Consider the following 257,386-nt stretch of genomic DNA (forward strand, 5'->3'; position numbering starts at 1 on the left):
CAGACATGGCTCGCAAGTTACGTAAGCCGTGGCCGACCCTTCTTTGCCACAAATGTCAGCTTATTAAATTTTTCTTTTAAGGCCGTGTTAATGATAAATGATGTGCTTTTAGTGTTATTTGGTTTTAGGCGCGTGAGTATGTGTGGATTAGAATAAGGAGATTACACATGACATAACCTCCGCTCCGGAGATGGAGCGGTGAGATCAACAAATGTGCAGGAGTGAGATGGATTGTGGCATCGCAATGCTATGAGAGACGGCGACAGCTTGGAGAGAAATTTTTGCTCAACAGTGGATAGATCATGGTTGTTGTTGTGGATCAAAACCGCGCACATTGACCAAGAATATAGAACAACGGCTGAAGAGTGTGCATGTAGTGATGCACGCTGGGAATTAAACGAAGAGCACATAAAGAGCACGCAAATGCGAGCACAAATTCCAGTTAGACATTTTGACAGAGGTTGGGCTTGTACAGGACACCGCTGGAAGGTATGACAGCAAATACTCTACTCGTTACTCCTAAGAGATCGACAGCCATAAGGTGAGGACATGCTCAAGATGGAGCGATGATGAGATCAGCTCTTGTGCGGGAGTGAGATCGTGGTACCGCAGGACCACGAAGGATGACGACGATGACGAAGGGAGGCCCTCACCCAGCAGTGGACTGACAATGTCCATGTTTACGTGTATGCGAGAAGAACCCCACACAACTCTCAATATCCCCTGCACAGATAACCTGCAACAATCCTACTTGCCGTGCTGCCTCCTACAGGCAGGCACCACCTCGATGCCCTGCGTCCCACAACGCCTCGCCATCATTCTCACCACCGACGCGATCATCATCATCACGGCTCCTTAAACCACCCATCCCTGTGTGATCCTCCAACGCCACCGCGCAGTCTCGGGGTGGAATAAGGAAGGTGTGCGTCACCTCTTACCACCTGGCGCGTAGAGTGTGTAGTGCGAGGTGTGGCGTGGTGTTGTGAAATGTGGGCTCGAGTGTGAGGTGTGGTGTATAATTTGGGCTGTGGTTCGAAGTTAAAAAACAGTTTGCTGTGGCGTGCGGCGTGGTGTGTTCACGTTGTGTGTGATGCGGTGTGTGATGTGGTGTGTGATGTGTGTTTTACGCCGTGGTGTGTTCACGTGGTGTGTTCACGTTGTGTGTGATGTGGGGTGTTTTACTGCGTGGTGTGTTCACGTTGTGTGTGATGTGGTGTGTTCACGTTGTGTGATGTGGTGTGTTCACGTGGTGTGTTCACGTGTGTGGTGTGGGGTGTTTTACTGCGTGGTGTGTTCACGTTGTGTGTGATGTGGTGTGTGATGTGGTGTGTTCACGTTGTGTGTGATGTGGTGTGTTTTACGGCGTGGTGAAGTGAGGGCTATTTTATTGCATTGCTGAGCGTGGTGTGCTGCTGTGTTATTACATGGTGTGTCTGTGTTGTTTGTTTCATTGTTGGGTTTGTGCTGTGGGGTGTTTTGTTGCCAGTGATGTGCCCCGTTGTTTTGCAGAGTGAGGGTGTATGTAGGGTGTTGGTGTGCAGGTTGTAGTGTCTGTGTGTGTGGTGTATGTAGGGTGTTGGTGTGCAGGTTGTAGTGTGTGTGTGTGGTGTATGTAGGGTGTTGGCGTGGAGGTAGTAGTGTGTGTGTGGTGTATGTAGGGTGTTGGTGTGCAGGTAGTAGTGTGTGTGTGTGTGGTGTATGTAGGGTGTTGGTGTGCAGGTAGTAGTGTGTGTGTGTGGTGTATGTAGGGTGTTGGTGTGGAGGTAGTAGTGTGTGTGTGTGGTGTATGTAGGGTGTTGGTGTGCAGGTTGTAGTGTGTGTGTGTGGTGTATGTAGGGTGTTGGTGTGCAGGTTGTAGTGTGTGTGTGTGATGCGTGTGCAATGGTGTGTTGTATGGTATCGTATGCGGGATGGTATTTGGATGGTATAGTTGTGATGTGTTTTATGATGTGGTGTGCTCACGTGGTGTGTTCTGTGCTGCGGTGGTGTGTTTTGTGATGTGGTGTGTCTTGTGGTGTAATGCCGTGGTCTGTCTTGTAATGTGTGTTTCGTGCTGTTTTTGTGGTGTGGTGTGTTGCCATGCTGTGTCTTGTGGTGTGGTGTTGCAGTACTGTGTGTTGTGGTATGCTGCCTTTGTGTGTCTTGTGGCGTGGTGTGCTGCCGTGCTGTGTCTTGTGATGTGGTGTGCTGCCTTTGTGTGTCTTGTGATGTGGTGTGCTGCCGTGTTGTGATGCCGTGGTGTGTCTTGATATGTGGTGTGTTTCCATGGTGTGTCTTGTGATGGCATGGTGTGTCTTGTGATAGGGTGTGATGCTGTGGTGTCTTGCCGTGTGGTGTGCTGCCGTGGTGTGTCTTGTGGTGCGGTATGCTGTCGTGGTGTGTCTTGTGGTGTGGTATGCTGTCGTGGTGTGTCTTGTGGTGTGGTATGCTGTCGTGGTGTGTCTTGTGGTTCGGTATGCTGTCGTGGTGTGTATTGTGGTGTGGTATGCTGTCGTGGTGTGTCTTGTGGTGTGGTATGATGTCGTGGTGTGTCTTGTGGTGTGGTGTGCTGTCGTGGTGTGTCTTGTGGTGTGGTATGCTGTCGTGGTGTGTCTTTGTGGTTTGGTGTGCTGTCGCGGCGTGCCATCGTCTCTGCTTGTTCATAAAAGCTGAGCTCGCACCGCGTGAACGCATTTTCCTGAAATACTTTTCCAGCAAAAAAATAAAAGAGAAAAATTACAACAAAAAAACTTCTCTCCAAACTCCCAGCCCAGGCCTAACGAGATCCAGATGTAAGGATTTCCTGCAGGGCTGCGACTGCTCGAGATGGGGTGTGCGCGCGCGCGCGTGTTTGTGTGTGTGTCTCTCTCGATGTGAGTGCGTGTGTGTGTGTGTGCCTGCCCGAGGTGTGTGTGTGTGTGCCTCTCGACGTGTCACTGTGTGTGCGTCTGGATGTGCGAGTGTGTGTGGCACTAAGATATGTGAGGTTGAGTATCTGGGGGTGTGTATTAAAAGAATGCGTGTATGTGTAAACATGGGCACGAGGAAGACAAAGGTGGCCGGGCGTGGTTCTGCCCCCCCCCCCACCAATACGCTAACAGCACTGTTACAGACAATACGGGGGATCTTTGTGGCGCATGTCTGCGTATGTAAGAGTGCGTGTCTGTATGTGTGTGGCTGGGTGTGTGTGAAAAGGTTCCCTTGCGTGTGTGCGAGTGCTCGATGGTGTGTGGTTGTGTCTGTGTGTGCGAATGTGCCTCGGTGCGCGTGTGTCTGATTGTGTTCTGGGTGTGCTTGTGTATATATAGCTGTGCTGCTGTCTGCCTGTCGAGGCGTGCGTGAGTGTGCGCGCGATTGTTTGTGTGCGTGCGCGTGTGTGTGTGTTGGGTGTGTATTAGTATATATTGTATGCGTAAGAGAGTGTGTGTCTGTATCTAAATGTGTGATTGTGTATGTGTCCTGCTATGTGAAGTCTTTCAGTGGGCTTTTTTTGTGTGCGTGTGTAGGGGTGTGCGTAGGGGTATGTGTGAGTTAATACGCGCGCGTGTGTGAGCACGTGCCAGAGTGTGTGTGAGCACGGCCAGAGTGTGTGTGTGAGCACGTGCCATAGTGCGTGTGTGTGAGCACGTGCCAGTGTGTGTGTGTGTGAGCACGTGCCACAGTGCGTGTGTGTGAATGGGGAGCGGTAGTGTAACGGTTAGCACGCTGCGCTGTTCGATTCCCGCTCACGAACAACACCGATGACGATTACTTGAACCAGTCGTGGGCCTCCCCTAGGTCCACTCAGCCTTAAACTGAGCACCTATTGCGGTGTGTAAACATCGCCAATGGGGGAGACAAAGGCGGTGGGGCGTGGTGCTGACCACCCCCCCCCCCGCCGTGTAACGTTCCGGCCTTCATAGCTGCTCGCTAGCAGCACTTGCCCCTACAGTCTGCTAAGCCTATACAGGGGATCTTTGTCTTTGTCTACGTGCGAGACCGTGTGTAATTGTGTATGTCTCTGCGGTCTAAACGCGTGCGTGTGTCAGTACGGTTGTAAATTTAAGTATGTGTGCATCTTTTAATTATGTATACCAGGGTGCGTGTGTGTGTGTAAGTGCACGTTGATTTGTGTACGTGTGTGTTTGAGAGAGAGAATGTGTGCGTGAGTCTGTGTGCACCCACCCCAGCAGTCTACCCAAGATAAAAATGAGATCTTTGTGTCTGAGTGCGTGTATCTGTGTGTGTGTTCCTATGTATCTCAATGTGTTTAAGGCTGAGTCGACATAGGTCGACTCAGCCTTAAACTGAGAACCTATTGCGGTGTATAAACATCGCCACTAGGGAGACAAAGGCGGCCGGGCGTGGTGCTGGGGTCACCCACCCCCCCGTGCGCCCTTCCGAGATTCATAGGTGCCCGCTTAAAGCACTTGCCCCAACAGGTTCGCTAAGGCTATACGGGGGATCTTTATCTACATATATGAAAAGAGCGTGTGTGTGTGTATGTGTGCGTTTGAGAATATGTCTGAACGGTGTTTATGTTTGAGTGTAAGTGTGTGTGTGTGCGCACATTCCTCTATGAGTACCCACTTACACACACTCAAGTGCGGGCGGGGGAGCGCGTGAGACCGAACTCTTTCTCTCCAGACGGGGCTGCGTGTGTGTACCTGTGTGTGTGTCCACGTGTGTTTCTTAGTGTGTGTGTGTCTGTATGTATGCGTGTGTTTCTTTGTGCGCGCGTGTGTGCCTGGCACGATGGTTGTTAGCGCCACGCGCTACAAACCCGGCGACCTGAGTTCAATTCCCCGCTCACGAGCATCACAAAGAGTGGCGAATAATTAATTGGAACCGGTCATGGCCTCCTCTAGGTCGACTCAGCCTCAAATGAGTACCAGGTGCGGTAACATCGCCACCAGGGAGACAAAGGCGGCCGGGCGTGGTGCTGGTCACCCACCCTGCACGTGTGCCGTGCCGGACTTCATAGGTGCTCGCTAACAGCACTTGCCCCGAAAAGTATGTTAAGGCTATACGGGGGGGTTCTTTAAATTAACTTTTAATGCACGGGTGTATGTAAGGTTTTGCACATGTGTGCACCAGTGTATTTATCTGAGTGCCCGCCTTAATAGGTGCTCGCTCGCATCTATAACTAAACGAGGGACCTTGCGCAGTTACCACAGTGAATGTACCGGGCGTGTGCATAGATCTCTCCGATGCTCACACATCGAGCCATGGTTATTCGACCGGGGATCAGGAGCCAGACTAAGGCACCGTTATGATTCGTAGGGTGCCCTGTCAATGTCAGAGGCTCATTTTGCCTGACGAAGGCATCTTTTGGATTCTTAGAGTACGCTGCGAATGCCTGAGACTCGTCCGAGGAGCCAGACTTGAGACACCCCTGGGATTCGCGGTAGAGTTCAGTGGGAACGACAGAGGCCACCGACATGGGTCCGAGCTTACACCCGTGGTGGCATCGCCACCTAGCGAGCAGCGTGTGTACCTGTGCGTGTGTCGGTCTTGACATGCGGCGTGAGAGGAGGGAGCGGTAGTGGTTAAAGATCACTCCTGGGGTGACAAAGGCAGCCGAACGTGGTGCTAGCCACCTATGAAGGCGTGCAGTCTGTTGATGGTCGGCGATGCGGCAATCGACTCATCTCGACGAGCTGTACACGATGCACTATTCAAAGTTGAATTTTTCGATAATGGATTTTTTAATGCTGATGTTTGGCGCTTCGACCTCGCGGAGTAGCACTGATTTCGGATTGATTGCTGCCCCAGTCGCGGAATTAAGTACACCCCTGGAAAAAAGTGTCCCAGAAATAAAATATTTAATTGCCTCGGACATTTTGTATTATTTGGTACCCCGGGGAACCACGATAAGGATCAAATAACCCTCGTGAGTGACTCGGCGTGGGTAGACCTTCATCCAGCAATGGATTGACAAACGGCAGGGAAAATTATTTTAAAATTATTGTAAATATTTGTGTTTGTGTGGATAGCGCATGCCTGCATTGCATAGAACTACACGGGACATCTTTGTCTAGTACAGGTGTGTGAATGTATGAGAGTTTCATGCTTCTAACGAGACAAGTCGCTAGATTGGATGGCCGGTGGTCGAGACTACCGACAGAATAGCGGCCAACGGAGGGAACACGCCCGAGAAGTGGACCACCACAGCGGAGATGGAGCGATGAACTCAGCTCGTGAGCTTGACCGATCGTCCCATCACAAGAGCGTGAGAGATGGCGCCTTCATCCAGCGGTGGATTGATCACGGCTCGCGATGGTGATGATTAAGTGGAAAGAGGGCTCGGCCTGCCTTCTGATGGCCTTCACGTCCCACTCTTGTCTCAGTAGTACCCACAGCTCAAAAGTGATGGGCAACCTGATGGATGTCACATTTGGATGAAGACCCCCTCCAGACACTCTTTTTTTCTGCCCTTTGTTCAAAAGGGGAATAAATAATTCAAATATTTACTCCTCCACCCCCATTTCACCACCCCCTCAATTTCTGAGGGGCCGAAAATAAAAACAAATCTATGTTTGTGGATTTGCCTGTCATGGTGTGCATCCGTTTGCCTATGTATACGACTGTGGTGTTGTATACTGTGTGCCGGGAGCGGCTTGCGCACTACGTTATGAACCTGCCAATCCGAGTTCGAATCCCACTCACGGACAATACCAGTGACGATTATCTGAACCAGTCATGGGCCTCCCCCTACGACAATTCAGCCTCAAATGAGTACCTGGGTGCGGTGTGTAAAAAAACCCATCGCCAATGGACAAATGCTGCCAGGCGTGGTGCTGGCCAACACTCCCATCGTGTACCGTTCCGGCCTTCATAGGTGCTCGCTAACCGCACTTGCCCCAACAGTGTGGTTACGTCTATACGGGGGATCTTTGTCTTCGTATGTGGTGACTTGGTCATGGTCTCCTCCCGTGCCTCTTTGCGCACCTTCCAGCTTTTGCGTTATTCTCTTCGTCAATGTCGACGATTCTGATCCGCAGGTCATCGTGGCTCATACACAATGATCGTTCTTCTGCAGGCAAGCAGAGGGCCGTATTAGAGGGCTAATGAAGACAAACGTTGTCCTGTGGTTGATCGGAGATCGTTTTAAAAAAAAAATCAGCTTGAGCGAGTGACACCGGCGGTAGCAGTAACATTGGGCAGCAGCAGTAGCACATGTAGAGAGTTTTCACTGAAGGCTGACGAAACAGAAGTGCCTCGGGCCCACAATAACATTAATCCGGCACCTGCAGGCAAATTGCTCTTTTGATTTCCATGACGAAAAAAGTACATATTGCCACCGCCTGCAATTACGACTGCACCAGGTGCAATACTCTGCTGTTTCATGATGTCTGTGTGTCCCTCCGGCAGACATCCTCGGATTAGCAATCTTGTCAACCATCTCAGATTTGTGTTGAATCCGTCTCGCAATGAGCACCCCAAAGACAAAGATCCCCCTTGTAGCCTTCAGACTGTAGGGGCAAGTGCTGTTAGCGAGCACCTATGGAGGTCGGCACGGCGAACGAGGGGGTGGGTGTCCAGCACCACGCCCGGCCGCCTTTGTCTCCCCAGTGGCGATGTTCACACACCGAACCAGGTACTCATTTGAGGCTGAGTCGACCTAGGGGAGGCCCAGGACCGGTTCAGATAATCGTCACTGGTGGTGTTTACCGCGAGCGTGAATGGAACTGGAGTCGCCAGGTTGGTGGCGCAGCGCGCTAACCGCTACACCACCGCTCCACATCCCCCCACACACAATCACCTCCCTCACACTCATTACCCCCAACCCCACACACCTATAACTCGCTCTCACGTCAGCCCTCGCCCATCATCCCGCATGACCCCGTCACCCTCACTCACCTCCCTAAACACCCCCACCCACCTCACCCCTCATCGCGAGCTTTCAGGTGCGCTTCTGCGGACCGTCTGGAACGCTCTTCCACCCGATATCGGGAAGCCACTGGAGCTATGCAATTTCACGTCGTCGAGATTGACAAACGAATTTCTTTAAAAAAAAAATGGTTTCTTCCCTCGCACCTCCGAATAGCCACGGTTGGCTTACGTACGGTGCGAAATAAGTTCAACATGCAGTACATACATCACCCCCCTCCCCCCTATCACCCACCTCACCTCCCCTCCCCCTATTACCCACCTCACCTAACCTCCCCCTATCACCCACCTCATCACCCCCTCCCTCACGCCACCACCTCCTCTACCTAACCCCAGCACCCCCCCCCCCCCAGCCTCCTTACCTAACCTCACCCCCCTCCCCCAACTCCCTTACCTAACCCCAACGTCACACCCCCCCCCCACCTCCCACGCCCACCTCTATCCACAGCTGGATGGTCTCCTAACGGTAACCCCCCCCCCTTACTCCCTTGGCTCCCCTCCTCCCCCCTCGTGCCCGGTGGTCGCGTGCGAGCGCGCGCTTTGGGCGGTGCACGCTACCGGCGCGCACGTGCGACTGATAAAAGCCGCGCGCACGAAGCTCACGCGATCCGCGCAGAGACACCTGGCGTCATCGCCAGCTCCCTCCCATCAACAACAGCGACCACCGCGTCCATGACCACCACCACCACCACGACTACCACAGCACACTCACAAATACGTGTGCAGGCTGCGCGTAAACATTCTCGCACACACGCGCATACACACATTGCCGATGTTCACACGCGCGCAGGTGCTCTGCTCTCACTGACACATACGCGAACAGGTGTAGGGATTCATACGCGCACGCGGTCATAGAGACGCATACAGAAGACAAAGATCCCCCGTATAGCCTGAACAGACTTTTGGGGAAAGTGCCGTGAGCGAGCACCTGTGAAGGCCGGCACGGCACACTCGGGTGTTGGGTGACCAGCACCACGCCTGCTGCTTTTGTCTCGCCAGTGGCGATGTTTACACACTGCACCAGGTACTCATTTGAGGCTGAGTCGACCTAGGGGAGGCCCAAGACCGGTTCTGATAATCATTACTGGTGATAGTGGCCGTGAGCGGGAATATAACTCGGGTTGCGGAGTTCGTAGCGCAGCACGCTAACCACTGCGCCACCGCTCCCCACAAAGGTATACACACATAAACACGCACACAGGTGTACCTTCACACATACACACAGGTGTACAATGACAAAATATCCCCGTATAAGGATATTCAAGGCTATTGGGGCAAGTGCGGTGAAGATCCGTGGTGGTTGAATATCTGAACTGGGTCCCAGGGATTTCGCCTTTGGTCGACGTCATCACTGGGGAGACAAATGCGGCCGGGCGTGGTTCTGGTCACACCATCCTGATTATCCACCCCTTCGAGTGCCGTGTTCCAGCATTAATAGGCGCTAGTAAACATCAAGGACACATGTTACCGTACAATAGCGAATCGGTGGCTAACAGACGGTCTTGTTTTTTTTAGGCCTTTAATCCCCGAGAAACCAGGTCTGCTTTCGGGCCGACACAATAATCCTTAAATTCAACGACAGAGCAGCTGCTGCTATCATTATTATCATACAACGCAGTTCCTGCGGGGTAATAATGTACATCGTTTGAGCTGTGTGTGAAGACACACACAGGGCAGTGCAGGTCCCGGCTGCATTTTACAATGCATCTTGCATCTCGGTGAGCGTACGGGCGAGGGTGCTGTCAGTCAGTTGAGCGTGTGGTCGAGCAGGTGTGTGGGTGAGTGAAGAAGTGTTTGCGTGCGTGTGTGAACGTGCGGGTGAGTGTGTAGCCGAGCACTCTGTAAGTCAGTAAGCATGTGGATATGCATGTGGGCGAGCATTTGGGCGAGCATGTGGTTGAGTGTAGAGGTGAGTCCATCGTCAGTCGGGTGAGCGAGCGGGAGAGCGGGTGAGCACAGCGATGACAGCCCCGCGGGGAACGGGAACTCCTCCCACCTCCCTCATCCTCTTCTTCCCCTCCGCCTGCCGCTTCAGCAGCTTCATCTTCCTCGAGATGTCCCCTCCGTACTGATGGCAACATCGTCACACGCCATCACCGAGCCTCGTCACGCAGCATCATCTTACCTCTACTGTTGCTAATCAACCTCAAGAAATATGGTCCACATTAAATCGAATCCGAATACCTCATGGTGGATCCACCCACTGCTTATTATTTATTATTACGCTTGTTTAGCCAGGAGACCCTTTTATTCCAAAGGGTCCTGCCAAGTGTTTTTTGTAGGAAGGGGGCGATGTTGCTATGCGTGAGTCATCCGCGGGCAATGTTTTTTCAGTATTGGGATGTTTTGGCCATTATCAGTTACATTGCAGAATTTATTTGTATATCGATTGGAGGAAACCAGGAGGATATGGAGGGAAACCCATGCGCAACAAAAACTCCACGCAGAAAGGTGCCTGGACTCGGGAATCAAACCCAGGTCCATGTTGCTATCAGTCACGAGTGTTGTCACCGCGCCACCTGGCGGCCCTTCGCAAGTTCTAAATTCAAAGAAATTCCGGTGTGCGATTGCGTAAACGCCAACCCGACCATTGTCCACACGGTCGTGAACCACTGTGAACTCCGTAAATTAACGCAAGTCTTTGGGTCTCCATGAAAGTCTATTAGTCTCGACGTGGAAACAAATAGTCATGAGTGCCACAATTATAACGAAAGCATTGAAGAAATCGCCCTGCGTATCAGTATTTTCCTAGCTAACGAATCCGGACATAGACTGGTAGGTAAATTTACGTGCTCAAGATAATTATATCTCTTTGCGCCACGTAGTCACTCCTCAAACTCCTCAACATTGTCACATATCATCGTCACTTCCACACCGCACCTCATCCGGCATCAGCACACCTCGTCATCCGACATCACCGCTCCTTGTCATGCGCCGCTACACCTCATCACATCATTATCACACCCCACCGAACATCGTCGGCTCTACTCACGCATTTGGCGAGGACGTTCTTGCGGAAAGCTTTGATCCTGGAAAACGAGAATGGAACCAACGTCGTCAGTTTCACCAGCGACACCAACATCATCACCATCATCACAATCTCCGCCATCAAGATAATTTATCGCGAACACCATAGCCTAAACTATCCTGTTCAATCTCACTTATCCAGCGTGTATTGTGTGTCACGTACGTCTCCCTGGCGATGACCTTCGACCCAATGGTGGCCTGGATCGCGACCTCAAACATCTGGCGGGGGATGGAGTCGCGGAGACGAATGCACATCTCCTTGCCAACCAGGTGTGCCTTGTCCCTACATGCACACAGGAACACAATGTACATGCGATTGTGTGCACACACGTGTCGATAAGAGTGTATGTGTGCGTCTTTATGTGGGGAGCGGCAGTGCAGAGGTCAGCACACTGCGCTACAAACGCGGCGACCACAGTTCGACTCCCGCTTATAGCCAACATCGGCGACAATCTTAACTGGTCCTGGGCCTCTTCCTGGTCCACTCAGCCTTAAATCAAGAACCTGGTATGATGTATACACATCAGTCTGTTAAGGCTATACAGAGGATCTTTGCCTTTTGTGTGTGTGCATCCGGATGTGCCTGCGGGTGTGTGTCTGTATGTCCATGCCGGTGTGTGTCCGTGTGTTACGTTTACAATTAGGGCGAGGAGCGGTCGTGTAGCGGTTAGCGCACTACGCTATGAACCCGGTGACCCAAGTTATATTCCCGCTCATGCTTCAACACCAGTGACGATTATCTGAACCAGTCCTAGGCCTTCTGTAGATCGACTCAGCCTCAAATGAGTACCTGGTTCGGTATGTAAAAACATCATTACAGGGAAGACAAAGGGGCGGCTTTGTCTTCCCCCCCCCCCTCGTGTGCTGTGGTGGCCTTCATAGGTGCTCGCTAACAGCCCTTGCCCCAACAGTCTGTTTCAGGCTACACGGGGGATCTTTGTTTTTTGTGTGTGCTGCGTGCTCGGACCGGTGTACGATGTTCGTGAGCTCCTCCACAGGTTTCCCGTTGAGCATAACGTCCATGCGCACGATGTCCACAGGCTCGTAGCCAGCCTCCTCGTAGTCAAAGCTGTACACGGGGGTGTTACCATGGTGAGCAGACAAGGTGGGAGTGGGGGGAATAGACTGGGATACGTGGGTCATGAACAGGGATACACAATAAGGATTCACAGGGATGCACGGTGATACACAGAGGGGATACGAGTCACCAGGTGGTATGTAGATACACGGGGATACACACAGACATGCAAATAGTGCACGGGGATACACGGTGGGTGCACGAGAATGCAAATAAACACAGAGATGCACGGGGCAGGCATGGCTATGCGTAAGGGTGCACTCATAGGAGTACACAGGGATGCAGAGGGGTGCACGCGGATACATGGAGACAAGGCAGGTGGCCATTCTGGTGTCTGTGGTCGAGGTGTGAGCGCGGTGTCATGGCGGTTCTTGGGGTGGTTGTGCGGCGGTGGCTGCCGTCACCTGGCGTATCCCGAAGACAGAGACTTGAGGATGTCGTAAAAGTCAACGAGGACCTCGCAGAGTGGCATGCGGTAGCGCAGCATGACGCGCGCGCCGTCCATGTACAGCACGTCCACCTGCATGCCCCGCCGTTCCTGACACGCGGAGACACGCGGGTAAGTAAAGGTACATGCGGGCACATGCAGGCACACGCGGGGCACATGTATCCAAAGCGACAGGCGGGGATACCAGAGACGCAGAGAGAGACGACACAATCCATAGTTGTATTGTACTTTCTAAGCTCACACGTCTATACTCCTCGCCTACACTAACCCACACCTCCAAATGTTTGTGCAATTTACAGACCCTCAATCCAGCAGTGAATTGACATAAGGTGGTTTAATGTCGTGTGTATGGACACGTATGTGTACACGTGCGTGCGTGCGTGCGTGAGCGTGAGATGTGGCACCTGGCAGAGCTTCATGATGGCACCCATGTGCGCGTCGGGCGTGATGATGGTGCCCGTGATCATGGGCTCCAAGTAGTGCGACACCACCGAGCGGTCTGGCAGCTCACACGGGTTCAGCACCATCACGTCGGCACTACCATGCTCCTGGTAACCCCAGCACGGGACGAGGAGGGTCACGGCACGGGGAGGGTCACGGCACAGGGAGGGTTACGGCGCAGGGAGACTTACGGCATGGGAACGGTCAGAGTACAAGGAGAGTCATGGCACAAGGAGGGTCACATCAAGAAGAGAGGGGTCACGGGCACCATCAGTTACATCATCTCTCACATGGAAAGGTGTACAAGTGTTATGTGTTGCTTAAGCAGGTGTGTGGGTATTACGAGTGTGAGGAGTGATGACATAGTCGTTGACGTACTGCTCTATTAACCCGGTGTCTTGAGATCGACTCCTGACCATGCCTTGCAAGTGTGCATCTGTAGAGTATGTGTGCGCGCGTGTGTATTTGCTTGAGTGCGGAGCACTAGTGCAATGGTTAGCGCGCTGCACTATGGACCCAGCGACCAGAGTTCAATTCCCGCTCACGGCCAACACCAATGACGAATATCTGAATCTGTTCTGGGCCTCCGCTCGGTTGACTTAGCCTCAAATCAGTACCTGGGGCGATGTGTAAACATCGCCAGTGGGGAGACAAAGGCGGCCGGGCGTGGTGCTGGCCACGCACACCTTTGAGTGTCGTGTCGGCCTTCATAGGTGCTCGCTAACAGCACATGCCCCAACAGTCTATCAAAGGCTACACGGGGTATCTTTGCCTTTGTTTTTGTGCTTGAGATGGAGAGTGGATGAGCATGCTTTTATCAGGCCCAGTTCTAGGGGGTCCAGTAGAGCTGTTGTATGTGGGGCCACCTTAACAGCGATTCACCACTAAGGATTGTGAACTTAGATTGGGGCAAAAGGACATCTGTTGGGGTAGGGCCCACCCAGGGCCCACCCAGGGCCCACACCAGCTCCCACCTAGCCCGGTCCTGTGTGTACGAGTGTGTATGCGTGTGTGTGTCTGCGTGGCGTCACCTTGATGAGGCGTGGGGAGGTGAGCACGGCGCGGTAGGGCACGGTGGGTGCCGTGAGAATGACGCTCGTGTTGTACTCCTGCTCCAGACGCTGCTGGAACACGTCGAGGTGCAACAGGCCCAGGAACCCCAGCCTGGACAAAGAACAAGATCTCTCGTGTAGTCTTTTACAGACTGTTGGGGCAAGTGCTGTTAACGAGACACCTATGAAGGCTGGCCTGGCACACAGGGGGCTGGCATAGCTGGCTCCACGCCCGGCTGCCTTTGTCTCCCCAGTGTTCATGTTTACACAATGCACCAGGTACTCATCGAAGGATGAGCATATCATTTGCATACTCGTGTGTACTGCATGTGTGTGTATGCGCATGGACATCGCGTGCATGCGTGTGTGCGTGTGTATGTCCCGCAGGTGCCCAATGATTTTACCTCCAACCAGCTCCCAAGGCGGCGCTGCTCTCCCTCTGCACGGAGACGCTGGAGTCGCGCAGGGTCAGCCTCTCGAGCGCCGAGCGCAGGGACGTGTACTCCGACTGGTCTGATGGGAACATGCCTGGACAAACAAAGACAAAGATCCCGCGTATAGCCTCAACAGACTGTTGGGGCAGGCGCTGTTAGCGAGCACCTATGAAGGCCGGCACGGCACACGAGGGAGTGGGTGGCCAGCACCACGCCCGGCCGCCTTTGTCTCCCCAGTGGCGATGTTTACACACCGCACCAGGTACTCATATCACGCAAGCACACACGCCACAGACATACACAGCCACCACCATCACCTCCACCACCACTTTTTTTCACGCATCAGGGTTTGTTTGTAAGTACGTACTGTACGTGTGTTTGCATTTGTATGTCAGCGTATATTTTAGTGTTAGTCTACGTACATATCTGTGTGAGTGCATACGTGCCACGGTGGCAAGAACCACCTAACCTGGTATACAGGAGGTCGTGGGTATGATCCAGACCCTGACACCTGTATATTTGGAGTTAGCATGTTTTCCCAGTGGTTGTGTGGATTTTTCCTCAGGTCCTCCAGTTTTTCCCTACACATTTAGAATAAACGTGTTTAAGAGTATTTGGCTGCTATAAATTTCCAGCCGATAAGCCACTTCATTGAGCTATCATTTGTGGCCAGGTCCCTTCTGAAAAAGAAGCTAATAGCTCAGTGGGCCCTACCTGGTAAAATAAAAATAGTTTAGTGTTTGTGTGTGTATATATGCAAGTGTGTGGGGAGCTATAGTGTAGCGGTTAGCGCGCTGCACTATGAACCTGGCGACCCGGATTCGATTCCCGCTCACGGCCAACACCAGTGACGATTATCTGAACCAGTCCCGGGCCTCCCCTAGGTTGACTCAGCCTCAAATGAGTACCTGGTGCGGTGTGTAAACATTGCCACTAGGGACACAAAGGCGGTCGGGCGTGGTACTGGCCACTCACCCCCTCGTGTACCATTCCGGCCTTCATAGGTGCTCGCTAACAGTACTTGCCCCTACAGTCTGTTAAGGCTATATGGGGGATCTTTATCTTTGTATGCAAGTGTACACAGTGACAATTATATGAACTGTTCCTCGGGCTCCCCTAGGTCGACTTCAAATGAGTATCTGGTGCGGTGTGTAAACATTGCCACTGGGGAGACAAAGGCGGCCACTCATCCCCTCATATACTGTGCCGGCCTTCATAGGTGCTTGCTAACAGCACTTGCCCTAAAATCTGTTAAAGAATATATGGGGGTCTTTGTATGCGAGTTTTCACAGGTAGTATCATACGTGTGTTAGCGTGTGCATCCAGCGCCACGTACCAGCGAACACCATGGGCTTGGAGGGTTTGAACCCGGGCAGGGGCTCCACCTCGTGAGCGGCCGAGTGCAGCGTATCGCCCACCTGGGCCTCGGTAACCTGGCGCATCCCGCACACCAGGTATCCCACCTGGCCCGCGTACCTGGGCACACATACCGCAGCAAACCACGTTACATGAACCACGTCGCACGTTCACAATGCACGCTCCGCACGCCACGACACACCGCATCACAATGCATCTCACTGCATCACAACACATTGCGACACACACACGGCACGCCAACCAGACAACTAATTCCAATCGATGCGAGCCCAGCGCACGTGCGCACACACATTTACACGTGCACACAAACGGGTGTCCGCACGTACGTGCGTGAGCTCACAGAGTTGCCGTGGGAGTGGGCAAGGGCAGCAGGAGGCCGATGTCGGACACCTCGTAGTCGCGCGGCCGCGAGGAGGAGCTGTGCGTGCGCACGCGGTCGCCACGGCTCACGGCGCCGTCGCGCACCATCACGCGCGCCACCGCGCCGCGAAACGAGTCGAACTCCGAGGCGAAGAGCAGCGCGCGGAACGGGGCCGTCGCGTCCCCGCGGGGGCTGCACATGCACGTACCCATGCACGCAGTTAACATACGTGTGCACAGGTGTGTCAGAATACGTGCACAGGCGTGTCAGAATACGTGCGGGAGCAGCGGTGTAGTGGTTACCACGCTTCGCTACGAACCCGGTGAACTGAGTTTGATTTCCGCAAACAGCCACCAACACCAGCTACGATTATCTGAACCAGTCCCGGGCCTCCCGAGGTCGAATAATCCTCAAATGAGTACCCGGTGCAGTGTGTAAACATCGCCATCAGGGAAACAAAGGTGGTTGGGCATGGTACTGGCAACCCACCCCCTTGTGTGCCTTGCGGGCCTTCATAGGTTCTTGCCAACAGCAACTTGCCCCAAAAGTCTATTAAAGTTATATGAGGGATCTGTGTCTTTGCCTGCGTGTGAAGAGAATGTGTGCAAGGGTGTGCACACTAACGGAGGGATCCTGTCGATAACCGCCTCCAATATTTGCTCCACATTTGTACCCAACTTGGCAGATACCTGCACACACACATACACAGACACGCACAGATACAGACACAGCATGCACACAACATTCACATACAGACACAGAATGCATATACAGCAGACGCACAGCAGTTGTTCGTCCGTCATTCTCACTCTAATGCAGTCGCTGGCCGGAATGTCGAAGAGTTTCTCAATCTCTGCGGCAACTCGGTCCGGGTCCGCGGCTTTGAGATCGATCTAGCCGAGGCATCAAACACGAAAAAACAACAACAACCACAACAACAACGTGAGCTGAGACGGGGAGACACGGGGATGCATGAGGGGACATGTGGAAACAAGGTGAGGCACGGTGCGACCATCTGGAACGCTGTTCCTTCCTACATTAGAAAGCCACTGGAGCTAAGCACATTTAAATCTAAATTAAAAACATATTTTCTTAAAACTGCTTCTTGTCTTTAGTTTGTTGTCCTTCCCCCGTACCTCCAATTAGCACGTTTGGCTATGTACAGTGCGATGCGAAACACGTTCAACAATCAGGGAGACGTGGGTAGCCACAGCGATGCACGGAGAGACATGGGGAGGTACATTTATAAGTCTATCTGGCCTTTTGAGGTTTGTCTTTCCATCATTTCTTTGCAGCGCAACATCCGCTCCTTCCTTGTGTTTACACTCTTAACTGTATAAATCCACATCGGATTGCATTAACTGTATGACGAGACGGAAAGGAAGAGAGGGAACGTGTGAGCTAGAGGAAGGGTCAGAGGGGGAAGAGAAGGAGGAAGGGGAGATGGGGTGGGTAGATGGAAAGGGGAGGGAGAGAGGCTTCACCTTGTTAATGACGGGGATGATTGCGAGCTCTGCCTCAAATGCGAGGTAAAAATTTGCCACAGTCTGAGCTTGGATGCCCTGCACAAATACACACAGAGACCCGTACAGCCTTTAAAAATGTTGGGGGAAAATACTGTTAGCGAGCACCAGTCATAGGGCTAGCAAGCACCACATTTTCTCAATCCTGATGTTTAAATACACCACACTGAGTACTCATCTAAGGCTGAGTCGAACTAGGGGAAGCCCAAGACCGGTTCAGATATTACTTGCTACTGACATACACACTGGCAAACAACAAATTGGCACACGTGCATGTAACCCACCATGCCCTATCGCTACAGTGGGCATGCATGGCTGCGTGTGTTCCTGTGTGTGATTGTGACTGAGCATACGTACCTGTAAGTTTTCATGGTTGTGTGCATGTCTGTGTGAATGTGCCCGAGTGCATGTGTGTGATTGCTTGCATGTGGGTGCGACTGTGTACACGTTTTGACTCTTTTTTGTTCATGTTTGTATGCACGTGAGTGCGTGCATCTGTTTGTGTGTGTGTTTATATATTCATGCGCGCTTCCTTTTACATACGTGTGCCGGTGCGTGCACGCTTGCATATGTGTTGCCGTGCGTTTGCTTTTGCATGCGCACGTGTGCATGCCTGTGCATCTTGTTAGAACCTCATTAGCGTCGACCAATAGGAGCACTCCCTGGCAGGCGGCGAGCGACCGCGACACCTCATAGTTGAAATCCACGTGGCCCTAACACACGCGCACACATAAATACAAAGACCCCCCGCATAGCCTTTAACAGACTGTTGTGGAGCAAGTGCTGTTAGCGAACAACTATTAAGGCCGAGGGGGTGGGTGGCCAAAACCATGCCTGGCCACTTTTGTCTCTCCAGTGGTAATGTTTACACATCACACAAGGTACTCATTTAAGGGTGAGTCGACCTAGGGGAGGTCCAGGACCAGTTCATATATTCCCCGCTGTTATTGGTCATGGACGGGCATGTAATCCGGGTCTCTGGATTTGTAGCGCAATGCTAAACACTATGTTATCGCTCCCGACGCGCACACACACACAAGCATTCATAGACATATACACACGTGTATACACACATCCGCACACACGCACAAGCATATGCACATAGACATATGTAACCACAGAAGGTTGGGCATGTACGTTACAAGCGTGTAGACTTGGTTTGTCTAAGAAGTGAAGGGTGGACACATGCTGTGTGTATATGTGTGTGTACTAGAGTTTCTAGGCACTTGAGTGTGCACACGTGTGTATACCGATGTGTCTATGAGGACGAGTGTGTACCTGTGGCGTATATGTATGTGCATATGTCGTTGTGTGTGTGGTAGTGGGGAGTGGTAGTGTAGCGGTTAGCACACTGCACTACAAACCCTGCGACCTGAGTTTGATTCCCACCACGGCCAACACCAGTGACGATTATCTGTAGTCCTGGGCCTCCTCTAGGTCAACTCAGCCTGATATGAGTACCTGGTGAGGTGTGTAAACATCGCCACTATCAAAAAAAAAGGCGGCTGGGCATGGTGCTGGTCTTCCCACCCTCCTGTGTGCCGTGTTGGCCTCCATAGGTGCTCGCTAAAAGCACTTGCTTCTGGTCCAACACCAATGGAGACTAGGCTCTAAGAAAATCCGTCTCGGGTGTGGACCAATCAAATTCAAGGACAGTGCATATTATTATCAGAGTTGTCTCTTTTGTTTGCATTTTGACTGCTTGTATTGTGGTTATTGCAAACATGATGCCTTGAATAAAGGTGTCAGTTTTTGTGCCAGTTAAAAGGGTAAAACCTATTTCAAAATTCTAAACCGCCAGTTGTTAAGGGGCGAAGCAGGTGCAAACGGGGGCGGGGGGGGTCGACCGGTTGTGCACGTTGAGACCGGAGGTGTTGCCAGGAAGACGGGAGATAAGGGTTGGTAGATGGGCCAACAGGCGCCGCCCTAGCGAGCGCTTAAAGAGACGCACGAGAGGTCTCGGATAATTAGCAGAGGGATATAAGGGTGTGTGCGTGAGCGGAGGGAGAGTTGTTGCCAGGGACAAGAGTGAAGACATCTCGCCGCTGCCGCTCCAGCCGTCAACGGGAGCTCAGCCCTTACGCCGTCGCCGGGGGGGTGTTGGCTGATTCCCCCGCCCGGGACAGACGGGTGAGTGGGTCTGAGGGAGAGTAGGTGAGGGCAGCGGTGGAGGTGTAGAGTTGCTGTGTGCGGAGTCACTGTGTGCAAAGACGCTGTGTGCGGAGTCGTTGTGTGCGGAGACGCTGTGTGCGGAGTCGCTGTGTGTGGAGTCGCTGTGTGTGGAGTCGCTGTGTGCGGAGTCACTGTGTGCGGAGTCGCTGTGTGCGGAGTCGCTGTGTGCGGAGACGCTGTGTGCAAAGACGCTGTGTGCGGAGTCGCTGTGTGCGGAGACGCTGAGTGTGAAGTCACTGTGTGTGGAGTCACTGTGTGTGGAGTCGCTGTGTGTGGAGTCGCTGTGTGTGGAGTCACTGTGTGCGGAGTCGCTGTGTGCGGAGTCGCTGTGTGTGGAGTCGCTGTGTGCAGAGTCGCTGTGTGCGGAGTCGCTGTGTGCGGAGTCGCTGTGTGCGGAGTCGCTGTGTGCGGAGTCGCTGTGTGCGGAGTCACTGTGTGCGGAGTTGCTGTGTGCAGAGTCGCTGTGTGCGGAGTCGCTGTGTGTGGAGTCGCTGTGTGCGGAGTCGCTGTGTGTGGAGTCGCTGTGTGCGGAGTCGCTGTGTGCGGAGTCGCTGTGTGTGGAGTCGCTGTGTGCGGAGTCGCTGTGTGTGGAGTCACTGAGTGCGGAGTCGCTGTGTGTGGAGTCGCTGTGTGCGGAGTCGCTGAGTGCGGAGTCGCTGTGTGCAGAGTCGCTGTGTGCGAAGACGCTGTGTGCGGAGACGCTGTGTGCAGAGTCGCTGTGTGCGAAGACGCTGTGTGCGGAGTCGCTGAGTGCAGGATGAGTGAGGTGGAAGGTAGATAAGAGTGGGGAGAAGTTAAACATAAGTGACCGTATAGATAGTTATAGGAGTGCCTACAACTGGTGCTAGAATCGGTGAATAAAGTGTAAGCAGGTGACTTGTTACAACGTGTCGGTGTGAGTAATTTTTGAAGACACTACACATGTACCCAGTGTGTGTATGAGGTTGAGTGTGAACCTGTGGCGTATATGCATGTAATCTGTATACGTGTGTATGTGTATACACGTGTGTGTGTACCGGTGTGTCTATGAGGTTGAGCATGTACGCGTGGCGCGTGTGCGCATGCGAGTGGAACAGCGTGGCCGTCTGAGCCTTGACCGTGATGCCTCTCTCCCGCTCCACCTGAAGCGTGTCCAGCACCTGCTTGTTCCCTGAGCTCGGCTGGATGGCTCCTGCACACACACACACACACAAAACAAAGATCCCCCTTATAGCCTTCAACAGACTGTTGAGGCAAGGGCTGTTTGAGAGCGACTATTAAGGCTAGCACAAGGCGGTCGGGTGGGGTGGCCAGAACCACGGCCACCCGGCCGCTTTTTTCTCCCCAATGCTGAGGTTTACACACCACATCAGGTACTTGTTTGAGGCAAAGTTGACCTAAGGGAGGTTCAGGAGCTGTTGAAACATTCGAAACGGATGTTGGCTGTCAGCAGAAACTGAATTCAGGTCACTAGGTTCGTAGCGCAGGCCGCAAACCACTTTGCCATCGCTCCCTACATACACACACACGTAAAAAGACGTAGATCTCCGTGTAGCCTATACAAGACTGTTGGGGTAAGAGGGTGGCCCGCACACACACTTGAAAGTACACACGCATGCAAATGCACATATATAACACAAACATTCATACACACACCTGCACGCACACAGGAGGAGGTGTGAAAAGGTGGTAATGCGAGGAGAAAAAGGTGTGAGGAGGAGGTCTAAGTAGGAGGAGAAAAAGGTGTGAGAACGACTGAGTAGGAGGGGAAGGAGGTGTGAAGAGGAAAAAGAGGTGTGAGGAGGTAGTGCGAGGAGTCAGAAGAGTGGGAGGGAGAGCGGAGTGTACCCGTGATCTCGAGGAGCCGGTCGGCAAGCGTGCTCTTGCCATGATCAACGTGCGCCACAATGCTGAAGTTCCGGATCCTCTCCATGGGGAACAGAGACAGATCCGGGACCTGCAGCATAAGCACACAGTCCCCCGTGCAGGCTACATTATAGAGTGCGGTTAGCGAGCACCTATGAAGGCTGGAGAGGCGCACGAGGAGGTGGTGTGGTCAGCACCATGCCGAGCTGGCCGCCTTTGCCTCCCCAGTGCTGATGTTTGGACACCGCACCAGGTACTCATTTTCAGGCGACATACCGGGGGCTCAGAACCAGTTTGGATATCGCTCACCACTGATGTTCGCCGTGGTGGAAAATCAAAGCCATTATGCCAAGTCCTTAGCGTAGTGTGTAATCCATTGAACCACCACTCCTCACGGCCACCTCATCACACCTGATAACACACACCTCATAAGCTGGCCATAATCTACAAATTTATTCTAAATTATGCTTTTGGCATGATGCCAGGAGACAAAGAATCCATTTGGAACTCTCGTATTAGCCTATGTTCGAACCCAATCTGCAGAGGTGGCTATCACAGATCTGCATACACGAGAGCGCGCAGCACTTTCCCACCCTCCCACCTACACAGACATGTTTGTTGCATGGCAGTCAAACCGATATTTTTATTCTCAGAGCCAGATTTTGTCCAAATGAAGTGCAAAACCAAATTTATCGTGGGATTGTTTTGCACAGTCATTGGTGATTGGCCGGAGACCATCAACTCACTAGCCTCAAGAACCCGGCTTCATCACTGTTGGCTGAAACCCAGATTCGAACCCAGAATCTAAGCGTTGCCGGCTCAGCGCTACGACACAGTCATTGTGAACCCCCTGAGCAACCCGTCCACCACTCCCGCACTTACTGCCCGGTCGATGCACCTCCTCCCCCCTTGCTTACCGCCACCTCTTCCTTCTCCACCTCACCTTGGCTTCATCACTGTAGCTCCTCGTGCTGACACCGTGACCCGACCTTAACCTTGACCTCGGACCCGCCCTGAGCGGCCTCAGCAGCAGCAGGGCCCGTGTGTTCAACATCAGCGGCGCTATCTCCTCCTGCGCCACCGTGGGGTTAACATTGAGATAAATGAAAACGGTTTAAACTGGACCCACATTTAAACGGAGTTTCACCACCATAAGGCTTGAGATCTCCATCGTTGAATGAAGGCTTCCCCTCGCCATCACCATCTTATCAGTATCACGATTCAGCAATCCTTCTAGCTCCTCCACATATGTATAGTTCATTGCTCCATCTCTGTACTGGACGTAGTCTCAGGTGTGTTCTCTCCTTTGGCTGCCACGACGTTGTTTGTCTCGACCAGTGGCAATCATCCCGTCTAGAGGTGCACCCCCCCCCCCCCCAAGTCCATGTTTTTTTTAAGTCAATGTGATGTCTTTAACTTGCGTTTGTTCTGTGGTCCGTCTGTTGCTCTTTCTGTCTCTCAGTGTAATTCCCAGAATGCACATCTTCATGCTTCTTTCAGTACTTTTCAGTTGTTGTTCAATTTGCTTTGTGAACATGCCAATGCGCTTAAATGATAAACGGTTTAATCAGTGTATTTTACCCATTGTGACATATGAATTGGAAATATATTACATAAACACAGTGTAATATTATAGAAGCGCGCGAGTTTAAAGCAGTTTAAGGTAACGTAGTCAGAAAATACATCTCCTTCAAAAGCTGTCTCTCTGTATACAAAAAAAATGTTTTTTTACATAACCCAATGGCGCTAGAGCCTTCTATGAGTGAATAATTTGAGCAGCATTGATATAATGCAAGCAAACTCTGGACGGGTTTTGATATACGGCGTCGCATCAGCAGATTCAGGCTCGCTTGAATCAATTCTGTTGAACTACCAGATGTCATAGGCAAGGATAATCTTTTTAAGATATGGGTCATCGTTCGATGTGAAATACAACTAAAAATAATCATAAATGGTAATCTTGGGTAATATAATTGTAATCGAGAACCATAGTAACTAGAAGGGAATTCGTGATCTAGAACCGTATGGTTAAAGAAACAACACATCCAGTCGAATCTAGAGAAATGTCCCACGGAAGGAGATATCACAGACCTACTTCAGAAATTAATTAAAGTGACCTCTGGTCTACACATAATTTTCCCATCCATCCTACAATGGAACAAAATTCGTTGCATAACAGACAACCTCCATATTTTTTTATTTTCAGTGCTGGATTTTTTCAGATTAAGAGATGTTTTTTATCGCAATCATTGCAAAACAAAAACACATCACTCTAAATGTTAAACACTTGAGATCCAAGTTTAAATCAGAGGGGAAGGCTTAGTGCCCTGACATCTGAAGCACCAGGCTACCTCAGGTTATGTTGGTCTAACACGATTTAGCCTGTTAACCTCGTTTAGTCTGGAGCCCTATTTAATCTGGTGCTTTTGCGTTTAAAATTCTTTAACTTTGAACCATAACATGTTTTTAAATGGAGAAGCTTGGAACTGAACGTACAGTACTTTAAAAAGATACTCGACCCGTGTAACTTCAAAACGATGTAACCTGCCCCATGTCTATTGTAAAAATGTGTAAGCAGTTTAAACTGGAACCTTTTGAAATCAACAGTCTTAACCTGGATACACATCACTGTAACATGTGCTACTCTTGGTCTAACAGGGGTTAAACCTGGATTCTTGTTGGTCTAACACAGTGTAGCCTCGAGCCGTGATGGTCTAAGACGGTGTAGCCTGGGACCGTGATGGTCTAACACGGTGTAATTGGGACCGTGATGGTCTAACACGGTGTAGCCTGGGACCGTGATGGTCTAAGACGGTGTAGCCTGGGACCGTGATGGTCTAACAAGGCGTAGCCTGGGACCGTGATGGTCTAACACGGCGTAGCCTGGGACCGTGATGGTCTAACACGGCGTAGCCTGGGACCGTGATGGTCTAACACGGCGTAGCCTGGGACCGTGATGGTCTAACACGGTGTAGCCTGGGACCGTGATGGTCTAACACGGTGTAGCCGGGGACCGTGATGGTCTAACACGGTGTAGCCTGGGACCGTGATGGTCTAACACGGTGTAGCCGGGGACCGTGATGGTCTAACACGGTGTAGCCTGGGACCGTGATGGTCTAACACGGTGTAGCCGGGGACCGTGATGGTCTAACACGGTGTAGCCGGGGACCGTGATGGTCTAACACGGTGTAGCTGGGGACCGTGATGGTCTAACACGGTGTAGCCGGGGACCGTGATGGTCTAACACGGTGTAGCCGGGGACCGGTGTCAAAGTCAACCCCAGTTCACTCCGGTGCCCCCCCCCCCTACTAACCCCACCCCCACCCCGATATGACCCCCCCCCCAATCTCTCAGACCCCCGCCCCTCGCGCCCCCCCCGCCCCCCCCCGCCCCCGCTCTGACCTCCCCCGCCCCCACGTGCGCGAGGCCTCTGCTCGCGGCTGCCCGGGGTCACGCGGAATCGATCCAGCGTCTTCGATTCCGCTCGTTGAATCAACGAGCAATAGCAAAAAAGCGATCCTCTCTGTCCGATTCTTGTTGAGTTTTTCGCAGTTGGGCAAGGGTTGCTTTGGAATGAGGATCAGAATAGTTATTAATACTGGAGATTCCACGTTGCTGTGCCGGGGGTCCGGTATAGCCGTAGGACATTTAATGCTGAGTTTATAACCAAAGTGGTAATAATTTGTAATAAACCCCCTCCATCAGATGGACCATAACATCTAATTAAAATAAACTGGTCTAACGCACTAATGATATTGTTTACGAACCATGAGCCAATCATCACCACCACCACCAAATGTGGTCGATAAACGCACTTTAACGATCGACGGGGGAGTCGATTCGACCTTAACTCGTGGCGTCGATTCCCAGTGAGCGGCCAATCGTGCGCGCGCGTCGCCGCCACCAGCACAGGGCGAGGCAGTCGAGGGCCGACGAGAGGCTCGCCATCGATGGGGGGGGGTGGAGCTCTGTGAGGACGTCGATTGGGGACACGGCAGGCGGCGCAAGGTGGGGGGTGGGGGTGAGGGGGTCAGGGGGTGCGAGGGGGTGCGAGGGGGTGCGAGGGGGGAGCGAGGGGGTGCGAGGGGGGGGCGAGGGGGGGGAGTGCGAGGGGGGGGGGAGCGAGGGGGTGCGAGGGGGGGGGCGAGGGGGGCAAGGGGGTGCGAGGGGGGGAGGAGGGGGGGGAGGAGGGGAGGCGAGGGGCGGGGGGGAGGAGGGGGGGCGGGGGGCGGCGAGGGGGGGCGGGAGGGGGCGAGGAGGGGGGGCGAGGGGAGCGCGAAGGGGGGAGAGGGTTGGGGGCGAGGAGTGGGGGGGGGCGAGGAGGGGGAGCGAGAAGGGGGGGCGAGGAGGAGGGGGGGGCGAGGAGGAGGGGGCGGGGCGATGAGAGGGGGCGGGGCGATGGGAGGGGGCGGGGCGATGGGAGGGGGCTGCAGAATCGATGCGGTCGACGCTCCATTTGCCTCTGGATTTCTTAGGCTTCTTCCTCGGCGCTGGTGGCCACGCGAGCAGCGTCTCGCCGTCAAAAACAAAAAAAAATCCCGCGAGGAGCTCTCAAGGAGAGCGATTTTCTTTTAAAATATTCACCTGAAAGTGAAGAACTCGTTCGCGTGTAAAACAACCCGCGGTGTTTTTGCGTTAGCAAATGAACGGCGATAAAAGTGCTGCGCATTGGGACTCGGGGTAAGGGGATCGCGACGATGTCGCCGCCCCAGTCCCTCTCCTTCCACATCCTCAGAGTGCCTCGTTGAGTAGAAATCTGCGCAGCTGTAGAAATCTGCGCAGCTGCTGCTGCTGCTTCAAAGCGGTGACAGCATCGGCGTCCTTTATTTAAACCAGGTGAGACACCAGCACCACCACCTCTCCGCGTGAGATTAATTCATTCAATTTGTTTGTTAACAAGGTGGGAGACTGGCCCAGAGGTGACAATGCGGAGCCGGTAACCTTAAGCCTCAAATCTAGAACATCTTGAGAGAGTTTTGGTGCTGGGCAAGCGGGCAAATGCCCCCGGTCGTGAATGTTGTTAAAATTATTTGGGGAGTTGTTGTTACTGCTGTTTCACAGGTCGACCGAATGATAAACACCGGTTACATCGAGTTGCCCGTAGAAATGTCTCGCAGTAAACAATTTGTTTTGTTTTTTTAAATATAAATACAAACCTGTGTAAGGAAGGCAGCTGCCGGACGGGTGTGATGGTTAGGGGCACTCACTGGACTTGCAATCCAGACGTCGTCGGTTCCATTCGGTCTCCCTGCGCGGCACTTGAAACAACGTGGTTCCTTAACTCGCCTCTGCCCATCCACCAGCACGCCACAGTGTAAGGGGCCGGCCATAAATGACGTCACGCACATAGGGGCGGGGGAGGGGGGTTCAGACAATTGTGACGAGGGGGGGGGTTGAGAAATGTGACGTCACGTCAAAATGCGCAACTTTAAAAATAAATATAGAGTTATATTCTTGGTTCTTTCGGTAAAGTCACGTGGAAGGGAAACAATAAAATGATAAAAACATAAAACAATTATATCCACTTTAGTGGGACATTCTCTTAAGACGAAACGTTGCACAGCATTGTGTGAGATAATGGATTATTTTTGGCCTCGTGACATGACACTGTAGCACAATCAAGATATTCTTTGTGGGAAATTAAAATCAGTCGTTGAGATTGACTTTATTTAACCAGGGAGACTGTTGAGATTCATTCTTAATTTAACCTGGCAATATCCAATTAGATTCATTTTAAGAAAGGCCGTGTTCACAACTGGTCTTGAGCCTGGACTTGAACGGGAGACGGAGTCGACAGCACGAATGGCTGGGAGAAAGGGGACTGTAGACTTGGGGGGGGGGGGGCAGCAGAGGAGAATAAGCAAATAACAATACTAATAAATGGTAAAAACGTGACAAAACAGATCAGACATTGAATCACTACACTTGAAAGTCTTCAATATTAAAGCTCCAGCATTCATCTTCCCTTTGCTAAGCCATGCAAGACCCCGCTGATGGAGAGTCTTTACCTTCTGACCCCAACTCTCTCCCCGCGCTGCTCCCTTCCCTGTTCAGGATGGACGGCCCCCGTGCAAGGGGGCCCGCGGCCGGACGGGGCCGTGGTCGAGGAGGGGTCCCCCCCAGGTCTCCGGGGAGCGCGTGGGCGGCGGGGGTGCCCGGAGGAGTTGCGGGGTCGCTTTTCCCGGGCGGTAGAGGTCGGGCTGGCACCCCTGCTCGCCCTCCAACTCCCGTGGCAAGAGGTCAACCGGGACCAAATATGGGGCCCGCTGCTGGTGCGGTGAAGGTGGCGCGTGGGGGCGCATCCACGGACGGTAAGAGAGACAGCTGTGGTTGAGCGAGAGACAAATACAGTCAAGGGCAAACTCGTTATCCCCACATCTCCTTGTTCCCCAATGTGACCCATGTACCCATTCCTCCTTGCCGTGTCTGTATTCCTGTGTCTCCCCTTCACCCCCTGCCTCCATGTTTTTCTCTCCCCTTTTTCTCTGTGTTCCTGCATTAACATTTCCCCTTGAACCCCATGTTCCGTTCTCTTCCGTGTCTTGTCCATTTCTTCTTGTATCCCCCATAATCCCATTGTGCCTGTGTTCTTCTTTATTCCTTTCCCTTCTCTTCCATGTCCCTGTGTCCCCGTGTCTCTTGGTTGTATGACTCTGTGTCCCGACATCTCCTTGTGCCCGTATATCTTGTGTCTCCCTGCTCTCTTCATCCCCGTGTCCCCATGTCGTTACCTCTCTTTTGTCCCCGTGCAACTGTGTGCGCATCCCCCTCCATCCAACCCTTGTCCCTGTACCAGGCCGCTCAGCCCAGCAGAGATTCCACGAGGCTCAACTTGCCAACCAGGCGGCCGCCAGAAAATTCACCAGCGATTGCGACAGGTCCACCTCCTCCGATGATGACGACGACGATGAGGATAACGACGTTAAGGAAGCGCAGAGCAACACAATCCTGGACTCGGCGCTCCGCCAATACACTGGGCAAGCAGGCAAGTGCTTAAATGTGCATGTATGCATGCGTACATGTGTGTACGCACATACCGTATAGGCATGCACTGGTTTCGCCGCCCCCTCCCCTTACAATTGCATGAATTATGACAATTTGGGGTCGAATATTTATCCAATTATGGATATTTTTACAGTCTCGTTTGTACTAACCCGTTTGTGTTGTTTCTCATTTTCCCTGTCTTGTTCCCAGTTTTTTTTAAATCTCCATGAGTCGAAATGTAACATGAGAATACTTTTTGCATGTAATGTGTAAAATGTGCATAATTACTCGCATGCATTGATGCATGTACAATGCCCGCATTGAATTCAATCAAATATTAATTACATTGGTAAATGTCTATTCATCCCCCTATGTGTTCCCGTGCGCCAAAGCATCTACGCGTGGCAGGGCGGCACAGTGGTAACACTTATGCTTTACAGCAAGAAGGACCTCTGAGGAGTTTGCATATTATCTTCCTGTTCTGCATGGGTTTTCTCTGGGTTGTTTGGTTTCCTCCAATAGCAACAAAAAAAAATTAACACGACATAACTGGTGTTCATATTCTTTGGTTATTTCGGTAAAGTCACGTAGAAAATAGTAATAATAAAAATAAAGTGACTAAAATATCAACACAACTGAAAAGTGGTGGTTGTCACAAGTGGTTGTCATCAGGCAAAGGTGTTAGCCTCTAAAGGCAAACTGTTTATCAAGGTTTGGGGAACCTCCAGACAGATAGTCTTCAGACTCTGGGTACACAGGCATAATCTGCCTGTATATCTCTATGCATCTGTCCATGTGTCTCCAGTACCAGCCAGTAGTCTCAGCCCTCTGTACAGCATGTGCATCTCCATTTGCTGTGCTGCAATGCCTTAATGATAATGCCTTTTACTTGCCCAGCAACGAACTCTGTCATGGATTATTTTTTGACAAATTCTATTAATGAGCGTTTGGCTTCATGTGGAAAGAAACTCCACCGAGCACATGAGTTGATAACACAGCTATCTACTGGCCACCTTGCAGCCCCATAACCTACTATGTCTTGTGGGAAAACCCCGGGGGGTCGACCATGCAAGCACTAATCGAGCTCCATCCCCTGCTTGCGTGTAGGCACGGAGGGGGCGGTTGTGCTGGAGAGGACGAGGCAGCTGCTCGAGGAGTGTCTGCAGTCGGGGGCGCTCTCCTGTCTCGTGTGCATCAGCAGCGTGAAGCGCACGCACGCCGTGAGCACGCGCGCGTTTGGCACCTATAGCACACACTACACACACCACACACACACTATGAATGGTGTACACCACGCACACACGCATAGCTTACACCACTCACACACTCTGAATGGTGTGCGCCACACATGAATATCATACACCAAACACACGCTGTGAATGGTGTTAACCATACACCACATGCACACATAGCATACACCACACACACTGTGAATGGTGTACACCATACACACTGTGAATGGTGTACACCATACACATGCATAGCAAACACGGCAAGCTGTAAGCACACGCCACACTCGCACACACTGCACAGCATGCATCGCTCACACACGGTACAATGGAACACACCACACACAGGACTCAGGGGAATCATACACTGTGTACACCATACGTGCACACTAAGTGGTGTACACTTAGTGTATACCACACATTCACACATTGCTTGCACAGCTGCACCCTACATGCACGCATACAGAATATCCCGCACATGCACCCACACGTACTACTTGTAACCATGTGCACTGCATGTACCCGTCTGCATTGTGTCTAATCATATGTATTGCATGTACCTATGTGTATTGAGTGTATCCATATGTATTGTGTATATGCGTGCGTGCAGGTGTGGAGCTGCATGGGATGCTACAGCGTGTTTCACCTGCCGTGTGTGCAGCAGTGGGCTCGGGACAGCGCTCGCCTCGCTGTGCCCTCCCCGCTCTCCCCACAGCTCTTCCCGGCTGTTGACACGCCCTGGCACTGGTGCGCATGGGGATACATGGGGGGGGAGGGAGGACGGAGGGTTTTCGCCTTTGCGAGGCAGAATGTAGGGGCGGCCGCGAACTTTAAAGTGTTCCTGAAAAGTAGTTGATTACAGTCTTTCGTCAAAATTAATAAGCAGCCAATATATCGCCTCGATATTTCTATCCACATACAAACTAAACGTATTATCACACTCTCCATTAACCAGGACGCCTTTTGGGAGTCCACTATTTCAGCAGATGGGTGCAATACAAGCACACTTTGGACCGGTTTTGACACGCAGTGTGTCATCAGTAGAGTCTAGGTTGCTTGAACCAATGCTGGTGAACTGCCAGGTGTTATAGGTAAGAAGCCACTATTAGTTGTGGGTCACAATCTTTTAGTCTATCAACTTTACGACGAATATTCCGAGCTCTAATCGCAGCGCGTCCCCACGGTGCGCGTGCAGCCCCAAGTGCCGTCACGAGTACACGCGGAAGGAGGCGCCCAGCGTGTACTACTGTTGGTGCGGCCGGGAGCCTGACCCCCGGCCCGACCCGTGGCTTGTGCCACACTCGTGCGGGGAGGTGTGCAACCGCGAGCTGCGGCCGTCCTGTGGCCACCGCTGCCTCCTGTTGTGCCACCCGGGTAACTCATACACTGGTGTACATAAAAACACGCACGCATGCATGCAGGGGGCTGCCAATCCACGCACGCATGGCTGCCCACCCACCTACACAAACCTACAAAGACAAAAATGTTGGCCACCCACCCCCTCGTGTGCCGTTCTGGTCTTCATAGGTGCTCGCTTAAAGCACTTGCCCCAACAGTCTGTTAAGGTTGTACAGCAGATATTTGTATTTGCCTTTGTGTCTTGACATGTTTTCATTCACTCCTTGTGTGCATGCCCCCCTGCTCCCAACTCCCCACCCCCCAATGCCCCCGTGCAGGCCCGTGCCCCCCTTGCCCCCAGGTGGTACGCGTCCCATGCCACTGTGGAGGAGGCGGCATTCAGAGCCGGCGCTGTGGGGGGCGTGCGTGGTCGTGCGGCACCCCCTGCGGTCGCGCCCTGCCATGCAGGCAGCACAAGTGCAGCGTAACGTGCCACGCAGGTACGCACGGCGTGTATACACACACACGCTTCGTGCATGCACACGCATCGTGCATGCACATACGCTACGTGGGTATGCAGTTCTTGCCTCCACAGACTATTTGGGGGATCATTGTTTTGTGTGTGTTTATGTGGTCTATGTAGGTTGTGGGCAACTATAATATAGCGGTTAGCGCTCTACGCTACAATCCCAGCCACCCGAGTTTGATGCCCACTCATGGCCAACACCAGTGAGAAATATCTGAAATGGTCCTGCGCCTTCCCGAGGTCGATTCGGCCCCAAAATTAGTACCTGGTATGGTGTGTAAACATCAGCACTGAAGAGACAAAGGCGACCGGGCATGGTGCTGGTGACCCCCGCCCCCTTGTGTGCCGTACTGACCTTCATAGGTGCTAGTTAACAGCACTTGCCTCAACAGTCTATTCAGGCTATACAGGGGGACCTTTGTCTTTGTGTATGTAGGTGAGTGTCCCCTGTGCCCGCATGTGAGCTCCCAGCTGTGCTGCTGTGGGACCTCGCTTGCTATGAGGCCGTGCAGCTCCCCTGAGTGGCAGTGCATAAAGGTAACATGTGAGCACACACACAAACACCCACACGCATGCAGAAATGCGCACACACACTAAGACATAGTCATACACACGACTACACACCTATGAGTCTTACCCATAATGCAATGCATGCATAGTAAGCGTTAGCCTTGATTTTAATCAACGAATCGGTGCATTATTACATGCCTAAAGCAGTGCACGATGAACCTGTTCAGTTCCTGGCCACAGTTAAAGAGCAGTACGGAATATGTGAACCGGTCCTTGGGTTCCCATTAGTTGACTCGGCCTTCCCTGATTACCAGGTGTAACGTGTTAATAAACATCAGCATTGGGGAGAGGCAAAAGGGGCCATGTGTGGTGATGGCCACATTACTTTCTCATGGTCGCAAACAGCACTCTCCCCAACAGCCTATATCGGTTATACGGGAGATTTTAATGCTTTTCTGTGCATCAGGCACCTCGATTATCACAGTTGGCTACATACAGTGTGAAAGAAGTTCAATATACATCATAAGCGTGCATCTGTGTATATCTGTACACGTGTGCTCTGGTGTGTATGGGTGTGTGCACGTTTATGTGCATGAAGGCCTTAAAGTGGAAAGTACACAAGTGTGAGCATGTGTGTCTGTATACTTGGGGAGTGGTAGTGTCGCGGTTAGCGCTACAAACCCAGCGACCCAAGTTTGATTCCCACTCACAGCCAACATCGCTGACCAATATCTGAACCGGACCTGGGTCGACTCGGCCTCAAATGATTACCTGGTGCGGTGTGTAAACATCGCCACAAGGGAAGCAAAGGCAGTCTGGTGTGGTGCTAGCCACCCACCTCCTTGTGCGCCGTGCTGGCCTTTGTAGGTGCTCGCGAAGAGCACTTGCCCCAACACGGGCGGGTCTTTGTCTGTGTATGTCTCCGTGTCAGGTGTGTGGGAAGGCATTTGACTGTGGCGTACACACGTGTGAGCTCGTATGCCACGCGGGGGCGTGCGGTTCGTGTCCACGCTCCGGGGAGCGCAGCTGTCCCTGCGGAAAGACAAGTACGCACACGCGCGCATGCGCACACGAGCGTGCACGCATTCACCCGCTCACACACTTTCACACACAAGTACCTCGTGCGCACACTCAGGATTTGCATATGCACACGCACATGCCTGCAAACACAAGTGTACAAAGACACATAAACACGTGCACACGTATTTGTACACGCACATACGCATGTACATACACATACATGTGCATGTACATGTGTGTGCACAAGGACATGTGCACATTCACTTGCATGGTGATAATTTCAAGTGGAAGATGAGATGATGGACTGCTCTGACAATAATTGCGGTGACTGTTGAAAAATTGTTGACGCTGGCAATTCATGATTATCATGTAGACGATGGTAACAATGGTGATGGTGATCATGGATCATGATGTCGCTGATGGAAATGAAGCCAATGATCATGACACGGCTGATGAGGCATCTTATGATGTTGGCAATGCCGACCACACCGGTCAATACTGATGATGCCGTCGATGGCAATGATGATGACAACAACGCCGATTATGCTGACGCCGCTTCTGCTGATGACAATGTTGGTAACGATGCGGCCGATGAGGCTGCTGCTGCTGATTATGATGGTGATGCTGGCGGCCAACCCTGCAGGGTGCTCCTTGCCGTGCACGGAGGAGGTGCTGCTGTGTGGGGACACGTGTGGCCGCCTCTTGTCATGCGGCGTCCACACCTGCGCACAGCGCTGTCACCGTGGACCCTGCGACACCTGCCGGCAGGTGAGGGGGCGGGGACTGGGTGGTCAGGGGTAGGGCTGAACGATTTGTGGAAAATCTCTAATTGCGATTTTTCTGACAGATATTGCGATTTGATTTGCGATTACATTTTTTAAAGTCAATGTTTAATAGATCTAAAACATGTGATGGAGCATTTCCACATGATACCATCAAAATATGAACTGCTCTTTGTATTCTAATGCAAGGATGAGAACTTAAAATATGTGGATTGCTTCCAACATGTATTTATTAAAATGTTTTAATTGAAATAGAATAGAACAATGAAACACAGAACAATTGTTAAGTTAAATAAATAAAGTTATAATAAAAAAGATAACAATTCCAATAAGAGAGTAATAGGACTTTTCAAATCTCAAAAATTTGCAGCCTTTGCGGTTTGCTAATCGCATTGTTTCAAACTGCGATTTCGACTTGAAATCGATTAATCGTTCAGCCCGAGTCAGGGGCTGGCCAAGATTGGGCGTAGCAGTGCTGGCCTTGGTGAGGGTTTGCTGGTCTGCATGTGAGTGTCTGTGTTGTTTCCGTGTCCCTGTGCCCCTATGTCATGGTGCCCACGTGCAGGTGGTAGAGAAGGTGTGTCGGTGCGGCCGCCATTCGAAGGCGATGCCGTGCCTCAAGGAGTATCTGTGCGACACGCGCTGCACCCAGCAACGCACCTGCCAGCGCCACGCCTGCCGGCGCAAGGTGCGTACGTCCACACACGTGTATTTGTGCATCGTAACAACATCACTACCCCTCGTTTGCCCCAGTGGCCCTAATAGGCACTCGCTAACTAACATCAATCTGTCTCGACAGGCAGTCCATTTCATTTGGCTTATCTTTGTATGTCAGGCTTGTTACCAATACGTCAACCATCGTTGATGCTTCTCTGTGCCCCGATGTGTTCCTGCATGTCCCCGTGGGTCCCTTTGTGTTCCTCTGTGTCCCTACTTGTCCTTTTGACCCCGTCTTCCCGGGTACCTGTCCTCTCTCGGTGTGCCCACCACTCCACAGTGCTGTGACGGGAACTGCCCACAGTGCGACCAGGTGTGCGCCCGTTCCCTCTCCTGCAAGAACCACAAGTGCTCCTCCATTTGTCACCCCGGTGAGATGTGTGCAGGGCATCGTGCCTGTGGGGGTGGGGGGGGGGCAGTTGGGCATGCATGGATGGGGTATGTGCAGCGAGGCATTGGTGAGGAGTGCGGTATGTGGCGAGTGTGGCGGGCAGTGCGAGTGAGTAGCGAGCGCGCGAGGTGTGCGTGGTGAGTGTGAAAAGCGTGGAGGTGAGTTGTACGGTGAGTGTGGTGACAGTGTTAAGAGTTGTGAGTGCGGTAGCTCCGTGCATGATGAACGCGGTGAGCGTGGCGGGTGTGTGGTGACTGTGCCATGCCTCTGTGCTTCAGGCAGCTGCTATCCGTGCGGGGTGAGCGTGGAGGTGAGCTGTGCATGCGGATCCACAAAGGTCACGGTGCCGTGCGGTAGGGAGAAGCACACGCGCCCCCCGCGCTGCAAACAGCTGTGCAGGTGCGAACCCCATCCCACCACTACGTTCCTTACACCCCCTGTCCGTGCGTCCCCACTTGTGTGCGTACAATACACTCGAGATTTCTCTAGCAGCGTCTAAATGTGATCGCATCTCAAGAACCTGTAAAAAAAACACTGAGCATAGTTTTTTGAAAAAAAGAACCATGTCTGGTGTATTCCTGTGTGTATGTACGTGCCCTTGTCTCAGTGTGTCCTCGTGAACCTGTGTTTGTGTCCCTATGTGTGCGTGCATGCTTGCGGGCATATGTGGGTATGTATTCATGCGCGCGTGTGTTTGCGTTTATCCCCTGTGTGTGTACATGCTTGTTTGTGGATGTGCACGCGCACGTGTGTGTGTACATGTGTTTGTGGATGCACGCGTCTGTGTAAATGCATGTTTGTGGATGTGCGCACGTGTGTTGCTTGTGCAGCGCCCAGTCGGACTGCCACCATGCGGCACGCGAGCCCCACCGCTGCCATGGGGGGCTGTGTCCCCCGTGCCGCCAGACATGTCGCCTCCCACTCAAGCCGTGCGGGCACGTGTGTCCCGCCCCGTGCCACGATAACGACACGCTCGCCGAGCCCGCCGCGGTGAGTCGCACTCGCACACACGAAACAACACACACAAATGCACACTCAAAGACGCAGGCTAACACCGCCCCCGTATAGCCCTTAAAATAAACTAAATTATTTCTATTTTACAAGGTAAGGCCCAATGAGCCATATAGCTCTTTTTCAGAAGCGATCTGGCCACATATGATAGCTCAGCGAAGTGGCTTGTCACGTGGAAATTCATAGCAGCCAAATACTCAAAACGCATGATTCTAAATGTGGAGGGAAAAACTGGAGGACCCGGAGAAAAATCCACACGACCACGGGGAGAGACACATGCAAACTTCAAATTTACAGGCGTCAGGGGGTCTGGATCGAACCCATGACCTCCTGCTTACCAGGTAGGTAACATCTCGCCACTGTGACGCCCCATAACAGACTGTTGGACCAAGTGCTGTTTGCGAGCTCCTTATTACGCCGGCAGGGCACACGAAGGAGGGAGTGGGCGGCCAGCACCCCACCCGGCTGCATTTGTCTCCCAAGTGCTGATATTTTTATACACCACACCAGGTACTCACTTAAGGCTGAATCGACCGAAGAGAAGCCCAGGACCGGTTCAGATACTCACCACTGTTATTGTTCGTGATCACCGGGTTCATCATGCAGAGTGCTTACCACTACGCTACCGCTCCCCACACACACAGACAAATACGAACAAAGTTACACAGACAAAGTTCCCCTTGTCGCCGTACAGACTGGAGGGGCAAGTGCTATTGTAGTGAGTGTTGATTAAGGGTGTCGTGGCCTTAAAAGGTGCTCACACACACGCTGCCTCTTATAACGCTGTTTCTTTTTCATGTTCTTTGTCCGGGAGGAAAATTCCTGTGAGGATCAGCCAATATATGGAAGAAAGTAGGTGTGGTGTTGCCCGTAGGCGCATGTCTTTGCCCATATATGTTCTTGTGGAACCTGCGCGGAGGTGTCTATTGTATCGATTCTGCTCATAATCGAACCGATTGCTGGGTTATTCACTGCATCGATTCATTGCCAAGCAATGGATTGAGTAATCCCCTTGGTAAGTATAGCTTCCCGCGGAACGTGTATTTACGGCAGATGGTTAATCTTATGCAAGCTCAGACTGAATGCACTGGTGTGTACATAGCTTATTATATTTTTTATGTCATAATTAAAAGTTATTATTTTTAAAATGCTATAATACATTTGTAGTGGTTTCCACGCAGACACACACTTGACTTTGGAGACAACACGTTTATTCTAACACCCCAACAGGGTAACTATATAAACGTACCGGATAATGACATAGGTGGTAACTACAACGGGAACTAGACTACAACGGGGTAACTACACAACCGGGTAACTAGACCTTAACGGGGTGACTACATAACCGGGTCAGGTCAGTAACATATTGCCTGACCTACGATGCTGAACGTGATGACCGAAGACCAAAGAGTCGTAGCACGGCGGGTTGATTCCAGAAGACAGCCCGGATCGGCTCTCGGGACCTCCCTTTTATGCCCCCGAGCATGGCCTGCTTCCAGCCTTCTGGATCCTACCAGAAGGTTCTTGGCCATACATCACGTGTCCCTCTCGCCACCTTTTGGCCCCCCTCGCTACCCTGTCTTGGTCACGTTCCCTCTCGGGTTCACCCAGACTGTCATGTCCTTAACTGCCCCCTCTCTGACAGTCACCAGAACCATGCTCCACAGAGCCCCTTTCCATGCCATATATACTCTGGTGCCAGAGAGAGGCTCTAACACGCACAGTTCCACTCTTGTACGAGTAGTTGGCGCTAAACGCCGTCGTGACTCAATATGCGTCACTACATATTTATCATGTGTACACTCTCATTAATGAGGCTATTACCGATGCCCCAATGAAGCCCTCGTATATCGCTCATAGGTAAAAAATAGCGCTTTCGGTAACGTATAGCGTTCCGTTATCAAAAATGCATCCTGAGTGATAAAAGAGGTATGCCTGTACACAGAAGTACACAATTACACAAACACAAGCTAGCACAGTGTACAAACTGCTGCATTACTGTGCCCTGCTTTTACATTCATGTGTATATATACACATTATATAAATATATGGGGTGGAGCAGTTGCACAGTCGTTTGCACACTGCACCATGAACCTAGCAACCTGAGTTCGATTCCCAGCCACGGCGAGTGATATCTGAACTGGTCCTGGGCGCGGCTTTACTCAATCCACACTGACCAACGTGGTGGAGTATTGTCAAACAACCAACATGTCCAACACAAGGTCTTGTGGGTACCTGTACATCTCTACATATATCTGCGGATGCCTGTACATGACTGCAATCTACAATGCTCCTAAACGTTTGCACGCTCGTGTTTCTGCCCATGCATTGGTGCATGTGCCTGTGCGTGTGTGTGTGTGCCCGTGCGTTTGTGTACGTGCAGGCTCAGCGCGCTGGCCCCTGGGAGCTGCCGGCGCCAGTGGTGAAACGGGCGGTGTCATGTCCACCATGCATGCAACCCACCCCCACGTATGTACACGTACCCATGCGCACGGCTCACGTGTGTACGATACAACACAAAGACCCCCCCGTATAGGGCAACTGCTATTAGTGAGCACCTATGAAGGCCAGCACGGCACACAAGGGGGTGAATGGCCAATTGTCTTCACAGGGTTGATGTTTACACATTGCACAAGGTGAAGATGAAAGTCTGAGTAGACTTAGGAGAGGCCCTAGATCAGTTAAAATATTCACCTATGTTGTTGATTGTGAGCTGGGATCAAACTCGGTTGCCAGATTTGTAACGAAGTGTGCTAACCACTGCACTTCCGCTCCTCACTGACACATACCCATGCACACAGCCCACGTGTACAGACACAGACTATGTATACATACATAGCCCACACACCCTCGCATACAGCTCACATATGTACATACAGTAGGTAGACCCACAAACACCCACACACTGGCCATATATGTACACACTCCTGTGTAATAGACCACAGTTGGAGGATGTTATGTTCATCATTGTAATATGAATCTGTATTAACATGTGTACGTGTGTGCATGTCCGTACGTACATGCTTTTGTGTTTGCGTGTATATTTCAGGAAATGCCTGGGAGGCCATGAGGTGAGCACTGCACACCCACGGACTTCAACTCGCGTTCACACGCATTAAAACCCGTACACTGAATCTCCCGTGTAGGAGTACAGTGTGAAAGTTGTTGCGGCGCCGTGTGGATGTGGCATTGCGATGATGACGTGGTTTGTGGTGTGACGTGTTATATGCTGATGGTTTGAAATGCTGAGTGGTGTGGTTTGGTGTAACGTGAGATAGTGACGAGTATGCTAGTAGCGTGGTTTCATGCAGTGTGATGTGACATACTGGTTTTGCAGTGTGCAGTTCGGTATGACCCTCGTGCTGGTCGTCCATTGTAACACGGTGGAGTGTGACGTGTTTGTTGTGTAGTGCAGCACATGCATGTGCGCATGTGTGCGTGCGAATGCTTTGTGGTTTCGTGCACTGCGCTACTTACCCAGTCGCTTGAATTTGATTCCCGGCCGTGGCTAACATCAGTGTCGAGTGATATATGAACCGGTTCTGGGCCTCCCCTAGGACGACTCGTCCACAAATGAGCATCTAGTACGATGTGTGAACATCACCACCGGACATAAAATGGTGGACAGGAGTGGTTCTGGCCACAGGACCCCCTCGTGCACTGTGATAACATTAAAGTGGTGCTCAGTAATAGCACTTGTCCCAGCAGTCTACGTCGGGTATACGGGAGATCTTTGCGCGTGTGTACGTGTGTGTACGTGCATGCAGGAGAGTGCGTTGCCGTGTCACGCCGCGCGCCCCTCCTCGTGCGGCCGTGCGTGTGGTCGATTGCTGGCGTGTGGGAACCACACCTGCTCGCTGGTGTGCCACGCGGTCACGGGCTCCGGCCTACAGGTGTGTACACGGTATCTGCATGCAGTGTGTGTACGTGCATTAGTGTACGCGTGTATGTCATAACCAACCCCTTGTGTGCAGTGCCGGCCTTCATTAGTGCTCGCTAAAGGCACTTTCCTTTTCCGTATGTTAAGGTTATAAGGGGGATCTTTGTTTTTGGTGTGCGATGTACGTGCCAGGCCGGCCCGGAGTGTGCGGTGTGCGAGGAGGGGTGTGCACGGTCCCGCCCGGAGGGGTGTACCCACCGGTGCAAGCGCCGGTGCCACCTGGGCCCCTGCCCGGCCTGCACACACACCATACGCACACCCTGCCACTGCACACTCGTGTCCATCCATCTGTCCTGCAGGTGTGCATGTACACAACACACACAGTGGTAATCACCATACATCCGCACACACACACACCACTCCTCAGTACACAACAAGGTACACACTGCCTCTCAAACGCACACGCCAAATCAACAATGCACGCCGACACATGCACACGTTGCATAACACATTTACACACTAAAATGCACCCCACACATGCACTGATGTCCACTCTTGTATGTATGCATGTTGAACTTCTTTTGCACCGTACGCAGCCAACCGTGCTAATCGGAGGTATGGTGAAGGATAAAAAACTAATCACAAAAAGCAGTTCCCTATGTATCTTTCATATTGTCACTTGGCTGTGTCTCCTTGCATCTGTGTATGCATGTCTCCATGTCCCCGCCTCCTCCCATGTTGTCTCCTTGCGTATCCATGCCTCACCTTTGTGCTCACCCCCCCGCTGGTCCACACTTGGGCCTGGTGGCATCTCCACGTCTTCCGCGAGCACCCGCAACCTCGCGTGTGCCTCTGTGTGCCCTGCCCCACAGCGAGCTGCTCTCCGCCGGTGAGACGGAGCGAGACAAACTGCTCTCCTGCAAGAACCAGTGTCCGCGAAAGGTATGCATCGCACCCACCGTATATACGGTACGCACCACAGTGTATGTTCTAAGTGTGCGTGCGCTCGTGCGCGTGTGTTTAGCTGGTATGTTATTGTTGAGTTCTGCACTCGGTGTGTGTGTGTAGTTGGAGTGTGGACATCGCTGCCGCGCCCTTTGCCACCCGGGCGCGTGCCCGACCGGCGAGGCGTGTACGCACCGTGTGCGTGTGCGGTGTGCATGCACGCGCATCAAGAAGGTACCGCACACACATGCAAATTTGGGGTGTATGTGAGGAGTGCTAGTACAATGGTTAGTGTGCTGCGCTACGAACCCAGAGATTCGGGTTCGATTCCCGCTCACGGCCAACGCCAGTTACGGCCTCAAACATCTGGCGGGGAATGGAGTCATGGAGATGAATGCACATCTCCTTGCCAACCAGGTGTGCCTTGTCCCTACATGCACACAGGAACACAATGTACATGCAATTGTGTGCACACACGTGTCAATAAGAGTGTATGTGTGCGTCTTTACGTGGGGAGCGGCAGTACAGAGGTCAGCACCCTGCGCTACAAACGCGGCGACCACAGTTCGACTCCCGCTTATAGCCAACATCGGCGATGAATATCTGAACTGGTCCTGGGTCTGCCCTAGGTCAACTAAGCCTCAAATGAGTACCTGGTGCGGTGTGTAAAATCATCATCACTGGGGAGACAAAGGCGGTCGCGCATGGTTCTAGACACCAACCCCCTCGCATACCGTGCCGGCCTTCAGAGGTGCTCGCTACCAGCACCTGCCCCAAGTCTGTTAACGCTTTATGGGGGATCTTTGTCTTTGTTGTGTTTGTGTGTGTGGGTTGTTCGTGGGTAAGTGCTGTGTTTGTTCACGATGTGTGGTGTTCTAATGTGCTGTGGTGTGTGTATGGTATGTGTGGTGTGATGTACATGGTATTTGTGGTGTGCTCACGTGGTGTTCTCTGTGGCTTGTATGCAGGACTCGGTGTGCTGGAAGGTTCAAACTGGCCAGCTACGTGTGGATTGCGATGAGGGGTGCGAGGAGGAAAAACACAAGCTCCAGCAGGTACATAATTGCCGAGTGATCGGTCAGCACTCTTAATTACTGAACCGTGGTGTAATGCATTGTCTGTGTGGTGCATGTGTGGCTAAAATAGAATTAAGGCAGCCTGCACACATGTTTCCACCCTCCCTCAGCAGTTCACTTGGGAGGTCATCCCTGCCCTGGTCTCATGCTCTGTATCGTGCTTTGCACCTTTAGGGCAGATGTGAAATCAACCATTCACTCACAATTGATGACTATTTCCTCTAACATTTGAGGCTATGCCACCGTCACAGCAAGTCACCCCCCTTGGCTCAAAATGTTATTTAACTGGAGGGGTTTTCCCTGTGTGAGTGGTGGGATAGAGAAGAGATGGCTCATGTAGTACATGAGGATGTGGAGCTGAGTGGACATACCGATGACTGGTACCAGCAGTGTCAAAATTGGCCTCTGTGGAGGAGACTCGTGAAGGATGCTACTGGGAAGTTGGAGACAGTCGCCCTCCAACAATTGAGGGAAGAGATGCAATACTTACAACACCAATCGGAGTGCCATCCAGCTAAAACGCAGCTAGCGGGCACAATTGGGAGCACAGGTGGTGCCTCTGCCATTCAGTCAACCCATGACACCTGTGTCCGTCCCATGATACTTCACGTGGCACTGTGGTGACATCCCTGCCACTCAGTGGCGATTGGCGGATGTTATTGTTGTGGAATGGATCGGTGTGATATGCTTGGAATATGTGAGCGGTGCAAGTGGTGCAGGGTGCATCGTATAGTGTTCTTTGCTTGTGGTGCATGTGCGGTATGTGGTGTCGTGCGTGTGGTGTTTGTTGTGTAGGTGAAGTTGGCCGAGGAGCAGGCTGCCTTAGAAGAAGAGGAGAAAAAGAAACAGGTGATGTACACGGACACACCCAACTATACATGACACAACAACGGTCGCCATTCAGCACTTAGTGACAGTGACCTCACCATGGTGCTTGTACCAAGCGAGTTGCACTTTGAGCCCACGTGAAGTTGTCGAAGGCTTGCTAGCAGGAGGTCACGGAACAGCCCCAAGTGTTAAGGGTTAACTGGGATGACAACTTGGACATATACATACCCGTACTCATGAATTAACATCTCAACACAAACACACCTGTACATATACACACAAAGACAAAGATCTCTCATTATATAGCCTTTAACAGACTGTTAGGGCAAGAGCTGTTAGCAAGGAGCTTTGAAGACTGGCATGGCACACGACGGGGTAGGTGGGCAGCACCGGCCGCCTTATCTCCCTCACGGCGATGTTTATTACACACCGTACCAGGTACTCGTTTGAAGCTGATTCGGCCTAGAGGAAGCCCAGGACCGTTTCAGATAATCACTGGTCCTGGCTGTAAGTGGGAATCGAACTTGTGTCGCTAGAGTTTATAGCGCAGTGCGCTAACCGCTAAATTACTGCTCACCACACCCTTTTATACAGAGAAAAAGACAAAGATCCCCCCTATAACGTTAACTGACTTTTGGGGAAAGTGCTGTGAGCCATCACCTATGAAGGGCGGCACGGCACACGAGGGAATGGGTGGCCAGCACCACGCCCGGCCAACTTTGTTGCCCGAATAGGGATGTTTTCATATCACACCACGTATGCATTTGAGGCTGAATCGACCGAGGGAGTGGCCCAGGACTGGTTCAGATAATCGTCACTGGTGTTGGCCGTGAGCAGGAATCGAACTTGTGTCGCCGGGTTTGTACCGCAGCGCGCTAACTGCTAAGTGACCACTCCCCACACACCTTAGTACACGTATGCACACCTCCACCTATATGAACTCGCACTCAGCTGTGATTGTACACTTTACTTCATCATTTGAATTTGCCAGTGGGTTTGGACCTCCATGCTGCCACATGTCTCCGTGTCCCTATGTTTGTGTCTTCCTGTTACCCATCTCTACATCCCAGTGTGGGTGTGCATATTCCCTCTTTCCCATGTGTCACTGTGTCCCCATGTCTCGCTTTGCGTTCCCGTGTCTCCCCACCTATTCCCACGTGTCCTCGTGCATCCCCATGTCCTCTGCATCTTCTTTTATCTCTCTGTTCCTGCGGCCTGTCCCCCGTACGGTCCCCATGCATCCCTGTTTGTTCCCGTGCAGGCGGAGCTGGAGTCTTACGCGCGTCTCTTCGGGAAGAAGCGCCGTCGAGAGCGCTCGCAAGCACTCGCCACACCCGCTGCCTCGCACACGCGCAGAAACATCGCCATCACGGCCATCGCCACCACCATCATCGCCATCATCGCTTCCGCTGTCTCTTACATATACAAGGATTGATCATTACCCATCATCGCATTCATCGCCATCATCACAACCATCATCGCCATTATCACTAGTATCACCATCATCATCATTGCCATCATCACCATCATGACTATCAACTTAGGTGTCATCATTGACTCCGCTTAAATGGACTGAAGATTACACTTCACATCACTAGCATCACGGTCATCATCGTCATCATCACTATTGACATCATCACTGCCATAACCTAGGCCGGTTTGGACTAACACCCACCTTCGCCATAACCCTCGTCAGCACAGGTACACTCAATACTATAACAATGTTGGTGGTGGTGATATATTGATGCGGGCTGTTTACTTGAGGGTAATACAGTCATATGTTTGTTGTTGGAATAAATGGAGCTAATTATGTGATTAGACACACGACCCTAGGCCTACGCACACCAGACACACATCCGTACATCAATGTACCCCTTTTGTCATTCTATGAATTTTCACGATTCGGGGTGGCAATATTTAATCAAATAGATTATATTAACCAAGTTCCTAGTTGACAATCTTAGCCCGGCCACCAATGGCTGCACAAAAAAAGCCCATCGCATTATATATTGACCGCAGTGATTTTTTTATGGATTCTTGAATTTAACTGTGGCCCTGAATTGGAATATTTCATGCAACTGCAATGGGGTGAATTGTTCACCCGCTTCCACCCCATGAAAAACACTAAAGTCGTCCACTAAACTCGTCAACCACACGGTAAATAACACACCAGTCACTCGCACTCACCACACACACCACTCTTGCCCACCATGCACCATTATTGGCCACACACCACTCGTGTTCAACACACATGTTCACCACACACTACTCATGCTCGTCACACACACTGCTCGCAGTGATATACATTTGTTCTCAAAAAAATTGTGTTTGAAAGTGGTGTGTGCATGTTAAAGAAAAGATTTACGGGCAGGAGCGTTCCACTAGAAAGGATGGGTTCTAGTCCTGATAGGGTGTTACTCCCCAAGCCATCATCATCTCTCATGCTCATGGTACGATCCAATTTTTTATGTCTGTGCATGAGTCTATTGTATCACTCCATCTCATATTAGAAGGGGAGACATGCTTTGGCAAAATTGTTCAGAGCAAAATTATTAATAAGTGTTTTGTTTTCTCGATTAGCTTGACCAGAGAGAGACAGGGGCATATAGAGACGTACATAAAACAAAACAAATTAACTCCATTTCGCTGTAAACAAATACACTGCCTTGTACTGCCATCTGCTGGCCACATAGCCAAACTAATTTTACTACGTCCTGAAGTCAGTCCGTTTCATGAGCAGATCTTGATTCCCTAATTTGACGTCTCACCCACCACCTCTGAGCTTGCTTCGTGAACAAGATTTAGTTTAAATAGGGGCCATAAGTCAGATTCCGTGGGGCGTGGTGCTGGAGTCAGCAACGACGTTGGTCCCATCGGCTCCAGTGAGTACCTCCTGCACGCAGGAGAGCCACGTTGGCAGCAGGACGGGGCAGGTAAGGTGGTCGGTGGTTGTGGGCAGCAGGTTTTAGGAAGGGAGAGTCAAATCCAATTGTGTTTTTGCTTAAACACTTGGCCACCTTACTAGCACATCTGCCACGCATTGAGCTAATTTCACAGTGGAATCGCAGCCAGCCAGGCCCAACGACGCATTTTGCCGATATACCGTCCCGCCACGTTCGAAACTGCAAGGCAACGATTGTGACCATGGAATTAAGCCCTCCTCCCATCAGGCCCAGGATGCCACGTGCCATCACCACGCTGTGTATTGTATGCACGCATCCATGTTATTGACCAACTAAGGCAAAAATGGGGCTGTATCAGACAATTGGATAGCAGTTTCGTGCTTGATAGGAATCGTCAGTTGCAGTAGAGCTATCATCACTGCTGCCTTGTGCCCTGGGGGCGCAGTCAGTGTGCGTCATACACGTAGTATGGTGAGGTTGCGTGGCATGCAAGGCATGACGGGCAGACCGATTACAATCGTGCATTTTGGTGTATATTAATGATCTTGTACGTGCATTGCATACTCAGTAAACATGCAACGTTGGGCCAACGGCATGTGGTTCCAACCCTACCGATTTAAGCGTTATGCTGCCAATGTTTTTACCGGGACACCAAATAACCGAATTTCGATATTCATCATTGCCCTTGTTAATGCGATCTTTGCTCTGATAATCAGTTTGTGGTAAAATTGTTTTTTTTAAGTGCAACCTGCTGCTTACACTGGTAGGGTTCGCCGTATGGCTAGGTTTACATCGCATTTCACTCACCCAGTAAACACGCAATTCTGGGCCAACGTTGGTCCAACATCTTTTGGTCCAACGGTTCCACCCACGTGTCTTTGACCATATCGTTGCATGTTTGCTGAGTATCTGATGAGTTCCATTCGCATAAAGTTGCAATTGGTGTGCTGAATCCCAACCCTTGGCACGTGTTGTGTTTCGGGAGGCAAGTCGCACGCTACGCCGCCGTGCCTAAGCGCGTCCAGGAAGGCGTTTGCCACACGTTCCGCTTGCAGCCCACGCAACTTCCCCTTTTTTTAACACGTTGAGAGTTTTTTTTGTGCCTATATGTTTTTCGCTGCCACTGCTGCCACGAGTCCCATTTATAGTCCTGCCTGCCAGCATAGCGATGTTGAGCAAGGAGGACTTACAGTGCGCGTGTCGGCAAGGATTGTAGTCCGACACCTTTCACCAATGATCCACAATGTCGGTTAAACCCGTTTTGGCAAATGGCAGGTGAGCAGGGCCACACCACCGCACTGATGATCAATAATGATAAAAAAAGTAAGCACATGTACGGCCCTTTAGTTAGTCCGCTGGTGGTTGAGCGCTTTCTCACGCCGTACGGGTCATGGAGGTCAAGTGATGAATTCGCCATTGCGGGTTCGTGAATTCATAAGACAGATGTGTCAGTATTATCCTGTGCTGACCATCACGTAGCCCTAACTGCATTCTGCCCATGACAACTTGGCGTGCATGACGGCCGCCCATCCGCCTCATATCCATTCTTTAAAGCCTGCTTAGCTTTATAGATCTGACGCACGGAGCGCATTCCAGGCTAATTGGTGATAGACGGAGGAATCTGGGTTCCACTTAAACATGTATCTTAGTCCATCAGCCTATTGGGTTACCAGACTAATATCCAGTAAAATGTTTAAGCACGATCTCATGTAAAGTCAGGACTGTTAAACAAATGCTGCTCGGTTATTTGTTATTAGCAAGAGCACGTTATAAGGCAGAGCCCAGGCCAATCCAATAACAAAAACGCTGTTGTCGAGTCTTATGGGTAAACAAATAGCCCTGTCTTCTTTTGGGCTTTCTCAAACAATATTTTTGCAAAATATATATAAATTATATGCTCGTGTTACTTTGAGGCCAGTTGAAATAATTAAAATGTAGAAGCCAGGCACAATAAAATGAATGATATGAACGAAACATTCAAATAGGTTCTTATACAAGACAAAAAATAGGGTTTATAGTATTCTTGAATCTAAATGCAGTCCTGCTGAATCATGGCATTTAATCAAATTTAATGGCGGAAATTATTGTGACACTACTACGATGGAATACTCTACATATACTGGGAATTACATAACTTTTTGGAGGTTCTGAGCCAATGGTGGAAATTGCACATTCCTATGACAAGAGCGATGGCTCAGTGGTTAGTGGACTGCATCGTGAACTTGGCGATGTGAGTTTGGATTCCCAGCCATGGCTAACAGTGATTTGGAGTGATGCCTGTGAACTGGTTCTACTCCCCTCCCCTCTCCACCCTTCACCATCCTTCACCGATCACAGTGGTGATGTGTGAGCAAGTAACCCCTATGACGAACGTGGAGTGGCAAGGCCTTCAAAATGATTTTACAAAACGGTTACATATATGGAATACTCTTAACTCAACTGCCATCCTAGAAATAACACAATTTGTCTGAGTATATATTACAATCATTGAAAGTGGACTGTCATCAAAATTAAGTAAAGGGGTAAGTCAGAGCTGGTCGGAGTCCCTTTGGAAAATTGAATTTGGTAAAGAAAATCAGGACACCAATGAGGCCTAATAAGGGAGGCTTAATGCACGTTGGGTGACCATAACATATACAGCTCATAGAAAAGTTTTCAAGGAAGCATTGAGTGGTGCATGCTGGGAAATACGCTGAGAAAAATTACATTGAAATCTGAGACATCACAGTGACAAGAGAATAGAGCAGGACAGATTCCAAGAAGGGGTGAACTATCGGTGGCCAAGACTTTAACAAAAAAAAGCAGCCAAAGGAGAGAATGTGCATGACGAGAGGACGTCAACTGAGGGTCTGGTGCAATGAAATCAGCTGGTGTGCAGGAGTTCGATGGATTTGCTGAGGCTGTGAGAGATGGTGATGGCTTGAAGAGGAATTCGTCGAGCAGTGGATAGATTATGGCTGATGTGTGTTCATACCATCATTCTATACCATGTGCAGTTATTTAACATGCAGGTTCACACTTCAGTAATGTCAATTATGTTTTGTAATGCAAATTAAAATGTAATTATTTGAATATTTCAAGGGCAGGAAAATCGACGCGTTATTGACAGACTGGCCTTCATCACGAATAAACAAAGGTGATGGCGGTGATGTATCTTGCCATCGGCGAAATCCATACGATGGCAGTGTCCCCTTTTGCATGGTTCGTTTGTTGAGGTCAAGGCCTGTTAGTGACCACCTATTTAAGTCCACATTTATTAATTGTGCCCATGTGAAAGGGCCTTACAACAGGTATTTCCATCATACGTGATCATCGTAATTAATATTTGTAATATGTACTGCTGGATGAAGGTCTCCCCACACGTGTCGGTTTTGTGGGTGGCTTGACCATTTATCACCACGCTGGTGAGTGTGGGTTGGTCAAGATGGTGACGGAGGGGCTGCTCTGAACAAGTTCAGATAGAATATAATGCTCCAACCGCCATATCAACTTCTCCGTACACCGCACTGAAGTATAATTCATACAGAATTCAACCATTTTCACACATCCAATTCTCATAAACCTTACAATACCACTATATATAAGTAATCTGTCATATCGCCCTCATATTCTTACAGCAGTATTCATCACATACATCCTCTTCCCGTAAACTATGCGCATTGTGAAAATATATTAGGATATAAAACATGTTCTGAGGCCATACATAAACCCAGAAAAATAAAAGCGTGACTAAAGTCACAATTAAAGAAGTTCAATTATGATTTGAAGCTTTCGTGACTGCAGAAATTACTGTTTGGTTCCGTTGGTAAAGTCACGTAGATAGGAAATAAATTAAATAATAGAATAGGACATTTCGATTGCAACACAAGCAGTCGTCATCAGGTAGAACTAACTATGAGAGAGACAAAACACGGAGACACAGACACACAAGCAGAGAGAGACCCAATGCCTCTGTGTCGTAGCCTTAAAAAACAGGTTCGGGTACCACTTGCCTCGCTAGTGTTGTACGCGCGTGCATCTTGGTCAGCGATTGAACCCAGGTAACTGAGATCGTAACGCAGTGCAGATTTCACCGTGCGCACGAGTCGAACCCCAGCGCTACGAAGCAGGCCAGTACAGGGTGGTCCACATGTATTGTGATCCCCCCCCCACCCGCAATTATTTGACCTCCCTGTACATTAAAGCAGGACAGCAAGCGGGATTTGGACCTATATGAATGGCGGATTCTTGAGTGGGATGTCCACCCTCGTTTTTTCCAATCGCTCCAGTTTCCTTTCACGCGAAACAAGAAGACCCATGCAAGGAATTGCCCCAGCATCGCAAGCAGCGGGAAACCCGCCCTCACCCCTCTGAAATCAGTATCCTGAGGCTCGGCAAATCTTTGCTGGGTGAAGTACAAGACCCGGAGTGTACAGTTATTGTAAATATGCAAATAGAGGCGTAAAGATGTTGCAGGGCAAAATTACACCGCTTGTGCAAGAGTCAACAGAGCAATTTAACAAGTAGGCATTCGCAACCAATATCATCCATAAGAGGTTTTTTTGGGTTAGATCGCGTAAATATATAAATGTGTCGGTAAAACCCGCCACCAACCGACACAGCCAACTAGTAAGGGTTGTCACGTAAACAGAACATGCCAAGCCACAACATTTAGATTGTAAATGTTGTGGCTTGGCTCTCCAACACACCTTACTAGTTGACAGCCAACTAGTGAGGGTTATCACGTAAACAGAACGTGGCCAATTCGTCACTCATACAGCACACCGGTGTGTTGGAGAGCCAAGCCACAACATATTACAATCTGAGTACGACGTTTCGCCAGTAATTACAACTAGCTTCATCAGGCGACAGCCAGATTTGTTGAGAAGTCCACCTGTTTCGTTTATGAGATGATGCTTCACTGCGCTGGTCAATGCGAGTTTGTGAAGGTTGGGGGGAGTAACAGAACAATGGATTGTTTTTTTGTTATTTTGCACAGTCTCCTCTCCCCCACCCACTGCCCACAGCGCAAATTACTGCTGCCGTTTGCGCATGGCGGTCACTCATCCAAGCACCACCCAGGCTCAACCCCTGCTTAGCTTCCGACCTCCGACGGGATCGTGCGCATTTTCTCGTCAAGGAGAATAAACCATTGTCACGCGAACTCCGGTCGTCATCCTCGCAGCGGCGGCTTGTGGCTGGCCGTCGAACAAAGACGGCGGTCACCGCATCGCGCGGCGCTTTCAGATGCGCTTCTGCGGCCGTCTGGAATGCTCTTCTTTCCGATATTAGGAAGCCACTGGAGATGTGCAATTTTTTAACCATCTAGATTGTCAAACTCGTTTCTTTACAACTGCTTTTTGTGTTGAGTTTGTTGTCCTTCCCACGCACCTCCGATTAGCACGTTTGGCTATGTACGGTGCGAAATAAGTTCAACATACACACATACATACACAGCGCCCTCTAGTGAGTGTATCATTGGTACTCCATTTATCATCCCCAGAAGGATGATAAGCTGATTGTCATGATCGTAAATATAGGATGAGATTCGAGGCTCCGAGGGCTACAATTTGCTGATGAGCCCCAATAGTTGGTTGGCAGTACGGTATATAGAGTACTGTAATGTAACTGCATGTAATGTGACAGCTTCAACTTTAATTTCTCGGAATATGTAATGTGATTTACCGACAGTACTGCAGTGTACCGACAGTACACCACAGTACGATACTGTGATGTGCCGATAGTGCACTGCAGGACGCTCATGTTAAGGCACTACGGCAGACTACTGCAATGTAGCGACAGTAACACGCTGCGTGGCTCGTTAATTATTAATTATTAATTAACGAGCCACGCGGAGGGGGGTGGAGGGGGGGGTGGAGGGGGGGGCGGAGGGGGTTGGAGGAGGGGGGGGGCGGAGGGGTTGGAGGGGTTGGAGGAGGGGGGGTTGAAGGGGGTGGTCAGGGGGGTTGGAGGGGTAGGAGGGGGGGCGGAGGGGGGGTTGGAGGGGGGTTAGAGGGGGGTTGGAGGGAGGGGGGACTTCCTCGTTGCTTCCAGCGCTGCGCTGCTGGGGCTCTCTCACTCCACCTGCGTGTGGCCCGCTCAGGCTGCACTGCTGTGTCTCTCCGTTTCACTTTACCTGTGACTCATTTCTCTCTGCCGCTGTGTATTTACGCGCGTGTGTGTCTCACTGTGTAACTTTCTCCGCCTTGGTCTAACTCTTGTCTGCCTGTGTCCGAACGGTGAGTTCGCCAGCGCATGCGGTTGATGGTTCCACTTGTGACCGAGACTGGCTGTGAGCCTGCGAGTTCGACCGCCAATTTGTCCGACCCTGTGGTTGTACCTGACGTGACTGCCTTGCTGTGCAATCTGTGCGAGTCCGGTTGTGACTCATTGTAACCTGTAAGAGTCTGTGGATATGTGCGAGTGAGAGAGAAGTGTGTATGGTACAGGTGTGTGTGTGTGAGTTACGTGTGTGTTCGTTGTTGTGAGTCCACACCGCACACCGTTTGGGAAGAGAGGAGCGATGCCGAGGTGATTATAGCAGCGATGAACGGCAGGTAAGACTCACCGGCACACACACGCACATGGACACACACCTACACACTCACGTGTATACAAACTCACCTGTACACACACACACACCTATACAAACTACCCTGCTCACACATCTGTAGACACACATGTATACAAAGATACCTGTACAAAAGCTGTCCCGCAGACTCGCATGTATACAAACTCATCTGTAAACAGAGTGACCCGTACACTCACATGTATACACAACACCTGTACACAAGCTCACGTGTAAACACACTTATTTGTACACACTCGTACGTACACTCGACATGTGTAAACAACGGGCGCCCTTCAACCCACTAATTGGCGGCGATATCACCAGCAGTGGATAGAGCGTGTTAGGTTAATCTCGGGAGATGATTAATCAATCCACTGCTAAATGAAGGCGCCTTAACGCCTACCAAGAGAGAAGTTTTCAAGCACGTCGTCTTCACGCTGCGCAGATTAAAATTCGGCATAAGGCGGGATAAACTTCATGGCGATTTATTAAATTGAAAGACGAATGACCGTGCGTGTTGTGTACGATGATAATCATCATCATCATCGCAATCTGACGCACGTGAGCTGATCTCATCCGGCGCTTTGTCAACCCGCTCCTGGATGACGGCACGCGCACGCCGTGGTGGTGGTGGTTGTTGGTGGTGGTCATGGAGGTCGTTTGCCCATAACTTCACCACGTTGGTCGGGACGGGTTCTCTTGATCCACACGTGGAAATTATTTGCTCAATGCTGCAAGTGCGTTGGCAGTGGTGCGCAATCGCAAACAACAGTCGTCAACCACGTTAGTCAATTAGGGGTTAGCCATGTTCTATGAATCAGGGCCATGTCCTGAAACGTCGGCTGTTATTTAAGGCCACACTTTTAATCTAGATTTGAAGTTTTCGTGACTGCAGCGATCCATACTCTTTGGTTCTTTTGGTAAAGTCACGTAGGTATGAAATACATTAAATCACGACGTTTCGGGCGCAACACCAAGCGTCAAGAGGCCATATAGGCCTAGATGGCCTCTTGTCGCAGCAGCCCTTTTGTCCGCTTCAGCAATTGTTTCTTGCTGTGGTTATCCCACCTGATGACGGACGCTTGTGTTGCGCCCGAAACGTCGTGATTAAATTTATTTTATTTTATACCTACGTGACTTTACCGAAAGAACCAAAGAGTATGGACCACACTTTTATTCACATGTTTTTTTTTGTGGGGGGCGGGGGGGGGTGGTTCATTTATGTATACGCCACTGATGGCGAGCCCTTGCATTGATCCCGGGTGGCATTAATCACTGCGCCACAGTTCCCAATCAAATGTTGCTACGTCGTTCTAGAGACGTCTACGACTAGTGTAACACAAACAACCTTACAGCAACAACACTCGCGTGTTTACCCTGTTCCAACAATACAACAACACACTGCGTACACAACGCGTGCACGTGCGTCGAATGGATAAGCGCTCTGACATCATAGGGGCCGTCCATAAATGGGGGGGGGTCAGACATTTGTGACGATGTGTGACGAGGGGGGGGGTTTGAGAAATGACGTCACATCAAAATGAGAAATGTGACGTCACATCAAAATGCGCAACTTTAAATAGATATAGACAACACGTTCTACTTAATTAAATACACTTTTTAATAAATGTTTTCTCCTACAACATCAGAGTGCAGCGGCACATTAAATACACAACTACAATGACAATAGTTTAAAGCGATTTGAAGCATGTTTTATATATATTTTGGGGGGGGGGGGGCAGAGCTTTGTGACGTCATATTTGACGGGGGGTTCTGACTTTTTGTGACGCCGTGTGACGGGGGGGGGTCAAAAAATCGTCAAAAATCGCGTGACGTCATTTATGGACGGCCCTATAGCAGTAACACACAGGGTGGACACAAAAAATGGAACAAGTGCTCAATAGTACAGTAATCGCACACAAAGGCAAAGATCCCCCTTCATATCGCCTGAATAGACTGTTGGGGAAAGTGCTTCACGTTGGGCAATTATTGAGCCTAACGGTTCCAACCGCGCGCAAAAACGTTGTGCCAACGTTCGCATATTTACTGGGCAAGCCACCTTTTTAACACGTGGGCTTTCGCGACCAATATCATTACTAGAGTAATTTATTTTGTTGGGTCGGAGCGCGTAAATAAAATGTGTCGTGTAAACCCTCCTCCACCCGACAGCCATATCATAAAGTCGCCACGTGGTGTGCCCAATACCACCCTCGGGCCACGCTGGGCCGCCTTTGTCTCCCCGAGTGAGTGCAGTTGCTGGATTAACCTCTGCCACTATATCTCCACACACAGCACGTGCTTCTTACACTGCTTATACAGGTGCTGTAATAATTAACCAGCTACACTGGGACATGTTAAAAAAAAGTACACACATGCGCTGCTTACGCAGGTACACGTGTAATATATGACCAGGTTCGTTTACTTCGGTTTATACATTAAGGACATCTGTCCGTTTATGTGTCTCTTCAACTAACTGTTTGTTGTGACATAAAATGACCAACTGGAGTGCTTTGTTTATTTGCCAAAGAAAACGTTGTATCAACTGACATTTAAGGCTACCCTCAAACCAAACAAATGTGTACGCTCTAAGGCAATGTGAGCAACGGTGTTCGGGACAAATAAAATAACCTCGAACATAAGCTATGAACCCAACGAGACCTCACGTTACGATTCACTTCCACGGCTAACATCGGTGGCTAAGTGATATGCGAACCGACCGTGGCATTTCCATCACCGACCCGCACTGAAGTTCGGTCTGTTTGTTCAAAACACAATGCCTCTACAGACTTCACTTCTGTGCCCCCGGTGAGACCTTGATCCAGCCGATGATTGACAAGGGAATGTTCAGGGTCGGTGGTGCAGATGTTTGGTGACCCCCCCCCCCCCCCCATTAATTGCCCCCGAACATTTTTATCCTTGGTCACAAGACATCTGGCCCACCCTGTAAGATTATTACAACTTACAGCGTCTAGCCATTGTGTGTAGCAGCTGCAAGGCCGGGATGGAGCACAATTCGAGTAACTCTGCCAGTGAGTAAGATCAGTGAGTAAGTAGCACATCAGCTTTGACACCCCCACCTCCCGCAGATCGTTGCTGCACGTTTCTGGAGGAGGGAAAATTCTTGATTCGGTCTTCTACTTTCAGTGGGGCTTCAAGGGGGTCAGGCTTCTGTCCATGATAACCCCCAAGATATGTTGGAGTGGGGTCATAACTCATTGGGCTACTACAGAAGGACACATCTGTAGTATATATACTGTATGTGCCTTCAATATATTTGTAGGTGTGTATACATGATGTGTAATTTTCTGGTATGTCCCTATAAACTATATTAAATTAGTGTGTGATATATATAACATGTAGTTTGTGTATTTATGTAGGTATATTGATAGTTATGTGTGTATTAATACATGGCAGTATGTTCATGTGCACGCATATGTGTTTGTGTACGTGCTGTGTTTTTTATATGTGCCTATGGACGATACTGAATGAGTTATTTTTCACGGAGAGTGTGCATGTCTCACTGAGTCTCAAGACCTCAGGAGGGATATTTGGTTAATTCCATCAATGAGCAATGTGCCTGTGCTGTGGGAAGGTGCTATTGCCTGAAACATCAGCTATTTTATATACTGTACTGTATATCTTTTATGTTAAGGCAGTGTTATGCACGAATGTTTAGTTATGTGTGTGTGTTTATATACTGTGTGTGCATGGAGGACGGTATATTGGGTTGCATCTCCATCCATGTGTCTATCCACTCCTCGGATGAAGGCCTCCTCGTGTTGTCACCGTCCATCACGATACCACACTCCACCTCGTTTCTGCCACACGAGCTGATTTCATCGCTCCATCTTCGCAGCAGTCGTCATCGTCGTCCCGGCTGTGTTCTCTCCTTTAGCTGTCATTCCATCGTAGTCTCGTCTCATCGGCCATCATCGCATTGAGCGGGGTGTGGTCCTGACTTTCTTGTACGGTCACTTTGATGTTTTGAGTTTGTTTCCAGATACCATGTGGGTGTTTCCTCTCCCAGGACTCCCAAGCCATAATGGGCCTCTCTCCTTCGCCTCTTTGCTCTCCTTTCGACTTTGGTTCCACTTTTACCATCTTTTCTTACGTCATGGAAGGTAATATACCTTAATAAAAAAAAGTTATTCATACACATGCGTGTTCATTCTACAGTGAGCGATCGGAAGTGTGTTCAATCCTGACTAGGGTTTCATTCAGCCTATCATCTCTTTGGGGTCAATAAAATGAGGACCGATTTTAGTTCTACTTCTTGGGGAAGTCAAAAGTGGTTGTCCTCTGGGACAGACTTGCCCCCACCATAGGAACATGGAATATACAGCATTGGCTCAGGGTTGTAAACAGAAGAGAAGCACCACCTCAATACTCGTTTGAGCAGGAAATAACTTTGGATTTTTATATATTTATATATGTAGGTTGTGTGTATTCATAAATGTTATCGTGTTTTAGGCGTGTGTGTAGGCACGCCCATATGTGTGTTGTGTAGGCATTGTTAGATGTGTGTGTGTGTTTGTGGTTGTGTGTGAACACTGGGACACACATGGCAGCATTAAAAAAAATCCTGTTTCCCTGTCTCAACTTTCCACTTCTTGTTCATTCTACACCCTGGAATGTCTTTTTTTCGATCAGAAACACGGGAATTTGAATTCAGGTTCCATAGATTATAACTGTGATTCTAACTAATCTCTTGAATCTGTAACAGAACCATCCCATTTGATGTGTGTACGGTCTGTCTTGTATGCTGTCTGTAAATCACTCATGTGATCCGCTGTGTTGTGGCCTTAAAGGTAAAACACATTAAATAGGTGACATTTTGGGCAATTGCGCTTCTTCATAGCACACTACGTGCGAAGTATTGAGCTTGCTATGTGTGGTGGGCTGTGTGTACAGCCTTCCGTTAGCAGTTCCTGTTTCGCACGTCTCAACCATAACCCCAAACCCTAATAACCACACCACCGGGCCCCAACCTTAACGGTAAACCTCCCCAGAGCAGGGACTGATTGTTGAGAATATAAACTTACATTACCATGACATTTGTGTGTACTGTATTTTATTTTACCTCGAGGTGTAGATGTTTTTTTGTTTGTTAACACACACAAACGCCTACAAAATTTCAAAGGGCATAGAGAGAGTGTGCCCTGGGTGGGTTTGCGAGTGCCACTATACGTGCGCGTTGTTATTCTGGCCACACGGCCGTCGCTGGGTTCCTTTTCATAGGTGTCCGCTAACAGCACTTGTCCTGACAGTTTGTCTATTCAGGGGATCTCTTGTGTGGCGTCAGTTGGTTTGTGCGCATTGTGCTACGAACCGGGGGGCCCTTTCTGAGTTCAATTCCCGACCACGGCGAATAGCGGCAAATGATATCTGAACGTTGTCCTGTGCCTCCCTTAGGTTGATTATTTCTTAAATGAGTACCTGATGAGGCGTGATGCTGGCCGCACAACCTCATTATGGGCCATACCAGTGCTTGCGACACAGTGCTGTACATTTCTGTATTTACATATGAGCATTATTTCAGTGTATATGACCATTGATGTTTGTACATCTTTATTCGGGATGTTAAATAGTGGGTTTTTTTCAACACTAGTAACCATATGAAAAAAGCTGTTACCTGTTTCCAGCACATATAAGCATTAAAACCCAACATAAAAAAAAAACATTTTAACTCGAGGCACGTAGGGAGCTGCCACGGTCGTGTCACTGTTTCCACACTGGATTTGCAATCCGTGGGCCGTTGGTTCGATTTCATTTCCTGGCACCGAAGTTAAAGCAATTGGCCAGGTTTCTTAAATCTCCCCCCCCCACCCCGCTCAGTATACCCCGCAATATAAATTGGTGCTGTGACATATACATTATCTTGTAACGTTCACCTTTTGGTATTCTCTGGTCTAACACTGCTGAGACAAGGCCAGAAAAGAAGGCTGTCTCTGGTGTAGGCCAGTTTAAAAACAGTGCATACATTTCCTTCGGTTCTTTTGGTAAAGTCACGTAGATAGAAAATAAAATAAAAAGTCAAAATGTAATGCATACATTATCAAAGCACGTTTGTTGCCATGTTTTACCACAAGCACGTGTGCTTCACGTAAACATGGTGCCTTGTAAAGGGTGCCTATTTGGTTTTTGAACAAAGGTAAATTCCTATTATTGTTTCACCATTTTCATACTGGCAAAAAAGGTCCCGTAGATATCGGAACAGAGTTTGTTGATCGGTATGTCGTATGTGGTGGGGAAAAGTGTGGGTAACTCCCACTTCCAAAATATCTAGTCCTCTCGGAAGAGTAGAGCAAGTGGAGTTCCTTCCGTAAGGAGCGATGTGATCAAGCAATTGCAGGTGTTGAACCTTTTTAACTTAGAAACGAGGACAAATGTACCACGTCGTGACTTTAGCTGCCATGCTGCCTGTACACCTTGTGCGTGCCAATAGGTGAATTCGTCACTAAGATTCCACTGGTAATCCAGTTGTGAGATCCAGTTGCGTTTATATGGACTGTCGTTATATACTTCAAACCCAAATTGTAATTGTAGAGTTGGCATTCTCCGGAAAATAAGATACCTTCCTGGTAGTATAAATCAGTAGCTGGAGGTGCATCTGGTAATCTGTTAGGTGTGAGTGTGGCCAAGTGACCAGATTGATATAACTTTTTTGACATCGGGCACAACTTTAGGGTGATTCTAATGCAGTTAACCAGCTTCATAGACGACAACGAAGCCCCCATTTGCCTCCTAGAATCACAGTGTGATGTCAAACAGCAGATATTTATTCACGTATAGAGTTCTGTGCAGCCATTTTGTAATTTCACTGCTGGACGAGGGCCTCTCTATTCTGTGCTTGGGTCGTAGGGGGCCATACATTTAGTGCGTCTGCAAAAATCCGTCAAAACTTGACCCCTGCCCCCTCCATGTACGCACGCGGACTTTTTACACTCCCCCCACCCACCTGCGTACGTACGCCTGACGCACCCCCCCCCCCCGAATCCCATAGAACGGCCAATGTAGACAAATTAATTATTATCGAGGCTTCACACCCCCCCACCCCGTTTCTTATGCGTATGTACATTGTCAGCAGACCCCCCATACGCAAGCGTACGCATTTGGGTTAATCCCTCGTCCCTCCTCCATGCGTGCGTACTAAATGGATGGCCCCTAGGGGTTAGTTGACCATACATCACCATGCTGGTCAGCTGCTGGGTGATGCAGGTGGGGAGCATAGACATGGGAGCACAAATACAATACAACAATACGTTGTTATGCGCTGCTCTCTGCTGTCCACATAATAGCTCCACAGCAGTTGCCTGTAACTGCCGATTGTGCATGACGATCGCCCATCCAAGCACTATCCAGGCTCAATCCTACTTAGCTTACGAGATCTGACGAGATTGTGTGTGTGTGTTTAAGTGTGGGGTTCAGCCACCCGTGATTAAACTGGGTCCTCAGGTGTTTATGGAGTCAGCCCAGTCACCAATGACTGCACCAAAACAAAGGATGATCACATTATGAGACCTCCTTTGTCAGTAGCAAGATATAGTAGTAGGTTTTTACCCTTTTATCTGGCACCAAAACTGACACCTTTATACAAGGGATCATGTTTGCAATAACCACAACACAAGCAGTCAAAATGCAAGCAAAAAGAGACAACTCTGATAATATGCACTGTCCTTGAAATTGATTGGTCCATACCCGAGACGGCTTTTCTTAGAGCCGAGTCTCCACTGGTGTTGGACCAGATAACGCCAAAAGGCATACAATTCAAAAACAGCGCACTATCAGAGTATTGAGAGCTCGGGGTAAGCATTTACATTATGATACCTCCTTTTCCAGTAGCAAGATATAGTAATAGGGTTTTACCCTTTTATCTGGCACCAAAACTGACACCTTTATACAAGGGATCAAGTTTGCAATAACCACAACACATGCAGTCAAAATGCAAGCAAAAAGAGACAACTCTGATAATATGCACTGTCCTTGAAATTGATTGGTTCTTGAAATTAATTGGTCCACACACCCGTGTGGACCAATCAATTTCAAGGACAGTGCATATTATCAGAGTTGTCTCTATAGTACACGTTGGATATTTTAATAACCCTGTGTATTGCTGATAAATATTGTAGCATGGCAAAAGCATGAAGGATGTTGATGTTGTGGAGGGGAGGTCTTAATCAACCTTTGGATAGACATTGGCTGGTGACGATCATGATTTGCATTCGGAAGGCCACTCTTTACAAAGTATGACAGATTTATTTTCACAAGTGGCGATTGAAGACTATCCACACTGCAGCTTTGGCGAAATTCACAATCGAACACGTGGAGAACTGTTGCACCTTATAGTCACTTCCTGGCAGCACGGCAAGAGTTCAAAATGCATGTGATTACGTTTGTGACTAGCTATCCGAACTCGATCTACTCCTGTAAATGTTGCTATTTCCATTCAGCAGAAGGCAGATGATGGATTCCTTTTTTAGTTCTGGGTGAGAGAGGCCAACAGGAAAATAATTTAAGAGCTAAACAAACAAGCCTGCATAGTAGGGCTAAAGATAAATATGGTACAAGCAAAACAAAAGTACCTATTCAATATGTTCGCTGCACGAAATAAAACAAATATTGGAGGGACATAACCAGAACATACAAAAGCATATGTATTCGTAGGGAAATAACCCACTGTAAAGAATAAAGTTTTCTATCGGCGTGTATTACCCACTGACATATAGATTGGGAACATGGGCACTGATGGAATTTTTTGTTACAAAAACTGAGTGCACAAAGAAGTGTGGAGAGATGCATGTCAGAAATTACGCTTAAAGATAGAATGAGGAACACGTGGATCAGGAAACAAACTTAAATCAGAGTTATAATTTTGATTTAAAGCTTTCGTGATTGCAGGGATTCATATTATTGGTTCTTTCGGTAAAGTCACCACGTAGAAGGGAAACAATAAAATAATAAAAATTTAAAACATATTGACTTGAGAAAAACAAGTTGACTTGGACTGGTCACATCATGGCTAGAAGGGACAATGGTCGATGGACGAGACTGGTGATGGAATGGCAGGCAGAGGAGTAAACGCGCCTTCGAGGATGACCACTGTGATGATGGAGCGATACGATCGGCTCGTGCAGGCATGAAGAAGGATTGTGGCATTGTAGGACAGTGAGAGTTGGCAAAAACGTGGAGAGGCCTTTCATCCAGCATTCGGTAGATCACGGTGGCATGGGGTGTCACGGTGGTGAGATGTTAACTACCTCGCCTGGTATACAGGAGATGATGGATTCGACTCTTACCCTCACGCCTGTATATTTGGATTTTGCATGTTCTCCCCATGCTCACGTGGATTTTTCTCCAGGTTCTACGGTTTTTCTCTCCACATTTAGAAATGTGTTTAGAGTATTTGGCTGCTATTTTCCACATGATAAGCCACTTTATTGAGCTGTCATTTGTGGCCAGGTCGCTTCTGAAATAGAGTTATATGGCTCAGTGGGCCTTACCTGCTAAAATAAATAAAAATGTGTTGTAGCTTAGTTTAGCTGATTATAATCATAGAGGCCCAATAAAGTGAAGACCGACGCTGTTCTTTGGGGTCTTATTGTGCACCCACTAGTTGATGTGCTTTTATACTCCGCCGATTGAGGAAGTCTCAAGAGGACATTTCTTCATCGCATGAAAAAAACGCAATAGCAGCCAAATGAGGATACATTTGCTGATACAATCCAAACTTTAAAAAAATGTGTGCATTATGAGACCTCCTTTGCCAGTGGCAAGATATAGTAATAGGTTTTTACCCTTTTATCTGGCACCAAAACTGACACCTTTATACAAGGAATCATGTTTGCAATAACCACAACACAAGCAGTCAAAATGCAAACAAAAAGAGACAACTCTAATAATAGGGTTTTTCCCCTTTTTTTCTGGCAACAAAACTGAAATCTTTTTACAAGGATTCATGTCTGCATTAACCACAATACCTGCAGCAAAAATGCAAACAAAAAACATACTATGATAATATATGCATTGTCCTTGAAACTGATTGGTCCACACCAAGAGACGGCTTTCTTTTGAGCCTCGACCCAATTGGTGCTCGACCACATGACGCCAGAAGGCGTACAGCTCGACCACATGATGCCAAAAGGCGTACAGCTGAGCTGTACGCCTTCTGGCGTCATGTGGTCGAGCACCAATTGGGTCGAGGCTCAAAAGAAAGCCGTCCCTTGGTGTGGACCAATAAGTTTCAAGGACAATGCATATATTATCATAGTATGTTTTTTGTTTGCATTTTGACTGCAGGTATTGTGGTTAATGCAGACATGAATCCTCGTAAAAAGGTTTCAGTTTTGTTGCCAGAAAAAAGGGGAAAAACCCTATTATTACATTTTGGTGCTGACAAAGGAGGTCTAATGATGGAGATAGAGACAACTCTGATAATGATATGCACTGTCCTTGAAATTGATTGGTCCACACTCGAGACGGCTTTTCTTAGAGCCTAGTCTCCACTGGTGTTGGACCAGATGACGCCAAAAGGCATACAACTCAAAAACAGCGCACTATCAGAGTATTGAGAGCTCGGGGTATGCATTTACATTATGAGACCTCCTTTGCCAGTAGCAAGATATAGTAATAGGTTTTTACCCTTTTATCTGGCACCAGATAAAAGGGTGTGTGTTGCGGGAAATGGTGTGTTGTTGGCTGTGTTCAGTGAATGCATTTTGTTGATTGTGTGTGTAGAATCCAATACAGTAAAGTCGAATTTGAAGTTATTATTGGAATAAAAACAAATCCCTTACTGACAAGTTTCCTTAATTTAAGTATATTAGTTTCATTCTCATATACATATGTGACATAAAATGGGAGGGCCTGGAGAAAATCTTCTGCATGTACTCAAACCCAGCCAGCTACATCCGCAAAGATGTCAGCAGTTCTCCAAACTTCCTTGCTGTACTTCCTTCCGAAGGGTTCCTCATGCACGCATTCTTGGCGGAATCCACCTATCCAGCTGCCGAGTTTCTGAGTTGAAAGGTGCACAATTTAAAGCACCCGCAAAAAAAAAAACATTTACGTGAATTATTGACGTCCTTTGTGTGACCATCTTTACACTGATGGTTTACATTGTCAACGGAGGAATGCCCAACAAAATTAAGGGGTGTACTATGCTATGTTCTCACGCCTATGCTCCTCTCCCTCACCAACCCAACACTGACTAGCGTAGTCAAGTATTGTTTAAATAACCCCCACGACCGGCACGGCGTGGGAAGCCTCTCATTCCGCAATGATTTGACAGAAAGGGCTGTACTTGTGCATATTGGTGTGGCACAGTGGTTCGCGTACTACATTACGAAGCTGCTCCCCGAGTTTGATTCCTGGTCATGACTAACATGAATGCGCGAGCGATTATTTGAACAAGTGCTCGCACACCCATTTCTTCGCCAGCTCACACTGACCAGTGTGGTGAAGTATAGTCAGACATCCTCCACAACTGATGAAGCAAAGGCAGGCCTTTATTCAGCAGGGGATTGGCAAAGGGCTCTAAATTAAAATGAGATTAATGACGAATGATGTACAGACTTCACGTGTCCTTGACAAAATTGCACAATACAGCATGAATGTCATCCTTAATAGGTGCTCGCAAACCAGTGACGTGCGGTGAGGTCAATGGCTGGGGAGGCACTGGCTCGTGTCAGAGCCAGATTCACACACTGAGGAGGGGGCGTGGCCTCACGGAGGGGGCGTGGCCTCACTAAGGGGCGTGTCCTCACTGAGGGGGACGTGTTAGACACGTCCCACTCAGTGAGGCCTCGTGGAGTAACGTCACACGCGGGACGGACAGACATTTCTGGGTGATTATAGTCGGTAGTGCCCGAGTTGTGTGTGTGAGCTTACGGCATTCGGGGTAAAGCTGCCAAATGTCCTGGTTTGGCTGGTACAGTATCGGTGTCAGAAAATATGTCCTGGTGTCCCAAAGCATTTGTGTCCTGATATTAAACTTTCTGGCCTCATGTGTGACTCGGGATATGAATATTTACAAATAATTTTAGAATCAGAATATTTATTTATACTGGTGGAATCCGATGAGCTATAAAGCTCTTTTTCACAGATGTCCAGTAGGGGCAGGTCAGAATGTTACAGCAACAAACAATACAAAAACACAATAGGAGTGCAAAGTATAGGAAAGGTGACCAAATCACAATTTTTTTACTCTTTTTTTATTGTATCAGGTAAAGCCCACTGAGCTATTAGCTTCTTTTTCAGAAGTGACATGGCAACAAATTATTGCTCAACGAAGTTGCTTTTCATTATGAAATGTATAGCACCTAAATAATCTAAAAGCATGATTCTAAATGTGGGCAGAGGTAGGGGCTAGCCGAGTAGTGGGCGGTGCTGGCAGATGAGTGGGAGGGGCCTATGAGCAGTAGGCAGGGCCAATGTCAGCGAGGCCACTCGGTGTGGGCGGGGTCAGCGGCGGAGTGGGTGGGACTGAGGGAGGTGCTGCCAGATGGACCCGTGTGTTCTGGTTGAGCCTCCCAGAAAGTAGCGTTAGGTCAGGAGTCGTGCCATCATAATGTGTGTGTGCTTGGTTTGCTTCATTGTCGCGTAATCTGGGCGCTTTGGTTTTTACAATCAAATCGTTTGCGGGCCCAGTTGGTTTTATGGGCACGCTTCCCGTTCACTCGCTATCGGCCGCAACTATAAAAAAAAAATGGTGCTTCCACCTGTGATTTAAACTGGGTTCTCAAGCGAAGTGAGTTGATGGTCTCTGCCTAGCGACCAGAAACTCGCAAATATGGAAACCCATAGATTTACATATACTGAGCTGAGTTCAAACCGGGTTTTCAATCCTGCCGCTGATGACTGCACAAAGCATACCAGCATGTTAAATTTGGTTTTGTACATCATTTGACTAATTTCCAGCTATCAGAAATAATAATATCGGTGTGATATTATAGGACAGCTGGCAAAATGCTGTCCCCAGGGATCTCAGAAGCAGTTCTGTGATATCGCCTTCTGCAGGCCGTTCTCTAACCCTCAGCTAGGGTTCCAGGTTAATTCTTCATCTAGTGACATTTATTACGCCTCACTGGGTCTCAGGACTCTTTGTCGGGTGGGCCCTTATATGTTTTCGCAGTGGGGCGGGGGCGATGATTACGATGCATATCGCGCCTTCGAATAGGGCGCGATATACAGGGTGTTTTAAAAAGATGGACCCGATTTGAAATCGCTATATCTTTGTCATTGGGTCCATCTTTTTTAAATACCGTGTAAATCTAGATAATATGAGAAGAAAATATGTATTCGTCTTACTTGATTTGGCAATATGTTTAGAAGCTAAATGCAAATATCGATGTCTGCTTGCCACGACGAGAGGGCTTCAGGAGAGCGAGTTCATGGAGCCTTGCTATTGCTCCTCAGTTGAATGAGAGCAGACTACAGTGGTTTACGGTACGATTCATAGTTGGGTTACACGGCCAAAATTGCACGACTCTGGCTCGTCTTTAATTTATGTTTATGGAGGAGATGTGCACATCAGCCTGTTGATTTTCTCATGCTATGTAAAATCCCAATGGACGTGACACCCGTAGCTCAATCGATCCTAGTCTGCCTTCAATAACTGCCCTAGGTTATATATACATAATACTCCAATGTGTTTTGCAGTTGTGTCCCTCCAACAGATATCACGAATTGGTTATTGAACTATTATATGTGACCTTTATATTTTGATTTAAAGCTTTCGTGACTGCAGGGATTCATATTCTTGGTTCTTTCGGTAAAGACACGTAGAAGGGAAACAATAAAATAATAAAAATATAAAACAATAAAATTCTCACGACGTTTCGACTGCAACACAAGCAATCATCATCAGGTGTGAAAACCACAGCAAGAAAATTTGAAAAAAGTGGCGTTTTTTTTAACGTTAACACCACGGAGAGCGATTTGGCAGTTATTCAGATGGACGAGTCCATCTGTGTTCGGAAAAGAGGAGGGGGGGGAGACGAAAATAATGGATGCGGTCTGAAAGCCACCGTAAGCGTGAACAATCAATTAAGACCCGAAATGGTTTTTGAAATCCTTCCAATGATTGCTAAGCCAGAATCCATCTTCTCGGTTGAAATTGTCTCTGTGTTTGTATATGTGGATAGCCTCATGAACGAATCTCTCATGGTAGCCAGATGGCTTGCAAAGAACCTCTGTCTTGGAGAAGTCAATGTCATGTGAGCCTACTGAATTATAACAGTGATCTGCCACGTCCGAGGTGTTGGTCCTACCGTGTTTTAGGTCTGCTTTGTTTTCACGAATTCGGTCCGAGACATGTCGTTTGGTTTCTCCAATGTAACTACTACCACAGAGGCAACTTAGTTTGTAGACGCCAGGGTACTGTATATCCGGAATCACATCTTTTACAGACGGAAGCAGATCACGGATTTTATGTAATGTGTTGAATCGGACCTGGATCTTGTGTTTATTTAAGATTTTGGAGATCTTTTTTGTGATCCCCGCAATGTAGGGTAAAGTGATGGTTTTGAAAGGCTCCTCAAGAGGGTCCTTCTTCATGGTTGGAGTGAAAGCTACCCATACGGATGCTGACCTGAAACCAGATTCCCACCACCATCCATCCCAGAAGAATTCCCTCATCAAGACTCTGCACCATAGAGCCCAATGCATATCCAACCAGGAACACATAGCCAGTCAACTGAAGCACGTACACCAAGCTCTTAAGGCTAATGGTTACTCCGACTACACAATCCGCAAAGCTATCACTCCCCACTGAGCTATAGAGGTATTTTTCAGAAGCAACCTGGCCACAAACTATAGCTCAACAAAGTGGCTTATTACGTGGAATTTTGTTGCATCCAAATACTCTAAACGCATGTTTCTAAATGTGGAGGGGAAAACCGGAGTACCCGGAGAAAAATGCATGCAACCACGGGGAGAACATGCAAACTCAAAATATACAGGCGTCAGGGTTGGGGTCGAATCCATGACCTCCTGCATACCGGGCGAGGGAGTTAACATCTCATCACCGTGGTGCCTCAGTCATGTATAGAGCTCATTGGGTTGCATGTTTCTTTCCTGTATACTGTGCACAACTGCAGGATGGAGCATTGGCCTAGTGGTGAGCACGTTGCGCTAGGAACCCAGCAACAATGCTAAATTATATGCTAATTCCTTTGTCAAGGCGCTTTGTTTCTTCTCACACAGCTTAAAGTTCGTGATCTGAGCGTGGCTTTTTCACTCCAGCGCTGTCCTACCAGACAGTCTCGTCCCTTCACCTGATGAAGGCCGCTTGTGTTGTGGCCAAAACGTCGTGAGAATATTATTGTTATTTTATTTTATCAATTTATTATTTTATTCTCATTCTACGTGACTTTACCAAAAGAACCAAAGAAGATATATTAGTACAGTTCTAAAGCTATATTAGTACAGTACTAAAGCTAGTGCGCCGTTCGATGCTTGAGCTTTAGGAATGCGATAAAAAACATTCCAATTCTTTGAAAAGGTTAGGGCCCCCCCCCCCCCAAAAAACCTCCCATTTATATGTGGGCCATGGAATATCTGCTCGCATTATTGCGAGGGCAACCTGCAATAACAAAGCCCTCTCTGCCTCGGTAACTGGCCGAGCAGCCAGAAAATTAGCCCTATCACCATTGTCCACTTAGCCATAACGGACGCTTGCACACCCGTCTCTGATGCAGCTGCGGGGCCTCATTTCATCAGATGTGGATTTTTTTTATGCCGTTAAAAATAGACGGTGTTGGGTTTGGGTTTTTTTCAGTGAAAATCTTCCACATTTTCCTGCCCACCCCACGCAGCTGCTTCACTCGCCTCATTCCCCACCGTGACGTGGTGACGCCTGCCTCTTGTGACGCGGGATCCATGTCCTGATTTTGAAGATTGTGGCCTGGCTGCTAAGCAGGGGTTAAACTCAACACTGAGCAACAACAACAACACTGGATCCTAGAGCTAACAGCGTTTTAGATTGAGGGTTAGATCAATGGTGTAGCCTGGGCCCCTTGGGTGGCGGATTTGTGCCAGAAAAGCGCCACGTGTTTAAGCAAAAATAAAATACTTCAGTTGATGCATGGGAATGAAATGGAGCACCTTGTCCAATTTTCCCCGCTTTTTGTAGCTCGGTAGTACCTTGGCCCGTCTGACTTGTGGACCCAGGTGCAGTTGCCCTGCTTGCACACTCGATAGCTATCCAAGTAAACGTGGGACGTTGGGCCGACGTTGGTCCAACGGTTACTGGGATGCCACTGGGTTAGAACCAACCCTAATCGCTAAGCTTAAGGTTTGCCCGAAATGAAACCCTCAACATCAGGCTCAGAGATGAACTGTGCAATAGAACTAGTGTTCAACCTAAACTTATATTTAAGGCTAGAGTTAGGCCTAAACTCATCCTGAAGCCAGCGTTTGGGTCTAAACCTGTTTCTGAGCCGAGCATTGTACCTCATATCTGAGTCTTGGATTGACAACCCTGTAGCTCGGGTTGCCACCTTTTCCACAGACCAAACATGTCATATAAAATTCAACGCAGTAGTGGTACCAGATCTTGGTACAAATGAACTCTTGCCACCCTAGCACAGATGCCAATTCCTGGGCTCTGTGGGTATGACCCAGGTGGAAACATCCTACCTGGAACGTGACCTTGTTTAAAAGGTGAGGCAGGGGGATTAAAAACACTTGGGTGGGCGGGGGGGGGGTGTACAATAGAGTCAATGTTTAACTCGAAACAAGGCTAACGATACTATCTGTTTTTTCTCTCTATTTTGCAACGTTGAATCGCTGAACTGAAGTGGGCACGCACGGCCGCATTTCTCTGTGGATATGGGTATTCACGGAACTGGCGAACTCTGAAGAAAAAAAGCCCACACTCGTGTTAAATATTGCACCAACATGTTTTGACTTGACTATACGAATGTAGAAGTTTGTAGGGAGTGAGCTTTCAGCAGGGGGGCTCCCCACTCTGACACTGTGGGGCTGGAGATGGTTCGGAATGCATGCCTAAGCCTGGGATTAATCGTCCACTCGTTTCTGAGCTAAGGGCAGTGGTTCTCAACTGGCAGGCCGTGGCCCCCATGGGGAGGTGGGCTGGCGGCATGGATACCGTGCAGGATAAATTTTGAACGTGCGCGGCGAACGTCAGCACCATGTCGCGGCGACAAAACACTAGACTACGTAAATACAACGTGAACTTCATTGACGAACGCCTCCTCGTTTGACTAACGGCTTGGGACACGTGATCTTTCGTTGCATGGGGTGGTTGTATATCATAAAAAATGAAAAGCGGATCATATTAAACCAGTTAATATCGTAACAAAAGCAGATCTTTTAAGCATTCCATTGTTCTAATAGGACAATGGAATAGTTAATAGAGTACTGTATTCCTACAGGTTTACACTATATCGTTATGGAAATAACAATCATCGACTGATTTATTTATCACATTTTCCAGTTTGCATGCACGTTTGTGTCTGTGTCTTCCCACCAGCGTGTGCGTCAGTGTTACCTATGCACCTCGTTGACCTAGCCTGGCACAGATGCTGCGGTCATGCCACCTTCAAATAATGGCAAATGTCGTTTCGTATTTTGTGAGTGTTTCTCCGTGTGCATATCTGCAGGTGCCTGTGCGTGTGTGCACCTCACAAGTCCTTGAAAGGTCTGAACACGTTCCCATCAATGAGCTCCTTCGGCAGGCAAGGCTGCATTGGCTGGGTCATGTAGCCCGCATGCCCAGCCACCGCATGCCCAAACAACTTTTGTTCGGCCGGATCGAGGGGGCTAAACGGACGTGACACAGGCTAGAGAAGAGGTGGACTGATGTGGTACAGGAGGATGTGGAGTTGATTGGACTTGCTGATGACTGGTACCAGCGGTGTCAAGATCGGCCTCTGTGGAGGAGGCTACTGGGTAGTTGGAGGCAGTCACTCGGCAGCAACAGCGGAGGGCAGAGGAGCGACGCTCACAACAACGAGTGGAGTGCCGGGTGGCTAAAACACAGCAGGTTGGCAAAGTAGTGGGCACAGGTTGTGTATCGGCCAGTCATCTCAGTCATTCAACTCACCTATAGCACCTGGGTCTGTCCCGTGACCCCCTGCCAGCAGGCATTCGACACTTGTCGTGGCCTTAAAGTGCACATAGCCTGGCACAAGCGCCACGGTAATGCCATCGCCAATTAGTGGCGAATGGCGGTTGTTGTTGTACCTCACATGAGTACCTGGCACGGTGTGTAAACATCACCAGTGGGGAGACAGAGCCGGTTAGGCGTGGTGCTTGCCACCCACCCCATCGTGTACTGTGCCAGCCGTCATTGTTGCTCCCGAACAGCACTTGCCTCAAAAGTCTGTTGAGGCTCTATGGGGGATCTTTGTCTTTGTTCTGCCTGTGTTGGGAGCATAGTTGGTGCATCTGCCATTTATCTCAGGTAACTCCTACACACAACACCTGGGTATGTCCCGTTACCTGCCAGCAGTGAGCCTTCCATACTTCACAGGATAGCCTCAAAGTGCACCTAGCCTGGCACAAACACTTTGGCGATGTCACTTAGTGGCAAGTGGTTGCTACTTGTTATTGTGCCCGTGTGTCCAGTGTATAGGGGTGCATGTGTGTGAGTGTATTGCCACTCTGATGTGCAAATAGTCGAGATGCAGTTTGCCACTAAATGGTTAATCTTAATGATCATAATTCAAATTCATGAACGTCCTCCACCAGTACGAGTGGGTATTTCCAGGCTATTTATGATGGGGATACGGTAATTATTAATCTGGTGAAATTGGAACATGCAGGCACGTCACCTACCTCCCTTGTGTGCGCATGCGTGTACCTGTGTGTGTACGTGGAGTAATCAATATTGGAGTGCTATGTACCCGGCGACCCGAGTTCGATTCCTGCACACGACCAACACCAGTGACAATTATCTGAAACGGTCCTGGGCCTTCCCTAGGTCGGCTCAGCCTCAAATAAGTACCTGGAGCAGCATGTAAACATCGCCTCTAGGGAGACAAAGGCGGCCGGGCGTGATGCTGGGCACTCATCCCCTTGTGTGTCGTTCCAGCCTTCATAGGTGCTTGCTAACAGCACTTGCCCCAACAGTCTGTTCAAGCTATACGGGGGATCTTTGCATTTGTATCTATATATTAGTTTGTGCCGTGTGTGAGTGAGGCTCTGCTTGAGTGGAATGATGCGCTGGTGGTCCCGTGTTTTAAGAAGGTGGACTGCATTGACTACAACAACTATCAGGGCACCTCTCCTTAATGTGCTGGGAAAGGTCCTGGCAAGGACTATTTCACATCATTTTACCAGGCACACTTCGTAATTGGAGGAATTCCAATGTGGTATCAGGCCAGTGTAGTCCTGCATGGATGCCATATTCTCTATCCATCTGCTGCAGTAGGGTTTAGGGAATTTCACCAGCACCTACACCTCTTGCTTGTTTGACCTGGTTAATTCCTATGATGCCATCAAGAGCCTAGGGCCTTGGGTTATCTTTGTTTTGGGGTTCTTGACCCTCTGTTCACAATCCTAAAGCACTTTCAAGATGGGTTTGGTAGGTCGGGTAAAGCTGCATGGCCTGGAGTAGGAATCTTTCCTGTTCACCTTGCGGGTGGAGCAAGGATGTCCTCTTTGTCCCCGAGATTTTGCTTCTTTTTAACCCGTAGCTTGAGAAGTTTCCAATTGGTTTTACCACAGGAACTTACAACTTTGTAAAGGAATGGCTCCTCACTGATCAACTTTGTTATGCATGCCAATAATATGGTAATTGTCGCTTACTTTGAGAAGGAGTTTTCACTAATAGCTGGTTGCCTTACCATCAGCCCTACTAAAGCGAAGCACCTGCCTGGATAATTCGTGTCATGGACACTCCACTACCTCAGCTCCCCATGAGCAATGGGGCAGTTGTGGAGAGTGTGGAGAAGTACCGCGTACTTGGGCAGAGTCTGCTCATGCTCAAGCTCCTGTTTGGCAGCAGCAGAGGTCTCGCGTCAAATCGGTCGAGCAAGTATTATATATTTATTGTCTGCTTAACGCTGCATGAATGCTGCCAGCTTTGTAGTTCCACATGTAGTTCCGGTTCTGTTCAGCTACAGTTATGCCCACTGTTCTCCTTGTTTGCGAAATGTGGACCGTTTTACAGGAAAACCTGAACAGTGGTCCCTTGGTTAACGATTTTAATCTATGAAAACCATCGTTCATTGAAGTTATTGTTAATATCGAATATAGGAAACGCATGTTAAAGGCTTAATTTGTTCGAAGACGATCGGAAGTTGACCTTTTCACTCTTAAAAACTTGGTTTATAATATTTAAACATGCAATTTTACGAAATAAACGTTAAAGGAACATATTAAAGCATGAATATTAATAGAAACATGAATAAATCATGAATAAATAGAGCATAACATTTAAATTATTACATTGAACTAAGAATATAGATGGCTTAAGCTAGCCATTTGTTCTCTAAACGCTCCTAAAAGGGCGTCATTGATTGGCTGAGGTCTGCTGAGTCCACTTAGGAGCACTCTAATTGGCCGAAATTGGCAGCCGCGTGATATCGTAAACATCGTTAATCGAAAATGTCTCGTTAATAGAAATGTAGTGGAGTACGAAAGTGTGTTGTGGAAACTGCGCGAATACATGATCACACGGACAGTGTGGGTTATCTGGAGTCAGCCTGTGGAGAAGGCGAAAACAGTGTGGGTCGTGTTAGGACAGCCAGGTGCAAGGGCTGGGATGGTGAGGTAACGGTCGGGCCAATTAAGCCAGAAGATCAGCAACGGCTGTGATTGGTTGGTGCTGTTGCTGGGGCTGGAGAGGCGTCGAGAAGTCTGGCGAGAAACAGGTGCGATGGTCACGCGGAGCGCCGGTTGAGACGCTGGTTAATTAATTGGAGGAGTAATGAGAGCGGGTATAAGAGCGGGAGTTGGAGTCAACAGAGGAGGTGGTTGAATGGTGAAGAGCTGGGAGATGGGTTGAAGTTGAAGAGCTTAGGGGAACTGGAGTGGGGAGTTGGAGTTGGGAGCTGGACGAGGAAGACGTGGAGTTTGGAAACAGAGTAGAAACAGAGTTTGGAAACAAAGTTTGGAAACAGAGTGGGAAACGGAGTTGGAACAGAGTGTGAAGCAAGACGAAGTAGTTAGCAGTGGAGTGAGCGTAGCGATAGCGGAGTTGAAGACGCTGTGTGCGGAGTGTGCGAAGTCACTGTGTGCAAAGACGCTGTGTGTGGAGGAGCTGAGGAGAATAGCCAGCAGTGGAGAGAGCGTAGCGGTAGCGGAGCTGAAGACGCTGTGTGCGGAATTGCTGAACGGGGAGTCGCTGAGTGCGAAGCACGTGAAGTGATAGTGGGGAGACAAGGGTGGTGAGCGAGACGAGCGGAGCACGGCGAGCGAGCCGTGGTGACCAGGATACTGTGGAGTGTGGAGGACATGTTGAATGTTGTAAATAAAGCGGTGTTCGAAGAAAGACAGAAGTTGTTCGTGTAAAGTCGAACACTACAGAAACAATGGGACCCTATGGGAGGCGGATCGTCTATCGAAATATCGTTTATTGATGGCATCGTAAACCGAAGGACCACTGCACTGGCTTGAAAAATGTATGATGGTTTTCCTACGATCCATCCTTGGTTTAACTCGACTGGATTGTGTGAGGATCTCAGATCCTTGAAATGTCCGGATATCGTCTCATGAGTTGGCTAATTTGACAGGAGAATTTGCATTGGCTGGGTCATGTAACTTTCCGGCCCAACCACTGTATGCCCTAGCAGCCAAATCGTCACAATAGTGGCTCGAGAGGCCATGGACTGGTGTGGTATGGGTAAGAATTGGAGCTGAGTAGACCTGCCAATGACTGGTGCCAGCGGTGTCATGATCGACCTCTGTGGAGGAGGCTCATGAAGGATGCTACCCTGGGCAGTGGTAGGCGAGGTGTACTTTGAGGCTATTGGGCAGTTGGGAGACAGTAGCCCTCCTGCAGCAACAGAAGGAGTGACCCTCAACACGAATGGCGTCTCGGGTGGCCAAAATGGAGCAATGTAGCAACAGTGGGCAGCGTAGGTGGTGCAGCTGGCAGTCGATCAAAACGATAACACGTGGGTTTGTCCAGTGACTTCCCGCCGGCAAGCCTGACGACACACTTCACGTGGCTTGAAAATGCACCTGCCCTGGCACAGGCGCGGTGGTGACGTTACCGCCACTTAGTAGCCAATGGCCACTTGTTATTGTGTGTGTGTGTACTGTGTACAGACTTGTTTGGTACAGTGCAGCCACGATTGTTAACTTCCGTGTGCAGCTAAATGTGGGTAGCCTCAGTTGTGGGGGAGCACGCTTGCCTGCCCCCCCCCCCCTGTCGTGCAAACTCTTGCACACTCATACCTGTACACACACGTGGCACAATGACGAAAATCCCCCTTATAGCACTAACAGACTTTTGGGGCAAGTGATGTAAGCGAGCACTTATGAAGGCCTGCATGCTACATGAGGGGGTGGATGGCCAGCACCACGCCCGGCCGTCTTTGTCTCCTCAGTGGCGATCTTTACACACCACACCGGGTAGTTATTTAGGACTGAGTCGACCTTGGGGAAGCCCAGAACTGCTTTAGATAATCGCCACTGGTGTTGGCCATGAGTAGGAATTGAACTCGGGTCGCCAGGTTCATAATGCAGGGTGCTAACTGCTACACTACCTCCCCCCACACACGTACACATCTCAGAATATACATACACACATATACCACATGCACACACATGTACCACATATGGTTCACAGTAGGGCTGAACGATTTGGGGAAAATATCTAATTGCGATTTTTCTGACATATTGCGATTTGATTTGCGATTAATTTTTTTAAAGTCAGGCTTCACTTCAATATTCACTGTGTAATAGATTTAAAACATGTGATGGAGCAATTACCACATGACACCATCAAAATATTAACTGCTCTATATATTCTAATGCAAGGATGACACCTTAAAATATATTAATTGCTTCCAACGTATTTATAAAAAATGATTGAAATAGAACAATCAAACATAGAACAATTGTTAAGTTAAATAAATAAAGTTATACTAATTAAAAATCAAACAATTCCAATCAGAAAGTAATAGGACTTTTAAAATCGCAAAAAAATCGCAGCCTTTGCTATTTGCTAATCGCATTGTTTCAAATTGCAATTTCGATTTGACATCGATTAATCGTTCAGCCCTAGTTCACACACACACCTTAATTACACACCACACAGTCACTTATACACAAAGACATACATGCCCCATTTAGCCTTATTGGTCATTGAGACAAGTGCTGTTAGTGAGCACCTATCAACTCTTGCGCTGAGTACAGTAGGTTTTGGCGTGGCCAGAACCACAACCAATCACCTGTGTCTTCCTTGTACTGATGTTCACGTACAACACTAGTGTATATACTTATTTAAGGCTGAGTCGACACCACTTGTCATTGAAGCTGCGTTTCTTGATTTGGGGTTGAACATGTACACCTATACAGCGGTAGCTGAAATTACACGCAATGCACACTTTCAGGTTCTTATATGTGACCCTTATGTGGCCTGTGTCACTTTCATATGTCCCCTTTCCCTGTGTCTCCCTGTTAAATGGTTCCTTTTGGGGCCATCCATTTAGTAGGTACGCATGGAGGGGGAGGGTTAGGGGAGTGGGGGGTTAACCCAAATGCGTACGCTTGCATATGGAGGGTCTACTGACAATGTACGTACACATAGGAAACGGGGGGGGGGGGGCGGTGAAGTCTCGATTATAATTAGTCTACATTGGCCTTCAAATGAGTTAGATAGTCCGGCGGTGGACTATCTGTTTGCTTAAACACGTTAATATTATTAATCCTTGATCGTTTCTGCGTGGATTAAATATCGGCCGTTCTATAGGATTCGGGGGGGGGGGGGGTGCGTCAAGCGAACGTACGCAGGTGGGGGGGGGGGTGTAAAGAGTACGCGTGCGCACAGGGAGGGGGGGAAGGGTCAAGTGTTGACAGATTTTTTTGTACCTACTAAATGGATGGCCCCTTTCCTCGTGTCACTCCGTGCCCGTCTCTGTGTGTGCCCGTATCCCATGTTGTGTGCACACGTGCCCCTCCCCGAGGGCCCCATTGCTCCCCGTGTGTTCCGTCGATGTGTGCTCGTGACCCGAGTGTCTGCGTGCGTGTCCTGCGCAGCCCCATGTCCCGTGTGTTGTCTCATGGCCCAACGTCCCTTGTATCCCCTGTCCCGTATCCCTGCAGATCTTCCACGTTCTCTGCATCCTCACGTCGTCCCCTCCCATCTCCCGTGCATCTCCTTGTCACGTGTGTTTTCCGTGTCCTTCGCGCCCTGCGTCTCATGTCCGGTGTTTCCCATGGTCCCCGTTTCTCCTGGCAGCATGAGTAGGGAGGTGCTGCTGCAGGATCTGCTCATGAAGAGATCCCAGCAGCGGAAAATCACGAGTCCCTGCAACTTCAAGGAGCGCGTGTTCATTCTCACCAGCGATCGGATCTCCTACTACGAGGGCACGCTGGAGGTGCCGCTGCCCGCCTCCTCTCACCCCAGCACCCGCCACCACTCGCCAGCACTGACTGACACTTGAAAAAGATTGCCACCACTCACCAACAACCACCGCCTCAAAACTCACCAACACATACGTGGGAGAAATAAAAACATACACGGAATAAAATTCAACAACACTCCAGCACTCAAAAACACTTATAAACACTGACACTCGCTCAACAGCACGGACACTTGCCACACTAAGAAACTTACATGTAACAAATCCCCCATGTAGCGTTAGATTACTGTTGGGGCGATTTCTGCTTGTGATCACCTATAAAGGTCTGCGTGGTACACATCGGGGTAGTGTGGTCAGCACTGCGTCTGGTCTCGTTTGTTTCCCCAGTGCTGATTTTTTTGTTACACACACTACACCAGGTACAATTTTTTTTGCTGATTCGACGCAGGCGAGGCCCATGACCAGTTAAGATATTTTCCAATGATGTTAGCAGTAGCTGCAAATCAAACTTAGTTCACCGGGTTTTGTAGCGCACACTGCGCTAACTACTGCACTATGCCACCACTTCCTACTCACACGCACGACAAACAAGCTCACTCACACCCATCGCAATGGCTCGGTGGGTCTGTGTGATGTGCGGAGGGCGGTAGCGTCGTGGTTAAGGCACCGTGCTACAAACCCGGCAATCCAAGATCGATTCCCAATTGCGACCAGTATCAGTGGCGAATATCTAAACTGTTGCTCTGCTTCCATGAGGTCGACTCGGCCTTAAATAAGTACCTGGTGTGGAGTGTATAAAACATCACTACTGGGAGACAAAGGTGGCCGGCTGTGGTGCTTGCCACACACTCCCTCATGTATCGTTCCAACATTCATAGGCACTCTTTAACAGCACTTGTCCCGACAGCCTGTTAAATACAATACAGGGGGGACCTTTGTCTTTATCTTTGTGGATTTAAGCAAAGTAAGGTTGGGGAGGGGAATTTTCACACAAATCTCAAATTTGTGTGGGAGGATGCATTGTCCACCTGGGATCAAGGGTTGTTATCGTCTTCGCTCACTAAAGAATGTGCATGCAGACCGTATAACCTTGACACTCCTTGGGGGGGGTGGGGGGGGGTGGTGGGTGGTAGTCGTGCGACAACGCATGCAGGCACGTGAGCATGCAGGTATTCACGGTGCCAGATGGACAGACAGATACACCTTCATGTACAGTAGGTATTTCGTGCTGCAGATAAACACTTTGATTTATAGGGCAATGCACATGCGCAGATGTCTGAGACAGGTTTGGCAGCAGAGTTGTTGCTCTGGATCAGTCGAGCGGCTTTATCGTTTCATCGCCTGCTCAACGCTGTGAGGAAGCGCCCTCACCTCTTGCTCCACCACAAGCTCCAGGTGTTCTCATCCATAGTTATGCCCTCCCTTCTGTATGCTTGCAAAACATGGGCAGTATTTTCAGGAACACCTGTCCCCGCTTGAAACATACAGGCTGGCCTTTCTACAAGTCACCCTGGGTATAAGGAGCGCACATCATTGTGAGGAGCTCACAGATCATTGAACGATATGGACACAGTACCACCCGTGAGTTCCTCCGCCAGACAAGGCTGCATTGGCTGGGTCGTGTATCCCACATGGCCAGCCACCACATACCCAAGCAGCGATGGGGGGGAGGGGGGGCTAAACGGGCGCAGCACAGGCTAGAGAAGAGATAGGCTTTGGTACAGGAGAATTTGGAGGTGAGTGGACCTGCCAATGATTAGTACCAGCAATGTCAAGATCGGTCTCTGTGGAACAGGCTCATAAAGGATGCTACTGGACGGTTTGAGGCAGTCACACTCCAACAACAAAGGAGGGCAGTGAAGCGATACTCACAATAACGAGCGGAGCGCCGAGTGGCTAATACGCAGCAAGTCTGCGCAGTGGGGAGTGCAGTTGGCGCATCTGCCAATCATCTTTGTCAGTGAACTCGTAACACCTGAGCTTGGCCTTCCTGTTAGTGTCCCTAGCCTGTCACTGCTATTTGGTAGAAAATGGTAATTTGTTGTTCATGTAGTATTTGACATAATGTTACGTGTAATTGTGGTGTGGTGGTTGATGTAGTGTGGGGTGATGTGGCTTGTTGGGATAGATGATATAGTATGGTGTGGTTAGTAAGCGTAGGATGGGGTGATGTGGTGATTGAGGCGTGTGTTAGTCGGTGATGTATTCGGTTGTGATAAATTATGTGGTGTGGGGTAGTTATTGATGTGGTGTGGTGAGTATTGTGGCGAGTGGTGTGGTTCGTGATGTGATGAGTCGTCTGGTTTGTCATGGTGGGTGATTGGGTGTGTGATGGTTTGCCGAGTGCTGTAGTATGTGTTGGTGTGGTGAGTGATGTGGTGCATTGGTGTGGTGTGCGCACAGAGACTGGGCTCACGGAAGGGTGTGGTGGAGTTGAATAAGGTGCAGTGCGTAGCGAGCATCACCATGTGCTCCGAGGGGGGCACACCCGGGAATGGCTGGTACCCCTTCCAGGTAACCCTTCCACACACACACACACGCGTACCATGTGCAGCACACACACGCAGGTGTACCGCATGAAGCACACATACACGTTTCACGTGCAACACATGCACACACGTGTACCGCATGCAGCACAAATACACGTATCACGTGCAACAAACACACACACACACACGTGTATCCCATGCAGTACAAAGACAAAGATCCCCCGTATGGCCTTAGACTGTTGGGACAAATGCTGTTAGCGAGCACATTTGAAGGCTTGCATGGCACATGGCATGAGACACGAGGGGGTAGGTGTCCAGCACCACGCCCGGCAGCCTTTGTCTCCCTAGTAGCGATGTTTGCACGCCAGACTAGGTACTCAGGAGCGTTTCAGTTAATCGTCACTGGTGTTGGCTGTGAGCGGGAATCGAACTCGGGTCGATGGGTTTGTAGTGCTCCCCAGACACATACACACGCACACACGTGTACCATGTCCTACTGCTGTGACTCCTGGCGCAGGTCGTGCATGAGGAGGCGACTCTCTACGTCTTCACCCTTCATGAGTCGGTGCGGAACAAGTGGGTCAACATGCTCAAGGATGGTGAGGGGGGCTCAGGGAAATACTGGTGGGGGCTGTGGTGGGGGCTCGGGAAGGTACGGGGAGACGCATGGAACCACATGGAGCAATGGGGAGTTGATCGGAGAAATGGGAAGACAGAAGGAGGCATGGAGAGTTGATATCCTGCACCTTCGATTAGCACTATTGGTTTCATACAGTGGAAAAGAAGTTCAACATTCAAACACACATTGGAAAGAACGGAGCGAGACATGGAGGCATGAGGAATCAAATGCACATGGGGATACGCAGGGTACCACCAAGGGGAGTTGATTGGTGAAGTGGGGAGACACGTGGAGGCATTATGAGTGGAATATAGGTACAGGGAGACACTGGGAGGCATGGCAGGAGAATGGGAGTAGGAGGAGACACAGGGACACATGGGAGATACAATAGCACTCAAAATTGTCACATGGGGCATATATTGGGCACTGGGTGGCACTCGTCTTAGCTTTTGGACCTGACCCAGTGGTGCAAATTCCACATTCCCACGATGGGACCCAGTCTCATTAACTTGAACTCTTCAACAAATGCTGCCGTATCTGTCCCCCACCTCTTCCCACGCAGTTACGAGACAGAACCAGTGCCTGCTGTCCAAGTTCCACCCCAGCCTGTGGGGCAACACAAAGTGGCCCTGCTGTGGCCAACCCGACAAGAAGGCCATCGGCTGTGTGGTGTACACACACCACTCTGACGGTGCGTGGTGGTGCATGGTGGAGGTGGTGGTTAGATGATGTATCTAGTGGGGAGTGGTGGCACGGTGGTTGGTGTGCTGTGCTATGAACCTAGTAACGCGAGTTCGATTCCCGCTCACGGCCACCAACACCAGTGACAATTATCTGAACTGGTCTTGGGCCTCCCCTCGGTGGACTCAGCCTCAAATGAGTACCTGGTGCAGCATGTAAACATTGCTACGAGGGAGACAAAGGCGGCCAGGCGTGATGCTGGTCACCCACCCCCTCGTGTGTCGTGCCGGCCTTCATTAGTTCTCGCTTACAGCATTTGCCACAACAGTTTGTTGAAGGCTATATGAGGGATCTTTGTCTCTTTCTTTTGGTGCGTGGTGTACACTTCACCATGTGGACAATGTTTATATGTATGGTGGTAGTGGATCGTGTGCGATGACGTGGTTGTAGTGATTGCAGTGGTTACTGTGTGGTTGTCGTAATTACTATGTTACGTTTGTCCTTCCTGCTGTCTCTCTTCGTGCAGTCAAATCTTTGACATACCAGAAACCCCTCCCACCAATTCCGGACGAAGAGCAAAACACTGGACCGGTACATATACAAAAACACGTACATTCATTTACACATGCATTCGACCATCAACAACAACAGCCGCTAATCCCCACTAAGTGGTCGTGATGCCACTGCAGTGCTTGTGCCAGGCTAGGTGTACTTTAAGGCCACGTGAATTGTAGAAGGCTCGGTGCTGGTAAGTCACAGGACAAACCTAGGTGCCATGGGTTGACTGACCGAGATGACTGGCAGATATCCCACCTGTGCTACGCACTTTGCCAGCTTGTTGCGTTTTGGCCGCCCGGCGCTCCATTCTATGCCGTGACTGTCGCTTCTACGCCCTCCGTTGCTGCTGGACCCCAACTGCCCAGTCACGTCCTTCACAAGCCTCCTCCACAGGGGCCGATCTTGACACTGTTGATACCAGACAATGGCAAGTCCAATTTGCTCCAAATCCTTCCATACCACATCGGTCCATCTCTTCTCCAGCACGTGCTGCGTCCATTTAGTCCCCGGCCAATTAGAAGCAGCTTGAGCATGAGGTGGATGGGTATTCGGGCGCTACATGACCCAGCCAGCACCTACCAGAGGAGCTTCACCAATGGGACTGTGTCTGTACATCTTTAAACCATATAAACGACCATGTAAATGCATAAAATGTACACACGAGGGGGCTGTATGCACGACAGTGTTCAAATAAGAACAATCCAGTTTTTAAATGAATGGCTACCTCGTTCATGAATAAATTAAGTTGAATGTTCACTGTAGAAATCTTGTAGCAGTTTTGTCATTTGTAAACTCTCTTCCCATTCCTCTTATGTTTCCACTCAAGATTTGAGATTACAGTAAGTAATCGTTTAACGCTGTTGATGCATTCTTGTAAAGTGCCGCGTGAAGCGAAAAACACGTTACGCGAAAACAGTATGCCCATAAATAATGTAACGATCAAGTTTGGTGAGATACAGTGTACGCATACACAGTAATATGGTGGGACAAATTACTGCCTTATTATACCGCTCAGCCACGCAGCTCAAGAAAGTAGTTCGTCATTAGGAGACCTCCTTTGCCAGTAACAAGATATTGTAATAGGTTTTACCCTTTTAACTGGCACAAAAAACTGACACCTTTATTCAAGGCATCATGTCTGCAATAACCACAACACAAGCAGTCAAAATGCAAACAAAAAGACAACTCTAATAATAATATGCACTGTCCTTGAATTTGATTGGTCCACACCCGAGACGCCTTTTGGCGTCTTCTGGTCCAACACCAGTGGAGACTAGGCTCTAAAGAAAGCCGTCTCGGGTGTGCACCAATCAAATTCAAGGACAGTGCGTATTATTATCAGAGTTGCCTCTTTTGTTTGCATTTTGACTGCTTGTGTTGTGGTTATTGCAGACATGATGCCTTGAATAAAGGTGTCAGTTTTTTGTGCCAGTTAAAAGGGTAAAACCTATTACTATAAAGTAGTTCGTCGTCAACCATTCAGAAACTGCGTGATAACGGGCATGTTCTGCGCTACAATGGGTGCATTCTGTGTTCCCTGGTGGAAGAACAGCGTTATAGCGAAAATGCGTCCAACACGTGTTAAGCGAGGGCTTACCGTAGTTTTGGTAAAATGTGTAAAAATCCGCGAACTTTGGTTGGGGTGGGGCTAAAAATTTTGCCCAAATCTCCCCATGTCTCTCTACATCTTCCCTTGTCTCCCCGTGTCTCTGTCGGCACAGGATGTCTCCTGGGCGTCGCCCATGCGCCGCCTCCCGCCCCCGCCACCCCCAGTGGAGAAGCCCTGCTACCAGCTTCTGGCGCTTTTTGACTTTGGAGGGCTGGAGCCGCACGACCTCCCGCTTATGCGGGGGGCAGTCTATGAACTCGTGGACAACCACGATCCCCACTGGTGGAAGGCACGCAACGAACACGGGTACGGGGGCATATACGGAGGGGGGGGGGGTGGGGGGGGGGGCGCGGTGGGATGTGGTGGAGGCAAGGAGAGAAAGAGGGAGATGCGAGGAGACACTGGGAGCCACGATGGGTGCAGAGGCAACACGGGGAGATGCAGAAAGGCACGAGAGATGTCAGGTGGTGGCACGATTGTGACAAGCATGAGGATGGGAACACACGGGTCACGGAGACTCGTAGGGAGACACGGAGACTCGTAGGGAGACACGGAGGGGAATAATGGGGACACAGGTGGACATGGGGAGATACACACTGATAGCATGTGTGTGACCAGTATGGGTACAGGGACAGAAAGATAACACACAGGTATTGGTCTCGCGGATGAACAGAAACAATTCACTCCTAACCTTAATGCTCGCTCTAACCCCAGCTCAAACCCTAACCCTGATAGATGACTGATAGATCGCTATGGTGGTGAGATGTTAAATACCTTGCCTGGTATGCAGGAGGTCGTGGGTTCGATCCAGACCCTGACGCCTGTATATTTGGAGTTTGCGTGTTATCCGTGCTCGTGATCATGTGGATTTTTCTCCGAGTCCTCCTATTTAATTCCCTATAGTATTTGGCAGGTATGAATTTCCACATGTTAAGCCACTTCGTTGAGCATTGTGGTACGGTGTAAACATCATCACTGGGGAGACGAAGGCGGCCGGGCGTGGTGATGGCCACCCACCTCCTCATGTGCCATGCCGGCCTTCATTGGTGCTCCCTAACAGCATTTTCCCCAACAGTCTGATAAAGACAATACGGTAGATCTTTGTCTTTGTGTGCACATTTGTGTGTGTGCGTACATGCAGGCAGGAGGGGTACGTACCGAGCAGCTACGTAAGCATCATGACCGGGAACATCGTGAAGCAATCCGAGTGAGTCACTGCCCGTTTAAAAATACTCCTTCACACGCTACCCCAGCGGTCAGCAACCAAAATAACAAGAACAGCCATGTTTTCGAATTCGGTAAAAAAAAATCAACATTTAAAGGGCCGCAATGCATGTGAACATGAGACAGTCCTTCCCACCCGCACCTCCAGTTAGCACGGTTGGCTTCATATGGTGCAAAAGAAGATTAACATACATATGGTCCTTCATAAATAACATCACGCTGGAGTCATTAAAGAGCCACATGAGGCTCAGGAGCCGCAGGTTGCCAACCACACACCCTGACAAATAAGCTCACTAACACACTCAGATATACAACAAAAGCCACCGTTCTCTAAGTGGCGGTGACATTACAATGGAACTTGTGCCAGGCTAGGTGCACTTGGAGGCCACGTGAATTCCGGAAGGTTCACTGCTGGCAGGAGGTCACGAGACAGACCCAGGTACTTTGGGTTGACTGACTGAGACGATTGGCAGATGCATCACTTGTGCTCCCCTACGATACCAACTTGCTATATTTTATCCACCCGGCTGTTCTTCTGTTGTTGTGAGCATCGCTTCTCTGCCGTCCGTTGTTGCTGAAGGGCGACTACCTCCAGCTGCCCAGTAGCGTCCATCACGAGCATCCTCCACAGAGCCCAATCTTGATACTGCTAATACCAGTCAGCAGCAACTCCAATCGGCTTCAAGTCTTCCTGTACCATATAAGCCCATCTCAGATATACCAAGACACACACCGACAAATACCCATAGGGACACACACACCCGTGTGGTGTGCGTAACAAGTATTGTCGGGGTGTGTGGTGTGTGTCCAACATGTTGTAGGTGTGTGTGGTGAGTGTGGAATAGGTATTATAGGTGTGTGTGTGGTATGTGTGTAACAGGTATTATAACAGTGTGGTGTGTGTGTAATCAATTCTATAGGTGTGCATGGTGTGTAGCGTATGTATGTTGAACTTCTTTTGCACCGTACATAGCCAACATATACTATAGGTGTGCACGGTGTGCGTGTGTAACAGGTGGTTTTGTAAAGATGTCACGAGAGTCCGCGCTGAACAGCTTTTAAAACAACAGGTAACAGCACACACCACGCCCACAACACGTCGTCACACCACACCGCTGCACACTATTAGCACCGCACTGGGTCAACCACATTCCACCGAACCATTCCAACCTCGTCACATGACAATGCAATAATTTTCCGATCGTTCTAGGACTGATCCGATTATGGTTTATGAATCGTCTGTGACCGTCGTTTGAACCACATGCCATGTCTCGGTGACCGTGCCGTGGCTGCGGTGGTCTTGTGCAGGGTAAGGACGGGAGCTACATGGTGAGAGACTCGAGTCAATCGGGCAAGTTCACCGTGTCCGTGTTCACCACCAAGCCCACGTACGTGTCTCGATGTCCCTGGGTCTCAATGTCTCTGTGTCTTTCTGTCTCCGTGTCCCCCCTATTCTTTTGTGTCGCTTGTCTCCGTGTACCAGTCTCCCTGTCCCCCGTGTTCCCGCGTCTCTCTGTATCTCAGAATATCCATGTCTATCTGTGTGTCGCCATGTTTTGCCTTCTCTCTGTCCCTGGATCTTGGTGTCACCATTTCCCCAGATTGAGCCCGTGTCTCATCTCTGCCTCCTGTCATCCCCGTGTGTCTCCAGAGAGACGATTAAGCATTACCACATCAAGGAGACCTCCCATGGTCAGTTCTTCCTGGCAGAGAAGCACGTGTTCTCCAGCATCCCAGAACTCATCATATACCACCAACACAATGCCGCGGGTATGGGGGAACACACGGGAACACGGGGACTCGGGTGAACACGGGGAAAGCACAAGGACACGGGCACACATTGGGACACACACACACATAGGAACACACAGAGACACAGGGATATAACGGAATACACGGGGCCATGGGAGAACTCACGGGAACACACAGGAACACACGGAGACACGAACGGTAACATGGGGGGGGACATACGGGGAGTCACAGGGACACGCAGGGATACACAGCGACATGGGAGGGACACAGAGACAAGATGGCATCAACTAGGGGCTACGGGGGCACAAGGGAATTCATTGGGATGCAGGACACTAGGACATACGAAGACATGGAGATACATATCGGGACACATAGAGACTTGCACAAGTATTGTAAGTGTGTGTGTAAATATCTGTTGTGTATGATTCTCGCTCATGGCCAACACCAGTGACGATTATCTGAACCGGTCCTGGGCCTCCCCTAGGGCGCCTCTGCCTCAAATGAGTACCTGGTGGGTATGTAAATGTCGCCACAAGGGAGACAAAGGCGGTCGGACGTGGCGCTGCTGGTCACCCACCCCTCATGTACTGTGCCGGCCTTTATAGGTGCTCAATAATAGCACTTGCCCCAGCAGTCTATTCAGGTTATATGGGGAATCTTTGTTTTTGTCTTTTGTCGGAGCGAAAGTGTAGTGGTTAGCATAATATGCTACGAACCCAGCAGGCAAAGTTGGGTTCCCGCTCAATGCCAACATCAGTGGTGAATATATGAACCAAGCAATGGGGAGACAAAGGCGGCTGAGAATGGTACAGGCTACACTACCACCTTGTGCACTGTGCTGGCTTTAGAGGTGGTGTAACTGCGAACACCAATTCAGGCCAGCACAGTGCATGAGGTAGTGGTGAGCCGGCCTGAGTAGGTGCTCGCTAATAGTACTTGCCCCAGCAGTCTATATGGCTAAAGGGGGATCTTTGTATTTATGCATGTGCAGGTCTCGTCGTGAGGTTAAGACATCCTGTGAATCATCAGAGTATCGGGGCTCCTACAACCGTTGGATTCAGCTACCGTGAGACATCACCACCATCACTGATCACAACTATCATCATTACTATCACCATCATCACCACTGTCATCATCATTACCACCACCATCATTATCACCACCACCACCATCATCATTATTACGACCACCGTCATAGTTGTCACGAACGCTTCGTCGAATCTGCAAGAGCATTGGCATCATCACCTTAAGTGCATGTATGTGACTGTACGTGTCCACTTTATGCTTGTTCATCTTTGTGGCTGTGTGTGTGACCACATGTGTGTGGCCTTAACGTGCACATAGCCTGGCACAAGTGCCGTGGTGACATCGCCGCCACTTCGTGGCGGATGGCGGTTGCTGTTGTGGCCGTGAGTATTTGTGTGTGCATGCCCGCGGTGTGTCTGTGTCTGCGAGTAGAGAAGTGGGAGATCGACCCCCAGGAGTTGACGTTCACGCACGAGCTCGGCAGTGGACAGTACGGGGTCGTGAGGCTCGGTGAGGTCACCCCCGCTCTCCCTCCCTCACTCATCCATGAGGATTCGTCATCACAGCACCCTGCGTCATTTCATCAAGAACAATTCGTCAGCCCTATGGTTAATTGGTAGTTACGTGATCTCCACCCAGAACCAAATCACTAAGAATGCGCCCGACCTCGTTTCTTTCGTGTGCTACACAGGCCCCCTCTAGTGGAGAGGCCCTCCTGCCAGCGGTGGCGGAAGCAAGCAATTGCAAGGCTGCACTTTGAGCTTTTTCACCATTTACGTGCAAATGCAAGCCTTTGACCAAATCATCCGGAATGTGTTTGATCCCGTCACATCTCCTAAGCTAAGCAGATTTGAGCCTGATGGCCTTTGGATGGCTGACCCACGCTACATCTCTGGCCTCTCCATGTGTGATGAAGAAGGGCCATTGCCCGAAATGTCGGCAATTATATACTTCGCTTTTTAAGGCCACAGTGCTATTGATGAATGTGTGTTGGGTCATAGATTAAAACAGGTGTGGTAGTCGGGACCCTTGTTGTAGGAGGGATTGGGCAGTACAATTAAATCCAGTTGTACTGTACTTCCATGCTCCCACCTTCACCAACCCGCCATGACCAGCGTGGTGAAGTATGGTATGACCATACTTTAACGTGACGCAAGGGCAGCCAAACAGAAACTTCCGGTGTGCCTGGGAAACAAAACAGAAAATGCGTCGCTAAAGCTAGTTTACCATCAAGACATACACCGTGTGTCCATTCATAGCTATGAGGTTTTATCAATACACGCAGACCTTGCTTAGCGTGACCCCGTAGATGCTGATTGACTAAAACGCTGATTATACTGGATTTTTTTTAACCAAAAACATTTAATCAAAATATCTTAAAAGCGCTCACTAGTGAGAAAAGCACTCATCAGGGAAATGCACCCACCCCCATCATTCTCTCAGCCAATGAGTGACGTACGCTGAGCCAACTAGACCCCCCCCCGCGATTCGATTCGTGGTAACTGTTACATTTAGCCCGCTTAGCCAGGTGAGAACTCACGAGACCAGGATAGAGTCTCGGGTTCCACTAAAAGAAACCTCACCGCAGAAGTTTTGACTGAGGGCATCGCTAAGATCACAGAGATGCTGGAGCTATTCTCTGAGAAAGACCCCGGATTGGGAGTGCAGCAGTTCCCCCCGCCATTGCCTTGTAGGAGGAGTACAGTATAATGCACTTATGAGTACAGTACGTAATACTTACTTAGCGCTACTTCACCTTGTGAAAAACCAAACGAAGAAGATCCCTGGTTTTGATCTTCCACGAAGCTCATGGTCCACCCTAAACCGCATCCGCACAAACCATGGCAGATGCAGATACTTGATCCACAAACGGAAAATTAAAAACCCTCCAGTAGTCTGCGGTCATCCAGAACAGACCATACAACATATAACAATGCAATGCCCGATCCACAAATACAAAGGAGACGTAACAGCGATACACGCGGTTGCTCCTGGCGCGGTTGTCTGGCTTGACCACCTGAATGCTAAATTGTAGTTGTTGCTCTGTATCTACATCACCCACATGAAAGATGAAGATTAGTGCTATTTCCATCACCCCAATGAAGCGCTCGTATATTGCAGATATGAACGAAAAAATACCGTCCAAAACGCATCCCCATATATACAGTGGTATAAATGAAATATTTTAGCGCTGATTCGGTTTGCGCCTACTTCTCCAGGAACGCATCTTGAGCGTTAAGTGAGGTCTGCCTGTAATTTTGTGGTCTGCGTGATTAAGTTTCGTGCAAAATTCCCTTGGTGCCACCTAAATAAAACGAGTGCCAATTAGAAGAGATTTTCACTTCAGGTGTTTTGTGCAAAGGGCAACTGATGAATAGTTATTGATCCTAATTAATCACGATTGATCCTAATTAATTGTTACTGGGCGTGATTCATCATTGTTTGTATAAAAAAAACTGTTATGGATGTACAGTTTGTTCTACTGTAACGCGGTAGTTGCGTTCCTGAAGAACACCGCGTTATGGAAAAATCGCGTTAGAATGAATAATAAAGGGTAAAGGACTGTCCGCGATAACACGTGAGATGCATACGTAGACTGAACAAAAGCCGAGGCGTGCCAATAGCATCTAAAAGCATCCATCAGCATCCCGCCTTGGTGATGCTACAACCGAGGCAGCCGCACAACCGCTTATTCCTACTCGCGCGACGTAGTTCTGTTCACTCGGTCACATTATATCCAATTCGCATCCGCGTTCTAAGAAATGTGTTCCCGAATGCATTCATCGCGTTTTATCAAATTCGCGTGATGAAAACCGCGTGAAAGCAGAACTGACTTTGTTGAAATTCTTTCGCGCCATACGTAGCGAGCTGTGCTAATAGGAGGTTGCTGATCCTGATTAATTGCTGATTAACTGCTATTGATCATCATTACTGTGCGTGATTCACCGTCATTGATGCTGATGAATCGGTATTGATCCTGATTCGTCGTTGCTGGATCTGATGAATTGTTAGGGCAGTGGAAAAGACAAAAGTTAGTTGCTGTCAAGATGATCCAGGAGGGAGCCATGTCCGAGGAGGACTTCATCGAAGAGGCCAAGGTCATGATGTGAGTAAACCACAACATACAACCACGAACAACCATAAGCAACCACGTGTCACGATATGTAATCACGCGTGGCCATGCACAATTATACACAATTGCTCTTCTGCAACTGCACGCAGATCATTGCACATATGATCACATGCCTGTCCGAACAAAACCACGTGCAATCACACACAAGCAACAGCACACAACCGTATGTAACCTCACACAACTGCACGCAACCCTGTGCGAAAAGTGCCCTACCGCTGCTTTTTCTGCTTCTGCCGCTGCTACTGCTGCCGCTACTGTTGCCGATGACGCAGTCATCACTGCTCCTTCTGCTGCATACGCCACCGCTGTTGTCGCGGCTGGCCTCAGGTTGTTGCTGTTGGTGCTGTCGTCGCCGCTGCTGCTTCACAAAACAAAAAATGTTGGTGGAAATTAACCCGCTCCTGTACTGCCTTCATACCCTGGCACACCAGGAGACGGCAGCCTCGACGCCCGCAGCTACGGGAGTGCGTAGAGCCGCCACCCGTCGTCGACGGTCCCACCGCCAACGCTGATGGTCGTTGCGCCGCCCATTGCTGTTGCTCGTGCGCGTGTGCGTGCGCCACAGGCAGTTGTCGCACCCGCGGCTGGTGCAGCTGTACGGGGTGTGCACGCAGCAGCGGCCGCTGTGCATCGTGACGGAGTACATGGTGGGGGGGTCACTGCTATCCTTCCTGAAGTCTCAGCGTGGCTCCACAGTGCCCGAGCTCATGGCTGAGATCTGCTTAGACGTGTGCGAGGCCATGAGCTACCTGGAGGAGAAGATGTTCCTGCACCGCGACCTGGTGCGACCCCTGCGCTCGCGCGTGTGTGCGTGTGTGCGTGTAAGAGAATGATATGTGTGTGTGTGTGTTGTGACCCCCTGTGCAGCTAAACTGCAGCAAGTTGGCACAGCTGGTGCATTAGCCAGTCATCTCCGTCAACCCATAGCACCAGGGTCTGTCCCGTGACCTCCTATCAGTGAGTCTTCGACAACTTCACGTGGCCTCAGTGCACCTGGCCTGGCACTTAGTGGGGTGACATTGTTGTGTGTGAATTGCGTGTGTGTGTTTGTGAAAGTGGTGACCGGTAGTGGAGCGATTGGCGCGCTGCGACACGAACCCGGCTACCCGAGTTCGATTTCCGCTCACGGCCAACACAAGTGATGATTATCTGAACTGGTCATGGGCCTCCCGTAGGTCAACTCCGCCTCAAATGAGTACCTGGTGCACTGTGTAAACATTGCTACTAGAAAAAACAAAGGTGGTCAGGCGTGGTGCTGGCCACTCACCCCCTAGTGTGGCGTACAGGCCGTCATAGGCCCTCACTAACAGTACATTGCCCTCATGTTTAAGTGCATACGGGTCAGGAGATATGGATCGGTTACGTAGAAATTGACAAAGAAAACGGGGAATTTAAAAAAAACTGAAGAGTGCACAAAGAAGGATGGAGAGGTGAATGCTAAGTATTATACGGAGAGACACAATGAGGCACTTGTGGATTTGAGAGCATCATATTAACTGTTAAGAAAAGTGAGATTGGGCAGAACATGTCACTCAGGGACGATGGCTGGTGGCTGGGAATAACGATGGGGTGGCAACCAAGGAGAAAGCATTGCGGAGATGGAGCGACGAATTCTGCTCATGTGCAGTGGCTAATATGGATTGTTTAATATCAGGACCGGTGGCAGCATGGGGGGAGGCCTTTATCCAGCAGTGGATTGGTCATGGCTGACCACGGTGACAATAACTGTACGTGTGTTTGTGTGTCAGGCCGCACGGAACTGTCTGGTGGGCGAGGGTAACATTGTGAAGGTGTCGGATTTTGGAATGACGAGGTGAGACACGTGTACACCCACCTCCTCGTACACCTCATCATACCTGAATCCAACTATCCATCATTCACAACACACCTCATTGCTATATCACACCATTTCACACACCCAACACCTCTATCACTCGCTCATAGTACAAGACCTGCCTCGTCAGCCGCACTTCATCAATAAATCACACCTAATAAGTCACATTTCATGAGTCACACCTCATCACGCAATCGCGCATCATAACAGTGATATTTCATCAGTCCCACCTTCATGCAATTACACCTCAACATATGTTATCTCACGTCGTCTCATCTCATGACAATCCATCACACTTCAATCCCAGAGTCATAGCTCATCGTAGCCACAACCCATCGCTCATCACACAGTCTCATCATATCTCATCACATCTCACTACGACCCATCATATTTCATCACACGGCCATCCGTGTCCGTACTTGTGTGTGTGTGCTCCTGTGAGTGTGTGCTCCCGCCTGCGTGCGGGCCCCTATGAATGTCTGTGTGTGTGTGTGTGCGCTCCTGTGGGAGTCCGTGCTTGTGTGCCTATCCCCATGTGGGCGTGTGCATCCCGTCACAGGTACGTGCTGGATGATCAATACACCTGCTCGATGGGCGCCAAGTTCCCCGTCAAGTGGTCCCCGCCAGAGGTGTTCCAGTACACACGCTTCAGCACCAAGTCTGACGTGTGGTCTTTTGGTACGGGCACAATGCACACACGGCTGCACACATGGTTGCACGCAGAGATGTCCGTGGTGATGATTATGATGACGATGGTGATGGCGGTGATGGTTATGACGTTGGTGTGCAGGCGTGTTGATGTGGGAGGTATACACGGAGGGACACATGCCCTTCGAGGGATGGTCAAACCAGCAGGTGGTGGATGAGATTCTGCGTGGCTGCCGCCTGTACCAACCGGCGCTGTCCCCCCCCACCGCCTACAACATCATGCTGGACTGCTGGCAAGAGGTTTGCAAAACAAACGCACGTGTGCACAAATGTGCATGCCCATGCACTGCCATGCAAATCCAGGTGCACACCTATGCACACCCATGCACTCATAAATATCCACACATATGCGCACAACTGTCCTCGCCTACGTACACCCCTGTGCTCACCTGCGCGCACCCCTGTGCTCACCTGCGTGTGCTGTCTGTTTTCCCCACCCCATAGAAGCCGGAGTCGCGCTGCTCTTTCATTGAGCTGCTGCCCCGCATCCGGGCGCTGTGCGTGCAGGACTACAGCGAGTAGCAACACGCGGGGAGACGCACGGAGAGAGACACTGGGAGAGATGGAGACACGTGGGGAGATACATGGGGAAATGCAATGAAGCGTGCGACGGTGCTGTGAAAGTCATGGCGGCGCACAGTGGGACATTGGGAGACACTGAGATATATGTTAAAACATGGCGGCACACTGCAGGACACACAGAGAGACACTGTGAGATGCTGCAAGCCACGACGGTGAAACAATGGGTCAGCTGGACACTCCAGGACAAGGCGGGATGGCAGTCTGCGTAGTGTCACCTAAGATGCCACCCTCTACTGATGATTTCTCCCCATTCATTGCCTCCACCTCCTGTCTCTCTCCCTGCCTCTCTTATTTCTCTCTCATCTCAGTTCACTTATCACTGTGTGATGAATTTCCCTTCACTCTTCTCATATTTTATCATTTTCTTATTGTGTCTCGCATCATGATCACTCTCCATTATCAATCCGTCTCTCTCCTCGCTCTCTCTCTTCATAGCCCGGTGTCTAGGCCCCTGTGATCCATGGGCCCTGTCGCAGTTGCACTGCCTACACACTCGACAGATATGCCTCTACTCTCTACCCACCTCTCACTTATGTCTTCATCTCGCTTTTAGTTCTCCCTTGATAATCTTTATCCATCTCTCACCGTCACGTTTCTCTCTCGCCACCTTGCCACGTCATTTCCCCCTTTACCTTTTCTCTTTGTATTTTTGTACAGTACCTTGAGGTTTAGTGGCATTGAGATGCTTTAGACATTAACTTTATTATGATGTCTCATGTCCCCCCTTTCCTTATCTCTCATCTCTCTGTCTCTCACCCACATCAGTCTCTCATCTCACAGTCTTTCTGTCATTAACTTGCTCATCTCTCCTTGGTGGCCATGTTTGTGTTGACAGTAGTTGTACCGCGTCTGTGTCGTCGGTATATTAGCTTAGGGGCGTTCGTGTTGCAATAATCGGTCTGCTTCTGATTGATTTATAAATATGTGTATATTTTAACTATGCCCAGTTGTGTCGTGTGTTTCTTGCATCCAAAGCCTATGTTGTACGTATGTATGTTGAACTTCTTTTGCACCGTATGTAACCAAACGCGCTGATCGGAGATGCTATGTAGAAGTTACCACCACCACCGTGTTGTGATGTAATGCTGAGCTCAAGAGCTCAAGAGGTTGTCCGTTCGATTCTATCTCTCGGTACGGCAGTGGAATCCCGCCTCCTCTGTTCACCGGGCAGTATAAACGGGTGAACCACAGTCGATTGGCAGGTCCTGTGTGTTGGGGTAAAGTGTGGGTACCTCCATTTCCAAAAGGTCTGACCAGCGTAGAAGAGTAGGTCAAATACAGTCCAGATTGACTCCCTAAAGCGTCATCTCGTGCAGGCCCAAAAAAACCAGCAGTGGCTTGAGCAAGTTGATGCAGGGCTGGACTTGTGCCTTTACTTTTTACCACCGAGGCGCTCAATAGCCTATCCATGGCCAGTGACACTAAGACCCGGTCCTTGAACTTTGAAGTGTTGCCCAATAGCTCCGATATGGCCATTTATAAACTCCCTGAGAGAGTCATCACCCCCCCCCCCCCCGAATGAAAGTAACCCAGAACCAGGGGTCAAGATCTTGAAGGTTTATTGTTCATGCCTGAGGCACATCGTCAGACTAAAGCTACCATAAAATTCTGAGCCAAAGGTGAGGTTGGTGAATGACACAAATGTGCAACTCCCTTTGGGCATTGAGGTGTCACAACCTGGTTTGCCAGGAGAAGGCGATGCAGCAAATGTGGACTCCACCTGTTCCACCTATATGGGATCGTGTTGCTTCCCTGCATGTGTGGGTTTTCTCAGGGCATTCCGGTTTCCTCCATGTAAATACTCTGGCAACGGTGGCGAGATGTTCACTACCTCACGTGGGTTTGATCCCAACCCTGACGACTGTTGTATATTTGGAGTTTGCAACTTCTCCCAGGTCCTTCAGTTTCCCCCCTAAACATTTAGAAACATTTCATTTAGAGTATTTGGCTGCTATACATTTCCACATGATCAGCCACTTCGTTGAGCTATTATTTGTGGCCAGGTCGCTTCTGAACACATTCCTGCGGAGGGAGCTGGCAGGAACGTTGGGTTGCTTGGTCAATGGCCAGGGTCAACGGCGGCACCACCACGTGGTGTATTCCACAAATATGCCCGACTGTGAGGGCGGGCACAAGCCGGCGTGAGTGGGTTAAACGTTGAGTTTTATAAGGGCACCACGGGGTGACCAGCCCCTCCCCACCCAGCCCAACCCTCCCCACCCTCCCCTAAGGCTTTCTGAGGGTTCAGTGTCAACGCCCACGGTTAAGGGAAGACTAAGGCTCCTTTAGGTGTCTTAGGAATGCAGGGTTCGTGTCTGAGACTCAAAGTCAGACTAAAGCCCCTTTTGTATTCTTAGGGCTCGATAATAATGGCAGAGCATCACAGACTTCGAATAATATCCATCACTAAAACTAAACTATTTTTATGTATTTGACCAGGTAAGGCCCACTGAGCGATTCAGCTCTTTTCCAGACGCGACCTGGCCACAAATAACAGCTCCACAAAGTGGCTTACGTGGAAATGTTTATCAGCCATTAGGGTATGGCTTGAGGCTCCTAGAACCACACTAAGACACATCTGGAATTCTTAGAACCAGGCTGAGGCTACCTTGGTAATCAGTGGTCAGTGTAAATCCCAGAGGCTAAATGGGACAGATTAAGGCACGCAGGGTCTAATTACACTCATTCCTGGTTCTCGTTAAACACTGCTCTCCCATTAACGGCAATGCAGAGCAGTAGTATCGCACACCCGTGATCCATCTCCACCTAGGTGGGATTGGTGGATCACGCCGACATCGCTGTGTGCTGTGAAATCCCTGGCCCGTTGAGCCTGCGAGCTGAACCAGGAGACGGCAGCACAGCAAGTTGATTCGTGACCTCGTCAGTGCAGATTCATGAGTGTTGCGTTTTTATTCTGGATGCACTGGTTTTCTCCCACGTGAAGCGAAGCACTCCTTGCAAGGCAAAGGGTCAAGCATTCCGATTGAGGAACCTCCTGAAAAGAATCTTGATACTCAATTGAGGTATTCCTGGGTACAGAATTTTAACTCGGTGCAACTAGGTCGGTGCACGCCGGTGTAGGTTGGTGTAGGTCGGTGTGGGTTGGTGCACGCTGGTGTAGGTCGGTGTGGGTTGGTGTAGGTCGGTGTGGGTTGGTGCACGTCGGTCTCCATTCACTTCAACAGCCTCACACAAACCTCGCTTCCCGCCAAAAAAACGCGACGGTGCACCAGCGGCGGACGGGGGGGGGGGGCAGGAGTGGGGGGGGGGGCGTCCGAAATCCCCCCACGAGACGCGAGCGCCCATTGGTCGCGAGCGGCTCACGTGACCGCGTCCGCTCCAATGACCAGGGGCCCGTCGACGGAGGGGCGAGTCGCCGCGCTCCCGGTGTAACGGTGAGGGCCGCTGTCAATGTGCAATACACCATCGAGGAATAAATAATAAGAATAATTGTAGAATTTAACATACCGTACTAATTGTAATCGCCTATTGAGATGCTGATTGCATTTGTCGTTCTACGCTTTCAGGGGACCGGGGAAAAATGTTTTCCGCGAGGCTATCGTTGGCTTTGCTCGACGATTTTGGAAATCTTCTTCCTCCCCCCCAACCTCCCCTTTCCGTGTGGAGAATTAAATTGGTTTTTTTTTGTCGCGTTATAAAGATGTTAACGTAAACAAAAACCCGACGCGTTTATTTGAGGTCGCCTTCTATCAGCGCGGCGTTGAAGCCGCTGCCGGCTGCCGGCCTGCGTAACAAAACAAAACACGTCTTTTTTTTGGCGTCTTTTGTTTTAACATAAAAATCGTTCAATTTTTAGCCGCTGTTAAAACAAAAATGCGGGAGAGATGGGGTGGGGATGTTGTGTTTGCGGGGTGGTGGTGGGGATCTTTGAGCTAGACTCTTAAGTTGGGCACCCACGCAGCTACTTGTCCACTGCTGGATGAGTCTCCCCCGGGTGGGGGTTTCATTTGGACCGGCGCTGCTCGAGACTCGGCGCGTGCCCGGTTCGCGAAGGCATAGACCTTGTTAAGCATAGTGCAGTAACAAACAAGACGTTTTAAAATATATATACGTATATAAGAATGCCTTCTGCTGACCACCGCGTAGCCCCCGTGGCAGCCTGTAACACCTATTAATCCGTCTTAAGGCGCCGTGTAGGCTTCAATATGCCGCACTTCGGACGCCGGGTGCATGTCACGGATGATTTGGTCGGTCAGACCACTGGGTGTTTTTTTCTTTGACGGTGTTAATCATAAATGTAGCCTTGTGGTGTTATATCTCGGTGTCAATTGTATTAATGTGTGTGGTGTTGTCTTTTTTTGCATTCGAGTTTTTATTTTCGTCTTCTGGAATGGGCCGATGTTAATAGTTTCTAAACGCGTTCTCATTTAACCCAAGTCACGGTGTTAACTCTGACCGTTACGCTCACAATTATTTATAATGCACGCAATCGTGTGATTAAATCTTGATTTTTAGCTTTGGTGACTGCAGGAATCCATGCTCTTTGGTTCTTTCGGTAAAGTCACGTAGGTAGAAAAAGCGCCTGCTTCAGCAGTTCTTGCTGTGGTCCCACCTGATGACGATCGAAACGTGATCTATTATTTTTCTACCTACGTGCCTTTACCGAAAGAACCCAAGAGTAGTGTGTGATTACCCACCATTGGTTCCATGTATTTGGTTATTCGTGTTGTATTATATAGAGCATGAGAGTTTATATGAGGGAGACGTTGTCTTGGGCTATTGTGCGAGCTCATTGAGCCAGACTAATGTACTCTACCACTTCCACCAGTGTTTTATCGTCGACAATGCATCCTTGTCAACACATTTTTATATAAACTGTACAGAATTTTAAATCATCTCTGTCAATGCACTACTGGATGAAGTTCTCTCCAACGCTGTGAGATTAATGGGGGTAATTTCACCATACTTCCCCACACTGGTCAATACGGGCTGGTGAAGGGTGAGTGGGGGGTTAAGAACCGGTTCAGGTACAGTAATCGCTCGCCACTGATTTTAGCCTTCCCAGGGACTCAAACTCATGTTAGCTGAGTTTATTGCTCTCTGCAAACAATTGTACGCACCGCTTCTCCACTACACACAGTTTAACTATTTGTGCAGGCATACTACTGAATGTATTAATTTGTACAGTGTCGTGTTAGTGCAGTATGTGGTAAGGTTGTGATGGGATGGCACGATTATTTATCATCGTTTTCACAACCTTTATTTTTCATCGCAATTCACAACAGGTTTCAGCCTCCATAAACAGGTTTACGATTATAGAGCATAAAAGTGATGGTATATTTGTGTCGGCACCGTTGATATAATTTAAATGATAACTTTTGAATGTGTTGGTAAAAAAAACAATCCTTCAATATAGGGGAATAGGAGCTCAATATCAGAATTGTTTTCGGATTTTTAAATGAAGATATTGGGATTCAGCATCCTCGAAAACCCTCAGATGCAAACGTGTGTAAGCTTGGGTTAAATATTAAAATGTTCAAACATTTTGCCACCCACTTTATGGGCCTCCCAAAATCCACTTTTGATCTTTAAATTGTTATAATGTTATACCATATTAACAGGCAGATTAAAACTTTCGTAGGGTAAGAATAAAAAATATATTTTATTTTTTTACATTAATAATTGGGTTTTCGGACTTTTGTGTTTATAACCATAGACGGGATATTTTTTTGTGTTAAATGAGCTTTCTCACCAATCTATATAGAACATTGTTAGAATAATATATGTAGGTCACTCATGACCTACATATATTAGACAAGCAATTCATGACATGCTTCAGCATTCAGCCATGAAACACAAATGCAAAGTATTCGTTATAAAACAGTTTACAAGAGAATAAATGCAATGAATATAAAACCACTGAAAATACGGTAATAAAATGTTAAGGTACAGGCCTGTAATTCATGCTCATGTGGCACTGCTGGTGGAAGAACCACCATTGGAGCTTCAGAGAGGTCCTCTAGTGAGGTATTTGGCCGACTCTTCCAAGCTGGCAAGATGCCTAAAAATAGCTGGGGGTATCCACACTTTACCCTGTCATATACCTCCTGCCAGTCGACTGACTGGTGAATCCGTCTATGGTGCTTAGTGAATAGAAGCCGGGGGGTGGGGGGGATGTTAAATAACCTGCCCATTGTTTCCACTGCCATGCTAGATCAACGATCTGGTAACCCCTGGTTGCATGTCCGCTGTGCTTACTACTGAATACATTCAGGAGGATGACTGCACAATAGTTACACTGTGTGTAGTGGGGAAGGGGTGCGCACAATTGTTTGCAAAGAACTATAAACTCGGATAACATGAGTTTGAGACCCTGCAAAGGCTAAAATCAGTGGCGAGCGATTCTTGTACCTGAACCGTTCCAGTACACCATGTCAGCATCCTGAAATACTGCAATTGTGCAAAACGAAGATAAAAAAAATATTACGTATAAAAAATCACTCAATCAGTGTAAATCCATAATATTTCGCTTGAATTGAAGACATAACAATAGGAAATGCATATGAGATTCACCATAAACCTTTCGCTAAATGTTTTCAGCTTAGGGGCCGTCCATAAATGACGTCACGCACCTGGGCGCGGGGGGGGGTCAGACATTTGTGATGATGTGTGACGGGGGGGGGGGTGATAAATGTGACGTAACATCAAAATGCACAACTTGAAATATAGAATTGTTATAACAACACTAATTGTTATAAGAACACTCCTACAACATCAGAGTGCAGCGCCACATTAAATACGCACTACAATGACAATAGTTTAAAGCGATTTGAAGCATGTTTTATTTTCAAAATGGAAATATGGTTTTGGGGGGGGGGCAGAGGTTTGTGACGTCATTTGAGGGGGGTCTGACTTTTTGTGACGCCGTGTGACGAGGGGGGGGGGGGTCAAAAATCGTCCAAAATCGCGTGACGTCATTTATGGACGGCCCCTTAATTGTAAGGGCAGGAAATGAGCCAACTTTTATCAATTCAAAGGGACGAGCATTCTACCAGCGAGCGTAAAAGCAAAAAACACGTGCAAAATATGTTTCTTATTTGAATGTCTCGCGTGCCTGTGGGATGTAGAGAAGTTCTGCAACGCCAAAATACATAGTTCCTCTGTTGGGCATACTGGTGAATAGAGGAAGACTGGTAGCACGTAACAATATGGCACAGATGTTACAGATAATAATCTAAACCATTCATATGTATAATACAAACTTAACCATTGTATATACAGGAGAAGCTGGATATACAGTGAGGGAAAAAAGTATTTGATCCCCTGCTGATTTTGTACGTTTGCCCACTGACAAAGAAATGATCAGTCTATAATTTGAATGGTAGGTTTATTTGAACAGTGAGAGACAGAATAACAACAAAAAAAATCCAAAAAAACGCATGTCAAAAATGTTATAAATTGATTTTTATTTTAATGAGGGAAATAAGTATTTGACCCCCTCTCAATCAGAAATATTTCTGGCTCCCAGGTGTCTTTTATACAGGTAACGAGCTGAGATTTGGAGCACACTCTTTGTTACCTGTATAAAAGGCACCTGTCCACAGAAGCAATCAATCAGATTCCAAACTCTCCACCATGGCCAAGACCAAAGAGCTCTCCAAGGATGTCAGGGACAAGATTGTAGACCTACACAAGGCTGGAATGGGCTACAAGACCATTGCCAAGCAGCTTGGTGAGAAGGTGACAACAGTTGGTGCGATTATTCGCAAATGAAGAAACACAAAAGAACTGTCAATCTCCCTCGGCCTGGGGCTCCATGCAAGATCTCACCTCGTGGAGTTGCAATTATCATGAGAACGGTGAGGAATCAGCCCAGAACTACACGGGAGGATCGTGTCAATGATCTCAAGGCAGCTGGGACCATAGTCACCAAGAAAACAATTGTTAACACACTATGCCGTGAAGGACTGAAATCCTGCAGCGCCCGCAAGGTCCCCCTGCTCAAGAAATAACATATACATGCCCGTCTGAAGTTTGCCAATGAACATCTGAATGATTCAGAGGACAACTGGGTAAAAGTGTTGTGGTCAGATGAGACCAAAATGGAGCTCTTTGGCATCAACTCAACTCGCCGTGTTTGGAGGAGGAGAAATGCTGCCTATGACCCCAAGAACACCATCCCCACTGTCAAACATGGAGGTGGAAACATTATGCTTTGGGGGTGTTTTTCTGCTAAGAGGACAGGACAACTTCACCGCATCAAAGGGACGATGGATGGGGCCATCTACCATCCAATCTTGGGTGAGAATCTCCTTCCCTCAGCCAGGGCATTGAAAATGGGTCGTGGATGGGTATTCCAGCATGACCATGACCCAAAACACACGGCCAAGGCAACAAAGGAGTGGCTCAAGAAGAAGCACATTAAGGTCCTGGAGTGGCCTAGCCAGTCTCCAGACCTTAATCCCATAGAAAATCTGTGGAGGGAGCTGAAGGTTCGATTTGCCAAACGTCAGCCTCGAAACCTTAATGACTTGGAGAAGATCTGCAAAGAGGAGTGGGACAAAATCCCTCCTGAGATGTGTGCAAACCTGGTGGCCAACTACAAGAAACGTCTGACCTCTGCCATTGCCAACAAGGGTTTTGCCACCAAGTACTAAGTTATGTTTTGCAGAGGGGTCAAATACTTATTTCCCTCATGAAAATGCAAATCAAAATTTATAACATTTTTGACATGCATTTTTCTGGATTTTTGTTGTTGTTATTCTGTCTCTCACTGTTCAAATAAACCTACCATTAAAATGATAGACTGATCATTTCTTTGTCAGTGGGCAAACGTACAAAATCAGCAGGGGATCAAATACTTTTTTTCCCTCACTGTAAGCACGCAGTTTTGGAGCAAGGGGAGGTGTTACTTATATGCGAAATGTGCTTGTATTAGAGTTGCCTTTTGCCTCTCACCCACCAGTAAGGATGTGTTCCTGTTATGGGCTGTGCTCATAAGATGTACCTGTATCCAGATTCTACTGTACTGTATATAATAGCCAATGACCAGAGGTGGAGCCAGGATTTTGACTTTGGGGGGCTGACTTCAATATTCTGAGATATCCAGTGTTAATGTTTTCCAATGGGCGCCACAAATGTATAAAACAATTTTAATTCGATTTGAACGCGGAGTTTATTAATAGGTCGGAGCCGCTGATGTGGCTAATAAGTTAGAAAGGCTGCCGCTCAAGCAGCCTGCAGGGCAGCACAAGGTGGCAGCCAGCATTTTGCAGCAGCCGGATATCCGGTTCTCCCGATTACCGACTCCCAAAATTTTCAGGGGGGGCTGGGCCCCCCCCTGTGGCTCCGCCCCTGCCTATGTCCAAAGCTTCCAATCTTTTCAGAAACCGATTTTGTAACATCTCAAAAGCTGGACAGGTTGAGCGCAGGTTGTGCTTGGATGAGTGACCATGCATAAAACAGGTGTAATGTGATGCTGTGGTAGCTATGTTGTGGGCAATGCAGCATTATCCATTGTTGTGCTGTACTCTGCTCTCACCTTTATGCGCCCCACTTTCAAAAATCCACCCTGACTAGTACAGTGAAGTATGATCATATAACGCACATGACCCTCACGGCATGGGGGGGGCATAATCCGGCAGTGGATAAAAAAATGGCTGCATATGTACTATACTATATAATATTTTATGATGTGCATTAATTAATTGATCTCATTAAGCGAGTCTGTTTCTTTTGTATATGTGCTATTTCAATGCTGAACTCATTCAGCTAGAAGAAGGTACTGACGTGCTCCAGTTAAATAATGATCGGAAGACTGGAAGGCTCCAACAATGTTTATATTTGGGCGTGGAGAGACTAATTGAAGTATTTATTTAGTTACACTTTTGAATTGTATAATATAGTGCATACATACACAAAACGAATTATTATATTATACAGAATGCATATACATAGTTTATTGTACATGTGTATTGGATGTTTATAATTACAGTGAGGGAAAAAAAGTATTTGATCCCCTGCTGATTTTGTACGTTTGCCCACTGCCAAAGAAATGATCAGTCTATAATTTTAATAGGTTGATTTGAACAGTGAGAGACAGAATAACAACAAAAAAATCCAGAAAAACCCATGTCAAAAATGTTATAAATTGATTTGCATTGTAATGAGGGAAATAAGTATTTGACCCCTCTGCAAAACATAACTTAGTACTTGGTGGCAAAACCCTTGTTGGCAATCACAGAGGTCAGATGTTTCTTGTAGTTGGCCACCAGGTTTGCACACATCTCAGGAGGGATTTTGTCCTGCTCCTCTTTGCAAATCTTCTCCAAGTCATTAAGGTTTCGAGGCTGACGTTTGGCAACTTGAACCTTCAGCTCCCTCCACAGATTATCTATGGGATTAAGGTCTGGAGACTGGCTAGGCCACTCCAGGACCTTAATGTGCTTCTTCTTGAGCCACTCCTTTGTTGCCTTGGCCGTGTTTTGGGTCATTGTCATGCTGGAATACCCATCCACGGCCCATTTTCAATGCCCTGGCTGAGGGAAGGAGGTTCTTACCCAAGATTGGATGGTACATGGCCCCGTCCATCGTCCCTTTGATGCGGTGAAGTTGTCCTGTCCCCTTAGCAGAAAAACACCCCCAATGCATAATGTTTCCACCTCCATGTTTGACGGTGGGGATGGTGTTCTTGGGGTCATAGGCAGCATTCCTCCTCCAAACACGGCGAGTTGAGTTGATGCCAAAGAGCTCCATTTTGGTCTCATCTGACCACAACACTTTCACCCAGTTGTCCCCTGAATCATTCAGATGTTCATTGGCAAACTTCAGACGGGCTTTCTTGAGCAAGGGGACCTTGCGGGCACTGCAGGATTTCAGTCCTTCACGGCATAGTGTTACCAATTGTTTTCTTGGTGACTATGGTCCCAGCTGCCTTGAGATCATTGACAAGATCCTCCCGTGTAGTTCTGGGCTGATTCCTCATCGTTCTCATGATAATTGCAACTCCACGAGGTGAGATCTTGCATGGAGCCCCAGGCCGAGGGAGGTTGACAGTTCTTTTGTGTTTCTTCCATTTGCGAATAATCGCACCAACTGTTGTCACCTTCTCACCAAGCTCCTTGGCAATGGTCTTGTAGCCAATTCCGTCAATGTGTAGGTCTGCAATCTTGTCCCTGACATCCTTGGAGAGCTCTTTGGTCTTGGCCATGGTGGAGAGTTTGGAATCTGATTGATTGCTTCTGTGGACAGGTGCCTTTTATACAGGTAACAAGCTGAGATTAGGAGCACTCCCTTTAAGAGTGTGCTCCTAATCTCAGCTCGTTACCTGTATAAAAGACACCTGGGAGCCAGAAATCTTTCTGATTGAGAGGGGGTCAAATACTTATTTCCCTCATTAAAATGAAAATCAATTTATAACATTTTTGACTTGCGTTTTTTTGGATGTTTTTGTTGTTATTCTGTCTCTCACTGTTCAAATAAACCTACCATTAAAATGATAGACTGATCATTTCTTTGTCAGTGGGCAAACGTACAAAATCAGCAGGGGATCAAATACTTTTTTCCCTCACTGTATATATGTAATGTCATTGTAACGTAGATTGTCTTTGGGAGTTTATTGATTATATGTTTATTTTATTTCTTATAGATAAAATATAAACCTTGTTGAGCCACGAATACATGTAGCGTTCAAATATTCCTAATTTACAATCCTTTGTCAATACACTGCTGGATGAATGCCTCCCCACATCGTGTTGGTCATGGTGGTTGGTTTACCATACCTTACTATGCTGGTCATTATGGTTCGGTAATATAGTCGTTTGGGGCTGGTTCAGATAACACCAATGATTTAGCAATTGCCAGGAATTAAACTAAAGGTAGCTGGGCTAATTTCGTAGTGCACATACCTCTGTGTCACTGCCCCCCCATTCCCCCTCAACACAGGTAGCATAGCCATATAAATGATCAAATAACACGCAGTATTAAACGTATTTGTTGTACAGTCAATTAATGATAACATTTAATCTCTAATATAAAATGCATTTACATTAAACGCATTCATTACGTGATGATAATTGCTGCTGGAATCATCCTGAAGGAGTTGGTTTCTTGGTATTCTAGGGTTTTTAAGCCCGGCTTATTGAGCTTGTTTTAAAAATGGCTCTCCCACTATCCTGATTAATTACAGTGTACATATACTGTATTTTGTTTGTGCATGCCACCTGAAGGCTGTAGGATTTGTTGCGCGTGTGCTTTTTTTCAAACACAATTGCTGAGCACAGGCCCAAAGGCCCACAACGTCAAGCGACCAGCAAAAAACAACATTGGTGTCAGTTAATGTTCCACGCATGGCTATGGAGTGTGGTGTATTCGTTGTCGGGCATATGTGTGATTGTGCCACTGTTGCCTGTATAGTGTGTTGAGTGTACGTGTGCCACCAGTAGCTTCGTGGAGTGTTCATTGTGCGTGTGTGTGCCACTGGTGGCTGTGTAATCATTTGTGGGTATACGTGTGTATATGTGCCTGTTTGTGTGCCACTGGTGGTGGTTGTGTGATGTGTGCAGTGTGTATGTGTGTCATGAGTATGTATGCCTCCCGGTGGATTTATGAAGTGTTGAGTATACGAGTGTGTCACTGGTGGATGGTGTTTTGAGTGTGTGCGTGTTCATGTACCCCTTGGTGGCTGTATGTGTGCGTGTGGTGGGTTGTGTGCGTGGGTGGGAGGGGAAGCTGTGGTGGTACTGGCGCCACACCGGAACCACATTGCTTTGCGGACTAGTTAAAGTCACATGGGTGTGGACCTGTTGTACGAATATTCATACAATTCCTGTACCATTCTCATCTTTAGAACAATCTTTAAAATCTATTGTATATTCAAGACTGGCTCATCGAGCCTCACCACCACCTGTTTTGTGTATTGTATCTTGTTACGGGTGAGAATGATCCATACAGCCTGGAGAAATTCTTCAACTGATTTAGTCTGGTTCCAAGAGTATAGTTAGAAATCCAAGAAACTAATTTCTTCAGGAAAACATCATTACCTACGTAAGATTGATGATTCGTTTTCAGTGTCGTGGGCTGTGTCCGTGCATCTCAATGCAGGGAAACGTGATTCACTCAAATGCGGGAAGTGCCCCTTTTCAAACAGAATGATCATATATTTTTTTATGAATGGTTAAAGGTTTATTATGTGACGTTGAAACATTTTCACACATGTAGGCATACGACCATGCCACATCTATAACTGTTAATATATTCGCATCGTATATGTTATATTTTTATCTTCATATACAGTGAGGGAAAAAAGTATTTGATCCCCTGCTGATTTTGTAAGTTTGCCCACTGACAAAGAATGATCAGTCTATAATTTTAATGGTAGGTTTATTTGAACAGTGAGAGACAGATAACAACAAAAAATACAGAAAAACGCATGTCAAAAATGTTATAAATTGATTTGCATTGTAATGAGGGAAATAAATATTTGACCCCTCTGCAAAACATGACTTAGTACTTGGTGGCAAAACCCTTGTTGGAAATTACAGAGGTCAGACGTTTCTTGTAGTTGGCCACCAGGTTTGCACACATCTCAGAAGGGATTTTGTCCCACTCCTCTTTGCAGATCTTCTCCAAGTCATTAAGGTTTCGAGGCTGACATTTGGCAACTAGAACCTTCAACTCCCTCAGATTTTCTATGGGATTAAGGTCTGGAGACTGGCTAGGCCACTCCAGGACCTTAATGTGCTTCTTCTTGAGCCACTCCTTTGTTGCCTTGGCCGTGTGTTTTGGGTCATTGTCATGCTGGAATACCCATCCACGACCCATTTTCAATGCCCTGGCTGAGGGAAGGAGGTTCTCACCCAATATTTGACGGTACATGGCCCCGTCCATCGTCCCTTTGATGCGGTGAAGTTGTCCTGTCCCCTTAGCAGAAAAACACCTCAAAAGCATGTTTCTACCTTCATGTTTGACGGTGGGGATGGTATTCTTGGGGTCATAGGCAGCATTCCTCCTCCTCCAAACACAGCGAGTTGAGTTGATGCCAAAGAGCTCCATTTTGGTCTCATCTGACCACAACACTTTCACCCAGTTGTCCTCTGAATCATTCAGATGTTCATTGGCAAACTTCAGACGGGCATGTATATGTGCTTTCTTGAGCAGGGGGACCTTGCGGGCGCTGCAGGATTTCAGTCCTTCACGGCGTAGTGTGTTACCAATTGTTTTCTTGGTGACTATGGTCCCAGCTGCCTTGAGATCATTGACAAGATCCTCCCGTGTAGTTCTGGACTGATTCCTCACCGTTCTCATGATCATTGCAACTCCACGAGGTGAGATCTTGCATGGAGCCCCAGGCCAAGGGAGATTGACAGTTTTTTTGTGTTTCTTCCATTTGCGAATAATCGCACCAACTGTTGTCACCTCACCAAACTGCTTGGCAATGGTCTTGTAGCCAATTCCGTCAATGTGCAGGTCTACAATCTTGTCCCTGACATCCTTGGAGAGCTCTTTGGTCTTGGCCATGGTGGAGAGTTTGGAATCTGATTGATTGCTTCTGTGGACAGGCGTCTTTTATACAGGAAAAAGACGACCGCTTGTGTTGCGATCGATACGTCGGAGTTTATTTTTTATATTTTTTTTATTTTATTTCAACTTATTTATGTGACTTTACCGAAAGAAAGTGAATTGAATCGCCACATGCCCAGTAATCTGCAAATACAAAGCGATATGACTTGCTGGTTACGTTTCATGTTTATTGTGTATATATTTTTACACCAAAAAACAAATTCGTCTCCATTTACACCAAAAAACAAATTCGTCTCCATTTATGTGACGAGAGATGATATTTGATATTGCATTCTCTTGTCATACACTGGACTCTTATTATGTGATTCCAGGTGATCCAGGTGATCTACTCAAGTGACTTCCGTGAACCAGGCGAGTCCAGACAAACCAGATGAACATGGCGCAGGCCCAGGTGAGCCTGGAGGATGCCCTGTCCAACGTGGACCTGCTTGAGGAGCTGCCCCTGCCTGACCAGCAGCCGTGCATCGAGCCGCCACCCTCCTCCATCCTCTACCAGGTAATTTGGTAACCGGGTGCTGCTGTCACGGGATAATGGGGGCAATTAACTAAAGTGGTGGGGAACAAGCTGTTTGAGAATTAACCTGTTGTGTCTCCACTTATCACAGGCGAACTTCGACACCAACTTTGAAGACCGCAATGCGTTTGTGACGGGGATTGCGCGCTACATCGAGCAGGCAACCGTGCACTCAGGCATGGTGGGTCCATGCATTTTGTGTTTAGTTTGTTGTCCTCCCGCACCTCCGATTACGATGGTTGGCTACGTATGGTGCGAAACAAGTTCAACATACATTCATACGGCGGTCACTGCGCTTGTGGAGATGAGGGTGACAAAGGTTGTGATTGTGCTGTTGGTGATTGAGGTGGGTTGGGTGATGTAGTGGTAGTGATTGTAGAGTTGGTGATGATGGTGAAGTTTGTGACGATGGAATTAATGTTGATGGTGCAGATGTTGAAATTAGTGGTTCTGGTGGGATTGTTAATAACTAATGTTGATGATTTGGTAGTGGTGGGAATGGTGGTGATGCTAAGAGAGGTGATATCAGTGGTCCTGATGGTGAAATTGGTGACTGGTATGGTTGTTGGTGCAAGTGGTTTTGTAAATGGTTGAGTGGTTTTGTAAATGGTCATGTGATGGTGGTTTTGTGGTTGAAGTTGGAATGTTCGAGGATCTAATGACTTGCTGATGGTGGAGTATGTAATGGTGGTGGTTTCTATGATGACCTTAATGTTAATGTCGACCATAATAATAATACCATAACAGTAAATGTAAATGTGTTTATGCTGATTGGGATGTACATGGTAATGCATTAGAATGCATGTAGTTGATAGAATAGCTGAACATGATTGTGGAGATGATGATTATGATGGTGATTTGTGTAGAACGAGATGCTGGAGGAAGGACAGGAGTATGCTGTGATGTTGTACACCTGGAGAAGTTGTTCACGCGCAATTCCCCAGGTTCGTGGTGCACACAGGAAGACACAGAAACACAGGTACATGGGGACAAAGGTGCATTGATGCAGATCTCAAAACAGCCTTACAATGTATTCTTGGTTCTTTCGGTAAAGTCACGTAGAAGGGAAACAATAAAATAATAAAATATAAAACAATAAATTCTCACGACGTTTCGACTGCAACACGAGCAATCATCATCAGGTTTGAAAACCACAACAAGAAAATTTGAAAAAAGTGGCGTTTTTTTTAACGTTAGCACCACGGATAGCGATTTGACAGTTTGTTCAGATGGACGAGTCCATCTATGTTCGGAAAAGAGGAGGGGGGAGACGAAACATAATGGATGCGGTCTGAAAGCCACCTTAAGCGTGATCAATCAATTAAGACCCAAAATGGTTTATCAAATCCTTCCAATGATTGCTAAGCCAGAATCCATCTTCTCGGTTCAAATTGTCTCTGTGTTTGTATATGTGGATAGCCTCATAAACGAATCTCTCATGGTAGCCAGATGGCTTGCAGAGAACCTCTGTCTTGGAGAAGTCAATGTCATGTGAACCTACTGAATTATAACAGTGATCTGCCACGGCCGAGGTGTTGGTCCTACCGTGTTTCAGGTCTGCTTTGTGTTCACGAATGCGGTCCGAGACATGTCGTTTGGTTTCTCCAATGTAACTACTGCCACAGAGGCAACTTAGTTTGTAGACGTCAGGGTTCTGTATGTCCGGAATCACATCTTTTACAGACAGAACCAGATGAAATTGATCTGGTTCCGATCAGCCATCTGGCTATCATGAGAGATTCGTTCATGAGGCTATCCACATATACAAACACAGAGACAATTTCAACCGAGAAGATGGATTCTGGCTTAGCAATCATTGGAAGGATTTGATAAACCATTTCAGGTCTTAATTGATTGATCACGCTTAAGGTGGCTTTCAGACCGCATCCATTATTTTTCGTCTCCCTCCTCTTTTCCGAACATAGATGGACTCCCTTCTATGTGACTTTACCGAAAGGACCAATAATATGAATCCCTGCAGTCACGAAAGCTTTAAATCAAAATTTAGCCTTACAATGATTTTAGTAAGTGCCTATTATAGCCAGCATAGCATTTTAGGGAGTGGATGGAACCATCACCTTGTCTGGACATCTTTTTCTCTTCAGTGCTGATGTTAACCACACTACAGCCAATACTAATTGTACACTGAGTCTACCTAGGGGAGGCCCAGGCTGGGCTCAAATACCAGTTGCCACTGTTGTCTTGAATTAATGTCTGGACTAAAATTATAGTTGCTGGGATTTTGGCACAGTACATGAATTGCTGCAATACCAATACACACATGGGGATGCAAGGATACAGTGAGACTTGGAAACATAGGGACATACTCTTGGCAACACAGGAAGACATGGTGGCATTGGGACATGTTTTGAAATACGTGGATATATGCACAGGGACAGGCACTGCCTGCACTTTGAGATGTCGATGCTCTACTGTTGCTGTTAATAATGTTTCTACAAGAATTGTGATGATGCTGCTACTGTTGGTGTGGACGTCGTTTCTGATGACACTGCAGCTGTTATTGTGTGGCTGTTTTATTTTGTGACTATTCATTCGCATTAAATCATGACACTGAATAAACAATAAGGAATATTGCTATTTAATAAAAAAAACATTTGTAGCCAATTATTATCACAGTATTTTGCATATACGAGGTCGTAGAACTGCAACACGCATATGTCAAATGTGTAAACTGTGGCGACAGGTGAAGTGTAACGAGCAACCAAACCGCGTAGAGATCTACGAGAAGACGGTGGAAGTGCTGGAGCCAGAGGTCACCAAGCTCATGCGCTTCATGTATTTCCAGGTACGGTGTGAGATACCCAAAAGGCTTCAGCCAAAACCCGAACCCTAAAGCTCTGAACCAAAAGATAATACTGTATTGGGTGTAGTCGTGCTGTGTTGTGTATGTTGGTGCTGTGTTGTGTATAGTGGTCCGTATGTATGTACATATGTGCAGTGTCTGGTGTGTCGTCTATTGCGGGTGGAGTATGCAGTTTTCTATAATGAGGTTATTTACATCATAATGTTTGTGATGTCTGCTCGTGTGTGCAGGGTGGTGTGTATTATAATCATGTAGTGTTTTGGTGTGGTGTGTGTGATGCTATAATGACAAAGCTTGTGGTGTTGTCACATAGTGTTGGTTATAATGTTGTAGTGTGTGTGATGTTATAACGGTCTGGTGTGTGCGGTCGCAGCGCAAGGCCATTGAACGGTTCTGTGGCGAGGTGAAGCGTCTGTGCCACGCTGAGCGCAGGAAGGACTTTGTGTCGGAGGCATACCTCCTCACGCTGGGAAAATTCATCAACATGTTCGCCGTACTTGACGAACTCAAGAACATGAAATGCAGCGTGAAGAACGACTACAGCGCTTACAAGAGGTGTGCCAGTCAAGAGCATATCACACCTGCACTATGATGGGAGGGTTGTGAGGTAGTGAGAGGTGATGTGTCGGGTGATGGTAAGGCATGTAATGATTCGCCCCCCCCCCAACAACGGGGTGGCAACCAAAGGAGGAAACATGCCCGAGATGACGTCCACCACATAGATGGAGCGATAAACTCAGCTTGTGTGCAGAAGCTAAATGGGTTGTTGCATTGTAAGACCATAAAATGTGGCAGTGGTTTTGGGAGGCCTTCATCCAACAATGGATAGATAATGGCTGATAATGATGATGAGTGGATTCTCGGATTATATGAACCAATTACAGTGCATACAGCTTATTAAAAAATAAAATTATTTATGCTGACACGCAAGATGCATGTATCTTAGAAATATGAACTATTGTATTAATCGAATCAATGCTTTTTCATGCCTAGTGATGGTGTATGAAGTTTGGTGCCAACTTGTTTTGTTAAGTGGTAAATTGTGGTAATTTATGACATGACGAGCAGTGGAGATTACAGATAAATGCTACAGAGGTGTGGAGTGAAGGTGTCTGGTGTGATGTAGTGGGAACCGAAGTGGTGTTGGTGAGCTGTGAAGAGGTGATGTGTTGAGGAGAGTGCTGGTTAGGTGTGGGGTATTGTCTGGTGATCGTACTGTGCGAAAGAAGTTCAACATACATCATGATGTCATGATGACTGTGGTGTTCATGACAGTGATGTGATGATGCTGATGATGTGTTCAGGGCTGCCCAGTTTTTGAGGAAGATGTCTGATCCACAATCCATCCAGGAGTCTCAGAACCTGTCCATGTTCCTGGCCAATCACAACCGCATCACCCAGGTAACTACTACCACATAACCACAACTATTACCTCATAACTGCTATCACAATCCCCAGTTAAACTCAACCACATAAACAAAACCACATATCCACTACCACAACCCCAACATCAAAACCACTTTCACAATACCCTGAAAATCACAACCACATTTATAACTGCATCTGAGATTACTACAATAAAATCGATACAACCACTTAACCACAACTGCAGCACCCAGGTAACCACAACTAGATCAACTTGGTATCCACAACTGTCCATGTGCATGTGTAGTGACATAGATCGCAGACAGTAATACTTGGAGGCACTTATTTATTTAACATGCACCATCGGGATATATACACACCCTACGTGGGTGCACACTATTATAATTAAGACCGTATATTGTCGGCAGTACTACTTAGTTAGAACAGTTGGTATATTGTCGGCGGTACTACTTAGTTAGAACAGTTGGTAGGCTGTCTGGCTAACAGCACCCTGGGATGGTGAAGACGGAGACGACGACGAGGAGATGGTGGCGACGACGAGATGGTGACGATGATGATCTTGAACAGCCCCGATGGGGATTCTACTTCCAGCAAAAGCCCCGAGCTCCCACTCAGGGCCCCCTCTTATGCTCCCAGCGTGGCCTTGCTCCACCCCAGCCACGCCCCCCTTCTGGAACCTACTAGCAGGTTCCCGGGACTTCCCGATGGGCCCCTCTATGACCTTTCCCTTAGATGTCCCCCTCTCGTATATACTGCGGCCTGCTGATGCGAGTACTGCCGTACACTGTAGTTACTCTTTTACGCCAGCAGCCAGCGCTATACCCCTACACATGTATGCATCCCCTCTCACGTGGTGGTGTATGTGGGCCCAAACCTACACGCCTACACCCGTACATGCTGTATGTGCGTGCGTGGATGCGTGTGGGGAGCAGGAGTAAAGAAGTTAACACGTTGCAATAGGAACCCGGCGAGACGTGTTCGATTTCCACTCGTAGCCAACATCTTAAGAATATCTGAACCGGTCCTGGGCCTCCCCTAGGTCGAATTAGGCTTATATGAGTAGCTGGTGCATAGTGTAAAGGCCAGAATTTGAGAGACAAAGATGGCCGGGCGTGGTGCTGGTCAACCAGCCGGCCATAGTTAGGTGCTCGCTAACAGCGTTTGTCCCAACAGTTTGTTCAAGTTTGTATGGGGGTCTTTTTATTTGTGCGTGTGTGCAGTCCTTACAGCAGCAGTTGGAGGTGATCCCTGGGTACGAGGAGTTGCTGGCCGACATTGTGAACTTGTGCATGGATTACTACGAGGGGCGCATGTACCTCACGCCTGGCGAGAAGCACACCCTGCTCAAGGTGTGTGGGGGTGTGTGCGCGTATGTGTGTACGTGGTTACAAGTGGAGAGCAGTGGTTTGGTGGTTAGCGCACTGCGCTACAAACATGGTGACCTAAGTGGCAAGTAATATATGAACCTTATGGCGGTACCCCGGGGTACCATAGTATAATTTTTAGTCTGTTGATGGTCGGTGATGCGGCAATCGACTCATCTCGACGAGCTGTACACGATGCACTGTGGTGCATGCGAGCATTCAGGGTTTCAGCGCAATCGTCCTCCCTGCGTTTCGACATCGCGGAGTAGCACTGATTTCGGATTGATTGGTACCACAGTCACGGAGTTATGTACACCCTTGGAAAAAAGTGTCCCAGAAATAAAATATTTAATTGCCTCGGCCATTTTGTATTACAGTAAAACTTGGATTGCGAGCATAATTCGTTCCGGAAATGTGTTTGTAATCCAAAGCACTCATATATCAAAGCACTCGTATATCAGTTGTGATCACGTGACGCTCGGCAGACAAAGCATATACGTACTACTCGTATTGCAAGACCTCGCTCGTTTATCAAATTAATATTTAAAAATTTTGCTCGTCTTGCAAAACACTCGCAGACCAAGTTACTCGCAATACAAGGTTTACTGTATTTGGTACCATGGGGTACCACCATAAGGATCATACAAACTAGTTTTGGGCCTCCCCTACGTCGACCCATATCGGCACTGGGGAGACAATGGCGGCCTGGCTTGGTCCTGGCCACACCACCCCTTTTTATTTTATGTCTAAACTAGCTTATATACCCGGCGTTGCCCGGGCCAAAAAAATATTTCAAAACTACTCTTCAAAATCTAACAGCAGTGCATATTGTGGTGGTACGTGCTATGATTACAGCAGTGCATACAGACTTTGGTGGTACCTGCTATGATTAGAGCAGTGCATACTGAATGTGGTGGTACTTGCTATGATTACAGCAGTACATACCAACTGTGGTGGTACCTGCTATCACTACAGTAGTACATGCTGACTCTATAGCAGTATTTATCGACTCTATAGCACAAAGTACTCACCTGACAGAGTGGCGTGGTGAGGCTTAGTCCCGTGCAGAGCCTCCGGCCTCGCCTAGATTGTCCAGCCGGCCGAGGTGTTACCTTGGCAGGTTGGTGCAGGGCTGCTAGCCCTGACCCCCCCCCCCCCAGCCACAATCTCCCCGGCCGCTCTGCAGTAATATCTACGGCCTATAGTGGTAGCATCTACTGACTGTATAGTAGTAACTGCACGCATCGGGGTGGGGGGGACATCACACTGAAGAATTAACGTCGGCATTTAGTGTATTTTTATAGAATTTTTAACGCGAAGAAAATGTCCCCCTCACTCCCACCGAAGGCGTGCGACTTGGCATGGGCCGTCCCTCCCACCAAAGGCGCGTGAGTTGGTATGCACGCGTCATAAATAAATAAAAGGGAAGCGCGCAAAAATAGCACTAAATCGCTAATTAAACGAATTTAAAGTTGACGGATTTGAAAAAGGAATAGCGCTTGCTCACCGCGGGGATTTCGGCATGGTACCTGGCTATTTTTTTTACGTAAACCCCACCGTTGGAGAGCCAAGCGCACAACCACACACAAACCCCGCCACCAACCCACACGCAACTTTTGACTTTTTTTATATATATAGATTACATGAAGCTTTCAGCAGAGATGAATGCCATCTGATTGCTCATTTGATCAGTAACACACTTTGATATGCAAGTAGTGGAGTGTTTCTGTTGGAGTCTTGGATGAGTCTGACAATGTATGTCTGAGTATAATAATTGTTTAAAAAAAACACAGACGTGTGTGTATATTCTTATGAACCCGTATGCATGTGTGTCCAGGTGATGGGGTTTGGGTTGTTCCTGATGGACGGCTCTGTCAGCAACATCTACCGTCTCGACGCCAAGAAGAGAATCAACCTCGGACGCATAGACCGCTACTTCCGGGTACAGCACACACATACATACAGTATGTACACGCAGACATGAAAATGCGAACACAAAACACCCATATACATATATAGAGTCACACATAAAAGTACTGCTAGGGAGCACTTATTAAAGCTTACATGGAGCACAAGGAGGTGGTGTGGGCAGCACCATACCTGATTGCCTTTTGCTGACAGTGCTGAGGTTTACTCACCATACCAGGTACTCATGTATGCACTGACTTGACTTAGGGGGGGCCCAGAATCAGCTCAGATGTTCATGACTGATGTGGGCCATGGCCATGTATTTAACTCTGAGTGCTGGGTTCGTAATGCAGTACGCTTGCATTGTTATATATCTGTGCTGCCTGTCACATGTTAATGTGTCCTTGTGTCCTCGTGTCTGTGAGCAGCAGCTGCAGGTGGTGCCGTTGTTTGGAGACATGCAGATAGAGCTGGCGCGGTACATAGAGACCAGTGCCCATTACGAGGACAACCGCTCCAAGTGAGCCTTGCCACCACAACATAGCACCGAACCACATCGCACCACCACGTGTACGGCCCTTTTATCAATCCTGTGGTGGATTGGGTCCAACCCACGCCGTGTGATCGTTATTTGACGAAACTAAATCACTCTGGATAGTGCGGGTTGGTGAAGGCAGGAACCCAAGACAAAAATACACTTTAACAATGTATCTTGCTGTACTGCCCTCTGTTAATCACAACGTAGCCCTGCATCAGCAACAATCCGTTTTATGCACGGTGGTCATCCATCCTAGCACTTTTCAGCCTTGGCCCTGTTTGGATTCCAAAATCTGATGAGGTCGGATGTATTTCGGTTGATTTGGTCATGAGCCACACCACCATACCATTGTGGAAATAAACCATACCAATGCATTAGACATCTCACAAGCACACTGCACAACTGCAGGAATAAAGAACACCACCACATTCTTCTTGTGTATGTGCACGCGTGTTGATATTTGTGCATATACATGGACATATGTGTGTGTGTCTGCAGGTGGACGTGTACTTGCAGCACGCTCAGCCCCCAGTACATCTGTGAGCAGATGGTGCAGATCCGTGATGACCACATCCGTTTCACCTCTGAGCTGAGCCGACACAGCAACAGCGAGGCAATCCCGCCAAGCTATGCCTAAACAACAATAATAGCCATACTAACCACAGCAACCACTGCCACAACACTTGCCACAGCAAATATAACCACAATTTCCATAACATCTACATACACCAATAGAAATGCAACCACAGCATCCACCACATTCTTGTCACATCAACAACCGATGACCACACCCATTTCTGTTTTTCACAAGTGTTCATCGAGTAATGAGTTTTTCCTGTGTTGAGTGTTCCTGCGTCTTAGCATCCCCGTGTCTCAGTGTTCACTTGTCTGAATGTCCTTTGTGTCTCAGTATCTCCTTGTTTGAGCATCATTTGCGTCCCAGTGTCCCCTTATCTCATCCCATTTTTCCCATTTCTCCTTGTCTCAGTCCGTATCTCAATGTCTCCATCTCACTATGTCTGCTTGTTAGTGTCCTTATGTCTCTTTGTCTCCACTGTCATGTCTCCAGGTGGTGACCGGCTCAGGCCAGGATGGACACAAGTCAGATGAGCAACACAAGGAGCTGTGTGATCTGGCGCTGCGTGGACTGCAGCTGCTGTCTCGCTGGAGCGCCCATGTCATGGAGGTGGTAAGTGACATCACTTCCTGTACGAGCGGCATCACATCCTGAGTGAGCAACACAAGCAACATTGATCGATATTTGCCTACATGTGTTCATCCCAGTAAGTACTATAGTGTGGTCCTGTGCATCCCATTAGGTCATCGTGTGCCTCTGTACTTATTTGCATTCACTGATATATTTCCTTGTATCTTTATGTGTTGCCTTGCATAGTGTCCCGGTGTGTTTACTCTGTTCCCTGCATTCCTCTGCAACCCTGTGTGTCACCCCACCTCACCACACGTCCTCTTGCTGCACTGAACGTCCCGTGACCCTCTGTACATTCCCACTTGTCCCATTGCTTCACTGTATATTCACGTACATGCCAAAATGTTCACACTCTTAACTTTGCGTTCTCTTCTTTCCCACATATCCCATTGCATCCCATGTGTTCCCGTGTCTCGCTACGCTTCATATTTTATCTTTGTGTATCCCTGTTTGTCCCACTTGCTCGCCTACCGTACGTGCCTCAGTACTCATGGAAGCTGGTGCACCCTACGGACAAATTCTCTAACAAAGACTGCCCAGACAATGCAGAGGAATATGAGCGTGCGACACGCTACAACTACTCCAGCGAGGAAAAGTGTGCACTGGTTGAGGTATGTGAGGGTGGGAAAGTGGGTGAAATTTGTACAGGCGTGCGTGGTGATGAATCTGTGTGTTATGACCAAGATCTTTGAAGGAAACTGGAGTACCGATATATAATTTGCACAGACATGGCCCAATCCTATGGGCACTTAGCAGCCCTGCAGGTTTGGATTGATCTCCCTCTTCAAAACACTGAGCTTCAGGTGCATACCTCTATTCCTGGCGAATGATACAGAAGATGATAGTGAACTGTTCCTCGAAGCATTTCCCTAAGCCTCTCGCCCAACACCAGATAACCCTTATATTCTTTAAAGAGTGGTTCTTTGCACATTTATTTTGCAGATATTTCATATATGTGTTGGTATGCACACTGGTACAAGGTAATTTATCCAAGTCAAACTTGGGAAAGCCCAGGACAGGATCATTTACTGCTTGCCGCTGATTTGTGGCTTGTAGTCAGGTATTGAACTAGGGTCCTCTTATTGCATAGTATAGTCTGCTGTAATATGATTGAGATACACAAATACAGTATATGAACATGTATAGTGAGGGAAAAAAGTATTTGATCCCCTGCTGATTTTGTACGTTCGCCCACTGACAAAGAAATGATCAGTCTATAATTTTAATGGTAGGTTTATTTGAACAGTGAGAGACAGAATAACAACAAAAAAATCCAGAAAAACGCATGTCAAAGTTTTATAAATTGATTTGCAATTTTATGAGGGAAATAAGTATTTGACCCTCTCTCAATCAGAAAGATTTCTGGCTCCCAGGTGTCTTTTAAACAGGTAACGAGCTGAGATTAGGAGCACACTCTTAAAGGGAGTGCTCCTAATCTCAGCTTGTTACCTGTATAAAAGACACCTGTCCACAGAAGCAATCAATCAATCAGATTCCAAACTCTCCACCATGGCCAAGACCAAAGAGCTCTCTAAGCATGTCAGGGACAAGATTGTAGACCTAGACAAAGCTGGAATGGGCTACAAGACCATTGCCAAGCAGCTTGGTGAGAAGGTGACAACAGTTGGTGCGATTATTCGCAAATGGAAGAAACACAAAATAACTGTCAATCTCCCTCGGCCTGGGGCTCCATGCAAGATCTCACCTCGTGGAGTTGCAATGATCATGAGAACGGTGAGGAATCAGCCCAGAACTACACGGGAGGATCTTGTCAATGGTCTCAAGGCAGCTGGGACCATAGTCACCAAGAAAACAATTGGTAACACACTATGCCGTGAAGGACTGAAATCCTGCAGCGCCCGCAAGGTCTCCCTGCTCAAGAAAGCACATATACATGCCCGTCTGAAGTTTGCCAATGAACATCTGAATGATTCAGAGGACAACTGGGTGAGAGTGTTGTGGTCCGATGAGACCAAAATTGAGCACTTTGGCATCAACTAAACTCGCCGTGTTTGGAGGAGGAGGAATGCTGCCTATGACCCCAAGAACACCATCCCCACCATCAAACATGGAGGTGGAAACATTATGCTTTGGGGGTGTTTTTCTGCTAAGGGGACAGGACAGCTTCACCGCATCAAAGGGACGATGGACAGAGCCATGTACCGTCAAATCTTGGGTGAGAACCTCCTTCCCTCAGCCAAGGCATTGAAAATGGGTCGTGGATGGGTATTCCAGCATGACAATGACCCAAAACACACGGCCAAGGCAACAAAGGAATGGCTCAAGAAGAAGCACATTAAGGTCCTGGAGTGGCCTAGCCAGTCTCCAGACCTTAATCCCATAGAAAATCTGTGGAGGGAGCTGAAGGTTCGAGTTGCCAAACGTCAGACTCGAAAACTTCATGACTTGGAGAAGATCTGCAAAGAGGAGTGGGACAAAATCCCTCCTGAGATGTGTGCAAACCTGGTGGCCAACTACAAGAAACATCTGACCTCTGTGATTGCCAACAAGGGTTTTACCACCAAATACTAAGTCATCTTTTGCAGAGGGGTCAAATACTTATTTCTCTCATTAAAATGAAAATCAATTTATAAAAATTTTGACATGCGTTTTCCAGGATTTTGTTGTTGTTATTCAATCTCTCACTGTTCAAATAAACCTACCATTAAATTATACACTGATAATTTCTTTGTCGGTGGGCAAACATACAAAATCAGCAGGGGATCAAATACTTTTTTCCCCCACTGTACCCATCCATTTTCACATATGCACAGGATGTTGTCCACTGTACTACCATATACACACACATGAATGAATCAATGCTCTTATGCACACGGATTGATTCGCAAATCGATGATGGTGGTGTGCAGGTGATTGCAATGATCAAGGGGCTGCAGGTGCTCATGGGGCGCATGGAGAGTGTTTTCAACCAGGCGATCCGGCACACCGTGTACGCTGCGCTGCAGGACTTTGCACAGATCACGCTCCGAGAACCGCTCCGCCAAGCGGTCAAGCGCAAGAAGAACCTCATCATCAGGTACGGGAGAATAGTTGTGCGTTTCTGGGTGGGTGTGTATGTGTGAGAGAGTGTGCGTGGTGTGCGTATATGGGTGGAGTGGTTGCATAGTGGGATAGCACCCTGCGCTATGAATCCAGCGTCCTGAGTTTTGATTGCTAACATCATTGGCGAATGATATCAGAGCTGGTCCTGGGTCTCTCTTAGGATGTCTCAGCCTTATATAATTACCTGATCCCTTCTTTAAACATCAACACTGGAGAAAAAAAGGCGGCCAGTCGTGGTGCTGGCTACAGCATCATGCCTGCTTTTATATGGGTCCTCGCTAACAACACTTGTTCCTGTGGTCTAAAGGCTTGTGTAGATACCCCTTGGTTTACGTGTTGTGCATTGTACCCTGCACATGGATTTCTTAATCCAGTGCGAAATTAAGGCCTCCCCAGGCTGTGTCGGTCATAGGCGTTGTTTGATCACGCTGGTCAATGCAGGTTGGAGAAGGGAGGAGCCCCAGGACCAGTTTTGACATTGCTCGCCACTAATGCCCTCATCGGGAATAAAACTGATGTTGCCAAAGTCATAGCACCAAGCATTAACCACTGCACCACTGCTTGCCGCCCCAAATGATTGTAAATTCCTGTGGGTTGGCATGCGGTTGTTGTCGGTGGGGTGGCACGTGGTTGCAGCATCTTGCAGGCGATCCGCAAGACGTGCGGGGACTGGGAGGGTGGCGCAGAGCCGGCCTCTGACCCATGCCTGCGTGGGGAGAAGGACCCCAAGGGTGGCTTCGAGCTGCACGTGCCCAGGCGCACAGTGGGGCCGTCTAGCACACAGGTGCATGCTACAGTGTGTAACACCACGACAAAATGTCACACCACACACTGTGGTGTAAGGGAGCAAGACAGCATGTACATAGATGTTCACGCCACACCACTGCACATCAAACACCGCACACTTTTTACATGGTGCACATTATGCTGGCGTATCTGACAAGATGTGTGATGAGGTTATGGGTTGATGTGTGCCGTGGCAGCTGTACATGGTTCGCACCATGCTAGAGTCTCTGATCGCTGACAAAAGCGGCTCGCGCAAGACTCTGCGCTCATGCCTTGAGGGCCCGACCATCACCGCCATCGAGGAGATCCACCGCTCATCCTTCTTCTACACCCACCTCCTTAACTTCAGCGGTAATTCCTCCGATTCTGGCATCTCCTCCACCTTATCGTTCTTCCACCCATGGTTGCCGTTGTGAGGTGCACTTGTTTCGTCAGTAAAGCGAGGCGTGTGTGTCATGCCGCGGGTGTGTGGGATTGCAGAGGCCCTGCAGGCATGCTGCGACCTCTCACAGCTGTGGTTTCGGGAGTTCTTCCTGGAGCTGACAATGGGGCGACGGATCCAGTTCCCTATCGAGATGTCCATGCCCTGGATCCTCACGGATCATATCTTGGAGACGAAGGAGCCCAGCATGATGGAGTGGGTCCCACGTCCTTTCTTTGGCACTCGCAAATACCAAAGGCCATGATACACTGGAGCAGTTTTAAAGCGATTGACTCAGTCAATTGTGACATAACCATAAACCATCTCCACATGACCACCTCAGTTGCTGAATAATAACTCAACATATGCACATCTTTAACGCACCATCCCTATATTGGAATGATTTTATTACAAATTGAAAAACTGTACATATTTCAATTCAAAATGATAAAATTGTCAACTTCATGCAACTTTAGTGTAATGCAGTCTCCAACTATGTCATTTAAAGTCTTTGCTATATCTATTCTGTGGGACCATTGTGCAAAATATGAGCACATTATATGTAGTTTATTATAAGGCAGTCTAAATGACATGTGTAGTATTTTTTTTAAAGCATGCTTAACTTAAGTTTATTTACCAATTGAAACCGAACCGAGTCTCAAAAATCATCTTCAGCGAGTCCTAAACTAAAGGATTAATAATTTACCAGGTAAGACCCACTGAGCTATATAGCTCTTGTTTAGAAGTGAGCTGGCCACAAATGATAGCCCAATAAAGTGGCTTTTTGTGTGGAAATTTACAGCAGCCAAATACTCCTACTTTGGCTGATAGGCTGTCTTCTTACTGTGTGTTTTTCTCCACATTCAGGTATGTGCTGTACCCACTGGACCTGTACAATGACAGTGCTCACTACGCCCTCACCAAGTTCAAGAAACAGTTCCTGTATGATGAGATTGAGGCTGAGGTGACTCACGCATGCTCACCAGTCTAAACATGAAAAGACTCACCAGTCTCCCACTCACAAACGTAATGGTCTCACACCAGATCACCAGTTTCAATCTACAGATTACAAGTCCCACATTCACCAACTCAATATTCTTACACGAGACACACACAGACCGTGTCACTTTGTACTGTTATATGTGGTTGTCATTACATGTGTGTACGTATGTGCTTTCTCTTGTGCTCGTAGGTGAACCTCTGCTTCGACCAGTTTGTTTACAAGCTTTCGGACCAAATATTCGCTTACTACAAGGCGCTGGCTGGAAGGTATCCTTTTCACTCCTTACATTGGATTGTGGTATGAGTGTGGCTTATTTACATACGAACACAGGTCTGTGATGCTGCATAGCAGATGCAATGTGTGGGTGTGTGCATATGTATGTGGGGGATGGTGGCGCTATAATTTCCAAACTGTCATGCGATTCTGAAAAGCAGCCCAATACCTCGTCATGGATAACTATGACAAGTGGTTATTTGTCACGAGGTCAGTTCAGCCTTAAATGAGTACTTGGTTTAATTTTTAAACATCAGTACTGGGTAGACAAGACAGGCAGGCTTGGTAATGACCACAACACTCCCTCTTGTGTCTCGCTAAAAGCAAATGCTCCGACAGACTCTTTGTAGTTCAAAGGGAAATATTTTTTTTGTGTGTGTGTGTACTCATGCGTATACATATGCGGTGGCGAGCTGCAGTGGTTAATTTGCTACCCAACAAATCCAACAACATGAGTTGGATTCCCAATCACGGATAACATTAGTGGCAAGCGATATCTGAAGTGGATGTCCGCTTTGTTGACTCAGACTTAAATGAGTACCTGGTGCAGTGTGTGAACATCACTGGGGGGAACAAGTGTGGCCGGGTGTGGGGCTGGCCACATCAACCCCTGTGTGCCATTCCGGCCTTCATAGGTGCAAACTAACAGCACTTGACCCAACATATGTAGGCTACATAGGGGATCTGTATTTGTATGTATGTGCATGCCCCACTTTGCCAGTGTGCTGCTGGACAAGCGTTTCCGAACAGAGTGCAAGAACCATGGCGTGGTTATCCCCTACCCACCTTCAAACCGCTACGAAACACTGCTAAAGCAGCGCCATGTGCAGGTGTGTTCCTCCGCATCGCAAGGTGTGATGCTCTGCACGTGCCCTCACGTATTCACCCACATACCCTTGTGTGTTCTTCCACATGTGTCCTTAACCATTATGTATGCTTTACACTGCACAATTGTTTCTCTCTAGCTCCTCGGCCGCTCGATTGACCTGAATCGCCTGGTAACGCAGCGTGTGACGGCCGCCATGTACAAGTCCCTGGAGCTTGCCATCTCCCGCTTCGACAGCGAGAACCTTACCTCCATCGTGGTGGAGTACCGCACCCGCCACACCGGCTACATCGCACAGACTGCCCACACTGACTGCACCCGATTGCATTGACTGCATGCCCATTCTGACTGCACTGACTGCTGTCGCCACACTGAATATATCGGTGTTAATATCTGCACCAGCCACTATATCCGCAGCGATAATAACAATGGAAGTTTCTGCAACGACATCACAAAACTAGTTCAGTACTAATCCTTATAAAAAAAAAGATCAATGTATCTTTTAATAATTAATTAGGAGGAATTTTTAATGCTGGCCAGGTGGCTTCCAGATCAGAACGCTGAGCTAGCGCTGTTGTATGGCATGGGTTCAAATCAGAGGCAGCTGCTGCATGTGATTAAACCTTACCCTCAAAGGTAGTAAGATAATTTCCTGAACCCCGGTCATCACTGAGTGCATACAAAACCTATCATGTTAAATTTGGCTATGTTTAAAAAAAAGATTATATCTAGTAGGTGGAGATGATGAAGTGGGGCATTGCATGTGATGAAATTAGAGGAAGAGGTAAAAATTAAGTAGTAGTGATTACTGATTCCATGTAATTTGGGGTATTGCCGTGAATAGGACAGCTAGTCGGTTGAACAAATTATGTTGAAATTCTTCTTTTGCACCGCACGTAGCCAACCCTGCTAAGTGGGCGAGAGAGCGGGCAAGAGAGCAAGTGAGCGAGCAACTGGGCGAACGAGCAAGTGAGAAGAGCGGTTGGGCGAGTGAGTGATCTATTGTTCAACCGTGTGTACCCGTGCAGGAGCTGGAGGCCCTGGTGGAGGTGAACCGCCTAACTCACAAGTTCCTCAGCAAGAGACTCACCTTGGACAACTTTGACGCAATGTTCCGTGAGGCGAACCACAACGTGTCGGCGCCGTATGGGCGTATCACTCTGCACGTCTTCTGGGAGCTCAACTATGACTTTCTTCCCAACTACTGCTACAATGGGTCCACTGGGAGGTGAGGCTGCGGTGAAGGTGATAGAGGAAGAAAGAGGATCAGTAGGGTTTGTTTTGGAGGCTGGGTTGGGGGTGTGGCAGAGAGGAGGTGACAGTGTTTGGGTTGAGAGTGTGGGAGAGAAAGTGGCTACTGCAGTGTTTGGTCTGGAGGCTATGTCAAATTATTCTGTAACCCGTATGTTCTCAACCAAGGGTCGGTAGACTTTTAGTTACGCATCAGTAACAGCACACACACAAGACTGTTAATTGAGGAAGGCTTTGGCAGTCAGTTGTGAATCTCTTAAGGGAGACTTCACAGGTTGAGAGCCCGTGTGCTGATCAACAACACCAGTGGACACCTTATCCGAAAGCCCTAAGTGGCACAACATGACTGAAAGTGTGCAAACCAGTAACACGAGTGCACACCCACCCTGCCCCAGGTTTGTACGCACGCCGTACCCCTTCACGCAGGACCTGCAGAGAGACAAACCTCCCAACGTGCAACCACACTACCTCTTTGGCTCCAAAGTAAGTGCATGACCTGGCTGATGATGGATGTGGTGGAGAGGTCTATGAGAGAGTGTGACACTGTTGTTTTTAGGGGTTTGTGGATGTGTATGATAGAGTTTAGAGGTATTTATAAGGGTATAGAGTGGAGAGGAGAGATGTACACGTGGGAGAGTGTAGGTTTATCTGTTGGAGGGGTACAGAGGCATCACAGGGTGTGCATGGTATCATGTGTGAGAGAGGCTTGTGGTGGGCTGCAAGTGTGTGGTAAAATGGGTCTATGTGGTTGTTTGTGATATTGTGTGGTAGTGTTTAGGAGTGTGGGTATGCGTGTGGAAAATAGGTAAAATGGGCGAGTGTGTGGGAGGGTGGTCATACGCTTACAAGAGTGCTGAGACATGCGCATGTGTTAAAGTGTGAGTCTTGGAGATCATGGAAAAATGTGAATGTAAGAATGTGGTTGCATGTGTAGTGTTTATAAAGACGAATAAACTTCTTAGGAGGCACTCTCTGTTTATTGTAATTATTTCCTTATACAGTCCTCAACACACACAGAGGGGTATCCGGTCCTCTCACCCGATACCCTAAGGAGGTACAGCCTCCGGACTCGGCGTAACCTACACACAGGTCTCCTTGATACCTAAGGAGGTACAGCCTCCTATCTTGGCGGGACTTACACGTCTACTGCTATTCTAGAGTCCTCCGGCTGGGACCTAGGGGAGGCAAAGGCAATCTGACCCACCGATGGACCGGTGGGTCCTGATCATTGGGTACCCGAGCCTTAGCCCTCAGAAGGGCTGGAAGGCTGGTCCAGGGTTCTAGCTAGTCTTCAGCCCGGGCTTCGGTCTTCGTGTAGGGAGAGAACTCCCCGAGCTCTGTTGGGTCACCCTTCTTATACTCGTTTGTGGCCAGGTATAACCAATCACACATTCCCACGTGGAACTGTCTGATTGGTTCTTACCAAACCGTGGCTACGATCCACTTCACCTCGTCTGACCCCAACCATTACGTACCCAGAGGTAACGCTGCACTGCCCGTTTTATACCTGGTGGCAATGCAGGTTATCGAACAGTGCGCAGTTAACACCTCTACACATGTATAAGATTATATGAGTATCGATGTGTGAAGGTATCAGTTCTCACCAGCACACATTGTTTTGTTGTCACCTCTTGCCTCTCTGTGGCCATGTCTGCATGTGTCTGTGTGTCCCCTCTGGGTATTCCCTTGTCTCCTCACATGTCCCTCTGTATGCCTGCCTCTTCCCCTCTGTGTCTTTGGTGTGTGCGCAGCCCCTCAACATCGCATACATGCACGTGTTCGCCACGTACCGCAACTTTGTAGGTGCGCCGCACCTGCGTACCATGTGCCGCCTCCTTGGCTACCAGGGCATCGCCGTGGTGATGGAGGAGCTGCTCAAGATCATCAAGAGCCTGGTGGGTGCTGAGGGTGTTGCTCCACTACCCTCCCTCCCCTCACTCAGCTTTGGTTTCATTGGTTTTGTGGAATATTTACCTCTGACTCAGGGCTATAAATGAAAGGTGAACAGTGGCCTTATATGTGCAGGAGCCACTTTAAACAAAAACAGTATCCATGCTTAACACGTAGGCTTTTCGCGACAAATAATAGAGGTTTTTTGGGTTAGATCGCATAAATATATAAATGTGTCGTTAAAACCCGCCACCAGCTGACACGGCTAACTAGTAAGGGTTGTCACGTAAATAGAACATGCCAATTCGTCACCAGTAAAGCACACCGGTGTGTTGGAGAGCCAAGCCACAGTATTTACAATCTGAGTACGACGTTTCGCCAGTAATTACAACTGGCTTCATCAGGCGACAGCCAGATTTGTGGAGAGGTCTAACTGTTTCGTTCCTTATATAGATGCGTAGATGTGGTGACCACGCTTCTGTGCTCTTGCGCCACGTGGGAGGGGGGGGGGATTACTGAGGAAACGTACATTATGCGAGTATTCATGCTGTTGAGTTGCAATGTGTCTCATCCCCATGTCTTTGCTCGAACCCCAGTTGCAGGGAACAATCCTGCAGTACGTGAAGACCCTGATGGAGGTGATGCCGACGATCTGTCGCCTGCCCCGACACGAATACGGCTCTCCTGGTAAGTATGTATACAAACAAAAAGATCCCCCATATAGCCTTAACAGACTGTAGGGGCAAGTGCTGTTAGCGAGCACCTATGAAGGCCGGAACGATACACGAGGGGGTGGGTGACCAGCACCACGCCCGACCGCCTTTGTCTCCCTAGTGGCAATGTTTACACACTGCACCAGGTACTCATTTGAGGCTGAGTCGACCTAGGGGAGGCCCGGGACCAGTTGAGATAATCGTCACTGGTGTTGGCCGTGAACGGGAATCGAACCCGTGTCGCCGGGTTCATAGCGCAGCGCGCTAACCGCTACACTACCGCTCCCCAAGTATGTATATACACACACACATACACATGCAAGTCGCATGTGCACACTTATACCCTGCACACCCTGCACCTGACGCGCAAAATATACCGTGCACGCGTGCTAGACGCATACATATTGTGAGCAGCACACAGACCTCACATAGACACTTGTACAACTCCATATATGCACAACATGGCTGTGGTTGACCACATTTCACGTGGTAATAAAACGTTGATTTGTTTAGCAGTGGCTGCTGTAGCGGTTGTGGTTGTTGCTGTCATGTGCAGGCATCTTGGAGTTCTTCCATCACCAGTTGAAGGACATCGTGGAGTATGCAGAGCTCAAGACTGACGTCTTCCAGAGCCTCAGGGAGGTCGGCAACGCTGTCGTCTTCTGCCTACTTACCGAGCAGAGCCTGGTACGTGTCACTGGATTACAAGTCACCACGTGTCACTGGATTACAAGTCACCAAGTCACACATTGTGGCATTAGGATAAAGCGTCACAGGGGAAAGAGATGGTAGGGTCATGTATGTAAGCATACAATGCCTTTGTATCCTGTTCACTATTGTCCCCTGCTTGTTTTTTATCCCCTGTTTGTCTCTATGTCTTGGTGTCCCTCTGCATGCTGTTTATTCTCATATACACATGTCTTGTGTCACTGTGGCCTGTGATTTGCATTATTCCTGTTTATGACCCCGTGTTTCTGTCTCCGTATACGTGTCTCTATGTTCCGAACATTCCACTTAATCTCTTTTCACTCTGTTGCCCATGCAACAAATTTACTTGCTTACTCATGTCCTTAATGTCCCCATATTCCCTCATCAATGTTTTTCTATGTCCCGCTGTTGCTATCACCCCATGTCCTCACATTGCCCCCATGTCTCAGTCCCAGGAAGAGGTCTGCGATCTACTCCACGCCGCGCCCTTCCAGAATATCCTCCCTCGTGTCTACGTCAAGGGTGCGTGGAGGCACACACTCTCGTGTTCACCCACACGCGTGTATATACATGGGCATGCACAGATACGCACACAGATATACATGCAAAATGACAAAGATCCTCAGTATAGCCTTGCTGTTAGCAAGCATATAATTAAGACCGGCATAATGCATAATGGGGGTGGTGTGGTCAGGGCCATGTCTGATTTAGTTTAGTTTAGACTTTATCTCTTTCAGAAATATACACAATGCAGCAGGTAACCATTTTAGGCAGAGTCGAATGAGGGGAAGCCCAGGATCAGTTCAAATATCACTCCCACTGATGTTAGCTGTGGTTGGATATAAAACGTTTCCAGGTTCATATCGCAGTGCACTAATCATGACACCACTCTTATACGTACACATACAAACATCAAGAAAATGCACATTACATGCTTGTACTCACGTACACTCGTCCATATATGCACGATTTTCAGCAGTGCTCATCATTCTTTATTCGATGCTAGCTTTGACTTCCTCTGAGCTGACTCATCTCAAAATAAGAAGGGCTTGATATATTGGCAGCGGGTCATTTGGGAGACAAAGGTGGCCAGGTATGCATGGTGATGATTCCATCACTAACACGTTTGTGTTATACCAGCCTTAATAACTGCTCGCTACTGGCTATGTGACTAAAGAGGTGATTATTGCCATTTCTACTTGTGTTGTTATTATTGCGTGTGTTACTGGTTGCAGAGGGGGAACGTTTGGAAACTAAGATGCGTCGTTTGGAGCAGAAATACTCGTCCCTGCACCTGGTGCCGCTCATAGAACGGCTGGGAACTGCACAAGTACAACAATGACGCACCACACCGCATCGTGCTTCATCATACTTTAACATAAAACGTGTTACAATATCCTAGGCTATACAGCACACCATACTACACACGCCTTTATGCTTTCACACACCACAAACCTTTCTTACCTTACCACACATCACACCATCTCACATTATACCGCACGCCACAACGCCACACACCATACATTGCCATACATTCCCACATATTCTGCCACTTGCCGCCACTTACCACACCTGTGTTCTTAAAATCCCATAACTCATTCAGCATACATTGAGTCTCTCCTGGTTAAATAAGGGACAAGTGTTATCATGTCTCGTTCTCTCAACACTAAACATTTAATGTCAGTGGGCCCTCACCTGTTAAAATAAACGACTCATTTTGAATTCTGCCTTCCTCAGCAAATCGCCATCGCCCGTGAGGGAGACCTGCTCACCAAGGAGCGTCTCTGCTGTGGCCTATCCATGTTCGAGGTGCATTTTTCCATCGATATATTGTTTTTGAAATCTTTATTGCTCAAATCTTATGCCAAATATGCTATCGGTGTCATGTAATGAGGCATTGTATCAATTTAGGTTGCTCAGAGAATATTTCTACCCTTTGTAGCAGAGAATGTCACACAGAAACAGGTATCAAATAGCTGCCTCTGAGATGCCTTCAAGGAACCTGGTCCACCCACTCTGCCGTATGAGAGTAATATTTGTTTCGTGATGGTCACACTGATATTTTATAGTTCTGAGAATTGGAATTTAAATCAATAGCTTAACCTTAGGGCGGTACCCCGGCTCTCGCATAATGTCCGTGATGCAGTAATTTTTAGTCTGTTGATGGTTGGCGATGTGGCAATCGACTCATCTCGACGAACTGTACACGATGCACTATAGTGCATACGAGCGTTCAGGGTTTCAGCGCAATCGTCCTCCCTGCATTTCGACATCGCGGAGTAGCACTGATTTCGGATTGTTTGGAACCCCAGTCGCGGAGTGAAGTACACCCCTGAAAAAAATAGTGTCCCAGAAATAAAATATTTAATTGCCTCGTCCATTTTGTATTATTTGGTACCCCGGGGTACCGCCATAAGGATCAAATGTTGTGCAGTCACTGAGCCCATCAACTCACTATACTTGAGAACACAGTTTAATCACAGGTGGCTGCTTGAATTTGACCCAAGGTTCTCAGCAGTGGCAGCTCATTTCTCTGATCTCAGCCACCCAGTTGCCTCACGTTCGATTAATTGAGATTAACCGCCAGTTAATGGCGGCTGAGGCACTGAGTGCCATGGAGTTAGCAAATGTGAATGGATTGGGGATTCATTGAACACTTGCGCATTAAAGCATCAATGGCTGTAATTAGAGCATATAATTAACTGTGACTTGCTTAGATTAATTTTTACAGTTTCCAGCAGCCCATGGGGGTGTATTTAATCATTAGGTATATAAAGATAACAATTATTTAATTAAAATATTTTGTTTTATTGTTTTATTCTCATTCTACGTGACTTTACCGAAAGAACCAAGAAGATGAATCCTTGCAGTCACGAAAGCTTTAAATCGAAAAAATATATTTGTTTTGTTCATGACACCTGCATCGAATTGTGTGCATGACATTTTGTAATTGTGTATTTTGTAGGGAATCGGATAAGTTAAACCTGCAGTTGTATAGCAACTCCCACAAGGGAGTTGCTATACAACTGCAACTCCCTTGTGGGATAAAAAAAATATATTTTCTTCCACTGAATCACATAATTATGTGCTTGACCTTACCTCTTGAAGTCTTATGCTCATGAACAAAAGTTTCAAACTCTTGCCGTGCAGCCCAAACATGTATCTGCGAAGATAAGAATTGTTAGCCTTTTTGTGGGCCTCTTCCCTTCGTCGTTGTCGCTACCGACGGGTCATGGTTAATTAGGGAGTGTCGCGTTTGATGCTGTGCGTGTAGGTGATCCTGCAGCGAGCGGGCACGTGCCTGGACGACCCCGTGTGGCGAGGACCACCGCCGGCCAACGGCGTGATGCACGTGGACGAGTGCGTGCAGTTCCACCGCCTGTGGAGCGCCATGCAGTTTGTCTACTGCATCCCCGTGGGCACGCACGAATTCACTGCAGAGTACGCACGCGCACGCATTCACTCGTGGAGTACGCGCACGCATAGAACTGATAAGCTTGCGATGATTAATCGGTGAAAAAACTCATCTTTTGCCCACTGTACATGCGTAATATAAAATAGTTTTGGTGTGCTATATGTCTTGCGAAATTTCAATTTAACTTATTTATTTTATTGCTTGTCTCTGGTACGGCGTTGTGGGATGCAATTTTACATGAACGACATGATATAATAATTGTTATTAATTGTGTGTGTAAGAACCAGTTTTTTATGGCAATTTGTTATATTTGATTGGTTTAATTGACCCTTTTAGCCACTAGGAGTGCTATATTTAAAATAATCAATTTGTGGCTAAAAATTATTGATTGTTGAGTTTAATCGTGATCCCGAGTTGAGGGGATGAATTTTTCCATGCCCAGTGCATGCATTGATGGATACCCTCACATACACAGAGGTACATGTATGCACATACGCATGGGTGCACATATACATTGGAGGGTACATGCACACAGAGGGAGGATGTACGCATACAGTTGTTTGGTTATGGTGGTTGTTCAGTGTAGGCAGTGCTCAAGAGACGGGCTGCACTGGGTGGGCTGTGTGGTGATGACACTGCAGACGTGTTAATGGCTTTGATTATGATCGAAGTTATTATGGATATGGTTCTTGTTGATGTTTTTGTGGGTGTAGGCAGTGCTTTGGAGACGGGCTGAACTGGGCGGGTTGTGCGGTGATGACGTTGCTCGGGCAGCAGAGGAGGTTTGACCTCCTCGACTTCTGCTACCACCTGCTCAAGGTGCAGAGGCAGGACGGCAAGGACGACGTGATCAAGAACGTGGTACGCCAGCCACAACCACACCACCACCACAACGGCAACCGCAATTCAAACAAAACACCAGCCACAGCAAATACCACTTCATTACACAACCAAAATTGCACTGCAAACGCAACCACACCACCACCAGACCGCTCTGGCAGCCAAAGTAAATAACTCACCCAAGAAAAGGTTCACAGTTGAGAGATGAAACAATGAGTTCAATTTGAGTGCATGTGCTGGATGCATTGTTATATCTCAGGACTGTGAGAGATGGCAACGGCTTTGGGGAAGCCATAATCCAGCAGAAGATTGATCATGGCTGACAACGTTCAAATGTCATTTGTCGATCAGTAACTGCACGTTAGCCACATTGTTTCATCACTGCGCTGTAACTGCACGGTGTTTCCCTCTTGCTGTCCCACTGTGCCCACGCCCCAGCCATTGAAAAAGATGGTGGAGCGGATCCGGCGATACCAGATCCTGAACAACAGCATCTTCGCCGTTCTCAACAAGTATCTACGCGGCTCCGAGTGGGACCCGGCCCACACGGCGCCACCGCCACACGGGCACAGTGACGGGCTTCCCGCCGAACACGTGCGCTGCTTCCAGCCACCTATCCACCAGTCGCTCGCCAGCACCATCTAACACCTCATGAGCAACTCGCACGCACCTCGTTAACAGTGCTGGTCACCCATCCGCCGCCAGTCGTTTGTCAGTGCTATCTTGAACCTTGCGAGAAACCTCACTAGCATCTCATACTCCACTTGATCCTCACTAATGCCTCACTAGAACCACACGAACACCACCAATCAACCTCAAGACCAATTAACCTCACCGGGACCGAATGCCTCATTAACACCTCGCAAACACCTCACAAACAAGCACCAGTAACTTATTCATCACTTGCTCGCCAGCACAATCTAGAACCGTACACCTCACTAACACCTCACCATTACATCACAAATCCTAACCATCAACTCGCCAACAATTCCTCATTACTATAGAAAGTGTCACCAACATTTCCATGTGTCTAATACCCAGCCTCGTCTGAACACCTCATTTAAACTGCCTCACCACCCCTTCCCACTTCACCATTCTCTCAACACCCTCTCAACACCTCCGCATTGCTCACACAACACCTATTCTCTCCCTCACGCCACTTCAGATTATTCACACGTCAGTGTGGGATTAGTTGGAGAGTGCATGCGCACACTTTGCATGAGAGTGCCGCGTGGGCCTCTCTGCTCCCATGAGCATTTCATGTTCCCTATCGTAACCACATCCACTCGTACTTTGAGGAGCAGAGCACGACTGCGTTTGCTTCTGGAAGAGCGCTTCCCTTCTGCATAGCAATGTTTCAAAAACAGTCATGCAAACATGAATCTGCTCTCTGGCCTCAATTGAAGCCTGGATTAGAAACACCTAGATCTTAAAAGAAACCTCTGTCCCTAATTTGAAGTGTGAATTGCAATTTGTGAGCTGACAAATTGCAGTGTGCTGCAGAGAAACCTGCTTCCGGTCGCATGTGTAGCTTAATGTTCTGAGGGCTGCAGGCACAGGCAAAAAGGGGTGCCAAATGTCCTGGCTATGGTACTGTAGTTATTTTTAAATCTGTGAGTGTATGTTGTGTTGTTTTTTTTTGTGTGCCGTGTAGTCCTGTTCCCTCTAACCCTTCCCTTTACCTTCACCACTGCTGCACAAACTTTCTCGCTGATTTATAATTCTGAGTGTCTTTTCATCTATTTATATATTTTTTGCTGGCCTCACCATTCCACATTTCACGATGCATGCATTACAGCATCGCGACTAGCGGTCACATTTAGATGCTACATAAATCTAAAATGTTTGTTTCAATCCGTGATTACAATATTCAGTAATTTGTATTCCATGCAAATAATATCCATTTATATTCAATGTTACCTTTTGTCTAATGGAACCAATGAGAGAGAACAAACTAGAACCGTACTTATGAGACACTTTACAAACTAGATAATATCACGAACAAAATTAATCGACTCTTGTATCAAACCATGAGACTGAATTGTTACAATGAATCACGTTGTGGTGGGGTTGAATAGTTACATGCTTACTATACTGTGTCCTGGGTTGTATTTTGATGAGCTGCAGTCTGCAATGGCTGTAGAGTTTTGCGGTGTACCATTTACACCTGGAGGCAACAGGAAATGTTGCTCCGGGACTTGCAGTCACGATCTGACAAAGTCAGGCGTGTGTCGCGACGAGCTTGGGTTAGTCACACTTTTACAAGCTGTAGCCAAGAGAATACAGGTAGAAGCAAACTGCACATTTTTTTATGTATCCATATATACAGGTATGTCCATTTGCACACTTATGAGGTTTCTCTACATTTAAACTTATATCGACATGGCCATGAGCACATTTAATAGGTGTACTCATAAATATGGGTATAATGAGCAGGCTACCTGACTCAGAGAGGCTCATAAGAGTAATGTCAGAGAGCTGGGTCAGCACTGCTGAGATCCTCAGTTTGAGCTCGAGGGCTGGGTATCTTTCAGTGGTCACGTCACGATAATGAGCCAGCAATGTTGTGATTCCTGCATTCAAATTCAGGCTCCAGATACCCACGGTTTAACAAGGTCCTTGTGTGTAATGAGTTGATGGTCTCGGCCTGCCTGGTCATCACTGACTGTACAATAACCTCCATCGAAATGGGATTAATATAATTTGGAAATTTTCTTTCCCAGGTTAAGTAAAACATGGATTGGATGATTGACGCATGGTGAACTACGCTCGACAGTGCAAGGAATGGTCCTTGAGTTTTGACAAACAATTATTGTAACGCCGTGGCAGACCTTATTCCCGAGACCTACCCGAGAAATCTTAACATGGCAGCACTAACAAATGGCGATTTCAATTGACTTTTGTCTTTACCCAGATAAACCTCAGTAAGTCTCAAATCGATTACTACTTTGGGATGTTTAGACTGTTCTTTTTGAGTAATTGTTTTTTACATGTGGGAGAAACACTGGAATGGCCAGAAAACATAGGTCAAAAATTTATGTTTGATGATAGTTGTGTTACTGATGACAGTGATGATAATAATAGTGTCAGTGATGAACATTGTTACAGTGATGATCGGTCTTGATAATGTTGATTGTTCATGATGATAGTGATGATTGTAATGGTGAGAGTAAGGGTAATAATGATGGTGGTGTTCATGATATCAATGGTGATGAGTATATTTATGATATTTGTATTATGGTGATGACAAACATGCCCATGGATGATAGAGTTGATATCAGTGGTGATAATGATGATGGTGGTGATACTAATAGTAATGAGAATTATGATTGTGACGATAATGCTGGTGATGTCGATGTTTTGTATATCAGCTTCTTGATGTGATAATTTACATTCTCCAATGGCTCGGTGTGAGTGTGGTTGATAAAGGTATACTATCTTCTTTGGTTCTTTCGGTAAAGTCACGTAGAATGAGAATAAAATAATAAATTGATCAAATAACACAATATTCTCACGACGTTTCGGCCACAACACTAGCGGCCACAACACAGCGCTGTCCTCCAGACAGTCTCGTCCCTTCACCTGATGAAGGCCGCTTGTGTTGTGGCCGAAACGTCGTGAGAATATTGTGTTATTTTATTTTATCAATTTATTATTTTATTCTCATTCTACGTGACTTCACCGAAAGAACCAAAGAAGATGAATCCTTGCAGTCACGAAAGCTTTAAATCGAAAGGTATACTATCTTAGTGTTATCCATCACCACCATTGTCATCATTATTGTCCTCATAGTTGCGGTACTTATTGGTGTTTATTAATTTAATTGGTTTATTTCTTTGATTTTTGGTGCTTTTTGTGTTTTTTAAGTGCAGTATTTTTATTATTAATATTTTAAGAGCTAGCTTGAAAGCTGTAAAAAGAAGTGGTGAATGTGTTCCATTACCTTGGATTTAGACCACATTTACTAATTAAATGTCATGGAGATGCATGTTCATCACAGCCTGTGTGTGTGCAGTGGTGGTAGGAGCAAGTGAATGAGACTCCGGTGCTCTCTGGAGTAAACATTTAAACCCATGGTTTGTATGAGGGAAATGCATTTTAAACATGGTAAAATAGGATATGAAATTGCCTGATGTTAACACTGAACCTGCACGATGTCTGGTCAAACTTAAAACTCAATCTTTAATGATATTAATTGCAATCTTTGTTAGCTGTGGATAACAATAGCTGGGTATGAGTGGCTGGGTTTAGGTGGGTGCCAGATAAATGATAATGCTTTCTTTTTGGCCCAGGAAATCTTCATTGTGTCAGTATTCTTCAGGAGGTTTGTGAATGATTGTTCAAATCTGTTCACAAGTATTTAGCTTCACGTGGAAGGATATCGCAGTGCCCAGACAAAACCCACACTTACGAGGTGGGGTAACCCTAAAGGCCCCGGCACAGATACATTCAAGAATCCATTGCTATCTGCCATCTCCTGACCACTAAGCACAAGCACACAATATATGTACTCACCAAGACGAAATTATGTTTAGCTTTGATGATGGGTATATATGGTGATTTGTGCATAGGAAATATGCGTGAATAGCAGTTGAGTGATAAGGTGTAAGTGGTAGGATTCCGGTGTCAACTTATAGATGAGCAGTTGGGTGTGGGTGCCTGAGTATGGATGAGTAACTGGGTGTGTGCGATGAATTGTGGATGACTAGATTTTAACCAGATCTCGGAGCACATTGAAGGACAGAAAATTACAATATAGTGATGTGCGTAGAAACATACAACGCAATGAAACAATTTCACCCGCAATAAGGAAGTCTAGTGTGAAAACACCACTGTTAAAATGTCTTGAAGTTGGCAACGCTCGTGGGCTGCTTGGCGGCATACACTGGCAGTGCACACCAGCCTAGATGAAGCACAGGCAAACACACAACTTGCAATGATAATGAATTCGTTCAGAGTTCTTGATAGCTGGCATTGACACAACTATCGAGTGTGCAGGCATTGCAACTGTACCTTGGGCCCACGGGCTGGAAGAGTCCAGGTGCTGGGCTACGAAGATGGGTGAATGGAAGTTGTGGTCGAGCACTGCGGTTTGGCTGGGGGGCTCTGGCAGTGCAGATTGCTGGGACTCGTGAAGGGCGGGGTGTTGAGCTCTGCAGTGGGTTGGCTGTGATTTGGTGGGAGTGCATTTAAACTTGTAAGAAACCAAGATGCCCAGGCTACATCGTTGGAGACGCGCGTGTGCAGCACGCCATCGGCACGCGGAGACGTGAAGTGAGAGGGGACGGTGATACACCGCACGTTCTTTACACCAGGACCCCTTGGGTGTAGGTGACTGACAGGTGTGGTTCCTGGATGCAGATGACTGATATTGTGGATGACTAGACCTGGGTACACGAAGTGGTTGGTTTCTGACACCCACATGCCCTGTAGACTTAAAGAGTGTTTCACAAAATGTCTGCCCTTGTGCAACTACCTCCCCCATGTCCACAGTCTGCATTTTCATGATTACCAATATTTGTTTCATAATATGCAAATGAGGCCGCTACACACCTGATGATGATCACAGAAAGCTGTACCGTGGAGGGTCGTGGGAGAAACTGCTGTCGATATCAAGTATGACATGGAGTCCGATTATTGTTAATCCATGTCGTTTATTCCGACAGCATTCAACACGATGGCAAATTGACAGGAGTTGATGGTAGCCCGTTCGGTACGTGCTTTTCATGCAGGAAAATGCACGGTCGTGCGCACGCGCACAAACGCACAGTCGCATCATGCAAGCATGGTGGCACAATATAGGGTGACCCGAAAGTTTACCGAGAGCACGGTTGGCTATATACGGTGCAAAATAAGTTATCCGTTCATAGGGATGCACTGTTACCGGCAAATTAACTTTTGGGCCACCCTGTACCCAAAGATATTCGCACACACGCGCTCGGTCGCACACAGTCTTGCACACGCGCAATTACGTGTGGATTTGCACACGTGGTCACACGCACAATCACGCTCGCGCGCGCACACAATTTCACTCAACAATGCTACACAGTCGCACGCACACAGCCTCGCACACTATGGCATATTTTCAGTTGCAAACTTAACTTATATATTTTTTGTCACGGATACGACTATTTAAGTAATACTTTTATGACTATTAATATCAACGTAATTTTCAAGAATAACAATAACAGTAAATGTGATTGAGGGTGCAGTGGAGGTGGGAGATGCAACTGAGGTTATTGTGGAGTCGTGATTCAGCTTGAGATTTTGTCACCTGGACTGAGATGGTCGTGCATATTAAGATTGGGAGTTTATACAAATTAGTTCACAATGAGATGTATTTTTTAGAGATTGCAGTTAAGATTGTTAGTGCAGTAGACAGTGATGTAGTCAAGAGTGATCCAGACAATATCCAGACTATACAAATTCCAGCTTCCTGACAACCAACGTCCACCGCACATAACTGGGGTGTCCCAACGCCATAGATCATCTCTCGCACCCAACCCAGAAGTCTCAAACCTAACCGAGGTGTCCCCCCATATCAACCTAAGGCCTTTCACCCCTAACCTAAGTCTCCCACACCTAATCCAGGTCTCCAACACCTAACCCATGCCCCCATGCCACACACCCAGGTCTTACACATCTAACGCACACCCTAGGAGTGGGTGTGGAAGGTCTGCACACCTAACCCCAGGCGTTACACACCTATCTGTATAACCCAGATATCCCAACCCCAATCAAGGTCTCCCACACCTAACTAATGTTTCCACACTCGGGTCCACTGCTTCCCACAGATACGCACGTGTTTGTGCATGTATGTGTGTGTGTATATTCGAACAAGACCTACATCTCTGTTTTATTGACCTGATCAAGACCTATGATACCATCAACAGGCCAGGACCCTGGGCTGTTTTGTGTGCTTTTGGAGTCCCTGTCTATCTGCTCACAATCATTAAGGGCCTTCAGGGTGGTGGAGAGGCGTGGGTAAAGCTACGTGGCCAGGAGTCAGCCATTTCCTGTTCACCTTGGGATGCGACAGGGATATCCTCTGGCTCCCACATTTCACATCATCTTTGACCACGTAGTTCGATAAACTTTCCATGACTGTACCGGAGGAATTCTGGTACAAATACAATGGGAGGCTGATCGATGCTCGAGTGCGGTCGAGGGATGGCTCCCTATTAGTCAACCATGTTCTGTATGCCGATGATCTGGTGATTGCTGCTCAGACGAGGAGTTGGAGGTGCTGCTGCTAAGAGGTGGGGACTTACCATCAGCCCCACCAAAACTAAGCACCTGCTTGGGTTGTTTATGCCATCAAACATTCCACCCCCTCAACTCCCCATTGGTGATGCAGCAGATTTCGAGGGAGTGGAGTTTCCCATGCCTGGACAGTGTGCTTATGACCAGCAGAGGTCTCACTTCGAATCAGTTGGGCGGCATCTTTTAATCGGCTGTGTAATGCTGTGTGGAGGCTACCTGGTCTGTCGCTCCAAAGGAAGCTTTGGGTCTTCTCGGCCAAAGTCATGCTTGTCACACGTGGACCCCTCTAATGAAACATCTGCGCAGGTTACAAATATCCAGGCTGGCCTGCCTTCGATCCATCCTGGGTTTAACTAGACTGGATTGTGTGAGGAGCTCACAAGTCCTTGACAGATCTGGACACATTCCCATAAGTGAGCTCCTCCGACAGGCAAGGTTGCGTTGGCTGGGTCATGTATCTCGCATGCCCAGCCACTACATGCCCAAGCAGCTTCTGTTTGGCCGCATAGAGGGGGTTAAACGGGCACGACACGGGCTGGAGATGAGATGGACTGATGCGGTACGGGAGGATGTGGAGCTCAGTGGACTTGCCGATGACTGGTACCAGTGGTGTCAAGATCGGCTTCTGTTGAGGAGGCTCGTGAAGGACGCTACTGGGCAGTTGGAGGCACCAACGGAGGACAGCGGAGCGACACTCACAACAACGAGCGGAGCGCCAGGCGGCTAAAAAGCAAGTTGGCACAGTAGGGGGTACAGCTGGGTGCATCAACCGGTTATCTCAGTCACCCAACCCATGGCACCTGCTGGGTCTGTCCGGTGACCTATCAGCAGCGAGCCTTCGACACTTCACGTGGCGGCCTCAAAGTGCACCTGGCCTGGCACAGGCGCCGTGGTTGCGTCACCGTCACTTATTGGCGAATGGCGAGGAGTGGCAGTGGTGTTGTATGTGTCTGTGCAAGTGCATGTGCATGTGGGGGAACGGTAGTGTAGCGGTTAGCGCACTGCGCTGCGAAACCTGGCGACCTGAGTTCAGTTCCCGCTCACGGCCAACACCAGTGACAATAATCTGGGCCTCATCTGGGTCGACTCGGCCTCAAATAATATGCTGGTGCGATGTTTACACAGGGAGACAAAGGCGGCCGGGCGTGGTGCTGGCCACCTACCCTCTCGTGTGCCGTGCCGGCCTTCATAGGTGCTCGCGAACAGCACTTGCCCCAACAGTCTGTTAAGGTTATACGGGGGATCTTTGCGTTAACGCGTGTCTGCATGTATGTCGATGAACGTGCATGTGTGGGGCATTCGGCCCGTCTGCATATTACACGTGTGTATCTGTTGTATATAAATCATATCAATGTATAACTAGAAAAAGTTATTAATACTATTATATAGTGCTTATACACAGATATAGGTGCAAGGGGGCATATTTGTATTCAAATGTTACGTGTATTTTTTGCACATATATACTGTATATTAACAGTCAACATGACGTCTAAAATTTGCATTTTGTTCCCTGATCCACGCGTTGTTCTTTCTGTCAGTCCAATTCCTAGCATGCGCCCCACTTTATTGTTTTATCAACATTATTTAACATTTGGTCAACGCCTCTGTTAGTGGGTGCTACGCACTGAATTACGTATGTGTGTAAATATTTTTCGATGTACACGTACATATATGAATGTTCATGGATTATGTACAAGTATGAAAGTATTTTGTATATATTCTGTAACGCGTGTGCATATACACGTATATATGTGGCCGATGTGTGTGTTTGTCCTCGAGAGCATAGCATCAGCCTCCCATGATCCTGCGTTACAGCGTGTGTAATATCTGTTCGAATGTGTAAAAATGATGTGTATACAAAAAAAGCGGAATGTGCCCTCATATATTAAACGTACATTACATTTTCCCACTGCCAGTCTGCAGTATGCAACACCTGTGCAAATCTTAATCAGGGTTCCTCTGGTTCCAGGCAAGTACAATGACTGCCATGCTAAAGGCATCAATGGCCAATTGCAGAGTCATCTGTGGGTGGGTGGCCAGGGCCCATGACATCAGCTTCTTGGCCCCACCATAATGTCAAAGCATACAGGATGTGTGTGTGATGTACGTCTATGATGCGAGGACAATTGGTCGATCAAATCGCCAACTTTTGTGTGAACATTCATTGTGACCGTTGGCATTTAGGCTTGGTATCTCACCAATTATGGGAAAGGAAACAATCTCACCAAGAAGATGCTTCTCCAACCATAGTATTTTGATCCCGGTGCATATTTTGACAGCCAAATCGTGAGATTGAAAAGTCCATGTGGGTGAACTGCTACTTTTTTGTGGTTGATTACTCTGGCCCAGCATGACAAGGAGGATTATGCTGAATTGTCATAAAGCTCCGCCCAACACCTCTCGTCCATCGTCACACATGGGGGAACAAAGGTGAGACTTCCCCCCCCCCCAACTATTTTTCGTGTAATCCGATTAGTCGTATAATCGAACCGATAATCGGTAAAGTAATCAGTTACTTAATGAATCGGACATTCCAGCTCTCGTATTGTGTTCCCTGTATAATAGGGTATGATCATAAAGTCCCGATGGCGTCTTAAAGTATTGTATCTTTACAACGAATAATGTTGCACCATGTGAAATATTCCGTAAGTTGTGGGATAACAAACACGTTTTTTAACACCCAATTCGTTACCTCTACACTTTAACTTGGTGTGCATATTGATTGCAATTTTGTAGTCCCATTTAAGAAAATTCATCAAATGTTTCGCAATGTTAGAGGCCTAGCAGTGCGCTTAAGCATCACAAACACCGCCGGTCTCCTTAAACTTGGTCGCACTTTGCTCAAAGTCTTCTCAAACGATGCCTCACCTCCACAGACACTGTGCTGCACTTGTGTGATCCCCCTTCCCTTCCCCTGTCCCTGCATCCCTGTTTTATGTTGCCTTCTTACCTATCCCCAGACTCTCGCCCACACTGTCTTTTCGTGCTCGTCACTCACTTAGGTTGCAGCTAAACCACTGCGCCCACGAAGCTTTCTGCCATACTCATCATTTCAGAATGCACCAAATTCAGTGCTGTCCACCCGAGCTAACAAAACTTTCCCAACAACAAAAAAAAACCCAATAAATGTTTGAATGTATTGAACATTTGCATTGTTAAAACATAAGAGAATAGTTTCAGACGTGGTTTTAAGTTTGTGTTCAAAAGTTGCTGCTAAGCTCAAATGAACAACATATGCATCTCAGACATTAACATTTCAGAAACAGAAGTGCATAAATGACGGCTGACGTTTTACATTAGATCACCCCCTGCTTTTTGACATTCACGGCACAGCCAAGTGATGTCACTTTCTCCAATTGGCCAAAAACGGGGAAATGGAGAGTGCCTTTTTTTACTTGTCACATGACAATTGCTACACCCTGTGATCGGCCACTATATTTTTCAATAAGCTCAAGCCTCCCATAAATCATGTGACTTGTGTGTGGCAACCCCCACTGAATCCCTCCCCTCCACCGCCCCCTGTGAAAACAGATGCTACTCCGTGCAGCTCACTTCTGATTCGTCTTTTCTCTCCCTCTGTTCCCTCCCCTTTTTATTCCTGAAATCTTGGCTCAGTCAAGCCTTCTCCACTTCTGGCCCGGTGCTCCTTATTTCTTCCTGCTGCTCATCTCGAGCCGTGCCCATCTTTGTCCGTCTTGAGGACTTCCGTCCCAGCATCTCTTCCCTTTCCCGTTCTTTTTTCTGATTCCAAACATTTTATTCTTGGCCCTTTCTCATGGTGTACCACGGGCACAAAGTTTTAATTACATTTAAATTGCAGTCAGTGCACTGTGCAGGAAACTAAAACTCCTAACGAAGACTGCAGAGGCTGTGTGTACTGCAGTCCGGCAGTTGAAACACGTTGTGAGAAATATACAACCTCCAATTTGTCTCCTTCTGCTTTTGTTTGCGCTTGGCGGCAGCTTTTTTTATTCTAAATATACGGGCATTAGTTTCCAAAATCTAGGTTGTCACAACTATGCAGGTCCTACAAAGTTATCCTGTACATACCATATGTATATAAAAAGTTGGGTAGCCTATGGCACGCAGGCCACGCACAGGCCTCGACTCCATTTTATTTGGGCCATGGCCACGTGAGGCGCACCACTTCGAAACGACTAGCAAACAATATTTATCAGTCAATGCAATAAGTTTAGCCGTACTAATCAGCCACTAGCGGGGAATGTTTTATCCCTGGCAACACAGTGTTTATAATTTTTGCACGTTCAGTCACTTTAGCACGTTCAGACTCGGCAACACACGTATTATTTGTCTCATTGTTATTAGGTGAGGTGTGTGTTAACGTACGGCCGCTAAACGGTATTAAAATGTCTATCTGGCCCTCAGCAGAAGGTTCCCAACCCTTGATGGATTATTAGGGATGAGTTTTGGATTTAATTTATTCGGTTATCAGATTTTTTTACTTTATTTCAGATTTTATTTTATAATTTCGGGTTTAAATTAATAATATTAAATATTTATAATTGAATACAAATTTTCAACATAAAGTTCCATCAGAATGATAATTTGAGTTCAAACATTTGTATATGTTCATAAGTTAAGCAACACCACATATGGTAAAAGTAAAGTCACGTGGGAAAAGGATGTCAGTGGCCTCACAGGAGGTAATGTCACTTCTTGTGCCGCCAAAAGTCATTTTTGTTATCAATCTAAATCCATTTTTTCCCTCGGATGATCCTAAACTTTGTATCTGTGACATGTGTGGCAGCGTGCGCTACGTCCCTCCGCACCCTCGGCGCGGGGTGCCATACGCCCCCTTTACCCTCCCTACCCGGGCTGCTTCTTGCGGTTGAGGTAGGTGGCCCAGTAGACGAGGTTAAAGATGGCGAAGAGGATGGGAAAGACGACGCGGGACAGCTTGTCGATGCGGCTCACGCTGTTGTAGGTGCGCAGGGGCCGCGGCGTCGAGCACGCCGGCATCACGGGGGGGTGGGCACCACCTTCGGCGGCCACGCACCCCCCGCCCAGGTGCAGGGGTACCCCACCGCCTACGCCTCGGAGCACGGCCTGGCCCTCGCGGGGGGGGGCGTAAACCCCTGACGAGAAGCCCCCCGTGACCCCCTGAACGGCAAAGGGGAAGGTGGGGGGGGGGGGGGGTTGAGCGAGCGGGGTTGTGATGAGGTCGCGGTGTACTACGATCGTGCGAGACACGTGGTTCTATGGCGTACGATGCACCGTGGCGTGCGACATGACATGTAGTTTGCTGTGGTATGATGTATAGTGGTGTGTGCCATACCTGCATAGCCGCCTTGCCCGTGAGTACGGCACCAAGGGCTGTGGTGTGCGGGTAGTGCGAGCCGCGGGACTGGTGACCCAGCGTAGTGGTGCGCGGGTAGAGGGGGGCTCCCCCCTCCAGGGCACGCATCATGGCGTGGTGACGCTTGCGTCCCATGGACAGCGGCAGAGGGCGCTCCTTCTTCTGCACGGTGAATGTCAAATCCGGCGATCATGTTACGGTTAAAATAATAGTAAGTAAATTGTAAATAATGTCCAAGTGACCAAAATTGCCAATGACCAATTCACGTGGAATGCACCAAAGCTCGTGAGATCTCAGAAGCCAAGCAGGCCTTGAGCCTGGATAGCGCTTGGATGGGCAATCACCATGCACAATAGGTGTTGTAGGTTATAGCGTTACGTGGTGGGTGGCAGAGGCAAGTGCATAAAAATCCATTCTTGTATTGTACATCTATTCTCCCCACCTTCAACTCGCACTGGTCAAATAACCCCCATGACCCCCACAGTGTTGCGGAGGTCTTCATCCAGCAGTGGATTGACAAAAGGGCTGTACATGTATAAATATATATGTTTGCTTAAAAGAACTTCACTGAGACTCACTTTCTTTGGAATGCGGAAAGAAACCGGAGAACACTGATGTATTCAAGTATCCATTTCTGCGTGCCATCTCCTAGCTATCTCCTAGCCATCTCCTAGCCATCTCAATCCTTCCACACCTGGTATTTCCGGGTAGTCTCCTATGCCAGGGCTAGCCAGGCATAAAGCTGCTTAGCTTTTGAGTTCTGAAAAGATTGGGCACATTCGGGTAAATTTACTTGGGATCAGGTATGGAATTAACAGATTAGGGGTGATTTAGGGGTTATGACCGAGCTGGGGTTGGGATTACTGTTGTGACTATGCTATACACTATGAACGTGCTATGCAAGTTCTGTTACTGGGTGCCATGGTGGCGAGATGTTAACTACCTCGCCTGGTATACAGGAGGTCATGGGTTCGATCCTGATCCTGATCCTGACCCTGACGCCTGTATTTTTGGAGTTTGCATGTTCTCTCCGTGATCGCGTGGATTTTTCTCCCGATGCTCCGTTTTTTTCCCTCCACATTTCGAATAATAGTAATAATGGTAATTTGTTACGTGCACAGTTTTCCCTTGTCCAAAGGCAGCGAACCTGAGGCGCAGAGCCTACAGGCCGACAACAGAGAAACGACGCATGACTATCGTGGTCCTGACTCTCGGTGTCGAGAGTAACTCCTGGGTAGAGCTGCGGAGAGTTCTGGTGGTGGTTTGGGAGCAGGGCGTCAGGGGGTCTGAGAGGTATGGAAGGCAACCGGTACTGCAGGCAGTGTAACAGAGGCTGGCGATTTTGAATGTGATTCTGATGGGGATTGGGAGCCAGTGGAGGGCCCGGAGAGCAAAGTCGAAGGTCAGACGCGGTTGGTGGGAGGTGAGGGCAGTGTGTGCGAGGTTGTTTTATAGTCGAATCAACATGCGTTTAGAGTATTTGGCTGCTAGAAATTTCCACGTGATAAGCCACTTCCTTGAGCTATCATTTGTGGCCAGGTTGCTTCTGAAAAAAGAGCGATATGGGTAAGAGGCCTTACCTGGTAAAATTAAAATTGTTTAGTTTTATTTTAGAACAAGGCTAAAAGGTCACTGCAATTCTCCAAGGTTTTGCGGTTGAGCATTTCAGCTTTAAACGCTTTCAAACTACGATTAATAGCATTTATGCATTTGCTCTTTCCGTCACATGTGTGTTATAGTGGTGTCATTTTAATTCTCTTATAGGTGATGCAAAGTGAACCAACAACTTTAATACCAAGTTGTGTTGCTATTATGGACTTATGGGCTTATTGAAAACCAGCCAAATTGATCAAGGGAATGCCCAAGACTTGAGACACAAACCATAGCAAATAGAACTATTTGCAGGCATGCGTTTGCACTGACAGAAACCCGTCATCGGTTTTCATACAAACGAATGTTTGTAAAACGTTACTTAGTCCAAGTGTATGCGTGATTTTTTTTGACGACTTGTTTTGAGTTATGGCAGTTGTCGTGGGTGCGCATCACCTTAGCAGGCGGCGCGTGCTTTCCATCCCAGGCCCAGGCCCGCTTGGTGAAGTAGTTGACGGTGGCGAACTCGATGAGCGCTGAGAAGACGAAGGCGTAGCACACGGCGATGAACCAATCCATGGCCGTGGCGTACGCCACCTTAGGCAGCGACGAGCGCGCGCTGATGCTCAGCGTCGTCATCGTCAGCACCGTCGTCACGCCTGGACACGGGGACACGCAGGAAGGACACGGGATGACACGGAGACACAAGGGCAGGGGGACACGGAGGCACACAGAGAGACATGGGAAGGACATGGGAAGACATGGAGACACAAGGGCAGGGGGACACGGAGGCACACAGAGAGACATGGGAAGGACATGGGAAGATGTGGAGACACAGGGGCAGGGAGACAAGGAGGCATACGGAGGATCGCGGGGACACAGGAAGGATATCGGGAGATGGGGAGATACAGGGACATGGAGAGACAGAGATATGGAGAAGATGGGGGAGACATGGGGCACCAAAGGAAAATCGAGGAATGGGAATGGATGTAGGGGATGCAGTGATACATGGGGAGTGGAGACACAAAAACAAGATGAGGATACGGAGATATGAGGAACATGGAGATGGAGACGTGGAGACAGAGGAACTGGAGGGACACAGGGATGTGATTGTGTGCATGCGACCACGCATGTCTGTATCTCTATTTGAGGAGTGTTAGGGCACTGGTTCATACGATTCGCTATGAACCTGACAAACTTATTTAATTCCTGGGCTAAAGCAAACATCAGAGGCAAGTTATATCTGAATTGGTACGGAGCCTCCCCTAGGTCAACTCAGGTCTAAATTAGTACCTGGTACGGTGTGTAAACATCAGCACTGGGAAGATAAAGGCGACCTTCATTAGGTGCTCACTAACAGCACTTTCCTCAACAGCTGATGTAAGCTATATGAGGGATCTATGTATGTATGTGTGTGTATGTATAAGAATTCTCACCAAAGACCGTTCTGGCTGGGACGGATTCTCGGTTGAGCCAAAATGACACCTTCAGGCACAACACACACAAACAGATATAAATATACATACAGTTACATGCATGTATGTGTAGTGACATCGGGGATGTCAATGTATGGTGCCGGCCCAGGAGGGCCGTGGCGTTCCTACGTCGTGGACAGCACCGTGTGGGTTGCTGTGTGGGGCTGGCTCTAGCACAGCACGGCGTGCGATGCACCGTCATCGCGTACACCCCGTGGGCGGGTGTAGTACCAGCCCTAGCGGCGCTTGGTGAGAGCTGGGATAGCGCGGGCACCACGCATCGCGTGTAGTGCGGGCTCCCACAAGGGGGAGCGGGAGAGTGTCCAGATGCAGGGTTGACCCCGTAGACACGTGATCCGGAGTGTCCACAGAGAAGGCCCCAGGTGGGGGGGCTAGGGGGCGATCACGTGTCCGGGGAGAGCGCTCGAGAGGGATCGAGAGGGAGCTGGAAGGCGGGCGGGGCCAAGGGCGGAGCGCCCCGACCCAGGGGGATATAAGGCGGGTCCCTGGGAGTGACCGGGGTTCTTCGTTCTACAAGCTGGAAGCTCCACGTCCACAAGCTGGAAGCTCCACGTCTACAAGCTGGAAGCTCCACGTCTACAAGCTCGAAGCTCTACGAGGCATCAACACGTGGTCGGGGACCCGAGTGAGGGTCTGACCCTTCGTAGCTGTAACTGCTACGTATAGAGTAGTTAGCTGGGTGGTCACCACCCTAGGCTGTATCTGGTGAAGGGGCAGTTACCCCTTTGTGTTAACATGTTGATGTTACAATAAAAGTGTTGCCTCTAAAGAACGTCTGCGACTCAGTAGGACTCACTACACGTGTATGCACAGACATATATACGCACAGGCAAATATATACATGTAAAAATATGAACACAAATACATGTATGCAGACACATGCACATGCAAACAGGTACACGTGCACACACACACATATATACAACTGAAGCCTCGTAATATCCCTACCCTGTTCAGGGCACAAACCACGTGTGTAGTGTAGGGTGTAGTGTAGTTTTGTGTAGTATGTTGAGAGTAGCATTGTGTGTGGTGTGGTGTGCAATGTGGGGAGCTGTAGTGTAGTGGTTAGCGCGCTGTGCTACAAACTCGGCGACCCGAGTTAGATTCCCGCTCATGGCCACCATCACTGACGATTATTTGTAACGATCCTCCTGGGCCTCCCCTAGGTCGACTCAGCCTCAAATGTGTACCTGGCGGGGTGTGTAAACATCACCACTAGGGAGACAAAGGCGGTAAGGCGTGGTGCTGGCCACCCACCCCCTCATGTACTGTGCTGACCTTTATAGGTGCTCACTAACACCACTTGCCCCAACAGTCTGTTAAGGCTATGCAGGGGATCTTTGTCTTTGATGTGCAATGCACGGTGGGATATCGTGTAATGGCTAAAATAGTGTGCTGTGGAGTGAGGAGTGATGTGTGATGATGTCTGGAGCCTGGTGTACACCGCAGTGTGTCTGGTGTCGTGGGCATTGTCTGGGTGATTGCAGATCTCAGGAAAGCCATGTTGCCAAAGGAGACTGACTTTTGGAAGCCTTCACGACAAACTGCGTTTGCTACCAACTCACAAATGATGCCGTTTAGAATGGTGAAAGCTCCAGCTGACTTTAGTCAACTGATGGTGATGATGCTCATCGGGGACATACCACATACCGCTGATCACAATAATATAGTAAAAATGATTATAATATGTTCTTTTTGATAGAGTGCCCTTCCCACCAGGGCATCTCGGAGTGCATCCTCCCGTGTGTCCACATAGACACGTGGGAGAAACATTTGACGATACTTTCTCAGGTTCTCTGACGACTCAGGCAATACAATTTAACAAGGCTGACAGAATACCAGATAGGTTTCACTAAGACTGAGTTTTTGGGTCATGTGCTAGGACAGGGGCAGATTTAGGTCACAAGATGTCTCAAAACCTACGTGCAAAAGAGCACTCACAACCAAGATAGAACAACCATAAAAAAAAATTGCATTTTGTCGATAGAGCAAATACACTTTGATATTTCATGCCATTTTGGCCAAGGAAACAAATGGTGTGTTTGAATAGTTGAAAAGCAGAATGGTGCAGGAGCGTTTTTTAAATGAGGGTTTCACCGTCGCGACTGATGCATCTGAAACGGTCTTACGTGTGGTCGTTATGAAAGAATATGATGGGGTAAAAACTTTCCCGTCACGTATGCAAATCCCGCAAACTACTTCCATGTGGGATTAACGCTTTGTGTGAGCAGCTCGGCAATTTACTTTTGCTTTCATATGGCTGGGGGGGAAGGTTTCAGCATCGTTCAACTCGTCTACCTTAATCAGTTTCAAATTGAGTGACTGAATAACGCATCGGGGAATTTGCACTGTAGCAACATCGATTTTCCACTTGGGCCATCAAGGGCACAAAAAGGCTTGGCACCGACTACTCTAAGCCACTGTTAATAACCACGAAGCCACGCCAAAAGCTCGCTCCGTTATCACATTTCTAACCCCGGGTGTTTTTTTTTTTCTGAACGTCAAACTGGCATTGACTTCCCTCGGCGGCAGGGACCCAACGTCGCCACGGTGAAAGTGAGGAGCGATAAGCGGTGGACTGGGCGACGGAAAGTAAAATTGGCTGGGCGATTGCCACCCAACCGGTACCTGTAGCATCCTCACTAACTCACTCGCGGAGGAAGGGAGCCGTGGGCGAGGCTGGCAATGTGAGAAATAGAAAAAAATCGGCCGCAGGTTGGGCCACACCAAAGGGCGGGCATCATCATTGGGGGTTAACGCCGTTCCATTTCGCTTGGATGACGGTGGCGGTATTCGTTGCGTTTTGAGGTCGCGCGAATGCACGTAATGGGTGGTGCCGCTGCGGAGAAGGCTATTGCCGTACGCTCGAGAAAAGAAGATAAATTGTTGGGTGATATAAAAGACGGCGGGTCGGAGCAGCAGGCGAGCGAGTGGGGCTCGGCGCCGCTCGCTGGACCCACTGCTCCACTCATTCCCCGCTCTGCCGGCTGCTGCTCCACGGGACTTGAGTTCTTTTTCTTTTCACTTTGAGCTACGCTGTGATAAATCCCGAACGGGTTTGCACTGTTGGCCGTGATAACAAGGCCCTGTTTTTTTTTTCTTCTAAATGTAGGTTGTGATATTTGGGCTGCAACATCTGTGTTACCGGACTGCCTACACAAACTGTCGTTGCCGCCTTGTAGATCTGTTAAATGCATCTCTTGTAGATTGTGATATTTAAGAGCCTCATTTGGCTAAGTATTCAATAAATTGTTCATACAGAAGTAATGTGGATGAAAACAACATTGGATGAATACAATAAGATATTAGGTGGGGGGGGGGGGGGCCTGCCAGACCCACAGAGTAGGTGGCCTGACATGGGTATTGAGGCATGCTTTTTGTGATGTATACCATGGTATGTTGGTGTTGCATGAGCCATAGATGTGCGTCCCTTGGCGTGGCATGTACCATAATCTAGACGCTGGATACCGTGGTGTCGCCAACATCAGGGCTACACCCAGTGCTTCATTTCAGCCAGGTCTGTTTGAATTGATGACCCACAATCTAATTCCGAATCTGGCACACCAACATTGAGTAGATCTCTTGTTATGGCTGTGGATACTAGTCGCGTGCCTGCCCAAGTGTCCTAGCGAACTCGGAAAAATAACCGGTGAGAAATGAAGCCCTAGGCGAACCCATGGCGTGCTCGGTGCATTGCCTGAGCCGTCGTGTTGCGGTGTGGAGCACACCTGGGACAGAATGACTGTCATGATGCAGGGCAGGTACGTCTGGATGACAAAGTACCCAATCTTCCGCTGCAAGTGGAAGTCGATGACCATGACCGTGTACTCACCTGCGCACAGACACCGCACACACTCGGCATCTAACGTTGCACCGTTTTAGCAATGCAATATCGATTCCTAAGGCCCGCGGGGTGCACGTATGAGAATCGCGTGCATGAGAATCTTGTGTTGATTGTTTGTTTGTTACGTGTGCAAATTATACGTTCGTGTTACGTTCAGGCTAACAGAGCAAATGCAATTTTACAAACGAAACAAGAAATGAAGAGGGAATCTAAACGAGATGATAAAAATTATTGCACGCCCCCACACCCATCAGCGTCACCATGCGTCTCCCCATGTCGCTGGGAGTCTTTGCGTGTGTGTGTGTGCCCGTGCATCACTGCTTTTTCCCCTGTGTGTTGCCTCAAGTGTCTTTTGTGCTCCATTGCACCAGTGTGTCCCCTCTGTTCTGTAATCGTCGTTTTATTTATACCGCACCTCCCATGCAGCGCATCCCCAAGGTTCCAGAACAAGAGAATAGCGCAGTCGGGAATTGATTGCAGACTAAGTACAAGATGCAAAAACAATGCAGTGTGGACAATGTAAACAAACAAACTGCTTGTCCCCAGGCCCAAGTACCCCGGTGTGATCCCTAGTACCCCTGTCTGCCTCGTGTCCCCCCCCCCCTTTGTTCCACCGGTTTCCCCCATGTCCCCCCCCCCTCCAGTGCCGTCTCCGTACTGCGGACCTGTGCTCGTCCTCTTGGTCTCGTTGCCGACCGTCTGCTTGTAGAGGTGGTACTGGTTGAGCCGGGAGCCATCGGACGCCACGTTCACCGAGTTGTTGCTGCCATTGGTCCACTCGTAGCGCACCTCCGAGATTGGGTACGCATCTACCGCACCGCACCATGACAGTCCGCAATCGCACCACTCGCACCTTGACAGACTGCACGAGACCGTCACCTCGGCAGAGCCACGTCAAACCAGACCGCGTCGCGATCAACCTCCCCCACACCTCACCACACCGTGACAGGCCACACTGCTGCACCACGCCACACCTCACCACACCGTGACAGGCCACACTGCTGCACCACGCCACACCTCACCACACCGTGATAGGCCACACTGCTGCACCACGCCACACCTCACCACACCGTGACAGACCACACTGCTGCACCACGCCACACCTCACCACACCTTGACAGGCCACACTGCTGCACCACGCCACACCTCACCACACCGTGACAGACCACACTGCTGCACCACGCCACACCTCACCACACCGTGACAGGCCACACTGCTGCACCACGCCACACCTCACCACACCGTGACAGGCCACACTGCTGCACCACGCCACACCTCACCACACCGTGACAGACCACACTGCTGCACCACGCCACACCTCACCACACCGTGACAGACCACACTGCTGCACCACGCCACACCTCACCACACCGTGACAGACCACACTGCTGCACCACGCCACACCTCACCACACCGTGACAGACCACACTGCTGCACCACGCCACACCTCACCACACCTTGAATCTGCCACACTGCTGCACCACGCCACACCTCACCACACCGTGACAGACCACACTGCTGCACCACGCCACACCTCACCACACCGTGACAGACCACACTGCTGCACCACGCCACACCTCACCACACCGTGACAGGCCACACTGCTGCACCACGCCACACCTCACCACACCGTGACAGGCCACACTGCTGCACCACGCCACACCTCACCACACCGTGACAGACCACACTGCTGCACCACGCCACACCTCACCACACCGTGACAGGCCACACTGCTGCACCACGCCACACCTCACCACACCGTGACAGACCACACTGCTGCACCACGCCACACCTCACCACACCTTGAATCTGCCACACTGCTGCACCACGCCACACCTCACCACACCGTGACAGACCACACTGCTGCACCACGCCACACCTCACCACACCGTGACAGGCCACACTGCTGCACCACGCCACACCTCACCACACCGTGACAGACCACACTGCTGCACCACGCCACACCTCACCACACCGTGACAGACCACACTGCTGCACCACGCCACACCTCACCACACCGTGACAGACCACACTGCTGCACCACGCCACACCTCACCACACCGTGATAGGCCACACTGCTGCACCACGCCACACCTCACCACACCGTGACAGGCCACACTGCTGCACCACGCCACACCTCACCACACCGTGACAGACCACACTGCTGCACCACGCCACACCTCACCACACCGTGACAGACCACACTGCTGCACCACGTCACACCTCACCACACCGTGATAGGCCACACTGCTGCACCACGCCACACCTCACCACACCGTGACAGGCCACACTGCTGCACCACGCCACACCTCACCACACCTTGACAGGCCACACTGCTGCACCACGCCACACCTCACCACACCGTGACAGGCCACACTGCTGCACCACGCCACACCTCACCACACCGTGACAGACCACACTGCTGCACCACGCCACACCTCACCACACCGTGACAGACCACACTGCTGCACCACGCCACACCTCACCACACCGTGACAGGCCACACTGCTGCACCACGCCACACCTCACCACACCGTGACAGACCACACTGCTGCACCACGCCACACCTCACCACACCGTGACAGGCCACACTGCTGCACCACGCCACACCTCACCACACCGTGACAGACCACACTGCTGCACCACGCCACACCTCACCACACCGTGACAGACCACACTGCTGCACCACGCCACACCTCACCACACCGTGACAGACCACACTGCTGCACCACGCCACACCTCACCACACCGTGACAGGCCACACTGCTGCACCACGCCACACCTCACCACACCGTGACAGGCCACACTGCTGCACCACTCCACACCTCACCACACCGTGACAGACCACACTGCTGCACCACGTCACACCTCACCACACCGTGACAGGCCACACTGCTGCACCACGCCACACCTCACCACACCGTGACAGACCACACTGCTGCACCACGCCACACCTCACCACACCTTGACAGACCACACTGCTGCACCACGCCACACCTCACCACACCGTGACAGGCCACACTGCTGCACCACGCCACACCTCACCACACCGTGACAGACCACACTGCTGCACCACGCCACACCTCACCACACCGTGACAGGCCACACTGCTGCACCACGCCACACCTCACCACACCGTGACAGACCACACTGCTGCACCACGCCACACCTCACCACACCTTGACAGACCACACTGCTGCACCACGCCACACCTCACCACACCGTGACAGACCACACTGCTGCACCACGCCACACCTCACCACACCGTGACAGACCACACTGCTGCACCACGCCACACCTCACCACACCGTGACAGACCACACTGCTGCACCACGCCACACCTCACCACACCGTGACAGACCACACTGCTGCACCACGCCACACCTCACCACACCGTGACAGACCACACTGCTGCACCACGCCACACCTCACCACACCGTGACAGACCACACTGCTGCACCACGCCACACCTCACCACACCGTGACAGGCCACACTGCTGCACCACGCCACACCTCACCACACCGTGACAGGCCACACTGCTGCACCACGCCACACCTCACCACACCGTGACAGACCACACTGCTGCACCACGCCACACCTCACCACACCGTGACAGACCACACTGCTGCACCACGCCACACCTCACCACACCGTGACAGACCACACTGCTGCACCACGCCACACCTCACCACACCGTGACAGGCCACACTGCTGCACCACGCCACACCTCACCACACCGTGACAGGCCACACTGCTGCACCACGCCACACCTCACCACACCGTGACAGACCACACTGCTGCACCACGCCACACCTCACCACACCGTGACAGACCACACTGCTGCACCACGCCACACCTCACCACACCGTGACAGGCCACACTGCTGCACCACGCCACACCTCACCACACCGTGACAGGCCACACTGCTGCACCACGCCACACCTCACCACACCGTGACAGGCCACACTGCTGCACCACGCCACACCTCACCACACCGTGACAGACCACACTGCTGCACCACGCCACACGGTGACAAACTGCTCCACACCAGTGTTGGTATTCGCAGCCTCCGTTTAGCTACGATTGGCTAAGTACGGTGCGGAAGAAGTTTAACACACATATATAAAAGTGGTGATCATGCTTGGTGATAGTGTAATTGTAATAATTGTTGTGGTTGTGGAAGATGATGATGGTTATGGTAAGCGATGGGGTTGTTGTGCATGTGATGGTTGCAGTGATTAGGGTGTGGTAGTTATAATGGGCATGGTTATGTTTTTGATGGTAAGGGTTATTGATTGTGGTTATTGTTGTTGTGTTTGTTGTGATGGTAAAGGTTATGTTTATTTCATTGTGTTTGCTGTCATGGTGCATGCGGTTGTTGTGGCGATTGTGGTTATTGTCGTGATTGTGGTGGTTGTGGTTATTTTTGTAGTTGTAGTGATTCTGGTAGTTCTGGCTGTGGAGTATGTAATTCTCTCGGTTGTGATTGTCGTGGTTGAGTTGGTGGTTGTTGTTGTGGTGGTTGTGGTTGTTGTTGTAGCTCACAGCTCCCAAACTTGAGTGGGCACACGTGCATGTCCATCGGGAAGTCGGTGAGGGACATGGGACACTCGGCGTGAACGGTGAGCCTGAACATGATCACATGACCATCACAGCCACCATTACACCACAATCACATCAACATCACCGCGCCATCCCCATCACGTAAATGTTGCACCACCATCGCATGACCGTCACCATCACAGGACCATTTACGTCGCCATCACAAGACCACCGAAGCACCAACCTTACCACAGTAGCATTGCCATCGCCAGTGCCTCAACAGTAACATGGCAAGATCATTGCGACATCTTGGCATCGTAATGGATGTGTGGACGCGGTGGTGGCATTTGTGAGGTAGTTATGAGGGTGTGTGTGTGTTTGTCTTTTTATTTGTTACTTGTATGTGCGTGTGGAATGTGAATGGAATGCACGTGGTGGAAGTGTGTTTGGTATAAAGGTGTGTATGCGTGATATACGAATGTGTATGTTGTGTGTGGTTCCATTTCTAGGCTCCCTGCTCTGTTATCATTCTTGACCATCGCCCTTCATCCCTTCCTGCCATTATGCATTCTGCCCAAGCCCCGCACTCTTATTAATAGGTCGAATGATGTCATTAACCTGCATAATTCTCTCTAATCCACGTGTTTCCTCACTCCATCTCTCGGTGCGCTTCTGAGCGCACGTATTTCTCCGCACTTCTGTTTGCGCGCTTTTCACCTTATTTTCAATTGTTGTCGTTCATGACCGCGCTGCTTGTGAACCAATGCATCGCGGCGGGGTAGTACACTCCGATTCGTGTGCACGTTCTACCCTCGGCGCAGACGACGATGTGCAACGAGCGCGCGGTGTGGGCGTGCGTACGAGGGTGCGCGCGTGCCTCATGGTGTAGAGCAGTGTGCCGTCTTCCATGATGCGGACCAGCTTGTTGGGAGTCGTGATGTTGTGAGCCACCGACTTCTTGCCATTGTGGAAGAACGTGTCGGGCGTCCAGATGCGCGAGGCCATCATGTTGTTGACGGGCAGCATTTTCATGGGGCCTGGGTGCACACAAAAGTACAAGGGAATAGATTCTGCATTCACCCCCCCCTCCCACTGTCCCCCTTCCATGGCCTTTAACAGACTGTTGGGGCAAGTGCTGTTTGCGAGCACCTATAAATGTCGGCACAGCACGTGACGGGGGTGGGTGGCCAGCACCACAACTTGGCTGCTTTCGCCTCCCCAGGGTCGATGATTGTGCATCGAACCAGGTAATAATTTGAGGCTGGCCAGCACCACGTTCCCCACACATGTTCACACACACGTACACACACACGCACGTACATTCTCGCATGCCCATGCACACGCATGTAAGCACGCACACAACTGTGCGCCCAAAACCATGCATGACCTCCTACCGGTGAACTTGAGGCGCTCATCTTTCCAGGTCTGTCTGAAGAATACGTCCACCGTATACTCCTGTGTGCACACGGGGATACGGTTAAAATACTGGGGCGTGGTGATACTGATGGTGGTGCTGGTGACAGTGATGATAGTGATGACAGTGATGCTGGTGGTGATGGTAATAGTGATAATGGTGATGGTGGTGCCTGGCGTTGATGGTGTCGATGGTGCTCACCATGTCCGTGTCGGACACCGGTCCGAAACTCGTTACGTAGACGTTCGTCTTTACCTCCGTGACCCCATCTGCGGGAACAGGGGAGACACGGTCAGGGGTCACGGTGGTTGTAACTATTGTGGTTGTTATGTTTATGAAATTGAAGGTTGTAATGGATATAGTTGTGGCCAAGATTGTTGATTGTGGTGTGGCTAGCATTGGTGGCTGTGGTTATTGGTGATTGAGGTTGTCGCGGTATTTGGCGCTATGGTTCATATTGGTGGTTGTAGTTGGGTGTGGTGGTTGTTGTTTTGGTTGTGCCATTGGTGGTTGTGGTTGGTGATGGTTTTGTTTACCACCGAGGCCGGGTCTCAGACGATTGTCGTATCCTTTGAGGAGTCCATCGAGGATTTTTGTGAAAACCGTGATTTTGTCCTGGGCATCCCCTCCATCACTGACATCACCATCACATAATCAAACATCACACAGAGTACATAACACCATCATCATCCAATATCACAGCAATCATCATGCAGCAAACATCACACACTGAACATCACACCATCGAAACACCCAACATCACACCGAACATCACTCAGCGAACATTACACACAGAACATCATTGACCATCACACACGGAACATCACTCATAACCAAAGTGTACACCAGTGGTCTTAAACCCATGGGGAGTGCTCCCTCCCTGTGAAAACCTTGCATGGGGACACATTCTGTGATGTGGATAACATGCAGGGAAAATTTCAGTTGTGCGCAGGAGACGTCAGCACCGTGTTGCTAGTTAAAAAAGTCTAATAAAGTGAAACAAGTGCCTCGCTAACAGCAGCATGCCCAGCATGCGATCTCCCTGTGTATTGTGGACTTGGTAGAGAGTGGTAAGTTGGTGGGGAGGGAGGGAGGGAGAGGAGGGGGGTTGTCATCCTAAAGAGTTTAAGAATCAGAGTGTCGCTCATCGACACCGTCAACTCACCTTGCGTGTGCCCGCATCGCGAGTGCAAGGCACAGGAGAAAGGCCAGCAAAGTCATCCTGGGGGACAGCGTGAGACACGGAGAGGTGAGCACGCATGCGCATGTCTCGACATAAAGACTCGTAGTTTATCATACACTCTCAAGAGATGAACAGATGTATTATTATTTTTAATGGTGAAGCTATCGAGGGCACAAGCGGTGCAACTTCACCGGGATCCAGAATGCAGTGGGGCTCAGCCGCTCCCAGGTTGACCCAGCCTGCGATGTGTGCGTGGGTGCATGGTGGACTGCGTGGGTATTTACGTACCTGTGCAGGCGTGAGATTTACCAAGCGACAAAACAACTACGAAGATGTAAAAGTGCACCGAGTGTACGAGGAAATTGACCTGATTTTTAAATGAGGGCAAACGTACTCGTGCAACAGCATGATGCAAAGATCGTGACCCCGGTAAACATGGATCGTTGGCCCATTTGTTGGAGGCGAACGGTTCCCAACCACATGCCAGCGTTGGCCCGATATTCCATGTTTACTGGTTCAGTTCACAATGCAATTCGTTAAGTGCTGCCGCGTCGCTGCTGCTCCACGATATCATTGCTATCGAGTGTTGTGACCGAACCACTCGTAATGTGCCCGGTCTCGTTAGATCTCGGAAGCCAAGCAGGATTTTTGGCCTGGATGGAGCTCAGATGGACCACGTGGGGGTGAACTCGTGTCCACTGCGAGCGCTCTCCGAGGGCACGGGGGTTGATTGGGATTCACTCGTTCGTGCCCAGGAATACAGCAGCTGGATTCACAACAGACAGCGACTTGCACAGCTGCTCCGCAATTCGCATTCATGAGAAGAATCAAAGGAGAGTGCAACGGTAAGTTGAATGGAAGAGTGATGAGAAGATGCTCGCCAAATTGAGCATCGGAGTGAAGAACCAGAGAGAATAATATATCTTGATTATTACAGACATTACAAACAATCACAGGAATGGCAGGGATATCCCTGTCCTCGGAAAAATCAAGACAAGTAGTGGACACAGGCTGATGCAATATCAGTTACACTTGGACATTCCAAAAAACTAGGACATAATTCATGAGAGGCAACGGCAGCAAGGCAGTGGACATTAAAGAATAGCTCAGGGAGGGAGAGGAGGATTTAGACTGATTTTATATTCCAGTCCCCAGAGAAGCAAAATGATTAAGTGGATGTCACCACTGTAAATAATTAAGTAAGCCGTATTGTAATGTATAGCGCACTGAAAGTAGCGAGCATAGTTAAACCCCAGGGAACAAGTGGCAAATCACCGATCGACAAACCATCGTCATGACCCCCATGTGCGATAGAGAAGGTCCATTGGCCGAAATGTCACCTATCGTGTACTTATCCTTTTCAAGGCCACAGCGTTATTGACAAGGAATGTGTTTGAGTGTTTTTGTTATTGTTGTAGTTGTATGTGGTCGTGCACCACCGTCAACGTGGCAGCATCAGATGATGAGATGAAGAAAAGGAGTGACGCAGATGATTAGAATCCCAAGCAAGAAGCTCGACTACATAGAACTCTGTATAACCCACGTGGAAAAGGCTGAGAATGGAAAACAGATAATAGAGCAGTAACAGTGACTGAAGATGTCAAACAATAAACGGTGGGAGCATGGGAGCAGGATAAATGGGATTGATAACTGGTAAGTCACAAGTGGTGGTCGCCCTTAAGATGACAGGATTGGAACTGTTACAGTATGAACACTCAAGGTCTCTCATGGTCTTCCATACTAAATGTTGAAAAAAAAATGTATCCTAATTCTTTTGGTTATAAAAGGCTGGCATCAGAAAATGTGACACGATTGATATTTTCACCGTTGATGTGCATGCCTTTATTTCTCCAGTCCAGTTTTTTTTCTTAAAGTTATTCAAATGTCACCGTTGAATAATTTTTAGCGATAGCGTTTCTTCACGGCGGACTCCTCTTCCCCTACGAGCTTTGATGCTCGATGCAGCCTCAATGCCTCTGCTACATCGGCGTGAATGTGTATGTTTAAAAACACAACCCGAATAAACACGTTTGTCTTGGTGCCTGGATTTAGATGACTAATGCCAACAATGCTTTTTCATAGTCTATAAAGACCAAAGCAGTATGATATTTGGTTTTCAGCTCCTCTTTTCCAGAGTCTAAACTATTTTTTTTTATTATTTTAACAGGTAAAGGCCACTGAGCTATATCGCTCTTTTTTCAGAAGCGATCTGGCCACAAATTATAGCCCAAGTGGCTTATCGTGTGGACATTTGTAGCAGCCAAATACTCTAAACGCATGTTTCTAAATGTAGAGGGAAAAACCAGAGGACCCGAAGAAAAAATCAACGTGACTACGGAGAGAACACGCGAACTCAAAATATACAGGCGTTAGGGTTGGGATCGAACCCACAACCTCCTGTGTACCAAGCGAGGTAGTTAACATCTCCTAGCCACCGTGGTATATATGAAAGTCGATGATTGAAACCCCTGTTCCTAACCCTGGACAAGTGTATACACAGAGATTCACCGAGATAGACGCTCATAGATGTTCTCATACATTAATATCCATAGAGATACTCATTTAGCGTCACAGAGATGAGCACTCAAAGCACCCAGATACAAATATACATTAACTGCTCATCGAGATAAACAGCAGATTATTTTTCATGGAAACATTGATATTGCTCTGGAAAGCCAATAGAATCATGAACAATAATACTCATTTATATAGTGGAGACACAAAACAGTTCTGCTCATGCTTGATATAACCTGCATTGCTTTATTTCAGCCGCAACGATCTGGACAGCTGTTCTGGGAATCGTTTTTTCACGCGATTTATAAACTTGTGCATGTGATTACGGGGATGTATGGTACAATAATATATGACGAGTATGGTTATCTGAACGTTCTCCTAGAGTGGTAGTGCCTTACGCACTCCAAGTCAGCCTTACATAGTTCCGGAAAGTAAAACGTCAGCAATGAATCCCTGGCTTTAACGTTTTGATAGATTGGGGCATGCGCACTGAGATGAATGTGGACTGAGAGGAAGGGAAGAAGAGGAGGAGGGTGGTGGGAGATGCGTTGAGAGATGGGAGTTCGATATATGAGGAGACAAAGGATGCATGAAGTCGAAGATTTACAGAGATTGTAATCATAGAAGGCTGATATGATGCCCTGACAGTCAGCATCTATTTGGAGATGCACGAGGAGAGGCATGCTTATTATTTTAATTATGGTAATGATAACGATTGATGATAACAAAAGTGTTGATAATCATGGGAGTGTGTACAGATGATGCGGGTGCGGTATATTATAATTTATGATGACTGTGATCATGATATTGCTCATGATGATGGTCGTGGTCATTACCAGCAGCGGCGATAATGCCGTGATGGTCTTATGGATAGTGGAGATGATTATTATGACGGATAGTTAAGATTATAAAGATGATGAAGATAATGATTATGGTGATTTAATACGAGAGACGATGATGCTACTGCTGATGTTGCTGCTGCTGCTCATGATGATGTGGTCGAAGACTCGCGCAGATGATTTGTGTGCTTGCAAATTCCCTGCGCAGAATTCCCCGTAAATATTCCCGGACACTGCATGCTGTTCAATCCGAGGGTCAACGATCGCCAACCACCATCATCACCACCACCAACAACATCAATCATTACCAACACCAACACCGTCGTCATCATCATCAGCCCCAGCAGCAACATCACCACCCCAGCCACCACGGCCAGGACCACCATCATTACAATATCACTACTGTACGTCACCATCTTCACCGTTATTGTCGTCAACGTGCACCATCACATCGACACCGCCGTCATCATTAACATCGTCGACAACATCGCCATCACCATCATCAACACTCTCTCACCTGACCTGGCGATGGCCGCCTCGTAATAAAATATCGCGTTGGAGGATTCTCTGGTCGCCACCCTCTCTCCCTCTTCTCTGAATCCCTCTCCCCTTCCTCCCCTCTATGCCTCTCGTTCCGTGCCTCTCCTCCCCTCTCCCTCCCTCCCTCCCCCTCTCCTCTCCCCTCCCTCTCCTCTTTTTTTTCGCCTCCCCACTCCTATCCCTGGCTCGCTTCTCCCTCCCTCTGCTTTCACTGCCTCTATCTCTCTCCCTGCCTCTCCCCTCCTGTCCACTCTCCCTGCCTCTGTCACTGTCCTTCTCTCTTCCCCTCACTCTTGTCTCCTTTATATCTCCTCCCATCGCTGCCTTATCTCTCCCTCTCGTCCCTCTGTTCTCCTCTGTGGCTGCCACACTCCACGTCTCCGCTGTCCCACTTTCCCTAACTGCGCGTCGCTGTGTCTCACTCTCTCTGCGTTCCATAATACCTCATTGTGTCCCTCTCTCTCTCTCCAATTATCGATAGCTGTATAATTGAGTCTCTCTGCGACTCACCTGTCTCTTCCCGTCTCCTCGCCTCAGTGCCTCATTGCCTGTCTCCCTCATTTCGATCTCCCTGGTTCCCACCTCTCGAATTGAATGCCAGCTCGCTCCTCTCTCTCTATCTCTGTGCCTCTAATTGGCACGTGTGAGTAATTGGTGGCTGTGTTTGTCTCCCTCCCTGCTCTCTCCCCGCTCTCTGTCTGTCTCTGAGCGCACGCGCGCATGTTCGAGTGAAAGATCCTTGACCGTTCATTTGTCGTGAGTGCACGCGCGCGTGCGGTTGGGGGGAGCGGTGGCGCAGTGGTTAGTCAAGCAGCGCACTGCACGGCGAACCCAGCGACCCGAGATCGATTCCCGTCCTCGCGGCCCAAATCAGTGACGAATATCTGGACACGTGCTTGGGTCCTCCGTTATGTCCACTCGGCCTCAAATGAGCACCCCATTGCGGGAAACAAATGCGGCCGGGAGTGGTTTTTGCTCACACCAACTCCTCGTTGTGTGCTGTTGCTGGCCTATACACTAATTCCTCGCTAACAGCATTTGTGCAACATGATGTGTAGGTTATACGGGGGATCTTTGTGTGCGCGCGATTGTGCTCGCTGTACGTCTCTTTATTTTGTGCGTGCCTGTGTATTTAGCATGTGTTCATGTGCATTGTATGTATGCGTTTCACTGCATGCATGTGTGCGTATTTGTGTGCGTGTGTGCGCGCGCATGTAAGCGTGTGCATGCGTGTGTGCGTGGGGGAGCGATAGTGTAGTGGGCAATGCAATGCGCTACAAAACCTGCGACTCCAAATCAAATTCCCGCTCATGACCAAACCAGTGCTGGTCCTCCGCTCGATTTACTCGGCCTTGAATGAGTACCTGGTGCGGTGTGTAAAAATAAACCCCGGGGGAGACAAAGGCGGCCAGGGGTGGTTTTAGTCGCCCACCCCGTCGTGCGCCATGCCTCTCTGGATATCACTTGACCCAACAGTCTGTTGAAGGCTATACGGGGGATCTTTGTCTTCGTGTGTGCCAGCCATTTCAGTCAGCCAACCCACGCATCGAACGTGGGTTTGTCCCGTGGCCTCCTGCCGGCGAACCTTCCGACACTTCACGTGGCCTAAAAGTACACCTAGCCTGGCACAGGCGCCGTGGTGACGTCACAGGCGCCTTGGTGACGTCAAAGGCCGTTGTGTGCGCCTGCATTCGTTGTGCAAACTCGCCGTGTAACCAAGGTTTCATTTCTCACGCTCGATATTTTATTCAGGAACGCTGCTCCGTTGGCTTGCAGTCGGGCTAATTGGCGTAAGTCACTCCTACCGCCGAGTACAAAGGATGCATCTCCATAATCCTACATATAATGTTATCCTATATTTCCATGGTCATATGGGGTGGGGTTTTCTTTACGTAACAAAATAATTGGAGATGGATGTGGCTAATAAATAACAAATATTTCCGGAACCCATGCATTCACCCAGCCTCGTGACTTATCACGACTTGGGGTGGGGACATCCATTCAGTCAATAATCAGCTCTTGATTCTGTCTCGTCTTTACCGCGTTCCTTTTCGTCAATGTATATGCAAATGTAACGTTTGCATGATCAGTGTAATATATTATTATGCATTAATCCGAAAACATCTATTCACTGACGCGCACACTTCATTGCACGTGTCCTGAAGTGTGAGAATATATTTAAATCCCCGATTGCATGCGAGTGCTGCTGCTGCTGCTGCTGATATTTGTTGTTGATGTCTTTGTGCGTGCGAGCGCATCTGATGTGCCACGTGCGCGTGGTTGAGAGCACTCGATGCTGCGCGTCGTACAGGATTGCAACCAGGGAGACAAAGGCGACCGGGCGTGGTGTTGGGCACCCAACACACTCTTGTGTCCCGCTCCGGTCTTCATAGCTGCTCGCTTGGGAGCACTTTCCTCCACGGTCTGTTCAGGCTGCGGAAGGCGTGGCGGGGATTGGAGATGGGATCTTTGTTGTGCAGATGTGCAGCTCCATTGGTGTGTTACCATCAGCGAATGTGGGTTCGTGCAGAGCCCATCAGCGGGCGAGGCGTGTACTATCGAGATCACTAAGCGTTGTCGGGATAGCCTTTGTTGCTGCTGTAAGAACGTTCCCAAAGTACAGCGTGTACTTTATTATGCGCGCGCGTGTGTGAGTTTGTGAGATGTCGTGCGTGTGTAATGTGTTGACAAGTGAATTCGTGGAGGGGACACTGCCTCGATCAATCTGTTAATTCCGGTTAAAGTTCCACGGGTGATGGCAAATAAAAAATAATTCACATTCTTGGTTCTTTCGGTAAAGTCACGTAGATAGCATACAAAAAATCTAAATGAAAATCAAAAAAACCCACGACGTTTCGATCGCAACACAAGCGGTCTTCTTCAGGTGAAGAACACGAAATAACCAACAATATGAATTCCTGCAGTCACGAAAGTTTTGAAGTCTAAATTTAAGAGTTAATTTAAGAAAAGAAAAAACCCACCGCTACCTATAGATGGCGCTAGTTATGATATGAATGTGTTACGACGTTTCATTCATTATTTACCTTGGGATTCTTTCTTTTTACACGCGTTTGATCTTCGGCAATGTTTTTCAATGAACGTATATTTAGTCTATCCTCCAATTACCGGGGACAAATGAAAGAAACGACTCGCCACGCTGTCGACCATTCGGCACGTTTTGAATACGTGTCGCTTATTGTACTGTGTTATCGGAAGTCAAACGACTGTCACACGATGGAATCGTTTTGAGACGGAGCCGCGCGAGATGTGTTCGCAGCACGTGCGCTGTGCACTACCAGGGCGGAGTAATCGACGAAGCCACCGCTCCACCAGAATTGAACATTCAGGAAACGTGACAAAGGGTGCGCTTGCGTTTTACGTCGCCGATTGCACAGGCGGCAGGAAAGCCGACAGATTGTATCGATGCAGGGTAATTTGTAACGCTTGTCTACGTGTTTGAGAATTGAGCGTGTTTAATACCCTCGTGATTTTATGATTTCATGTGTTGCCCATTTACTACTGAGCCAAGAATGTCTGTGTGTCCCGCGCGTGACGTCACTCCACGTCGGCCAGCCCCCCCTCATTAATAATCATGAGCGGGTGACGTCACTCCACATGTAGCACCCTCCCCCCTCATTAATAATCATGAGCAGGTGACGTCACTCCACATGTAGCACCCTCCTCCCTCATTAATAATCGAGCAGGTGACGTCACTCCACATCGAACAGCCCCCCTCATTAATAATCATTATAAGGTGACGTCCTCCAAATGGACACCCCCCCCCCCCCCATTCATAATAATTAGCGGGTGACATAACTCCACATGGGGGGCCGAGGCGCCTCCCCCCTCCTCGGTGCCTCCTCCCCCCTCCTTAGCGTCAACTCACAACCCTCACTACAAAGGCAGAACCCTCACGTCATCACGTGATCTCCGTAACGCTGTTGAGACATCAAAGTAAAAAGGACGTCAAGAAGAACAATGGATTGTTACCTTTAAATTAAATAGGTCTGTGTCACCGCACGCCCTTACAAATTGCACACGAATGGATGCAATGAACATCACGTCGCGGTCTGATTTTCGCTTGCACGTTTCAGATCCACAAGTGCTTGGTGGATTTGACCAACCGCTCCCAAACACACTCGCAGGCGCGCCAACATTCTAGCAGTCGCCTACCAATCTGTTCGCTGGGCAACGAAGGCTCCCTTTAACCCACGCAGTTGTCTGTGTGATGAATGAAAAAGCGTCAACCACGTTGGTCAGTCGGCACCGATAGTCGCGTCCGGGAATCGAACTTAGCCGGGTTCATAGAGGGCAAGTGCACTGCTAACAACTGCGCCACTGCTCCCTCCACGTGTTCACACAGCTGTCAACCCATACGGTTTACCACGTATCCTTGTGCAGGGAAATTGCGTTTTCAGGTCCATACGGCGTACAAGCTTTTTCAATACGGGGGAAAAAAATGTTTTGTGTCTATTTGTTTGTGTTTCTCCCTTGTGATGGGAGTTTTTATTATGAACGTTGAGATTTATAAGGGGCATGGGGTGACCAATAAGGTCTGAATTGGTCTGTAATACGGTAGGTGACAGGTAATATCTCATACATTGGGCTGAAAACATCCCAAAAGAAAAACAATGTGGCAACAACAACCCGTCCTAAACAAAACAAAAACGAGTCCGTACCACTCAGCGTGGCCTCCCAGATTAAATAACTACATCCTGAATATTAAATAACTACATCCTGAATATTAAATACCTACATCCTGAATATTAAATAACTACATCCTGAATATTAAATAACTACATCCTGAATAATAAATAACTACATCCTGAATATTAAATACCTACATCCTGAATATTAAATAACTACATCCTGAATATTAAATAACTACATCCTGAATATTAAATAACTACATCCTGAATATTAAATAACTACATCCTGAATATTAAATAACTACATCCTGAATATTAAATAACTACATCCTGAATATAAAATAACTACATCCTGAATATAAAAAACTACATCCTGAATATTAAATAACTACATCCTGAATATTAAATGACTACATCCTGAATATTCTTGGTTCTTTCGGTAAAGTCACCACGTAGAAGGGAAACAATAAAATAATAAAAATATAAAACAATAAAATTCTCACGACGTTTCGACTGCAACACAAGCAATCATCATCAGGTGTGAAAACCACATCAAGAAAATTTGAAAAAAGTGGCGTTTTTTAACGTTAGCACCACGGATAGCGATTTGACAGTTTGTTCAGATGGACGAGTCCATCTATGTTCGGAAAAGAGGAGGGGGTAGACGAAAAATAATGGATGTGGTCTGAAAGCCACCTTAAGTGTGATCAATCAATTAAGACCCGAAATGGTTTATAAAATCCTTCCAATGATTGCTAAGCCAGAATCCATATTCTCGGTTGAAATTGTCTCTGTGTTTGTATATGTGGAGAGCCTCATGAACGAATCTCTCATGGTAGCCAGATGGCTTGCAAATAACCTCTGTCTTGGAGAAGTCAATGTCATGTGAATCTACTGAATTATAACAGTGATCTGCCATGGTAGAGGTGTTGGTCCTACCGTGTTTCAGGTCTGCTTTGTGTTCACGAATGCGGTCCGAGACATGTCGTTTGGTTTCTCCAATGTAACTATTACCACAGAGGCAACTTAGTTTGTAGACGCCAGGGTTCTGTATGTCCGGAATCACATCTTTTACAGATGGAACCAGATCACGGATTTTATGTAATGTGTTGAATCGGACCTGGATCTTGTGTTTATTCAAGATTTTGGAGATCTTTTTTGTGATTCTCGCGATGTAGGGTAAAGTGATGGTTTTGAAAGACTCCTCAAGAGGGTCCTTCTTCATGGTTGGAGTGATAGCTTTGCGGATTGTGTAGTCGGAATAACCATTAACCTTAAGAGCTTGGTGTACGTGCTTGAGTTCACTGGCTATGTGTTCCTGGTCGGATATGCATTGGGCTCTATGGTGCAAAGTCTTAATGAGGGAATTCTTCTGGGATGGATGGTGGTGGGAATCCGGTTTCAGGTAAGCATACGTATGGATGCATCCATATGGATGCATCCACATAACTTTGAGATCCTTCAACAAACTCCGGGATAAGAAGGCTCAGCTGATCGAGTCTCTCACCTTTCTGAAGAGATGACGTGACTCTGGGGTAATACCAATCGCATTTACACTGACCTCTGCTGCTGTAACTTCTTCTAATGCGAAACAAATTATTTCCAGAACTAGCTTAGCTCTTGTCTCAGAGAAAATTAGACTTATACGCACTGAACTAGATAAGTTAGACAAGACACTCTACAAATCACACTTATTATTGACGGCAACAATGTCCACATCGGATTGGGAACATGTAGACAATATGACTGCCTCTTCAGCTGCCACTATGTCGACCAAATGTAAGGATAACCTGATTTCCAAATTTAACCTCCTCTCAAACAAAAGACCGGACCCACACACCAAAAAGTTAGACGTTAACAAAGTCCTAATTAATCGCAGTAACAGTTCTATTTCCGATGGTCTGAAATCCGTTTTAGCTAAAGGTCTAAACTTTGCAGTCACACCTAAACACATACCAGTTAATGATATCATTGCCCAAGGAGACGTGGTTCTCAAGGGCCTGGGTCACATCGCTGCAGAAGTAGCAAGATCTGAAATCGCTGTAACCCTCAAAAACGCTAAGATGCCAGCTAGCAACCTCAGCAAAGATGAGCGTTTTGAATTATATAAATTTAAAAAGAGGGATGACATTGTCATCCTCTCAGCCGACAAGGGCAATGCCACTGTCATCATGGATAAAATAGAATATAACAACAAAATTCAAGAATTACTCAATGATGGCAGCTATACAAAAATAAAAAGAGATCCCACCAACAGCCTCGTCATAAAAACCAACAAAATCATTTCTGATTCAGCCGCATTAATTGATGAAACCAAACAGTTCTCGTTGAAACTTTCGGCTGCCAGGCCACCAAGATTATACGGCTTACCAAAAATACATAAAGTAGATACACCCCTTCGTCCCATCGTCTCTACTATCAACTCCCCCACCTACAAACTGGCTCGTTTTCTGTCTGAAATCCTGCGGTCTTTCACTGGAAAAAAAACATCTCTGCGGTATAAAATTCTACTCACCTGGTATCGACAATCAAGGGTATTTCCTTGTCCCCAGACGACCTGCTTGTCAGTTTTGATGTAGTTTCCTTATTCACCAAAGTTCCTGTACCTGACACCATCGCAATCATTGAAGACTTGGTTCATCAAGGACTAAACACTGAGGTACCCCCCCTGGTAAGACATTGCTTAACCAATACATACTTCACTTTGAATGGAACTTTCTACAAACAAACTGAGGGCACCCCAATGGGCTCCCCCCTATCTCCGGTTGTAGCCAACATTTTCATGGAGACATTTGAGACTGACGCCATCCAGACTGCCACTCTGCGCCCAACCTTATGGAAGAGGTACGTGGATGACACTTTTGTCATCTGGCCACATGGCCGGCCTGCTCTAGACCAATTCTTCGACCACATCAATTCCATACACCCAGTCATCAGATTTACCATGGAAGTCGAAAAAGATGGCAAGCTACCTTTTTTAGATGTCCTAATAAAAAAGAGACCTGATGGTTCAATGAGCCACTCTGTCTACAGGAAAGCTACCCAAACGGATGCTTACCTGAAACCAGATTCCCACCACCATCCATCCCAGAAGAATTCCCTCATCAAGACTCTGCACCATAGAGCCCAATGCATATCCGACCAGGAACACATAGCCAGTGAACTCAAGCACGTACACCAAGCTCTTAAGGCTAATGGTTATTCCGACTACACAATCCGCAAAGCCATCACTCCAACCATGAAGAAGGACCTTCTTGAGGAGCCGTTCAAAACCATCACTTTACCCTACATTGCGGAGATCACAAAAACGATCTCCAAAATCTTGAATAAACACAAGATCCAGGTCCGATTCAACACATTACGTAAAATCCGTGATCTGGTTCCATCTGTAAAAGATGTGATTCCGGACATACAGTACCCTGGCGTCTGCAAACTAAGTTGCCTCTGTGGTAGTAGTTACATTGGAGAAACCAAACGACATGTCTCGGACCGCATTCGTGAACACAAAGCAGACCTGAAACACGGTAGGACCAACACCTCGGCCGTGGCAGATCACTGTTATAATTCAGTAGGTTCACATGACATTGACTTCTCCAAGACAGAGGTTCTTTGCAAACCATCTGGCTACCATGAGAGATTCGTTCATGAGGCTATCCACATATACAAACACAGAGACAAATTCAACCGAGAAGATGGATTCTGGCTTAGCAATCATTGGAAGGATTTCATAAACCATTTCGGGTCTTAATTGATTGATCACGCTTAAGGTGTCTTTCAGACGGCATTCATTATTTTTCGTCTCCCCCCTCCTCTTTTCCGAACATAGATGGTCTCATATTCTTAGTTTTTTCGGTAAAGTCACGTTGAAGAGAAACAAAAAAATAACAAAATATATATAAAACAATAAAAAATTCTCACGACGTTTCGACCATAACTCAAACGGTCATCATCAGGTGTGTCGGTTTGCATAAATTTATTTTGAAAACAGCATATTTATATATATAAAATAACGTTTGCGTCACGCGCAACGATTGGCTGTTTGCCAGGACTAGTCCATCTATTTTTTGAAAAGAGGAGGGGGGAGACGAAATTTGTTTTTATGTATGCTGTCTGAAAGGCACTGTAAGCGTGAACAATCAATCAAGAACTGAAATGATTTATCAAATCTTTCCAATGATTGCTAAGATAGAATCCATCTTCTCGGTTGAAATTGTCTCTGTGTTTGTATATGTGGATAGCCTCATGAACGAATCTCTCATGGAAGCCAGATGGCTTACAAAGAACCTCCGTCTTGGAAAAGTCAATGGCATGTGAGCCTACTGAATTAGAACAATGATCTGCTACGGCCGAGGTGTTGGTCCTACCGTGTTTAAGGTCTGCTTTATGTTCACGAATGCGGTCCGAGATATGGCGTTTGGTTTCTCCAATGTAACTACTACCACAGAGGCAACTTAGTTTGTAGACACCAGGGTATTGTATGTCCGGAATCACATCTTTTACAGACGGAACCAGATCACGGATTTTATGTAATGTGTTGAAACGGACCTGGATCTTGTGTTTATTCAAGATTTTGGAGATCTTTTTTGTGATCCCAGCAATGTAGGGTAAAGTGATGGTTTTGAAAGGCTCCTCAAGAGGGTTCTTCTTCATGGTTTGAGTGATAGCTTTGCGGATTGTATAGTCGGAGTAACCATTAGCCCTAAGAGCTTGGTGTACGTGCTTGAGTTCACTGCTTATGTGTTCCTGGTCGGATATGCATTGGGCTCTATGATACAGAGTCTTGATGAGAGAATTCTTCTGTGATGGATGGTGGTGGGAATCCGGTTTCAGATAAGCATCCGTATGGGTAGCTTTCCTGTAGACAGAGTGGCTCATTGAACCATCAGGTCTCTTTTTAATTAGGACATCCAAAAAAGGTATCTTGCCATCTATTTCGACTTCCATGGTAAATCTGATGGCTGGGTGTATGGAATTGATGTGGTCGAAGAATTGGTCTAGAGCAGGCCGGCCATGTGGCCAGATGACAAAAGTGTCATCCACGTACCTCTTCCATAAGGTTGGGCGCAGAGTGGCAGTCTGGATGGCGTCAGTCTCAAATTTCTCCATGAAAATGTTAGCTATAACTGGAGAAAGGGGGGAGCCCATTGGGGTGCCCTCAGTTTGTTTGTAGAAAGTTCCATTCCAAGTGAAGTATGTATTGGTTAAACAGTGTCTCACCAGGGGGGGTACCTCAGTGTTTAGTCCTTGATGAACCAAGTCTTCAATGATTGCAATGGTGTCAGGTACAGGAACCTTGGTGAATAAGGAAACTACATCAAAACTGACAAGCAGGTCGTCTGGGGACAGGGAAATACCCTTGATTGTTGATACCAGGTGAGTAGAATTTTGTACCGCAGAGGTGGTCTTTCCAGTGAAAGGACGCAGGATTTCAGACAAAAAACGAGCTAGTTTGTAGGTGGGGGAGCTGATAGTAGAGACTATGGGACGAAGAGGTGTATCAACTTTATGTATTTTTGGTAAGCCGTATAATCTTGGTGGCCTGGCAGCAGAAGGTTTCAACGAAAACTGTTTAGATTGATCAATTAATGCGGTTGAATCAGAAATTATTTTGTTGGTTTGTGTGACGAGGCTGTTGGTGGGATCTCTTTTTATTTTTGTATAACTACCATCGTCGAGTAATTCTTTAATTTTGTTGTTGTATTCTATTTTATCCATGATAACAGTAGCATTGCCTTTGTCAGCTGAGAGAACTACAATATCATTCCTCTTTTTTAATTTATATAATTCAAAACGCTCATCTTTGCTGAGGTTGCTAGCTGGCATCTTAGCGTTTTTGAGGGTTACAGCGATTTCAGATCTTGCTACGTCTGCAGCGATGTGACCCAGGCCCCTGAGAGCAACGTCTACTTGGGCAATTATATCATTAACTGGTATGTGTTTAGGTGTGACTGCAAAGTTTAGACCTTTAGCTAAAACGGATTTCAGACCATCGGAAATAGAACTGTTACTGCGATTAATTACGACTTTATTAACGTCTAACTTTTTGGTGTGTGGGTCCGGTCTTTTGTTGAATAGGAGGTTAAATTTGGAAATCAGGTTTTCCTTACATTTGGTCGACATAGTAGCAGCTGAAGAGGCAGTCATATTGTCTACATGTTCCCAATCCGATGTGGACATTATTGCCGTCAATGATAAGTGTGATTTGTAGAGTGTCTTGTCTAACTGATCTAGTTCTGTGCGTATAAGTCTGATTTTTTCTGAGATAAGAGCTAAGCTAGTTTTGAAAAGAATTCGTTTCGCATTAGAAGAAGTTACAGTAGCAGAGGTGAGTGTAAATGCGATTGGTATTACCCCAGAGTCGCGGCATCTCTTCAGGAAGGTGAGAGACTCGATCAGCTGAGCTTTCTTATCCCGGAGTTTGTTGAAGGATCTTAAAGTTATGTGAAAACCCTCCCCGTAGAGGCGATTAAATTTTGATTTAAAGCTTTCGTGACTGCAGTAATTCATATTCTTAAGTTTTTTCGGTAAAGTCACGTTGAAGAGAAACAACAAAATAACAAAATATATATAAAACAATCTAAACAGTTTTCGTTGAAACCTTCTGCTGCCAGGCCACCAAGATTATACGGCTTACCAAAAATACATAAAGTTGATACACCTCTTCGTCCCATAGTCTCTACTATCAGCTCCCCCACCTACAAACTAGCTCGTTTTTTGTCTGAAATCCTGCGTCCTTTCACTGGAAAGACCACCTCTGCGGTACAAAATTCTACTCACCTGGTATCAACAATCAAGGGTATTTCCCTGTCCCCAGACGACCTGCTTGTCAGTTTTGATGTAGTTTCCTTATTCACCAAGGTTCCTGTACCTGACACCATTGCAATCATTGAAGACTTGGTTCATCAAGGACTAAACACTGAGGTACCCCCCCTGGTGAGACACTGTTTAACCAATACATACTTCACTTGGAATGGAACTTTCTACAAACAAACTGAGGGCACCCCAATGGGCTCCCCCCTTTCTCCAGTTATAGCTAACATTTTCATGGAGAAATTTGAGACTGATGCCATCCAGACTGCCACTCTGCGCCCAACCTTATGGAAGAGGTACGTGGATGACACTTTTGTCATCTGGCCACATGGCCGGCCTGCTCTAGACCAATTCTTCGACCACATCAATTCCATACACCCAGCCATCAGATTTACCATGGAAGTCGAAATAGATGGCAAGATACCTTTTTTGGATGTCCTAATTAAAAAGAGACCTGATGGTTCAATGAGCCACTCTGTCTACAGGAAAGCTACCCATACGGATGCTTATCTGAAACCGGATTCCCACCACCATCCATCACAGAAGAATTCTCTCATCAAGACTCTGTATCATAGAGCCCAATGCATATCCGACCAGGAACACATAAGCAGTGAACTCAAGCACGTACACCAAGCTCTTAGGGCTAATGGTTACTCCGACTATACAATCCGCAAAGCTATCACTCAAACCATGAAGAAGAACCCTCTTGAGGAGCCTTTCAAAACCATCACTTTACCCTACATTGCTGGGATCACAAAAAAGATCTCCAAAATCTTGAATAAACACAAGATCCAGGTCCGTTTCAACACATTACATAAAATCCGTGATCTGGTTCCGTCTGTAAAAGATGTGATTCCGGACATACAATACCCTGGTGTCTACAAACTAAGTTGCCTCTGTGGTAGTAGTTACATTGGAGAAACCAAACGCCATATCTCGGACCGCATTCGTGAACATAAAGCAGACCTTAAACACGGTAGGACCAACACCTCGGCCGTAGCAGATCATTGTTCTAATTCAGTAGGCTCACATGCCATTGACTTTTCCAAGACGGAGGTTCTTTGTAAGCCATCTGGCTTCCATGAGAGATTCGTTCATGAGGCTATCCACATATACAAACACAGAGACAATTTCAACCGAGAAGATGGATTCTATCTTAGCAATCATTGGAAAGATTTGATAAATCATTTCAGTTCTTGATTGATTGTTCACGCTTACAGTGCCTTTCAGACAGCATACATAAAAACAAATTTCGTCTCCCCCCTCCTTTTTTTAAAAAATAGATGGACTAGTCCTGGCAAACAGCCAATCGTTGCGCGTGACGCAAACGTTATTTTATATATATAAATATGCCGTTTTCAAAATAAATTTATGCAAACCGACACACCTGATGATGACCGTTTGAGTTATGGTCGAAACGTCGTGAGAATTTTTTATTGTTTTATATATATTTTGTTATTTTGTTGTTTCTCTTCAACGTGACTTTACCGAAAAAACTAAGAATATGAATTACTGCAGTCACGAAAGCTTTAAAACAAAAAATAGATGGTCTCGTTCATCTGAATAAACTGACAAATCACTCTCCGTGGTGCTAACGTTAAAAAACCGCCACTTTTTAAAAATTTCTTGTGGTTTTCACACCTGATGATGATTGCTTGTGTTGCAGTCGAAACGTCGTGAGCATTTTATTGTTTTATATTTTTATTATTTTATTGTTTCCCTTCTACGTGGTGACTGTACCGAAAGAACCAAGAATATACATTCTGAATATTAAATAACTACATCCTGAATATTAAATAACTACATCCTGAATATTAAATAACTACATCCTGAAGATTGCCAAATTGTGACGCAACGAAGCCAAAGAAACGGAGCCAAAAGCAAAAAACATCGACCGCGCCCCGCGTGAGACGTCACCGCCAAGAATCGATTCTTCCCCGCGCGTGAATCGGAATCGAATTGGTATTTGCCACTTAATCGACTCCTTACTCAGCGGCGGATTCGATCGTCGTCCGATCTTCGAATCGATCCGCCGTGGCGAGATGCGACGACGTTGCACGCGTGCCTCTCGATATGAGGACCCCTTGCTAATGAAGAAGGGACGAATGGCCTGCTGTCATATATTTTGTGTTTATTGACGCGTGCTGTTGATGTCTGTTGTTGTTATTTGCGCTTGTGCACCAACGCAGTGGCGGCATCACAAACAAAACAAATATATTATCATTGGTTTAGAAAGCAAATACGCAGATAGACTATACCGTTGTATGTGTGGAGACAGAGGTTTGCTTATATTTTATTTTACGTATAGTTTTCCACAGGAATAGGCAACCAATGAGTTTCTGTCCTGACTGCATTTTTTGCTTTAACAGGGCCCCATAGTTTAGATAGATGGAGTTATCTTGCCAATAACACCCTGGTGACAGAAGCATTGGTTCAAGAAACCTCGACTCTGCTGATGAAACCCAGAAAGTCGAAAGCCAGGACCGTACAGAGTTTGTTTCAACAAATGCTGCCGGATTATACTGGCCTGGAAAGACAAATGGCCCAGTAAACAAAGTGCAAACGTATCGCTCGCTGGCCATCTGACCTTCTAGCCATGATGTGTCTATATTCTTGGTTCTTTCGGTAAAGTCACGTAGAAGGGTAATAATAATAAAATAAAACAATATAATACAAATTCTTACGACGTTTCGGCCACAACGCAAGCAGCCGTCCTCAGGTGAAGAAACAAGATGCTGTCTTTCCGACTGTTCTGTTTCTTCACCTGAAGACGGCTGCTTGCGTTGTGGCCGAAACGTCGTGATAATTTTATTATGTTATGTTTGGTTTTTATTATTTTATTATTTCCCTTCTACGTGACTTTACCGAAAGAACCAAGAATATGAATCCCTGCAGTCACGAAAACTTTAAATCGAAATGATGTGTCTAGTCCAAGCCCACTAAATTTTCTCAAAAGTCATGTCTCAGATCCATTTGTTCATTTTCTGTATTCTAGTTTGAATCTAAGTATACATCTCTCCATGCTTTATGTATTCAGTTTTATGTTTCCATATTTTCAATCCATGCGTCATAGCTGCAAATGTGCACTGATTGAAAAGTTTATTTTCTGTTGACACATCCATAATGAGCCATATCAAAGGTAAGACACACAGACTCGAAGGTTGAACCCAGGATCTCAACAGTGCTGACTCAGTGTCTTGGATTAGGACACATACGCAGGGTAAAGGCATCGTAGTGACTTGAAGGGATTTTCCGGTGGTCGAGAATAACAACGGAGTAGCATTGCAAGACCATGACAGATGGCGACGGCATGGGAACCTCATAATCTAGCAGTGAATAGATCAAGGCAGATAATACCTCACCGGGTAGTCTCAAATGTAAAATTCTGCCATGTGACCACGGCTGTAGTGTTAATCCGTGTAATCACGCAGACTGTGATGTTATCTGGCTTTATGAGCCACCCACTGCCGTGAGCTCTAATCCCGGATAATATTGTAAATAAGGAAGTACTTTCCAACAGATATCACAAATGGAACTGCATTTGGAAAATTCCGTAATGTATATATATTTTTTTCCTGGGCTCACCCTGTGATCCAGTTTTCCAAGGTAAAGGGTCAAGCGATCGGGCACGTGGGTCAGACACCTTACATGGTAACCTGGTGAGAGTTCATTCATACAAATAATCATAATCAGCCATGGCCTATCCACTGCTGGGTGCAGGTCGACACAAGCTATTGCCATCCCTCGTGGACCCTGCGTTGCAACAGTCCATCTAGGTCAGTGGTTCCTAGGGTGCACGCACCTCCTGGGGGTGCGAGATGCCCTTTCTGGCGGTGCAAGACATGCCAGATTGTTTTTTTTAAGGTAAATCATCGCAACACAAATCAAGCACGGGCACGTAAGTACAACTACATTAAATTTTGATTTAAAGCTTTCGTGACTGCAGTAATTCATATTCTTAGCTCTTTCGGTAAAGTCACGTTGAAGGAAAACAATAAAATAATAAAATATGATGACGACCGTTTGTGTTATGGTCGAAACGTCGTGAGAATTTTTATTGTTTTATATATTCTTTATTATTTTATTGTTTTCCTTCAACGTGACTTTACCGAAAGAGCTAAGAATACAACTACATTGTTTCATCAAACCTACGTGTTTATTAACATACTTTTTTTGCGACCGAGAACCAAGGGTGCAAGGCTGGAGTAAACCTTTAAGAACCACTTATCTATATCCTGCACATGAGCTGATTTCGCTCTACATTTAGCAGCCCCCGCTCCTGAACCTCCCCTCCGTTCCTCTTTTTAAGCTCGCCTATTCTCTGTTGCCAATTCTTTTCCCTCGCCTCGCCATTCATCCCTTTTCGTCTTTCCCCTACCCTTTCGTGATGCCGAAGCACCCTCTTTTGCGGTCACTCATTCCTCAATCCTTGCACTCCCCTGCCATCTAAATATTCCTATTCTCTCACCGTTTTTAAGTGCATTGAGTGAAGATGCTCTATAAATATAAAATTGTATTATATTCCATTGCTCCATCTCTGTGTTGGACGTACTTTTGGGATGTGTTCCCTCTTTTGGCTGTCACGGCGTCATGAGTCTTGACCACTTTCCATCATGCCATATGGTGACGTGTCCTGCCCCAGTCCACATGTTTTTCTTAACTCAACATGATGTTAACTTTTATGTCTTCTTTGATTCATATGTTCCTCTTTCTGTAATCTTTCTTTATGCACTTTTCATATCTTTGTCTCATATTAATTGTCAGTGTCTGGTTCTGTACCATGTCACGGCAGGTTATACTCATTTATCATTTGTTTTACCTGTGGTATATACAAAGTTCAAACGTGTCTCTTTACTCTTGTTGGCAACCCAGAGCCAGCAGTGGAGAATCCATATTCCTGCAAATGAAATGCCTTTTATTTCTCCCAACAAAGCCTCACTGTATCTCAGCGCTATTTTCAGGAGAGTCCTGCACAACCCCGAGCGCATTGGGGGGCTGACCCCCACCTTCCTTTATCAAGGCTCAGCCCCCCAGCTACAATGTTATCGTTGAGTCAAAAGATGTTGGCATAAACATGAACACAAGTAGGTGACGGGCGTCTTAGCCTTTCCTCATATACACCGGGTATGAGCGCCAGAACAGAATGCACGAGAGACAAAAACATCATACAGTATATGGGTTATTCGTTCGGTTAAGCGTTTAACAGTCATTTCAGGTTTGTTCAATATGAGCTGTTTTGCCACCAGAGCCAAATAAAAAGTGCCCACGGGCACGGGTTTGCATTGGCACTTCAATCCGTACTTATAGAATCTCATTTTTATTTTCAATCATTGGTATCAGTGTTTTACCCCCCAATATACTGCAGCTTTAAATGATTTATTTACATTTTATGACGGTTCTGAGGTATTGTCTGGTGGATGTTGTGTTTAATTAGGCTCTGCATGCCCCCCTCCCCCCATTGATGAACCTTTGTATGTCCCCCTTGAAGCAAGGTCAAGCTCCCATGTTTGTCCTGCATTGGGATTGTTTGGCCAATTCACCCAATGCCATTAATGAGTATTTGGGAGTTGACATGTGTGCCCTACGTTAATCATCCCTGAAACAACTGTCAAGCTTCATCCCACACGAGGATTCACGCATTTGCAATCATGAAAGTAGAGCAGATGTTTTGTATATAAAAAGAAATAATAATGCAATTTGTAATGCGCACAAAAAGTCACGGACATCAATGTCCATGGCTCGAGATGCGTGGAGCCAAACTCGGTGCCCCTCGAAAGCCAGGCTAAAGAGGTTGGGACTTGCAAGAAATAGGTGGGGGAACTTTTTAAAAGCGTACGGCGTCTCAAAGGTCGGCATGGATTGAGTGCTGCGAATGTGCAGCGGGGATGATGGCGTTCCAGATGGTGGTGGCTGCCACAGAGCAACGATGCCTGGCAGGTAACTGACAGCAATGACCCTCAGGTGTAATGATCGCGGACAGCCATTGGTTGGTTGAATCCTTCTAAATGTTTATGGTCCTATTTGTCTGCATCTAAAAGAGTAATTCGAACCGTACTGATTTGTTTTGTGCAGTCCACCGCTGGATGAAAGAACCTCCACCGCGCGGCTTTGTTTGACCGCACGAGGAGACGCTTGAAAGTTGGCCGACGTTTCTGGTACGAGGCCCTGCCATTCCGGAGAGCTGCTCGGTCACTGGCACCCAGCCCACCACGGCCACACAAATCGCTCATTAGTTCACTAGTCAGCGCTCATCAAGGGTCATGTGCACTGCGTAATGTGCGTGTCTGTCTGGTGAGTGCCACGAGGCGAGTGTTTGGTGAGTGGTGGGTGTCTGGTGAGTGTGTCAGGAGAGTGGTGAGTGCTACTGTCTGGTGAGAGTACTGTGAAGGTCAGGTGAATATGTCGTGTAAGGGGGGGGGGGCATCACAAGAGTGATAAACCACTAAGGAGAGTGAACTTTGGTGGAGCTATAGAGACATTTGTTGGCGTGTCGGTAACAGGTCCTTGCAGGGTGGGCTGGTAGGAACATTGGAATTTTTTTTACACCCAACAGCACGAGATTTTACTTCGTTAAAGTATTGAAAGGGGACGGACGGACGGACACATTAATCTATTGCAGGCTGGTACACTCAGTTTACAACTTCGTTCCTACCAGTATAAGCCGAGTAATGAAAGGTGAATGTTCAGTGAGGTGTGTTTGGTGAGTAATGTCAGGTGATTGATGGGTATTGGTGGTATTATCAGGTGATTGATGTGTTTTGGTGGTGAGTAGTGGTGATGTGTGGTGAGTTATCACGGTTGAGTATTATCACCCAGCGATGAGTCGTGCCACGTGTGTGGTGAGTATGATCCTGCTGGCAATGTCCACGGACGAGCGATGCTTGTTTTAAGTTCACGAGCGTGATTGCGCAAAGCCCCGAGCTGGGCTCTGGCTACCCGCTGTGAATGATTAAACCACGGGGTCGTGTAAATGGAACCGCTGCCCCGCAAAGCGTTCACACCGAGGCAATTAGTTCAACAGCGCAGCCTCACAAAGGAGCTGCATCGTTACCCCATCCATTATGAACGAGCTACCACGGTCGGGGAATCGGAATCTACGAAGCAGTTGCGACTGTCATCGAATCGATTCTTTAATTCTGAGTGCCGGCGGAGGAATCGACGCGTAGTTTAAATCGCGTTTCGGTTTTAAGGAATCGATTCGTGGGTGTACGCGGATACGTGGATGTTGTTTTTGTTGTTTGTCTTGTGCAACTTTGTCCGTCTTTGAGCAGTCGTTCTGGTCTCGTGTCGTTGTCTTGCTGCTGCTGTTGTTGTTGCTGTTGTTGTTGCTGCTACACACCTCTTGCCCTCCACGAGACACATTCTTCTACCCCACACACATCCCCGGGCGAACGAGCGCGCAAGTCCTCCAGGAGTCGCGTCGACGTCTTAACGAGGTGAAGAGCTCCGTGGTTGTCGACGTTTCGCCGCGTTGTGGGATATCGTGAGTACGTTATATGTTTACTCCGTTGTGTTATAGTATTATCCCGCCGGTCCTAAGGCGTTTCGTGACGTACACGGGGTTAGAGTCCCCGAAACGGCGAGCGGCAAGCGGGTCACCCGTGTCAGAGTTGCAGGTCGTGAGTTCGTACGGTTACATTTTATTTTTTTTCCAATTGAGCAAGATTCGTTTTTTTTTCTCATTACGAGAGGTTTCGTGGGGATGAGGCGGGGGATGAGACGAGACGATGATGGAGGGGATCGCAAAGTGGAGCAAGTGCGAGGGAAGGAGCAGAAAGAGTGGGGGGGGGGGTGCCTTGGCCTGCTGTGTGCTGGATGACGGGACGACTTCTCAGAGAAGACTTCGCCACTCGTCTCTGCCTGTCGCCTGATGCTGCTGCTGGTGGTGGTGCTGGTGGTGGTGCTGGTGCTAGTGGTGGTGTTGTTACGGGGCGAAGCGTCACGGTACTTTAATTGCGAATGTTGCCGTGGGTTTACTCTCCCAAACACACAACACGTGCGCCGTACTAGTGACGAATTGGCGCGTTCTGTTTTGCTTGACGAAGCTTACTAATTGGCCGTGTCGGGTGGTGGTGGGTTTAACGACACATTGATATATATTTATTTACGCTCTCTAACCCAAAAACCTCCCGGATAATATTGGTCGCGAAGTTAGTGAATAGGTGGGGGGGGCGGGCGAGCGGGCGGGCTAGTGTGTTGTGGCCTGTATTGGTTGAGCACAGTATGGGATGAGATGAACCAGTCTGCGGGTAGACCCGAGGCCTCAACGTGATTCGGGGCAATCAACGAGTAAAGTTCACGTGGAATATTAAACAACCATCATGGTAGCAGCTGTAGAAGAGTGACAGGGAGGCGAGTGGCCGCCGGGTGAGTGAGCGGGAATGGAGTGAGTGATTTGAACGGTGCCCTGTTTAAATTTGACACCGTAAGTCCGGCAGTGGGCCACAGCTGAAATGTGTGATTTGTACGGCAGGAATTGTGTTCGTATAGCAAGCAGGAGCACATAATTGTTCACATTTGAGGACGAAACGCTTTGGCACAGGGAGGGAAACACGATTTTCTTAGAGATGCCTGACTTAGCCAGATTAGTAACACAGCCCCATTCCATGGCAGGTCGGATGAGATTTGCTGTGCCAAGCAGATTCATGGTTTTGGAATATCATCGTTAAATGTGATGTACTGCACTGATATGTGTATGTACGGGCCCTTTTGATATTCCTCTGCCTCGCTGTGAATTTAATTCAGATCGTGGCAGGCTTCATGACCATACTCTTTGGTTTTATTCGGTAAAGTCACGTAGATAAAATAAAATAATGAAATCACGACGTTTCGGAGGCAACACAAGCTTCCGTCTTCAGGTGGAAAAGTTATACTGCAATAGATTAATGTGTCCGTCCGTCCGTACCCTTTCAATACTTTAACGAAGTGAAATCTCGTGCTGTTGGGTGTAAAATCAGCAATAGACAGCGCAGAGACTTGTCCTACCAGCCCACCCTGCAGGGACCTGTTCTACGTGGCTTTACCGAATAAAACCATAGAGTATGAATCCTTGCAGTCACGAAAGCTTCAAATCTAGAATTCATGACCATACTTCACCATGCTGGTCTCGTCAGTAGCGTGGTAGTTTAAAGGCTCGGGAGTGTAGAAGTACAGTACAAGAACGGCGTTTGGCCCACCACGTGGGCAGCCTTATAACAAACCAGCAGTGGACACAGCATGGCTGATGCTTAATAAGCAGTAGGGCATAACGTGTTGTTACTGTGTTGTGCGTGTGCACACGTGTTCGCGTTTCCCTTAGCGCGCGTGTATGAACAGAACACAGTCTATAAAGTGCTGTGTATACAGCACCGCGTGTTTTATTACGTAAGTGTGTGTTTGTGCGTATACAGAACTGTGTTTTAGTGTCTGTGTCTCATGTATCCGAGTTGATTTGTGTGCGGCAGCGGATATCACACCGTACCGTCTCGCGTACACGGTATACAGCAAGGCGCTCTACGGCAATTGGCAACCCTGCACGTGAGATGGCAGTGGTGTAGGGGTGGGGGGTTATTTAAAGTTGGCTGTGTGAGATGGTGATGACAGTGCGGGGAACAGGCGGGGAGAGCTTCAGGAAGAAGTGATGGGGGGGGTGTATTTGGTCGTCGTATCTGGGAGCAAGTCGAGTAAGCAGTTTGTAGGATGAGCTCGCCTGGTGCTTGGAAACCAAAATAATGTAACAACAAGAAGACACATCATGGGATCTGTTTGACAGTATCAAAGTATGAAGAATAAGTACAGTATAGGTTTTTAGTTTTTTACTCTTTTTGGCAATACAACTGGTGTTTTGGTGGTCCGCCCAAACAGGTGTTTTTTATTGAAAGGGTAAAACATTCCTATTTTTTCACAAGAGATATATTTTTCGAGTTCGGTACATACGAAGGAGAAAAAAAATCCACTAACCCTCGATATTTCAAGGTGCGGAATTCACGCGCATCACTAAGGGGTCCAGTTACCGACCCCTGGGCTAGCTAGGGAAGAAGAGAGAGATTGATTTTAAGGGAGGAATGGAAGCAGGTTAGTGAATATATATTAATAGACATACATAACAGTGTAGTTGTACTGACAGTATACGCTGCATTACATATCAATGTACCACGATATAAACCAATATACTACTGTATATTGATATGTACTGTAGTCGATTCTGTAAGTACACTGTTTATATGCACGTCTGCACTGTTTTTGTGCGTATACAATGGACATGCCGTGCGTTTAAGTGGGTTTCTGTAGCGTAAGATATACGTACACACATTGTACATTGCGTGTACACGTGTGCATGTACTTTATACACAAAACCATTACTCCAGCACGATGTGTACTTTGAAGTGAAACCTGTGTACATTTAGTCAAAAATTACATACTGTATATGCTATACACATACACAAACTATACAACCATGCATACGAAGCACACGTGTAAATGCACATCCTATGTTTGTGTGCATTTGTTTTTGTATGTATTTGTGCGTGTACATTAGAGAACATGTTTTGGTTTCCTTAATGGGGACTGCGTACTGATTGTGACCACTACCGGGTGCAATCTCGCTCCTCTTGTGTTCCGGGAGGATGGGTTATGCAACACCATCGTGTCCACCGTGCCTCTAGGGTATGTGGGTTTTCAGAGCCCGAGCGTGTAAGACCAGGGCAGTCCTGCAGAGACAGACCACACATTCTCTGTGCCCGCCTGCTACAGCAGAGGTATATAGGGCATTTATTCAGGACCGTCTTACTACACCTCTGCTTTATTGACCTGGTCATTTCCTATAATAGGCCATACTCAATCGAGCAGGATTTTTACTTGTTTTTTGTGTTTTCAGGGTCATTGACTCTCCCTTCATGATCATTAAGGACATTTTTGATGTGGGTGGGCCCAGGTTAAATTGTGTGGCAAGGAGTCAGAGCCATTCATTGTGTACTTAGGGGGTGTGAGAAGAGTTATTCTCTTTGCACCTGCACTGTTGCATCTTGTATACAATACATAGTTCGATCAATCTTCTCTGGCTGTACAAGTGGAATTTCCATCTGGTGCAGATATAATGGGAGGCGATTAAAAGATGGTTCCCTATTGGTCAAGAGTGAGATGACCGAGCCAACTTACACTGCAGGGAATGTATTATCGAACATTGATTTATGTTCGTGCAATATTTTCGATTTCTCATATGACACGGTTGTTTTTGCTGTGGTTTATATATCCTTCATTGCTATACAGTATTTTATGTTTTTCTTGTGTCATTTTGGTGATCCAGGTCATGCTTGCAAATGATAATACTGTATCCTGACCTCTTGAGTTCTCACCTGATTAAACAAAATACTCTTAAAACTTGACATGATCACATTGCTGAAACTGGAGCTTGCCACGAAGAGGTGGAGCCTCGACATCAGCCCCACCAATAAAAAAGACATGCTTGGTTATTGTGTCCATAAGCAGAGCATCCGCTAAATCCGCACAACTCTCATTGGTCGGGATACAGCAGAAACAACCACGACTCAAATGGGCAAACTGAGCCATATTTAGTATTCGTAGAGTTCAATACAATAGCTCAACACTAATTGAGCGATTAATAAGGAGTATTTAGGAGTCTCAGGACTTAAACGAAATATATCGATATTCAAGCCGCCAAAGTAAGGAATAATATTTTGAGATGTCAAAGAGTAATGGGAGAAACGCCCCAAGGTGTATTGTGCGCTGCCTTGTTTAATGTGCTCAGTGACTCATGGGCTAGGCACATGGTTTCACGTCACAGATGCGCACAACTCCCCATGGACCCTGGGGCAGGTTTACCCACAAAAGGTGTGGCACATTTAAATAATGACAACAATGTGGTTCATTTACAGGCAAGCGTCACAGAGCCTTTGCGGGTAGCACTCCAAATAAGCTGCTTCTTGCACATTTTACAAATTGAGAAACTTTAAATTGCATTTGACGTTTATATGTGTTCTTTTGGTATTATTCCCTTAATGGTGGGGGGTCTGCATTCCTGATCCTCTTCTCCAATAATTTCTGCCCTGGACCATCCCCACATCCATTCACGTGTCCTACATATCCTGGTTCACCACATACAACCACCAATGCATAGGTCTACCTCTTGCGCTCCGCCCTAAGTGCTTCCATTTTCATCACCTTTTGCCATGGGTTTCCTCTTCTTACAACACATCCTGGCCGCCTGAGTCGACTTGCATTCAGCTCGTCTAAGATGGGTAACTGCCCTGGCCCTTTTCCATCGTCTGTTCTAGTGTGACGACATTTGATTAATTATGACATTTAAATGAAATGTGTGTAATACACATTGCAATGTTGCTGCACGGCTTGAGTTTGCATCACAGAGAAGAAAAAAAAACATGATGCATGTGCGGTGAAGGAGCACTCATGTAATCCTCGGGGCCATTAGGTAACGTTTACCCAGTAAACATGCAACGTTTTTGCATGTGCTGAGAATCGTTGGACCCATGTTCCATGTTACCTGGCTGCCGCTTAAGTACAGTTTGTAGTTTTAATTTGTTTTGGAAATAAAAATGTGCGTTTTTTAAAGAATTCGATTTTTTTTACGATTCGTATTGGGAAACTTTCTGGAGTTTGCAGTACCAGGTATTTATCCACTACTTAAACAGAATTTAGCAGTTAAAATGTGAGGCTCTACTTAATGCATAACCCATAAATTACTCATGATTTCAAGCTGATGTGAAGGAGGTACCCTTCGGGTGGCCCTGATTAAATATAAAAGGCAGATAATGAAAAAAACATGTAAATTATGCTTTCAAACCTACATATTAAGAATCAGAATCTTTATTTAGACTAGAAGAATCCGATGAGCTATGAAGCTCTTTTTCACAGATGTCCAGTGTGGCGGGTTCAGCAAGTTACATATTGTTGATCGATGTAGGATAGCAGTGGAGACATGGAATATTATTGTTAATCTAATTGGCCTTCTTGCCGACTTGCTTTCGGTCACATGGGTGAGGAGCATCCAATAGTCAAACCACAATGAACGTTAAACCATGAGCACGGATAATCCACCCGTGGAAAATCTATAGATTTACACCTGCCATGCCAAAGTTGGAGGGCAACTTACTCAAATGCGCTGTCTTGTAAGAATCATGCATTGTCATATTTGGCATTTTTTTCTTGTGGGAGGAAACAGAACTGCCTATAGAAAATCCATTTAACTCGTGTGTGCATTTGATTTGTTTCTTCCTTTGTGCGTGTGTATTTGTGTATGTGTGTATTTGTGTTTGTACAGTCGATCGATTATAATTATCCGGCGGCTTCGAGGGGAAGGGAGTGCTGGATTTTCAAAAATGCCGGATAATCGCATTACCTTGTTTTTAGGTGTTGTGTAGATGTTTTTTTAGTGTTTTACATTTGTTAGCTATATGAAATTGGCATAAACTTACAAATAGAAAAAAAATATCCAATGTATTTACTGTACCGTACTTATCACTCTAATCTCAAAGACTCTGCATGGGGTGATGGACACAGTACTACTACGTTCTTGTTTCAACGACTTGTGTTTGACAATCGCCGGACTGATCCGAATGCCGAATTACACAACGCACTTTTCACCGGATCGCACTGTATATTTAGTTTTTATTACTGTACTATTAGTCATGCACAATGTATACACGTGCAGTATTGTCATTGTTTAAATTGTATGGTTATAATGTAATGTATATAATATTTTATACTCAAATCAAGCATCGCTACTTTTTTGTTATCATGCACATGGTGCCAATCGCCAGACTGGAGCAGTTTTGCCTGATCGGCCCGAGACCGCAGGAAAATGTTGGAAGGCGGATAAACGCGCGCTGGATAATCGATGATCAACATTATTTGTTTATTCGATGTGTGTATTTGTCTGCTTACGTTTAACTTTGTGCATGTATTTGTGTTTGTTGGTGTGTGTCAATGCTTGTTTGTGTGTATTTGATGCACGTGAGTGTGTGTATTTTGTGTGCGTTTGCAGGGGACATGAGCTACCCAGGTTACCCAGGCGGTGAGTACCGATCCTCCTGTAATAAAAGGGCCTCACGATGAAGGTTGTTCGGTCCACAGCTGCCCAGTAAATGAGCTCTGTGCCACTGAATGGAGTCATCGCCATCATGCAACCACTGACACACATGGTGGTGTTGTTACTTTATACAGTACATCCTTAACATTTGCGTGGGGTACGTTCCTGGAGAACAGTGCGAATATTAATGCTTAAAACTTGAGAGAAATAGGGGTAATGGGGTAAAAACATAGATTACTGTTAAACAAACATTTTCACCATATTTATCGTACACTATTGTGTTATTTAACTTGCCTTTAATAGTGATGAAAGTAAATATTTTAAGGTGCAAATATCACGGAATCAATACATAATTAAATATACAGTAATTCCAAAAACTTGCAAAGGAAAGAAGCAATTCGCATGTAAACGGTGCGGCAGGCAAAGGCAGACTGAGAGAGTATCGCATGGGCCCACTTCCGTGCTCTCACGATGTACGCTGCTCTCATGCCTCGCGGATTCTTGTTGGGTAGTGGCGTGCTACGACCGTGAATATTTAAAATACAACCCAGCAAAAAAATCAAATGCCACTCGATGAAATGTCGCGAATACGCAAAACCAAGATTGTAAAAAATACCCGCAAATATTAAGGATTTACTGTCGACATTCCAACACGATGTTACAATAAACATTTTCACCATATGCTTATAGGGATACCAGTTTCCCATAAGTTTGTAATGATATTTAACATATTTTTTAGTATGCTTTGCTGTCCTTGCAGCACAAATAAAGATTACTTTAAAGTTTCTCAAACGCAATTCACACATTAACCCTCTACATGTCTTCTAATCATCGAAACTTGACAGTATGTTATAGCATTAATGCATGTGCTGCCAGTTTCACCATAAATAATACAATTATCTTAAATAGTTTAGTTTTGATGCAAGAACACAAGTATGGTTAATGGGTAATTTCGCTATTTGGTTAGGGTAATCTCACAGCAGATCACTCAAAATATGATGTTTTACCACGTCTAAAATAGCACAGTTTTAGGTATAATACGGATGGGGCAAACTCCCAAGTGGGAGGTCAGTGGGTCAAACAGCTTCCAAGTTATGGGTCATCGAAGATTGACCTTTTTCAGGTGCCCGACGATTCGTTTGGAATGCTCTTCCTTCCGATATTAGGAAGCCACTGGACCTATGCACTTTTAAATCTAGACAGAAAACGCATTTCCTTCAAACTTCCTTGTGGTCCTTCTCCACACCTCCGATTAGCACGGTAGGCTACATACGTGCAAAATAAGTTTAACATTACAAGTCTGATTCATGAAGTGACGAGATAAAATGAAAACATTAGAAATGTCTGTTTCAGCCCTTTACAATCAATTAAAGAAATGCAAGATATTGTCTTTAAAAGTTAATGGTTTTGTGACCATAACTGATCAAAATAACCAGCTTGGATTTAAAAAACAACAACTATGTTGGCATAGATTCCCCAGACCCTGGGCAACATGGCTATACAAAAAATAAGCTGGACACTTTATGTACTGAGCAATAATGTACATCAAAATTTGTTAAACAACCAATTATTAATACATGTTAATATTCAATGAATGGCTGCTCGAGACGACTATTTTCTGTAGATTATAGGGAGTGTCGCTCAGTGTGAGTTAGCTTGAGAATCAAAACAGAGTTCTGACCTTTGTTTATTTAGATGGTTGGAAAAGGTTGACATACATTTCCATTGGTGTCTTCGTATTCTCTGCAGCTCCAAATATAATGGAGCTATGACTCGTAATGTTGACCTTGGGCATCTGAAAAAGGTCACGCTTTCAATAACCCATGATTTGGTAGCTGTGTGACCAACTGACCTCCAATATGGAATTTTATGACGTCTCCACGGTACTTACAATTGTGCCAAATTTCACCAACATTGGAGGTGGTCAGATGTCGAGCCCAAGTGATTTACTTAACCTTGTTGTCATCGTGGAGTGGTGTGAGTTTTATTTGGTTATGTGCTTGTTACATAGAGTGAAGTGTGTTTCATTTATGTGTTATGTGTAGCGATTTGCATTATGGATTGTGTTGTTTGTATGTGGCGTGTGCTTGCTACATGTTGGAGTGTTTCATATGTTGCATGGTGTGGTCCGAGTGAGCAGGGTGGGGAGTCCCTTCTCAGCCTCCCATGGGATTCCCAGATATGGGGAATTTTAACATCCCAGCTGGATTCAATCCGGCAATCTCAAACATGGTACCAAGCAGTGGCCACACCACTCCATGCTGTACTACAACACACCACCTTACCACACAATCACACACCACACTGTGGCTCACCACCTCATACCACATCACCCCAATGCCGCACCATAGCATACCAAGCATATGCCATACCATACCACGCCATTCCTAACCATGGCACGATGCAACATCGCACAATCACATTGCCACATCACACCACCCCATGACACACCACACAATACCACCCCATTCCGCACCATGCCTATTCTGTACCCATACCACGCCTTGGTGTGGTGTGGAATTGTATGATCTGTGATGTGGGATAATGTGATTCATGGTGTGGCTTATTGTGGTATGACAATGGATAAGAGTACTCTCTGTGGTATGGCCATGGTATGCTGCAATGTGCTTTGCTCTACAGAGAGCAGACAAAGATAGCAGGCTGTTCACCACTAGAACTCTCGATTGTAATCTTTTAATTCTTATGACTGCTGGCTTCCAAGTGTTTTTACCTACATCACTAGTAACACCACAAAAACCACCACGAGTAATACCACTTAACGATAATTATCACCACCACTAGGATCACTGTCATCAAAATAAACATCACTATTGCTTCCAAGACTACTACCGCCTTCATCGCCACCATCACCATCATCACTGCTACCCCTGCCACCACCACCACTACCACAAATCACCACTACCATCGCCATCACTACCATCGTAACCATGACCACCGCAAATAATACAACTATCATGACTACCGCTGTTGCTCTTCTCCCCAGGCCGGGAACCTGGCCCAGAGTGGAATGTTTGGCCCGAATCCTGCAATGTTCCCTCCTGGTGGTCCTGCTGGAATGGGCTACGGGGCCCCTCCCGGACAACTCCCGTATGGCGCTCCACCAGCTCAGCCGTACGGCGCTCCACCTGCTCAGCCGTACGGTGCTCAGCCCTACGGCGCTCCTCCCACTCAGCCCTATGGGGCTCCACCGGCCCAACAGCCATATGGGGCTCCACCTGCCCAGCCATACGGGGCTCCACCTGCTCAACAGCCATACGGCGCTCCACCAGCACAACCCTATGGGGCTCCACCAGGCCAGCAGCCGTACGGCGCTCCTCAAGCCCAACAACCCTATGTGGCTCCACCAGGCCAGCAGCCTTATGGCGCTCCACCAGCCCAGCAGCCTTACGGAGCTCCACCAGCCCAACAACCATACGGATCTTCTGCAGGTGGGTGTGTTGGCAGGGGGGGCTGTTACTGCCCAAAGAGTAATGGCGATGGGTTTGTTAGTGGTATGATGGTAGTCTGATGGTTTAATGGGTGATATTGGTTGTGGTTTAACGTATGTATGTTGAACTTCTTTTGCACCGCAAGTAGCCAACTGCTAATCGGAGGTGTGGTAATTTGAAAGTAGTTTGGCGGTGGTTTAATTGTAGATGGTGAGACCAAAGCATCTTCAATGTATCCATTCGTTTTCTGCACCAATCTTGCAGACTAGATCTTAATTTTTGTATATGCGGTGGCTGTGATTTTAAGTTTTGTAATGTCTGTTTTTGTACCTTTGTTTCTTGATTTGTCTGCAGGTCTGTCTTTCACTCTGTGGGCATACATGTATAATAATAAACAGCTCTTTGCTAATCCACAGCTGGATGAAGGCCTTCCCATGCTGTTTCAGTCGTGGGGGTTATTTGACCATACTTCGCCATGTTGGTCAGTAAGAGCTTGTGAAGGGGGCGCATCAAGAACCGATTGCGTTATCACTCCCCACGAACGTTAGGCCATGATTGGGAATTGAACTCGGGTCGCTGGTTCTAGTGCCACCCCACCAGCATCTCATCATCATCACCAGCCATGATCCATCCACTGTTTGTTAAAGTCCTCCCCATGCCATCGCCATCTCTCGCTGTTTTGCGAAACAATGATCCATCTCGCTTCTACACCCGAGCTAATGTAATCACTCCACCTCCGAGGTGGACATTCTCTTCTTTTCTCCTTTGGCTGCTCGTGCTCACTAGTCTCGACCACTGCTGTTAATTCCTTCCAACAACGTGTCCTGTCCAAGCCCGCATATTTTTCTTAAGTCAAGCATCTACCCATACACGAATGGATGACTTTTGACATATAGTTTTATTGAAGCCACAGTGTGGTCCCTGTAAGATTATAAAGCACAAACATTGGTTGAGCAGCATTTTTTAATTAGAATATAAAGCCTATCGGGCTAGAGAGTGTATGTCACTTACCTATCTGTGCTACAAAATGTAGAGGCATCCGACATGTCTGCAAACACATCAGAGTGACGATCACAAGTTATATTTGGCATGGTATTAAGCCCCGTGGCAATGAGTGGCAAGAATGACTCATTGTTAGATCCACACACCATTACCATCCCCACATGCCACTTTTTCCATCCTCACTCATTACACACGTGCATGCGTATGTCCAGCACTCCAAATAGGGTTTCATAGTTGAGTAATTCACATTTGCATATGATTGGCATGAGTTATGCGAATTGTAAATAATTCCCAAGCCCATGCTTTGATGTGAATGCCTACATATCACTCTTTAAACTAAGCATAATCTACCTCTTCCCGTGCTACTTTGGCCGCTTTTGTTCGATTTTCTTTGTCATGAATCCAATTGCGCATTAAAAACTATCTATGATGGTTTAATAGTCTTATGTTAACTTACAAAGAATTAAGAAGGGTACATATGAATGTAATGATGGAGATGAGGTGAATAAAATAGATGAGAGGAAGTAATGGGCAAATCTGTGATGCGTGAATTAGGTAAAAGCTAAATTTATGAAAGCAAATGATGATGAATGGAGAATGAGTGGTAGCCATGTAATGAGATTACAAAGAGGGAGCAGGAACGGTAGTGGTTACGAGGGGGAGGGAAAAAGGTGAGTTTTGAGGGAGGAGCGGGAACTACTTAGCTAAGATGACGCAAAGCAGATCCGTTACCGATGCCTGTGTGATTATGCAAAGGTTGGCCCTCTCCTCTGAATCCTTTTTGTGGTTCGATATCCGGTCCTGGCTAGTCGTGCAGGGTAAAACCGGGAAAATTCAACTGAGACTCGCGCTGGCTGGCACCGAACGATCACCCGTGGCAAAGTTGACTACTTTCACGTCGTTCCTTGTTGAGGTGGCTGGGTGACCCAGAGGTCGGAATGCAGAGCCAGCAAGATTATTTTAGACCTGTGGTTAAACTGGGTTTTCAAGTGTAGCAGGTTTCTGGTTTCAGCCCGATCACCAACGACTATACAATCAAATCATTGTGTTAAATGTGATTTTATGCATAATTTAGCTAATTTCCAGCTCTGAGAATTAAAAGTATCAGTTTGACTGTCATATGACAATATTACTTTCAGTGAGTGGGCAGAGCAGGCGAGCAAGTGTGACTCCCTATGGTGTGGCCCACAGGTCACCTGACGACATCTCAGATATAGCTCTGTGCTATATGAGAATTAAAAATTTACTCTGTTTCATACCTTTGTACCGCTAACACAAACGGAATAATATTGGGTGGAGGTGGGGGGGAAATTGCTCCGTATTGATGACGCATGTGATCATGTCGCCCGCTTAACAGAGTGACCGCAATTGACATTTGCGTCATCTCGAGTGTCGGTGCACACTGGCACCAGTGTGTGTGTGCACATCTGTGTGTGCCTGTGCGGTGACAACTTGCCCCAACAGTCTAAAGGCTATATGGTCACATCTGTCTTTTGTGTTGCATGTGTCAGTCTCTGTGCCGTGTGGTTATATGCTTATCATGATTATTGTGCTTGGGGAGCAAGCTTGCAGTGGCTAATGGTTAACTCCAGTGACAAGTGATATCTGAACCGATTTTGGGCCACTCCTAGGTATACTTGCCCTTTAATAAGTCCCTGTTGCAGTGTGTAAACATCAGCACTGGGGAGTCAAATGTGTCGGGGAGTGGTGTTGGCCACACCAATTCCTTACATGACACACTGTCCTTAATATTAGCTCATTTATAGCACTTGCACCTTCTGTCTCTCAGGCCAAACATGGAATATTTGTGTGTATGTGCATGTCTACTTGTACATGGTTTTCATAAACATGTGTATTTGTGCGCGTGTGTGTGCAGGGAGCCAAGGCACCCAGCCAGCACCCACTCCGTCCACCATTACCGCAGCCCCTGTGGTGAGGCCTATGTGGAACAGCTGGTCACACCACCCAGGTTGCTAGCAACGAGAACATTGGGATTAAAATTTGTAATCACAGTTTTCTAAGCACAGCCCCGAATACAAAGTGGCCAATAACAGAGGGGGCATTGGTAATACAGCAGATATTGTGCACAACCACAAGCCCCAGGGTCAGCCAGAACAGCCAGGGCAGCACCAATGAGTGCCAAGACATCTTGAGCGGCACTTCACCCACAATATTGAATGCAATACAATTAGACTTTGCTTAGCGCTGAAGATTAATTCCTGGGGAAGCACTAAACTAATCGGCGCTAAAAGGGGTTATTACACCATTGTGTATATGGGGATGCGTTCCCGAAAGCGTTATTTCTTACGTATGAGAAATACATGAGGGCTTCATTGGGGTTATCATTAATGGAGCTAATAATGCAGATGGTGAACATTTTACGAATACATTTTTTTTATTATATCGTTAAGTATTAGGTACTGTACTCATGACTCACATCCACCTGATGGTCACCTGTCTTGATGAGCCTTATCACTTGCATTTAACATCCAAATTGATGGGTTTTTTTCATACATTATGGGTCTAAAATGCTCACAAAAAACACACAAGGCAAAGAGAGACTAAGGTGGAGTGTTTTTTTTTAACTGGCCAGCACTGCTTGGCTCACAGCGTACGTCGCTTTCATTGGCTGGGCAAATGTAAACAAAGATGGTGACGGCGGGTGCGTTTCCTTGGCGCTGCGTCTTCTCAGTTGTAAACGCTTTTTGGATTTTCTTACGTAATTTTCACTAAAAAAATGTATCCTGGACGAAGAGCCCTATAACGAATCGGCATTCTATGGGGTAGTTCGAAGCTTGGTCTGCGTATACAAAGCTTTCAGGTTCTTTACCTACATTAATGTTCAGCACCAAAGTGTCCATCGGTGAGCATTTTTCCGGTGTTTGCTGATGCACTGCAGCTTTATACATTACAAAGTGGAATTCTGTCTTGTCTAAATGCAAATGCATCTCAAGGAATGGTGGGCATATTTAACAGGTCATTCAGTAAAGTTGAGCCTGAATTTGAACAGGGGAAAGGAATCCCCGAGTCTCGGCAAGTCTATGGGTTTCTATGTACAGTGAGGGAAAAAATTATTTGATCCCCTGCTGATTTTGTACGTTTGCCCACTGACAAAGAAATGATCAGTCTATAATTGTAATGGTAGGTTTATTTGAACAGTGAGAGACAGAATAAGAACAAGAAAATCCAGAAAAACGCATGTCAAAATGTTATAAATTGATTTGCATTTTAATGAGGGAAATAAGTATTTGACCCCCTCTCAATCAGAAAGATTTCTGGCTCCCAGGTGTCTTTTATACAGGTAATGAGCTGAGAATGAATGGAGTGCTAATGTTAGCTTGTTACCTGTATAAAAGACACCTGTCCACAGAAGCAATCAATCAGATTACAAACTCTCTACCATCGCCAAGACCAAAGAGCTCTCCAAGGATGTCAGGGACAAGATTGTAGACCTACACAAGGCTGGAATGGGCTACAAGACCATTGCCAAGCAGCTTGGTGAGAAGGTGACAACAGTTGGTGCGATTATTCGCAAATGGAAGAAACACAAAAGAACTGTCAATCTCCCTCGGCCTGGGGCTCCATGCAAGATCTCACCTCGTGGAGTTGCAATGATCATGATAACGGTGAGGAATCAGCCCAGAACTACACGGGAGAATCTTGTCAATGATCTGAAGGCAGCTGGGATCATAGTCACCAAGAAAACAATTGGTAAAACACTACGCCGTGAAGGACTGAAATCCTGCAGCGCCCACAAGGTCCCCCTGCTCAAGAAAGCACATATACATGCCCGTCTGAAGTTTGCCAATGAACATCTGAATGATTCAGAGGACAACTGGGTGAAAGTGTTGTGATCAGATGAGACCAAAATGGAGCTCTTTGGCATCAACTCAACTCACCGTGTTTGGAGGAGGAAGAATGCTGCCTATGACCCCAAGAACACCATCCCCACCGTCAAACATGGAGGTGGAAACATGCTTTGGGGGTGTTTTTCTGCTAAGGGGACAGGACAACTTCACCACATCAAAGGGACGATGGACGGGGCCATATACCGTCAAATCTTGGATGAGAACCTCCTTCCCTCAGCCAGGGCATTGAAAATGGGTCGTGGATGGGTATTCCAGCATGATAATGACCCAAAACACACGGCCAAGGCAACAAAGGAGTGGCTCAAGAAGAAGCACATTAAGGTCCTGGAGTGGCCTAGCCAGTCTCCAGACCTTAATCCCATAGAAAATCTGTGGAGGGTGCTGAAGGTTCGAGTTGCCAAACGTCAGCCTTGAAACCTTAATGACTTGGAGAAGATCTGCAAAGAGGAGTGGGACAAAATCCCTCCTGAGATGTGTGCAAACCTGGTGGCAAACTAAAAGAAACGTCTGACCTCTGTGATTGCCAACAAGGGTTTTTCCACCAAGTACTAAGTCATATTTTGCAGAGGGGTCAAATACTTATTTCCCTCATTAAAATGCAAATAAATTTATAACATTTTTGACATGCGTTTTTCTGGATTTTGTTGTTATTCTGTCTCTCACTGTTCAAATAAACCTACCATTAAAATTATAGACTGATCATTTCTTTGTCAGTGGGCAAACGTACAAAATCAGCAGGGGATCAAATACTTTTTTCCCTCACTGTACGTCTGAGGGTCTCTGTTAGTCGGTGGATCTGTTGTGGCTATAGAACACAATACTACATTGATTTAAGTGTCTAAATGCAACCACATTTCACGACATTGTAAAGAAACATGTTCTTCTCGAGAGTAAAATCGTAGAGTAAAAGGCAGAGTAGGAAAAGAAAGGCTTGAGAACCCAGTTTAATGAAGGGTGGCTTCTTCTGTGGATTAAACTCAGGATTTCACTGGCGTCAGCTCATTGCTTTGACTGGGCATTAGTCTGACAAGCCACCTGTTCACCTCCAGGAATATGTTAAATAGACCTTCATGGCATTCCTAATAGCCACAATAGTGATTAAATTTCCAATTAATGGATCGTAAAAAAATGTTTCTTATTTGATGTTTTTCATATCTATGACATTACCCATTCCTACTCTGCATCTCAGCATTTTAACTGTTCCCAGTGCTTTTAAAGGAAGTATAATTGAATATCCTGCCACTGGTTGTATATTGAAATTGTGTACATCTGTAAATTTGTTTTGGAGACCACACATTGAGAGCTGTGTTGTGATTTGCACACAATTATATTAAAGTTGATCATTTCACATATTTTAACAGACTATAGGGCAGAGCAGTGGCACAGTGGTTAGCACACTGTGCTATTAACACGGCCACCCGAGTTAAATTCCTGGCCACATAACATCAGTGGCAACATCAGTGGAATGTGGAATTCTCACTACCCAATGCTCACTAGAGCAGTAAGACACAGACTCATTTGGACAAATTCACGTTTCTCAAACAGGTGAAATAGTGAAATAAATATTTTTGCCTTTCATTTTGCAGAAGAAAGGACGGGGCACGGTTAAGGAACAGTCGGGATTCAATGCTCTAAAGGACGCGGAGACGCTAAGAAAAGCAATGAAGGGATTTGGTGAGTTGGTGTGTGTGTATAGGGGAGCGGTGGTGCAGCGATTATCGTTCTGCGCTACGAACCCGGCGAACCGAGTTAAATTGCCGCTCATGGCCTGAACCGGTCCAGGGCCTCCCCTAGGTCGGCTCAGCCTCAAATTAGTACCTGGTGCGGTGTGTAAACATCACCACTAAGGAGACAAAGGTGGTTGGGTGTGGTGCTGGGCACCCACCCCCTCGTGTACTGTACTAGCCTTCATAGGTGCTCGCTAACAGCACTTGCCCCAACAGTCTGTTAAGGCTAAATGGGGATCTTTGTCTGAAAGACATGTGCTTACGAGATGATTGAGTATATGGTAGTGGTGAGGGGTTTGTGAGTGTGTGTGTATAAGTCTGTGTCTTTGATTGTTTGTGGGTGTTTAACAGGCATTCGTGTATGAGATGAGTGCGTGTGTGCGTGTATGCGTGTATGGGATAAGTGTCAGAGGTTTGTGTTTGTACGAGAGCTGTGTAAATGTACACGTGTGTGTGCCCGAGTTTGTTCAAATGTGCATGTGAGGAGTGGTGTTAGTGGTTAGGGCACACTGATACGAATATCCAGCAACCCGAGTTCATATTCCAACATCAGTGGTAAATGTCTGAACTGATCCTAGGCCTCCCCAAGGTCGACTCAGCCTTCGTAGAGTTCCTGGTGTGGTGTGTAAACATACCCCCTCGACTTCCGCGCTGGCCTTCATTAGTGCGAATAACACTTTCCCCAACAGCTTCTGAAAGGCTGCATGGGGATCTTTGTATTTTAGTGGGGGAAGTGATAATAGGGGTTCACCCACTGTACTTCAATCCTGATGACCTGGGTTCAATTCTCAGCCATGGGCATAAGTGGCGAGTGATATCTGAGCCTGGATCGGTTCACCCTAACATTAATATCTGGTGCATTGTGTAACCATCAACACGAGGGAGATAGATTCAGCTAGACATGGTGCAGACTATGCCACCCCCGCATGTGTTATGCCAGCCTTAATAAGCACTCACAGCACTTGCCCCAAATGTATACACCTTGTCCTAAGCAGTGGTGAATGCAAGTGATGGATCTGCCAGTCACACTGGTCTATTAACAGATAACACCAGGATCTATCCCGTGACCTCCTGCCAGTGAGCTTTCGGCACTTGTTCCAAGCTAGTGACAAAGGATTCCTCCAGTCTAAATAATCATTCTGATAGTGTACCTAGCTTGGCGCAAGTGCCAATATTTGATCGTGTGCATTCAATTTGATTTGAATTTATTCATCAGTGCATCATTATATCCTTACCGGCCACACCACCCCATTTGCTGTGCCGGTTATTATAATTGGCTCTTTATAAAATTAGTGTCCCCGAGAGTGTAAGACTAAATGGGGGACGTTTGTGTACACTTTAGTATATTTTGTGTACACTTTAGTTTATACAATAATGGGGAGCGGTAGTGTAGCGGTTAGCGCGCTGCACTATGAACCTGGCGACCCGAGTTCGATTCCCACTCACGATCAACACGAGTGAGGATTATCTGAACCGGTCCTGGGCCTCCCCTCGGTCGACTCAGCCTCAAATTACTACCTGGTGTGGTGCGTAAAAAACATCCCCACTAAGGAGACAAAGGCAGCCGGGCGTGGTGCTGGCCACCCACCCCTCGTGCCGTTCTGGCCTTCATAGGTGCTCGCTAACAGCAGTTGCCCCAACAGTCTGTTAAAGCTATACGGGGGATCTTTGTCTTTATATACAATTTTACGCAAGTTTCTCTGCAAGTGTAAATGAGCATGTGTGTGCGCATGTATTAATGTTTGTGTTGTGAATGTGCGTGGCTGTGTGCGTGCGTGCTCAGGCACGGATGAGAAAGCCATCATCGACGTTCTCACAGCGCGCAGCAACAAACAGCGGCAGGAGATCGCACTCTCGTTCAAGACGGCTTACGGCAAGGTACAGCTTTCTCGCCTTCTCCCCACCATACCCTCCCAATTCTCTCCTTTCCCCCATTGCTCACTACCTACTCCCCTTCACATCACATCCCATGTCTCCATGCCTCTGTCTTCATATTTTTACCATAACAACCAACTCTTACCATCATCCTTCACCCCATTCTGTCTGTTCTCATCTTTATCTCTCTATTGACTAATATACACCCTGTGCCTGGACTTGATCCCAGAACTTTAACAGAGCTGGCTCTATGGCTCTGATAGAGCCATTATGAACTTCGCCCGAAGAATTGAAAAATATGTAGACCGCTGGCTGTGGCTTAGACACCACCATTATGAATGTAGTTGGATGCTGAGTGAGTTAAGTTGCATGGTGCGTTAAGGTCCCTGATGGGTGGCGAGTGAAAGGCCCTGGATAGTGAAGACACCTGGTGAGTGAATGTCCCTGGTGCGTGAAGGTAATTGGTAAGTGAAGGCTGCTGGAGAGTTGAAGGCTTCTGCTTTGCCTACAGGACCTGGTGAAGGAGCTCAAGTCGGAGCTGTCGGGCAACTTCGAGTTGGTGGTGGTGGCACTCTTGGAGACGCCCACGCAGTACGACGTGAGCCAGATTCAGGCGGCCATCAAGGTGACCGCACGGTGGCATGTGGGGGTGGATCGGGGGAGAAAAAAGGGGTTGGGAGGGATTGAGAGGATCGGGAGAGGGGGTGGGATGGAGGAAGAGAAGGTGATGGAAGGATTAAGGATGGGGAGCCCTTTTGGGGACCCTATTTTTACTGAGGGCCAAATACAGGATTTCCCAATGTCTTTGACCAAACAAGACAAAGATCGCCGATGCAGGCTTAACAGACTTGGGGCAAGTGCTGTTCGCGAGCACCTATAAAGGCCAGCACGGCACACAACAGGGTAGGTGGCCAGCACCATGCCTGACCGCCTCTGTCTCCCTAGAGGCTGATTACACAAGACACCAGATACTCATTTGAGGTGGAGTCGACCTAGGGGAGACCTAGGACCAATGTTAAGTATGAGCGGGAATCAAACCCGGGTTACAGGGTTCGTAACGCAGTGCACTAACCACTACACTATCACTGCCCACAATACCTTTAACCGGCTACATTCACACACACACAACCTAAGTCACTTCTGTCACTGATAAGAAACCCTTTCAGTGACAGAAGTGGCCAAGCATGCTAAAATGTTAAGTGTTGATACCAGGTCAAAATGATCACCCTAAAATACCCAATTATTACGACTAAGATGCTTGTAGTAACAGTGAATATTGTGTATGAACCGTTTCAAAGTGGTGGCCATAGGCTGCATGAAGTAAAGTCACAGGCCGTATTAGTAGGAACCGCACCCTTGTTATAGAGGGGGGGTGCAGGGAGAGAGAGAGAAGCGAGATGGATGAATGGAGAGAGGGCAAAGGAGATTTGTGTGGTATGAGGTTTTCCCCTTTTTTCTACCGAAAGAACCAAGAATAACAAAACATGTGTTGAGATATTCTTAGTTTTTTCGGTAAAGTCACGTTGAAGAGAAACAACAAAATAACAAAATATATATAAAAAACTAAGAATATGAATTACTGCAGTCACGAAAGCTTTAAATCAAAATGTGTTGAGATGTTAAAACACCAATTTGAAACCTTTTACAAGGCAAATAAACCACAATACTTGTGGTCAGAATGCAATAAAACACTGATAATATATGCATTGTCTTTGAAACTGATTGGTCCACACCAGAGATAGCTCTCTTTTTGAGCCGAGCCTAGTCCCAAACGTTGTTAAACCAGAGGACGCCAAAGCTGTCTCTGGTGTGGACCAATCAGTTTCAAAGACAATGCATATGTATTCTTGGTTCTTTCGGTAAAGTCACGTAGAAGGGAAACAATAAAATAATAAAAGGGAAACAATAAAATAAAAAATATATTTGTATTATTTTATTGTTTCCCTTCTACGTGACTTTACCGAAAGAACCAAGAATATGAATCCCTGCAGTCACGAAAGCTTTAAATCGACAATGCATATATTATCAGTTTTTGTTTGCATTCTGACCACAAGTATTGTGGTTAATAGAGACATGATTCCTTGTAAAAGGTTTCAGTTTGGTGTGATTTGTGTGGTATGTATGGTTTTTGGTATTTTTTATTCATTATAGCACGGGGAAGTTTGGTTAAACACCCCTATACAGCTGCTTTCATCCGGCAGATTGTCAAAGGGCTGAAACTTATTCGAATTATGTGAAGTGGGTGTGGTGTATGTGTATAATGGTGTATGGTATAATACATGTGGTCTGTGTGTGTATATATAATGGTGTATGCTATATGTATTGGGTGTGTTATGTATATTTAACTTTCGCACTGTACATAGCCAACCGTGCTAATCGGGGGTGCGGGGAAAAGGCAAATAAACACAAAAAGCAGTTGTAAAGAAATGGGTATACGTGTGTGATGTGCTTGCAGGGTGCCGGCACAGATGAGGAGTGTTTGATTGAGATTCTGGCATCAAGATCCAACAAGGAGATACATGAAATCAACAAACACTACAAGTCAGGTACCACACACATACCCATACCACGCACACATACCTCACTGATTACACCACACATCACTTAACACAGAATATAACACACCACATCTAAATACACCACAAAGGAAATAACACACGCATATAAAGCACGTAACACACACACCACTCGCAAAACATACGCCACACGGTGCACGTGATTCTTAAGGAGTGGTGAACAGTGAACTAACGAGCAATGCCTATGAACGTGTGCACTGGGCGGTAGTGACTAAACGGTCGCTGGAGCAGGACATCATGTCAGACACGTCCGCCAACTTCAAGCGTCTCCTGGTGGCGCTGTGTCAGGTGAGACGCACGTGCACACTTCCCACACGTACTTTACTATACAAAGATCCCCCGTGTAGCCTGTAACAGACTGTTGGAGCAAGTGCTGTTAGCGAGCACTTATGAAGGTCGGCACGGCACACGAAGAGGGGGTGGGTGGCCAGCACCATGCCCGGCCGCCTTCGTCTCTCTAGTATCGATGTTTACACACCGCACCAAGTCCTCATTTGAGGCTGACCTAGGGGAGGCCCAGGGCCGGTTCAGATAATCGTCACTGGTGGTGGCTATAGCGCAGTGTGCTAACCACTACACTACCACTCCCCCATACTTTATACATACACACACGTGCCAGTATGTACACGCTTTTAAATATTCGTAGGTGCTGCTTGGAAATGTGCAGACGTACACACCAGCAAATGTGTGTACACCCGACCGCACAAACGTACGTAAACATACAAAAAACTAAGACAGTGTTTTGAGCAAATGCTGTTCGGGAGACCCTATTAAGGCGGACATGGCGCAACAGCTGCTGGTATGGCCAGCACCATGCCTGGTTATCTTTGTGTCCCCAGGGCTGACATTTTAACATGGTACCAACTAACTTGTTTGAGGCTGAGTTTACCCAGGGAAGGCCCAGGATAGATCAAGATATCACTTCCCTCTGATGTTAGCTATAGTCGGGAATCAAATGCATGGTTTATAGCACAATGCTGGTCCCCTTTGTATAAAATCAGGTTTGCCTGTCATGTTTAGTGATGGTGTCCCTGTGTCCCCCCGCCTCTGTATCCCTGTGCGTGCGTTTGTCAGGGAGGCAGAGATGAAAGCACCACGGTGGACATGGCTCGCGTGCAGAAGGATGCACAGGTGCGTATCTATGCAAACCTCGAGCTCAGGAAGAAGGCCAGGGTTTGGGATCAGTATGTTGAGATTCTGCTCCAGGAGATTGGATGTCAGGGTTGGTCGTGACTCAACTCCATATTTCACGAGCAGTGTCTTGAAACTTGGCTCAAAGAGACCAGGTTTCAGGATAAGTGTCTTGATGTTCTCATATGAAAGCGTCAGTGTCTGCACTTGATAACTCGTGTAAAAACCTCACAGGACCTCCTGGCCGCAGGGGAGAATCGCATAGGGACAGACGAATCACGGTTCAACAGCATCCTGTGTGGACGCAGCCAGGCTCACCTTCTCAGGGGTAACCTCACCTCACCCTCCTGACCGCTCACCACATTGCTGTCCCAAAACACGCACCGTGAACACTGACCTCTTAACGTTAAACCTAACCCCCTGAACCTCAACCCTGAGCATTAAAACCTTCCTCCGAACCTCTACATTTGTGACCCTTCACTGCTAACTCTTCAGCTTTTATTTCAAGGTAGCCACTGCTGGAGGAAGGGCCTGCAAATTATATTTATCCATCACTGCAAGCATATTAGCTGTGCTAATCAGATACTAGAAGGGACTTTGGGACCTGACAACACCTTGTTTCTAAGTTGAGCACAGTCACTTCCATCACTGCAACGGCCCCCTTTGTATTATCGACATGAGCGCTGTTCCCTTTGTTAGTATTTAATGTGTAGTTGCCTGCCAAAGCTCTTTGAAAGGCCTACAGATATGTATATGTGAATGTCCACCATTGCCGACCAGCTTCATAGCTGATAAGGTTCTTCTAGCTAAAATAAAATATGTACACCTATTTGGCATTCAGGTTTCCCCACCCCTGCTATAAACCCAAGTATTAGACAAAACGATGTAAACCAACGATGGATTTCACACGAGGTACTGTGAATATGGTGTGAGGAAAAGAGACCCCTTGTGGAATGCTTTTCCATGTTTTGATGTACGAGGATGGAGTAGTGGTGCAGCGGTTAGTGCACTTGGAAACAAACCCGGCAACCTGGGTCCGATTTCCATAGTGAGTGATATCTCATCTGGTCAAGAGCCTGTCGTCAATTGACTTTGCTTGAAATGGGCACCTGATGCGGTGTAAAAACCATCCGTAATGGAAAAGTAAAGTCAATGTCGGCGACACTGCCGACACGTGCTGTGCCGGCCTATGAGCTCACCGACAGTACTTGCCCCAACAATCGGTGAAAGACGTGGGGGATTCCTATATCTGATATATGTAATGAGGGCATCGATGTTGCCTGCAGTTGAGTCTTAAAATGTTGTATAGGGTGTGGCAAAAGTTGGGAACCATAGCGATTTCAAGACTGCACTGTTTATAGTTTATTTAATACGAGCAGAGTGTGCGAAGATGCATGTGGATATGTTGAGGAATGTTCACGCACCCTATATGAAACAGATTGGGACACATGTCCATGTAAATAGTGCACAGAATCCAGTGTAGGGATGCGTGGTTCTCAACTGTCGCCACACCCCGTGACAGCTCCGTTCTTTTGCCCTTTGAACTTGGCTTCTCTGTCTCTGCAGTGTTTGAGGAGTATGGCAGAATCAGCAAACACGACATCGAGAAGAGCATTAAGAGGGAGATGTCAGGCAGTCTGGAGGATGGAATGGTGGCCGTGGGTAAGATGGGCTCACCACAACACAGAATGGCACACTACCATATACATGCATACAATTAATAGTATTACTCAAATACATTCACACTACTATATACTCACCTACACCATCATGTACATGCATACACTACCATATACTCGCTGACATTTAACTCTGAATGGTTTTCAAAGGTTATTTGTCAAAGCCAAAATTCATGACAGGAAATTTACTTAAAATACAGGTATCTCTCTTTACGAAACCGCTGCTCTTCAAAAAACACGCGTAAAACTATTTTGTAAAATAGGAATGGCTTTTCCCATTAATTTGATTCTAAAAATGAGGGATGTTTCAGACCAGCCATTTCAACACCTAACTTAAAAATATACACCAATATCACAAGACAAAAATAATAATAAATAACAAATATAAAAATGATCGAAGAATTATTAATTAAAAACAAAATTCACCTTTTCGGGGAAATCACCAAAAGATCTGCATATTGTAATTACCGGAAAGGTGATGTGAAGGTGTTCCCTGTTGCACTGTCGCGATACCGTGACACACAGCCTCTGAGGGTGCTTTTTGTTTTGATCTCATGGTGCCTGCCGTGTGAACTTTCGATGATGCGGAAATACGATTTTGTTCATCTTAAAGTGTCCATAATGTCAATTGCGTGAACCGAACGTTGATAAATGAAGGGATACCTGTAATGTTGACGTGTCTGTCCACTTGTCGGTTTCTCCATTCATGTGGTTGTTTTTGCATGGATTTCTTTTTGCTTCATTGCTGTACTTGTTTTATGCTAATGCTTGTCGTTCCGGTGACCCAGTTCACTCTTGAAAATGAGAGACTGATGATCTTTTAAGTTCTTACCTGGTTAGACAAAACACGTGAAATGCTAACATACATTAACATATACACATTGCCAAAAACTACTATAAACACACCAATGCATACAGGTATCCTCGGATTTACGAATGTTCGAAATTTCGCGTTTATGCAATTGACAATTTATGGACACTTAGATTCACAAAATCGAATTTCCGCATTTACGAAATTTCACGGAAGGCTACCTCATTAATCCACGACCGTGTCACGGTATCCCTACAGTGCAACAGTAACGCCTCCATCACCTTCCCAGTCATTCCAACATGCATATCTTTGGGCGAATTCCCTGAAAAGGTTCATTATTTTTGTTTTTAATTCATTATTATTAAATCGCATTCATATTTGCTCTATTTTTGTATTGTAAAAAGTGATACAGATGTATATTTTCAGGTTCGGAGTAGTTGGAATGACTCTGGAACACACCCCTAATTTTTAGTACTACATTAATGGCAAAAGCCATTCCGTTTAATAAAATTTGGTTTGAGTATTTTTTTTAATCGAGGGAAACCTTGTATTGTGAGAGCTAATCAAAACAACCATGGCCAAAGTTCAAGCAATAGATTGAATCTGTCAGGTTTAATAACATTGTTTATCCCATCAGTTCAACTATACACGTGTAGATTTTTGTTCACATTGACTCCACCATATGCACCTTGCCAATTTGACTGTTGTATTCATTTATCCTGCTGGTGAACAAAGGTGGAAGGGGGCGTTAAATAACTATTTTCTATTGTTTCAACTATTTAGAGATGGAATTTAACCGGTGACCTCAGAAATGGAGATCCAGTATGCTAATCATAACACTGCTGCAGCTCCCTTAATTTCTCACAAGAAATGCTAATAAAACAAGTTTAACAACCATACTCACTAACCCAGTCCTGGATCCCAGTATTTTCCAGAATCACTGTCATTAATATACCAATACCCCCCTCTCTGCCCCCACCGTTCCTCCCCCCTAGTAAAATGCTTACGGAACACCCAAGGCTTTTTCGCGGAGAGACTCTACAAGTCCATGAAGGTACAGCCACTATATTGGACGTGCATTTCAAACACTTCAAAGAGGTGCCATTGTAGTTGTGCATTTCTAATTGAGGTTGTGCTGGTGTCATTGTCAGTTCGGTTGTGTTTGTAACTGTACAGTTCCGTTGTGTTTGTGACTGTACAGTGGTGGTTGTGATTGTGGTTCTCTGATCGCCCTAAGGGCTTAGGCACCAAGGACAGCACGCTCATACGCATCATGGTGTCACGCTGTGAGGTCGACCTCTTTGACATCCGCCGCGAGTTCAAGCAGCTCTATGGAAAGTCGCTGCACTCCTTCATCGCCGTGAGTGCCACCTGTGGTCATTGAGATCAGAGGTCACAGTTAACTTGGGTTCAGAAGTAACAACATCCACTGCAAGTTTCGATTTAAAGCTTTCGTGACTGCAATGATTCATCTTCTTTGGTTCTTTCGGTAAAGTCACGTAGAATGAGAATAAAATAATAAATTGATAAAATAAAATAACACAATAATATTCTCACGACGTTTCGGCCACAACACAAGCGGCCTTCATCAGGTGAAGGGGGCGAGACTGTCTGGTAGGACAGCGCTGGAGTCACTCCAGCGCTGTCCTACCATTCTACGTGACTTTACCGAAAGAACCAAAGAAGATCCACTGCAAGTGTTTGCCAAGATAAGTTAGCACTTGTGGATTCACAGTTGGAGATTCGAGGCCACTCCCAAGGTTCATGGGTAATCAAGGTTAAAAGTCCCCAGAGGTCAATGTTCAATCGGATGCAAGCGTGATCTTTGGAGTCTATTTGCTGGGGTCATGTTTTATCATTCCTGGGTTTACAGTTTGTGGGAATCAGAGACTATCAAGCTGTGTAAGAGTTGTTTCCCTTGTGTCTCTGTCTCCAGGGGGACACGTCCGGAGACTACAAGAAGATCTTGCTCAGCCTATGCGGTGGAGACGATTAGATGTTCAACCTCTCCTTCCTTACATTTCCAACCCAATCTATCTCCCAATATATCTTATGACAATCCAGCTTCCATCTCCCTGCATGTCTATCCAAACATATCTCTCTATCTGCCAACGTGTCCCTCCCTTTCCCAACCCAGTCTGTATTCTCAAAGCTTCTGAAACTCTCATCTCCAAAGACTCCAGTTACCAACCCTCATCTTCCAACCCACTGCTTTCCACCTCTCCATACCTCTCACTTCTCCTTTTCACCTCTCACTCCGCGCTTTTCCTCGCACTTCATCATCCCATGATAGTGCACACGTGCCAGGGTGTGCTTTGAACACGAGGTGCCAATGCCTCTGGTAGGACGGGGGGAGCTTGTCTGCTGCTTACTGTGCCTACGGAACGAGGAAGCTGTCTCTTTGTGATGATACCGTTTGACCATCGTAACTTTCACTGGTATTGCAGTACTGTAATCACACGTTAAATTAGGTAAGTGCCCGAATTATTATGCCAAATGCATGGGTACGCATGCGCACAGGATCGTGTGGTTGAACACTATGCCATGAACACACATGTCAACACCCTTACACATACAAGATAACGTGTACAAATAACAGCCTTAAACATGTATTTACACACAACAGCCTTGCAAGTACAACGCACCATTACACACAACTGAATTAAATAAGACAACCTATATATAAAAAAAACTCAAGATTTTGTGTATGGATATCACAATCCGTGGGGGAAATATCCCGTAGATGTCCATTGCACATTGTCATCTGTATAGCTATGCACACCTTTTAATACAAACACGGGTATGCCATAAAGCCTTAGATTTGTTGGGGCAAGTGCTACAACTGGACACCTTCTCTTGTTCTGCACAGCGAGGCCAAAACCACGCACATACTAACTTTAGACTTTGCACCTAGATGAGACCCTGGCAGGATTATCTGAGATATCACTTGCAACTGATGTAAGCCGTGGCTGGGAATCAAACTTTGATCACCATTTAGCCTTAACAGACTGGGATAGTGCCATAAGCAGGCACCAATTTGGACCCGGCACCCGAGGGGGTGGGTGGGCAGCACCACGCCGCCTTTGTCTCCCCATTGCTAATGTTTATATCGCACTGGGTACTCATTTGAGGCTGAGTCAACCTCGGGGTGGCCCAGGACCAGTTCAGATAAGGCATTGGTAATTTTACGGCCGTGAATGGGAATCGAATTAGGGTAGCCGGGTTCGTAGCGCTACGTGCTAACCACTGCGCCACCCCTAAAACAGATCCTTACATCTAAAAAAACCCCTACCAACACGCGGGTATTCAACACCTTTAGACTCAACACACATGTGCCGTGTATCACAAATAGTCATATACACTAAAAAAAACCCCGATGTTGCCTTGAATACAAAACATTCACAATGTCACTACTCTCACAAACGCCATACACTAATTTGTCTTTAATGTGCTTAGAATGCCATGAAATGTATAACTCTACAACATATAAAGCTATATGTAGAATATAATTATGTAAACACGAGGGCTGAAATAAAGGTTCTAGTGCTAAGCAGATGTCACCTACGTGTGGATTTGTCCGTGCCATCGTATAAAGTGGGGAGCAGTGGTCTGCGCACTGCGATACGAACCCGTCCACCCAAGTTCGATTCCTGCTTGTAACCAAAATCGTGATTAATATTTGAACCGGTTCTCAGTCGACTCGGCTTTGAATGAGAACCTGGTGCGGTGGATAAACATCGGCATTGGGGAGACAAAGGCGGCCAGCCGTGGTGCAGGCCACCACTCCCCCCTCGAGTGACGTTCAGGCCCCAAATCGGTGCTCGCTAACGGCACTACAGTATACCCAACGGTCCGTGAATGTTTTAATTAACCGGTTACCGAATCCTCATTGGAGGGGGGTGGGGGAATTTCATTACGGAACACGAAAATTAATGGTTTACAACCAGTGTTCGGAACGGCTCCGATTTCCCATTCGACTGCGCGCCATTGGGAATCTGGGGTCACGTTAAGAGTCATGTTAGTAGGACCCCTTTCGACTTTAATTAATACACATCACGGCTGTCACTGGGGGGGGGGGGGTCTGGAATCTCGGAGAAATGTATGAGGAAGAGGACCTGGTAAAGATTTATTTTGCGGGAAAGAGAAACGAGAGGGGGAACCGGTGGCTGAGAAAGAGACCAATGGGCAGGGTTGGGTGGAGAGAACCTTCTGCGCTTCTGCGGCCGTCTGGAACGCTCTTCCTTCCCGTATTGTAAAGCCACTGGGAGCTGTGCACCTTTAAATCGCATGGATTGAAAACGAATTTCTTAACTGATTTGTGTTCATATTGTTGTCCTCCCCCCGCACCTTAGATTAGCACAGTTGGCTACGTACAGCACGAAAATACCACTTGAAAACCATACGCCTGGGTTAAACACCAAGTGGGGGTCGGGGGTGTATTTAAAATTATTTTTTCACAGATTCCAAAACCTAAGCTCAAAGCTCCACCATGCACGCAGCAGACTTGGCCCGCTTCGGGCCTCGCCACGTGCGAGATTAACTTTGGTCCCAACAGCCATCCGCACAAGAATGAATAATTAAACCAACCACGTTTCGAATACACAATGACGAAGTGTATCTTACAACGTTGCTGACGGCGTTACGCGGTCACCACTCGGCTCGCAGAAACCGAACGCCCTCCTTCCCCCGCTAACCCGAGCAAGCACCGCGTCCCGTTGTTGAGAATGTTTTATTCGTGATTTTTTTTATTTTTGTTGTTTGTTACGTGACTTTACCGAATAGAACCAAAGAGTATGGATCCTTGCAGTCACGAAAGCTTTAAATCTAGAAATGTGTTATTGTTCTTACGACGTACGTTCGCGCTTCAAGTTATTGTCATCACGTTTGGCGAAATAACCATCGTGTAGCTCTGACGATTCTTGGCGGATGCTCGAGATGGACGTGGTGGATTCGTTACTCTGTGAATCGCGGATGGCCACGGATTCGAATGCAAACGTCCGAGCTCGCCGCGTTCCCGCCACTTCCTCACCCGCGCCCGCCACTTCCTCACCCGCTTCCGCCACTTCCACTTCCTCACCCGCCACTTCCTCACCCGCTTCCGCCACTTCCACTTCCTCACCCGCCACTTCCTCACCCGCTTCCGCCACTTCCACTTCCTCACCCGCCACTTCCACTTCCTCACCCGCCACTTCCTCACCCGCCATTTCCGCGCCCGCGCTCGCCACGTGACTCCGAGCTGCGAGTCACGTGACCAGCGGAAGGGACGGGGTCTAAAGCACCGCCCAATCGCGCTGTGCACGCCACTCCGAGGCGATGGTCGTCGGCGTTCTGATTTTATTTTTACGTTCCTGAGATCCGCGCAACACATTTATCGCGAACAACCTCCCTTCCTTAAACTTTTGATTCGCTCGCCTTTCCTATACTTTCGCAAGTTAAATGTGTCCGGTGTATGGTGGGGAATTATGACATCACCCGGAATCCATTCGATCACCCAGTCGTAACTTTATGACCCTGCGCTTAACTTGGGCGTCTGCGAAAAATAGCTTTGTGGCTCATCGGATTCCTCCAGTATGAATAAAGATTCGTATTCTGACTCGTATTGCCCACCAGAGGGTTAGAATGTCGATTTTTTTCATGCTAATTTTTTTGGGTAGAATGTCGACACTTAATTTCACGGAGAGTAAACTAAGCCCACAAACACAATGTACGTTTTAAGAATTAACTCTTATTTTAAAATTAAGCGATTAAATGTTGGTCAATTTTGAACAAATCGAACATACAGTAGATAAGTAGTTTACGTGATAATCAAAGACAAAGATACCCCGTATAGCCTGTAACTGACTGTTGGGGCGAGTGCTGTTGAAGGGCGGCACCGGCACACGAGGGGGTGGGTGGCCAGCACCACGCCCGGCCGCCTTTGTCTCCCCAGTGGCGATGTTTACACACCGCACCAGGTTACTCATTTGAGGTTGAGCCGAGCTAGGGGAGGCCCAGAACTGTTTCAGATAATCGTAACCGATGGTGGCCGTGAGTGGGGATCGAACCTGGGTTAGCCGTAGTGCTAAACACGACACCACCGCTCTCATGATCCACGTCTCTACTCAACATCCTGACGGCAGGGGGCACTACAGAAACGCCAATATATGTGCCCCTCAACAATCAATAGCATTGTATTACACTTGTTAAACATATCTTCCAATAATAACCTCTTACGGGTGATATTGGTCTCAAAAGCCTTCGTGTTAAATTTCTTCCAATGATATGCAATCTCCAAGGCTTGATTTTTCTAATTATATATTTCCCGTAACGTTGCTCGGCTTGGCTTGGAGTCGGCGTTATTGGCGCAAGGCACTGCCATTAGAGTAAAAAATAATTCCCGGAACAGCGTTCCAGACTTGCGGCTGAAATTAAGCACTGGGTATCAGCTGTAAGCTAACGTGCACGAGCCTACGTAAACTTTAAAACTGCCTACCACGTCACGATGGAGATATCTAATCGTGACATGTTGTGCCTTACAGGCTTTATTTAACGAGTTTGGAGAGCACTGAGAGTACATTAAGACTCGTTAATTCCTGATGTTCTTGTATCAGCTATCGAGTTCTGAGGTCAGGGGGTCATGGATTCTGTTCCTCTTGTTGTCACAACTACCGTTGAGCTCACCTCCAGCCTTACAATAAAATACCACCAACATGGCTCCCTTTCCCTCGTAAAAAGAATTCAAAGTTGATTTGGTGCTTTCGTGACTGCAGGAATTACTCTTTGTTTTTTTTCGGTAAAGTCACGTAGAAATATGAAATAATAATAAAATTACATAATAGCATACGACGTTGCAATCGAAACGTCGTATGCTACTATGTAATTTTATTATTATTTCTTATTTCTACGTGACTTTACCGAAAAAAACCAAAGAAAATAATTCAAAGGTTTGTACTCCCCCATCAAAATGTATATCTGGGTGTATATATATAATATTTAATTTCAACTGGAACAGTCTGGAACCCATTTGCGGGAGGGCACGCCACACATCCATATCGCCAGTGACATATGTTGGTGTGTACTCTCCTGGTAGTGCCTTACGCTGGTAATACCTTATCCAAACCAGCCTATACTGAACGCTCTCCTTTCAGCTCCAAAATATAGAGACGATCCACGCAGAACGCCACCACAAATGAAATCGCATCACCCTACTCTTTAGATCTCCCAGCTCCAAGATCACACTCACTGCGTATTCAAGACTCGCCGCCGACTCTCCCCTACAGCTAGCTGCCTCTCCCATCTCATCTCGCCTCTACTCCCTTTCCGCTCGCTCCACCCACCCCCACGGCCTTCTCTCCCCTAACCCCCAAACCCTATTAATAATAACGAGCGCTTTCAGATGGGCGACATTTATGCAAATTGCATCTCGCATCGCTGCACAATCCGCAACACACGGAGGCGCATATAGATGAAGATGTTTTCCAGCCGATGAATGAGTGTTTATTACACGTTGAAAGAAATCGCAGCACCCGGATAAAATCCATGCGTGCGAGGGGGCAACACTCGAACAGATACAGATCAAACGGATTGATGTATGTGCTATGAAGAAGGGCCATTGCTTGAAAAGTCGCCTATTACAGATATATTTTTGTTCAGGCCACAGACGTGTTATTGACGAATGTGCCGATGTTGTTGTTAATTGCGCAAACACTGCCAACGCAGCAGCAGCTTAAACGAATAATCTAAGATGGTGCTGGATTAGTCCCCGCTTGCTTGGCTGTACCGTCGCCTCCTGGCGAGCCAGGGCATGGCTCGGCCACGCACGGGAAGGCAGCATTTGTGTGATCCACGAACCCTCACGGTAACAACGCAGAGCTCGATCGCAACCCAGAACCCTAAGCCTCACCCCTCGCCGCTTGTTCTTACTCCGACCCCAAAGAGGTCGTTAGATTTGCAGGAATTAACCGAATCGGGAAAAGGAGGGAGGGGGGGCGGATTGTTATACCCCTAACCAATTTATGTATAGCATGCATAATGGTTTAAATGTAGGGTTGCATGCTTCACATTTTGTAGACAGGATTGGACCCCCCCATGTGCGTTTACATTCCGTAGCTCACATTGGCACAGCGCAGTCACGGCTGGAATTCCCACCACCCATTGGGCAGCGTGACGGTGCCCCTCGTGTGCATTTCCCAGATCGAATTAGCAGCCCAATTATAATTTTCACAAAATAATAAAATATATAACGGAGGCTATGAACCGTGACGTTGATTAAGCACGGCTATTGAGCGAGGGTACATATGCACTCGGCTATATACACACATACGCGTTTATACATACATACTGCACACATACCAGTGGTAGCTGGTGGCTCAAATATTCGGATTTTTTATTGGGGATGATGGCGCAGCTGACTTCAGTGGCGAGTGATATCATCTTGCTCCCATCCCTTCGCCAACCATCTTGAGAGATGGCAGCAGCTGTAGGGGTCCTTCATCCAGCAGTGGATTGACCATGGCTGATGATGATACAAATGTCTAATAAAAGTGTAGCCCCCCCACCCCGTCTGTGTCTGTGTGTGCTATTCAGTGGCCTAAAATAAAATAAAATGTTTCGCTCCGGATGACCGCTGCAAATTATTATCTGTATTTTGATTTAGTGTGCTGATCTTAAAGGTGCATTGAAAAATTTGATACTCCGACTGATGCTCCTGTTGTTGTGGAGTGACTCATGCAGCCAGCTATGGCTCTAGGGTTTGGTGTTACATGTTATTTATGTAGTTTATTGTTAAAAATTCGATCACAGTCCCTATGATCACTGTTACATTGCATTTATGGCTTTATTTTGGTGATTACGAAAAAGTTTTTTGGTTTGGCCATGTTTGTTTGTTGTAGTACGGAGTTAGACTGATGGCCTTAATCAAAGTTGTCTTGTGGTTGTTGTTGTTACTCATTGTTTTTTTCGGTAAAGTCACGTATGTAGAAATACAATAAAATTATATTAAAACAAAAAACAATCACGACGTTTCGATCACAACGCAAGCGATCTTCATCAGGTGTCAAGAACAAATCACGGAGGTAAATACAACAAAAAGACGAGAGACGAGAATTCAACAAACCTGAAAAAACATTATGTGAAGCACATCCAGTCAGGCCAACAACACAGTTAGACACTTCCTGGCGGACCACGAATTTCAGAAGAGTGTTAAATTTCGTGTTGAACCTTTGGATTGCACATACCAGCATAGATAGAATGAAAAATACGAGGTACACGGTCAGTAGAAATACATATACAAGTCCACCAAGAGGTAAGGAGGGAGGAAAGACGGACAGGGAGGCAGAGAGAGGGGGGGGCGGAGGGATTAACAGAAGCTTAAATAGGAAATACGGTTGGAGGGGGGGAGGGGCCAGAGCGAGAGCGGCAGCTCAAACACGCACATCTTACACATACAAAACGGCAGCTCAAAAAAGGACCACCTCTTGTAAATACTTGCATCCCACTGGCATTTTTGCACACAGCGTTGGTGTACGGTGCTTTTTCAGGAACAGTTTGCTGTTTTTTCCTGGATTTTCTGTTTGCACAATCACATAGTCACTTTAAGATGTTTTCTTGTTTATGTTTTGTTTGTTGCGGTTGCACCCGATTCAAGAGCCGAATGGCTCACAGGGCTATACCAAATAAATGAAACTGAAAACTGAAACTGTGTGTTCAAACCCAGCGACCCGAGTTCGATTCCCGCTCACAGCCAACAACACCAGTGACAATTATCTGAATCGGTCCGGGGCCTCCTCTAGGTCGCCTCAGCATCAAGTGAGCACCTGGTGCGGTGTGTAAACATCGCCACTAGGGAGACAAACCCCGTTTTCAAAGTCAGAGGCGGATAATTGTTTCCTGGGGAATATTTAGAAATGGAATGGACACGGTTGAAGATTTACCCCCGACTGCCGTGCCGGGAGATGGAATGGATCCAGCGACCTCTAAATTGGATTGGAGTGCCTAACCATGACTCTAAAAGGAAACTAAATGATTTTGATGTTACCAGGCAAGGCCCACTGAGCTATTTTTCAGAAGCGACCTGGCCACAAATGATAGTTCATCGAAGTGGCTTATCATACGGACATTTATAGCAGCCAAATACTCTAAATGCATGCTTCTAAATGTGGAGGGAAACACCGGATCGCCCGGAGAAAAATCCACGCGACGAGCATGCCAACTCCAAATAAACAGGCGTCGGAGTGGGAATCGAACCCAGGTCCTCCTACATACCAAGCGATAGAGTTTATATCACGCCCCGCAGCGCCGTTACATCGCGGCAGTTCCCTGCATGCACACGTGCGTGTGTGTGTGCAGGAGAGTGTCTCTGCGGTTAGGCAGCGGTTATCGTGCAGCGCTATGCATCTGACCAATAGAGTTCAATTCCCGCGTTTGTATTTATGTTGAACTTATTTCGCACCGTACGTAGCTAACCGCGCTTTTGGTAAATGCAAGTGACGATTATCTGAACCGGTCCTGGGCCTCCCCAAGTTCGACTCAGCCTCAAATGAGCGTTTTGTGCGGTGTTTATACATCACCACTCGGGAGATAAAGGCGGTCGGGCGTGGTGCGTGTGACCCACCCTCTCGTGCCACATGCCGGCCTCCATAGGTGCTCGCTATCAGCACTTGCCCCACAATTCTGTTTCGGCTATACGGGGAGTTTTGTCTTTATATGAGTAACTTATCGCCTGCCTCTCTTGCTTCATTTCGACTTGAGCGTCACACTCGACGGGAGCCAAATCACTGGGTTCACTGATGATGAGGATCGTATAATTTTAAAGTGATTCGCCGCGTAACTCTAAGCAATGTGGAACCTTCAGCTGACCCTGCCCCTATTATTCGTGAAACCGATACATATTCCAGCACCGCGTATTTTTTTGGTGGCCCAAATGCAAAGATTGTGGGTGGGTTTTTTTGGCATTTGCAGAGTTATATAAGCAGGTGCAGTTGACGGCGGGGATGCATTTATTAAAAAAAAGGTTATACGAATATATCGAAACGACGTACATCAAAGCAATTTACAGGGTAGGTTGGAGGCGAAAGTCTGAGGCGACGGATACGAGAAAGGACGGATGATGATGCTGTCAGCGACGCAAGTGTGGGTTGAGGCGACGCAAATCAGGATAGTGGCATTCATCAACATTTAATGGCGACGTATTTGCGAAACGACATAAGAGGGGGAGACGTAAATCAAGGTATGTACAGTGAGGGAAAAAAGTATTTGATCACCTGCTGATTTTGGACGTTTTCCCACTGACAAAGAAATGATCAGTCTATAATTTTAATGGTAGGTTTATTTGAACAGTGAGAAACAGAAAAACAACAATAAAATCCAGAAAAACGCATGTCAAAAATGTTATAAATTGATTTGCATTTTAACGAGAGAAATAAGTACTTGACCCCTCTGCAAAACATGACTCGAACCTTCAGCTCCCTCCACAGATTATCTATGGGATTAAGGTCTGGAGACTGGCTAGGTTACTCCAGGACCTTAATGTGCTTCTTCTTGAGCCACTCCTTTGTTGCCTTGGCCGTGTGTTTTGGGTCATTGTCATGCTGGTATACCCATCCACGACCCATTTTCAATGCCCTGGCTGAGGGAAGGAGGTTCTCACCCAAGATTTGACGGTACATGGCCCCGTCCATCGTCCCTTTGATGCAGTGAAGTTGTCCTGTCCCCTTAGCAGAAAAACACCCCAAAGCATAATGTTTCCACCTCCATGTTTGACGGTGGGGATGGTGTTCTTGTGGTCATAGGCAGCATTCCTCCTCCTCCAAACACGGCGAGTTGAGTTGATGCCAAAGAACTCAATTTTGGTCTCATCTGACCACAACACTTTCACCCAGTTGTCCTCTGAATCATTCAGATGTTCATTGGCAAACTTCAGACGGGCAGGTATATGTGCTTTTTTGAGCAGAGGGACCTTGTCCCTGATATCCTTGGAGAGCTCTTTGGTCTTGGCCATGGTGAAGAGTTTGGAATCTGATTGATTGCTTGTGGACAGTTGTCTTTTACACAGGTAACAAGCTGAGATTAGGAGCACTCCCTTTAAGAGTGTGCTCCTAATCTCAGCTCGTTACCTGTTTAAAAGACACCTGGGAGCCAGAAATCTTTCTGAATGAGAGGGTGGGTCAAATACTTATTTCCCTCATTAAAATGCAAATCAATATATAACATTTCTGACATGCGTTTTTCTGTATTTGTTTGTTGTTATTCTGTCTCTCACTGTTCAAATAAACCTACCATTAAAATTATAGACTGATCATTTCTTTGTCAGTGGGCAAACGTACAAAATCAGCAGGGGATCAAATACTTTTTTTCCCTCACTGTACATGTACCTGTATACGTGTGTCCAGTGTGCCCACATATCACCCTTTCTAGCGCTTCTAGAACATCATTTTGGCAAGGGGGAAGTGCGATAAAAGCGACGGAAGAGAGAGAAAGAGAGATGAAGCGGCTCGGCTGGTGGGGACACTGAGTCGGGCGAGCAGATGGAGGGGGGGGGCCTTCGCGAGAGACGCTGAAGGTCGCCAACGACGGAAAGTGTCCGGCCCTCCTCGTGAGCCAGGGGAAACCCGGTGCGGAATGCCGTTCCGGGAATTGTTTGACACGCCACATCCATCTCTCCGTATGTTGTCCGCATTTTATATATCAACCTGGGATTTATCGGAATAACGCGTACGATAATAAGGCATTATTATGGACAGGCGTAGCTTGTTTGCTCTATAGTGCAGGGGTCGGCAAGCCGCGGCTCTTTAAAGGACTGCTTCGTGGTGCTGTTTATTAAAGGACCGTCTCGTGTTCACGTGCAATGCGGCTCTTGAAATATTGCTGGGGTTTTTTTACCGAATTAAAAAAAAATCGCTCTTCTTGTTATTTTGGTTGCCGACCCCTGCTCTAGTGGTAGTGCCTTACGTCGATAATTCTTACTCGAAGCCAGCCCAGCTGCAGCGTTCCGGAGAATATCGAGTGAGAAATGTAGCCCTAAATGCGGACGGACATCAGTCGTCAGTTAGGAGGAGGACGACACGAGTGGAAGAGGAGAATATCGACCACGATGATGATGGAGGGTTTGCTGTTATATCCGTCTCCTTGCGTGCACTGTGGAAAGTCCACTCAGTGCCACATGATGAATTAATATTATCGATTGAGCGGATTAATTGATTGATTGTGGGGGGTCGTGGGGAATTGTGAGTGACTGAACATTGTGATGAGATTTTTTTTTTAAACCGCATGCATGACCTGGCTTGGGGAGGCTCTCATCCAGTAGCGGATTGACAAGGGCTATTTACTATTATTTTTCTATTCTTGGACCTTTTGGTAAAGTCACGTAGATAGGTTCAAAGAAAATAACAAAAAAATAACAAAAACTACGTGATATTATTTTAACCTATCTACTTGACTTTACCGAAAGACCCAAGAATATGAATTCCTGCAGTCAAGAAAGCTTTAAGTTATTATTTTTATTTTACCAGGTAAGACTTACTGAGCTATATAGCTCGTTTTAAGAAGCGACTCGACCACAAGTGATAGCCCAAAGGAGTGGCTTAGTTGAACATTTATAGTAGCCAAATACTCTAAACGCATGTTTCTAAAGATGGAGGGAAAAACCAGAGGATCCGGAGAAAAATCCACGTGACCACGGGGAGAGAGACAACACAATCTCCAAAGATACAGGCGTCAGGGTTGGGATCGAACCCACGACCTCCTGCATACCAGGCGAGGTAGTTAACATCCCGCCAACGTGGTGCGCTCTCGATCCAGTTATTCGTGATGTGTGCCCAGTAATTCTCGATTAACTTTGTTTCTGTGTATTTTTTGGTATAATGTGTAAACGTGTAGTCACCCACTCTCACCGTAACCCCTCCACAGCGACCCCCATCCACTCCCCCTTCCTCCCTCCCCCCACCCCCGGGCTGATCCGCGTGTGCTCATTAACAATTACGCTCATTAAGAGTCGCGTTCACAACGGATTCGCTCATTAACATGAGCCCTCATCTCTCGTGTGCACCCCCCCCCACTTCGATCACAGCGCTGGCGTGCATAAACGATACGGGAACAAAACAAACGGGTTGACACTGGGCAAAAAGTGAGAAAAACTGGAAATAATATCGACGCTTATACTAATGCAAAAAAAAAAACACAACCCGAGCCGCACACTTTAAATTTCAGAGAAGAATGGGTTTGATCACAACGACCACATCTTGTAAACACAATCCGGGGAGGGGGTACGCGTGTTCATAATATCCGTGAAGATGAGCACGATATGTTTTTTCTATACATATAAAATAAAATTATTCCACCATCCTCCCTCACATCATACATTGCAACATCCTGACGTTCCGGGCGGTATGAGCAAGGCATCGACGGTATCAGGCACACCAGACTCATCAGAGCAGGCGGGGGGGTTTATTTAGGATGATGCCGGTCATTGCCGTTCTGGGCTCAGGTATTTAAAACTGGGCTAAGTTTTAGGAATGGACCCCACGTTCGTGGAGCACTATATCTTTAATACACATGTTAAATATCACGACTGCAATGAGAGCTGCAGTATGGTTAACCCAGCACCATCTGTTTAGCAAGCCCTGATTCCGCTGATGAGGCCCAGAAAGTCGAAACCAGGTCCCGAGTTTGCTTGCTTGAAAAACATTCTGCTTGTTGGTAATATTTGTCTGGAAAGCTGGATTCATTTGCGTGTCATTTATGCGTTGAGATAGATTTCTACTGATATTTGGCTGTTATCCATAATGCTCCACAGAAACTCACAGCCAAATTCCATCTGGAATAACGTAAAGCAGTATTTAAATTCCATTAAAGCATTAGAATATGTTATGAAGGATATAATGCATATTAAATTCATTCGAATACATTATGTAGCTCGACTTCTCCTTTAGCCGAACCCACGGAGCCTAATCCGGGCAGGCTCTATCACTGCTAACATACAACACTTACTCACGACTCTATTTGGTCTGGCAAATGGACTGAAAACTATATATTTTTTTATTTTAACGTGTGGAGAGAGTGGAAACAAAGACTGGAGTTAGGCTCATATATATAACCCACAAATACAACAACAGGGAGTGAGTTTTGTGTCCAGTATTGCTCAGGCTGATGGACTAAAACATTATACATCATTAATTTATTTCGTGTTGGATCGTGTAGGTTTAATGGCATTTTATTTTACTATAACCCTCCACCACCCAACAGAGGCAATTATCAATCTTGATTTGAAGCTTTCGTGACTGCAGGAATCCATACTCTTTGGTTCTTTCGGTAAAGTCACGTAGGTATGAAATAAAATAAATCACGACGTTTCGGACTCAACACAAGTGTAGTGGCCTTATCGACGTCGGAGACTGTTCTTAGAGGCAACACGTATTTATTATAAACACTTATGTAACAGTATCGAATCTAATACTTGAAGAGATAACGGCTTCTTCACCCGTATCTACAGAGGGAACGATGCCCTGGTTCCCTCACACCTGGCCCTCTCTCCCGAGCTCTCTGACCAGGCCCAGCTTCGGCGCAGGTCCCGACCACCAGCCACACGAGTCTGGCCCTTAGAAGGACATCGGCCCTCGCGGCTCCGATGTCGCACCCTAACTTGCCTTGCCTGGCCCTCAAAAGGACAGCGGATCAAGGGAGTTCCAGGGCCTAGCTCTAGTGGGTCTTCTTTCTTCACTGGTTCTTCATCTTGCTTGAGTCGAACTCCCTCTCAGCTCTCCGGGTCCCACCTTTTATACTGTCCCTCAGTGAGGGGTGGGGCTGGGAGGGATCACAGCATCCCCCACAGCCCCCCAGGGTGGTGGCCGTAGCGGACGTGGTTGTAGCCACCGCCCTACAACCGCGTGTCCCCGTCCCATAACACCTCTACACAAGCGTCCGTCATCAGGTGGGAAAGCAGCAGATCATGCTTTCCCAACTGATGACGAACGCTTGTGATTTATTTTATTTTATACCTACGTGACTTTACTGAAAGAACCAAAGAGTATAGAGGCAATTATCCTTTAAACAAAATAACCTACACGAAACGTATTATTTGTATTTATTTCACCTTCATTATTACTGCTATAATGAGCCAAGAATGTCTGTTTGTGTGTAACGCGCGTGACGTCACTCCACATGCCGCGCCCCCCCCCCCCCTCGTCATGAATATTCATGAGTGGGCGGATTTTTACACTCACGCAGAAGAAGGTCGATTAGAAATAAAAATAATTCGCAAATTCTCTTTAAGTTTGACTATCTTTATTGAAATTGAATCTAATAAATAATTGTACGCAGCAACAAAGTGGATGAGGTGTCATTATTTATTTCTTCAGCACTTGAGACAAAAGTCTAATTTATGGTTCTACATTATGGTAAAATAGGCATTTCTCGGTGATTTTCCAAATTTTGTATCGAATTCAAATTTATTTCAACCCCAGCGACCGAAAGCAAAAGAGAATAAAGTATCAGAGCAGTGAATTTGAACAAATTGAAGGTCAGTTTATATACAGTGCTGCAGTGACATGAAGTGAAGGGTTTCATTACTTCGTTTTGTGCCAGATTCACTGCCACTAATACAGTGCTACGGTGAAAAGCAGTGAAGTGTTTGATGACATAATTTCGTGCAAGATTCACTGCCATTAATTTTACACAAAATACAATTATACTCTGCTCAATTTTTGCGTCAATATTACAACTTTCGTCCTAGGATGGGCAAACAGGCTAGTGAATCACAATATTGGTCGTGAGAGCCTACGTATAGGAACTAAGACATTAAATCTTGACTTAAAGCTTTCGTGACTGCAGGAATTCATATTATTTGGGTCTTTAGGTAAAGTCACGTAGATAGGTTCAAAATTAATCAGAAATAAACAAAAAACCACAACGTTTCGATCAAAACACAAGCGATCATCTTCAGGTGGAAAAAGGGGCCCCTATCTTAACCTATCTACGTGACTTTATCGAAAGACCCAAAGAATAAGACATACACATCTTTTTGAAACACCCTGTATTATGAGAAGAGGCTTTCCCTTTTTTTCTGCCAACAAAACAGGCGTTGAGATGTTAAAACACCAAACTGAAACCTTTTACAAGGAATCATGTCTGCATTAACCACAATACTTGTGATCAGAATGCAAACATTGTCTTTGCATATATTATCAGAGTATTTTTTTTTGTTTGCATTCTGACCACAAATATTGTGGTTAATGCAGACATGATGCACTACACTTGTTAAAGGTTTCAGTTTGGTGTTTTAGCATTTTAACACCTGTTTTGTTGCCAGAAAAAAGGGGAAAACCTCTTCTCATATTTTCGTAATGGCAAAGGAGGTCCCATGATGAAGATATATTTTTTATTCTACTCCCCCACTCTGACCCCCCCCCCCCCCCTGTTATATCTTCTCCGTGTAGCCCCACCCCTGATATTGTTCCGTCTCCTCTTCAAGGATCCCAGCCCCCACCTCCTCACCACATTCTTTCACAACCCTCCATTAACTGACGTGAAGCACAAGGAGACTGATATTGACATAAATCCTGCACGAAATATTAATCATGCGTCGATGTGTGCGTGTGTGCGATGGCATTTGAGTGTGAATGTGCCTTTGTGTATCCGCGTGCCTTGTGTCAGGATGCATGTGCTATGGAGAGCGGTGGTGTCGTGGTTAGTGCAGCGCGCTACGAAACCGACGACCCGAGTTCGATTCCCGCTCACGCCCAACACCAGTGATGATTATTTTAAATGGTCATGGGCCTCCCCTAGGTGGCCTCAGCTTCAAATGAGTGTAGCTGGTGCGGTGTTGTAAACATCGCCACTGGGGAGACAAAGGCGGTCGGGCGTGGTGCTGGCCACCCACCCCCTTTGTGTGACGTCCCGGCCTTAATAGGTGCTCGCGAACAGCACTTGCCCCAACAGTCTGTAAAGGCAATACCGGTATAGCTTTGCCTTTTTTATGTACCGATGCAATATTCCTGATTCCATAAGTCTATTAATTTATGTTAAAATACACGGTGGGAGTAATTGGCGCTCCTGGCCCCCACCCTTGCTCGACTCAGTGCTAAATGAGTACCTGGTGTGGTTTATTAAATGTAAACATGAGCACTGGGAAGGCAAAGGCGGTCGGGAATGGTGTTGACCACCCACCCCTTCGTGTGCCGTGCTGACCTTAATCGGTGTTCGCTGACAGCACTTGCTCCAACAGGCTGTTCAAAGCGATACGGGGGCTCTTTGTCCTCTTGAGTATGCATGCACGCGTGTGCATTGCACAAATAATTAACACTTACAAACACAAGATGCCCATTATCAGTGAACCAAGTAATTTACCTCCTGCGGAGTGCGGAGCTGTGACTGCTAGAAAGTGTGCAACGTCAGCACCGACGGGCACACAACACCCCCCCCCCCCCCACACCGTGTCGACATTAATAGGCGCTCGCAAACAACACTTGCCTCCATCCTAACAGTCTGGCCAAGGCTACACGGGGAATCTTTTCTGTGTGAATGTGTTCACGGTATTTGTATACCGCGCAAGCACATTGATTCATCATGACACACATACGGTCTGCAATGGGGTGTGGTGTGTTTATGTTTTAGTGTCGTGGTGAGGTGTGTGAGTGGTGTGAAGTGTCCTCTGTGAGGGTGGCTTCTGCATCTTTGCAGTCCTGCATGGTACGGGGGTGCAGTGCAGTGTCGGTAATGGTTGGCGTGGAATGCTCTGGGAGGGTGGTCGATTCTGGAGTGTGGGGTGATTCCCGCTCACGACCAACAAACACATCGGTGACGATGATACGAACCGGTCCTGCGCCTCGCCTAGGTCGACTCAGCCACAAATGAGTATCTGGTGCGGTGTGTAGTAAACATCGTCACTGGGGAAACAAAGGCGGCCGGGCGTGCTACTGGCCACCCACCTCCTCGTGTGCTGTGACGTCCTTCATAGGTGCTCGCTAACAGCACTTGCCCCAACAGTCTGCTCAGGCTATACGGGGGAACTTTGTCTTTGACTGTGTGGTGTATGTACTGTGTGGTGTACTGTGTTATGTCGCACTATGTGTTGCGGGCTGTGGGTTGTGCTGTGGGTTATGCTGTGGGTTGTGTATCGTGGTATGCTGTGTTGTGGTGTGCTCTGCGTGTTATGTTTTACACTTTGTTGTGCTGTGCTTTGTTGTATGTTTGGTATGCCGTGTGTTGTGCTGTGTGGGATGCTGTTTGGTATTGTTTGGTGTGGTGTGTGTTGTGGTATGCTATGTGTTGTGGTGTGATATGCTGTGTGGTGTTCTGTGCTGTGTGGTGTTGTATTCTGTGTGGTGTGGTGTGCTGCCCTGCATTGTGAATGTGGGTCAGGGTTATGGATATGGGGAGAGGAGGATTTGTAGGACGATATTTAATCAATGTCATCGCGCAGAAATAATAGCGTCCAGGAGCGTGCGAGAGGGAGAGGGTGGAGGTGTGTTCACGTGTGTGTTAGTGCGTGGGTGAGCACATACACGTGTGTGTTCACGTGTGTGTGTTAGTGCGTGGGTGAGCACATTAACGTGTGTGTTCACGTGTGCGTTAGTGCGTGGGTGAGCACATTAACGTGTGTGTTCACGTGTGCGTTAGTGCGTGGGTGAGCACATACACGTGTGTGTTCACGTGTGTGTTAGTGCGTGGGTGAGTACATACACGTGTGTGTTCACGTGTGTGTGTTAGTGCGTGGGTGAGCACATACACGTGTGTGTTCACGTGTGTGTGTTAGTGCGTGGATGAGCACATACACGTGTGTGTGTTCACGTGTGTGTTAGTGCGTGGGTGAGCACATACACGTGTGTGTTCACGTGTGTGTTCGTGCGTGGGTGAGCACATACACGTGTGTGTTCACGTGTGTGTTAGTGCGTGGGTGAGCACATACACGTGTGTGTTCACGTGTGTGTTAGTGCGTGGGTAAGTACATACACGTGTGTGTGTTCACGTGTGTGTTAGTGCGTGGGTGAGCACATACACGTGTGTGTTCACGTGTGTGTTAGTGCGTGGGTGAGCACATACACGTGTGTGTGTTCACGTGTGTGTTAGTACGTGGGTGAGCACATACACGTGTGTGTGTGTTCACGTGTGTGTTAGTGCGTGGGTGAGCACATACACGTGTGTGTTCACGTGTGTGTTAGTGCGTGGGGAGCGATAGTGTAGCGGTTAGCGCGCTGCGCTATGAACCCGGCGACACGGGTTCGATTCTCGCTCACGGCCAACACCAGTGACGATTATCTGAACCGGTCCCGGGCCTCCCCTAGGTCGACTCAGCCTCAAATGAGTACCTGGTGCGGTGTGTAAACATTGCCACTAGGGAGACAAAGGCGGTCGGGCGTGGTGCTGGCCACCCACCCCCTCGTGTACCGTTCCGGCCTTCATAGGTGCTCGCTAACAGCACTTGCCCCTACAGTCTGTTAAGGCTATACGGGGGATCTTTGTCTTTGTTTGTTAGTGCGTGGGTGAGCACATACACGTGTGTGTTCACGTGTGTGTTCGTGCGTGAGTGTGCAAGCGTGGGTGTGTGCGTGGGTGTTTGTACGTCTGTGTATGTGCGCGCATGCGTGTTAAGGCTATACGGGTGGTCTTTGTGTGCACGTGAGTTTTCACGTATTTGTGGCGTGTGTGCATGTACGAGTATACCGTGGGAGAGCACATGTCCGCGTGCATAGGTGTGTGTGTACACGTGTACTATGTGGGTTCGTTTACAGGTGCTTCTTGAGAAGTTAGGGCGAAGACACAAGTACACGTCGGAGTGTGTGATTATGAGCACACAATTTGTGTGTGCATACTCCGTGCATTTGTGTGAGTAAACGTCTGTTGAGGCTATACGGGGAATTTTTGTCTTTTGTACACGTGTTTGTACACGCTCCGCTCGTTGTTGTGAGCGACGCTCACAACAACGAGCGGAGCTCTGGGCGGCTAAAACGCAGCGAAATGGCACAGTGGTGGAGCATAGATGGTACATCTGCGAGTCACCTCAGTCAGTCAACCGATGACATCTTGGTCTCTCCCGTGACCTCCTTCCTGCCAGCGAGCCTTTGCCACTTCACGTGGTCTCGTAGTGCACCTAGCCTGGCACAAGCGCCGTGGTGACTTCACTGCCACTTAGCGACGAATGGTGGTTGTTGTATGCGTACGCGTGTCATGGAAGTGATGTCGCACTGATTAGCGAACTAGGCGATTCCAGCTCTATTTCCGCTCAGGGCCAACATCAATGAAGACTATCTGAATCGGTATTGGAGGCCCAAGACCGCTTCAGACTCAGCCTTAAATGAGAATAGGGTACGGCTGTAAACATTACTACTGGGGACACAAAGGCGGCCGGGCGTGGTGCTGGCCACCCAACCCCTCGTGTGCCGTTCCAGCCTTCGTAGGTGCTCGCTTACAGCCACTTGCTCCAGCAGTCTGTTAAGGCTATATGCCAAAGACATCTTTGTATGTGTTAGGGTGAATGTTTGTGTACAGTTGGAGGGTGATCGATGTCCGGCTGCGGACAAGGGATGGCTCCCCTTCGGTCACCACCCATGTTATGCATGCTGATCGCCTGATAATAGCTGCTTCTGAGAGCGATAAACTCTCCTGCTCAACCTGAAGCTTGCCAGTAAGAGGTGGGGCGGGGTGGAGGGGGGTCCTTACCAGCAGCCCCATCAAACCAAAGCACCTGTCTGGGAACTCTGTGTCATCGAACACTACTCCACCCCCGCACCTCTGCATGAGTAATGGAGTGGTTGGAGAGAGGGTAGAGGGATCCCCGGGGAAATGTGCTCGTGATCAGCGCCGTTTAGCAGAGACGGTCTCACTCGGAATCGGTCAAACGACGTTATCTTTTCATCAGCTGAGTAACGCTGGATGGAAAGCTGCCGGGCCATAATTACTGGGGTGATGATATCTGCCTCGCGATAGCCCGTACGCCGCTCTTTGCAGAGCTTTACAATTCGAATCCAGTGTGCCGCCCTGGTTATTAAACTAAAAACTATTTTTTTATCTGTTTTTTTTTATTTTACCAGGTAAGGCCCACTGGAGCTATATAGCTCTATTTCAGAAGCGACCTGACCACACATAATAGCTCAACGAAGTGGATTATCACGAGGGAATTTACAGCAGCCAAATACTCTAAACGCGTCATGTTGATTCTAAATGTGTAGGGAAAACCCGGAGGAACCGGAGAAAAATCCACGCGACTACGGGGAGAGACACAAACTCCAAATATACAGCAGCAGGCGTCAGGGTCGGGATCTAACCCACAACCTCCTGTATACCAGGCGAGGTAGTTAACATCTCCTGGCCACCGTGCCCGACTGTTTCACAATTTTGATGTTAAACACCCCGTGGCGTCATTCGCATGTTTGCCAGTGTCATTGTCCGAAATTGCCTTGGTTTACATTTCACCCGTAATCATCACTCCCGTCGAGTTCTCCCCAGTAGGAAGCTCAGTCAACGGTTTGCTGTGTAAACATGCGCCGTTGATGATGCGAACATTGCGCCCTCTGTGTGCGTGAAAAAGGTGTATCCTTCTATAGCAGGGTTGGGGAACGTCCGGCCCCCGGGCCGTATAAGGCCCGCGAAATCATTTGGTGTGGCCCTGCCAAGGCAACCGCAGGCGGGACTCGAAATTCAACAAATCTAGGAGCAAACCTGGAAAAGCAGTTGCGAGTAGCAACATCATCAATACCAGCTGACATTATCAATACCAGCTAACATCATCAATACCAGCTAACATCATCAATACCAGCTAACATCATCACACGCCTCGCCAAAGAGAAGCAGTTCCAGCCATCGCATTAGGGGTGAGTTAATTCAATGTTTGACCAAATATAACAGGCTAATTTTAAGTTGATAATTTTGTATGGCCCGCGAATGATGTTATAAATCTCCAAATGGCCCTTGGCAGAAAGAAAGGTTCCCCACCCCTGCTCTACAGGAACACCTCTTCCAGCTTGAAACATTGCGACTGGCCTACATCCATCTGGTGTTTAACCATGCATGAACCTTTTATTTCCATCATCACAGTATGAAAACATATGTGACCAGCACATCTCTTCAGACTGATGGAGCATCTTGTTAGCCAAGGGTCTGCGAGGCGTGAAGCGACGCACATACGTTGCAAACAAAGCAATGGCACGTATATATACATGCAAACACACATATTTAAGCATCTACCACTCATGGGGGTGCGGTATCAATTTTATATACGATACCAAAGACATGTATACAGTGTCAAGGACAGCAAAGAGGCGACCATTGTAGTGCGAACGAGCTTCAATCCGCAGTCACACGGATAAGTAGCGCACACCGCCCCTTCACGATGAACGTTCTCCGGCTGTAACGGATTTAATCAAAGATTTAAATAAGCGTCGAACTGGTGGGCTCATTCGAGGGTGGCTCGAAGATGGGTCCATGTTAAAGGAGCTACCTGTCTGAACGAGAGCATGTCTGTGCGGGTTTCACCAGAAGATATGGATGTATTTCCCATCATTGAGCTCTTCCGGCAGGTCACAGGGTGCGTTGTTGGCTGGGTCACGTAACGCCCGCATGCCCCAGCCAAGCAGCTACCGTTTGCCTCGGGGGGCTAAACAGGCGCGGCACAGGCCTGTTTAGGGCTGATGTGGTAACAGGATGATGTGGAGCTGAGCGCACTTGCCAATGACTGCAACTAGCGGCGTCAAGGTTCACCTCTTTGGGGGATGTTCGTGAAGGTCCGCCACGGGAAATATGGAGGGAAGTTGTCCTCCAGCAACAACGGAGGGCGGTGAAGTGACGCTCATAACGATCACGGCGCCGGGCGGATAAATAGCGCTTGCCAGCCAGCTCAGTCACTTAATTCATAACACCTGGGTCTGGCCCGTAATCCCCTGTCAGTAAGCCGTCATGATCTAGCGTGCACCTAGCCTGGCACAAGCTCATAGTGATGCCACCCCCACTTTTGGTGGTGAATGGCGGTTGTTGTTTTGTTGTGTGTGTGTCAGTACACTTGCATTGTCGGAGCGTTTGTGTGTATGTTTTCGTGGGTGTGTAAGAGGTATGCGTATATGGTCGCATGCGAGTGAGTGGTACGGTGTATTTGTGTGTTGCGGGAGTGTGCGATTCCCGCACGCGGTCACCACTAGTGACGATTATCTGAATCGGTCCTGGGCCTCCCCTAGGTCGACTCAGCCTCAAATGAGTACCTGGTGCGGTGTGTAGTAAACATCGCCACTGGGGAGACAAAGGCGGCCGGGCGTGGTGTTGGCCACCCCACCTCCTCGTGTGCCGTTCCGGCCTTCATAGCTGCTCGCTAACAGCACTTGCCCCAACAGTCTGTTCAGGCTATACGGGGGACCTTTGCGTTTGTCAATATACGGTTTAAAGTTTATGTACACTGCCGTGTGTGAGTGAGAGTATGGGCGTGAATAAATGTGACGCTTGTTTATGCGGCTCCGCATGCTCACGCATTCGGCCAAATCCAGAGATTCCACATCCACACGCGCGCACGACGGGGTATTTGTGACGAGAACCACGCCCGGACGGACGCCTTTGTTTCCCCAATGCTGATGTGTACACAACGCCCCAGGTATTCATTCATTATCAAGGGCTGAGTCGACCTCGGTGAGGTCCAGGACCGGTTCAGAGATATTCGTCACCCAAGTCCAGTTCAGATATATGTATAAGTGAGCGGGGATCGAACTCAGGTCGACCGTTCTCCACGTAACAAAAGCCACGCAACGCCGATACATCCACACACACACACACGTACAGAACCACACACACAGACGTGCAGAACCACACGTACAGCACCACACACACACACGTACAGAACCACACGTACAGAACCACACACACACACGTGCAGAACCACACGTACAGAACCACACACACACGTACAGAACCACACACACACGTACAGAACCACACGTACAGAACCACACGTACAGAACCACACGTCCAGAACCACACACACACGTACAGAACCACACGTACAGAACCACACACACACACGTACAGAACTACACGTACAGAACCACATGTACAGAACCACACGTACAGAACCACACACACGTACAGAACCACACGTACAGAACCACACGTACAGAACCACACACACACACACACGTACAGAACCACACGTACAGAACCACACGTACAGAACCACACACACACACGTACAGAACCACACGTACAGAACCACACGTACAGAACCACACACACACACGTACAGAACCACACGCTCCTACGCATTGCTGTTTACCCAGGAACGCCTCACGTACACGGATATACATCCAAAACACACGTGCACACACGCCTGCATAAAACACAAAAAATGCCAAGATCCACCGTACGTATAGCCTAGAAACAGAACGTTAGTGCAAGTGCTGTTAGCAAGTAGCACCTATGAAGGCAAAGTGGGTGGCCAGAACCACGCCCGGCCGCCTTTGTCTCCCCAGTGACGATGTTTACACACCGCAACAGATACTCATTTTGAGGCTGAGTCGACCTAGGGGAGGCCCAAGACCGGTTCAGGCAATCAATCAGAAGCAATGAAAACCAGTCTCGATTACCTGAACCGGTCCTGGCCCTTCCCTAGGTCGAGTACCTGGTGCGGTGTGTAGTAAACATCGCCCCTGGGGAGACAAAGGCGGCCGGGCGTGGTGCTGTCCACCCACCCCCTCGTGTGCCGTTCCGGCCTTCATTGGCGCTACTCGCTAACAGCACTTGCCCCTACAGTCTGTTAAGGCTACACGGGGGGTCTTTGTCCATTTGTGCGTCTTCGTGATTTTGTATTCAGGTTGTTATGGAACAACCAAAAAAAACGGAAACCTTTTCGGCATGGATTGCCGATTGCGAAAGCCAAGGAACCGGTAACCGTTTCAGTGAACGGGTAAAGGTGCGAGCCCTGCAACTGCTTGCTCGCTTTCTCACGACGCGACTTATATTTGGTCTACTCTTCCACACTCGCCAGACGTCGCGAAAGAGGCGGGCATTTCAACCCACACTTTACCCCACCTCACGCCACCTGCCAATCAACTGACCGTGGTGGTTACCCTTTTATATTTTCTCCTGTTTGGTGAACAAAGACGCAGGGGAGGGGGGGGCACGGGTGGATGTCTATGAAACGCCCCCCTTTGTTTCAAATGCCGCGCCGGGAGATTGAAATCGAACCGGCTCCGTGCTCAAGCATTACAGCCAGCGGCTGGCAAGCTCAGAGGTGCTCGTTAACGGGGCTTTCACCCCGCCAACAGCCTGACAAAACAAGGGCTATCGGGGGGACCTTTGTCTTTGTGCGCGTTCAGCTCGTTACCATTTTACCATTACGCATTTTTGTCACGGCCATACGACCTCGAGGGGTATTTGATTTTGACGCCTCGAAGTAAACCCAGATTTGTGATGCACGGTACACACACACACACGTGCAAACGTATGCACACACGACGTGAGTGCACGTGTGTGTGTGTGCACACACACGTGTACATACATGCAAAGACGTGCACACACACGTTCGCGCACGTACACACAAAAGGCAAAAATCCCCCGTATAGCCTTAACAGACCGTAGGGGCAATGCACGTACCTACTACACATTGCATATGTGCACCCAATGTACATATTCATGCATGCACACACACACACACCTGCAAATACACGCGCCTACAGAAATACTGGGAAATACTGTATTCATACATTGGAGGTGTGTACACCGTACATTTCACTATGGACTCGCATTCATGCACAATGTACAAAATACACACAACACAAAGAACACGTTGTGTGTGCACTGCGATATATACACATGCAGCGTACCTGTATAATTAGGTATATATATACATTCACGCGAATACACATCGCACTTTCTATAGGGCCACCCACGCAGACACCAACACGCACAAACACTCCACACAAAAACACGTGTACATGCGCATGCATTCACAAATACAAATATGCACACAATACATCCTGTAATACAATTACACAAACGCACGCACACATTTCTACAGCGATACGTGCAAACACTCCATCTGTAAACATTCACGCGCGTGCAAAGGCAAAGATCCCCACCGTATAGCCTTTGCAGACTGTTGGGGCAAGTGCTGTTAGCGAGCACCTGTGAAGGCCGACACTGTGGTACACGTGTGGAGGTGGGTGGCCAGCACCACACCGGGCCGCGAATGCTGACGTTTATAAAGCTCCAGGTACTCGTTTTAAGGCTGAGTCGACCTAGGGCTGGCTCCGGACCGATTCAGATCATTCGTCACACATGTCAACAGTGATCGAGATTTGAACCCGGATAGCCGGCTGCTAACGCACACACATACGCATGCGTACGTGCGATAACCACCAGACCACCGCTCCACAGATACACACACGCACGCACATACACACACGCATACACGTGCTGAGCTGTCTCGTTAGCAATGAGTTGTATTTTTTGAAGCCGCGGAGGAATACCAACCCGCTCTGGCGCGCATACATAAGCGTGCGTGTGCGTTCGTGTGTTTGCCTGCGTGCAGTGTACACGTGTGTGTTGCAATGTGTGTATATACGTGGGGAGCGGTAGTGTAGCGGTTAGCGCGCTGCGCTACGAAACTGGCGACCCCAGTTCGATTCTCGCTCACGGCCAACACCGGTGACGATTATCTGAACTGGTACCTTGGCCTCCCCTAGGTCGACTCAGCCTCAAATAAGCACCCGGTGCGTTGCGTAAACATCAGCATTGGAGAGACAAAGGCGGTCGGGCGTGGCGCTGGCCACCCACCCCTTCGTGTGCCGTGCCGGCCATCATATGTGCTCGCTAAGTCTACCCGGGGAGAATGTGTACGGGCGTGTGTACTTGCTGCGTCTTTGCCAAAAACAATATCCACGTCCAGATGTCGACTCCGTGAGCAGCAATGCCGTTGCGGAAAAGTATGAAGCTACTTGACTAATTAACTCACTAATGCTTTGCTCACATCTATCACAGTGCCAAACGGGAGCTTTGGTTTCGTGCAAGGGGCTTTTTGTTAATGCGTGTGGATTGCTCTCCAACATTGTTCAACAATTCTGCACGTTCTGTCCACGTGGCAACTTTATTGATGAATTGGCTTTGTCGGGTGGAGGAGGGTTTACAAGACAAACAAAACCCATGTATGAACCAGTGCAAAGGGCTGGTAAACCCGCCCCACTTAAAATTACCAAGGGATCGCCGAAAATTCATAAAAATAAGCATATTGCCTGAGGCCCGCCGAGAAGACAGTCATCAATGGGGCACCCTCGCCAAACCACATCTGGGGGAACCAGCGGAGTGATTACCCCCCCCTCCTCCCCCGAGGAAGCCATCAGAAACTCCACGACAAATACTCCATCTGGTCATGTCGATGTTTCTGACTGCCCGCTGGGGAGGAAGACGGATCCATCTCTGTGAGGAGCTCGACCGGTACCGCCTGGATCACTGTGGATTGCACAGGAGTTCCGATGGACTTGTTTTCCGAACCAGTCCTCCTCGACAGGACCGTGGCTCTTCTTCTGAATAAAATGATGAATGGCGTGGCAATGATGAGGCTGTGTGTGTGTGTACCAGGGGAGCGGTGGTGTCGCGGTTAGCGCGCTGCGCTACGAATCTTGCGACCCGGGTTCGATTCCCTCTCACGGCCAACACCATCAGTGACGATTATCTGAACAGGTCCTGGGCGTCCCCTAGGTCGACTCAGCCTCAAATGAGTACCTGGTGTGATTTGTGAGCATCGCCACTAGGGAGACAAAGGCGGCCGGGCGTGGTGTTGGCCACCCACCCCCTCGTGTGTCGTGCCGGCCTTCATAGGTGCTCGCTAACAGCACTTGCCCCAACAATCTGTTTAGGCTAGACGGTGGATCTTTGTCTTTGTAAGGGTATGTGTACGTATATGTTTATAGGCACAATAGGGGGCACAGGTTATATCTGTCAAGTCATATCAGTAAGTCAAACCATGACATTTGTATGTATGTTGAACTAATTTCGCACCGTACGTTGCTAACGGTGCTAATCTGAGATGCGGGGTCTGTCCCGTGATCTCATGCCAACAGTCACGGGGCTTCAAAGTGCACCTAGCCTGGTACAAGCGCCATTGTGACGTCACCGCCATTCGCTACCGAATGGCGGTGGCTTTTGTATCTGTATGCATGTGTACGTGTGTGCGTGATTGTGCATGTATTGTGCGTTTGTGTATCTGTGTGTATGTGTTGTCTATATATGTGTATTGTGTATGCGTGTATATTATGCATAGTTAGTGCACATAGTGTATGTATTTGTATCTCCGTATTTATTGTGTATGTGTTATGTAATGAGTGCCCGAGTGTGTATGCGTTATGTATTTATGCGTATGTGTGTATTTTGTGATTGTTATGTATTTTGTGTGTATCTCTGCATATATTGTGGTGTATGATTGTGTGTATATCGTGTAGTTTGTGTATATCTCACTGTGTATTGTGCATTATGTGTATGCATGTGTGTATTGTGTATCATGTGCTATATATATATGTCGTTTTGTATGTATCTATGCGCATTGTGTATAAATTATGTGGGGAGCGGTAGTGTAGTGGTTAGCGCGCTGCGCTACGATCCTGGCGCCCGGGTTCGATTCCCCCTCACGGCCAATACCAGTGACGATTATCTGAACCAGTTCTGGGCCTCCCCAAGGTCGACTCAGCCTCAAATGAGTACCTGGTGTGGTGATTAAAAATATCGCCACTGGGGAGACAAAGGCAGCCGTGCGTGGTGCTGGCCAACCCACCCCCTCGTGTGCCATTCTGGCTTTCATAGGTACTCACTAACAGCACTTGCCCCTACAGTCTATTAAGGCTATACGGGGGATCTTGTGTGTTTTTATTATGCATTCTGTATGTATCCGTGTGCGTTATGTATGATGTATTGTGTGTTGAGTGTCTGTTATGCATTTGGTGTGTATCTGTGATTATAATGTATTGTATTACAGCACTTGCCCCTACAGTCTATTAAGGCTATACGGGGGATCTTGTGTGTGTTTTTATTATGCATTCTGTATGTATCCGTGTGCGTTATGTATGATGTATTGTGTGTTGAGTGTCTGTTATGCATTTGGTGTGTATCTGTGATTATAATGTATTGTATGTTGGGTGTGTGTTACGTGTGTCGGGTGTTTGTCGTGTCGGGTGTTTGTCGTGTTGGGTGTGTGTCGTGTTGGGTGTGTGTTGTCTGTGTTATGTATGTTGGGCGTGTGTGTCACATGTGTGTTGAGTACGTATTGTGTGTGTGTTATGTGTTGTGTGTGTGTTACGCGTGTGTTACGTGTGTGTTGGGTGTGTGTTATGTGTGAGTGTTATATGTGTTGTGTGTGTGTGTGGTGTGTGTTAAGTATGTTGTGTGTGTATGTTGTGTGTGTGTTATGTATGTGTTATGTGTGTGTTTGGTGTGTATGTTGTGTGTGATGTGTGTGTTGGGTGTGTGTGTTAAGTATTTTGGGTGTGTATGTTGTGTGTGTGTTATGTATGTGTGTATGTTGTGTGTGTGTTATGTGTGCAGGGTGTGTGTGTGTTGGGTGTGTATGTTGTGTGTGTTATGTGTGTAGGGTGTCTGTGTGTTGGGTGTGTATGTTGTGTGTGTTATGTGTGCAGGGTGTGTGTGTGTGTTGGGTGTGTATGTTGTGTGTGTTATGTGTGTAGGGTGTCTGTGTGTGTTGGGTGTGTATGTTGTGTGTGAGTTATGTGTGTAGGGTGTCTGTGTGTGTGTTGGGTGTGTATGTTGTGTGTGTTATGTGTGCAGGGTGTGTGTGTGTTGGGTGTGTATGTTGTGTGTGTTATGTGTGTAGGGTGTCTGTGTGTGTGTGTTGGGTGTGTATGTTGTGTGTGTTGTGTGTGAAGGATGTCTGTGTGTTGGGTGTGTATGTTGTGTGTGTTATGTGTGCAGGGTGTGTGTGTGTTGGGTGTGTATGTTGTGTGTGTGTTATGTGTGCAGGGTGTGTGTTGGGTGAGTATGTTGTGTGTGTTATGTGTGTAGGGTGTCTGTGTGTGTTGGGTGTGTATGTTGTGTGTGTGTTATGTGTGTAGGGTGTCTGTGTGTGTGTTGGGTGTGTATGTTGTGTGTGTTATGTGTGCAGGGTGTGTGTGTGTTGGGTGTGTATGTTGTGTGTGTTATGTGTGTAGGGTGTCTGTGTGTGTGTGTTGGGTGTGTATGTTGTGTGTGAAGGATGTCTGTGTGTTGGGTGTGTATGTTGTGTGTGTTATGTGTGCAGGGTGTGTGTGTGTGTTGGGTGTGTATGTTGTGTGTGTGTTATGTGTGCAGGGTGTGTGTGTGTTGGGTGTGTATGTTGTGTGTGTTACGTGTGTAGGGTGTCTGTGTGTTGGGTGTGTATGTTGTGTGTGTTATGTGTGCAGGGTGTGTGTGTGTGTTGGGTGTGTATGTTGTGTGTGTGTTATGTGTGTAGGGTGTCTGTGTGTGTGTTGGGTGTGCATGTTGTGTGTGTTATGTGTGCAGGGTGTGTGTGTGTTGGGTGTGTATGTTGTGTGTGTGTTATGTGTGCAGGGTGTGTGTGTGTTGGGTGTGTATGTTGTGTGTGTTATGTATGTAGGGTGTCTGTGTGTTGGGTGTGTATGTTGTGTGTGTTATGTGTGCAGGGTGTGTGTGTGTGGGGTGTGTATGTTGTGTGTGCGTTATGTGTGTAGGGTGTCTGTGTGTTGGGTGTGTATGTTGTGTGTGTTATGTGTGTAGGGTGTCTGTGTGTGTTGGGTGTGTATGTTGTGTGTGTGTTATGTGTGTAGGGTGTCTGTGTTTTGGGTGTGTATGTTGTGTGTGTTATGTGTGCAGGGTGTGTGTGTGTTGGGTGTGTATGTTGTGTGTGTTATGTGTGTAGGGTGTCTGTGTGTTGGGTGTGTATGTTGTGCGTGTTATGTGTGCAGGGTGGGTGTGTGTGTGGGGTGTGTATGTTGTGTGTGCGTTATGTGTGCAGGGTGTGTGTGTGTTGGGTGTGTATGTTGTGTGTGTATTATGTGTGCAGGGTGTGTGTGTGTGTTGGGTGTGTATGTTGTGTGTGTTATGTGTGTAGGGTGTCTGTGTGTTGGGTGTGTATGTTGTGTGTGTTATGTGTGCAGGGTGTGTGTGTGTGTGGGGTGTGTATGTTGTGTGTGCGTTATGTGTGTAGGGTGTCTGTATGTTGGGTGTGTATGTTGTGTGTGTTATGTGTGTAGGGTGTCTGTGTGTGTTGGGTGTGTATGTTGTGTGTGTGTTATGTGTGTAGGGTGTCTGTGTTTTGGGTGTGTATGTTGTGTGTGTTATGTGTGCAGGGTGTGTGTGTGTGTGGGGTGTGTATGTTGTGTGTGCGTTATGTGTGCAGGGTGTGTGTGTGTTGGGTGTGTATGTTGTGTGTGTTATGTGTGTAGGGTGTCTGTGTGTTGGGTGTGTATGTTGTGTGTGTTATGTGTGCAGGGTGTGTGTGTGTGTTGGGTGTGTATGTTGTGTGTGTGTTATGTGTGTAGGGTGTGTGTGTGTTGGGTGTGTATGTTGTGTGTGTTATGTGTGTAGGGTGTGTGTGTGTTGGGTGTGTATGTTGTGTGTGTGTTATGTGTGTAGGGTGTCTGTGTGTGTGTGTTGGTCCCAGGAGTGGATGTGGCACGCCGCTTTGTTTGGACTCTTCCCACTTCTCTATACCAACCCGCTCTGGCGCGCATACATAAGCGTGCGTGTGCGTCCGTGTGTTTGCCTGCGTGCAGAGTACACGTGTGTGTGTGTGTTGCAATGTGTGTGTGTATACGTGGGGAGCGGTAGTGTAGCGGTTAGCTCACGGCCAACACCAGTGACGATTATCTGAACCGGTCCTGGGCCTCCCCTAGGTCGACTCAGCCTCAAATGAGTACCTGGTGCGGTGTGTAAACATCGCCACTAGGGAGACAAAGGCGGTCGGGCGTGGTGCTGGCCAACCCACCCCCTCGTGTACCGTTACCGGCCTTCATAGGTGCTCGCTAACAGCACTTGCCCCTACAGTCTGTTAAGGCTACACGGGGGATCTTTGGATCTTTGTTGGTCCCAGGAGTGGATGTGGCACGCCGCTTTGTTTGGACTCTTCCCACTTCTCTATTCCGAAGCGTTTCCATGGAGATTGCGTGGACGGGAACGAGGAGACCAGGCGAGCAAGAGACACGGCCACAGACAATCTGAGATACACGGGCACTCAGTGTGCAACAAAGATCCCCCGTGTAGCCTCAACAGGCTGCCAGGGCAAGTGCCGTTAGCGAGTAGCACCCGTGAAGTCCGGCAGGGTGGGTGGCAAGCAACCAGGCCCGGCCGCCTTTGTCTTCCTCGTAGGGATGTTTAACGAACCATGCCAGGTACTCGTTTGAGGCTGAGTCGACTTAGGGGAGGCCCAGAACCGCTTCAAACCGTGAGGGGGAATCGAACCCGGGTGGCTGGATTCGTACACTGCACGAAACACACCGCACATACACAAATATGAAAACACCAACGTCAATAACACGGCCTTAACATAATTTTTGGTGTATATATAGTGTGACGTTTCGGGCAATTGCGTCACCTCCTATATATTTCCTTTTAAGGCCACGGTGTTTTTGGCGAATTTGTTACAATTTTTATTTAATTTTAGCTTGTGCACCAATGCTATCGCAACAGCATCAACGGACGATTTGTTATTTTGTTTAATAAGCAAACGTGCATCCACGCACACAGCAGAAACACACAGGGAACACACACACACAGAGATCATGCATACATACAATACAGACACGTATGCACAATATACCGACACACACACGTGTGCATGGAAACACACACAAAAACACACACACACCGTAACACACGCACAGAAGAAGAAAAACACACACACGCACACAATGTAGAAGCATACATACATGCAGATACCACATGTACACACACCCTACACATTCATAACATGCATGTGTTCCGGTCCTATATCGACTCAGATAAGTACCTGATGATTATTTGAACCATTCCTGGGTCTCCCCTAGGTCGACTCAGCTTCAAATAAGTATCTGGTGCGCTGTGTGTAAAGATCGTTATTGGGGATACAAAGGCGGTCGGGCGTGGTGCTGGCCACCCACCCCCTCGTGTGCCGTGCCGGCCTTCATAGGTGCTCGCTAACAGCACTTGCCCCAACAGTCTGTCAAGGCTATACGGGGGATCTCTGTCTTTTTTTTGTGCGCGCACGTGTATGTTAGCGCGCGCGTGTGTGTGTGTATATAGTGTACAAGGTGTGTATGAGATTAAATCGTTATGCGAGGGAGAGGAGGAGGAGGAGGAAAAGGGAGGGAGAGAAGAGACGTGCTCTTGAGAGACAGATTGAGGAGAGAGCGAGTCAGGGTGGGGAATAGATCGAGATTTATGGGGAGATACATTGAGAGCGGGAGGGAGAGTTGTGTTTAAATATGGAGAGAGGTGTGTTTTTGTGTGCAGGGAGAAAAGGGAGAGTTCGAATATAGGGATGAGATGAAGATCGATGGATAGAGAAAGGCAGGGAGAGAGAGAGAGTCGTGTCCGAGAGAGGGTGAGGGGGGAGAGATGTAATGAGAAAAGGGGAGGGAGAGAGAGAGAGCGCATTGGGAAATTGAAAGGAGAAAAGATTCATAGAGGGAGAGGGGAGATAAAGAGGGGAAGGGAGAATTAAGAGAAACCCCGACAGAGACGGGGGGAGAGAGAAGTGTGAGAGGAGAGACAAGAAGGCGACGAAGGACGAGGGAGATTTGGAGGTGCATGACAAGAACAGATACAAGCGGATGGAGAGAGATGAGGTGGGGGATAAGATTGAGATTATACTCGTACAGCCCTTTAGAACATAAGAGTATACGTCACCGCGCTGGTGAAGGCGGCGAGTGTGGATGTGGGGGGCATAGAGGCGCAGTACAACAATGGGGTTTGCGGCAATGCCCTCCGTTGACCACGTAGTGCCACAGCAGCAGACATTAAACCCACGCTGCATGCGTGGTGGTCTCCAATCCGAACAATATCCAGGCTCAGCCTTGCTTAGATGTATCTATGTCAAACTTCTTTCGCACCATACACAGCCAACCGCGCTAATCAGAGGTGCGGGGGAAGGACAACAAACTAAACCCAAAAGCAGTTCCACAGAAATGAGTTTTTAATCTAGATCATTTTAAAGTGCACAGCTCCAGTGGCTTAATATGGGAAGGAAGAGCGTTCCAGACGGCCGCAGAAGCGCATCTGGAAGCTAGCCAAAAGCCGCTGCTGGGAGTGTGACCGGAGTTCACGCTATGATGTATGCTCATTGACGTTGCTATCGAGTGTGCAGGCGGTGCAATTGCAGAGGCCGAGATGCAGGCCTACAGAGAGGAGGGGGGGGAATCAAACCAGGGGGTGGCCCCATCGCATTCCTTTGCACCACGACCCATGCATGTCAACAAAGCTACATCCCTCCTGGGCGAGATAGAGGATATATATAAGGGAACTAGCTGTACTACCCGGCTTCGCCCGGGACTTGGATTCACCACCTTTGTCTCCCCAGTGGCGATGTTTACACACCACACCAGTTACTCGTTTGAGGCTGAGTCGACCTAGGGGAGGCCCAGGAGCGGTTAAAATAATCGCGAGAATCGAACTCGGGTCGCCGGATTCGTAGCGCGGCGCGCTAACCACTACACTACAATACGTTACGCTTCCACATGCGCGGGTCACGTGACAGATTTGACGTCACAGCTCACTTGCCGTGCAAAAAATAGATGCATTATTGAACTCCCCCCCCCCAAAAGTGTATTTTATAACTTTTGCATGGTGTACAGTCTGGAAAGTACCCACATGGCAAATTTCCAGTTTGTTGCATGTCGGGAAGTACGCTAAACATTTTGAGCAGACACACATTCACAACTTTGCCTTTTATATATATGGAGATGTATTCACGGAGATGACACGCATATTCGTGAACAAGGAGACAGAGAGAGATAAAGAGACGGCAAGATGTATAATGAGAGAGTAGTGAGATAACGTAAATGGTTTGTATGAGATGTACAGAGAGAATGATGGAGAGAGTGATGTGTTGAAAGGATAGAGACGGGTAACGGGATAAGGAGATAGGGAGATATATGCAAAGGAAGTTAAGAGTTTTAGAGATGTTTATAGAACTAGAGAGACACGAATGGCATGATACTCGGAGATGTCATCATCATCATCGGCTTTTATCTATCGACTTCTGGATGAAGACCTCTCCAGAATCAGAATATTTAATTATCCTGGAGAAATCCGATGAGCTATGAAGTTCTATTTCACAGATGTCCAGTCCCTGTGTCGCACGGCCCCGCAATACCGGAGTCCGTCTCGCTGCTGGACATGAGCCGATCTCACCGCGCCCTTACCGCAGCGGTGATCCTTTTGGGTGTTTTTCTGCGCTGACTGCCATTCCGTTACCAGTCTTGTCCGTTGGCCACCATCCCGTCTAGCCACGAGGGGTGTCTTGCCAAAGACCTGCACTGACCTTGCTTTACAATCCAAACGATGTCTCGGATATCCCTTCTTAATTCCACCCGTTTCCCTCCGCGTGTCTCATTGTAATTCTCGGCGTGCACCACTTCGCATGCTGCCGCTCCTCTCACTTTTCAGCGTTGGTTCAATTTCCTCCAGTAGCATACACGCTCCCAATCCGCACGGCTGAAAACTTTCTTCGTTAGGCACATTGCAAGAATGTTTTTAGTCAGTGTATATTGCACATTACCTGCTATGAGTTATGGAGTGAAAAACATGGGACACCACAGGGATGTGTTTGCAATATACTCGATATGCATTCGGGGAGTGATTAGCAAAATGCGATCCTGTTTGCAGAGGCATATAGTGTTGTGAGCGTTGGCTCCTCGTCTGTCCTTGGTTTTCTCAGAGAACACATCCAAGAGGACGTCCCCTACAGAGATGGAGCCGTGAAACCGGTTCGTGTCCACGAGGACGACCAGGGTACGGCAACCAAAATAAAAAAAGCAGAGCTTTTTTTTCAAATTCGTTAAAATAAAAAAAACACCCCTCGATATTTCAAGAGCCGCCGATGTACGTGAACACGAGACGGTGGTCTCCTTAAAAAGTAAACGTCACGAAGCAGTCCCTGCGGAGCCGCAGGTTGCCGACTACAGAACTCGACGCATTACTGCATTGCAAGACTGTGCGAGATGGCCACGGCTTTGGGAGACCTTCATCCAGCAGTGGAGAGATGACAATGATTATTACGAGTTCAGTTTCCTCCTACACTTTAAAAGAATGTGGCCAAACACCCCAGTTAAGCAGAAACCACCCCCGCCCCCCTGAAAAAAAATGAGTCTTGAGACTTACTCAGTTGTGTCTTCACTCGGGTGAGAGACCTATCTTGTGTTGGGAGATGTGCAGAGATGTATGGGAAGACGCGCAGGTCTGCGTGGACCACGCGGCCCCGGGGCTCCCGGTCGTGTTTAATTAGAGAAACGGCAATCAATGCCTTAATTGATAGGCAGTTTACAAGGGTCGTTACTACTCCCATTACACACACATACACCGCAAGCACACGCCACGCTAAGATACACTACACGTCATGCACTGTATACATTTTACATACGCATACGCTCACATTCTGAAACAGGATCTATATACGTAATACATTCACACATTCAACGTACACTACACACATATACACTGTACTTACGTCTTGGAAATAGAGCTTCATAGCTCATCGCATTTCTCCAGACAACGATGCCCATATATATCCTTTACCAAACCTTTTCGGAAAGTAGTGTTAGCAAATGAAGGCCGAGACAAGGGAGTTGGTGTGACCTTTACCATTTTAAGTCGCCCTTGTCTCCCCAGTGCTGAGATGCTTACGCCCCACACAAGGTAATAATTTCAGGCTGAGTCGACCGAGGGGAAGCCCTGACCCGTTTAGATATTCAACACCGATGTTGGCCGTGGCCGGATAATCGAACCCAAGATTTGCAATCACTAACATTCCTTGCCTCGTGTTTGATGGTGAGCCCACAACTGCCTGGGACTCACGACTCAATTATTTCATTCAGAAGAAATGTCACTCCACATCTTTTGACGTTATCCCACCCAGAGTAGAATGCTTGTCAATATCTTGTGTTGGCAGGAGCCGGAACTAGTCCACTTGATCTCCTGTATAGGCCAAGTTGCCACCAGAAGAATGGTAGCCTCTTCTCCCCCAAAAAGCACACATTATAGACATTTCACATGGCTAGCCATGGACATTGCCTGTTATTTCTGGAATTATCTCCAATAGTTGAGTTTTAGTCCCTCGACTCCGCTGAAAGTGGATAGCCCAGGCTACATGATCTCCAGCCACCACGGGAACTAGTACATGACAACTTAGATTTTTTTATATGGTTCCTCGGTATGTGAATTTAAGGTGGATGGTTTACCAAATCACGGGTGCTGGCTAACAGCACATCACACTGCAAAGTCAAAGATCCCCTGAATATCGTTGAAAAGACTGTTGGAGAAAAATGCCGTTGGCGATCACCCATGAAGTGCCGGAATGGCACATGCTGGCGTGCGCGGACAGCACCACACCCGGTCGCATTCGTCTCCCCAGTGGTGATATTCACACACTGCATCAATTACGTGTACTCATGTAAGGCTGAGTCAACCTAGGGGAAGCCCATGACCGGTTAAGATAATCGTCACTGGTGGTGTAGGCCGTCAGCGGGAATTGACCTCGGGTCGCCAGGTTCGTAGCGCAGCGCGCTAACGGGCTCCACCACCGCTCCTCACACACTTATGCACACACACGCACAGTGCACCCACTAAAGCACACAGCGTACACACACTAATGCACACACACACACTGCACACACGAGATGTACTGAGATTTGTGATGTGTCTCACAAGCCCCGCCGCTTCTTCATTACACAAGAAAGCAGATTCACCTTCACCCCTAACACTCACTCTCACTCTCTCACCCCCTCATTTTCACTCTCCCTGTCTCCAACCATCTCCATCGCTCTTCATCTCTCACTATACCTCACTCCCTTCCCTCCCGCTTTCTGTCTCACCCGAGACGTGGCGGTGTTGTTAAGAATACTTGTGTGATTGATTACGTGGCTGAGATGGTGATTATCGCTGTATGATTGTAGCTAAATAGAATTAAATCAGAAACAAAACAACGATTAAGACAAATAAGTTAAAATGAGCTTTCTGCGGTGAAGAGAGAGGTGTGCTTATACAACTACACCTGGGCCATCTGTTAAGAAGGTATGATAGCCAGTGGTCAAACTAACATCGGAGTGGAAGCCAAATGCGGTAGAGGCCGTTCTCTGTACAAATGGAGCGGCTACATGAGCTGCTACTCCCTGGGCTTGCCTGAGCTGCTGCTCCTTGGGTCAGCCTTAATCTGCAGCTTCCTGGTTTGCTCAGAAACGCTCTCCGTTATCAAGGAGTCGAAGCTTCTGCAGGAAGCCCTCGACCGTCTTAACCCGCTCCCCTAGAGGTTTTTACCCTTCACCTGCTTGATCAGGTTATTGCCCTGTTCGCGAAGATGCTCCTTGAAAAAAAAAAGAGTGACGTATTAGGTCACATGCACGCTAGCGTAGAGAAATAGCAACGCACCAAGGTGTGCTTACAAACAGCAAGAACTTGAACGGCTAGTCAACTTCGTTACCTGGAGCTGACCGCCACCACAAACTCAAGCACACGGGCGAGAAGCCATACATGTGTGAAGAGTGCTGCAAGACATTACTCGCGCTCGCCATACCTGTACGTTTTTCACTTGTGTATTTAACTGTTGTGGATTTTTGTTATCTTAAAGATGGCAATTCTCCTGCTATGTATCATACTACTGTCGTTCCCGGCCATATCTAGTGCCACACTCAACTCTACAAATGGCTACCCTCGTTACTTTGCGTCCATACTTGTTGCTCGATTTGCCACTACACCTGCAAATGAAACAGCTCATAGACACTTCTACACTCCATCATTGTATCCTTTTAAACCCTATCTTTGTCCAATTACTTCACCAGCACTCCTTCCAAACTTCATTCTGCTCTTAAAAATAACTCCATCTGCGAGCTGCTGCTATTTGTCCAAGGTTCACCGCTCATCATCCTTTCATAGAAAATACTTGTGCAAACTATTCATTCTACTTTTCTTATTTCTGGGTGGTATTGAGCTTCATCCTGGCCCAAATATAAAGAACTCTTATAATTCTGTAGATTTTTCTGGCAGGAAAGGTGTTGGTGTTCTACATGTCAACATCAGAGGGCTTGTGATTAAATTAAGTCAACTAAAACTAGAAGTGGCAAATCTTGACCGGGACATTTTTTGCCTAACAGAAACATTTCTCACTCCTGCCGTCAATGACTTGCAGATTACGATTGACAACTACAACCTTTTTCGGCTTGACCGAGGATCTAAAGGAGGTGGAATTGCCATCTATGTTCGTAATACTATTGCATGTTCACCAGCTCACTCCTTGTTTAAAAACTGTTGCTTTGAAGGTTTTGCTCTCAGAATAACTCTTCCAAAAAATCAAGAGATATTGGTAGTGTGCTGCTATAGACCGCCTAGTGGGAAGGATGTTGAAGCTGCATCTGCACTGAGAGAGCGTTTTGGGGGCCTCCCTACAGATTAATTTAACCTGTTTCAATTAATAAATGTCCCCACAAGACCCAACCTAAAAAATCCGGGACAGTCATCTCTGCTTGACGTCCTATTGACAAATGCCCCTCACAATTTCACACTGACTGGTGTTCTGGGTATTAACCTTAGTGATCACTCCTTCATTTTTGGTGTGAGATCATCAGCCAGACCCAAAGCCCCCCCTAAATTGGTTGAGAAGCACTCTATGAGACACTTCAGCACTCATGCATTTACTAATGATGTGCTTCACTCGGATATTGACAAGGTCTGTGTTATCCCCAACCTGACTACGGCTTGGGAGACCTTCAGGTACACATTTCTCCAAATTCTTAACAAACATGCTCCGTTGGTTAGATTTAAAACTAAAGGCAACCGCCCACCATGGTTTGATCCTTTGATTACAAAGCTCATGAAAACTAGGGACAAGGCTTGGGCATGTGCTCAGAAAAGTAATTTGGTCAATGACTGGCTAGAATACAGGATATTAAGGAATAGATGCGTCAAAAAAATACGGCATGCAAAAAATGCCTACTTTTCCTCCACTCTCCTGGAATCACATGGAAATGCCAGGATTTTCTGGAAAACATTCAAATGTATCGAAAAGGCGTTCAAAACAGACAATCTGCCCGTTGAGCTTAACCGAAATGGGGAATATTTTTCAGATCCCAAAAAAATAGTTGACAATTTTAACCTTCATTTTTCTGAAGCTGGTAATCTTTTTGATAATGTATTGGGAGTCACCCCTGCTCATGCAAATTCCTACACCCCTGTCCAAACATTAAACGAATTTAGTTTCCAGCCAATCCACGAAAGTAATGTCCTGAAACAACTGTCCTACCTCAAACGGTCCTCCTCTACCAGAGCAGATAGTATTCCCGTCTTTGCTCTACTAACTGTTGGTCACCTAATATACAAAACCTATAGCCCATATTTTCAACCTGTCCATCAAAGAAGCTTCAGTTCCTCTAGAATGGAAACATTCCTATGTCCGTCCACTTCACAAAGGGGGCCCTAAAGATGATCCAAATAACTACTGACCTATCTTAATTTTGTCCTCGTTGATGAAAATTTTTGAAAAATTATTGACCTACCAAATTAGCAGTTTCCTGTCCACCAGCAATCTACTACATCTAAAACAATCTGGGTTCCGAAAAGAATACAGCACCACATCTGCTGCATTAGACTCTCTGAATCACATTTACAGTAGCCTTGATAATAAGCAGTACCGTGCCTGTCTTTTTCTAGACCTGTCCAAAGCTTTTGATACAGTAGACCACAACACCCAGCTTAGTAAACTAAGTTGCCTCGGTTTTTCCGAAAACGCAGTAAAATGGTTACAAAATTACCTCTTTTCTCGCACCCAAACTGTATTCACAGATGGTTGGAGGTCAAACAGTGTTAAAATAACAAAAGGGGTTCCACAGGGTTCCATCCTCGGCCCCCTTTTTTTCTCTCTTTATGTCAATGACTTGGCAACTGACCTGGATCATTCCAGGGTAAATCTTTTTGCAGATGATACGATACTGATTACTGCTGGCTGCTCTCCGGATGACGTGATTGCTAAGCTACAGGGTGATTTCAACAAACTACAACATCAGCTAGTTGCTCTTAAACTAGTCCTGAATACCTCCAAAACCAAGATGCTATGCTTCTCACCAGTACTAAAGCAGGAAGTTATTTTTCCCCAATTACATTCCTTAAATAATTGTCAAATATTGCAAGTCAAGATCTATAAGTATCTTGGGGTCATCCTGGATTCAAAACTGAATTTTGAAGATCACATTGATTATATTGGTAAAAAGACAAAAATAAAAATTGGTTTTATGTATCGACACAAGCACTGCTTCCCCCCAATGTTCCGTTTGAAATTTATAAAAGCTACCATACTGCCTCTACTTGACTACTGTGACATCGTGTATAAATCAGCCCCAAGTACTGTACTGAAGAAGCTTGATTCCATCTATCACTCGGCCTTAAGATTTACATTGAACTGCCCATATAGGACTCACCACTGTGATCTCTACATTGGGTCAAACTTAACATCTCTTAATGTTCGACGGCTTGTGCACCAGATCTCATTTATTCACGATGTACTTACAAAAAAATCCGCAGACCACCTTCTTGGATCTCCTCTCTGTTTCAAAGAACAAATTTGAACTCAGGTCGTCGCTCATTTACCAGCTTCACATTCCCTATTGCCGTACAAAACTGGAGGAAGGGCCATTGTAGCTCTGTCGTCCCGACAGGTTGTTCCTTTCACCTGAAGAAGGCCACTTGCGTTGTGGCCGAAACGTCGTGAGAATTTTATTGTTTTATTGTATTATTTTATTCTCATTCTACGTGACTTTACCGAAAGAACCAAAGAAGATGGAGGAAGGGCCTTTGCTATTGATGCCCCCAGAGTCTGGAATGCTATTGCCAATAAACTGCAACTTGAATCGCTACCAATGATATCTTCTCTCAAAACTGCTCTAGAGGAGTTGTACACCCCTAGCTGCCACTGCTATTCATTGGCGTAAAATAAAATGTTTCGCTCTGGATGATGCTGCAAAGTATTATCTGTATTTTGATTTAGCGTGCTGATCTTAAAGGTGCATTGAAAAATTTGATACTCCGAACGATGCTTCTGTTGTTGTGGAGTAACTGATGCAGCCAGCTATGGCTCTAGGATTTGGTGTTACATGTTATTTATGTAGTTTATTGTAAACATTCGGCCACAGTCCTTGTGATCACTGTTACGTTGCAATTATGGCTTTATTTTTTGGTGATTTGGAAAAGTCTTTTGGTTTGGACATGTTTGTTTTGTTGTAGTACGGAGTTAGACTGATGGCCTTATTCTAAGTTTTTGTGGTTGTTGTTGTTGGTGTTTTAACTTGCATCCTACTGGGATTTTTTGCACACAGCGTTGGTGTACGGTGCTTTTTTAAGGAATATTTTTGCTGTTTTTTTTCCATGGATTTTCTGTTTGCACAGTCACATAGTCACTTTAAGATGTTTATCTTGTTCGTGTTTTTGTTTTTTTTGTTTGTTGTGGTTGCACCCGATTCAAGAGCCGAATGGCTCACAGGACTATACCAAAATAAACTGAACTGAACTGAACATCAGTGCAGGGGACAGTTGCTAGGTGGATCACTACATCCCAGGACCATGACAGATGGCAACACTTGTGGGAGGTCTTCATCCAACAGTTTATTTGATCACGGCTGCCGATTAAGTTAGCTGTGATTGAAGTAATTGTCAATATGCATACATGCCAGTGCATGTTGGGTTGTGATTGTGATTGGTGTTATTATTTTCAGTGAAATTATTCCGCAATTGTAAAATTGGTGGTTGTAGTTATTAATGCGGTTATGATTGGCATGTACGAATGCCTTATTGTGACATTTGTGTTTGTTGTGTGCTTGCGATATAGCTTAGTTGTGATTGTGATGCGGTTATGATGTGATTGTGAAAATTTGCAGCGCAATTATTTTCAGATTTTTAAAGGTCTGCAGTGGAGTAAGTGGTTAGTGGACTGAAAAATATGAACCTGGCAGGCTGTGATAAATTCATGGCCACGGTTAAAATCAGCAACGAATGATCTCTAAAGCGGTCTCCCACCCCACCCTTCACCCATCCATGCTCATCAGCGTGGGAACAGTATGGTCAAACAATCCCCATGGAAAACGTGGCTTCAGGAGGCCTTCATCCAGCAGTGCATTGTATAACAGGTCTGTCAAAGAATAGCATTACCGTACGAATATTAGCATCACCTTGACAACAATGCGACTGATATAAATTTTAAATTTATTTAAATTGACTTTTATGTTTTGTACATAAAAAAGAGTCCATGTTTTCTTTTTCCCCAAGGGGTACAATTTTGTGACAACTCATCCTTGAAAACGATATTTATTTTTAGTTTTAACGGACTGAGATCATCTCGAGGCCAAAGCAAATCGGCACTGTTTTGTGAGAAATAAACAGCACCGGTCACATTTATCATTCCGACCACCACCCCCTCCGCCATGGGAATGTGGAGATTTCAACATATTTTTTGGGCCACTTTGACTTTACATCTCAAATGTAAGTGAAATACTCTTCAGGACACGAAAACAAACTATCAGAAGAGGCCCGTAGTGAATGCCACGTTCCCATGACGGGGCAAAGTATATCTATAAGGCCCAGCCGCTGGGACTCTTGTCGACTCGTGGCTGCCAAATGGGCGCGTTTAAGGGGGTCAGGGCGTGCAAATAACGCAGGTGATCATTATAATCAATTATGTGTAATTATAATAATTGCTTAGCGTGGGGTAGGGAATGGGGAGTGTGGCGGGGGGGAACAACGGTGTGACGTTATCACGCGCGGTAACATCCTAGAGCGCGATGACGTCACGACGTGCGATGACGTCTTTCCGCAAGGATTACATCACGCACATTTTAAACAGCTGCCTCATGCCCCCGCGCGCATGCGTAGTGGGGCTCCTCTGGCGAGGGGGAAGTGGGCGGGTGAGCTCCGCTGCTGAAATCTGTAGCTCGGATAGGCGTCGCGCAGCCTCGCGATTGGTTGACAGCCCTAAGGGGCGTGGCGCTGAGGTGGGGCGGGCGGTGCTTCTAATGGTGAAGGAGGGGGGGGGCGTGGTCTGGTACAATGTGATTGACGTGTAACGGTCGGTCGGCATGGTGGTGTCAAGGGGCTCAACAAGTTTTTAGTTTGTTTTGTTTAACTATTTGCAAGAGTGTCACGTGAGACACGCGAGTTATCGAACATCGACGGGATGTAATATCGATTTAGGCTCTCAATACATTGCCAATTTGCAATCCTTATGTCAGTTCACTGCTGGATGATGGCCTCCCCATGCCATGTTGCTTCACCATTCCTACCCACACTGATTAGTACCGGTTGACGAGCATACATGGTGGAGCACAACAATGGATTTAGCTACACTGCCCACAACGTAACCCTGCAGCTGAAACAGCTGTGTGCATGGTGGTCGCCCATCCCAGCATGATCCAAGCTCGACCCTGCTTTATTTCTGAGATAGAAATATATATTTTTTTAAATCTATATTTAAAAAACGCAAGATTTTTTTCTGACGATAACCCAAAAGCGCACGTGGAACAGGGAAGTTTAAAATGCATCTGACGTCACAACCACAATCAGATTGACGTCTCGGTTGTATCAAACAACCGGAGTGACGTCACAACGATAAACCGCACCGCGATGACGTTGGTGACATAGCTGGCATTCTGGGATTAAAGTCGCTCTCTCACAGGCTATGACATAATAGCAATGACGTCACAAATATAACTGCCCATTACACTGGAATTACTTCATAATTGCGTCAGCCCAAGTCACCGAAGACAATCACATTTCAGAGGCTAGCGCCGTCACAACAGGGGTCGGCAACCAAACCAACAACAAGAAGATACATTTCGATTTGTATATAATATATAAGATGAATATTTCTCATGTGAATAACGTCACGAAGCAGTCCTTAAAGAGCCGCATGTGGCCACTGAGCCGCAGGTTGCCGACCCCTGAACTCCACCACTCGTACCTTATTTAATAAAACAAATCCCAAATACTCTAATTCTATTAATGGAAATACAATTACTGTCGTGGCATCCCAATCAGTGACATTTTTTGTCATGCATACACTGCTTTTTTTTACTTATCAGCACGTGTAAAGTTACAAACGGCATGGCGGCCTAAGTCACCGCATGGAATATTTGCCCTCGTTTCTAATTGAAATTCTAAGAGTACAGCCCTGCATTGCTTGCTCATGCTGCTGCTGACGGAACAGCCTCGGCTAGATTGGGCTCTAGAGGGTATCTGGTCTACTGTCCCACTCTTACCAGACGCTTTGGAAGAGATGATCGTACCCACAGGGTAGCCCACCACACGCGACGTTACATGATACGCTGGTGGATGTAAAAAAATTGCCCAATGATTTCAACTGCCACGCCTGGAAATCAAAACGAACCAGTAGGTTCTGGATTGCAAGTCCAGTGTGCTAACAAACATTTTATGTTGATTGCTAAAAAAGAAATAAGACTGGGTTGTAAACCTTTTTGTCCTGATGTTATTGGTAATACAAAAAAACCCGATTTTTAAGAACCCTAGCCTCTAACTTGATCAACTAGATGATCAGGTTATTTTCAATTTCATATATCTGTATTTCCACGTAAAAATATTAAAGTATTTCTTTTACAACCCAACTGCCTTCTGGGAGCACCATTGATTTTGAAAAAGCAAACTCTGGACCGGTTTCTGATAAGAATTACATTTAAAACACGCTCAACTCTCACATATAAATTATCTGTATGTGCTATTTAGGGCCAGTGGACGGAGCGCCATTTTATTCCCTTTGACAGCGACAGTGTTTTTGACGAATGCGTCGAGTTGTAAAACAGCCGTCTTAGCTCAATGAGCCTCACCAGCTGAATTAAAGTCTTGAGCAATATGGGCATCTCTCGATATACGAAACGGACGCCTTTCTGAAAACAGTTGTCCGCAAAGCGAAAATCCGTATATCGAACCCTAAGTTCCAAAACAAACGAGATAAGACAAACCTTGTGACGTCACCGCCGTAAACCACGCCCCGCTTTGCCCGTGGGGCCCCGCCCCTCCCCCCGCGCGAGCCCCGCTGTCCAATGGGAGCCGGTGACGCGCCGAAGTGAACTGCGATATAAAATGGCGGCGCGCGGCGGCTCCATTTCAGAAGCCGGCACCCCCCCACCCGCCACAGGCGCGGCGCTGCCGGTGTAGCTGTGGCACGAACACAAGAATATTGTATATGAACATCCGATCACCACAGAGAGACCCAACTTACGTTAAATATGTAAACGGCGAGCCGGGGTTTCCCTCAAATATGACACAATTTTAGCAGAAATACCTAAAAATATTCACGTATTGTGGCATCACCACCCCCCCCCCCCTTACCTTATATAAGAGCTATTTTTTTTTACACGGCCGACTCTGAAGTGAATGCTGAATGCGATTGGTTAATGTTTGAGAGAAAAAAATGTAAATAACGATCTGCAGAGATTGTGTTTGCCTCCTACGAAAATAAATAAATTACTGGATGTCAAGTAAGGAGGGATGGTGAATTCGCAATGAGCATCTCGTTTATATGAAATGCGAAAAAAACAATTTACACGTGGTAATTTTTGTGGTTTAACGGTTCATCAGAATTGGTTCAAACAAGCTGAGAGGTCTGCTGATGAAGCCGGTCCAGAGTTTGCCTGCATTAAACCAATGCTGGTTTAAAAAAAAAGATCACTCCCCAGGAGGCCGTATAGCTGAAGAGATGTTAAAAAATAATAATATTTTATGTTGAGGGACAGATATGGCGATGAAGCTTAATATTTATTTTGTATTAATTTGCTGGAAAAAATTATTCCGTCGAAGCCTGAATAACAACGAACGTAGCAAACATCGACATTTCAACCTTCCTTTATAAACCTACAGCAGATTTTCAAACATACATGGGTCTAAATCTAATCACAATATCAATTATTTTAAACCTTCAAGTCCACAAATTACAACCCTAATGCTCAAGTCTAAATGTTCGTAAATCGTATTAATCAATAAGATGAGCACACTTGGATTAATTATCGAATGTCAAACGATGGTCAAAGAATATGATTCTCGCCTCACACATCAAAAATATTGATGCGCAGATTTAAATCTCGAGCAATATCAAGCAATTCAATATATCCGCTAGTCAATAATCAACGCTTGATTAAGTGGCCACAACCCTGCTGATGAGACTCGCAGAAATCTAAACCAGTGCGGGATTTGCTGCTGGAGCAAACAATACCTCATGGGATGATGAAGCTAAAGTCTTGATTTAAAGCTTTCGTGACTGCAGGGATTCATATTCTTGGTTCTTTCGGTAAAGTCACCACGTAGAAGGGAAACAATAAAATAATACAAATATAAAACAATAAAATTCTCACGACGTTTCGACTGCAACACAAGCAATCATCATCAGGTGTGAAAACCACACCTGATGGTTTTCTACGTGACTTTACCGAAAGAAACAAGAATATATAAGCTAAAGTCTGTTTTTGATTTAATTTTGAATGTGGAGACAAGACTCCTGCCTCTTTATTGATTGTATGTTACCCTGTCGACTCCTCTATGGTGGTGCATAATGTTCGTTACACGATTTAAATATCCGTTCGATAAAATAACTATCAATTATCCATTCCAAATCTCCTCTTGAGCAACGTGAATCTCACTTCAGCAATCCATTAGAAATGTTGACAAACTGATTTATACCTCGAGTCTCGAATCTAAATCTCAAATTTCCGGATCACACACTAAAAAATAAAAACTCGGCCTACTCAGCTATTGGTAGATTTTCTCCACAACACCACATCAATCAGAACCTGAATTGTTAAATCCAAGTATCACCTTACCAATCTCAATCTCTCCCATCTTAAATCTTAATCTAACCTCACAAATCGCAATCTCATTTGACAATTGCAATGCTCCCCTTTCACCAATATAAAAATCACCTAACCAATTCACCCAAGCCTCAACCTATCTCAACATGACTTCACCTATTTCAAGATGGTCTAAAATCTCAATCTCGTCCTACCAAATTTCTTCTCACCTCACTAATGTTCAAAATAAAATATAAATAACCCCCCCCACCCATATATTTTAAATATGTTATATTCGTTAAGTCATTAATACGAATGCCTTTCCACTTGGAAGTCAGCAGCCAGCAGTGCACCACCCTGTTGTCATCATAGAACAACACTGGGGGCTGACGGCACACCACTACTTCCTAAGGTATTTCATTGAATTATTTATCCACACTAGGGGAACGACTTTTATCTGCGCTGCTACTAGTTTTTTTCTTTGCTGTCAATCAAAACTAAAACGTTTAAGGCTCCGAGTTGGAATGTATCCATACTAAGCGAAAATAATAATATAATTATTTTTCATTGCAGTTACTGGTGAGCAGTGCAAGCTCGATGCTCTGGTCCCTTTCACATCCTCACCTCTCCAATTAAATTCTAACTCCAACTGTGCCAATCTCGCTTAATAAACCAATCTAAGTATCGCTTCACAAATCATAAACGTGATTTGTTAATCTCAATTTAGTGCAATCCAAGTCTCTCATTCATATAGATCTTCCCTCACACATTACCAGCTCAAAACACATCAATATTAATCTTAATAAATCTAAATATGCACTCACAAATCTGTAACTCTCATCACGAATGTCAATCTCACATCACCAATAAATTTTAATTCATGATTCTCAACCTCGTATCACAATTCTAAATCTGGCTTTACTAATCAAAAAATATAATTTCACTAATCATAAATGTAATCATATAATCTCAATATCATCCCGATAATCATAAACCTAATCAATAAATCTCAACCTCACCTTACAAATCTCAATTACGCCTGACAAATCTTAATTTCATCACCAATCTAAAATCTCGTATCTTAATGATGAAATCTTAATTATTAAATCTAAATGTCGCCTCACCATTCCAAGTCTCGCCTCACCAATCTCAATGTCACCTCACAATTATAAATATCACATCACCAATGGCATTCTCGCCTCACCAACCATGATCTTAATGAATACAATCTCAATCTCGCCTCACCAATCTAAATCTCTTTTCACTAATCATACAGAAACATCTCGTCTTACCATAAACCGAATTAGTCAACCCCCGATATTTTTCGTCTAAACAATCATAAACCGAATCATAAAATCCCAATATTGCCTTACAAAATCTTAATATCTCATCAGTGAATCTCAATCTCGCCTCACCAATCCTCCCCTTACCACTCCCTCCCCCCACCACTCTCATCACCCACCCACCACTCTAACCACTCCCTCACTCTCCCCCCCCCCACTCTCACCACCCCCTCCCCACTATTCCCCCCCCCCCCACCACTTTCACCACTCCCCCACACTCCCCCACTTTCCCCTCCGCCCACCACTCTCACCACTCCCCCACTCACCCCCCACCACTCTCACCACTCTCCCCCCCACCACTCTCACCCCCCCCCACCACTCTCACCACTCCCTCCCACCACTCTCACCACTCCCCCACTCACCCCCCACCACTCTCACCACTCTCCCCCCCCACCACTCTCACCCCCCCCCCCACTACTCTCACCACTCCCCCCACCACTCCCCCACTCTCCCCCCACAAATCTCCCCCCCCCCCACCATTCTCACCACCC

General features: G+C 47.5%; 6 protein-coding genes and 1 long non-coding RNA gene across 16 annotated transcripts; 4 read left to right on the top strand and 3 right to left on the bottom strand.

Moving 5' to 3' along the window:
- Nucleotides 1-9,353: 9,353 nt before the first annotated feature.
- GUF1 (GTP binding elongation factor GUF1) lies at nt 9,354-26,967 on the bottom strand. Of its 4 annotated transcripts, none has more exons than XM_032973407.2 (18): nt 26,817-26,967; nt 22,553-22,681; nt 21,592-21,700; nt 20,781-20,935; nt 18,225-18,305; nt 17,554-17,631; nt 16,879-16,962; nt 16,694-16,758; nt 16,049-16,261; nt 15,668-15,807; nt 14,302-14,425; nt 13,877-14,009; nt 12,809-12,952; nt 12,361-12,494; nt 11,846-11,947; nt 11,042-11,161; nt 10,844-10,880; nt 9,354-9,919 (listed from the first exon to the last, which is right to left on the bottom strand). In XM_032973407.2, exons 1-18 carry the CDS (start codon nt 26,955-26,957, stop codon nt 9,773-9,775), a joined length of 2,136 nt encoding a protein of 711 aa, XP_032829298.2. In that variant the 5' UTR covers nt 26,958-26,967; the 3' UTR covers nt 9,354-9,772. The 4 variants fall into 4 exon arrangements, with proteins under 4 accessions (XP_032829298.2, XP_032829293.2, XP_032829313.2 ...); XM_032973402.2 differs by having other exon boundaries at nt 26,766-26,967; XM_032973422.2 differs by lacking the exon at nt 26,817-26,967 and adding an exon at nt 25,461-25,607.
- Nucleotides 26,028-48,923, top strand: NFXL1 (nuclear transcription factor, X-box binding like 1). The gene is made up of 23 exons (XM_032973379.2): nt 26,028-26,445; nt 27,664-27,920; nt 28,406-28,594; nt 29,701-29,813; nt 30,433-30,569; nt 31,018-31,196; nt 31,499-31,660; nt 32,123-32,223; nt 33,128-33,242; nt 33,860-33,984; nt 34,564-34,686; nt 34,996-35,086; nt 35,385-35,505; nt 35,937-36,096; nt 38,501-38,586; nt 39,167-39,188; nt 39,885-40,010; nt 40,190-40,356; nt 40,870-40,939; nt 41,066-41,176; nt 41,911-41,997; nt 42,814-42,867; nt 44,108-48,923. The coding sequence occupies exons 2-23, from the start codon at nt 27,665-27,667 to the stop codon at nt 44,279-44,281; spliced, it is 2,769 nt and encodes a 922-aa protein (XP_032829270.2). The 5' UTR covers nt 26,028-26,445; nt 27,664; the 3' UTR covers nt 44,282-48,923.
- Nucleotides 48,924-51,760: 2,837 nt separating this feature from the next.
- Nucleotides 51,761-93,953, top strand: LOC116953331 (tyrosine-protein kinase Tec-like). Of its 3 annotated transcripts, XM_076073893.1 has the most exons (20): nt 51,761-52,285; nt 54,469-54,542; nt 76,673-76,811; nt 79,200-79,310; nt 79,803-79,884; nt 80,467-80,595; nt 81,112-81,176; nt 82,865-83,058; nt 83,894-83,959; nt 84,992-85,046; nt 85,285-85,364; nt 85,628-85,746; nt 86,720-86,794; nt 87,187-87,264; nt 89,767-89,860; nt 90,453-90,669; nt 91,636-91,700; nt 92,281-92,399; nt 92,512-92,669; nt 92,874-93,953. In XM_076073893.1, exons 3-20 carry the CDS (start codon nt 76,674-76,676, stop codon nt 92,949-92,951), a joined length of 1,923 nt encoding a protein of 640 aa, XP_075930008.1. In that variant the 5' UTR covers nt 51,761-52,285; nt 54,469-54,542; nt 76,673; the 3' UTR covers nt 92,952-93,953. The 3 variants fall into 3 exon arrangements, with proteins under 3 accessions (XP_075930008.1, XP_032829327.1, XP_075930006.1); XM_032973436.2 differs by lacking the exon at nt 54,469-54,542; XM_076073891.1 differs by lacking the exons at nt 51,761-52,285; nt 54,469-54,542 and adding an exon at nt 55,598-56,420.
- Nucleotides 93,954-96,279: 2,326 nt separating this feature from the next.
- LOC116953336 (cytoplasmic FMR1-interacting protein 2) lies at nt 96,280-136,476 on the top strand. The gene is made up of 32 exons (XM_032973449.2): nt 96,280-96,406; nt 107,864-108,048; nt 108,158-108,247; nt 108,933-109,010; nt 110,771-110,872; nt 111,264-111,445; nt 112,195-112,291; nt 113,497-113,625; nt 115,478-115,582; nt 115,977-116,068; nt 116,585-116,699; nt 117,156-117,275; nt 117,779-117,904; nt 120,164-120,330; nt 120,993-121,140; nt 121,340-121,493; nt 121,623-121,779; nt 122,431-122,527; nt 122,756-122,832; nt 123,561-123,669; nt 123,805-123,924; nt 124,694-124,893; nt 125,312-125,399; nt 126,668-126,811; nt 127,403-127,493; nt 128,076-128,206; nt 128,677-128,749; nt 129,463-129,557; nt 129,965-130,036; nt 131,502-131,668; nt 132,356-132,503; nt 132,921-136,476. The coding sequence occupies exons 2-32, from the start codon at nt 107,923-107,925 to the stop codon at nt 133,125-133,127; spliced, it is 3,807 nt and encodes a 1,268-aa protein (XP_032829340.1). The 5' UTR covers nt 96,280-96,406; nt 107,864-107,922; the 3' UTR covers nt 133,128-136,476.
- Nucleotides 136,477-138,116: 1,640 nt separating this feature from the next.
- On the bottom strand, nt 138,117-163,659 carry LOC116953341 (gamma-aminobutyric acid receptor subunit alpha-5). Of its 3 annotated transcripts, none has more exons than XM_076073900.1 (13): nt 163,536-163,659; nt 159,115-159,171; nt 158,486-158,583; nt 158,151-158,218; nt 157,930-157,990; nt 157,413-157,572; nt 156,539-156,621; nt 152,658-152,801; nt 151,877-151,980; nt 148,089-148,137; nt 147,109-147,311; nt 145,042-145,224; nt 138,117-144,866 (listed from the first exon to the last, which is right to left on the bottom strand). In XM_076073900.1, the coding sequence occupies exons 2-13, from the start codon at nt 159,168-159,170 to the stop codon at nt 144,573-144,575; spliced, it is 1,503 nt and encodes a 500-aa protein (XP_075930015.1). In that variant the 5' UTR covers nt 159,171; nt 163,536-163,659; the 3' UTR covers nt 138,117-144,572. The 3 variants fall into 3 exon arrangements, with proteins under 3 accessions (XP_075930015.1, XP_032829355.1, XP_032829364.1); XM_032973464.2 differs by lacking the exon at nt 163,536-163,659 and adding an exon at nt 163,003-163,185; XM_032973473.2 differs by lacking the exon at nt 163,536-163,659 and adding an exon at nt 163,008-163,134.
- Nucleotides 163,660-181,626: 17,967 nt separating this feature from the next.
- Nucleotides 181,627-210,200, top strand: LOC116953352 (annexin A4-like). 3 transcript variants are annotated; one of them, XM_032973496.2, is made up of 16 exons: nt 181,627-181,971; nt 188,484-188,513; nt 190,669-190,760; nt 191,533-191,977; nt 194,856-194,911; nt 198,435-198,522; nt 200,359-200,453; nt 200,962-201,075; nt 202,906-202,996; nt 203,235-203,314; nt 204,101-204,157; nt 204,392-204,485; nt 205,724-205,819; nt 207,643-207,701; nt 207,885-208,007; nt 208,584-210,200. In XM_032973496.2, the coding sequence occupies exons 2-16, from the start codon at nt 188,489-188,491 to the stop codon at nt 208,641-208,643; spliced, it is 1,575 nt and encodes a 524-aa protein (XP_032829387.1). In that variant the 5' UTR covers nt 181,627-181,971; nt 188,484-188,488; the 3' UTR covers nt 208,644-210,200. The 3 variants fall into 3 exon arrangements, with proteins under 3 accessions (XP_032829387.1, XP_032829395.1, XP_032829378.1); XM_032973504.2 differs by having other exon boundaries at nt 181,627-181,967; XM_032973487.2 differs by having other exon boundaries at nt 181,629-181,920.
- LOC142930871 (uncharacterized) lies at nt 205,496-207,886 on the bottom strand. The gene is made up of 2 exons (XR_012946841.1): nt 206,500-207,886; nt 205,496-205,717 (listed from the first exon to the last, which is right to left on the bottom strand). It is a non-coding gene; the product is annotated as an uncharacterized LOC142930871 (long non-coding RNA).
- Nucleotides 210,201-257,386: the final 47,186 nt, after the last annotated feature.

Source organism: Petromyzon marinus, chromosome 3, assembly GCF_048934315.1.
Source record: "Petromyzon marinus isolate PM22_M1 ecotype Great Lakes invasive population chromosome 3, UKy_Petmar_22M1.pri1.0, whole genome shotgun sequence".
Lineage (NCBI taxonomy): Eukaryota > Metazoa > Chordata > Hyperoartia > Petromyzontiformes > Petromyzontidae > Petromyzon > Petromyzon marinus.

What these genes read in the sequence shown, in the direction of transcription:
- GUF1 (XM_032973402.2), bottom strand. Translation starts at nt 26,957, where the DNA reads ATGTGCGTGACGTCATTTATGGCCGGCCCCTTACACTGTGGCGTGCTG. An exon ending in TCATCCCCGTCATTAACAAG is followed by an intron (nt 16,963 to 17,553) that starts GTGAAGCCTCTC and finishes TGCCTCGGCTAG; the next exon opens with ATCGATCTCAAAGCCGCGGA. An exon ending in CCTCCCCACGCCTCATCAAG is followed by an intron (nt 12,953 to 13,876) that starts GTGACGCCACGC and finishes TGGGGTTACCAG; the next exon opens with GAGCATGGTAGTGCCGACGT.
- LOC116953336 (XM_032973449.2), top strand. Translation starts at nt 107,923, where the DNA reads ATGAACATGGCGCAGGCCCAGGTGAGCCTGGAGGATGCCCTGTCCAAC. An exon ending in AAGAAGAACCTCATCATCAG is followed by an intron (nt 120,331 to 120,992) that starts GTACGGGAGAAT and finishes ACGTGGTTGCAG; the next exon opens with CATCTTGCAGGCGATCCGCA. An exon ending in TGGGGCCGTCTAGCACACAG is followed by an intron (nt 121,141 to 121,339) that starts GTGCATGCTACA and finishes GTGCCGTGGCAG; the next exon opens with CTGTACATGGTTCGCACCAT.
- LOC116953352 (XM_032973496.2), top strand. Translation starts at nt 188,489, where the DNA reads ATGAGCTACCCAGGTTACCCAGGCG. An exon ending in AGATTCAGGCGGCCATCAAG is followed by an intron (nt 201,076 to 202,905) that starts GTGACCGCACGG and finishes ATGTGCTTGCAG; the next exon opens with GGTGCCGGCACAGATGAGGA. An exon ending in CGCTGCACTCCTTCATCGCC is followed by an intron (nt 208,008 to 208,583) that starts GTGAGTGCCACC and finishes CTCTGTCTCCAG; the next exon opens with GGGGACACGTCCGGAGACTA.
- NFXL1 (XM_032973379.2), top strand. Translation starts at nt 27,665, where the DNA reads ATGGACGGCCCCCGTGCAAGGGGGCCCGCGGCCGGACGGGGCCGTGGT. An exon ending in CTGTCCCTGCGGAAAGACAA is followed by an intron (nt 33,243 to 33,859) that starts GTACGCACACGC and finishes CCAACCCTGCAG; the next exon opens with GGTGCTCCTTGCCGTGCACG. An exon ending in TGCATGCAACCCACCCCCAC is followed by an intron (nt 38,587 to 39,166) that starts GTATGTACACGT and finishes TGTATATTTCAG; the next exon opens with GAAATGCCTGGGAGGCCATG.
- LOC116953341 (XM_076073900.1), bottom strand. Translation starts at nt 159,170, where the DNA reads ATGACTTTGCTGGCCTTTCTCCTGTGCCTTGCACTCGCGATGCGGGCA. An exon ending in ACACTGCTCTACACCATGAG is followed by an intron (nt 156,622 to 157,412) that starts GCACGCGCGCAC and finishes GATCATGTTCAG; the next exon opens with GCTCACCGTTCACGCCGAGT. An exon ending in GACCAAGAGGACGAGCACAG is followed by an intron (nt 151,981 to 152,657) that starts GTCCGCAGTACG and finishes GTCTGTGCGCAG; the next exon opens with GTGAGTACACGGTCATGGTC.
- LOC116953331 (XM_076073891.1), top strand. Translation starts at nt 56,305, where the DNA reads ATGTGGGTGTTTCCTCTCCCAGGACTCCCAAGCCATAATGGGCCTCTC. An exon ending in GGTCAACATGCTCAAGGATG is followed by an intron (nt 79,885 to 80,466) that starts GTGAGGGGGGCT and finishes CTTCCCACGCAG; the next exon opens with TTACGAGACAGAACCAGTGC. An exon ending in TCGGATTTTGGAATGACGAG is followed by an intron (nt 91,701 to 92,280) that starts GTGAGACACGTG and finishes ATCCCGTCACAG; the next exon opens with GTACGTGCTGGATGATCAAT.